At 38.1% G+C, this 205,537-nt stretch overlaps 3 protein-coding genes across 9 annotated transcripts; 2 read left to right on the top strand and 1 right to left on the bottom strand.

Annotated features, from left to right (window-relative positions):
* The first annotated feature begins 307 nt into the window (after positions 1-307).
* Positions 308-71,990, top strand: MRPS33 (mitochondrial ribosomal protein S33). 2 transcript variants are annotated; one of them, XR_008528325.1, is made up of 4 exons: positions 308-378; positions 4,604-4,845; positions 7,983-10,184; positions 71,951-71,990. XR_008528325.1 is itself a non-coding variant. In XM_054563990.1 (3 exons), exons 2-3 carry the CDS (start codon positions 4,631-4,633, stop codon positions 8,086-8,088), a joined length of 321 nt encoding a protein of 106 aa, XP_054419965.1. In that variant the 5' UTR covers positions 308-378; positions 4,604-4,630; the 3' UTR covers positions 8,089-10,758. The 2 variants fall into 2 exon arrangements, 1 of the variants encoding a protein (XP_054419965.1); XM_054563990.1 differs by lacking the exon at positions 71,951-71,990 and having other exon boundaries at positions 7,983-10,758.
* Positions 62,660-184,192, top strand: BRAF (B-Raf proto-oncogene, serine/threonine kinase). Of its 6 annotated transcripts, none has more exons than XM_054563989.1 (20): positions 62,660-62,839; positions 96,703-96,804; positions 103,884-104,147; positions 116,254-116,357; positions 117,190-117,292; positions 122,817-122,965; positions 123,899-124,018; positions 130,014-130,173; positions 135,390-135,426; positions 139,131-139,267; positions 140,492-140,609; positions 143,082-143,166; positions 144,038-144,214; positions 161,640-161,686; positions 162,445-162,563; positions 166,177-166,308; positions 172,160-172,294; positions 175,753-175,906; positions 176,781-176,802; positions 183,178-184,192. In XM_054563989.1, the coding sequence occupies exons 1-20, from the start codon at positions 62,714-62,716 to the stop codon at positions 183,260-183,262; spliced, it is 2,376 nt and encodes a 791-aa protein (XP_054419964.1). In that variant the 5' UTR covers positions 62,660-62,713; the 3' UTR covers positions 183,263-184,192. The 6 variants fall into 6 exon arrangements, with proteins under 6 accessions (XP_054419964.1, XP_054419963.1, XP_054419959.1 ...); XM_054563988.1 differs by lacking the exon at positions 176,781-176,802 and adding an exon at positions 136,817-136,936; XM_054563984.1 differs by lacking the exon at positions 176,781-176,802.
* A 10,182-nt stretch (positions 184,193-194,374) lies between these two features.
* On the bottom strand, positions 194,375-200,628 carry NDUFB2 (NADH:ubiquinone oxidoreductase subunit B2). Its single transcript, XM_054564544.1, has 4 exons — positions 200,488-200,628; positions 197,121-197,265; positions 195,427-195,529; positions 194,375-194,458 (listed from the first exon to the last, which is right to left on the bottom strand). The coding sequence occupies exons 1-3, from the start codon at positions 200,580-200,582 to the stop codon at positions 195,455-195,457; spliced, it is 315 nt and encodes a 104-aa protein (XP_054420519.1). The 5' UTR covers positions 200,583-200,628; the 3' UTR covers positions 194,375-194,458; positions 195,427-195,454.
* Positions 200,629-205,537: the final 4,909 nt, after the last annotated feature.

Genomic DNA, 205,537 nt, shown 5'->3' with positions numbered 1-205,537 from the left:
ACACCCAAAAAGAGTTAGAAGGAAAAAAAAAGTGCGTTTTATCCTCCACAAGGCGCACTCACAACCACTGCTTCAGAGGTTTGTGGCGCCATTTCCAACAAAATACAGTTAGCGAACCCGGCAAGGCCTTATAGGAAAGTGAGTCTTTCTCCCGAACCACCATCTCCTTGGTCCTACTCACAGCGTGAGGCGCCAACCTCACTGCGCAGGCGCCATGTCTGGCGCTAGCCGCTCTGGGTCTTCCGGTAGGGATCCCCTCTAGCCCCCAAGCTGTCGTTTCCTCTACTGCTCTCCGCTGCTGTTACTGGCGAGGCTTGGGGTTGGGGGCGGGCCTTCCGGCAAGCAAAAGGGCGCATGGGGGAGGAAGGTCACCACTAGGTAAGGCTGGCTGTGTCTTCTGTGGGGGTCTGTAGTGAGGTAGGGGCGGTGACTGTCGAGGTCCTGCAGGGGTGCACAACCTTGTAGGGTCGCCAAGAACAGAACGAGTCCCATTAGTAAACAGCTTGGAGGTTTCGCCGATATGATACGATCAACTTGGCCTTTTCGTGCGTAAATTGAATATTCCCAACGGGACGCTAGCAAAGTTTCCTCTCTGCGCAGTTACTGTCTCCCTGTTTAGCAACTCTCAAGGCTCAGTTTCCCTGTTCACCGGATGGCTTTTTGCACTGTAGCTTTGTATGGTGCATGCAGATTAATTTTGTTACCGGTTTAAGACAAATATAATAAAGTGATCATTTTAAAAATAATTCTCTAAATACCCTGCCGATTCATTGTCAGTTGACTTGCCACTAATCCTTCCATCACAGGCAGGCGCGATCCAGTCACTTGAGGGATTTGGGAATGTTCCTGTTGAACCGAATAAAGCAGATACATATTCAGAGCCATTCATGTCTCTATACGACTCAGTAAATAATCGGTACTGGGCTTTAAAAATAGTAAAGTGTTACGTTTAGACTGTTGTCCTGTGAAACACGTGTGCACAGTGTGCCTGAGTTCCTTGAGGCCTGGTGATTATTAGGGCAGGCGCTGTGCCATAGCTTTACACGACAGCCTCACAGTGCAGGAGGCAGTGTAACTGTCCTCATGTACTGAATGAGAAAGCGAAGGCAAAGAATGTGGTACTACCACTGTAAACCCCACATGGCCATTAAAGAGCAGAGGCAAGATTCCAACCAGATTTTCAGCCCCAAAGCCGGTGCATTCCTCTAACCGCTGGTTGTGGAGAAAGGAGAAAGCTCTCTCTCCAGCAGGATTCACACACACATAAACTCGCATTTCAGCATACATTATTAAAGTGCCACGGCGTTCACCACGCTGGATATCCAGGTTAAAAACTCCTGCACTTTTCAAAGAAAAAAAAGGCAAAGCTAATCCAAAGCCAATATTGAAATAAATAATAAGCCTGACCTTTTAAGTGCCTCAGACCTATCAGAAAGATCAAAGAAACTCGACCTTTTATGCCAAGGTGAAAACATGGGAATTTTCTTGTGTGGGCTTAACATGTTTCAGTAATTTGTTTTTGGTTAGCATTTTCAACTCCAGTTAATTTTTCTTCATGATACTGTTTTCTTTAGTTCACATTTAAAGAAAAGTGATTTAATTGTACCCATTAGAATGGCTTCATATGAACAAAAGTCTAATTGACATGTTAATTATTTGCCTTTTAATTTCATGCCTTTAACAGGGGCATCATATTTTTTTAAATGAAATTTAAAGACTCTATAAAGAGGCCCACCAGGGTCCTGAAAAGTCCTAAGGCTTTCAAATTTTTTTTTTAACTTTAAAGCCAGTAAAAAAAAAGTGGCTATTTGCCAGTCTTAGAACCAATATTTATGGACAGCAGAACTTCTTAGCTGTTTTTAGCCTTTATTTAAAAAAAAAATCAAGTTCCTATGCTGTTCTGAATCATTCACATGTGTGCTATGTAGAAGGAGCCTACAAAGCAGTAATTGGTAATTATTATAAGCATTTTCAATTTCCTTCTACTTAGCAAGTGGTTCTTGGTAACTAGTGTATTGCCTTTGTCCATCAAAAAAGTTTTAGGACTTGGATTTTGTGATATAACCATGATCCAATGGGTTCTAATGAGACCTTATGATTTATAAGCTGTGTCTCACTAATTTGCTACATTCTAAAGTGGGCATGGATGTAACTCAGCACCCTGTGATGGCTTCAGTGACCACTGTCCTAGTACGTCCCCTCCTCCTTGCTATCTGTCAAGTTATCAAGCTGATGGTTCCCCCGCCTGTTTCTCTGGCTGTCTGTCTTTGTAAGTGAGGATATATCCCAGAGAGGTACAGGTATAACTTCATAGAATGTGTATCTTTTTTGGCATAATTAAATGTGTACATAAATACATGTGTCTGGATGGAACATATGAGCGCCAATTTACAACAGGTTTAGATTTTCTTTTTTAAAGGTGAATGCCATTTACTGGGTGCCACTGCCTTATTTCTCTCAATATCCTGCAAGCTTTGTTTTCCTAAAAGGAAATTCAGATTTAGAGAGAATAGGTTCAGCTAATGGTTCCTAGGCCACCTTACAGATAACTGATTGTGAAAATACCATGCAATTGCAACAAAAATCTATTCTGATGCCGTAACAGTAATTAAACAAAACAAAGTAAAGTTGATTAAGAAACAGTTTGGCTTTTTCATCTGATGTTTGGAAAAACATAACTTTAAAGGTGGGAAGCAGAGAAAAAATAAAGCATTCAAAGAAACTTTGTATCTCTGAAGGCAACTTCTGGACATTTGCAAGGACTTCAGAGGTTTAAAGCACTGATTTGTTAACTATTTTCTATTTATACATTAAACCAGCAATTTTCAACCTTTTTCATCTCATAACACAACATAAACTAATTACTACAATTCTGTGGCACACCAAAAAAATACATTGTTGCCAATCAGTCAAAAATAGGTATAATTTTGATTCATTCAAACAGGATGGTTATTGTTATGTTGGCTGTTGTCATCTTATTTGTTGGTCTGAAGGAAAAGAGGTCATTGCCCCTGACTAATGGGGCAATGTGTTGCATGTTTTAAACATTCTGCGGCACACCAGCTGAAAATCACTGCATTAAACAATTGATGACTTTTTTCCTCATTGATGAAAATATAACCCTATCACCATCCACATAACGGAGAACATGTCGGAAAAGAAGTGAATGTGGGAACTGGACACACCGAATGGAAAAGGGAAAAAGAAAGAGCAAGACTTGCACAGAACCAGGTTTTAGGGGTGGGAGAAAGGCAAGGGATCTTGAATCTGACAGTTCTCCCCTTGCTGGCCTTCAGGTGGCACTATTGGCCCAAGATTGCTTGGTTGGTTTCTGAATGGCACATGGTCTGAGACAGACAATTCAGAAGTTGGTTTGAGGCCAGCCTCTGTTCTTTGAATGGATCTAGACATGGACTTGAAATATTCCTTAATTAAAACACTGGTTCTGTTGTTTTTTTTTCTTGCATGAGCTATTTTGAAATTTACTTGGCATCATTCCTGTTAAGGAGGGTTTTCTGTATATTTCTTCCACTGGTTTTTCAAGATACGTTTATGACTTTTTGTTTGGAGATCCACTTCTTTTCATCTCAACTGAACTTCCCCCCAGGATGGTCTCTTAGCAAAGATTCTCACCTCACTATGTACAAAAATGTCATGTAACATAGCATATTCCACCAGTACTTACCCCTGTGTCTTAACTGGAATGGAATAAGATAGTTATTCCACCAGCAATACTCTTCATTCTTCTGTATAACCTATATAGTTTTTTATGTATATTAGCTGTAATTTCTGTATATTACAGAAATCATTTATATACCTATTTTGACATTATTTGCCTCTGAAGAAAAAGTTACTGTTTTCAGATAATAAGAACTTAGATAGTTTGCATTAAAGCAGAGTATATAAGATGGAAGATAAGACAAGTAACATCACAGTTCATAAGTGCCCTCTATTCAGGAATAAAATGAATCTTTTGAGCTCTTCATTTTATTTCCATAAGACTACTGTCTCTGTTTGTTTTTCCCAAATGGCTCTCAGTCTCTAGGCAGAATTCAGTCCAGCAACCTAGAGGCTAAATGACCTCATCACTCATTAGCAGTTCTCAGCCATCTGGAGCCCTTGAGGAGCTCAGTGTTCAAAGGGCCGATAATAAAGACAACAGCATAATTATTTCCCTGCCATGATTAAACCTTTAGATGGCAAGCAGTCAGCATGTTTATTCTGCGGACTGCTTAGGTAGGTGTTTTCTGTAGGTATAATAGTGCTGGGGTAGGAAAAACGTGTTTCTCTGCCCTTATCTAGCCTCCAAATAGGTAAACTGACTATCGGTAAATAACCTATTGAATCACAAAATAGTTCATTGTAAAAAGGGCAGTAGAGCAAGGAGCAATAGTATGTGAACACCAAATGTAAAAATTGCAAATATAAAACATGCAAAGGAAACAGCCACTTGTACTGCGGATATTTCTCAACTCCAAGACATGTCCTGCCAGCAACATGGACGGATTCGCTTGTGACTTGCTACACTTTCATTTTCTAAAGTGTTCATTGGGTAATCTGGGTATTTCTTACACTAACCTTTTTGTCTTCTCATTTTCTGTAGGGACTCCTGCTCTTTGCTGCCCCAGCAATGTCTTCACTCTCAGAATATGCCTTGCGCATGTCTCGTCTGAGTGCCCGGCTATTTGGTGAAGTTGCCAGGCCTACTGATTCCAAATCCATGAAAGTGGTGAAACTGTTTAGTGAGCAGCCTTTAGCCAAGAGGAAGGAGACTTATGACTGGTACCCAAATCACAACACTTATTTTGCACTCATGGGGATACTGCGTTTTTATGGCCTCTATAGGTAATGACAAAAACAAACAAAAAAAAACAAAGAGCAACCTATAAGAAATTTTTGTAGTAGATCAGAAGAAGGGGAAAAAATTGTCTTTCTATCTTTATAGTTTTGTGGATCTTATAGTAGTGCCCAGGTAGTTCAAAAGGTACAGTTTGCGGGGGAAAGGCTTTCAAAATATCAATAATGGGCATACCAAAGATAAAAGGTAACATTCACTTATTGGAAGACCTTTTAATTATATCTATAACGTGACTTAACATTGACTAGATACTGAGCTACACAGAGATGTATTTAATTAGTCATTAACAGCACTCTAGGCAGATGCAGAGGAAACTGGTATAACCACTAAGCAAGTTCCTGTGGATCAGATGAAGAGAGACCCTGCCCTGTGGGTGATTTGCCTCCTTTCTTTCGTGCTGGCAATTTTGTTGGAGCTCTTACTGTCTTCCACCCTCTGGGCATTTTTAGTTGGCACCCTTTTTGATATACTGACATGGTCTAAGTAAGCTGTAGTTCACCATTAAGAGTAATATGTAATAGATACTAGATTAGAATAATGTGTAATAGAGTAATAGGTTCTTTCCACCATGCATTTATTTCTATGTTTGAGTACATATAGGAAATGGGAGCTTAGGAGTATATACGACTCTGGAAAAAAATAGATCAAATAATTAGATGATCACTTTGTTTAAAAAAAGTCTTAACAAACTAATACATGCTCATTACAAAAGAATTCAAACAGTGCATAATTGTATAAAGTTAAAATGCCTACTTTTTAAAATTTAACGTGTTTTCGTTGGACTTAGGGCAACAAAACAAAAATTAGTTTGGGACTGTTCACTCCAATATAATAAAATTATTAGTTCATTCCAGATAGCTAAAGATCAGTCCATTCATTTATCCAACAGATACTTTTTTAAGTACCTGCCATGTATGGGCACTTACTATGGGCACAGGGGAGTAAACAAAATAGAATAGATTTCCTTAGTTAATATATTATTAGAGGTTATAATCCATGACATATTTTGAATTTCTGGAATTGCTTTTGGGGTAGTTTCCCTTGCCACTACTCTGAACTTAGGGGATAAAAATTAATTTTATTATGAACCAAAAGAAAATATCACTGGAAGGCAGATTTCTTAAGAAGAAAATTATAACCCATAACAAAATCACATTCAGCTATTTTAATGTACCTGTTTGCTGCCATTCTCTATTTGTTTTTGGGGGGGGAAGCCTTGATTATCTTTGGGGACAAGGAAAAGACACTTTAGTGATCCATGGAAAAGCAAAATTATTTTCATTTATTTAGCTATGGCAAACGGTACCTTGAAAGCAAGGCCTGCTGTGTTGTCAGGCAGGATGAAACTAGACAACCTCCAGTAAAGAAAATATTACTCCAAGACCTGCCAGGGGAGGGAAGCACAGGTGCTTAAATACTGTGGCCCACTCAGTCCAGCAGGTCCTTGGGCCATTTCATCAACGGAGACAAGATCCCTGCCTTTGAAGCTTGCTTTCTGGCGGGGGGTATATGGAAATGGGGGAAGAGAATGTGGAAGAGGGGGGAAACCTAGTAAATAAGTAAATTATGTGGTATATTACAAAGTTGGATATCCACAGGAAGAAAAATAGTAGAGCCGGCTAGGCAGGATCAAGGGTGCCGACAAACACTCGGTGGGCAGGGAGTGGTCAGGTCACAGTATTAAACAGGACTGTCAAGCTCGCCTCATTGCGAAGATGAAGGTGGTGAGTGAGCCCAGTGGAACCTGGGGAAGAGCTTTCAAGGCAGAGGTGAGAGCAGAGCAAAGGCCCAGAGGCAGGCATGTACCTGGCATATCCCAGGAGCAGAACGGACCAAGGGCTGAGTGGTTGGACTCCAGACAGATCACGCCAGGCTCTGGGGGCCGTGGGAGGACTCTGACTTTTGCTCTGGGTGAAATGGGGAGCCGTTTGCAGGGTTGTAGACAGAGAGGCAGCATGATGTGACTTACATTTTGGAAGAGCCACTCTGGCTGCTCTTTGAGAATAGATTATTTGGGGCAGTCACAGCTAATCCCAAAAATGTCTGCTGTACCCCCCATGTCCATGGACTGAAACAGCGTACCCTGTAAAACCACTATTTTAGAACAGCCTAGGGAGTTAAAAATTGGCCAGCAAACCCAACTATCACATCTAATTCACATGCCATTATTTTCCACACTTTACAGATGAAGAGACGAAGATTCAGAGAGGGAAGGTCACTTATCCGAGGTCACACAGCTACTAAATGCTGGAGCTGTGATTTGAACTCAGGTTAAAATGGGTTCCAGAGCTTACATATTTAAATCTCAGTGGGTTGAGTGCCGGCCTGCAAACCGAAGGGTCACCGGTGCAATTCCCAGTCAGGGCACATGCCTGGGTTGCAGGCCAGGTCCCCAGGAGAGGATGCTCGAGAGGCAACCACACATTGATGTTTCTCTTCCCTCTCTTTCTCGCTCCCTTCCCCTCTTAAAAATAAAAATAATCTTTTAAAAAATAAATAAATATATATCACAGTATTCTTTAGGTATAGAATGATCTTAGAATGCAGACACTTTTACACTGTAAGCAGGTTTCATCCTATACCCCAACACGTGTCCAAGTAGTCCTGGCTGCCTTGATCCCCGGAGTACCTGTCTTTTCATTTGGCTTCCATCTGCCCTTCCCCTGCGGCCCTTTGGTGTGAATTCTCTGCTGCCATTAAGGCAGCTGCCACCACACCATACCCCTTGTAGTAGGTGCTAATTCCGGGGGCTTTGGGGGTCTCCATGCAGCTACTAAAGTTTTGACCCACTTTCTGCTCCTCTCAGTGTTTCATCTTAGTGTTATAGAGAACTTTGGGATCAATAGTAGTGTCATATCATAGTTACATAGGTTTACATGACTGGCCTAGGAATTAACTATTTGTGACGTGGTTTCTGTGAGGGGGAACTGTGACTTAGAAATAAACTTTAGAATACAGTACATCTGTGTGTTGGGGACTCCCTGTCCTTTCTGCTCACCAAACTGAGCATATGCTTTGTAGGAATCAAGGATTAATTACCAGAACCCCCTAAGGGAACAGTGCTAGATTGGTGTACTTTTCCAATCTGTAAAAATACTGGCTTATTTTTTCTATCTCCCTTCAGAGATGAGCATCAGGACTTCAAGGATGAACAGTTGCGTCTGAAGAAGCTTCGTGGAAAGGGGAAACCAAGGAAAGGAGAAGGGAAAAGAGCGGCAAAAAAGAAATAATGTTGGTTAATGCAAAGGGAAAACTTCTTCCTCAGCAACTGAGAGCAGGAGAAAGAGTATTTATCATCTTTCCCCACATGGGAGGAGCGTAAGCTTCCCAGGCTGAAGAGTATTTGGAGGAACACAATCATCTCCGTGCTGACGTCTGATCCAGTTAAATTGTGACTGGTTTCTTGAACACATTCTATTTCTGCAAATTATTGTGGCCTTGGTTTTGTAACCCAAGGTTTGCCTCATTCATTCCCTAAGAAAAGAATGTATAAATTATTGTTGAATGGCGTGTTCTGGTGAGGGTGGGACACTGGGGGACGTGGAAGGGAAACATTAAGTAAGCACCCTGTCATCTCGTTACTCCCTCTTGCTTCCCCACGTAACCAGCCCTGAAGTCTTGCGTCTCTGGCTGTTCGGCTGCCATCTCCACCACCAAGCTCACAGACTTTGTGCCTCTCCACCTACTCCTTTGGGAATATCTAGTAAGATAGATCAGTGGGAGAAAAGGCTGTCCCCTGGTAAGAGAATATTGAATATCTGCTGTAACCAAGGTACTGGGACCCTGGTAATACAATGATTAGCAAGAGAAAGAGTCCTTACCTGGTAGGACTTTCAGTACCTTGGGAGAGGCTACTATTAGCTAATTACATAAATACAATTGTATTAAGTGCTACAGAGGAAAAATCCAGACTTCCAGGAGAGGGTAGATGGAATGATCCAGAGATAGCATGAGGTCCATACCTCAGTAGGGAATTTAAAGGCCTCCCTGAAGAGAGATTTCAGCGGGCTCTGAAGGATGAATAAGAGGCAGAAGAAAAATGATGGGGAAAGTGAGGCACAGAGAACACCTGCATGGGTGTCCAACCTTTTGGCCTCTCTGGGCCACACGAAGAAAAGTTGTCATGGGCCACATGTTAAATACATTGCAACAAGTAATCACAAAAATATCTCACAGTGTTTTAAGTACATTTATGATTTTGTGTTGGACTGCATTCACAGCCATCCTGAGTCATGTGGGCCACAACTTCGACACCTCTGAGCCTAAGGTAAGAACAAGTCCTGTTCAAAGAATTGAAAAAAGACCACTAACTAGTACTGGTTGGTCATAAGGAAACAGAGGCCAAATCACAAAGGACTTTTTGCAAGTTCTGTGAAAAAACTTGGACTTAACTGGAGATCAGAGTGTGTGAGGAGGTGGTGTTTCTCTGAGACAGACGACGTGTATACATTGAGTAGCTGGCTGCTCATTTTACTGTATTCTTACAAGGAGCTTCTGGTGAGGCCCTGAGGGCTTCTCTGATGGTTTTCCTAAGAGCGGCTAAGAGTAGCACTGTCTAGTAAATTCTTTTTTTAATTGTGGTGAAAAACAAAATTGACCCTTTTAACCAGTTAACCTGTTTCTACCTCTGTGGAGAAGACAGCACAGTGCACAGGCAAGAGTATGTATGGCAGCTACGATTTTTCTTTATTTTCTTTCCCTGCAACTTCAGAAGTATTGGCAATAACTTCCCTGTGAATAATTCCTAAACCAGTAAGGATCCCACTACATATATTTAGATAAATGATACTTTCAAAAGATACATAATCCAGATGGTATGGCCCAGGCCTATATTATAGTTGGTAAAAATAAAAACTATAAAAATTGGATGATTTGTATCTGATAGATGTGAATTCCAGCAGAAGGCTGAGAATCCATTTAGAACTCTTTCCTGATCGCCTGCCACATGCCTGATACATGCTAGCTGTGGAAGACAGAGCTGAACAGACTTAGTCTGTAAAATTATGTGAATGAGCATGTGCACATTGTAAAATATTGACAACATCTCAGGGATTTGCTCAGGAAAGTGCAGACGCACCTTGGCCGGTGCATCTGAGCCTGCTGGGTGGGTGACTGCCCCAGGACGTAGGGCTGAGAAACAGATTTGCAGCCTGAACCCGGTGCAGAACATCCCAGTGGGTGTTCTAATTTATGTCCTCTCCGACGTTTAGAGAAGACCCAAATTACTAGAACTTAAGAGAATTAACCTGTTACTTTAAAGAGAGTAACTATATTAGTCCTGGCTAGTGTAGCTCAGTGGATTGAGCACCGGCCTGCAAACCATAAGGTCACGGTTCGATGCCTGGTCAGGGCACATGCCTGGGTTGCAAGCCAGGTCCCTGGTAGAGGGTGTGCAAGAGGCAGCGAATCAATGTATCTCTTCCCTCCATTCCCCTCTGTCTAAAACTAAATAAAATCTTTAAAACAAAAAGAGACAGTAACTATATTAGATACCAACAGCCAGCCTGAGTCAGAAAACAAAGAATTGGTGGTCGAGTCCCTGATGGACCCAGAACCTGCAAGGAGCCTTCACACTGTTTCATAGGAGGCTTGCAGACAACTGCACAGTAGATCGGTGTGCCACTGCTCCCTGCTCCACACCGGAAACTAAGGTGTGCTTCCATGAGCTGTACCTAAAGCCAACCGACAACAGTGTGACTCAAAACAGCCTGTGCTGAACACGTAGAAGGTAAGATGAGTTAATGTCACACCATGGAAGCAACATGTTTCAGGACACCAGTGACCAAGAGCTAAGGCAAGGACTAACTTGCAATAGGGCGGGGTGTGGTTGGGGAGACCTTTAACTGTAGGCATAGGCTAGTCAGATTTCATTGAATTTCTCTTGTCAAGACCAAGACTATTTTCCCTCTAATGTTTGATATTTTGTGTGCATGGAGGATTTTCCTCTTAATTTCAATGGCATAATAAAGAGACTGGCCTTTGGATTCAAAAGTCATGAGTGTGTAACATAGTTCTACTGGCTGTGTGACCTTATGTCACTTGTCTTCTCTGAACCTCTTTTTGCCTCAGTAAAATCCTGATAACATTTCACTGGATTAATGAAATACTAACATGTTTGTGAAAAGGACTATGTAAATTGTAAAAAGGTTAATCCAATATTTTTATGTAGTTACTTGCATAACTAGAAAGAGTTGATTATGCCTTACTAGCAGATTTTTCCAAGGCAGGGTTGACAAATACCTGCTAAAAATACAAAGTGCTCTACATTTACATGCAGCATGATAAGTTCAGGAAGAAGCAGCTGGGAGATGAATTTTATTATTTGTGTAGTCACAACTGCCAGAAACTCATTTTTTAAAAAGCACCATGCAGTCCTGGCCAGGAATCTCAGTTGATTAAAGCATCGTCCCATACACCAAGGTCACAGGTTTGATCCCCAGTGAGAGCACATACAGGAAGCAGCCAATGACTGCATAAATAAGTGGAACAAGAAACCAACATTTCTCTCCCTCTCTCTCAAATCAATTTTTAAAAATTAGTAGAAAGTATCATGCATACACACAAACATACCTTGGAGATACTGCAAGTTCCGTTCCAGACCATCGCAATACATGGCGATAAAGCGAGCCAATCTTTCTGCTGGTGAACAGTCTTGCCTTTAGTTGTACGAAACACATCTGTGACATGCAGTCAGGCAAAGCACAATAAAACAAGGGGTGCCTCGGGGCGGGGGCATATAACACACACACTGATTGATTTATGAAGCACCTTCCATGAAAGCGTAAGTCAAGATTTGTAATTCCGTCCTCTTGCCTTTTTTCTCTTTTCTCACACATTTCCCAAAAACCTAAGTGCCTGCTTTTAAAGATTTAGAGGCAGGAACAAACTTCAAGAGCAACTGACAGAAAGTTCTTTTAACCTGCCAGCCTTGTCTTTGTGGCCCTTTTTCTTAAGTTCTTGTATAAGTTCAAAGAAAGCATTTTTTTAAAATGAGATAGAATTAGTAAAACAAATAGTAATGTACTCAAGAAGACTTAGATAAAACAACCAACCAATAAAATCCTGGATACTGAGATAACTGGAAAACCACTAAAATATTTAGGCTGAACTTAAAACAGCAAAATGTTTCCTAAATGGCATAAAGGTAGCAAAATAGAGAGGGGTCATGAAACTAGTGAGAGGACTGGCCAAAGGAACTACCCAAGTGCAATTTTCTTAACAGGAGGCCTGGCAATGTAAGTTCATATTAAAGTAGAAACTAGAGTTCAACCAATGTACATTCTAAGGCCATCTTCATTCTACTTAAGGAAACGTTTTCTGAGGCAAAAGACAGATTCATTTATGCAGAGCTTTCTGTGTACACTGCAGAAAACATGAACTCTTCCGTACCGACAGCCTACACTGGTGCTCAGTATGGAATATCCCAAAAAGAGCTACAAAACTACTGATTGAACCATTGAATTTAAAGTAAAAACATCATTCCAAACAAATGGAAAGTCTCAGAGAAGACACATTTTGAATCTAACAGCCTGAGTATATCTAGTATGAGAAATGACCAGTACATTCAGTATCAAAAAAGTTAAATATAAATTCTTAAGAAGTTAGAGAAAGGAGAGATCAATGTGATTTGAATAATCAGAAATGACTTCATAAGCAGTGAAAGCAAAGAATGTAAGTAACGTCAACATTGTTGGAGCACTCACCACATGCTGGACATCGGGCTTTGTAGGACTTATTTTATATATCCCTTGCATGATAAGTATCCCCATTTTACAGATGAGAAAACTGAGGCTTAGATTGTGCGTCCAAGATCACACAGCTCTAAGCATCTAGACTGAGGTTTAAATCCAAGCCACCTGACTTTGAAGTCTGTACTGCCAATCACCACACTGTTATAGGCAGAATCCTCCCAAGCAGAGAGAAAGGGTTACAGCAAATAGCAGGTGCGTATACAAGTACCTACAAATAACAATGGAAACTCTGGTTCATGACAGCAATAATGGGCATAGTGGAACAACCTCAGAGCCATAACCAGAAGGCACCAATGCAGGGCCCTCAAGCCCCCAGTGTCCTTTCATGACCTGACGATGTAACACCGATCTCTAAGTCTGAGGATTATGACAACAATAACTACCATTGGTCTAGTGCTTTTCCATTTGCGAGGCACTACACTTAACTTTTCCTGTAAGTCGTATCACTTAATTCCTACCACAGCCCTATGAGGTATTATTGCCCTCATTTTGCACATGACCTTGAGTTTAGCACTCTGGTTCTCAGCTCTGGCTGCGCATTAGAGTCGCCTGGGGGAGGTTAGAAGAGCCCTGTTTAGGGTCCCACTCCAGAGCAATTCAGAGTTGGGGCGGAAAGGAGAAATAGCGTAGGCATTGGTGTTTTTGAAAAGCTCCTGAGGTTGCTCTACTGGGCAATCAGGGTTAAGAACCATTGCTTTACAGCAGTATTTCTCAAACTTCAGTTAGTACATAGCAGTGCCATCTGAAGGGCTTAAACCACCAGCCCCACCACCAGAGTTTCTCACTCAGTACCCTCTGGTGCGGCCCTGCTGTATTTGTAATAGTGATGACCATGTGTTGCTGATGCTGCTGGCCTGGAAACCACACTTTGAAAACTATGAGTTTAAAGTCACTTGGGCTGGCAAATTATTGTGGCCCCTATCTCGCTAGTGAAATTCCCCAGCCACCCTGGAGCCTTTTGCCAACACTGAAGGAGCAAATTTTTAGAACCTGACAGCAGAAAAACAAGGTATCACGCATATGGAGAAAGTTTTAGTTAATATGAAAGATTAAATATTATAAAAGAAGTTTGAATTATCCCATATATATGAATGGGGAGAGTACATATTATTAATACGTTATTTACATTTAATTTATAATATGTATAATTTCTACCAAAATTTAAATAGACATTTTCAAAGTTTGACAAAATGATTCAAATGTTCAAAATCCACTTGGAAGAAAAAAAATAGAAGAAAACACAAAAGAAATTCTGACAAGGAACAATGTGAGGGCCCATATCAGATTTTGAAACATATCCTTTAAACGGTTTTTAAGAATACTGATATTGGTGCAAGAATAAATCATTGGGAAAAAGACATAACCCAGAAATAGTTTCTATAATGTATAAGAGTTAATATATAATAGTGGATGCTTCATGAATTAGTTAATAAATGGTGTTACAACAATTAGTTGGCAGTTGTGGTGGGGAGCAATTTAGGTCACTGCACCATGCACCAAATAAACTTTGATGGGTCAGTAACTAAAGATCAGGGGAAAACTTTTTAAAATAGAAACTCTAAGAGAACAGAACTAAATCATTAGCTCAACTTGGAGAGAAGGTTATTTCTCTAACTTCAAAGTAATAAAGGAAGTCCCAAGGAAAAGGCAAGCAGATTAAAACAGGTTCTTAAGAAAATGATACCAAAAAAAATTTATGGCAAACTAGACAAATAAATAGGATCATTTTAAAGTCCTTTTAAATAGGATCATTTTAAAGTGTAAGAGAGCTCATACTATTTTATAAGACAAAAATCAAGTAACAATAGAAAAGGGTAAATGATATAAATAGGCCATACATGAAAGAGCAACTACAGGTAGTAAACGAATACATGGGATGCACACTCCAGCCGCAGGGCCTTTATACGTTTGCTTCTGAACACACTTTTCCCAGACATCCCTCCTGACACTTAAACTCACTTTTGGGGTCTTGGTTCAAATGTCACCTTCTCAAGAAGGCTTTCTCGGACCACCCTATTACAAGTTACAAATGTAATTCACGAATTCACCCCTTCTTCTGCTTTATTTTTCTCCATAGCAATTTTCACTGCCTGGCATGCTATAGTTTTTTGGTTTTTTATTTTCTTCCCTCTGTGAGAATCTAACTTTGTGTGGACAGGAATTTTACTCACTGCTATATCCTCAGTGCCTAGATCAGTACCTAATTCATAGCATCACGAAATTTTTGTTTGAATTAATGAAATACCCTGATTCACTTGTAATTGGAAAATAAGTACATGCTTGTCACTATATTAGAAAAGAAAAAACTAGAGAAAGGGAGAAAGGAAGGGATATTTAAAAGAAAGGAAGAGAAAGATAAATGAATGATAGTTCATTTGGATTGACAATGTGATTTAGTAAACTGGGAAATGGCTTCCAGGATTTTGTGACAGTAGAGTAAAAAACTGGAGAATAAGGTCCAGTGGGTTCTGTATGGATGAAACAGACATATCTGTAGAGTTTGAGGGCAGAAGTGGGAGGAAGAAGAGATCATACATGTCAGAAAAGACCACTGTTAGGGAACAAAAGGTTTTTGATTTTCTGTCTTTTTGGTATGAGGCTACATTTTACCTATTTTGGTAGTAAATATGGGCAGGAATTGCTAGCTACCAAACATGAGCATGAACTTAAGCTCCAAGTTCTGGGCCCTTTGGTCAGTAGGGGGTGCTGACCCAGAATGAAGCCAGACTGGTGACCAGCCCCACCAGGGCAACTGGCCTGACAGGTGGTGTATCCTGAAGGCATGGGCAACGACCAGGTCACTCCAGCCACAACTTGACAGGTCAGCCAGGAACCAGTTAGAGAGGACAGAGTGCACATCTCACAAACGGATGCAGGAAACCAGCAGCACCATGAACCCTGAGAGATAAGAGCCACACCGGCTGTCAGTGTGAGCAGGGAGCCCCCAGGTGAACAGGGGCCCTGCTGCTGCCAATTACCAAAACCAGGAGGGCTGCAGTGCTCACACTTATTCTGTTCACAAGTAGATAAGCTCTTGCTGAAAAATAAAGCTAAGGTGGCAAAGTCACTAGCACGTGAAAACCAAAAGTGGATATAACACATTGAGGTTTAAGTAAAGGGAAAATAAAGATTAACTCACAAATTCAATGTACACAAAATCTTTTAGAAATACATCTGCTAAGCAAAACTTGGGGTTCGTTGATTCTGTGTTTTCTTTGGATCTCTTCCCTTTGTTTAGTTTCTGCTCTAGCTCTTCATGGAAGACCAGAGGGAGTAAAAACAAGACTTTGTTTGCCAGTGGCACAGCACCTACACTTGTCCATCAGTGCGGCTCCGTGAAGGCAGCCCCACTCGGAGAGCGGCCTCCTGCATCAGAATCATCACCAGGGCTTCCTTGAGGCAGCAGGCTGGGCTGCTGCCCCGGCATTAGCGTTCCTAACAACGCTCCCCACCCCCGGGTTTTAATATGCGCTCTAAAGTATGAGAATCGCCGTCTTAGGAATTCTGGTGGAAGCAAAATTGAAAGAGATAAACCCTGATTCCAAGATATATACTTGGTGACCCACAAAACGCAGGCGTCCAGATGACCTTGTACTTGGGAATATACAAAGGGTCTTAAATCAGCTTTAAATTGTGATGTCCTGATCATCAATCTCCTCCAGCCTCTGATTTTATAATACTCTCCCAAAAGCTTAGATGTCTGTCTGGTTTTATTCTTAGTGAGTCCTTAGCATTAATAATTGCTTATCATTCCAGTATATCTCATCTTTGCAGTGGTCTTTGTGGGGGCACATTCAAGGATGCAGAGGTAGTAAGGGGATCCCACTCCCTGGGTACTCAATTCCAGCCATGTGGTCTGCTCCAGAACGTCCGTGCAGGTTGTGAACTTCATCATAGAAAGGAAGGCATCACCAGGATTATTTTTCTTGTGAAAAATAATCACCTGATCTTTCCTCCCCTTCATTATTAGTCTTATGAAGCCTCTCCACTGCATTTCACAACCAGCATAAATAGCAGGGAAGATGAAAGTGCAGAAAAGCTCGTGATCTCATTTGGAGATCACAGCCTGTCTTTAGTGCCACAGGCGGGCCCCTGTTCTGTTTCCACATCGCCAAGTGATGCCAGCTCCCCAAGGAGGGCTGGGCGACTGGGTGACGCACGGAAAATAGGAAGAAAAAAAAATCAGTCCAGATGATCTGCTTGACTGTGACCACAAAAACATGGTTTATTGTCCAACGTTCTGCAAAGAACTATTACTTCTATGATTTTAAAAAAAGGTTATCTTCTAGAAAGAACATTGTCATGAATTCAAAACAGCATCCCAACTGATGTAGCTCCTTCTCACTAAAAATTAAACACCTGAGAAGCATCATAAAAACTCTAAAAGGGTGCTTTGGGTTATGCTTTTCTAATTGTTGTTATTCTGCAGAAGCCCCAGTCAATTTAAAACTGAGCAAGTCTCCTACCTGCTGCTTTCCTCCACACCTCCCCCACAGACCCACACTACAGAGTTCACGGCTGCCCTGCAGCCTTGATCTGCCAGGACTGACTGGGCCTGCCCGAAACTTCCCCTGACCTTTCCTGGTGTGCTGGCTCCCATGTCGTCTGAACAGGTGACCCGCAGGACAGGTTACCCTCAATTTACACCCCTGGCTGGTTCAGGTACAACACAGAACCTCTTTCTGAAATGCCAGGCTCAGAAAGAGAGGTTTCTAATAGTGTTACTAATTTGCTGCCAACAAAAGACAATTTTGTGCTCTCATTTTGCTCCTAGGTTACACTAACTGCCAGGCTCTGCTGAAGGAGACAGCAGTTTAGAGTTTGAACCTGGATCTGCATGTTAATAAGATACCTAGATGGTTTAAACGTACATGAAAGTGGAAAAAAACTGGCATAGATTTGTATTAACCTTCAGTGTCCTAGGTATACCAGGGACCCAAATTCAGCCTTTCCTCATGCAATTCATTATTCTCTCTGCCTGGAAATGCTTCCCATCATGGCTGAGCAACCTGGCGAACTCCTACTCGTCCTTCAAGGCCCAGCCCAAAGTTCACATCCCCATCGAAACTGTCCTGATACCCTGAGTCAGAACTAATCATTTCCTCTTCTGTGTTCCTTTGATACTTTAGATCTATGTCCAGTATACAGCAATATCACAGTCTTCATACAATATTATATACATTCACATGTCTGTGTTTCCCACAAGAATATGAATTATTTAAGGGCAAAAAGCATGTCTTATTCATCTTGTTCCCTAGCACTTGGAACAAAGCTCTTTAAATGAAAACTCCTTTTGATCTTTCCTTCCATTGTTTTTGATTCATGTAATGGTAAACCTTACGCCATCCAAAGGTTTTCACGTTGTAACTTTCTATCCTTTAAAAACTATTCATACATCTTTAATATGCTAATTTACAGTAATGATTCAAAAACCTTTCCATTTTCCTGGTAACAATCTCAAAACCTTCATTTCTTTGGCATAACTCTTTCTGTCTCCTTTCCTTTCCACATGCCCCTTTTCCACAATATTACTTTTCTGTTGCTGATAAAAAGCCAGCTTGTAGAACAGATATTTTCAGGGGGAAGGCAGGTGATGTAATAAAAGGAATTGATGTATTTATTCATTTATTTTATGCCTGTTTTGATACCTCTAATATTTTCTTAGAGATACATAATTGGTATTACTGATTCAACTGAGAGTAAAAGGCAAGAAAACAGTAAAGAGAGAAAAATAAAGTAGAAGTAGTGATCCAAAAGTCACAATAATTAATAGCTGTATTCTTAAGACAAACACACCAGAAAACATGCTTAATTATGAGGCACTTAGAGAACTGGCATAAACTCCCTGAACAATGAACTCTTGAAAGACTCTATGTAGTCATGTACCAGCCTGAAGGAGATAACACACAGCCTGAGATGTTCATGGGCAATAGACAAGAGGCCATTATCACTGCTCTGTGCTAATTGTGGTCCACAACACTCATCCAAATGGCCCACAGCGTGGTCTCAGCCATTGTTCACATTTATTCTGAATGTATGGTTCTGGCAGTGATCATTGAAAGATGCTATTACGCTATTTAGGTGAACTACTTTCTAAAGGGGCCCTTGCAATATTTATTAAGAGGTTAAATATGAATATCCTTTGACTAACGAATTCCATATGTCCATAGCATAGAAATACAGACACAAAACTGTACATTGCAGTGCTTATAGAAAATTAGGAAATTTCAGATGACATGGGAGCAAGCACATGTTCATCAATAGAAAAATTATTAAATAAATTGTACTACACCCATATCTTGGATGTTATAAAGTAGTTTTTAAAAAGAGATATATGTACACATACTGACATGGAAAGACATCAATGATATGGCATTAAAAAAAACCAAGTAGCAGAACATTCTGTTATAGTATTATAGTATGAACCTACTTAAACACTGTGTGTGGGAGCATATACACAGTCACAGATATACACATATATTTGTATATGCATAGGAAATGTTGTTTACTGTGAGAAAAAAATTAAAAGAAGAATAAGAAATCACTTTCCTTTTTATAGCATATACATTTTCACATTGCTCGAATTTTTTAGCTTTTAATTTTTTTTAATCCTCACCCTAGGATATGTTTATTGGTTTTAGAGAAAGGGGAAGGGAAATTCTCGACTTCTAGCCAAGATGGAGGCATAGGTAGATATGCTTTACCTCCTTGCACAACCAAAAGAAGGACAACAACCAGTTTAAAAACAAAAAATAACCAGAACTGCCAGAAAATTGAACTGTATGGAAGTCCAACAAGCAAGGAGCTAAGGAAGAAACATTCCTCCATACTGGTAGGAGGAGTAGAAACAGGCAGCTGGTGCAGAGAGGATGCGCAGCAAAGCAGCAGCTGGTGGACTGGGCAGTCCCACATTTGCATGTGGATAAACCAGGAGGAACAGCTAGGGGTGAGACAGACTGTACAACCCAGGGTTCCAGTGAGGGAAAAGAAAGCCTCGAAACCCCTGGAGGTAAAAACCTGTGGGGGTTGTGGTGGCAGGAGAAACTCCCGGCCTCACAGGGGAGTCCACTGGAGAGACCCATGGGGTCCTAGTATGTACACAAGCCTACCCACCTACAAATCAGCACCAGAAGGGCCCAGTTTGCTTGTGGATAGCGAGGGAAGAGGCTGAGAGCCAAGCAAGCATCGTTGTTTCCTCTCAGACCCCTCCCCCACACACAGTGTCACAACTCAGCAACTGACCTGCATTGCCCAGCCCTGGCAAATACCTAAGGCTCTGCCCCTCCCAATGTCACAGGCGTGCTAAGACAAAGAAATATGGCCCAAATGAAAGAACAGGTCAAAGTAAGCTCCAAAAATAGAACTAAGCAATGAACAGATAGCCAACCTATCAGATGCACAGTTCAAAACACTTGTAATCAGGATGCTGGTTAACTATGGCCACAAAATGGAGGAAAAAGTAAAGGCTACCAAAGTGAAATAAAGAAAAAATTACAGGGAACCAACAGTAAAGGGAGGGGAAACTGGGACTCAAATCAGTGATTTGGAGCAGAAGGAAGAGAAAAACATTCGACCAGAAGAGAATAAAGAAACAAGAATTCAAAAAAAAATAAGGAGAGGCTTAGGAACCCCTGGGACAGCTTTAAACATTACAACATCTGAATCATAGGGGTGCCAGAAGGAGAAGAGGAAGAGCAAGAAATTGAAAGCTTATTTGAAAAGATAATGAAGGAGAACTTCCCCAATATCCCAATCTGGCAAAGGAAATGGACTTCCAGGAGATCCAGGAAGCTCAGAGTGTCCCAAAGAAGTTGGACCCAAGGAAGCACACACCAATGCTCATCATAATGAAATTACCCAAGATTAAAGATAAGGGGAGAATCTTAAAAGCAACAAGAGAAAAGGAGACAGTTACCTACAAAGAAGTGCCCATAAGACTATCAGTTGATTTCTCAAAAGAAACCATGCAGGCAAGAAGGGGCTGGAAAGAAGCATTCAAAGTCAGGAAAGACAAGGACCTACTTCGAAGATTACTCTATCCAGCAAAGCTATCATTTAGGACGGAAGGGCAGATAAAGTGCTTCCCAGATAAGGTCAAGTTAAAGGCGTTCATCATCATCAAGCTCTTATTATATGAAATGTTAAAGGGACTTATCTAAGAAAAAGAAGATCAAAAACTACAAACAATAAAAATGACAACAAACTCACAACTATCAACAACTGAACCTAAAAAAAAAAAAAAGAAGGAGGAGGAGGGGAGAAAGAAACATAGATGTGAGAGAGAAACATCAATTGGTTTCCTCCTATATGTGCCCTGACAGAAGACCAAAACTGCAAACTGGGTATGTGCCCTGACTGGGAATTGAACCCGAAAACTTCAGGTGTATGGGACGACACTCCAACCAACTGAGCCATCCAGCCAGGAATTGGCTTTTAATTTTGAAAAATTTCAGACTTACGTTAAGCAGCAAAAATAATGCAAAGAATTACTATATAACATCTGCTCAGATTCCCCAAATGTTAACGTTACCACATTTGTTTTATCTTTCTACTTTTCCTTCTCTCTCTCTCTCTCTCTCTCTGTTAAAACTGAGAGTAAGTTGCAGACATGATTCCCCTTTACTTCTAAACACTACTGCATGTATTTTCTAAAACAAAAAATTTCATTTCATAACTACGGTACAGTTACCAAAATCAGGTTAATCAAGAAACTAACATTGATAAAATGTTATTAGTTAATCTACAAAGAATGAATTTATTTATTGTCCCAGTGATGACTTTGGGACATAGAAAAAGAAAATCCAAGGTAATGAATTGCATTCCGTTGTCATGTTTCTTGAGTCTCCATTCATTACAAACAATGCCTCCGTCTTTCCTTGATTCTCCCGAACTTGGTATTTCAGATGAACACACACAGTCCAGGTGTTCTGAAGAATGTTCCTCAGTTTTGTCTGCTGTTTTCTCCTGATTTAAGTCAGGTTATCATTTTGAGCAGAAATATCACATAATTGGTGTGTGCTCTTGTTCATGCTCCACATCAGAAGGCACACGATGGCATATTACGAGTGATACACGACTTCGAATACCAGATGAAAGTGATGTCTCCCAGATTTCTCCACTGTTAATTTCCTTTGCATTGCTAATGTTCTAATTCCATCATTCCTCCCACATCAATTAGTTGGGATTTTATTATCAAAGAAAACTCTTCCTTTTCCCCATTTATTCATTCTTTCATTCCTTCATATTAGTATTAACTCATGGATTCTTTACCATCATTGTTTATTTTGATGCTCCAATTTTCCCACATTTGACCAGTGGGAGCCCCTTTGAGCTGACTCCTATGTCCTTTTGACACGTGCCCTCGTTCTTCAAGCACTTTTTTACTCTCTGCCACAAAGATATTCCATGCTCGTCTTGCACTCTTCAAGCCCCAGCCTTGGAACCAGACACTTCTCTGAAGAGATGCGGTCTTTTTTAATGAAGAATGGCATCTAGAAACCAAGATCTGGGAGTTAGGTGCTCACTGTTACTGGATGTCACTGCTTTTAGGACCTCTCAGCTGACAAAGCTAGTAAACACTTACATATATGCATTCACATACCCTCCATACACATACATAAATCTATTTCCATAGACCTCACTGCTGGGAATATCTATATAAATGTTTTTAATACCATAAATCCATACGCATATCTCTAATTCCAGTGTTGCTCGTTCTATTTCAGTCTTCCCTATCCATTTGTAACTCACATCTTCAGCAGTGTGGGGAGACTGAGCTCCTATGAACTACAATTATTTACTTTGTTGTTGAATCCTAGGATATACAAAAAGGAGCTTGAGAATCATTGCTTAAATTTTTTACAGTAAGAATTTATGACTTCTGCATTCATTTAAAATGAATGAATAAAGTAGACCTGTTCCTGAAAGTATTGATTGGTACACCCTCAACACACTCCTTCTTTGAGTACTTTCTTTCTCACACAAGGCAACTAGATAAAAACCCTTAAAAACGTGGTGTCCATTTGATCCTCATTTTACTTCCTGGATTTTAGCCTAAGGGGGTAGTGATCTGTATCTGCAAACATTTAGCTACAAGGATGACCATCACATCATTGTTTATGATAACAATAACTCAGCAACTACCTAAATGTCCAACAATGGGTAATTTATTAAATAAAATATTGCCATGTAACAGAATATGCAAAGGCGGTACATTGGTTAAGAACGCATTCTAAAGCCAAGCAGACTAGATCTGAACTCCAGCTCTACCAATTATTACATGTGGCATTGGGAAATTTCCTTCCCTTCTATGTGCTTCAGTTTCCTGTGTGTAACACGAAGATAATAGGGGTACCTTCCTCACTGGGCAGCTGTGAAGATTAAATTTAATATATGTAAACCACATGGAACTGTGCCTTGCATACAGTATGTACAATGTAAGTTTTAGTTGTTATTATTAATAGTGTTATCTCACCAATAAAAATGATATAGTAAAAAAGTATGATCTTGGATATATGCCAAAAAGTTAACAGTGTTCACACCCAGATGATACCATTGCAGTGACTTTTATCATCTTCTTCTCTGAGTTTCCTAATTTTTCTACAGTCAACACCCATGACATTTTTAACTTAAAAATTTTAAAGAATAAATACATGCTACTGGAGCAATTTAAAAAAGTGAATTTCTCCTTCTCAAGGGCACAGACGCAAGACCTTAACGGTCAGTGTTGTGTGACTTTAGGTTTGATGGCACTGACCTGGTCACTACTAGATTATAATACCTTTATCTATACAGTGATTACCTTAGTAAATATACTTTTCAGAGGCTTTCTTAAAACTGTAACATTTCTTGCCTGGGCTGGTGTGGCTCAGTTGGTTGGAGTGTCATCCTGGAAACTGAAAGGCTGTAGGTTCCATTCCCGGTCAGGGCACATGCCTAGGTTACAGGTTTGGTCCCGGTTGGGGTGTGTAGGAAAGGCAGCTGATCGACGTCTCTCTCTCACATCAATGTTTCTTCCCTCCCTCTCTCCCTTCTCATCTCTAAAATCAATAAGCATGTCCTCAGGTGAAGATTTAAAAAAAAGAAAACTATAACATTTGTTGTCACTTTTTAATTTCACTCACTCAAAAAGCTGACTTTTCTTTTGATGCTTTTCCTGTAATTAGACAGCAAGCCACCAGGTGATGGTAGTGCCCCAGTCATGGCCCAGTTATTTGGCCAGTAAGGATTTCACCACTGGAAGGTGTTCCAGTATGTTGAGATGCATATGGTCTTATTCTTTGCAATGTTTTAATTCTTTATTAAGATATTTTAACGTAACTGACTATGGTAGATATGGCATATACCAAGGTTAATTTTAAAAAGAAAAGAAATTTTTTAAAAAGAGAACTAAGGAAAGTCAGAGACAGCCTAGTCATAGTGCTTAGGCAATTCCAGTTAGTTTTTAAAAAAATATTATTAGTTTGTGTTTCTAATCTAAGAGTTGCAAGCCTCTTCCTATGCCTCTCTTGAAATGTGTTTTTCAAATAGCTAAAGGAGAATATCAAGAAAAGCTATCCTTTTAGGTTTCTCCTAATTGTAGGATTTTTTTTAAAAATCCAAGTTTCAGAGCTAAGAGCAACGGTAGAGATTTAGTCAGAGCCCCCATATTATAGCTGAAGAAATTGGCACGTCCAGAGCTGGGTAGGTGTTTTGCTCAATTCCTTGGAGACACAGAACTGGATGCCAAGTTACACAGGGACTCTTGATAAACATGTTCAAACAGGGCACAAATGTTGATTTGTGAAATTTGTGGTCACTTTACAAGGCTGGGTTTACGAAGCCAGTTCTTTACAAAGCAAGTAGTTCTTCTTAGTCACTGTGTTTGCAGTTCAGACAGGTTAAAAAATAAACTCTGGTTAGCAGCTGTTAGACCAGTCACTTGGGCTTTTTCCAAGTAGGAATGATTATGAGGACATACATTATCATTTCAACTTAAAAAAGTGCTTGCAGAATTGCTAACCAATGCAAAATTTAAATAACCCACAATGGTAAAATAAAAATAAGCAGATCCACAATGGAGATGAAATTTCATCAAATACAAACATCTGCCCTTTTCACACTGAATTTCAAATTGTATGAATGGTTCATCTAACTCTGATATTCCTCATTTCATTTCAAAAGGAGAACTCCCAGCTTCCCCTGACAGGCTTCACATCTCCACACCTAAGACTCAAGTTTCAATTTACCTGCCTCTGTGTCTCCTGGGGAGACGTGGAGAGCGGCCTAGGTACTCCCAGTCAGCTTTCCTCCAGTGCTCTAACTCTTTCGTTTCTCTCAGTTCCGTCTGAAAATGAGGAACTGTGCATTTTGCAACCCAAAGCTATCTGTCAACCTTAGGAAAGGCCTTAAGCCATCATCCCTTGAACCCACAATTGCTACAAGTTTCTTCCAAAAACTCAGAAAAAGAAGAGAACGGAGAACATGAGGAGGCCCTGAGATGAGTGTGAAGCTCCACCTTTGCCGGCAGAAGGCTGCCTAACACTGCCTCCCAGTCACGCCCCCTGTTCAGCAGCAGCAGCAGCGCAGGCAGTCACAGGTGTTTCTTTCAAATACTCTTATTGAAGTTTGCAGTCCAACTGGTTCCTAATAAAGGCCAGCTTTACCTTCTTATGAATCATTACTTTTGCTTTCTTTGAGCTGATGAATATATCCTGAGACTTGGGGGTGAAGGGGTATGTGTTTTGCATTTAAAATAATTCATATATATTCGATGAAAGAAAAGAGAAGAAGAAAACATGATTAAATCTCCGAATTGGAGATAACTTTCTAAGTTTAAAGTTAAAAGAAAACAATGGATGGAAAAGTTGAACTGCATCAAATAGTTAAGCTTCTACACATCAAAAGATATACGTAGGTTTGAAATACAGTCATTTGAGGGAAATACTAAAACATCATGGATTAAGTATTAAATGAGCTCATACAAATGAGTGAACAAAACACTCTCTAAATTCTCAATAGACAATGGGCAAAGAATACAAATAGCCAATGCACACACAATTGGATGATAAACATTTGGTAAAATGATCAACTTCACAGAAATCAAATAGCTGAGAATTAAAACTACAAACATATGACATTTTACTTTCCTATTGATTTAGCAAAGATATGTATTAAAATGGGAATGCCCCAACTGATGCAAGTGTGGTAAAATGGGTCCTTTCATGTACTGCTGTTGGTAGAAATAAAAATTAACGCAACCTTTCTGAATAGGAATTTTACGATTTTAAGGAGGCTTTAAAATGTTCTTTCTGACCCTGTAATTCCACTTTTAGTAACATACACTAAAGTAGTAATCCAAAATAATCCAAAGTACACACAAATACTTTGATATTAAGATGCTCAATGTGGCTTTTTTGTTTTTTATGCAAGTGAAAAACTGACTTTGACTTAACATCTAATAATAGAGGTCTGTTTGGGCAAATTCCATAAGTAAAACACTAGGTAGCCTTTTAAAATGATGGTTGTAAATAATTTTTTAAATAAGAAAAATGCCTGTCCTATAAGATTAAATATAAAAAGCAGGTGATAACTACAACTTTAATGCATGAGTAAAAAGAACGGAAGGAAGTATTTCTACAGGTTGACAGGGGTTGTAACTGGGAGGTGGGAATTTTAATTAATTTTATTTCTACTTCTTTATACTTTTATGCATTTTAAAAACTTTTCTACCTCTAGTATGTAATTAGAAAAATGAGATAAACAAAAGAAGGGGACAAACCAAAGAGCAAGATAAGGAATTAACAAAATGACTGTGATTTGCCCATCACTCCCACAACAGCAAAATATTTCTTGAGAAGACCTTACAAATCCACCCTCCAGGTGGTCCTCCTGGCTGAGGTTTCCAGAGAGGAGCTGGTTCACTGCAGTGTTCATGTGGTAAATTGAGAAATCCCTAGTTCCTGCCACAAGACTTTATACAGTGCTGGGCTCTCGGCAATAACTTGCATAATAATCTTTTTAACAATCCCTGCAATTAAGGGGTTGCCAAACTGGAATTGTTACTTTATTTGAGACAGGTACACACACATATGCACGCATACACAACACTAGAAATTCAGAACCAACTACCCCCTAGTAGAAAAACAGCATAATTAGCTCTCCTTTAGATGAGGAGATATTCTTCAAAATCTAAATATCAACAAACTTTTGTACTGTTTTTTTCCTTCAAAAAATACAGATCACTAATTGACACCAGATATTGGTTAGAAGTCAGGTAGATGAGACCATCTCTCAGTGGTATCATTGTGCTTTGGACCTGAAGACAACCAACTAAATTAGTGGTTAGTAAAACAGAGAGACCCACTCAGCTTTGGAGTTGAATAAGCAATGAAGGAAGTTCTCAAGCTGCACCGTGAGAACCAATCTTCTCAAGCAGAACTTAATTACAAGTGTACTATTATCAAAACATTTATGGAGAATACTAACCTTACACCTACTGCTGGGTTTCTGTTAAGCTGATTTCCTTTTACTGAAATGTTCTAATTGAGAAAGAGAGAGAGAGAGAGAGACATAATTAATACTGTTTCTGCCCAATATCTTAGAAAGCACCTAGTACTAGTCCAGTGACTGTTTTAAACACAAGAAAGGCATTTTTCCAAGGCTACACAGCTAATTAGTGGTACTGGTTTTACTGGAACCTGGTTGTCTGAGCTGGGATTCCACTGTTACTGTCCCATTGCCTGAGCAGCATGGTGTCCTTGGTTGCTTTTCCCAAAGGAAAAAACTCAAGATACGAACTCAAGATTGTGTCTTTGAATGCAAAAAAAAAGAAAAAGAAAGAAAATTAAAACAACCAAATAATTCCATGGGGCGGGGGTGGGGAGGATCACCCTTGGTGATGTGAAGAAGTCTCACTGTTCTGGGAAGACATCCTGGGAGATGACGCAGAGATGGTCTTCAACCAGTTACTGCTGGCCAAGCAGGTGCAGAGCTGACGCTCACACAGGGGCAGGAGGGAAAAGGAGCCAAGGAGCCCTGGCCAGGTAGAAAACAAGCATCAGGGACAATCATATGATCTCGGGGAGCCACATTGGAGTGGATGCAAGGCAAAGAGCAGGCCAGTGTAAACAGCCTGTTCAGCCTGAAGCATTATTTGGAAATAGGGTTGTGGGTCTTTGAAAAAACCCCAGGAGGGAAGTGAATGAGCACCAGTTGGCCTTTTCTCAACAGCCTCCCACACAAGACACACACACAAACACACCACAGCACCTCTGAGTCTGTGCCTTAGAGCAGGGCTGATACACAAACATACCCTTTGGCCTCTCCTTTTGAATGTTCAATCTCTTCTCCTTTACTGCTATGACTTAGCTAGTTGGTTTTTTGTTTTTTTTTACAAAAATTACTGATTTATACATGCACATTCAAAATGCAAGGACTGCATGTCACCTTTGGAGAGGGCTTTAAGTCCTACCATTGAGGCTCCTCATGAATTTCATGAATCTGAAGTCCAGATCAAAACTACCTCTCCACGCTCCCCATGAAAGGAGCTAGCCGGTCAGAAATTTCATCACAGGTGCCATCAGCTTTCACTGGTCCTCACACAATTCAAGCACCACCACTCCACGGTGCTCTCTCTCAGCCATGCCCACATCCCCCCTGCCCACACCCAGACTAGGTTCCATACCCTCCTCTGTGTTCCCGCACAATTTAGACATACTCCACCTGGGTGCTTCTCATACTCCGTGACAATTGTCGGTCTCCTCTAAAGGGACCATAAGCTGTTTGAGGGTAGGGATCTCACCTTTCCTCTTTGTATTCCAATACCAAACACTGGGCCTGTCACATGTTGTTGAGTAAATGAATCCATCCGCTGACCGGATGATTACTGGCACCTGCTTTGTGCTGGCACTGTGGTAGGCCATGGAGACACAGCAGGGGGCAAGGGACACATGGCCTCTGCCCCCATGGACCTTGCACTCTATTAAAAGACCCTGCCACCCCAAAAGCCTCTCTGAAGAAATATTTAACATGATGGATCAATGTCAGATCGATCTAACACAATGTAGATGATTTCCTATTCGATAGCATTATTTTATTTCAATTTATAGTGGGCTCAAGGAGAAACACTAGGATTAGGGTTTTCTTAAAGAAGCTACCTTTTATAAGAAATGCTACCAAAAAGACAATACAGATAAACTGGCCTGAGACTGGCTACTAATCTTCCATAGCAACATTATGTTATATTATCACAGGTGAATGAAGAAAGTCATAGCCAAGGCTCATGTAGTAATCGAATTCTAATTTCTAGCAGACCTGTACTTTGACACTGCTCACAGAGAATTCGATCTCCAGAAAAAATTAATAATACAACAAAGTCTTAAATAGCTCTTCCAAGTTTATAGGTTTTTCACATATAACATCTGAACTGATAATGAAACTGTAGTTATTTCCACCTTTAAGATCCTCCCCTGCGAGTTTTAGCCATTCTCAGTAGGATGTATTAAAGACACTGAAGTTTGATGAATCACTGTCCTATCAGAAATGAGTGACTTGGCCATGAATGACTCAGGTAAGTACACTCACTTAAGGTGTAGTTCTAGGTATTGACACTATTTTCACACCTTTTGCAAGGATTCCACAGGTGCCGGTTTTAGATATTATGTTTTTGTTTTTGGGGGGGTTTTTTTTATGCAGACTCCCACCTTTAAGAATGGAGTTGAAAAGTCTTAATTCACCACTTCTTCTCTCTCACCATGTCCAGATCTTTAAGGAAAACAAAAATGCCTCTTCACTATAAGAGCAGCAGAACATTCCAGTGGAATTGTCAGCTGAGACCCCAGCGCTATAGATAGCTGATACAAAAGAGAGTTTTGAAACAATCCATGCTAAGGAAATTTTTCAGTAGCTCTGAGAATTTGTAGTATGGCTCTTCAAAACCACTACCACATTGAGAGTATAAGGGAGCAAATTGTTGAAAAAGGGGAAGAATTTGTGGTAAAATTTACTTGCACAAAACTGTGCTGTGACTGTCCCTCGAAGGAGTTGTGGGGGTCCTTCTCCCTTTATGTCAAGTGAGGAAAGAAGACACACAATGGCCTGGTGCCTAGTTCCCACCTGGAAAACCCTAAAGCCAGAGCAGGATTGGCATTAGATCCAGCAGTGAGATAGAGAGGCTGGGAGGGAAGGGGAGGTGGCTGCTCAGGGGGCCTGAGCTCGAGGGTACATCAGAGCAAAAGATGCTTGGGCATTTTTAAGACCACCGTAGTCCACTCAGTATAAAGCCAGCCTGAAACCATTTTAAGTCCTGCCTTGGAGGCTCCTATGAAGGAATGAAGGACAGCAGAAAACCAGAGTTTGTGTGGAGCAAACCTCTGAGAAACCAGAGAGAGACCTAGCCCAGAGAGACCTGGGAAATACGTTTCCCACATCACAAGAAATGTGGCCAAATGTTCCCAGGGGCTACCTCCAAAGAACCCAAGAAGAGTCCCAAGAGAAATAAAGTCAGCTTTATACAGCTGCCAGACCTAGAGCTGTAAAGCCATCTTCCAAATGTACCATTAAAATAAAAACATTCCTGCAGTGCCAAGCCATAGGGAAGCCCAAGGTCACAGGAAAAATCTGCGCCTCTATAATACACTTTTCAAAATATTCTCCCACATGTTGAACCAAGCGGAAAAGTTAATAAAGGCTCTGCAATCAAAAAACATGATTACATATGAAGTCCTGGGTTGCCCAATCTGTTCTCACACCATTATAAACCTTCACAGACACACCCATCCAGGGACACAATGACCCAGTGGCCCTTGAACAGGCTGATTAGAAACACTGTTCCCATTGCACAATAACTCAAGGTCATAAAACAAACAAAAAGTGACAGCCTGTCTTTATTTACATTTTTGTTATGTTGTTCATCCTGGAGTTTTTGCATGAGACTTTTAAAAATATTGCATTAATATTTATTTTGATTACTGAGCCCCTTTAAATTTTGCACCTGAGGTAAGTGGCTTCCTGCCAATCCTGCTTTCCAGCTCTGTTTTCCCTTCCTTTTCACCACCTTTGACCTTGGAGAACCCAGAAACCTTGGTAGCAAGGGGAGAGGTAGAAGTATTTGGTGAAGAAGGCTTTCCCTTTACAGACGGTCTTAGCTGGAGGTGAGAGAAAGAGGAAGCAAAAATAAAGATGAGTTCTCTGATTACATTCCCATAAGATTTGCTTGTTCAATGTGTTGATCAGTTGAAGCTACACAAGAGCTTCAAAGCAAACACACAAATGCTTGGCAGTTGGGACTTTAATTGGGAGTAGATAGAGAAACATCTTGAGAAAGAACTTGAGATTTGGGGTCAAAGGCCAGGGTTCTAGTGGCTCCTCTACATGTATGTGATCTTGGGAAGAATACTCTGGTAGTCTCTGTACCTCATCTATAATTCTATTATGGAATATGCTCAGAAGACATAATTAGATCTTGGCGGGAGACACAAGCAAACAGCCAGTTGTGATATATCAATACGCCTCAGGGTAGAGATATATGCAGGGTGTTACCACAATGGGGCCCACAGGGACAGCAACCACCCCAACTAGGGAGCCAAGGGAGGTGACAGCTGAACTAAACTGGGTAGGAATAACAGAGCTCAGTCATGCAAAGCTGCAGGAAAAGAATGTCTCAGCTAGAGGGAACTGCCTATGTAAAAGCATGGAGGAGACTGGAATCTAAAATAACCAAACTCATAGAAGCAGAGAATAGAATGATGGTTACTAGTGCTAGATGGAGGGGGAAATGGGGAGATGGGTGGCAAGGGGGTACAAAGTTTCAGTAATGAAAGATGAGTAAGTTCTGGAGATCTAATAATGTACAGCGATGTGACTATAATTAAAAATAGTGTATTGTATACTTGAAATCTGCTAAGAGGGTAGATCTTAACTGTTCTCACCACAAAAACAAAAACAAAAAAAGGACAGGAGAATGGTATCTGTGAGGTGATGGATAACTTAATGAGCTTCACTGCGGCAATTATTTCACAATGTATACATATATCAAAACATCAAGTTGTATACCTTAAATATACACAATTTTTATTCATAAATTATACCTCAATAAAGATGAGGTGGCAGGAAAGCATGAAGGACAGCCAAGCAACTTCTCTGGTTTAATGTACAGATTCAATGAAACACTCTAGTTAAATCCTGTATATGCAGAAAAGTGGTATAGAATGTTATCCTCCTCGTCACCACTGTCCTGCCATTATTATATATTTGCTGGCCAAGACCCAGGCTGCTAAGGGCATTGGCCCTGGTTATGCTCTGCACCCCAGCGTGTTGTGCCTTTCGTGTTGTAGATTTTGTGAAGGGCGGCCCCTGAGATTTTGCAGCTAAAGACAGTGGTCCTGCCAAGATTTATTTTAAGGATAATCAGTAAGTTTTAAAAGCTTCCCACGTCTTTAAAAACATGGTGAGATACACAGGCTTATATGTCTCTTAGGAGAATAATCTTAGAATCCTGTTGATCTTAATCTTCCCAGCAAAAAACTTATATACCCTGTGGGTGAGAAACTCTGACATGAAGAACTCGAATGGGCTTTGCCCTGAGAAGGCTCTTTAGGCAATGCAGACCCGCCCATCCTGCCCAGGGTCTGTCTGAGTCCCTGCAAAACAGACTGCCACAGCACACAAGTGTGGCCGCCCAAGGGCGACTGCCAAGCCAAAGGGCAAACTGATAGGGTCTGGAATGTCTAGCATTGTCTTCATCTGATCTCTTACCAACCAAATACAACTGTCCAGAAATGAGACAGGGCCAAAGGAAAACATTCAGTCCAATTTCTGGGCCAGCACCGTGGAACCTTGTGTTAGAGGGAATCAATTGTCCTTCCTTGGTTATCATGTTAGTCCACACAATGATGTATTACATAAAATTTTAAAATAATAATTATTAAAACTATAGAGACATAAAATTCTTTAAATGTAAAGTAAAAACATCTTAAACAAAATGTTAGATCAACCATGATTATAATTGGATAAAAATAAGTATATGCCTGAGTAAATTCTAAAAGGAGTATCAAACTAAAAATGATCATATCAGTGTGCTAATGAGTATGAATTTCTTTTGGAGGTGATGAAAATGTTCTAAAATTAGATTGTGGTGATGGTTACATGACACTGAATATATTAAAAACCGCTGAATTATACACTTTAAATGGTGAAATTTATGGTATGTGGACTATATCTCAACACAGCTTTTGTTTTATTTTTCAAAACTATCTGCATACAAAAACTTTTTGTCAGAGTAATAAGACTGTGGGTCTTCATCTCCCAACCCTCCCAACTTTATCCCCCTAAGTAAAAAGCGGTTTCTTTGGACCTCAGACACGAGGGATGAGTGGAGTGTGCAAAGAGTCTGGGGCAATACTAACAGCAATAACATGTAAGTAAGAAAGAGCAAGTCACTCCTCTTGTCTCCAGGTTTCCAGTCTACTTCTAGTGTCACTTGTTGGCAAAGCCTAACACAGAACTAGCTAACAAAGGAGAAGTGTAGTTTGCAAAGTCCCAGGCCCAACATCACAGAGCAGAGAGTAGACTTTGAGTGAAAGACAGTAACTTAAAAATCAGTACAAGTGCTCTTCAGCAAAAGAAGGCAGGGGGCGCCTTTCAGGGGAAGTCATAGAATCAATAAATAATGGAAAGTCCAGAAATTAATAAAAATTAATTTAAAGTTGGTGAATTTAAATAACTACTAATGGTAATATAAAAATAACTAAATTCTGCATTTCAAAAAGACAACTTAATCCTATTCAAAAGTTAAAACACAGAAGAAGGTATTTTATGGTTAAAGTATGCAAAATCTATATTGTTTTAGAAGGCTAAAATACTGAATAACTTTAGACATTGTTAGGATGATACATGTATGTTTAACAGTGTGGTACTGGCATAAAGACAGACATACAAATGAACAGAATGGAAAAGGAAGCACAGAAATAAATCTTTATATATATGGTCAAATGATTTTCAACAAGGGTATGAAGACCATTCAATGGGGAAAGGATAGTCTTTTCACAAAATGGTACTGGGAAAACTGAATATCCAGAAGTGAAAGAGTGAAATTGGACCCTTACTTTACACTATACACAAATATTAACACAAAATAGATTAAAGAGCTAAATGTAAGTGTAAAAACAATAAAACTCTTAGAAGAAAACAGAGGACAAAAGCTTATTGATACTCAATTTGACTATGATTCCTTGAAAATGATACCAAAAGTACAGGCAACCAAAGTAAAAATAGGTAGATTGAACTACAACATGATTAAACACTTCTGTGCATCAAAGGATACAAGCAACAGAGTGAAAAGTCAACCCATGAAATGGGAGAAAATATTTATAAACCACATAGCTCATAAAGGGTTAATATCCAAATATATAAAGAATTTCTACAACTCACCAAAACAAGAAAAAACCCCAAACAATATGATTTAAAAATAGGCAAAGGACTTGAATAGACATTTTTCCAAAGAGATATACAAATGCCAACAATCACAAGAAATGATGTTTAACATCACTAGTCATTAGGGAAATGCAAATTGAAGCCACAATGCAATACCGTCTCATAAACCCTCCACCCCCTTGCTGGAAACAGAAAGTAACAAGTGTTGGCAAAGATGTGGAGAAATCAGAACCCTGTACAGTGCTGGTGGAAATGTAAAATGGTGCAGCCAAACTGCATGGTCGTTCCTCAAAAAAAATTGAAAATAGCATTATCACACAATCCATCAATTGCAACCCTGCATATATACAAAAAAAAAAAAAAAAAGAAAACCAAAGTCTCAAAGAGATACCTATATACTTATGTTCATAACAGTATTATTTACAGTAGCCAGAAAGGTAGAAGCAACTCAAATATTTACTGACCATTGATGGATGAATGAATAAATAAACAAAATGTGGTATACACATACAGTGGAATATGATTCGGTCTTGAAAAAGGAAGGAAACGTGCTACAACTGAACCTTGAGGACATTATGCTAAGGGAAATAAGGCAGTCACAAAAAGGTAAATATTGTACTGTTCCACTTATAAGAAGTACTTAGAGTGGTCAAATTCTTAAAGACAGAAAGTAGAATGGTGGCTGCCAGGGACTAGGAGGAAGGGGAACAAGAAGTTGTTTAATGGGTTTAGGGAATCAGTTGTTCAAAATGAAAAGAGTTCTGAAGATTGGTTGCACAATAATGTGAATGTACTTAAACACAACTGAACTGTACCTTAAAAATTATTAAGATGATAAATTTTATGTGCATTTTATCACAATTAAAATAACAATATTAATAAAAACCACTCACCAAAAAATTTTAAATTCACTAAAAGAACAAAAATACAATCTGCAATTTCCAAAACAATGGAGGAAAAAGAAAGAATGTATAAAACTTTATCTATCTGAAAGAAGACAAAAGAAAGTGTAAGTAGAAAACACAAAATAACTGATAGAAATAAGTCCACTGTAAAGATTACTAAAATAAAGGCAAATAGATTAAACAGATCTATTAAATGATAGAAGTCCTGAGATTGGAGACTAAAACAAAACCCAAGTTTATGCTTTCCCAAAAAATAACACCTAAAACAGAAGCACAAGGAAAGCTAACTGAATGGATAAAGATATATGATGAATACATATTAATGTCAAACATAATAGAAAATCTAAATCAATAAGCCTTAATGGGGATAAAAAGATGTATCCCATAAGAGAAAAAAACCCACTAATAATATTCAGTAATCATAAACTCACCTTCACTAAAAACCTTGCCTCAAAACATACAAAGAAAAATGTGGATAGAATTATTAAGAAAACTAACAAATCAAAAATCTTAGTGGGAAAATTTTAACTTCTATCAGAAATGAATAGATTAAGTAGGCATAATTAGTAAGAACATAGAATGTTAAACAACAGCACACTTGATCAAATGAAGGTTCAATACCCTCCCCAAATATAGAACAAAGTATGCATGGTTCACTTACAAAGGCTGGTCACATACTAGGTCACAGAAAAAGACAAAAGTCATATAGACCACTCACTCTATCTTAATACAGTGCACGTGAATTAAGAATCAGCCAAAAAGAGATTTTTTTTCAATCCTCTGCTCTGAAAGCTTTTAAATGCTTTCTTAAACAACTCATGAGTTAGAGAGGAAATTACAATATAACTTTTAAAGTATTTGGAACTGAATGATAATGACAGTACAGGATGGGGCAAAAGTAGGTTTATAGTTGTGAGTTTGTGAAAGTTTATTCTAGTATAATCATTTATTAATTATTGTATTATTTTCCATATGAACAACTGCAGACCTACTTTTGCCCCACTCTGTACTATATATCAAAATTTGTGGGAACCCTGGCTGGTATGGTTCAGTGGATTGAGTGCCAGCCTGGGAACCAAAGCGGCATATGCCTGGGTTGTGGGTGGGGTCCTTGGTTGGGGGCACATGAGAGGCAACCAATGGATGATTCTCCCCTCTCGCACATCGATGTTTCTCTCCCTCTTTTTCTCCCTCCTTTCCTCTCTCTAAAAATAAATAAATAAAATCTTTTAAAAAAAATTTGTGGGATATAGTTAAAGCACTATTTACAGATATATTTTAACCTTTATTTAAAAGCTAAAGAGAGGAAAATATTGAAAATTTGCTGTTTGTTTCAAGACCCTAGTAAAAGAATTAAATAGTAAATCTAGAAAGAGAGGGAAGAAAACAATAAAGATAACTGCAGAAATTAATAAAGGAAAAATGCAACACTGGTTCCTAAAAGAACTGATAAAAAAGAATAACTTCCAGATAAAAATAGAAAGCCAAGACAAAAAAATAGAAGGCACAAACAAAAATAAAAACACTATAACTACATATAGAATAAAAAATTTTTAATCATAAGGAGATTCTATAAAATCTTTTTGCCAATATATGTGAAAATTTCAATTTATATTTTTGGAAAACTGTAAGAAAATTGACTCAAGAAACATAGAAAATTGTTATTCATCAATAGATACCAAGCACAGAAAGTATTACAGAATTTTACCTAATCATCAGAGAATCCCTTTCTTATACAAATTGTTTCAAGGAATTAAAAAAAAAAACAGGAAAAGAAATCAACCAAAAATCCCCAGCAAACTTGTCAATGTTGAATATTTCAAAGCATTCTTATTAAAGTCAGGAACAATAAAAAGAGGGCTGTTACCACTGCTTCTCTTCAGCATTGAATTGCAAGTCGTAGCCAACACAATAAGGCAAGGAAAAGAAATAAGAGGTATGAGTTGGGAAAGAAACAAATACATTCATTGCAAACAAACTATCATTTGCATAAAAATCCAAGAGAACCAACAAATTATTAGACATAACAAGAGTTTGGCAAAATTGCTAGTTATAAGATCAATGACATAAATCAACAGCATTCCTAGCATCAATAGTAAGCAATTTTAATAAATGACATTAAAATGAGACTGAATAAATGAAGACATATATGTTCATGAGTCTGGAGAGATGAATGAGAAGACTCAATATTGCAAGTACGTTAATTGTTCAAAATCAATCTGCAAATTTCAAAGCTATTCCAATCAAAATATCAGGAGTTTAAATATCAAATAAATAAACTTATTTGTTTATTTAGATTAATAAGAAAGAAGAGCAGGAATGAATAAGAAACTTGTAAAGAACAAAACAGACATATATTATCAAATATCAAAATTTATTATTATACCTATAAGGTTTAAAAGAGAACTGTGTTTGGCTAAAAAAACAACGCAAAGTGTGGTAACAGCCTGTGGCAATGGAACCCTGAGGCCATCTCTGGGCCCCCAAATAGGACCAGCAGGAAGAGAAAGGCATAATTTCTAATGAGGGAAGGAGAACAGACACAGGTTTATCCCAGAGAGAAAAGTAGGGGCAACCAGATTGGCTTATAAAGGAAGTTTTCTGCAGGGGCAGGGAGTCCTCACTGTTTCTGTCCAGTAGGATTCAGTAATTGTCTAGCAGGATTTGATAATTTCTAAAGATCAATAACCATTGTCATTTCCCAGCCTCCACTTCCTGTGAGCGGGAATTTTTATTGCAGTTGCACTGCTCTCCCCATCATTGTATATGAGGTGTTCTGGACTCCAGCAATGTGTCTAAGCTTATGGGTTGCAGGATCACAAGAAGCCAAGTTCCTACCTGGTGGAGAGGGTAGTACTCAACTGGAGCTTCAAATGTCAAGCTAGACACAGTCCACGGATGAGACCTTGTGGTGTCTCCCTTGGGGCAGGCAGACTTGCTCCATGTAAATGGAAGGAGGGTGTGTAGTGAAAGATGTTGAGTGACAATGGGAGGTAGTCTGGCCCATTCTCAGCCCCTAACCTCCTTATCTCTTGCCTGCTCTACTATAGTGGCTGTAAAACTCTTTCTGGTCTTTTTAATGCTACCGGAGGCAATTGTTGGGGAGGAAATATGATTTTCTCTCTACCCTTCTAGGCTCTTGCCTGAAGCTTTCCTGTAACAAAAAGACAGCTTAACAGAAGAAAAATAAATTTAATTATATACACATCTATGGGAGCCCCACACAACTACAAGACTCAAAGCAGCTCCCAGAGCTGGAAGCTTTTATATCTTTTAGAAAAGAAAACAATAAAATGTTAATAATTGACAATACAAAGGGGTTGCGGGGAGGGGTACTAAAATGATGAGGAAGTCACAAGGTTTGTTTATACTACCTTCTTGGTCCTAATTCCCTGACTCTGATAAGGATGCCTTCTACCCCCTTGGTACAGGGAGGATACTTTTAACAGGAGAGACTTATCTCCTGTTGCAGGGAGACAAAGGAGCGCCAAAGTGTCCTTCTTGTACCAGCTCTTCCTTAAGTACCTTTAATTCAAAATAATCAATATGCCCAAGTGCCATATTTTGCATGACATATTCTGAATTCTTATACCACGTAATTGAGATTTGACTGAATATAATAGAAATCTGCTGGAAACTTGAGAAAAAATAGGGGAACTCAAGAGTTAAAGATTTTAGCCTTAGCGGATAGGCTTAAGTGACTAATGCATGTGGAGAGCTGTTATTCCAGGAAGTGGAATGCATGACCTACAGGACTCCAAGGGTCAACTAGCAATTCACCCTCTGTGCCCCAGGGGGTCTGCAAGCAATGGGGATGGTATCTGAGTTGTTGATCAAGAGCTTCCTGGGTGTGTGAATTCATGTATTTCCTAAAATTTGAGAAGTTTCTGGCCATAATTTTTTCCAAATAATCTTTCTGCCTTTTCTCTGACTCTTCTTCTGGAACTCCGTCACGGATATGTTGGAGCACTTGATGATGTCCTATAGGTCTCTGGTGCTCTGTTCATTTTTCTTTTTCTTTCTGTTTTGCATGCTGGATAATCTCAAGTGAGCTTATCTTTAAATTTCATGAATTCTTTCTTCCTTGTGCTTTAACTAGCTGTTGAGCTCTTCAAGTGAAATTTTCACTTGTTAGTATACTTTTCAAGTCCAGTATGTCTATTTCTTTTTCATAATTTCTATTGCTTTATTGATATTCTATATTTGATGAGACATGATTCTCTCAGGCATTTAGATATGGTTTCCTTTAGTTATTTGAACATATTTAAATTAGCTGATTTAAAATCTTTATGTAGTTAGTCCAACATCTGTGCTTCCTCAGAGAGAGTTCCTTTTGAATGCTCCCTTTCCTGTGTGTGGGCTACACTTTCATGTTTCTTTGTATGTCTCGTTTTTGTTGGAAACTGGACATTGAGATAACAAAAGGTAGTAATGCTGGATTCAAGATTCCGCCCCAGCCCAGGGCTCATTGTTGTTCTTTTTGTTGTTTAGTGACTTCTCTGAACTACTAACTAGGTTAATATCAAACAAAATAGATATTAAGGAATAAAAGTTTAAAAGTATTGTTATGGATAAAAGTTCATGACACTTTCTTCTCTTGGCCTCCATGACACAATACTCTTGTAGTTTTCTACTGCTTTATTGCCTGCTCTCACTCAGTGCTTTTTATGACTTCTGTTCATTTCCATGCCCCCTAAATGTTAAAACACTCTTGGTCTCAGAAACTGACTCTCTTGTCTTAACCATCTTTCCTCTCTCCCTAGTCATACAGATCCGAGACTTTATAAGAAGTTGTCAGACCCTTTTGCAAAAGAGCTGTTCCATTTTACATTCTATTCAACAACATATGAAAATTCAAGTTATGGTTGCTCATATCCTTGACAAGAGTTGGTGCTGTTCTTCTTAACATGAGTAACTCTGGTGGGAATATAGCAGTACCTCGCTGTAGCCTTAATTTACATTTCTCTAATGACTAGTGATGTTGAAGGCTTTTTTGTATACTTATTAATCACAATCTTGTTAAGTGTCTGCTCAAACACTTTGCCCATTTAAATAATTGAAGTTTGTCTTTTTATCTTTTTATTTTTTTATTTTAAAGATTTTATTTATTTACTTTTAGATCGAGGGGAAGGGATGGAGAAAGGGGGACAGAAACATCAATATGTGGTTGCCTCTCACGTGCCCCCTACTGGGGACCTGGCCTTCAACCCAGATATATGCCCTGACTGGGAATGGAACCAGCAATGCTTTGGGTCACAGGCCGGTGCTCAGTCCACTGAGCCATACCAGCCAGGGCTGCCTTTTTATTATTATGCTGTAGTTCTTTATTTCCTGAGTACTAGTCCTTTGTCTGAAAATAATTTTATGGCTATATTCTCCCAGTCTGTGTCTTGCTTATTCATTTTCTTAAAGGTTTTTTTTTTTTTATGAGGCGTCTAGTTTACCAATCTATTCTTTCTTTTCCAGCTTTATTGCTATATGATTGACAAACAAAAATTACATATATTTAAGGTATACAAGGTAATGTTTTCATACATGTATACACTGTGAAATGATTACCACAAAAAGCTAATTAACATTCCATCACCTTAAATAGTTACCTTTTGAGTATGGTGAGAACACTTGAGATCTCTCTTAGTGAATTTTAAGTATACAGCACCTTGTTATTGACTATAGTCACCATGCTATACATTAGGTCTCCAGAACCTAATTCATCTTATCATAGAACTAGAAGTTTGTACTCTTTGATCAATACTTCCCCTTTTCCAATCTATTATTTTATGGCTAGACAGGTCTGTATTCCAGGAACCTTTGCTTACCAACAAGTCACAAAGATATTCTCCTATTTTTTCTTTTTATGTTCATTAATTTTTTAATATGAGATAGTTGAAATAATTCTTAATGGTTGATTTCCTTTATGAGATAGTTAAGGCTCATATTTTAAAATTCACATTGATATCCAGTTGTTCTAGCATAATTTGTTAAAAGGACTTTCTGTTTCTCTTTGGATTGCTTTGGCATCATTATTGAAAAATCAAATAATTATATAACTGTGTGTGTGTGTTTCCTAGATTCCTCTTCAGTTCTATTCATCTATTTGTTGATTCTTAAACCTGTACCATGCTGCCTTGATTATTTCATATTTTTAGTAAATATTGAAGTCAAATGTTAGCCCTGCAAATTTTTTCTTCTTTTACAAAATTGCTTTAAATATTCTAAGCCCTTTTTGCTTCCATACAATTTTTAATTGAGACATTCAATTAAAAGAAACAAAAGCCTAGTGGGATTATGACTGAGATTGCGCAGACTTTATAGATGTAATTGGAGGAAATCTGATATCTTAATAATATTAAATTGGCCAATCCATGTGTTTAGCAAAACCCAGTCCTCATTCTGTGTTGTCTTCCTTTACTCCCCAGCTACTACTCCACTCAAAACACTTCTGACTCCAGATGGGTGGGTTTCTTCCCACACCGAGTAATTCTTTGTGACACCAGCTGGGTAACTCTATTCTGACACTATCTGCCAGCAGACAGCATTAGATCCCACAGGTTAAGAGTTCGGTCCCATCAGATGGCCCCCCAACTCAGATACCAGTTGCAGAAGGTGCTCAGGTTACCCACAACTTCTGTATCACTTGTCTATAATCAGAGGTTCTTAGGACCTCCACTCTATTAGATTTGATTATTTGCTTAGAAGAGCTCACAGGACTCAAGGAAACGCACCTATACCTGTTTATTGCATAATAAAGGATATGATAAAGGATACAGATGAGTAGCCAGATGAAGAGGTCCTTAGGTTTGGGGGAATCCCAAGCACAGGAGCTTGGAGTTGGGGCGCATCACCCTTCTAATACATGGTTGTGTTCACCACCCTAAAAGCTCTCTGAACCCCATACTGTTGGGATTTTTATGGAGGCTGCATCACATAGGTATGATCAATTATGAATTCCATTTCCAGCCCCCTCCTTGTCCAGAGAATAGCTGGGGCTGACAACTCCAAGCTTCTAATCAGGGCTCAGTCTTTCTGGTGACCAGCCCCAATCTGGGAGTCTGCCCAGAGTCACCTCATTAGAACAAAAGGCATGGCTATCACCCCAGAAATTCCAAGGGATTTAGGAGCCCTGTTGGGAACCAGAGTCAAAGATCAAATACTGGAACAAAAATGCTCCTAGTGCTCTTAGCACTTAGGAAATCGCGAATTTAAGGAGCTCTATTGGCAACTGGTGTCAAAGACTAACTATCAGAACAAAAATTCTTCTAGCCCTCCTTTTTACAAGTGTTTCAAGAGCCCTTTGTCAGGAACCCAGGGCAAAGACATGCATATATTTATTATTTGAAACCATGAATGTGGTATGTTTCATCATTTATTTAGATCTTATATAATTTCTCTCAGCAATGCTTTATAATTTTCAGTATAGAGGTTTTACGTATTACTTGTTCAATTTATTTTTAACTACTTTATCTTTTATAAAATTATTATAAGTGGAGTGTTTTTAAAAATTTCATTTTCCAACTATCCCATCATATATAAGTATACAACTGATTTTTGTATATGACTTTATATCCTGACACCATGCTAAATGTACTTACTAGTTTCAGTGGTTGCTTTCTGGAATCCTTAGGATTTTTTCACATTTGATCATATTATTTGTAAATAGAGACACAGACTCAACACTCATTGGATCACTATTGGATCAATAGTCCAATCTCTGTTAATTTTATATCGCTAATGTGACCTCTTTCCTCAGCTCCAGACTTGTATACATAACAAATTCTTGACATTTTCCCTAGGCCTTTTAAATTTTTCAATGTTTTAAAATGAAATTTATAAAATATAACATTCACCACTTTAAAGTGTACAATTCAGTGGTTTTTAGTATTGTCAGAAAGTTATGCAATCATCACTGCTATCTAACTTCAGGACATTTTTGTCACCCCCAAAAGATACTGCCTGTTAGCAGTTCTTCTCTTCTTCCCTCAGCCCCTGGCAACCACTAATCTACTTTCTATCTCTGTGTATTTGCCTATTCTGGACATTTTACATAAATGAAATCATTCAATATGTAGTCTTTTGTGTTGGACTTCTCCCTCTTAGTACGTTTTCTAGGTCCATCCATGTTGTAACATGTATCAGTACTTTGTTGTCTTTAAGGGCTAAGTAATATCCCGTTGTATGAATATATAAATTTTGTTTATCTGTTCATCAGTTGATGAACATGTGAGTTGTCTTTTGGGTATTATAATATCAATGACACCTCTATAAACATTCATGTACAAATTTTCATGTAAACATATGTTTTCTAATCTCTTGACTACACAACTAGGAGTAGAATTGCTGGGTCACATAGGAACTCTATTTTGAACTATTTTAGGGAGAGCCAAATTATTTTCCCAAAAGGCTACACCATCTTACGTTACAGCCAGCAATGAATGAGAGCTCCATTTTCTCTACATTCTTGCCAACTCTTTTTTTTTTAATATAGCCATCATGGTGGGTGTGAGTTAGTACGTCATTGTTGTTTTCACTTGCATTTTCCTAATGGCTAATGATATTGAACATCTTTTCATATGTTTATTGATCATTTATCTTCTCTGGAAAAATATCTGTTCAAATCTTATGGTCATTTTTAATTGGATTGTTTTTTATTTTATTGTTGAACTGTAAGAGTTATTTATATAGGATGGGGCAAAAGTAGGTTTACAGTTGTGAGTACAAGAAACAGTTTATTCTTGCATTATTAATTATTGTATTATTTTCCATATGAACTGTAAATGTACCCTGCCCTGTGTCTGTATATTAGACACCTGCCAGATATGTAATTTGCAAATATTTTCTCCCATTAAGTTACCTTTTCACTTCTTTGGTAGTGTCCTTTGACACATAAAAGCTTTTAACTTTGATTGAAGTTCAATTATCTGTTTTTTCTTTTGTTTCTTGTGCTTCTAATGTCGCACTTAAGAAACTATTGCAGAATCCACGATCATAAAGATTTATTTCTACAAGTCATTCTAAGAGTTTTATAGTTTTGGTTCTTACATTTAGGTCTCTGAAATACTTTGAGTTAATTTTTGTATATGATATAGGTAGGGGTCTAAATTTATTCTTTAGGTTGTAGATACCCCATTGTCTCAACACCATTTGTTGAAAAGATCATTCTTTCCCTAATGAAAAGCCTTGATACCTTTGTCCAAAATCAATTTACCACTGATATATGGGTTTCCCCTAGGCTTTTAATAAGCCAACTGTTCAAAGAACTCCTGGTTTCCACACCACTCCTTCCCCTGCCCTATAGTAAGTATGTATAGATCTGGTTCATTAGATGGTACACAAATCATAAAGCTAATGCACATAAAGCTAATGCGCAAGCAAGCAAGGGGGAAAAAAACAACTATGAAGAAACTACACCAGAGAATAGGATGGAAGATAAGAAAAGATAAGATTGGAGATAAAAGCAAGTCTGATTTACAGAGTCTTTTAGGCCAAGGTATGTGATTTTTATTCTAAATGCATTAAGAAGCCATTGCATAGTTTTGAAGAGGAAAGTGAGATAAAATAATTTACACTTTTAGAAGATCATCTGGCTGCCAGGTGAGTTATGGAGCATAAAGTGGCAAGAGTGGAAGTAGGATGACTTTTAGAATGTTATTAATATCCGGTATACAAATAATTATAATATGAGGCAGAATTCATTGAGTGCTATAACTAGGATAAAAATAAAAGCATGAAATTGAATAAAAAATGTTATTATTATCTAGGTAAGAGATGATAATCATTTATAGAATGTGGTGGAAGTGACAAAGAGGAGAAGTAGTTTCAGGCTATGTTTTGGGGGTAAAGGTTTGGAGGTAGAAATAATGGTTGGGGGCGCCATGGAGAGGGCAAAAGGGAAATCAAGAATGATTCCTAAGTTTACGGCCTGAATAGCTGGGTGGATGACTACCCAGTTACACCCTACCTTTGCTGAGATGTGTCGAACGAGACGAGGAGAGGAACCAGTTTGAGGGGTTGGGTGAGCTTACCAGGAATTCACATAGAGAACAGGCCTAGACCCTGAGCTCTGCAGGAGCAGCCATGACAGTTGTAATTAAGCTGAATATGCTCAGACGTGTCTTGTATGTAGATAAAAAAGATATATAACTCTCACACTGAGAAGGATGAGAGAAAGCCTTCTGGGGTTGTGAGAAGAAGAAAAGGAAGTGAAGAAAAAGGAGAGGGGCAAGGAGGATATATCAAAGGTAGAGAAGATAGTACGGGTATGTGTATATACGGAGAAAGGATTATGGACTCTTATCCGTTCTGTTAGGGATACTAAAGAAGCCCACTGGTAAGTTGCATAGTCAAGCTAGTTTTCAGGAACAAATTACTTTGAATACAAAGGGACGCTAACTTTTTCCCACTACTCTGTGGGGACCTGAGGAACACTAGAGATATTCTGACCAATGGCATAAATTGATGTTGGGCAAGATATTTACAATACATATCTACAGTGTTGTTGGGAAGATTAAATAATATTATTACCATTTATTTTATTGCCTGGTATATAGTAATCTATTAATAAGTTATCATAATTATTAAATGTGAAAAATAAAAGATCAGAATTAGCAAAAATGGGCAGTGGTGATAGCAATATGTTAATAGGTACATTTAATTAGTTTGAAGCTCTGTTCTCTCAGTTCCTTCTCTATAAAATTAGTGTTTTCTACATAAAAATATAATTTTGCCTTACTGTATGTGTATGTGATTTTTTCCTTATGTTTTTACCTCTGGTTCATAAGGTTGCAATAATGAAGACTGACAGATTCCTTATGACTAGCAGCTTGTGCTGTTATTTATCATAAAACTGTAACTACTTAAATGAAATGTAATTTTTTCAATTGATATTTAAATATTAGTATTCTAGACATGGTTATTTTTATGAACTGTCATGCAAAATACTCTTTAATGCTCTTAAGTTAATAAAGAGAATGAAAAAAAATGAAGACAACAAATAACCATTGCCTACATGTGAATTACTCCTGGTTTCCTTTTCCTCCACATTCTCCTCTGTTCAAAAATGTTTTCAACCTTGTTAGAAATTTTAGAGATTTGTTATTTGCTTTAGAACAGTGGTGTTAACAAATGCAATTTACTTCTCTGATGATGATAAAGATTTTAATTTAAAAAGTTTTTGACAACAAAATAAGAAAAACCAAACATTACTCCCACAAGACACCTTGATAACTGCAGAAACTTTTTTTTCTCTTTTAAGTTGACTGCACTTTCCCCGCAAAGTAGAGTACTCTTAGCAAGGCACGTATGCTTAAGTGAATACGTGTATTTGTTAAAGTGTTTTTACTCTGAGTTTGCAATGACAAAATGATTATAATTAACTCATATTTACTTTTCATTTTTCTCCCCCATTATTTTCTGTCTGCCATATAATTGTCTGCTTTGCCTATTTTGTGGGGTTTTTTTAAAAAAGTTTCTTTGATATTCTTCTTGGGAAATATACTGTCCCTCTTCATCATCAAAGACAATTGAGAGATGTATGATGCCTTATAAATTCAGTTATTCTCTCCTAATAACATAAAACACATGTTCTTTGTAAAGACTATAATATTAATACTTTTATGAGTCTAATCATGGAGACATAAAGGGAATAAAAATATACAGGATTGGGAATGAGAAGGGAGATATACCTGAGATAGAGTGATTAAAAGAATTCTAAGAAAATACTATTAAATACCCTTTTTTAAAATTTATTGATTTTAGAGAGAGGAAATGAGAGAGAGACGGAAAGTGGGAGTGGGAGGGAGAAAGAGAGAAATATGATTTGTTGTTCCACTTATTCATGCTTTCATTGGTTGCTCTGTATGTGCCCTGACCAGAGATGGAACCTGGAACCTTGGGGTATTGGGATGAGACTCTAACCAGCGGAGCTACTCAACCAGGGCCTAAAACCCTTTTATGTCAGCAACTTTGAAAACTTTGGTGAATGGATGATTTCCTATGTAAATGAAACTGACCCAAAACTGATGGTAAATGTGACTAGAACAAATACTGTAGGTGGAACTGGAAAAGTGTTAAACTATAACATTAAAAAATGTACCAGAGCCACATGGATTCGTAGATAATTGTTATCTATTTTTTAAATAGCATAAAATTTCAATGTGATTTAAACTATTCCAGGCTATTAATTTTTTTAAATAATAGAAAGACCAGTTATTTATGAAGCCAATTTTAAATTTAAATCTAATAAAGACAATACAAAAAAACCCCAGGAAACTGTAGACCAGACTCATTTCTAAGTATATACATTTCCAAGTTTATGAATATAGACAGGTGATTCCAAACATTACATTTAATCCAGCAATGAAATCAAGCAGTTTTTTTTTTGAGATGGGTTAATAATAGTAATTTTATCAATATAATCCATTATATCAACAAAAAATTATATGCAATATAATTCAGCAATAGATGATGAAAAGAATTTTGATAAAATACAGTAGCCAGTCCTAATAAAAATTCTACTTACAATAAAAGGAAACTTTTAATATAATAGACTATTTACTGAAACAAACAGAAAATATCCTATATAGCAGGACACCAAAGCCACTTCATTTAAATCAGTAACTAGTCAGGATTGCTATATCAGTATTATTATTAATATTTAACATTGTCTTGGACAGTTAATACATTCAGTAAGACAGAACAAAATGGTGTAAATATTAAGAAAAAAGGAGATAAAACTCAAGAGATTCCAGTAAAAATACTACAAGAATTAATGAGAATTTGGAAAGATGACTGAAGACAAGATAAATATATCATTTAATGGCTTTTCTCTATTCTTTTAATAAGCATTTAGGTAAGAAATTGAGGTGAAATACACCATTCATTATAGAAGAATAACAACTAAATTACTTAGAGATAAATTTGACAAGGAAAGCACAGAACTTAAATAAAGAAAATATTATTATAGAACATAAAGCAATCTCTGAACAAAAGGAAAAGCATTCATATTCTTAGATGAGAACATTAATAGTAAACAGTCAATTTTCCCAAAATGATGTATAAATTTATTAAAATTTTAATTAACATACTAATAGGTTATGGCTGAGGACTGGAATTGGATAAAATACCTTTTAAGTGTAGACAGAAAAATAAATGTCTGTAGCAAAATACAGAGTGAAGGGAAACTCAGCAGATATTAGAACAGTGACTCTGAAAAGTCACTGTTACCAAATCATTACAGACCTCTGGAAGATTAGACAAACATATCAGTGGAATGGGGTAAGAATCTAGAAATAAGCCTCAAGATATTTATAAAAAATAATATGTGATAAAGGAGTAGCTGAAATCACTGTGGGCAAGATAAATTATTTCATAAATGGTGCTGGCACAACTAGCTATGTATTTAAGAGAAATAAACTTTGATCTCTGTCTTGTGTCAGATATAAAAAGAAATTATGAATAGATAAAATACTTAAAATAAATCAAACAAAATCTTTGGTGGGAAAAATCTAGGAAAATCTATATTCAATCAACAGGTAGAGGACATTGGAGAGCTAGGCCGTATAAATTTTTTTTAAAAGTAGTCATATATGACTCTATAAAAGTTTTAAACTTTTGTATTAATTCATGTGGAAGATATATCATAATTTAAATAATAGGCAAATAATAGATTCAGAGACAATATTTATAATACAAAGGAGAGATAAATATTCAATAATTACATAATGAGCTCTTACAAACTGAGGCAAAAGAGAATACAAAACTAGTAGAAAAGTAGGCAAAAGATATAAACAGAGAATTCATAGAAGTATCTAATGACCAATAAACACATGAAAATATAGTAAGCTCACTAGTAGCCAGGGAAATGTAAATTAAGTTACAAGAAGATATCACTTTAAGTCAATTTGTCAAAAATTTTAAAGGGTGATAATGTCTATTATTGGCAAGAATGTGGGAAGAAGAAAACTCTCATACACTGTTGATGGAAGTAGTATTAGAGCCTTTGTGAAAGCCAATTAGCAATATCTATTCAAATTACATTTATTTGTACCCTTTTAAGGAATGCCACACCTGTTTTATATCCAAGAGGGGTAAAGAGCATTAAGAGGGAAGATTACACATAAATAGATGCTTTCTTCAGCTTTGTTCATAGTAGAAAAATAAAGTAGAGCTCTACATGTTAACTTTGAGGGATTATCATGTATTTTTGGCATTGCATGAAAAAAGCAGAATGCCCAATGAGGTCAATTTACCACCAAGTGACCAATTGGTCTCCTCAATATATGGTGTCATATTAGGGGCTCAGTGTTGGACTCTGCAGCTGATGGGTAGGTAGCAATAGCTAGAGAGGCCTTGGCAAGGAGGAGGCCACTAAGTTGGGTCCATGTGTAACCTCAGCATCTGCCACCAGAGCCAATTCTCATGTGCCCATTGTGCCAGCCCTTGATATCCTATGACATAGGATGGCTGATATTAACTGGCCTAATAACTTAGACTTCCTCATATCTGATTTGTCAGCCTTCTCCTTCTGGGCCCCTGATCACTGACCACTGCCCAGGAATCTGCATGTATTCCCATTTTGGTCCGTTTTTCCTTCCACATCAGTGGGTAATCAGTTGTACCACTCTCTGCTCTGCCTACTGGGAAGATTTTCCCTGCCCACTATTGTTCAAAGCCATCCCTAAATGCGGATATAATTCATCCATATACATATTCAGTTTTCACCCATGTACCTAGCTAACACAACTGTGAACCAGGTTTGAGCTTTTTCCTCCTCCTTCAGCTGGTTCTGCTGGACCTCTCCAACAGAGTTACTGGTATGAAGGTAGGGGTATCTGTGCAACTGTGGTGGGTGACACAGGGGTCTAGGCTACTTATTCCTGCCTAGGCTACTGGTCCTACTCAAGCCTGATCCCAAACATACCTTTTCAATTTTTCAATGAACTGCTGTTAGGCCCATCAGACTTTATAACTTGGCAAGTCTGACAAAACCTCTAATGGGCATTTCCGGACCCATGGCCCTTTGGTCCCCCACAGTCTAATATTTTGTCTCTATAAGGGCCCAGTAATGTGCCAGGACATGATTCTCAAAGGTGTATAATTCTCTTCTTCAGATGGCATGGTCTCATTCCAGAAGGGTCTGCATTGTGATTCTCCAACTGCAGCTTGCTTTAAACTACCTACTGAATGGATTTCAAATTAAATGTGTCCTTTTCACATTCATACCTGACTCAAAACTCAGGTATGGATGAGAGTTGAGGAAATGAAAAACAATCTAAGTAATAGATAATATACTATTAGTAGGATCACTCTATTTAACACTGGTCTGTGGTCCCCGACCCACCTACAAGACAATTCAAGCCCTCACATAAATAACACAATTGTATCTGGAACACTTTCTGGACTCCACCTGGGCCCCTCCTATAAAGGAAAATAAAAATTCTTGGCAATAGTGGAATAAAACTAATTAACCAGGATTCCCAGATGTTATCAGACCAAATGACTAAAATGAGGATATATTAACTCAAAACTCAAAATCACAATGGCTTTAGGCCCTACCAGTTTCATAGTTTGAACTTCAGCAGCCCACATAAAACAGCTCTAATTATTTCTGGGAGTCTCCAAAAGGGATGCTTTCCAGGACTAGGCAGCCACATTGCCCACTCCAGGGTGTACAACTGACATTGTATTCTGGGTGAATGTCAATTTCTGAAGTACAACTAGATTCACACTGAGTAAAATGTGAATGGCATCCCTGGAATGGTTGTACCATTGACCTTGTGCCTCTCAGATGTTCACAAATCAGTTCCCACTCAGGATCTAATGTGTTCCTCCTCTTTTGCTTCAGCTGCTCCTGGCCATTGTCCACTGCCTTTGACACTGCCTGAAGGAGAACCACTGACATGAACGTTGAGGGCACCCTTCACACGCTCCCTGTACACACGCAAAGGAGGCTGCCCCTCGACATCCCAGAGCCATTGTTTGCATATTGCCAGAAAAAGGCTGGGTTCTGCGCAGATATGGGGAGAAAAGATCTGCTCCCTACATACATGGCGCTTTGCTTCCCAGGTTCTTAAGTCCAAACCTTACTAAATCCTTAACCAAAGTGTCGCATCAGTTTCTTCTCTCCATTCCTTCTTCATTATCTCCTGCAAACAACTCTCAACACTATCCCTTCCTAACAAGAGTCTGCCTTGGCCACGGGAATAACAACCGGTTTAGTGTAATCTGTCTCAATGTGTGATACACCAACATCTACATATGCCTTCTTCAACCTCCATCCAAAGAGCCAAAGAAGCATATATATAGAAATAAGAACACTTAATATCTGTGGTTATTTAAATGGTGACTGTATGTATATATGCATGGATGTACATCTTTGAGGGAAAAAAAGATTGGATACTTAACTTTATATCTAGACTCATTCTAGGGAAAAAAACTTTGTAACTTGTAATTTTTTTTTAAATCTTAATTTACTAGGGATATTTAATTTTTCCAAAGCTATTTCCCTATGATCTGTTTTCTCATGGAGAAAATTAATTAAATCATGTCCAAAGATATGTAATTACTTGCATGCTGAAAACTTGACAAAGAAATAAGTCTTCAGGGACAGAGAAAGAAAAACTGGTTTTACACCTCCCATAACTTTATGTTTCAAACATTCAGCGAGGTCAAATTACAAGGACAAATGTCTTGAAGAAAATTATAATGTCCTTGAGGTAATTGTCCTAATTCCACATTATTAAGAAAACTCTCATATCATTTATTGCTCACAAACACCTTGTAACAAGCATGTTGATTCAATGAAGGAAATAGATACCTTATATGTAGTAAAAATAAGCTAGTTAAGAAAATAGATGATCATCATCTCGGATACTTCAATGCTTAGCCACGTGAGTTCTTAATGCAAAACCTTTTAATTTCCTTATTGTGACAATTTGGCCTTTACTTATTCACTTTTAGCTAGAAGCCTTTCTAAGCACTCTTCCACATAGGGTTCGGAGTTTCAACTTTGATTTATTTATTCAAAAACTGCTTCTGCACTTATCAATAGTCTGTAAGCCAGTAGTAGTAATTCAGCTTCTGGTTGAGTCCTGCCTGTCTGCTACAACTACAAATCCTCAGTCACACCAACAATCTCCTGTTTAAAACTTTTAAATGGCAGCTTTAGTCACATCTTCTCTTCAGTGTGTTAGAAATCACTGGGCCTAATCTCAACTAAAACAATCCACTGCACTTATGTTTGGAATGTATTAAATAGCATGAAATGCAAAAGTGATAAAATGTTGAGTCTTCTCATTAAAGTAATAGTGTTCTTGGCTCCTTAATTATCTGACATTTAACTTCTTTCATGATTTTAGCAACTAATAACCTTTCCTAGATAATAAATGATTGTTCTGTACAAAATCAGGGAGGATGTTGTTTACATTGATGAAAGAAAAGTGCTCATATGAAAAGCGCCACCTACAAAACCACACTAATTCTAATAGTGTGAGAGAGATGTTAATATATATAATAAAGAGTCTGAATAATTAGGGTATTTGCCTCTCAAATCTATTATGTCAATTTAATATACAAAATATATAAATTCTGATCAACATATACACTAGCAATTTAAATAAAATATATTTATAAAACATTAGATTACAATTTGGCTTAAATTATCTAATATTGAATCATTAAAATAAAAGTACAGGGAAGTAATAATGACAGGTGTGGAAACCAGAAATTCACACCCAGCAGCAAAAAAAAAAGAGAGAGAGAGACAGCTAAAAAGTATCAAAGTAATGAACAAAAGAATTTTAAAAAGGAAAAATCCAGATTCTGCCACAGAGGAGGACACCTAATATGAAAAAGATGTGAAGGTAAAGAAATATACATTTATGCATCTATTGTTGAAAAACTTCAGAAGTGACTGAATTCAATTATTAAAAAAAAATTACAGGGAGAGAATCTTATAGGTAGCCAAGAGAAAAGCAGTTAGTTACCTACCAGGGAGCTGTCATAAGACTGTCAGCTGATTTCTTAACAGAAATGCTGCAGGCCAGAAGGGAGTGGCAAGAAATATTTAAAGTGATGAAAAGCAAGGACCTACAACCAAGATTACTCTACCCAGCAAAGCTATCATTTAGAATTGAAGGCCATATACAGAGCTTCACAGACAAGAAAGAGCTAAAGGAGTTCATCACCACCAAATAAATGTTACATGAACCGTTAAAGGGTCTTGTTTAAGAAGGAGGAGAAAAGATGATCAAAATATTAAGAATAAAATGGTAATAAGTACATATGTAGTAACAATTCAATCTAAAAAACAAAATAAGTGAACAAGCAGAACAGAAACAGGCTCATAAGTAACAGAGAACATTTCGACAGTTGCCAGATGGGAGGGTGGTTGGGGAGATGAATGAGAAAGGTGAAGGCATTAAGAAGTACAAATTGATAGTTACAGAATAGTCATGGGGATGTGAAGTACAGCATAGGGGATATAGTCAATAACATTCTAAATAACTATGTATGGTGTCATGGTTACGTGATTTATTGAGATGATCACTTAGTAAGCCATTTAATGCTAATCACTGGGGGCATACCTGAAACATAATATTGTGTGTCAAGTGATTAAAAAATAATAATTTAAATATTAAAAAAGTCAATTCCAAAAGATATCATATATAATATCATATGATTCTATTTCTATAACATTTTGAAATGAAAAAAGTATAGAGAATTAGAAGTGCCAAAAGTTGCCAGGTTGCCAGAGGTTAGGGCCTGAGAGAGGGTGCAATGCAGGCAGTGGGCCAGTGAGGAAGGTCAGCGTGGTTATTATAAAAGGTCAGAAGGAGGGACTCTTGTGGTGCTGGAACTGTTCTGTATCTTGATTCTGGTGGTAGATACACAAGACTACACAGGCGATAGAATTTCATAGAACTAAATACACACACGGGCATGCACACACACACATGTAAAACTGGTGAAATCTGATTCACATGAGAGGATTGCATCAATGTTAATTTCATCCTCGTAATATCATACTACAATTTTGTGCCCAGTTAGGGGAAACTGGTTGAGGGGTACATGGGATGTCTTTGAGTTATTTCTTACAACTGTGTGTGAATCTGCAATTATCTCATAGTAAAATGTTTAATTTAAAAAAAGATTACAGGGATTAATTAACTCAAAGGTTTTTGTTCCATCTGCAACAGAGAATATGGAATTAGTATTTACCTTTAAATAAGAAAGTCAAAAGGTGGTGTCACCAATTGAAATTTTAAAAGAAAAAAGGGTGAGCGGCTGTTGAAGCAGAAAGTGGGGATTGTAGAGATCAGTTTGGGACTTTGGAATTTGCAGAGTCTGCGACAAATCCAGGTGCAAACATCTAATGGGAAGTTGGAAAGATGGAAGGTTGAGGCCAGATGGAGCTATCTAGATGTGATACAGATTTAGAAGTCTTCACTGTAAATAAAACCAAAGAAATGGGTAAGAGGATAAAAGTTCTGCGAGAAAAAAAAAAATGGGCAAAGAATAGAGCCTGGGGTTTTATCAACAGTTAAACTGCAAATGGTGATGGCTGACCCCACAAAGAATGGACCTTTTGTGAGGAGAATCAGCAGTGTGGGAAGTCATGAAATCGAAGGTAATAGAGATTTTTGAGACAAATAGCTGACAGCATCAAATGCAAGGAGAGGAGAGACATTCATACTGTGAGGTAGGGAGGGAGACTAAGAATGAATAAAAATGCACAGAAGCTTGCACTTGGGACAGCTGAAAGCGAAAACATTCACATCTTAAAGCCTCTACTTTCTCTGTGAAGTAGGAAGCAAGATCACAGAAAGGCTTCCATGCCTAAGAATCAAAGACAAAAGCAAAACACAGATTTTAAAAGAGGCATTAGAGACATTAAACACAAAATTTAGTAGAAGTTATGATGTCTGTACAAGCTGAATACTATTAAAGCTTTGTTCTTTATTAACTATTTAAGATTTGTTGGTGATATCAAGTCCACTGTATACAAGGCTCTCTCAGAGCAGTGGTGTTAAACAAAAAAATCTAAGACTCTCATTATTGTTTTGATGACATAAAAGTCTAGCACAGTGTCTGGTACTCAGTGAGCATGCTATAAATATCTGTCGAATGAATGAAGAAATGAAACATGAGACACCATAAAATATCTCAGGAACAAGAAGATACAAGGAAGATTTTGCTGGAAATGTTTATAATAAAAATACATAGTTGGAATAATACTAAGAATTGAAGATACAAGAAAATTTCTAGTTGATACATAAGAGAGATACATTACAGGGACTTATAAAAACCTGAGTGAGACACAGCAAAAATTTTGGCTCTTACCATCTATAAATCATTATGCAAAAACAACTTAATTCTAATAGAAAAAAAAGGCATTATCAAACTAGATATATCAGGAATAGATCCTAGACAGATAATATAAGAAGGTAAAAATTAATGCTATATTAATAGTAATACGTGCCTAAAAAGTTAATTGCCTGAAAACATTTCTTTGGAAACTTATCACTCTTTTATTACCATAAGTATGTATTACTTTTATATAATAAAAGAAAATTTTCCTCCAACATTTTTTAAATCTCAAATGTACACAAAAGTAAAAATAGTATTATAAATATACTACTAAATGAATCTTTCATCCAGATTCCCAAATTGTTAATACTTTGTCACCTTTTCTTTTTTCTATCTCTATTTTATGACTATTTAAAGTTGCAGACATATTTCAGCCCCAAACACTTCACCATTCATGTTATAAAAACAAGAATATTAAACTAATTAACACTAATTCACCATTATCACCTAATATACAGCCCATCTTTAAATTTCCCCAATTGTCCCAAAAATGTCCCTTACAGTTTATTTTCTTATCCAAGATACAGTTACATTTCATGTATTGCATTTGGTTGTTAGGTCTCCTTAATTTCTTTTTAATGGAGAATAGTTCCCTTGACTTTCTGCCCTTGACGTTGCTCTTCATGATACGGAATTTTTTGAGTTGGAGTTTGTTGTCCTGTATAATGTCTTTCATTCTGGTATGACTGTTTCCTCATGATTACATTTGTTAAATATTAAATATTGTTTGGCCCAAATACTACATAGATGATGCACTACCACCAGGACTTACATCATGTTGAATTGTCGCCCTGTTGGTGATGCCAAGTGGAATACTTTGATTAATTTAGTGACTGCCAGATCCTTCCATTGTGAATGAATACTTCCACATTTATAATTATTGAGAAATCTGTGTGGTGGTTTTATGAAAGCATAAGACTGCCCTGCTCCCCAACAGTCTTTTACTCAACAATAGTTTTAGCAACAATTAATGGTCCTGATCTGGAGTAATTATTACTTTGGTGGTTGCAAAATGATGATTTTCTAATTCTATCATGTCCTTGCTCTTCAGTATACCAAGGCACATCCTGCACAAGCTCAATTTATACATTCTATATACTCTCTGCCCACATCTGGAATCAACCATTTCTCAAAGGAGTCCTTGTTACTTTTAGTGGAGAATGGCATTTTTAAAATTGAAATCCAACCATCAGGTATACATATTGCTACTCCTAGACACCTCTCTCAGTGGGGCCCATATCTCTTAATACATCTATATACAGGGTCCATCAGAAGTAATGCCTGCTTTGATTGTGGTTGGTAGGGAAATAATATTGGTGTAATAATTTATAGTTTTAATTTGAACATTTCACCTAAAATGTCATATGGTGTGCTTGAGTGTGATATTATGTTATAGAATTATATGCTTATGATTTTGTAATAAAAGATTTTGTAATAAAAAAGGGGTGTTATTTGTGCCAGACCCCCATATAATGTGTATACTCTAAGTGTATATACATATATACGTACTTAATTAGTTTACTAGTGTATTTCTAATTCTGTCACTCCTTCATATATTAACTATCATATTTTCTTATAAAAATTATATAATGTGTCTATGTATTTGTGTATATAAATTTTTTCACCTAAATCCAATGTTAACAGCGCTTCCTCCAATTTAAATCCAATGTCATACAAGGTTCTTCTTCAACTTCTGTGTTCCATACATATTTCTTACTTTTTCCACATAAGAACCCTGATTCCCAACATCAATATACATACATACTCATTTGCTCTATCCCATGATAAATACAGATTGTTTCAGAATTAGAAAACTAGTATCACTACCCATAATAAACTTTCTAGATAAACTTAAAGATTTGTTTGTACTTCATTTGTTGCTAGAATATATTCTGGTCAGTACTTAATCAGAAGCAGAAGCTTCTGATTCATTAGGAAATGTAAATAATAAGGAATGCATCATAGGGATTTGATCTTACGCAATGTGGAGCTGGTTAAACAGTCTGTGTGAGGCTGGGCATCTGCTGCTAGAACCTAAAATCCCGAGGGCAGACAGTGAGGAGGTGATGTGGGACAAGCAGGGATATGAGGCACAGCGAGAACACAAGGAACTACAATACAAGTCAGACTTTTACTACCCCAAGGCTGTTACTCTTAGCAGTTACCTCACAAAATGCATTTCTTATAGCCATGGTGAGTATGCTCTGGCCCCTCTCTGGGGATATATTTAAGGAGTGGAAAAGGTCTTCCATTATGAAGAGGATTCTGGGAAACAGTTCCTGTTTAGCTCATTTGACACAGTGTAAGTCTATGATAGTCTGTAGTCAGAAAACTACATTCATTATTATATAGTTAACTGCATTAATTATTTTATCTGTGTAGTTATCAATTTGATATACAATTAAATTCATTTTGTTACATTTTATCTTTTCACTTATTCACATGTTTCCTAGAGTAAACTATATTAAAAAATATACTCAGAAAAGTCTCACTCCTATCTTATCTCTTCCCCCCAATTCTTACCCATCCTTTATCAGATACTAGTTTCCCCTTGTTTCTTACAAAAAAGTTGCATACTACACCTTGCAATAAAGGCAAACTTAAAAAAAATTTAACACCCAAAATTACTAAATCCACAAAGCATATTTCAAAGAATTCTATATCTTATTTACACACCCAAGGGTAGTATAAGCAAGATGTTATAAGATGAAATACATACTTATGTAAGTATCTCTTGGTAAACGTTATAACAAATTTCATAAATCTAAAAGCAAAGTCTTTCTTCAAGAATCAAAAAGTATGGAAAATACACCCTGGCCAGCATGGCTCAGTTGGTTGGATCATTATCCCATAACTGGAAGGTTGTGGGTTTGATTCCAATTCAGGGCACATACCTAGGCTGCAGGTCTGAAACCTGGTCCGGGTGGGTGCACGTGAAACTTGGTCTGGACACATAAGATCCCCAGTCCAGGCATGTACGGGAGGCAATTGACCCTTGCTTCTTGTTCACATTGATGTTTCCCCTCTCTCCATTCCTCTCATTCTAAAAGCAGTGGGAAAAAAAAATGTCCTCAGGTAAGGATTTGAAAAAAAGTATGGGAAATATGGATTCAGTAGAGGAGATGACAACGATGCTGAAAAGACCAAAAAAATCTAGACTTTGTGTAATAGGATTTTATTTTTTAAACAACAAAGGTTTTTGTTGACTGCAAGTTTCATATGTACCAATAATTAAGTGTGGTCACTTACATGGTTTTTGATTATATTAACAAAAGCCCAGTTCCTAGGTCATTGCAATCAGAGATTCTATTCTTTGTTGGTTGGACCAAATCTGGAACAGTGTTCAATTCATGGGACCACTTTTTAACAGGAACATTGAGAAGAGTATACAGAAAGAAAAGGAACTGCTTTGAGGAGAAAACTAAAAGATACAGAACTTCCTCCAAATATTTGAAAACAATTACTTAGAATAAGCTCATCCTATGTTCCTCTAAAAGGCAAAACTCAGACCAGAATATAGATATCATAAGAAGGGGATTTCAATCCAACTGAAAAAAATAATTACAGTTTGATGTACAGTATTAATGAAGTTCCTAACACTAAAGGATTTTGATAGAGTCTGCAACTCCACAGAGGAGATTCTAAGTGTCTCTCCGCAGGAAGGATGTGCTGAATCAACTCTATGGTTCAATTTTCTATTCACACCTGAATAGCTTCTGAGAGTAGACATCTATTCAGTAAAACAGGATGTGTTATTTGTAATGATGGCCTTGATTCATAAATAAAATGTTAAGCTGTTATTAGCTATACATCATTGAACATGGTAGGAGATGTGGACACTTCCCAGAGTCTGCTTACTTGTTTTTCAGTCACCAACCAAATTACTGTGGAATCAGACATAGCTGGGTAAGTCTGGCTGATGGGTAGAACTATCCAGTGTCTACTGGAGTGCAGGATTCAAGATGGGAACTCCAGTTGGAAGTACTCATCTCCAGGGAAGAGGGGGTCAGACATACCAGCAAGACTTGTTAACAGTCTCAATCATCGGCTGGAGCAATGTTCTGAACAGCGCTTCTCACCTAGATTTGTTTTCCAGCTTCCTGTAAATACGTGAATGCCTTAGGGGTAAAGTGGAATGTAAGCAAAACCTAAAAGAACTGTGACTAAAATGCCTGTTAGACTTTAGAATGGAAGATAATGCTGCTTTGGTGCCCATAGGACATACTATAACACAAAGGTAGGTGTTCTTTCTCTTTCTGTTCAGAACACAAACTGGCTTGGCTCCAAAAACACAGGGCCACTGTTCTGTGTAGAGGGTTCCAGTACCTCACTTCTGCTTAAAGCAGCACAGTGATCTGTGGGGGGAGGGGGTGAGTGCCCCAAAGGAGTTAGGGTGTGTCCAATGGTCAAAGACCTGCATTTATTTCTGCATGCAGTGGGGCTTCAGAAGCTAAAGAAAGAAGGTGAGGGCTTCTTCTTCGCATATTGGAATGTCTTGGTCATTTCCAGTAATAAAAAGGGGAGAATTTGAGTGTAGAGTCCCCTCTGGAGAAGATGACAATAAGTAGCCATTTCTACAAAATAGCCAGTTCATGATTCTAAACACGAGCTGTCTGTAAATTAAACATACCTATAAATTCTTTGACACTTTTTCCATTGAGAGGTAGAATCCAAATCCCCTGTCCTTGAAGGTGGGCTGGATTCTGTGACTTACCTGTATCCAATAAAATGCAGCAGAAGTGATGCTGTGTGACTTTGGAGGCCAGGTGATACAATGCAATATGGCTTTCATCTTGCTTATAGGAACACCAGCATTTGGAGCCCTTGGCCAAACTGCAAGAAGTCTGACTACCCTGAAGCAAACATGCCATGAGGAAGCTCAAGGCACATGATGAGAGCATGTTTAGGTATTTCTGGCTGACTGCCCCAGCTGAGGTCCCAGCCTGAACCACCAGACACGTGTGGAAATATGCCTCCAGGTGATTCCAGTCCCAGCCTATTGAGACAGTGCCCCCCCAGGCACTGAGCCTTCCCAGATGAGCTCCCAGACCTCGTGGAGCATAGACCGTCTATCTCCTTTGTGCCTTGTCTGAGTTCTAACTCAGAGGGTAACTTCATATTGTGTAAAGGACGAAACTATATTTTATCCTCACAATGATAGGTAGGTTGGACTGGTATTATTACTACCAACCTCTCTATACATTAAAACAACAACAACAACAACAACAACAACAACAACAAAACCCCAGGGATTTCAGCTTACCTGCTTTGAGATTATATAGCCAAAAACGTGGCAAGCTAACTAAAATCGTAATCATTGAACTTCAAAATGTATGCTTTCTTTATATTTTCCTATCTGAATACTGTGGGCTTTAGAATGGTCTCAGGAAATCAAATAAAATATACCCAGAATTTGAAAACAAGGTCAGAAAGTGTTGAATAAATGGAAGCTAACAAGAAACAATATTAAATAAATCGTATCAGCCATTCTGTGAATAACAATACAGATTGTTGCTGGAAAGGAAAGCTATAATTTAAAATGGAACTAATGAAAATATAATCTTAGGATTTTTAACATTATGTGGCAGTGTTTTAATGATGTAATATTTTCAGAGGATGATTTTTAAAAATGAAATAAGACTGTGAGAGAATTTAAAAACCTGCCAGTTATATTCCTGATGACATCAAGGGGAAAACGTGCCCTGACTGGCTGATGGTGCTACTCTAGTCTGCTTAGAAGTATGTCCTTAGAGTAAAGATGGGCACTTTAGACTATTGCTTGATGACATTACCCCTTATGATTATCTTCATTTATTCTACTTTTCCAAGCTGCCTTTTAATTTAAATTTAGTTCCTCAAGGAGATATTCCTACTTGAAAAAGAAAAGTGCAACGACAGTAACTAAGCATACCATGCTCATTTGATAGCTTGCATTCTGTATATTTCGACATAGAGGGATATGAGTATTCTGATCAACCCATCAGTCTCACACACTACTTACCTTGGGAGCAAGGGTCAGCTCCTGGGCTCATGATGGCTCTGAGCAACAGTCAGGCACCCTGCTTCAGGTGTCAGTAGGACAGCTTCCTGTCTCTTGAATCATCCTCAGGACAATAAGGAGGTCATCGGTGACTTCCCATTCATGGAAAGTACAAAAATGCAGAGTCCACTCAGGGCTTCTCATGACTTGATGTGTAGGTTCATTTGGTGATTAACTTCCTACCATCTAGGAGCTCACAGTAACTTCCACTATGTTTGCCGCTCCTATTTCTCCATTTCTTAAATAGTCCCCCCCGGCCGAAATATTCCCCCTTTCCTTTAAAATAAATGTATTTTTAATTATGAACTGGGTTCCTTTCATTCCATTCTGTCACTGGGCCTCTCAAAAGGATTTTACCTCTCCTTTCTTAATGGTTTTTATGCATATTTTGCACAGAGAATGCTTTGGAATGTTCTGCTTATGAAAGGCGCAAAAGTATTTAAAATATTTTGAATGGTTTTCTTGAAAACAAAAACGATCAGTTTTGATGTTTCAGATGTCTAGAATGTTCTGTGCTTTCTGCAGGTCCTAGTACATGGAAAGTGCCCCATCACTGACATTTGTTCAAAGAATGAAAGAACCTGGAAAACGAAAAATATTCTAAAAGGAAACATTTTATTCCTCAACGATGGCGGGGGGGGGGGGAGCGGGAGGGGGACGTCTATATTTCCTTTTAGACCCAACTTTAATAGTCCAAATCCTTTCATGAAAAGGATACAAGCATCATTCTGATAATTTGGCTGTTCTTAAAATATATTTCTATCAAATTCTACTCAGCTGTTTCAACCTAGGGGTTTCAAGTCTTATTTTTATGACAGAGACGTTCGTTGTAAAGAAAATAACAGAAGTGGCTTGGGCTTCCCCGTCCTCCCTCCAAGATTTCAACTTCTCCTCGAACACCAGCCCTGCTAGTGAGTCCTACGTTACAGAACAGGCTCAGGACCGCGACGAGAATAAAGTAGGAAACCCAAGCCATGGAAACGCTGGACGAAGACTGGTGAGCGCCACCGTGGGCAGGACGCGAAGGAAGCCTCCTCAGGGGAGGGCGCGAGGGCGCTCCTAGGATTACGTCACGCATCCCGGATGACGTCACGACCGTGACACGCGAGTGACGCCGTTGCCGCGGCGACTTCTAGTGGTCTCCGCCCCCTTCCCCCGCCCCCCGCCTCGCGTCCTTCCCCCAATCCCCTCAGGCTCGGCTGCGCCGGGGGCCGCGGGCCGGTTCCGGAGGTGGCCCAGGCGCCCCCGACCTCGCCGCCGGCGCCGCCCCGGCCGTCCCTGCCCGCCGCCCCCCGCCCTCCGCCTCCGCCTGCCCCCGCCCTCCGCCGCCCTGCCCCCTCCCCGCCCAGCAGCGGTCGCTCGGGCCCCGGCTCTCGGTTATAAGATGGCGGCGCTGAGCGGCGACGGCGGCGCGGAGCAGGGCCAGGCTCTGTTCAACGGGGACATGGAGCCCGAGGCCGGCGCGGGCGCCGCGGCCTCTTCCGCGGCGGACCCCGCCATCCCCGAGGAGGTGAGTGCCGGCGCCCCCTGCCCCCCTCCTGTCTCCGTGCTCGGCTGACCAGTGTTTATTTTGTGGAAAGAGGTGGCGCTGGGAGCTCGGATGCCCTCAGCCACCTTCTCCTTTGGGCTCTGCGGGTGGGAGAGGGGCATCCCCTCCTTGTCCCTCTCCGTCATGCAGCTCCTCGCTACGTAAACACACACCGCGGCTCAGGGGGGGTTTCCCTGGCCCGCACCCCGGCTTGGGGAAGCCGGGCAGCGGCGGCGGAGCTGGAGGCTGTCCATAGGGGGCGAGCCTCAGCGCTGGTCCTAGAAGGTCACGGCTGGCTGAAGGGAGGCAGGCTCGCATCTCTGAGATGCTTTCGTTATTTCGGGTCGGGGGCAGTGGAGGGAGGGGGCGGCATCCAGGTGGAAGATGTGGGGCCGGGGCCGGCGCCGGCATCGGCTTCGGCATCCGAGCCCGAGTTACCGTGGTGTCTGTAATGATGACAGTGGTCATGAGGATGGATGATGGGGCGCATCCTTCTCTCTCTACTCTCCCTGACTGTCCTCTTTTTCAGGCCGCTGGCCTCTTTTCTACTTTTCTACTTGTTTGGGGATTCCTCTTCACCTGTTTTACCCAGCGGGCGGTTTTGCTTTAGTCTTGACTTTTTCAATCCCAAACCCCACTGTTTTCCGCTCTCCCTTCCATCCCGGTCTCAATGCCCAGTCCCCCCTCCCCGCCGCGGTTCCTAATGTTTGTCCGCTCTCTGTCGCCCGGTACCTTTCCCATTGCCGGCCTGCCTGCCCTCTGACCTCAGCTTCTACCTAAGACCATTCTTGCACCTCTCTTACCCCTAGTCCGCTTGAGGCCCTCGACCTCATTCCACCGCTCGCAGACATTGTTATCTGTTGTTATCTCCGCAAATCCTTCTGGGCGCTTTGGAACTGCTTGCTTTCTGAATCCTGAAGCTGTCAAGGTTCCATTACGTTTCCTGTGCACGACTGGCACTTTCGGTCGGTCTTCCATTGTCCCTTCACACCTCTTTATTTGCCCATTTAAAAAAAGGGGGAGGTTTGGTTGCTTTCTTTCTGTTGTCCTTTTTGTCTCAGTTTACTTCTTTCATTTTTTAGCCCTTGCTTCTCTCAGCCTGTTTTTACATTATTCAGCCTCTTATCATCTTGTCAAACTACTTTATTTACGTTGTGTTTTCTATTCCGTAAAATTTATTTCATCGAGTATTTGGCTTTTTATTACATAAAATAATACACTTCACTATCCTTCACAAAGTATGCGATAACTTACGGTATAACAACTGTGCTTTACAGTTATTTAGGTAACATGACTGACTTTGTTGACTTTGCTCAAAGTTCTCTTTCCTTCCCACTAGTTACATTTTGTTTCCCAACTCCTGTAACTCTCATTCTTTCTTCTGTCTATGCAATTTCTTTTTCCTGGTTCATCATCTTTACTCTGGAAATTCATCTGCTGTGCTTGTTCTATTCAGTATCGTTTCATAATATTTGTTTTTCATCCTCGTATGCCACTTCCATCTGTCCCCATAATGTGTCCTGTACCATCAGTTGATCAACTTTAAATTTTCTCTTATTTTTTTTCTTCCTTAACAAAATTACACTATTTTCTACTTTATAGTTTGCATTTTTGCTCAGATTGGTTTTCTCTAATATCTGTTCATTTTTCCCAACTTCTTGGATTCTGAGGATAGAGTTCTTCCCTTCTTCCATTTCCTAGTTTATTACGTTTTTCTTGTCCCTAGCTGCCATTCATTCTGTCTTGTTTCCTGGCTTTTGGTACTAAACTTGCTGAAGCTTCCTCTTGTCTTCCCCACACCTCCACATTCCTTCTTATTTATAAACAGCTTTGTTCCGTTGACATGGAAATTTATTTTTAGGATACATTGTTTTTGATGGATAAATACTAGGGGTCACATCTGCTGTCTATTTTTTCCGTGAATCGGATATGCCTTTGTCTTAACAGGCACAGGTGCCTCTAGGCTTGCTTTACTCTGTGGTGCATGTATGCTTTTGTTGAATTGTATCTAGAAGAATAGGTAAATTAGTGGGTGTGGGTTATGAAATTGTGATTTTCTGATAGCATTGTTTACATTGAGAATTTTGTTTCAGAGTTATTAGGAGTGTTTGCAGTAATATAGAGACGGCTTTTGTAAAGTAGAATCTCTGCTATCTTATTTGAAGGGCCAGATTGTTTGAACTCCACCCTCTGAGGATTCTGATTAGGTGAGAGCTAGAGTCTGGGCTTCTGCGTTCGACACACTTCTAGGCAGTTCTCGCATGTCAGTGCTTGAGAACCTCTAGGCTAGGTGCATTTAAGCTTAAATTGACAATAACTGGAAAGCATATCTGAATTTCCCGAAACCATAAGTATACTTTAATTTTAGTTAGAAGTGTTTCCCACTGCCTCCCCCCGCCCAGGTTTTAATATTTAGTAATGAATAGTAGTTTTTCCTTTATATTTTTTTAATAGGAGCTGATAATGAATTTGATGGGGAGGAGGAATAAGTGATTAAAAATGGATCTCTTTTTAATACAAATTTCAATGACATGGATAGTAGAATAAATTTCTCCAAGAAATAATTTTAAATTTGATGTTGGTATTAATTCAGTGGAAACTGAAATGTGCTATTGTCTTTTGAGCTGTCTTCCTTATATGCATGTAAAGAGATATCTTATAATTCCTCATGCATAGGAAGAAATGAAAAATTGTGCATGTGTAAAATGATACGTTTTATTCTAAAGACTTACCTTACTGACAGTAAAATAAAAGTTTAAAAAAATGTTTCTTAGGGAAGTTTCAGCTTCACTAAAAAATTTCTAATTACAGAGGGAAAGCACATTTATTATTGAAAAATTAGAAATGTAAGTACAAAAATTAAAAAAATCATCTGTAATCTTGCTACTAAGGTATAATTACATAAAACAATTTGATGTACATATATCCATACACTCTTTTTTATACTTGTATAATACAGTATATGTGGTTTTGTAATACTTTTAACTTAACAATATAACCAAATATTTTACCTACTAGTAGATACTGTACTTTTTAAACTAAACTTTTTTTAATAATAAGTTGTTTCTAATTTTTTTACTTTTGTTATCTAACATCTTAAACATAAAATTATGTTGAAAATTGAACAAATTGCATGTACTATATTTGTAAGTATTACTTTATAGATGCTCAAAATAGAATATTCTGGTAAATTACAGGAGGTTATTAAATATTTATCAAATGAATGTGCTTACACTTTTGGCATTAAACATTTACTTCTGCACATTTATATTCCCCTGATGTTACTTTCTGTCTTTCTATGACCATATGGTATAGTATGGGACAATATGACCATATGGTATAATAAATACATTGAAAAAATGTGTTGTAACAGGGTATGGTATTTATTAACTATTCTCGTGCTATGCATCTGTAGAAGGGCTTGCAGTCACATTACAGTTGTATCGTTTTTAAGATCTCTTACTGCCAATCTTAGTTAAGCTGTGTAATTATAATAATGCATTGACTAAGCAGTATTCTGGGATGGAATCTCCTCCATAACGAAGTCCACTCTATTAAAACACATTTTTATGAACCAGGCCAAATCAGGGTGGATTACATCATAGTCTCAGTAAGTGGAAGTCCCAGTAAGGTACGTGCCTCTGCAGTTCTGCCTGTTGCTGTTAATACTTGTCTGGATATATTCAAAGGTGGACAAAACATGCCTGTTAGGCACAACTATAGAATAGTTATGTGTCTTTGGTGTTTCTAGTGTTCCCTTTCTGTGCTCTTTCTCTTCATTTAATGAGCTTCCTCCTTTAGTCATCCACTCACCTCTTCTGATATCAGTCACTTATATATGTTGGTAATTAAAGGAATTGATTGTTAGTAAACAGATAAGAAAGGAACTCTGGGACTGCATGTAGTAAACCTGAGTGCAAACTTGATTTTGTTGTATTTAGATAATAGGCTAGAAAAATTATATTAGGATAATGGACTAGAGAAGTCTGACTTTTCTTAATTCTCTGTCCCTTGCTTTCCTGATTAGAATGAATTAGGATCCCGTCATAACAACTGGAAACCTATGTTCTATGAATAGTAGGGCAGAGAAGGAGGGAAGCAGGTTATGCTTTCTTTTTTTTTTTTTTAAAGCATTTTCTAAGACGATGCTTACGTTGTTCTTTCTTTTCCTCCAATCATAAAGGTGTTTTCTCCTTTAGAATTGCAAAAGTGTATTTCATTTCGTTTGACATCTTGATATTAATTTAGCTGAGTACTTATGAACATTTTTTGTTATAATCCCCTTGTTCTATGAAATCCAATATGTTCCTGTGTTTCCTATATTTCTGCCTCAAATTACCATTAAAATAAGCCTTTGTTGTCAGTATCCCTTACTGAATTTTGTGGTCCTAAAAAGATGAATTGTTTTAAGTCCTTTACTCATTCTCTTTGTCTACTTTAGATTCATTAATTATTTTGTTATAGAACTTCTGAATCCAAAGTAGGTGAACCTGTTGAGGAGCTTTTCTGTTTTGTTTTTTTAGAACTGCTGCTTTCATAGTAGTAATGTCATAGATAATATTAATACTGTAAGAACCAAAAGGTGGCCTCCTTTCTTCCTTAAGTATTTGGTGGAGGAATTGACATACTCTGGGAGGTAGTCTTATGTTTCTTTTGGCTACCAACCTAATTTACTGTCATACATAATTAGCATGGTAGTCAGAAGAAACTCTTAATCTAACCTCCACCCTAACATTAAGCAATTATTTTTTCCTCACCTCTACCCTCTGAGATTATTTTGGTTTCCATGTTTTCTCTTGGGCTTAAAAACTATTATTCTTGTTCCTTCCCATATCAAGACTATGCATACATAGAGGGAGATTGATGCCCAATAACACTATATTTTTTTCTGGGTCCCGGGAAAGCCCTCGGTAACAGAATATAAAAATCACTCTGACCTCAATTAACTTTATATTTCCCAGAAGATCTGGTCATGATTTTCACTGAAGGATTAAAAAACAAAAAATCAGGAAATGTGTTCATAGGGCCTAAGTCTCGAACTCCTGACCGGTACAGGCTCGAGAGACAGTTGGGAAGGTAGGCAGTGCCCAGGCTTTTCTGTTCATGTTGTAAGGAGTGTTATTCCAATTGTATTTGGCTACGTTGTGAATTTTGAAACTGCATTTCCAGGGAGAGAGAAACATAACATTTTGGCAGTCTATTTTCGACTCTTGTTCCAAAATTAGTGTGGTTAAAGAAAAGTATTCGTCTCCTTATTGTAAAAGATGCTTTAATTGTGTTTAAATTGAGAAATACTCTACTCTTGTCTTATATTTTTTTCTTGCACTACATATGTAACCTTTAAATTAATAATACCACAAAAATTGACTTTATTTTTAGAACAGCATAAATTAAATAAAATTTCAGTATGCTTTGAATTAGTCATTTTTGAGTATTTTGAAACAGTTTAAAATACTGCTAGGGGTTGTTCCTCCCATGACCTAGGATTTTTAAACAGTATTTTCTATATTACAGCATTTATTTTGCAAAGTAAATTTCTGTTCAGGTTTATGGATGTACTTTTAAAGTAAAAGGGGAGTACTAGCTTCAGCTACATTGTAAATAATAATTAGAACCTTTATTTTTTGTGCTGTCAGTTTGGGCTTAACACCTTTTCTTCTGTTTTAAAGTTTATATTTTCTACTTAGAAATCTCCCCGTAGTTTAGAGGGAGAAAACAATTATTAATTTAAGAGTCATAACTACATATGGTTATTTTTTAAAGAGTAGCATAATTTCTGGTAATGTCGAATTAAGGTAATTTAATTCCCATTCATTATAAAAACATGCTGTCTTTTCTATGAATACCAAACAATTATTGCCTTTATTCTTTTTACTATAAAAAGATAAAGTACTATTGTTAATTATTCCTAAATAACTCAAAAGTGCCTTTTTACACATTGTATAACTATTTCTGTGGGAATGGTGTCAGAGAACTTCAGGTAGGGAAGAGATTATGATTCAGTATAGTCCTTAAATTCCTATTCAGCAACCACTGAAAGTGTTCCTTTCTTCTTAGTTTTTACATGCTTGCTTCTTACCTTTAAAATATTCCACACGTTCCAGCAAGTGTCTTCTTCTATTAACAATAAGTTACATGATCTCAAGTTAAATTTTACTATACAGGAAAATTTAGTTCAATGTAACTTCTCAATATTGTGGATAATTTTTCTGCTACTGAGTTTGGCATTTACAGCAGACCTCTTATCTTCAGAGGATACTTGTTCTAGACCCCCCCATAGATGCCTGAAACTATGGATAGTACTGAAACCTACATACAGTATTTTTTTCCCTGTACATACATATATTTTGACTTAAAGGAAGCACTTTACAGTTTCCCTTTGTCATGTCCGAATTTCTAGCATTGCTACTTTTGCGCTTTGGACCCATAATTAAGTAAAATAAGGGTCTCTTGGGCAGGAGCATTAATTTACCAAAATTAATTAACCAATTAATTTTGTAGTATTAACATACTACAACAGTCGATCAATGATAATCAAGACAGCTAATAAGTTTCTGAGTGGCAGGGAGCATATACAGCGTGAATACGCTAGACAAAGGGATGATTCACATCCTGTCCTGGACAGAGCAAGATGGTATGAGATTTCATCAAACTGCGCAGAACAGCACTCAACCTAAGACTTATGAATGGTCTTTCTGGAGTTTTTCATTTAATATTTTCAGACCGAGGTCGACCATAGGTAACTGAAACCATGGATTTGGGGGACTAGTAGTATGTGTGTTACCATCTAAACAGGTTAGAGAGGAACATGATATGCTGAATAGTTGCAAATAGTGCTTGATAAAATTCAGAATTCATTCATCATAAAACCCTAAACAAATCAAATGTGATAAGCGGCATCTATTTTTTTAAATCAGTCTTTATAATTACTGTTGAAGTATTGAGAGTGGTTCATCTGAAATTGGGAGAGATGAGATTATCTATTAAAACTACTTAAAAAGTTGTAGAAGAAGTCCTGACCTTCACTAAGTTAAGAAAAAGAAAATGTAGAGCATAAGACTTGGAAAGGAAGAAATAAAACTATTATTATTCATAGAGATTATATATTAGAAAATTTTGAAATACCCACAAATTATTATAAACATTGAGTTGCTCAAGAAACTATGTTCTAGCAACAGATAGAAGGAAATCTAAGATAGTATATTTTACAGTAGCATAAAAAATATGATGTATCTGGGAATAAGTCTTAAAAATGGCCTAAAATTTCTAGAAGTCTTATTGAAATGAATTATGTAAGGTCTAATAATTCAGCCAAAGTACTATGTACATGGATTGATAGATGATGTTGTATAGATATTATTCTTCCCAACCAGATTTACATATTTAATATAATCCCAATCTAAACCTTAGTAAGGGTTTTGGGGTTGTTTGTTTTGGTGGAGATTAAAAAACTGATTCTAAAATTCTGTGGAAAATCAGTAAAGGGCTAGGGTAGCCAAGACACTCCCAAAGAAGACAATATAGGAGGACTTACTTCACCAGTTATTAAGACTCATTACAAAGCCTAGTAATTACAACACTGTCACGAATAGTCTAGTGATAGATGGAGTGGTGGAACAGAAGAAAAACTATACTTAATAGGTTCCGTGATATATGATAACTATATTCTGGACATTAGAAAAGCATAACCTTTTCAATAAATGGTGCTGAAAATTAGGACAATTAATTTGGAATTTTACCCCATAAGATTTACAAATTCTGGATAGATTAAATGCCTGGATGTGAAATGCAAAAATATAAAACTTTAATGAGAATGTATCCGGAGAGTTTTCTTAGATTAGAAAGTTAAAATTATTATATTTCATTAAATTTAAGATGTTATTCTAAGAGTCACCATTATTTTGTTTTGTACCTCTAAAATAAAATACTGCCAGATAGCTGTGATGTACTTACATTGATTGTAAAATGCATCTTAGTTTTCACTTTTAAAAATATTTTAACATAAATGGTGACATACAGTGCATTTCCTGAACTCCCTTCCATCAAAGGTGGGTGCAGTTTAGATTCTGTCAGTTAGATGAAGTCCCACAATTTGGAAGGCAAAAGGACCAGGGAGCTTTCTTTTTGCTGCTGTTTTGACCAGTTAGCAAAGTTGTAAGATCTGAGTGAGTAGAAGCTGTTGAGGATCTGGACTGAGCATTCCCCTGTTTAATTCCAGCTTCATGCATCTCTGGAGGCAGTGGTGCCAACAACTGTTGGACCGCTGACTTCCGGTAATGTAGTGGCTACTCCTGATTCCTAGTCCTTCCATATTTTGTATCTTCTAAGTCTTTACCCTTTCCCAGTCCTTCCATATTTTGAATGATAAGCATCTTAGTCCTTGTATTAAATGCTTTCATGGTTTGAAGTGTCTAAAATGGTTTCTTTTCTTTTTGTATTGTGCCCTGCTTAATCCATTTTTATTGGCTCAAGGTGTTTAATGTTTAGCTTTATTTTTTCTTAATTGTAATAAAATACACATAACAGTATTTATCATTTTAACCATAAGTGTAAAATTCAGTGGCATTAAATACACTGAAAATGTAGAACCATCATCTACATCCAAAATTTTTTCATCATCCCCAACAAAAACTCTACCCATTAAAATATAATTCCTTCTTTTCCCCTTCTTCAACCCTGGTAACTTCTATTCTACTTTCTGTCTATGGATTTGCCTATTCTTGGTACCTCATGTAAGTGAAATCATACAATATTTGTCATTCTGTGTCTGGCTTATTTCACTAAGCTTAATGTTTTCAAGGTCCATCTGTGTTGTGAAATATATCAAAATAACCGCCAAACTGTTTTCCTACCAGCATTCCATTTACATTCCCGCCAGCAATGCATGAGAATTCCAATTTTTCCACATCCACACTAGCACTCTTTTAAAAAAATTATAACTATCTTAATGAGCATGAATCGGTATCTCACTTTGAGTTTTGTAATTAGGTTATTTTTTCTTAGTGACAGTTCCTCAAAAATCTATATAGAATCTAAAATCTATCCCTGGCTGGTGTGACTCAGTGGATTGAGCGCTGGCCTGCAAACCTTAAGGTCACTGGTTCGATTCCTGGTCAGGGCACATGCCTAGGTTTCAGGCCAGGTCCCTGGTAGAGGGTGTGCAAGAGGCAGCCAATCAGTGTATCTCTCCCTTACTCCCTCCTTTCCCCTCTCTCTAAAAATAAATAAATAAAATCTTTAAAATCTAAATAGAGTTACCGTATCACCCAACAGTTCTGCTCCCCAGATATACCCAAAAGAATGAAAACAGACGAATAGGTACTTGAATACTGCGGGTTCATTGCAGCATTATTCACAATATACAAAAAACGGAAACAACCCAAGTCCCTATCAGTAGATGAATAGATTTAAAAATACAGTATATACATGCAGTGGACTGCTATTCAGTCAAAAAGAATGAAGTACTGATATATCATATAAAATGGGTATGCCTTAAAAACACCACAGTACATGAAATAAGCTAGACACAACAGGACAAATATATGATTCTGCTTATATAGCATATCAGAATAGGCCAAATCATATAGATAGAAAGTAGATTAGAGGTTACTAGTCTGAGGAGGAATGGGAGCCATTGCTTAATATGAGACAGGTCAGAATTTAGTGTCAGATGGAACCCAGTCTTACTGCTTACATAGTGCAGAATTTCTCCTGCAGCATCCCTGACAAATAATTAAGCATTCCGTTAAATATCCTTTAGAGTAAAGCAGCTTTTGTTCCCTGGCTAAGTATCTTTACTATCAATAAAGATATAATGTGGAACCTAAATATGCCTTCTTGAACTTCTGTCTCTAGGTTCTATCGTCATCCTAATTTAGTCCTTGGAAACGGTGCAGAATAATCTGTTTCTTTTTATCTCTTATCCCTACTCTCTCACTGTTTGACATGTACACACATCTTTAGACCCTGCTTTGACCCCGGTTACTTGCTCTTTGCCTTCAAATGTATCTGGTGATCTCATCCAAAACCAAAATAGCTTCCTGGACTCTGGTACCCTCTTGAGCTTTTGTTTTCTCCTTCTGGTCACTTAATGCCTTTCTTTAGTACTTCGAGCATCTTGAAAGTCATTTTTCCATTTATTGTTACACAACCAAATCTTTTTTTTCAAAGGCCACTATGTGTCCTTAACAGTCAAACTACCCTCTGAGCTAGAGTGTCAGTCCTGCATTTACAACTTGCTGAAGTACTTTATCTTAATGTGCACTGAAATCACGAAGTCAGCAAGTCCTAAACTAAATAGCCTTTCTCTTTAGATTCCTCCTCAAGTAATATTCTCCACTTAATCATAATTTATACTTGAAATCTCAAAGTATCTCTTCCTATCTGCTTGTTTTTTCTGTGCCCTCAGTGCAGCCATTGTGATTGGGATTAGTGCCCTTGTAAAAGACCTCAGAGACCTGACTTGTGCCTTCCTGTGTGTGAGATTACAGCTGGAAATCCATCTCCACCATCTGTGAACCTCATAGCGGGGCCTCACAAGACACCCAGTATGTTTGGCATCTTGATCTTGGACTTCCCAGCCTCCAGAATGGAGATAAATTTCTCTGGTTTATAAGACACGCGGTTTATGGGTGTGTTTTTTTTCCTAATAAAATAAATGACTGAATGGACTATCACTACAGTATTCCTGATGCTTAATACATCTTATGACACTAATATTAGGTTTTTATAAAATGTGTCAAAAAGATGATTTACTTCTAGGTGATAGTGTTATCTAAACACTCAGCATATTATTGTGCCCTACACATAGAAGGTACTCAGTAAATGGTAATTCTTTTCCTAATAGGACAGTTTAATAGGACACTTTACATTCATTACATTTATTTATTTTTGTAAAGTTGAAAAATAATTTTGAGATCCTTTGTGCTGGTTGTGTGCTAGGTGCTATGATAGAGAAATGACAGTCTCTGTCCTCAAGGAGCTTACAGTCTAGAGGTAGAAGGCGACCAATAAGCCAAGACTTACGGACAGTATTGTTTAAAATGTGCACCAGGTGCGGAGGAATCACAGAAAAGGAGTACGTAATTCAGAGTAGGTGTAGGAGATGGAAGACAAAGATTTCCTAGAAAAGGAAACTCTTAAACTGAATTTTAAATATTTAAGATGTACAAGACCTTTATAAAGGAAAGTAATTAAACTTAGAGACATAAAGGAAGACCTAAGTAAGTGGAGTTACGTACCATATACCGAGGATGGATTGGAAGAATGAGTATGGTAAAATGTCAATTTTTCTTAAACTGCTCAGTAGATTTATTGAAATCCAAATCCCTATAGTTTTTCTTTGGAACTTGACAACTTGACTAACAGTTTCTATGGAAGTAGAAAGAGTCAAGAATTGCCAAGATATTAAGAAAGAAGATGGGAAAACTTCTTTAATCCATTTTTCTGTCAAAAAAAGTTGAATGATTGCCATATGTGAGGCACTACTGGGCCCTTGTTATTACCTTGGTGGATATAAGACATGACTCCCACCCAAAGATCATACTCAAAATCAGTTCTAGTGATATCTAGGGTTTTTAATAGACCATTTCCTCTAATATCAGGAGGAGTGCCAGGACTACCAGCAAACTTAGTCACTCTAATTTTATTATGCAATTTTTATATTTAAAATTTTCTTGGTTTTAATGTCCTTTCTTTTTATTTTCTTTTATTAGTTTTGTTCATTTCTTTTAACACTAGGAAGCCAAGAAATAGACAGATATTTAAGATGTCAGTTGGATTACAGCCTTGTTAGAAAGGCAGGGGAAGATCTGCTGAGTGATGTCCAGAGCAACCTGACCTTGAGCAACAAGGGAGAGTGATTTAGAGAGCCCCACAGGCATCAGTTTTGAGGCCCAGCTTGTGGGGTGGCTGAGGAGCCTAAAAAAGGAAAAAGGAAGATGAATAACAAATTGACAAGTGAGGCTGTTAATGAATTGTATATGCTTATATGGATTTAGGTGAATAAATACATGCTACCTGGCATGGTAGTTGGAAAAGGATACACTTGCTTGGAATAGTTGAATGCCCTATTAAAGAAATGAAGTTGGACCCTGCCTCTTACTATACATAAAAATCAGTTTCTAGTAGATTGAATATTAAAAAGGAAAACTCAAAGCTTTTTTAAAAAGGGGGTATACTTTAATGAGCTCAAGGCAGGCAAAAATTTCTTAAGACTTAAAACACTAACCATACAAAAACTGATAAATTTGACTACATTAAAAATATTAAATATTAATAGAAACTTCAGTTTATTAAGACCTTCTTTAGAGGCTAAAAAGACAAGGCACAGAATAGAAGATATTTGCAATAAACATGTTATTAGTTATCTATTGCTGTGTAATAAATTGTCCCAAAACTGAGCAACTGAAAACAACAAATATTGATCTCACAGTTTCTGTGGGTCAGGAATCCGAGAGCAGCTTAGCTGGGTGGCTCTGGCTCAGGATCTCTCATGAAGCTGCCGTCAGGGTGTCAGCCAGGCCTGTGCTGATCTCAAGACGGGACTGAGAGGATCTACTTCCGTGCTTTCATCTGAATGGTGGCAGACCTCAGAAGATCCACTTCCAGATGGACTCACATAGGTCTCCTCACTGGGTTATTTGCCTCGCCACATGACAGCTGGCTTTTTCCAGAGTGAAAGATCCGGAGGAGAATGAGAGAGGCTTCTTAAGGTGGAAGTCACAGTCTTTTTATAACTGAATCTCAGAAGTGACATACCATCACTTCTGCCATACTCTGTTCTGACTTGTGTCTTATGAACACGGTAAATCAGCCTACACTCAAGGGGAAGAGGCAGTACGAGGACTTAGCTTACCAACAGGTGAGGATCATTGAGGGCCATTTTAAATGGTACCTACCACAACACATAATGAATGGACAACTGGTATGAAAAGTATACTTAGAGAGCCATGAATCACTAAGACAAAAACAGAACAAGTAGAAGGAAAAGGGCAAAAACCCAGAGCAGTTATTTGATTTAATAAAAGAAGAAATTTAGCCCTGGCTGGTGTGGCTCAGTGGATTGAGCACCAGCCTGCGAACCAAAGGGTCATTGGCTCAGTTCAGTGCAGGGCATATGCCTGGGTTGCAGGCCAGGTCCCCAGTGGGGGGTGTGTGAGATGCAACCATACATTGATGTCTCTCTCTCTTTCTCTTTCTCCCTCCCTTCCCCTCTCTAAAAATAAATAAATAAAATATTTTTTAAAAAACCAGCAACTTCTATCCAACATATTCAGTTTAAAAAAATAAAATTTAAAAAAGAAGAAATTTAAATGACCAAAAAAATAAGAAAAGATAGTTAACCTCATTAACAATTATGGGAATAGAAATTAAAACAACAAGCAGTCATTTTGTGTAGACCAAACTGGCAGAAATGAAACATCTGACAATATCAGGCATTGGTGAGAATGTGGAGCAGTGGGAGCTCTTCCACTGCTGGTGGTAGTATTAGTTGGAAAAACCAACTCTGGAAAATAGTAGAATGTTCTACAACCAACGATACGGCATTACCCTACATCAGTGGTCAAACTTGAGTGTGCCTCAGGGTCACCTGGAGGGCTTACTAAAACATGGCTGACACCCAACCCTAGAGTTTCTGATTCAGTGGGAACGGGGTGAAGCTTGATAGTTTGTATATCTAACAAGTGTCCAGGAATCATACTTTGGGAACCAACCATTACCTTAGAGCAGCAATTTTCAACCCGTGTGCTGCAAGCATATTTAAAACAGCAATACCTGACTATTTAGTTGGGGGCACTGACCTCTTTTACCTTAGATTGTCAAATTGAAAAATGACAACAACCCGTACAACAATAACTGTCTGGTGTGAGTGCCCTGTCTGAAACCATAAATATATAGATCATAAAATAGTTTCATCTTACTGGTCACGTTACATAATAAGGTTGCATCGGATTGGTTAATTCTTGGTACCAGAAATCTTTACATACAAGTATAGGCACCTGATTTTTTTAAAAAAAAGCCACTTCATAGTAAAAAGATAATAACATAATTAATATTACCAAAAGGTAAGGTAGTTATTTTATTTTTTTTGTAAACCCATCAAAATTATACCTTTTTTTTTTTTTTTGGTCAGGTTGGCAAAAAATATATTCCACTGTTGGTATACACCACAATTTATTTATCCATCCATTCATTCATGGACATTTGTGGGTTATTTGCAACTTTCGGGGGGTAGCTTTTGAGTATTGTGGATAGTGCTGCTGTGAATATTGGTGTACAAGTATTTGAGTACCTGTTTTCAGTTCTTACTGGCGTATATCTAGGACTGGAATTTCTGGGTCATACGGTAATTCTAGGTTTTGGGTTTTTGTGTTTTGTTCTGGTTTTCTGTGTTTTTTTTTAATTTCAGGAACCACTAGACTTTGTACAGCAGCTGTACCATTTTACATTCCCATCAGCAAGGATCTGATTTATTCATACGTTCATCAGTACTTGTTTTTTAAAAGTAATAGCCATCCTAGTAGGTGTGAAGTGATAGCTCATTATGGTTTTGATTTGCATTTCCTCAATCACTAATGATTTTAAACACTTTTTTATGTGCTTGTTGGCCATTTTTTGTATAGCTTTGGAGAACTGTCTATTCAAGTCCTTTCCCATTTTTTAATTGGGTAGTTTTTCTTTTTGAGTTGAAAAGTTCATGAAAATATCTTCTAGACACTAGACCCTTAAATATGTGATTTGCAAATATTTTCTTTCATTCTGTAGGTTGTCTTTACTTTCTTGACAATGTTTTTTATACAGATATTTTTTAATTTTGATGAAATCCAATTTACTTTTTTCATTTGTTGCTCATGCTTTTGGTATCATAACTAAGACTCCATTTCCAAATTCAAGGCCAAGATTCACCCCTTTGTTTTCTTCAAAGAGTTGTATAGTTTTAGTTCTTATATTTAGGTAATTTATCCATTTTTAGTTAATTTTTGTATATGGTGTTAGGTGTGGGGGTAGACATTTACAGAATAAATTTTCTTCTGAACACTGCTATTGCTGTATCCCATAAGTTCTGGTATGCTGTGTTTTCATTTTCATTTTCTGAAAGTATTTTCCCATTTCCTTTGTAATGTCTTCTTTGACTTTATATCTCTATTCATAAGGCATATTGGTGTGTAGGATTTTTTTCTTTATGGTTTTATGTTGGTATAAAGGTAATGTTGGCCTTATAAAGTAAGTTGGAAAGTGTTTCCTTTTTTTCTTGGTGGTTTTTTTTTTTGGAAGGACATTGTGTAGAATTAATCTTATCTCTTCTTTAAACATTTCATAGACTTTGCCATTGAAACCATTTGGATCTAGAAATTTCTTTTTAGAAAGGTTTTTAAAATATGAGTTCAGTTTTTTTAGTAGTTATAGGGTCATTCATATTATTTCTTCCACTGTGAGGAGATTGTTTTATATGCAGTTTTTGAGGTGTTTTATTTCTTCAACATTTTTGAATTTATGTACATTGAATTTTTCATAGTACAGGGTCCAGCAAAAGTAATGCCTGCTTGAGGGTGGTTTGTAATATAATAATATGGGTGTAATCTGTAGTTTTAATTTAAACATTTCACCTAAAATGTCATGTGTGCTAGAGTGTTATGTTACAGAATTACTTGATTATGATTTTGTAATAAAAAAAGGGCATTATTTCTGCTGGACCCTGTATTCCCTTAGTTTTAACTTCTTAACGTCATTGGGGCTCTGTAGTTTCCCCTTCTTTTGTTATTAATGCTAGTAATTTGTGTTTTTTTTTTAATTGATGTTTTTATTTTTTAAAAGATTTTATTTACTTTTAGAGAGAGGGGAAGGGAAGGAGAAAGAGAAGGAGAGAAACATCAATGTGTGAGGTCAGTCGGTTGCTTCTTGCACGCTCGCAACTTGGAGCCTGGCCTAGACCCAGGCATGTGCCCTGACTGGGACGTCGAACCGCCATCCTTTCAGTTTGCAGGCTGGCGCTCAATCCACTCAGCCACACCTGCTAGGGCAGGTGTCAGAATAGTTTCAGATCTCGTCACTATCATTACTTTGCTTGTGGCAAATGTATAATCCCTGTTAATGAATATTACCTAAAGGCTCTACATCTGATACTTTCTCCTACACTCTCATAAAAAGAAAAAGCCTTTGGTTACCTTTCTTTTATTTTTATTTTATTTTATTATTATTTTTTATTGTTCAAGTAACAGTTGTCTCCATTTTCCCACTACCACTTTTCCCTGCCTCACCCACCCCCACCTCCACCCTCAATCCTTCCCCACTTTGGCTTTGTCCCTGGGTCCTTTATACATCTTCCTTGACAACTCTTCTCTTTCTTTTCCCCCATTATCCCCCTTCCTACTCCCCTCTGGCTACTGTCAGTTTGTTTTTTATTTCAGTGTTGCTGGTTATATTTTGCTTGCTTTGTTTTGTTGATTAGGTTCCACTTATAGGTGAGATCATATGGTATTTGTCTTTCACCGCCTAACTTATTTCACTTAGCATAATGCTCTCCAGTTCCATCCATGCTGTCACGAAGGGTAGTAGCTCTTTATTTATTTCTGCTGAATAGTATTCCATTGTGTAAATGTGCCATAGTTTTTTGATCCACTCATTTACTGTTGGGCACTTAGGTTGCCTCCAACACTTGACTATTGTAAATTGTGCTGCTATGAACTTTGGGTGCATAGGTTCTTTTGAATTGGTGTTTTGGGATTCTTAGGGTATAATAGCAGTGGAATTGCTGGGTCAAAAAGCAGTTCCATTTTTAGCTTTTTGAGGAAATTCCAAACTGTTTTTCAACAGTGGCTGCGTCAGTTTGCATTCCTACCAACAATATACTAGGGTTCCCTTTTCTCCACAACCTTGCCAGCGCTTGTTGCTTGTTGGTTTGTTTATGATGGCCATTCTGACCAGTGTGAAGTGGTATCTCATTGTGGTTTTAATGTGCATCTCTCTGATGGCTAGTGATGCTGAGCATCCTTTCATATGTCTCTGGGTGCTGTGTATGTCCTCCTTGGAGAAGTATCTGTTCAGGTCCTTTGCCCATTTTTTAATTGGATTGTCTTCCTCAAGTGGAATCGTGAGTTCTTTATATATTTTGGAGATCAAACCCCTGTCCAAGGTATCATGTACAAATATATTTTCCCATACGATTGGTTCCCTTTTCATTTTGCTGATGTTTTCTTTAGCTGTGCCGAAGCTTCTTATTTTGATGAAGTCCCATTTGTTTATTCTTTCCCTTATGTCCCTTGCTCTAGGGGACATATTGGTGAAAACATTGCTGCGTGGAATATCTGAGAGTTTCCCGCCTATGTTCTCCTCTAGGATTTATGTGGTTTCACAACTTACATTTAAATCTTTTATCCAAATTGAGTTTATTTTTGTGTATGATGTAAGTTGGTGGTCAAATTTCATTTTTTTGCATGTAGCTGTCCAGATCTCCCAACACCATTTGTTGAAGAGGCTATTTTTACTTCATTTTATGCTTCTACCCCCTTTGTCAAATATTAATTGACTATAGAGACATGGGTTTGCTTCTCGGCTCTCTGTTCTATTCCATTGATCTGTGTGTCTGCTTTTACCAGTACCAGACTGTTTTGATTACAGTGGCCTTGTAGTATAGCTTGATGTCAGTTATTGTGATTCCTCCTACTTTATTCTTCTTTCTCAAAATTGCTGGAGCTGTTCCGTGCCATTTGTGGTTCCATATAAGTTTTTGAAATGTTTGTTTTATATCTGTGAAATACGTTACTGGTATTTTAATAGGGATTGCGTTGAATCTATAAATTACTTTGGGTAATATGGACATTTTGATGATGTTAATTATTCCAGTCCATGAACACAGTATATGCTTCCATTTATTTGTGTCTTCTTTAATTTCTTTCTTCAGTGTTGTGTAGTTTTCTGAATATAGGTCTTCTACCTCCTTGGTTAGATTTATTCCTAGGTACTTTATTTTTCTTGTTGCTATAGCAAATGGGATTTTTTTTCTTGATTTCTGGTGGCTCAGCAGAGTTACTACCATTCTTTTAATCTGCTCATTCACTGCTCTTTCATCCTCAGATGTGGAAATTTACATACAGTGAGGATTACTCTACTGTTCCCTTCCCCTTCTCCTTTTTCTCTCTTCTTTTTTGGTTGAACCTATTTAAATGAGGTTTATTTTATATACCAAGTTTCTGTGAAAGTTACCTCTTTGTGTTAAAAGTTTTTACTCCCCCTGTTATTTATACTTGATAACTTGATTATAACTATTTGAATTTATAAGGATTATTGCTGATCAGATTTTTCAGCTGATTTTTCTTAAAAGCACAGGTCATTTTTATTCATAACACATTAAACAGAATTAATCATATACAATCTTCTGCATGATCAGAGTAGGAAAATTGGACACCTTTAGCATATGGATATTTCTTTGATTTGTTTATTTTTCATTGTTACTCAATTTATTGAGTCTTTTGTCTGGGCTTTCCAGCCAATTTCAGAATTCATTATGAAGCTTTGATTAGAGGGGCATGTTTGTAGCCAGACACCTTCCTAATCTTCATGCCATCTGCAAGGAACCTGTCCTTCTGGTGTTCCGTGCCATGGACATTGAAACCAAATTCTTCTGTTTAGTATGTTATTTGCCAAAAACAGTGTTGGTCAAAACAGAAACTTAATCCAGCTTAAGCAAAAAAGGGAATTTATAGGAAGTATACTAGAAAATCTCACAGAACTGAAGGTAAAGCTAAGTCAAGACAGGACCTTAGGTTATCAGGCACCAGAAGTATTCTCTTTTTCACCTTCCTTTCACCCAGGTATATTTCTGGTCACAAAAACATCAAACTTCTAAATAAAGACCACTTCTAATATTAAACATTGAAATAAATGTGAGTGATATATACACTTAAGAAAGATACACAAAAACGAGTAAGGTAATAGTTTTTTAGCTCAGTTATTCCTGTTCAAGGTCAAGGGTGGCTAGAGCCTCTCCTGGAAGCTCAGAGCATAGTTGGGAACCAACCCTGGACAGGATGCCTTTCCATCATAGGGTGCATTCACGCACATACCCACAGTCACTTGGATTGGGGCAATTTATACATGCCAGTTAACATAACATGCCCATTTTGGGAATGTGGGAGGAAAACAGATTACCAGGAGAAAACCCACAGAGACATGGGGAGAATGTACACACTCCACACAGACAGTGGCCACAGCCAGGAATCGATTCTTGTTTTCTCATCAGCGATGTAAGGAACAACATTGAACCAAACGATGTTATCCTAGGACTTGCTGTACATGATGGGCCCATCTTCTATAACATGTCCTTCTTTGCTATGTGGCAGTGTTTATTATCAGAAGTCAGGTGTTACAGAATAATGGGTCAGGAAGCACCCTATTTATATTTATAATTTCCTCTTTATAGATAGCTGTTTTATTTCCTAATTTCTCTTTTTTTATTTTTAGATTAAATTCAGATCCTTCAGTTCCCTAGCCAGATACTGAAATTAAAAAAATATATATCCCAGATTTCTTGTGGTTATGTTGTTCATTTCTTTATTAATCAGCATAAGTAAGTAGTAATCAGTGTCTTTGAGACTTAGGGTTTCCCACTCACCCCACCCCACATTCAGGAGACTTTCAGGAGAAAAAACAGTTTTCTATTTGGCTGTGTTGTAGTGTGGTTTAAGCAATGGGAAATAAAAAAAGAAAGTTCTGGCAGAAGGGGCTACCTATTCAAAGGCCATTAAAATATGGACGGTATTTGGTAGAGGTAATGCATCTAGTAATCATTGTATGTAAGCCAAAGTCTCAGACTCTCTTTCTATAGTTTTCTTGTATCTGTGGATTTCTAGATAATTAGCCTTACATGGTAGTCATTTGTGCTTTTTAGCCATATCCCATTTTCTTATTCTGATCACATGGAAGGCTATATTACTAGTTTTATTCAATGTTATGAATAGAAATAATCTGAGTCACCTTATGTCCCATGTCTAATTGCCATTGCCAGGCCGTCCAGAGCTTTTGTTTGTTTTCTTCATTCTATCCAGACTGTTGATTGGCAGAATGGTGGTTGCTCTGTCAACCTGAGGTCTGAGTGACTGCAATAAACAGGGCTTCCTGGTCTATCTGAAATGGGCATATAGTATGAATGAGAAATAAACATTTTTTTGTTTTAAGCCACAAATTGGGAATTCTTGACAGAGCATAATAGAGTGTATCGTGGCTGGTACGCCTGTGGAAACTGCCCCTTGAAGGAACTTTTGCCATAGGCCTTTAAACATTTAATGATAATATCAGTAACTGGCGATTGTGTTTTTGTCTTAAGCAATCTATGAAATACTTTATATCTTACTAAGTACTTGAAATTGTCCCATGACAATTTCTGTAATGGGGTAGGACTTGTCCTGTGGTCTCCCTCTCTCTCTCCTATCTTTGATTTCCTTGGTGATGTTAGTCATTTTCCTGGTTTGCATTGTCATTTCACCAAATAGCAAATACTCTTGATTGTAAAATACACTGTTGCTTTATGTACCATCCAAAAAAATTTTTTTGGTCTTAATCCATTTTAGATTAAGTTCAGCTCAAAGTATGCTTACTGATTTCATGAATATGTTGTTGTTTTAATCTTCACCTGAGGACATACTGATTAGAGGGAAGGGAAAGGAGGGATGGAGAGAGGGGAAAAAACATCAATGTGAAAAAGAAACAGCAATTGATTACCTCTTGTACCCACTTGGACCAGGGACCAAACCTGCACCCAGGCATGTGCCCTGACTGGAAATCAAACCCGCAGCCTTTTGTTTTATGGGACAATGCTCCAACCAGCTGAGCCACACTGGTCGGGGCACCACCTCCCTGTTTTTATTTCACACTCTTTACCTGGCCAAAGCAATTGTGGAACTATGATAAACAAACTCTTAAATCCTCAACCTCTCCCTTAACCTTAAATTGGTTCCAGACACCTACCTGTCCAGCCGCTTCTTATAGTGCTTCTTCAGAGCCTTCTCTAGTGAAATTGTTTCTTCAAAATCCATAGACTCGGGACAAATACAGATATTAGTAAAAAATGACAATAAGAATTACTAATATCTTGGGCTCTCTAATCCCTCTACCTTTTCAGTTTTTTTGGACCTAAGAAAATAACAGCTGCCCACAGGTACTTAAAGGTATTGCTTTAAATTTATGCCGTTAACTTCCACAGGGCCTCAGCAATGTCTAGCAGTGCTGCGGCGCTTTACCGGTTAAGATGGCAGTTTCCACTCATCGCAGAGCTCTCAGGGATCCCACTCTCATCTGTGGACTTCACATCAAACTTTATTTAAAAATTAGATGTAGCACTCATCTTCTCACCACCAAATCTACAAGCCTTCCTGCACTGGTGTTCATGTTCATTGTCTTCCTTTCACTTGTTATCAAAGACTTTCCCTGAAGTCTACTTCCTCTTCCTGGCACTCAAGTTCCATCTCTTCTTACTGTCTCTAGAGCTCCTTTCCAGCAGTTAGCATCTGTCTTCCACATCCTCGATTTCTGCCTTTCTCAGATTTTCCCTTAAGCCTACAAACATGCTGTTATCTCCCAGCCCTGATATATATGCAAATATATAGAAATATGACCAAATAAATATGTGCAAATATATAAACTCCACCCTTCCTAGTATTTTCTGTCCACTATTTCTTGTTTGTATTCTTATTCATTAAATTTTCTTCATTGAATAGTTTTTATCCTACCTCAATGTCTGTTTCTTCTCAGCACTTTTTGTGGTCTGTTTTTTAGCAATCCTCTAAATATTGACAGACCCTGGGCTTCAGCCTTCTGAACCTGCACCCCTCACCCCTGTGGAGATCTGCTTATGAGCATACTTGTGACTGTATCTCCTGTTTCATACCTCCTCATAGCCAGCTGCCTCCTTGGTCATTTAATCAGCCTCTCCTGTTGGTGACATAAGACTTGATTTCTCCCCTTTGTTATTCCTCACTTCAGTCCACCCTCTTGCTCACACTAAAATTTTGGAGTCAGCCTTGATCCTTATTTTTCTCTCTCACCCTTCTGTCCGTGTCTAATCCTTTAGTGAGTCTATTTTCTCTACCTCTGTCCAGAAAAAATCCAGCCATTGTTAATATAACAAGAGTGATTTGCACAACATTGATGTAACCTGGCAGCCAAGGAGAATGGACTGGAATGCACGTGGGTGAACAATGACTACTTCACTGTACTAGTCAGTGGGGGTGGTAGATGCCATTGAGTGAGCATGTGTATTGTGTGGCTCTCGCATTCAAAATGACTGAGCAAATAGAGTAACAAATCTGTATCAGATTTTGCGTTAAGATTGAACATTCCTCCAGGGAAACTATTCGGATGATTCAGAAGGCCATAGCTCTGGGCAACTGGTGATTGGCAGCTTCATCACGACAGCTTGCCCACTCACACCTCACATCTCTTGCAGAGTTTTTTTGCAAAACATCAAATCACCCAGTTGACTCAGCCCCCCTGCAGCCCTGTGACTTCTGGCTTTTTCCGAAACTAAAATCACCTTTGAAAGGAAAGAGATTTCACACCGTCATTGAGATTCAGGAAAATATGACAGGGTAGCTGATGGCAATTGGGAGAACTGTTTGAGGCCTCAAGGTGCCTACTTTGAAGGGGACTAAGGTGTCATTGTCCTATGTACAATGTTTCTTTTATCTTGCATCTTCAATAAGTGTCATTTTTTGTAGTATATGGCTGGATACCTTCTGGACAGACCTTGTACATCTTTTTTTTTTTCTTTTTCTTTATTTTTTTATCAGTTTTTCTCTGTCCATTGCCTCCACCTTAGTCCAAGTAATCATCTCTTGGTTAACCTACACCATAGTTTCAGCTGGTAGTCTCTGTATCGATTTTTGTTACTCTAGAATCCATTCTCCACTAGAATGCTATCTAGAGGCAGTCTGATATATAACACTCTGGATTTACATTGTCTAGAATTAAATCCTGACTCCATCATTTACCAGCTGGTGGCTTTGAGCAAAATATATAACACCTCTGTGCCACAATATTCTCATCTACAAAAATTATATGATAATTGTCAATAGTAATAAAATACCAATCAGATTACACCACACACAGACACACACACACACACACACACACACAGACACACACACACACACACACCTGCATTTGAAATTTTGGATTCTCATTGTGAATGAAACCTTCATAAACTGGCTCCTTACCTCTGACCCCTTCTTTTTCTTTTTTTTAAACCTTTTTTTTTTAATCCTCACCCAAGGATATGTTGAGTGATTTTGGAGAGACAGACAGAGAGAGAGAAACATTGATATGGGAGAGAAACATCAATCAGTTGTCTCCTGTACACGCCTCGACCAGGGATCAAACCCGCAACCTAGGTATGTGCCCTGACCAGGAATCGAACCTCAACCTTTTGGTGTACATGACAGCTCTCCAACCAACTGAGCCACCTGACAGGGCACCTCTGACTCCTTGTTATCGTTCTCTCCTTGTTTATCATACCATAGACACAATTGCTATTATTAACTCTCTGCTTTGGAACATGGCTTTTTGTGGAATATATTTTCTTTTGGGAGGGAGGGAAACTAACTTATTCAAGTTCTTGTTTGTGTTTGTTTTGTTACATATAAAGGTAGTGCCATTTTTTACAAATAAGTTTATGTTTTTTCAGCTGGTAATTATCTTTATAAATACTAGGACCAGAAACCTACTATGTTTTGCCAGTTTTGTGGCAGATTGTTAAAATTCCTAGAAGTGGAAAAGTGGAATTGCTAAGTCAGAAGATAGGGATGTTTTCAGACCTGTGATTCTATTGAGGTAAATTTTAAAACAAATTTTTTTTAAAAGTTTTCAGTTACAGTTTACATACATTAATATCAGTTTCAGGTGTACACCCCAGTGATTGGACATTCTATAACTCACCAAGTGATCAACCCAATAAGTCTTGCACTTACCTGACACCATACATAGTTATTTGGAATATTATTGACTCTATTCCCTGTGTTGTACTTTACATCCCCGTAACTATTCAGTAACAACCAATTTGTATTTCTTAATCCTTTCACCCTGTTTCACACATCCCTCCAATCCCCCTCCCATCTGGCAACTGTCAGAATGTTCTCTGTATGAGTCTGTTTTTGTTTTGCTTGTTTGTTTATTTTGTTTTTTAGATTCAGTTGTTGATAGGTATGTATTTATTGCCATTTTATTTTTCATATTTTTAATCTTTTTTTTTTTCCTTTTTAAAGAAGACCCTTTAACATTTCATTGTATCCTGGTTTGGTAGTGATGAATTCCTTTAGCTCTTCTTGTCTTGGAAACTTTATATGGCCTTGAATTCTAAATGATGGCTTTACTGGGTAGGGTAATCGTGGCTGTGAGTCCTAACTTTTCATCACTTTAATATTTCTCACCACTCCCTTCTGGCCTGCAAAGGTTATTTTTTTGTTTGTTTTGTTTTTCTGAGAAATCAGCTGAAAGCCTTATAGTGGTTCCCTTGTAGGTAGCTCACTGCTTTTCTCTTGCTGTTTTTAATATTCTCTCTTTGTATTTAACCGTTGTCATTTCAATTATGATATGTCTTGGAGCGGGCCTCTTTGCATGCATCCTTTTTGGGACTCTCTGTGCTTTCTGGACTTTCCTTCACCAACTTAGGGAAGTTTCCTTTTATTATTTTTTCAACTAGATTTTCCAATTTCTTGCTCTTTCTCTTCTCCTTTCTATACCCCTATCCTGTGAATGTTATTATACTTGAAGTTGTCCCAGATGTTCCTTACACTAGCCTCATGTTTTCGATTCTTTTTTCCCCTTGCTGTTCTGATGCTTTGATTTTTGCTTCCTTTATGTATTTGATTCTTGGCTTCATCCACTCAACTGTTGATTCCCTGTAAATTGTTCTTGATTTGAATTAGTGTGTCCTTTGTTTCTAACTGGATTATTTTTATGTTGTTGAGGTTCTCACTAAGTTCATTGAGCACTTTATAACAAGTGTTTTGAACCCTGTATCTAGTAGATTGTTTGTCTCCATTTTGTTCTTTATCTGGAGTTTTGTTCTGTACTTTCATTTGGGCCATGTTTCTTTGTCCCCTGATTTTGGCAGCCTCCTTGTGTTTCTTTCTGTATATCAGGTAGAGCTGTTAACATCTTCCTAACATCTTCCAGCCTTGGTAGAGTGACCTAATGTAGTAGGTGTTCTGTAGGGTCCAATGACACAGCCTTCCCAATTGCCCAAGCTGGGCACTTGAAGTACACCCCTTGTGTAGGCCGTGTCTACTCTCCTACTGTAATTGAGCCTTGATTCCTTGCGGCAGGTCAAGGAGAGAAATTTATTCTCAGGCTGATCAGCTGCAAGGAGTGGGTACAATCACTAACCTCCGACCTCTGACCACTGTGGAAAATCAACTATACAAGGACCCATTCCACAGAGCAGGACTAACTTCAGTGGGGCTCTGGTGGCCGCTGACTCTGTCCCCTGAGTGCGCTGCATTTGGATGCGGTCGGGTGGTGATGCTTGGATGCGGTCTGAAGCTGTCCACTGGGTGCTCTGACTCTGAGGCCTCCTGGGAGGTACGGGCCAGGGTCGTCCGCTGCCTGTATTCTGCCCAGAGCGACCCGGCATGAGCTAAAAAGTGATCTGCAGATTGCTGCTATTTGTGCTGGTCTTGGAGGCGTCCGAGAGAGAGGCCAAGCTGCAGACCAAAGCCGGCTGCTGCTGATGCCAGGCCTGGGGCCACTTAGTGAGAGGTACAGGGCACGTTCAGGCCAGATGCTGCTTGTTTGAGAGATTTTAGGAAAATCACCACTAGATTGTAATGCCAACGCAAACTATATGCCATGTATACAAATACCTGTACCTCAGTTTCATTCCCTTTGCTCTGTTTATCCCTGTACCATGCTATTGCTTTATGTCCTATTGTCTGGTAAAACCAGTCGTCTTCTCCTTATTATTCAGAATAGTTTTTAAAAAAACTATCATTTTACAGTCCTTCCGTGAGAATTTTTTAATTGTATTTTATTGATTATGCTTTTACAGTTGTCCTGCATCTTCCCCACTGCCCCCCCCTCCACGCAGCAGCTCCCACTCCCTCAGGCAGTCCCCCCACCATTGTTCATGTCCATGGGTCCTGTGTGTAAGTTCTTTGGCTGCTCCACTTCCTACACCGTACTTTAGATCCCCATGGCTATTCTGTGACTACCTATTTGTACTTCTTAATCCCCTCGCCTCTTCACCTATTCTCCCCATTGTCCCCTCCCATATGGCAGCCATCTGGTAACTAACTTCTCTTGCTGCTTTTAAGAGTCTCTCTTTCTCTTTAACCTTTGGCCTTTTAATTATGATGTGTCTTGGAGTGGGCCTCTTTGCGTCCATCAATATTGGGACTCCCTGCGCTTCCTGGACTTGCATGTCTATTTCCTTCACCAAATTACGGAATTTTTCTTTCACTCTTTTTTCAGATACATTTCCAATTTCTTGCTCTTTCCCTTCGCCTTCTGGCACCCCATAACGTGAATGCTGGACCTCTTGAAGTTGTCCCAGAGGCTGTTTATACCATCCTCATATATTTCATTCTTTTTTCTTCTTGTTCTGCGTGGCTGTTTTTTGCTTCCTTATGTTCCAAATCATTGATTTGATTCTTGGCTCTATCTGCTCTACTTTTGTTTCCCTGTAAATTGTTCTTTATTTCAATCAGTGTATCCTTCGTTTCTGACTGGGTCTTTTGTATGCTGTTGAGGTCCTTACTAAGTTCTTTTTTTTCCTTTCTTTTTTTTAAAAGATTTTATTTACTTATTTTTAGACAGAGGGAAGAGAGAGAGGAGGAGAGGAAGAGAAACTTCCGTGGGTGGTTGCCTCTCACGTGCCCCCAACTGGGGACCTGGCCTGCAACCCCGGCATGTGCCCTAACTGGGAATCGAACCAGCAACCCTTTGGTTTGCAAACCAGCGCTCAATCCACTGAGCCACACCAGCCAGGGCGTTATTCTTGAGCATCCGTATAATCAGAGTTTTGAAATCTGCATCTGACAGGTTGCTTATGTCCATTTCCTTTAGTTTTTTTGTTTTTTGTTTTTTTCCCCCCCTAGAGTTCTGACCCGTTCTTTCACTTGGGCCGTGTTTCTTTGTCTCCTCATTTTGGCAGCCTCCCGGTGTTTGTTTCTATGTATTAGGTAGAGCTGCTTTGACTCTGTGTCTTGGTAGCGTGGCCTAATGTAGTAGGTGTCCTGTAGGGTCCAGTGGCACTGCCACCCGTATCACTCAACTGTGTACTCGAGGTGCGCCCTTTGTGCGGGCCGAGTACACCCTCCTCTTGTGGTTGAGCCCTGGTTGTGGCAGGCGGGTCAATGGGAAGAATTTGCCCGGGCCAGTCAGCTGCAAGGACTGGATGTGACCACTGACCACCAACCTCCATCCTCCGTGGAGGATCGGCTGTGCAGGGGCAGGGTGGTGGTGCTGACGTGGGTCTGTAGCTGTCCACTGGGTGCTGTGGCCCTGGGGTTTCTCGGGTGTTGCAGGCCAAGGTCAGCCCCCACCAGTGTTTTGCCCGGGGCCACCCTGCCCGAGCTGTACAGCAATCTGAGATGGCTGCTACTTGTGCTGGGCTTGGAGATTCCCAGGCAAAGCCACGCTCTGAATCTAACCTGGCTGCTTCTAGGGCTCACTGGAGCCTGCTGTTCCTTGTTTGATGGGATTTAGGAGCCAAGAGCAGCCATTGTTATGGAAAAGTCAGCTTGGGTGGGCCTGTAAGTCGGGTGGGGCAGAGTCACTCTACTCTGGGGATCTCCAGGGCGGGTCAAACAGTGGTAGCCAGGTCGATGGAGTATCGGATATGGCACCAGCCTGCAGGCTCTGTGGGGGGAGGGTTTAGGGAAGGGACAATGGTCCCTGCTCGCCTTAATGCCAGACACTTCAGTTTCTGCCTGTATACCACTGTGCCCCTTTCAAGCTGCTGCCCTGGAGCTGGAACTCAGTGAGTCTGAGTAGATGAGTCTGTGTGGGTCTTTATGAGGAACTTCTTGGGGCTCCAGCAGTTTCTTCTCCCGACTCAATCCCCGCCGGTTTTTGCAGCCAGAAGTTGTAGGCACTCATCTGCCTGGCACTGGTTTCCTCGGCTGGGGGGCCTGGTGTGGGGCTGGGACTCCTCTTTCCCAAGATACTCCTCTTGAATTTTTATCTACCACACGCGGGTGTGGGACCAGCCTCTTCCATGTCTGCGCCCCTCCTACCAGTCTGGGCGGATGTGGTTTCTATAATTCCATGGTTGCCAGACTTCCATTCAACTCGATTTCTGATGTTCCTGAGTGATGTTGGTTCTATATTCTAGTTGTAATTTTGATGTGTTTCTGCGAAGAGGTGAGCCATGTTTGCCTACGATACCATCTTAACCAGAAGTCTCTTCCATGAGAATTTTAAAGTCAGATTGCCAAATTCCATGGAGAGAAATCTCCCTTGGGATTTTTTTATTATGCTGCACTGAATTAGTTTGGGAAAATTGAGATCATTATGATAGTAGTCCTCACATAAAAGAGCCGTCTCTGTTTACCTTCTAGATTTACCAATTTTATTCTTGATGTCGTTCATGTTTTTCATCCCTTTTTCCCTGCCTTTTGGCTAATATTCTATGAATCATGTAATTCTTTAATTTTCTTTTTAGCTCTAATCTGTTTTTTCAACTGAGTTTTTATTTTAATTACTATATGGTTCAAAATTCAGATCTTTATAATTTCCACATGCTTTTTTTTTTTTTTTTGTCTGTTACCTTTACTCTCTTAGATCTTTTACAGTTATCTCAGTAGAAACTTCCTCTTATATTTTGGTGTTCAATTTATTAGCTTTGATTTCTCTGTCCAGGTGATGATTTTGTTTTCTATTTTACAGGAATTTTCAGATTTTTTTTTCCCACTGAAGGACTGGTGCTCTAGCCCTCTTGCTTTTAGTAACATGATCTTGTTAACAATTTTCTTAAAGTTAAGACCATGTCTCTTTTACTATTATTATTGTTATTATTATTACTTTGGGTAATAATCATTTTGGGGTTTCTTTTGCATTTGTAGTTTACTCTTGTAATTTCCTTCTTTGATCTATTATGTATTATTTGACTTGATTCCTGATGAATGGCTATTCTTGCATTAAAATATATATAGCACAAATTGTATTTAAGAGTTTGTCCTTACAGATTGGATTATTTCATGGGGTTCTTTTTTGTATTATCTTTGTAAAGTTTGGCACCTAGATTTTGCTAGCTTCATAAAATGGATTTGGAAGACTTTTAATATATAATCACCTATTAATAATTGATAATATATGTTCTTACCAGATTTGATAGAAACCAATCACATAATATCGACCTGATACCTTTTTGTTCGGAGGAGGGTAGCCAATGGCTATAGCTTTATGTACCATTACTGCCCTGCAGTTTCTTCCATAACAGTTTTTCTCCATTTATATTTTAACAAAGGCACCTCCTAAGCTGGGCTTTAAAAATTTTTTAATGATTTCTTTCTTAAGTTCGTTTTTTTTTTTTAAAGATTTTATTTATTTTTTTAGAGAGAAGGGAAGGGGGAGAAAGGGGGAGAAAACATCAATGTATGAGAGAAACATTGATTGGCTGCCTCTCACAGGCCCCCAACCAGGGACCAGGCCTGCAACCCAGACATGTGCCCTGACTAGGAATTGAACCGGGGACCTTTCAGTTCACAGGTAGGGTGCTCAGTCCACTGAGCCATACCAGCCAGGGCCTTAACCTCTTTTGGGAGAAGAAATTTTGCTATTTGTAACATCACCAGAAATGATCAATTAATTGCTTGGTTTTAATTTTTGTAGTCTATTGAAGAGATCATAAAGGACAGGAAATTTGGTACATTTCTTTAATTTTTTTGTTTTTGTTTTTAATTCTTTCACTTTCCTTTCAGGATTGTTCTAACAGATTTTTGTTTTCTTTCTTTTTTTTTTCCAAAGAAGGCATTGTAAGGCCAAAACTATATGTACTGTTAGCTGTCTTATTCTACTTTTTACTATTTTATTTTTTCATATCTCTATTTTACAAGTATTAATCAAAGTTCTTTCTCTTGCTTTTCTGGGGAAATCTGAAAGAATTTTCTTTCCAAGACTCATCTTTAATTCCTACTCGGTCTCATAGTGATTTTTCTTTATTCTTTGGATATAAAATTACTTTTGTTTGGGGAGATAAGAAATCTGACTTTGGGATTATTCATCGTTTGGCCCTGCCCTATCTAACCTCTTTTAATAATTTCTACTCCCCAGCAAGAAAATCTGATTCTAATCAGCTCAGTCTCCACATTTCTCCCATGCTCCTTCCCCAACTCAAATTTTTTTTTTAAATGATTTTTCTTTCCTCTCTCCTTACCCTTAGGGGAGTGATTCTTTATCTTAATTGTACGTGAGTTTTATCTATGGAGCTTTAAAAAAAAAATGCTGTGGGAACTAGAGCCCCTTATTTACTGGATGAGAAAGAATCATTGAACAGAAGAAATTTTTTTTTCTTCTTATCCTATTCTGAAGACCCCTTAAATCTTAGCTCCAGCATTAATTGAGTAACTGTTAGGACTGAGAACCCAAGATGACAAAAGATGAATAAAACATGTTTCTGCTCTCAAAGTAGTTAATGAACCTGGAAAACAATTTTATATATCAGATTTTGACTGTAAAGCAGTTCTGCCTGGGTGGTCAGTAAACTTACAATAGAAAGAATTTGTCTTAGATGAAGAGACTATGAAAAACAAGTATTGGAGCGGGGTGTTCAAGTGTAGATCAGAAGTTAGTTTTTGAACATGTTAAGTTTGAGATGCCTCTAAGTTTTAATAGAGATATTAGTGGCAGAGCTGGATTTAAAATTTGGCTATATCAGTCCTTATTTGACATATAAAGCCACAAGATTGTGTAAGATCACTTGGGTAATTAATATAGCTTGAGAAAAAAGACATCTGCTACTCCTTGCAGATATGAGAAATAGCCAAGGAGTCATAAAGGAAAATACTGCAATATCTGACTGCAGCAAAAATTTGAAAATTTTATCATTGCTTCTTAAACTGTAATATGAATTATTTTGTTAAAGTTTAGTAGGTCTGAGATGGGGCCTGAGATTCTGCCCCATCTAGAGTTTAGATTCTAAAAAATTTCCAGAAGATCATGCTGCATTTGGCCTATGGACCACACATTAAGTTGCAAGACTTTATATGACAGAAGAAATATAAAGTGAAAAACAAGGGAAGACTGCGGCATTTGTGGGAGAATAAGGATTAATATCCAAAATAAATGGTATCTATAAATTAACAAGAAAAAAAAGAAAGGGAAAAAGAATATGGACAGGACATTTTCCAAAAAGGAAGTTAAATGGCAAATAAACATGAAAAAATGCTCAACTTTCTAGGAAATACAAATTAGACAACAAGCATCACCTTTTCCCCTCAGATTGGCAAAAGTTTAGAAGTTTGATAATACCCAGTTTGGTGGGATTGTAAGGAAAAAGGTAGAAACATACCCTGTGAGTAGGAGTATGACTTGGTACTTTTTTTCTTGTGGAAGACCATTTGGCATAGTTATTAAATTTTTAAATGTGCATGTCCTTCACTCCAGGAACCCTTTGCCTTGATCTCTAAAAGGGAAACTTGGACCTTTGCCCCAAAAGGTAGTTCAGAAATACTCATCGAAAGATTTTGCAGTTGAGAAAAATGGAATAATTTAAATGCCCTCTAGTCAGGGAATTATTAAATAATCCAGGGGCCTTGAAACTCCTTTGCTCACTTATTCCCCCTTGTACATTTTTAAATTTTCTTTCATTTTTTTGTTATAATTTTAAGTAGTTTTAAAGGCCATAATTTCTAGTGTGTATTATATTTTTGTTAAATACATTTTTGGTCACATTAAAATTGAAAGTGTAGATCATTCGATTTAAAACAGAGTAATCTACCACATAGTGTAATTTGCAAAGCAGGTTCTCAGACCACTCAAATAAATTGGACTCATTTTTCATAAAAAACAATTGGACTTTTTATATATCATAACATAAACATGTAACATGTACTTGTATTCCAACCACTAGACTTCCAGTCTTCAGAATCCTAGGCTGGCTGGCTGGATAAATGGTTAAGCCTTAGAGCCTTGCCAAGAATGTGTTTCATTGATAAAATAATATCTTGCTCTTAATTTTCCCCTGCTTTTCTTTCAAGGGATTTTCCCTCTTGTTAGGTACTTTGGACTGTATAACTAAAGTGATTTATGTCCACCTAACCTTAGTTTACCATTGAAGTTTGAAGATACTGAAAGAAGCAGTGTCATAACAATATTATGCAATGAATGTATCCTTACTTAAATAATCGTTTTTAAAGATTTTATTTATTTATTTGTAGAAAGAGAGGAAGGGAGGGAGAAAGAGGGGGAAAGAAGCATCAATCAGTTTCCTCTCACAATCCCCCAGCCACGGATCTGGCCCGCAACCCAGGCATGTGCCCGGGCAGGGAATCGAATCGACAGCATTTTGGTCTGCAGGACAACACCCAACCTACTGAGCCATCCCAGTCAGGGCTGTATTTAATATAACCACTTGAGAGGATGTATATATAATCATTTAAAAAGGAATAAGATACACATATATTGACATGGAAAGAGTTCTGAGGCATTTTGTTCAGTAAAGAAAAGCAAGTGTTAAAGTATTTTTAGATAGGATATTTGTATGTATGCAAGTATTTTTTACATACACAACAAGGCCTGACCAGAGAGTATCCAGCCATGTGCTGTGAAAACTAGAAACATTTATTGAAGAAAATACAAGAAACATTATACATAGGGCAATGGCGCCTCAGTCCTCTTCAAAGTGGGTACCTTGGGACCTCACACAGTTCTCGCAGCATCATTAGCAACTGCAGCACAATGTTTCTTCTGCTCTGGTAGGAGAAGCAGTGGAACGAATTTTGCCATGACATATTTCATGCCAAGATCCTGCGTCAAAATCTCAGACAGTAGTTTTTGGAATCCCCAGATCAGCTTCTAGTTCTCGCACTGTCAGTTGCCCATCTTTGTTGATTGCAGCCCATACATGTTCAACATTCTCAGGTGTTCTGTTTTGTTGCAGGCCTTCCAGAATATGGATCACTTTCCACAGATTCTCAACCATCTTTGAACCATTTGTGTCACATTTTTATTTGTGCTGTACTCACTGCATCGCCCCTGAAAGCCTTCTGAGTCATCCACATAGTCTCTGGGGAGGAATGTTTAAGTGTAATGCAAAATTTGATGCAGATTCATAGCTCTACTTGCTCAGTCATTTTGAATGTGACGGCCACACAGTACACACGCTCACTCAACAGTGTCTACCACTCCCACTGACTAGTACAGTGAAGTGATCATTGTTCACATGTGCACATTCCAGTCCACTCCTTGGCTGCCAGGTTACAGCAATGTCATGTAAACTGTTCTCATTAGATTAACAATGGCTAGACTTCCAAACATACCTTGTATATGCATTTGTGTTTTTTACTCAAGTAAAAAGATATGGAAAGATACGTATGAAACTATAAACAGCACTTACCTTTTTGGCAGGGGGGCCGGGAATCTGGGGAAGGTAAAAAGAGATTCCTTTTTACTCTGAATATTTGTGTATTATTTGAATCTTATATAATTGAGAATATATTGTATCAGTAATGTGGAAAAATTGTAAAATGTTTAATAAAAACGAAAAACCACTATACTAACTGATCTCTAATTTTCTAAGCTCTAAATTTCAAGGATTGCTGGCAATTACTGCAATATTTTAATGGAAATGTTGAAGTATTTCTAATTCCTATTCTACATGATTTTTATTTAAATTATTTTAAAATATTTTTTAGGTGTGGAATATCAAACAAATGATTAAGTTGACACAGGAACATATAGAGGCGCTATTGGACAAATTTGGTGGAGAGCATAATCCACCATCAATATATCTGGAGGTAAGCTTCTGAGTATTGTAGTAATTTTGAAAAAAAAAATGAACTTAAAATAAGTATTTGTACGTATAATATTGGTTGTCCGGGCAGGTGGGATTAGAAATAATGGGAAGAACCCTGGCCTGTGTGACTTGGTTAGTTGGAGCATTATCCCATGCACAGAAAGGTCATGGATTCGATTCCTGGTCAGGGCACATACCTAGGGTTTGAGTTCGGTCCCCAGTCAGGGCACATGAAGGAAATCAATAAATGTATCCTCAGGCAAGCATAAAAAAAATAATAATGGGAGGAAAGAATTATTGTATTTTGCCACGTATAATGTATACCTTTTTGCCCAAATATTTGAGGGAAAAATAAGGATGCACGTTATAACATTGGTAGTACTAATTCTGTAACTATATAAATGTTTTTAATTCTTTTATTTATGCGTAAGTGTTAAAAGTGTAACTCTAGAAAGCAATAATGATATCCATATGCAAAATTATACCCTGGAATTCAAGAATCGGCTTTGTTCCTAAATATAAATGAATGAATGAATGAATGAATGGATGGATTTAAAAATTAAAGTGAAAGATTTTTTTTCCCTGAAAGCTTCGGCCCAAGACATGGGTACAAATTATACATGGCAAAATACAGTAGCTTTGTCTTTATTATACTTCTTAAGTTTGTTTCACTTGTTATAATAAATAGAAAAAAGCATTCTGTAGTCGAGGTCAGCAAACTAGTTACCATTTTAAAAAATGGAGAGAATTCTTTAAAATGTTTTTTTCCAGAACAGATCTCCCCCAAATTGGTTTTTGCTTCCTTATAGGTAAAATTTACAATATTTAAATAGCTCAAAATTACTTAGCTTTACAGTTTAATAGTGCTTGAGGTTTTTGTATCAAGTCTTGAGTGTGATTGTCCTTAATTCTATGAGATAGCAGTCACTATTCTAATCACAGATAAACTTTCTTGGCATTAGTTTCTTTATGTAAGTCTCTCAGGTTCCACAGCCTGTACTGCTTACCACTACACTATCCTGTCTTTCCCTATAAAAGCTGGCTCCACTATAATTGCTAGTCATACAGAGGTATAACCCTAAATTACAAATGATCCAGTTACTATTTGCCTTCGGATGCCAGAGATTTTTAGTCATGGACTCACGGACTCCTAAATTAAATTTCTAATTTAGTAATCTAATTACTTTTTAAAGGGTAAGGCAAGTCTTAAGTATTTTATAAGAAAGGAAGTTTGCATTTCTAATGCAAATTTGGAAGTTTGGAAATAACTGCTGATATACTATTCTCTCCTCATACGGCTCATTCTAGAGCACACTGCCAGTTAATATCAATGCTGAGACTGAAATTCATAACTCTGAATACTTTACTTTCTAATATTTCATGCTTTCTGTTTTACTTGTATGTCTCAGGAGGACAAGCAAAGAAATCATGAGGAGAGAGAAAATCCTGGGGAAAATAATAATTCTTTGTTAATCAGAATTAGATAACCAGCAGGTTTTTCTACCAACCATGTCTCACAGTAGGAGGGATTCACTGCCCCCTTCCATATACACAACCTTCAGGCTTTTTAGTATTGGAATTACATCTTAGTAGGACAGTGTGAAACAGACTATACCTCATAGGTTATATCATTAGCACGTAGATTTCTTATTTTTCTGACTAACACTATACAGTTTCTTTGTAGAAGGCAGTATAACATAGTGATTAAGGTGAACCATGGAGTCACACAGACCCTATGTGTGACTCCTACCTGTACCTTAGTTTGCATACAAGTTACCTAACCTCTCCGTTATCTCACCTCATTGGTAAAATGGAAATAATATCACACATGGTAATTTAAGGATTGAGTTTATAAATATGAAATAGCATAGTTCCTGATACATCAAGTGCTCCAGTAATTGAACAGATACATATTGAGGGCCTGCTCACATTTATACTTTCCTAGACTCTGGGGATATAGCAATTTATTTTTAATCCTTACCCTAGGATCTGTTTACTAATTTGAGAGAGAGTGAGAGAGAAAGAGAAACACCAGTGTTAAGAGAGAAACATCAGTTGCTTGTCTCCCATATGTACCCTGACTGGGGATTGAATTTGCAATCTAGGTATGTGCCCTGCTGGGAATAGAACCCACAACCTTTTGGGGTACGGGACAACATTCCAACCAACCAGGCCACCCATCTGGGGCGGGATATAACAATTTTTAAAAACAACAAAAATCTCTATCTTTAAGCAGCTTGTATTTTAATTGAGGGAGGGGGTTGTAAATAAGAAGCATATAAATGAGGTAAAACATTGAACTTACCATCTTTTGATACATTATGAAGAGAGGAGCCTGGCTGCAAATGACAGTATTCTTCCCTACAGAAAGTTGACCCAGGGTAAAGACCTGTGAGTACTGGTATTAGAAGTCCCTTTAGTGAAACGCCAGGTCTACCGATTAGCCACTGAGACGCACTATTGTCCTTTTTGTCTCTATGAATTTGACTATACTAGGAACCTCATATAACATGGAATTATAAAATATTTGTTGTTTCATGATTGGATTATTTGACTTACCATAATGTCTTCAGCGTGCATCCATATTGTATCACGTGCAAAATTTTCTTTTTATTTAATGTTGAATAATAATTCCATTCCATATCCAGTTTTTTCACTACCATTTGTTGAAAAATCCTTTCTCATTGAATGGAAATACTGATAAATGCCCTTGTCAAAAGTCATTTGATGATATTATGTGAGAATTTATCTCTGGACTCTCTGTTCCATTGGTCTATATGTCTAACTTTATGCCAGTACTACATTGATTTGATTACTGTAGTGAAAACTAAGTTTTGAAGTCAGGAAGTTTAAGGCCCCCAACTTTTTTCTTTTTCAAGATTGTTTTGGCTATTTGGAATCCCTTGAGATTCCATAGGAATTTTAGGATGGATTTTTTTTGTTTTTGCAGACACACTTGGATTTTTGATAGGGATTGCATCAAATCTATAGATTGCTTTGGGTAGTATTGACATCTTAAGAGTCCTTAACTCTTAAATATGAGTTGGCATCTAAGAATAACCAGGTATTTGAAGAAAGCTCTTAACAGGAAAGATAACAGCAGAAATGGTCAACAGGTACTCAATGCAGAGAGCAGAAGAAAACTATAATTAACATCAGAGATAGGGGAAGACATAATGATCTGTTCTTGTTTTATGGCTGTACTAAAGAAGCAAAAGTAATTAAAAAATCAATTGACCATAAATGTTAGGTTTTATTTCTGGACCCTTAATTCTGATATTTTGTTCTATATGTGTGTCCTTATTCCAGTACCGCATGTGCTGATTACTGTACCTTTATAGTAACTTTTGAAATCAGGAAATGTGAATCCTCCAACTTTGTCCTTTTTCAAGATTGTGTTGCTTATTCTGAGTCCTTTGCACTTCCATATGAATTTTAAGATGAGTTTGTCCATTTCTTTAAAAAAGCCATCTGAGATTTTGATAAGGATTGCATTGAATCTGTAGATCCATTCGAGGAGTCAAGAATTCAGTTAAGTAATACGGTGGTAACAGTAATAACCATAGCAAGAATTACTAGTACTACTTACTACTACTAATAAAAATACTTACTGGGTTTTTGCTATGTGGTAGGCTCTGTAATAATTTTTTACTTATAATATCTCATTTAATTCTCAAAATTACTACACAAATGAGGAAAAACTAGTCACATGAAGAAAACTGTGGTAAAACTTAGGTATAGAGAAAGAATAGCTCTTTCAGATTTTTACCAAGGAGAGGTTTGAATTAGACTTTGAAAAATAAGTAGGATTTTGATAAGGAATGGGGTTTTAGAAAAGCTGTCTCTTGAAGAGGTGTCTGGTATCTGCAACAACTTGGAGAACCAAGGAAATTTTATTGGTGGCAGTGGTTAAGGTGTGCCTTGATGTGGAAGTACTTGCTTAGATTTGTAGGGTAAGAAAGCAGATGAAATGAGAGTAAATGGGGGATAACATGTACCAAGTAAACAGCCAATGCTGTTACTAAATTGAGAGCAGAAAAGGGATGGGGAAAGATGCAGAGAATGGCTTAGACAGAGTAGAGGAGGAAGCTTGTATTTGATGGCTTTGATCTTCCAAGTAAATTAGAAGGTATTGCTATTTTCTGAGCGAATGGGGATGAAGATAGGAGCCAGGAAAAACATGGAAAAGGTTGGAATAAGTATTGTGAAGAATTTACTATGATATTAAAGAGAAGTAACATTTTTCAGGCAGTTGTGTGAAGGACTAAGTTCCTTAAATTGATAAGAGATCTAATTGGCCTAGCTTTATCATTTTCTCCAGCAGTATGTCCTATAACTTGAGAAAAAGAATGGAATAATTTAGTGGTAGGATTTACCCAAGATTGGTATTTAACAAGCAAGTTGGTCAAAGAATGAGAATTAGCCAAAGAATCTTAAGATGTTACCAGTGGCATTGTTGAAATAGCCACTATTAGGGAAAATGAGACAACAAAGACCCAAATCTGAGAAATTTTAAGGGATTAATGTTGACCATGAGCACCTTAATGTGGTAGTGAGATGGAAACTTAGGAAGGTAGGATAAATGTGTGTGTGCTTAGTAGTGTTGGAGGTTCCAAATTGAGTTCTCACTATCATTTGGAACTCTTTTGTAAAGAACTGTACAGTATAGCTCTGGATCTCGAAGGTAGTGTGGAAATAAATGCCTTTAGAGATACGAGATATAAAGAACTTTAAGGTAAGAATGTTAAAAGAGTAATCAACTGAACACAGCCAGGATAATAGGGTGAAATAAGGCAAGCCAGGTACAAAACAAGAGAGGCAGGTGCTTTGGTAGATTGCAGCTGGTTGTGGAGAAAGGTTTTAACATAAAATGTTAAATGTTTTATGCTTAAGAAAAGGAAGAGGTACTGATAAATGCAGTGAAATAATTGTAAGCCACAATAGAAGGAACAATGTATTTTTTAAAAATTAAGGATAACATTTTGATAAATAACATTCAGAAATTTTATTGTTTACATTTATTACTTTTCCTAAGGCCAACTTTGTGTAGTGAATGTACTGCTCAATAAATAATATTTGATCTATGCGAGGAGGAACTCTTTTGTACCAGACTGCATGTGTACAGTCTTCAAAGGGTAGGAATTTCATTGGTCTTTATTTTTGTAGACTGAGCCCCAAACAATGCCAGACACATGTGAGCACACATGTGTTCTCTCCGCCTCCCCCCACCCCGCCCTTGTGTGCTCGCCTGACTTCCTCCCTCCCTCCCCTTTTCTTCCTTCCTTCCTTGCCTTCCTTCTCCTCCCTCCCTTTGTTTCTCTCTCTCTCTTTTCTTTTCTTTTTTCTTTCTTTCCTCCCTCCCTCCCTCCCTCCCTCCCTCCCTCTTTCTTTCTCTATTGAAGGCTCAATAAGTGGATCATATCAATAAGAGCTGCCCTTAAATAATTAGCGCTTGGAACTGAAAGTTATATAGACTACAGTGCAGAAAATTTTGATTCTTATGCCCTGGAATGCTATGAAACATTTCAGAGTCAGGGTAGGGCACCTTGTAGGTTGTAAAGGAGGCTCTTTTCCTCAGTAACTCATTTTAGTATTTTCTTCTCTTCCCCACCCCCCCGCCCACCTCCCAAATTATATGGTAAGATCTAGCATACCAGGTGCAGTGGCTTTTTCCAAAATGAAATATTTCCTTCATTCTTTTTTATCTCTGATAAGTCTTCCTTGCTTGCACAATGAAGTTCTGAGTTCATAGCGTGGTATATATGTATGTTCTCTACAGTGTTGTCCGTTACCCACTTTTCAGTTCTTATTATTTGTCCCTGTGTTTCTAGTCTTAAGTTCCACAAATATGTCTTGATTCCTTACTGTGTCCCAGGTATTGTATGACATTCAGCTATACTATTCTGTAGTTTTTCCCTACGTCTTAAAATTTTCCACCTCCTTATTTTATTATACAATTTATCCTGGACACAGTACCCTGTTCTCCCCACTTACTCCATCCATCTAAATGATAATGTTTTAAGATCTCCCTCCTTCCTCATTCTTCTATAAAGAATGTTCTTTGTTTATTTGTCATGTACAGCATTTACACAAATAAAATTACATTAATCTGCTTCTCTGAAGCCCAATAATGAACTCCTTGAGAGATGAACACTGCCATTTCTAAATCTTTTATTCTCCTGTTGCCTTTCATAAATGTTTGTATACTGTATCTATTTGGGATGGTAGGGAGAAACGGTGGACCGTGGTGTGGGGGAGGGTGATTACCACTGTCTTAAAGAACCATGGGCTTGCATGTTTCAGTTCATTCCATCTCCTTCCTTACAATATCATTCTGTTTTCAAGATTCTTCTTACTCTTAGAATATTATATATGTGGTCATTTTACCTTATAGCCTTAGTCATAGAAGGACAGTGTCGCAGAATTTCTTGACTGCATTGTGTAAGCCACCTTTTCAAATAAAATTTTATTCTCTAAGCAGTATTCAATGAGGAAGGAGGTCATCAGAGATCCATAGTGAGAGGAATAAAGTATTTTAACTGATAGCTATTTCAGAAAGAAGGTGGCAGTTACACATCTTCTAAGCCCTATTGAAGAGGTTTTAGTGGTAATGGTGAGCTCTGGCATTATGTACCTGAGTCTTGTTTTTTGACAAATCCGATACTTCATCTCCTTTACAACTTGCTTGTCTGTTCTTTGAGCAGGGAAAGAACGGTATAAAATTCTATGTGCCCACAACATCTTTTGGGGAAAAAATTTTAATGAAGAAGGTACTTGTCCTTGATGTAATATAATATAGCATTTTATACTATCTTCATTTATTAATACTCCTATATTCTAGACATCTCTTCTATATATGTGTATCAGTTTCTGAATATAATGTAGTATCTTATAACAAAAGATTTATCAATTTAAAGGTAGAAGTATTCATTTACAGTACTTTCAGTGCTTATTTTGTAACATAAAACCCTGTTAGCTAAATTAAAAAGAAATTATAAATAAGGACTTAAATGTTATATTTCCTTTTGTTACTGTCAGGAAAAAAGTCCAGATTCAGTGTAAGTCTACTTTATTTTATAGGCCTATGAAGAATACACCAGCAAGCTAGATGCCCTCCAACAAAGAGAACAACAGTTATTGGAATCCCTGGGGAATGGAACTGATTTTTCTGTTTCTAGCTCTGCATCAACGGACACCGTTACATCTTCTTCCTCCTCTAGCCTTTCAGTGCTACCTTCATCTCTTTCAGTTTTTCAAAATCCCACAGATGTGTCACGGAGCAACCCTAAGTCACCACAAAAACCTATTGTTAGAGTCTTCCTGCCCAACAAACAGAGGACAGTGGTGAGTCAACTTTTAATATCATCATTGCCTTTTCTTTGTATTTTTCAGAAAGACCAGTTATGAAAATGAAATATATTATCACTTCATACTCAGTGGTTATGCATATTGAAGCGTGCGTTTTAAACGGAGGAAAAGACAATTATTTGGTGCCAAAGTCTGTGTTCCTTAACTGTAACAAATTGTATTGTTTTTAGTGTCAGATTTGACACTCAAGTCTAAATACTAGTTCAGAATCAATCAGAATTTTAAGACTGGTACTTGCTTGTTGTCTAACATCTAGCAGGTAAGATTCACTTTGCACCCATGAGAAATCTCTATTTGGATTTCTATTTCCTCTTGTTTACATAGCTTTTGATTGTTGATCATTAGTGTCACCACTGGAACAGAGTACTCTAAGTAACATTTAGAGCAAGGAAATCTGCAGAATTATTTTGGATGGTCTGTAATCCTCAAGTGTAGCAAGTATTGTCAGTAGACTTAGTAAATAATGCACCTAAATATATCACTACTTTTTATAATGTATATGGTTGCTTTTGATATTAACAAAAACCATTTCACTTTCAAATACAACTAAAGTCAAAGTAGTTTTTCTCAGACAGCACCTGTGCTATAGTGACCTCCTATGGGGTCAGTTTTTCACCCTGTGCAAAAAAGGGATGGATGTGAAGGTCAATATTTGGGAGCTTCAGCCAGTGTCACAGACATAGTTGGGACTCAGATATTAATATAAATCCCAAGCTTTGAGGAGCTTTACCCTCAGCGAAAGGGTCTGGAAGAAAATTTACTCACCAACACATAAGTAACAATGAAACATGTCTGTCTTTGCCAGGGCTCCAGATAGAGGTTAAAGATTACCCTGTGAACTCTTTAACGATAGATCTGGTTTCACCATAGTGTGGGGTTCTCTCAACCCAAGAAGTTAACATAACAACTGGTCCTTGAACAGTAACAGCACTCAGGCACAGGGCAAAACCAAATGCAAAACCCTCCCTGGCCCATTTAGGTGTCATGGAATTCACAGAGAGACTGCCCCACTGACAAGCTCAAAATCCCAGTTTATAAAATACACAAGGAAACTGTCTCCCATTAGTGAGTTAGAAGATTTAGAAACAGCTGGATTAGGCTCTTAAGAAGGAACAAAATAGAACTTCCAAGTGGTCTTCAAATTTAATAAAAAAGAAAATCTCACCTTTTGTGACAGCATGGATGAACCTAGAGAATATTATTCTAAGTGAAATAAGCCAGTCAGAGAAAGACAAGTATCATATTATTTCCTGGTGTGGAATCTAATGAACAAAATAAACTAACAAACAAAATACAGACAGACTCATAGATAACAGAGAACAGACTGACAGCTGTCAGAGGGGAGCGGGGTTAGGGAGCTTGATGGAAAAGGTAAAGAGATTAAGCGAAATAAATAAATAAGTGAATGTATGTATGCACGTATGTCATAGACACAGTCACTAGCATGGTGATTACCAGAGGGAAAGGGGGGAAGGGGAGGTAGAAGAGGGTAAAGAGAGGATAAATGGTGATGGATGGAGACTTGACTTGGGGTGGTGAACACACAGTGCGGTATACAGAAGATGTGTTACAGAATTGTACAACTGAAACCTGTATAATTTTATTAACTAATATCGCCTCAATAAATTCAGTACAAATTTAAATTTTTTTTAAAAGAAAGAACAAAAGAAAAAAGTCAGTGGATAACAGTTATCATACATGAAGTATTCTTGCTAAAAACGATGGCAAGTTGAATGTCAAGTTTCTGCACCTTTCCATTTACAAGAAACTCAGGGAGTTAATAAGCACCATGAGGAAACAAGCAAAATCAGAACATGGACATCTTCTAAGACAAACCACCTCAATGTCATGGAGATTAAGAGGTTGAGGATTATTCTACATTAAATAAGACTTAAGAAGTATAACAACTAAATAAAGTGTGTGATCCTGGTTTGGAACTAGGATGGGAAGAGCTATAAAAAGTATTCTTGAGACTTGGGAAATTTTTTATGTTGATTAAATATTAGGTGCTATTGTAGAATTAATAATTTTTAAGGTGTGATAATAGTTATTAAGTAGGAAAATATCTTTATTCTTAGAAAACACATGCGTAAGTATTTAGGGGTGCGTTATCATCATGCCTGCAACTCCCCCTACCCTCTTTTTGAAATATAATTTAAAGCGTACAAATCCCAAATGTATAACTCAGTGACTTTTTACCAATGTAACTGCTATGCAGATCAAGATATAGAACATTTCTAGTGCTTGAAAGGATTTTCCCCCAACCCCAATTCAGTACGCACCCTCAAGAATAACCATTATTCTGACTTTGACTTCTAATCTCAATCAATTTGGAACTTGCTGTCAGATGGTATAATGGAAAACAAAATATAGAGAGAGAAGAAATATATTAAAAAGACAATTTTAAATCAGAGAAATTGAATGTTAATTCTATTATTCTAATTTCTCTATGTTTGAAGTTTTCATAATAGAGTTAGAAAAATTCAAACAACATAGAATAAAGGAAAACTAGAAAGTTCAAAAGAAACAGTTGTCACTAGGGGAAAAAAATGAAGGGACTAGTTCTGATTTGAGGAAGTAGCAATGTAACACTTTAAATAAAATTTCAATATGTCAAGATAGTTACAGCCCTGGCTGGTGTGGCTCAGTGGACTGAGCACCAGCCTGCAATCTTTAAAAAAAACAAAAAAGGTACAGCATACTACAGAGCTGTGTTAAGTGCTTTATGAAAATTATAATATTTATTTTCAAAAATTCAGTGGAACCCTGGCCAGGTTGCTGAGTAGGTTGGAATATTGTCCTGTACACCAAAAGGTTGCAGGTTCAGTCCCTGGCCAGAGCACATACCCAGGTTGTGGGTTTGATCCCCTGCTGGGGCACGTGCAGGAGGCAACCAGTCCATGTTTCTCTCTCACACTGATACTTACTTCTCTCCCCTCACTTCCTCTCTCTCTAAAAGCAATGAAAAAAGGGCTGCAGGCAACGACCTAAAATTTTTTTTTAAATTTTAATTCTGGTAAAAAGATAAAATTTTTAAATTAATTACCTCAATTTTTAATTGCGGTAAAAAGATAAAACCCAACTGAAGAGAGAGAGAATTAATGAACTCTGTAAAGCAAAGAAAGTTATAAAAAGTTCAAAGAGTGGTTAAGTGGTGTGAAGGAAAGAGTGAGCAATTTCATTATAAGCCTCAAGAACAGTTCTAGAAAATGAGAAGTAAAGGAATGGAGAAAAATTTAAAGAAACGATGGCTCACATTTATGAAAGACATGAATGTAAAGATTTGGGGAACACAAGTCCCAAGTTGGATAAGTAAATTTGAATCCATACTTACAGATGTAACAAAATGAAAGAATATTGCTTCAGAGCACTTAGGGAGAAAAAAATCTAGAAAAGAATTTCAGTTAGATTATCACAAATTTCTTCAAGGCAGCTGTATAAGACAATAAAATATAAAGAAAGTGCTGAGAGATGCCTGTGAGTCACTTGGCTAAACTGTGAGTTTAGCTAGCTTGGTACACTATGAGAGAAGGCATTATAGTGACCTTTCTAGATGAGTTTATCTCTCCCAGGTTCTACTTGGAGGAGCTACCCAAATATTTCTTCAAGAAAGAAATTGAACACAGGAGAGAATAAAAAGTAAGAATTAAACCTAAAACTACAAAGTTTGTAGAGGAAAACATAGGATAAAGTCTTTGGGACCTGGAATTTGGCAATAATTTCTTAAATATTACATGAAAAGCACAATCCACAATGAACATACAGTAGTCCTATTCAAGGGGAATACATTCCAAGACACCCAGTGATTGTTGATGAAGTTTAATTTATAAATTAGGCACAGTAAGAGATTAACAATTATAACCAATAATAGAACAGTTATAACAATATACTATAGTAAAAGTTACTTGAATGTGGTCTCTCTCAAAGTATCTTACTGTACTGTACTCACCCTTGTGATGATATGAAATGATACAATGCCTATATGAGAAAATCAAGTGAGCTGAATGAGGAAGACACTGTGGCAGTATAAGGAATGTACTGTAAGGATGACTTGAACACACATACTGAGATACTATGACTGTCAATCTAACAGATGGCTACTAAGTGACTGACACATGGATGGTGTATACAGTGCGGATACACTGGACAAAGGAATGATGCATGCCCCTAGTGGGATGGTGCAGGATTTCGTCACCCTACTCAGAATCACTGTACATTCAAACTTATGAATTATTTCTGGAATTTTTCATTTAATATTTCAGATCACAGTTGATCATGGGTAATTAAAACCTCAAAATGAAACCATAGAGAAGGGGAGTTATTTTATTGATAAATTGGACTTCATCAAAATTAAAAGCTTTAGCTCTTCAAAAGACAATGTTAAGAGAATAAAAAGACAAAACACAGACTAATAATCATCTGTTCAAAAACATGGATTCAGGATATATAAAGAGTTCTTAGAATTCAGTAACAAAAATAAATTTTAAATGGGCCAAGAATTTGAACAGGTACTTCACCAGAGAAGACATAAAGATGGCAAATAAACACATGAGAAGATGCTCAAATCATAATTCCTTAGGGAAATGCAAATTAAAGTCACAAGATACTACTCTACATCTACTAGAATGGATAAAATGAAAATTGGCCATACCAACGGTTAGTGAGGATATGGAATAACTGAATTTTCATACACTGGTATGAAAAATTGGTAGAAATATGGTACAACCACTTTGGGAAACAATTTGGCACTTTTAGTAATACAGTCCCTTTCAAAAATCTCAATAGCATTCCTTTTTTCAGAAATAGAAAAAGCCATCCTTAAATTCATGTGGAATCGCAAGGAATCTTCTATGGCCAAATATTTTTGTAAAAGAGTAAAGTCAGAGGTCTCACACTTCTGATTTCAAAACTTACTACAAAGCTACAAAGCAACCAAGTCATTGTGATAATGGCATAGACAAACACATAGAACAATGAAATAGAATAGGGAATCTGGAAATAAATTCTCACTTTTATGATCACCAGATCTTTCACTAATGTATACCAACATCACTCAGTGAGGAAAACACAGTCCATTCCACAAATGATGCTTGGAAAATTGGATATACAAGTGCAAAAGAGTAAAGTTGGACCCTTATCTTCCACCATATACAAAGCTGTTTCAAATGGATTAATTCTGCAGTTAATAGTAACACTCTTAGAAGAAAACATAGAGGGAAACATCAAAACAGTGGATTTAGCAGTGTTTTCTTAGGTATGACAGCAAAATAACAGACAATGTAAAATTAGAGAAATTTGGCTACATAAAATTACAACCTATGCCAATCAAAGAACACTCTCCAGAATGGGAAAAAGTATTCATAAATCGTATATCTAATAAGGGGTTCATATTAAGAATGTATTTTAAGAAACTCCTACAACTATACAACAAAAAACTCTAAACAACCCTATTTGAAAAATGGGCACCTTCCGGTCAAGATGGTAGCGTAGGCAAACATGGCTCACCTCTTCGCAGAAACACATCAAAATTACAACTAGAATATAGAACCAACATCACTCAGGAACATCAGAAATCGAGTTGAATGGAAGTCTGGCAACCATGGAATTATAGAAACCACATCCGCCCAGACTGGTAGGAGGGGCGCAGACATGGAAGAGGCTGGTCCCACACCCGCGTGTGGTAGATAAAAATTCAAGAGGAGTATCTTGGGAAAGAGGAGTCCCAGCCCCACACCAGGCCCCCCAGCCGAGGAAACCAGTGCCAGGCAGATGAGTGCCTACAACTTCTGGCTGCAAAAACCGGCGGGGATTGAGTCGGGAGAAGAAACTGCTGGAGCCCCAAGAAGTTCCTCATAAAGACCCACACAGACTCATCTACTCAGACTCACTGAGTTCCAGCTCCAGGGCAGCAGCTTGAAAGGGGCACAGTGGTATACAGGCAGAAACTGAAGTGTCTGGCATTAAGGCGAGCAGGGACCATTGTCCCTTCCCTAAACCCTCCCCCCCACAGAGCCTGCAGGCTGGTGCCATATCCGATACTCCATCGACCTGGCTACCACTGTTTGACCCGCCCTGGAGATCCCCAGAGTAGAGTGACTCTGCCCCACCCGACTTACAGGCCCACCCAAGCTGACTTTTCCATAACAATGGCTGCTCTTGGCTCCTAAATCCCATCAAACAAGGAACAGCAGGCTCCAGTGAGCCCTAGAAGCAGCCAGGTTAGATTCAGAGCGTGGCTTTGCCTGGGAATCTCCAAGCCCAGCACAAGTAGCAGCCATCTCAGATTGCTGTACAGCTCGGGCAGGGTGGCCCCGGGCAAAACACTGGTGGGGGCTGACCTTGGCCTGCAACACCCGAGAAACCCCAGGGCCACAGCACCCAGTGGACAGCTACAGACCCACGTCAGCACCACCACCCTGCCCCTGCACAGCCGATCCTCCACGGAGGATGGAGGTTGGTGGTCAGTGGTCACATCCAGTCCTTGCAGCTGACTGGCCCGGGCAAATTCTTCCCATTGACCCGCCTGCCACAACCAGGGCTCAACCACAAGAGGAGGGTGTACTCGGCCCGCACAAAGGGCGCACCTCGAGTACACAGTTGAGTGATACGGGTGGCAGTGCCACTGGACCCTACAGGACACCTACTACATTAGGCCACGCTACCAAGACACAGAGTCAAAGCAGCTCTACCTAATACATAGAAACAAACACCGGGAGGCTGCCAAAATGAGGAGACAAAGAAACACGGCCCAAGTGAAAGAACGGGTCAGAACTCTAGGGGGGAAAAAAACAAAAAACAAAAAAACTAAAGGAAATGGACATAAGCAACCTGTCAGATGCAGATTTCAAAACTCTGATTATACGGATGCTCAAGAATAACGCCCTGGCTGGTGTGGCTCAGTGGATTGAGCGCTGGTTTGCAAACCAAAGGGTTGCTGGTTCGATTCCCAGTTAGGGCACATGCCGGGGTTGCAGGCCAGGTCCCCAGTTGGGGGCACGTGAGAGGCAACCACCCACGGAAGTTTCTCTTCCTCTCCTCCTCTCTCTCTTCCCTCTGTCTAAAAATAAGTAAATAAAATCTTTTAAAAAAAAGAAAGGAAAAAAAAGAACTTAGTAAGGACCTCAACAGCATACAAAAGACCCAGTCAGAAACGAAGGATACACTGATTGAAATAAAGAACAATTTACAGGGAAACAAAAGTAGAGCAGATAGAGCCAAGAATCAAATCAATGATTTGGAACATAAGGAAGCAAAAAACAGCCACGCAGAACAAGAAGAAAAAAGAATGAAATATATGAGGATGGTATAAACAGCCTCTGGGACAACTTCAAGAGGTCCAGCATTCACGTTATGGGGTGCCAGAAGGCGAAGGGAAAGAGCAAGAAATTGGAAATGTATCTGAAAAAAGAGTGAAAGAAAAATTCCGTAATTTGGTGAAGGAAATAGACATGCAAGTCCAGGAAGCGCAGGGAGTCCCAATATTGATGGACGCAAAGAGGCCCACTCCAAGACACATCATAATTAAAAGGCCAAAGGTTAAAGAGAAAGAGAGACTCTTAAAAGCAGCAAGAGAAGTTAGTTACCAGATGGCTGCCATATGGGAGGGGACAATGGGGAGAATAGGTGAAGAGGCGAGGGGATTAAGAAGTACAAATAGGTAGTCACAGAATAGCCATGGGGATCTAAAGTACGGTGTAGGAAGTGGAGCAGCCAAAGAACTTACACACAGGACCCATGGACATGAACAATGGTGGGGGGACTGCCTGAGGGAGTGGGAGCTGCTGCGTGGAGGGGGGGCAGTGGGGAAGATGCAGGACAACTGTAATAGCATAATCAATAAAATACAATTAAAAAATTCTCACGGAAGGACTGTAAAATGATAGTTTTTTTAAAAACTATTCTGAATAATAAGGAGAAGACGACTGGTTTTACCAGACAATAGGACATAAAGCAATAGCATGGTACAGGGATAAACAGAGCAAAGGGAATGAAACTGAGGTACAGGTATTTGTATACATGGCATATAGTTTGCGTTGGCATTACAATCTAGTGGTGATTTTCCTAAAATCTCTCAAACAAGCAGCATCTGGCCTGAACGTGCCCTGTACCTCTCACTAAGTGGCCCCAGGCCTGGCATCAGCAGCAGCCGGCTTTGGTTTGCAGCTTGGCCTCTCTCTCGGACGCCTCCAAGACCAGCACAAATAGCAGCAATCTGCAAATCACTTTTTAGCTCATGCCGGGTCGCTCTGGGCAGAATACAGGCAGCGGACGACCCTGGCCCGTACCTCCCAGGAGGCCTCAGAGTCAGAGCACCCAGTGGACAGCTTCAGACCGCATCCAAGCGTCACCACCCGACCGCATCCAAATGCAGCGCACTCAGGGGACAGAGTCAGCGGCCACCAGAGCCCCACTGAAGTTAGTCCTGCTCTGTGGAATGGGTCCTTGTATAGTTGATTTTCCACAGTGGTCAGAGGTCGGAGGTTAGTGATTGTACCCACTCCTTGCAGCTGATCAGCCTGAGAATAAATTTCTCTCCTTGACCTGCCACAAGGAATCAAGGCTCAATTACAGTAGGAGAGTAGACACGGTCTACACAAGGGGTGTACTTCAAGTGCCCAGCTTGGGCAATTGGGAAGGCTGTGTCATTGGACCCTACAGAACACCTACTACATTAGGTCACTCTACCAAGGCTTTGTTTTACCAGACAAAGATCTGTATAAAAATATTCTTAGTAGTTTTTTTTTTTAAATAATCCAAAACTGAGTATAATCCAGATGTCCATCAAGGGGTGAATGGTTAAACAAACTGATATATTCATAGAAAGGGATGCACTTCTGATACACACAGCTATAGCTTACCAGTATAGTGTACCATAAGTAGGTTTGCCTAGATAAAAGAGAGAAATTTACATTTGTAATTTTCATAGGTACTTTTAAGTTTTGCTTCATGGGTCTAACTTTATTTTACACTGCTACCAGCAATATAGAAGATGCCTGTTTACCACTACCTGATTGACAGTTTGTTGTCAGTCTTTTGGATTTTTGCCAATATGCTAAATAAAAAATATCTTCGGAGGTTTGAGCTTGCTTTCTTCAGTGAGGTTGAACACCACCTTTACATATATTTGAAAGCCATTTATATTTCTATTCCTATTAACTGTCCTTACTGAACTTGGCCCACTTTTTTATTAGGTTGTTGGTCTTGATCTCCATTTTTTTGGACCTCTCTGTATAGAACATGCTTGTTATATGAGTTGCAAATATTTTTTCCCAGTTCGCATTTGGCTTTTGACTTTGCTTATAATGTGTTTGATTTGTCATCTAAAAAGGCTCTTAATTTTATGCAGCTGAATTTACTATTTTTTCTATAGTTTCCAGATTTTGCTTCATACTTATAAAGGCCTTCTTCATTTGAGATTATAAAGGAGTTTGCTTTGTTTTCTTTCAGTTCTTTTATGGTTTGTCTGTTTTTTCAGCATTTAAATTCTTTGCTCTATTTCTGGTTAATCCTCATATACAATCTCAGGTATAGATGAACTTTTTTTTGTAGTTTGGTTCCAGTTGTCCCAACATCAATTATTAAAAAGTTCATCTTTATCTTATTTTAGATGCCGCATTTATTTTCTCCTAATTTCCTTCATGTCTTGGAATCTGTTTTGGTCTTTTGTTCCACTGGTCTGTCAGTCTGTTGAACAGGCACTATCATGAAGGAACAAATAGTACCCAAAAAATCAGCCTGCAGAAGTGGAATGGAGAAAGAGTGATTGACAACTTTCCCTCTGTGAAAGAGAGGGAAACAAACTTTCCTGCTGATGAAATAAACTTACACCTGGAATCAAGCTGTGCAGAGAAGCATAAGGGAGCACAGCTATATTTGAAAATGGCATTACAGAAATGCATGAGGGAAATTACCAAAAGAACCGAAGAGTTGATAGTCCCAGTTCATTGTCTTATATGCCATATGGAATTTGAATTTTGCCTTATAAATAGTGGGACAGTTTTCAGCAGACTAATGAAATGTAAGATTGTTTTGGGATTCTAAATCAGAGTTCACTGGGTGCCTCAGCAATCCATACACGGGCTTCAAGGTCTGTTAATCCTCCCTGAAATTTTATGTCAGAGAGCATCTGAGCCATCAGAGTCTCAGAAGTCTGACACACACAAAAGTTAAGAATACCTTCTTTAGAAAGATATCTATGATGCCATGGAATAGGATAGATTGAATGGGGTTTAAAACTAAGATAGGGTTACTAATCAAGGAATTTTTACATTAGAGTAGACAGAATATGAATAGCAAAGGGGAAAGGTGAGCTTTCCCTTCAGTTCATTATTTCTGGATGGTATGGCTAATGGACATTAGTTATGTTCTGTACAATTTCTACAAACACCGTATTAGTGAATATTGAACCATTACTCCTAGGGCAAATATGGGGTTACTATCATATAAATGAGCCAAAGATGGTCTCTATATATTCGTCCTTAGGTAGTTTATTTTTTTCAGTCTGCTGGGGCCCATTAGCTTAAAAGCCCACTGGCATAGGGCACTTGTTTACAGTCTTGAGAGCTAGAACATAAAGGCACGGTGTCACCTTGTTCAGCCTCAGCTGGGAAAGTGCACGTTGGACTTGCTCCTCGTCACATGTTCATGAAAGCATTGCAAGTACTGGTTTGGGAATTACAAATAAATTTTACCAAGTAGACAAACTGCAAATGCAGAAGGCACAAATAAAGAGCATCCGCTGTACCAGTCCAGTCTCATGCATACTTCCAATGAAGAGCCTAGTCCTTCATGAGAAACTTTCCCCTTGCTGGGTAGTTTTAATGGTTATATTGAGCTAAATCTGGCATCCTGTTTTTCTCTAATCATAGGTCCCAATTTGACTTTCTGGATTATTTCCCCTTCAATCAACTATTTAAGTTCAGCTGTCTTTTATATACCCTTACTCCATTTTTTCCCCTTCTAGCATAAAGATACTCAGTTTCTTTGGGAACTTTTGGTTTGCTAAGTACTTTAGTGATTTAAAAGAATAAAACCTTTAATTTTATTTTCTCTATTTCTCCCCAACCCTCAACTGTTAAAACTGCCCAACCTGAACTACTACTGCCTCACTTTAGTCCACATTGTGTTTGTCAGTTCTCCTTCAGTTATAAACTACTCACATTTACCAGGAGTTGGGGGCATACAGTAAAGGTCAAAATAGGGATCATTTCAAAAATATGAAAGCTTCCTTTTACCTCCCTTGCCAGTGGCCCTTCCCTGTCCACTCCCAGTGTCTTCTCTGCTTCTCCCCAGGTTAGCTTCATTCTGTAACCAGATTTTCTCAATGTAGTGGGAAAGATGGCCACTGGGGGCTCCAGGTTTCTATCTGCTTGTTGTGCTGTAACTGTAATAGAAGAATTCTCTCACCAGTGTCCACCTATAAATTTAGTGTTGGGGTCATATATCTATCTAGTCCTGGATCAGTTGCTATTGCCAGGGATATGGAACACTGATTAGTCAGCTTATGTCACTTGTAGCCAGAAAAGTAGTGACCCTTGATTAAGAGTCTCTTCAGTACCATGTGAATTTTTAGGAAAGGGCAGGTTCCCTGAGGATATAGGGGCGCTAGGCAACTATATAACAAATAACAATTACACACATTAAGACACTTATTTTCTTTCTCCTGTCTTTAGGACCAGTAAGACATCTCTTAAGGACCATCAGTGTGATGGAAGGATTAAACAGTTTTTAGCTTTAAATAATGTTGGATCAAAATTGATTTTGCTTTAAATGTTGACATCTATTACTCCTCAATCATGGGTACATAGAGATCTGTTATATTTTCTGTTTTCTTTGATATGTTTAAATATTTTATAATTTTAATAAACTAAAACTTTAAGTTGGTGAGTAATAATAGATATCTTGTCATAATTTCCCTTTCATATTAAGTTAGCTGTAGAAAAGATGTTGTATCTGACATAGTAATCAATGTGACAGTCAAGGTATTATATTATGAAGGTAAGTTACTGAGTTATTTTAAAAAATGATGTGAAAAACATAATTTTTTTTTCCCTTTACCTCATATACATTTATGATACTGTAGGTACCTGCAAGGTGTGGAGTTACAGTCCGGGACAGTCTAAAGAAAGCACTGATGATGAGAGGTCTAATCCCAGAGTGCTGTGCTGTTTACAGAATTCAGGATGGGTATGGTTTGTATATGATGTGAAATTTTGTTCAAAAATAGGGGAAAAAACCCTCAGACCTTAAACTTTGGGATTTTCTCTAAGATCTTTACCTAACTAAACCTAGGGAATTGAAAATCAACTTTCGAAAACAATATTAAATTAAGGATAAATCTTGTAGGCCCTTGGAGTTCATATTAGATATTTTGTGTGTAACGATAGTGTCACTCTGATCAAATGACTTTACTTGGAATTTGTGATTCTTAAAATTTTTGAACCATTTAGAATGTGACTTACTTGAATAGTGGGCTCATCCCCACTCCCCTGTTTTTAGCACAAACTCATAGTTTCACAAAAGGCTTATCAAATTAACATTTTATATTGAACTATTTTTCTTTCAGAAAGCATCTAAAATCATGCCAAGATATGCCGCCCCCCCCCCCCCATTTTGAATCCCATTTTAAAAATTATCCTTTTTGGGGCATGTTGTCCCTTGAGTACTCTTTTTCTTTGGATAGATATATCCGTACCTGTGAATTTTTTTTTTTTTTTTTTTTTTTTTTTTGGATGCCAGGAACAATCCATTTTCTGCTGTTGTAGGTCTTTTCTGGAGCTGACTTGAAGAAAAGAGTACATCTCTTTACCCTGCTGTTTGTCCAAGAGTGATACATTTATTTGGGGTAAACTTAAAAATTAATTTATTGACATTTAAATTTCTAACGATGGAAGACCAGGGAGCCAAACCTCCCTCACCATTACTAGCCCCTCAATAACCAATTTTCATATCTTCAGCATGAGGTAAATGAAGACTTTAGGTATGATTACCAAGAAAGGCTTGTGTCTACACTTTTCAGAGAGAAGAAGCCGATTGGCTGGGACACTGATATTTCCTGGCTTACTGGAGAGGAATTGCATGTAGAAGTATTGGAGAATGTTCCACTTACAACACACAACTTTGTATGTACCTTTCCTGTTTTTTTTCCTGAAATGTCAAAAATGTTTATATTCTTGTGAATGAATTTTTATGTAGGAAGTATGAAATATGGATGAATCATTTGGGGTTTGATATTTTACCCAAGTTAAAAATCAGTTCTGTTCTTTAAAAAACTTGAATTTAAACTAAAGAGTTTTACTTTAATTATTATACTTTCTTTTGAATTTAAACAAGCAATACATGACCACTAGTAAAAGAAAATAAAAAGAAAATTTGAATGATAAAAAGTATATCAAGTAAAAATGAAAATACCATATTAGAGGTAAACTAGTATTAATCAATTATTGTGTAATCTTCTGATTTCTTTCTATGTATACAAACATGTATGCTTATATCTGTGAGCCTAAGGTTTTCTCCTTTCTCTTTTTACTATTTTCCATTTCTTTCCTATTCTTAAACTAAAAATGGAGTCTTGTTCTTTGTGATATTCTTTACCTTTAAAAAACATCAACAAGCATATCACGGACATCTTTTGATATTAGTACACCTAGCGTTATTTTTATGATTGCATAATAGGCTGTAAGAATAGGATAAATTCAGTACATTTAATCATCCCTCTATTAATAGACATTTAGATTTTTTTAAACCTCTTACATACAGACCTAAACAGGATCTTCCTGCATACATTTTGACATATTTGCATAAATTTTTCTGAAGGATAGGTTATTGGAAGTGAAACAGCTCTTCTTGAGGACTGAAAGAATACGTTAAAACTCTCCATGAGGACTTCTCCCTTTGATTTTTGCATTTGCTAGAACCTAGCTTAAGCTAAGTCACCAGCATGAAGCCTGAAAAGTGAGACCTCTCTACCTTATAGATGAGGGCAAAGTTCCCAGAGCTTGAGAATCTGTCCTCTAAAAGGATAGGCAAATGCAGGATTAGAATGATCTATAGTACAAGAATGAATTTCTTACTTGTCCGTATGTAGGGTCCAGCGGAAGTAACGCTTCCTTGAGTGTGGTTGGTAGGGTAATGATATGGGTGTAATAATTTATAGCTTTAATTTGCACATTTCACCTAAAATGTCAAGTGGTGTACTCGAGTGTCATATTGTTATATTACAGAATTATATGCTTATGATTTTGTAATAAAAGATTTTGTAATAAAAAAGAGGCATTTCTGTGCCGTACCCTGTATATAGAATTTTAACCATAATTTATTTTTTTCTAGATGGATAGTTACTGCTACCATTTTGGTGTCAGGTGTTTTCCCATATATCTTAGTGGTTAGTACAGCTGGTCTCTTAAAGCAAACAATTGATGAGATGATTTCCTCAGGGGGTTGTGCTTTTGGGGCTCTATTAGTGGTAAATAATGAAATCAGGTGTTTCAATTATTAAGGCATCTTTTGGACAAGTATAAAATATGCCTAATATCAATCAGATTTACTACGTAGCAAATAGTTCTATAATGATGAACTTGGAAGTTCAATACTATTGAGATTTTTTAACTCAGTGTAGAATTTTGAGTGGTAAGTGTTTAGGAATCCAAAAACAGTTGAGTTTACATTTCATAGTGATTATTACTCTTAATTATTCTTAGCTACAAATATATGGGGAGGTGAAAGAAGATCTAAGTTGCCAGGTGGAAAATTGTGTTAAAATAGTGTCTCAGGAAGGTCCTTGCCACAACAGTGTAGTGAAAGCAAACTGCAGGTTAGTTCTAGAGTGTGGCAACTTTTCAGCACAGTTGGAGATCTGCCAGTAAATGTTTACGGAAAACCTTCTATTTGCCAACACCATGTCTGATCTGGGAATATAACAATGAATAAGAAAAATAGTATCCCAGCCTTAGAGTAGAGAGACAAATGATTTAACAAGAAAACTTCATAAACACATGTAATTACTGTGTATGTGTAAAGTGCTATACAGAGTAGAGACTCCTAACCTGGCCTTGGAGGAGTCAGGAAGGTTTCCCAGTGGAAGAATAAGCTAAGGTCTAATAGATGAGGCAAGAGTAGATGAAAGTGAAGGAAAGAATACTCAAGGCAGAGTAAACAGCAAGAAAACATGTTGCCTTTTCATTTAAAAAAAAAAAATTCAGAATGGATGGTACAAAGTTAGGGGAGAGGGATGTTACAGTATAACAAGCGTTACAGGTAGAGTGAGCAGAGTCCAGCTCATGAGAGTCCTTGTAAGCCATATTAATGATTTGGACTTTTCTGTAAAGTAATTGGAAATGTAATGGTTGTAAGCAGGGGAGAAATGAGATTAGATAGGTGTTTTAGAACAGTTGCTCTGTGTGTCATATAGAGGCAAAAGTAAAAGCCTGTACTCGATGCTTCTTAGAAAGGAAAGAATTCCTTTCCTCAACTCTGCTGGATTTTGCTGGCTACTCAAGGAATGCTGCTGATGCCTTGGGGTTTTATAGTCTGTTATAAAAGTAATTCCTTCAATTCTTGCCTACGTCCCAGGAGTCCTTGAGAACTGGTAGACTGAAGGGGGACAGGGAAGGTAGGGAAACAAGATTTGAAACAGACGCCATTTGTCCAGCCCTTCCCTTTTTCTCCAGTCACTCAGGTTAATGTCTTCCTTCAGACAGCCCACACCTTACAAATGGAAGCATGCAAATTGCCTGGTCTTTGTCTCCCATTAATTTACCGTCCATGTCTTGAGATGCTCAAATTCAAAATAAGCCTAAATTGGGACCCCCCCAAAAAAGATATACCTTCTGGTGCTCACCTTTATTGACAAGAGTATACTTAAAAATACAAGTACAGAGTTGGGCAAAAATAGGTTTACAGTTGTTGATGTGGGAAATAATACAATCATTTATAATACAAGAATAAACTCTTTCTCTTGGGATTTCACAACTGCAAACTACTTTCGTCCCATCCTGTATATGTCACTTGTAATTTACACTAAAGTGCATGTTTTCTCCTCTTAGATATTTTCCTCTTTTCTGCCTCCCTTCCTTCTCCCCTCTTTCTTTGTTTCTCTTTATTTTCTTTTACATACACAGCCAGTTACACATAGTTTTCAAGTATAAGTCAGTGACGGGAAGAAAAACTGCAACTGAGTGAATGAACACAGGAAGAGAAATTAGGATTTCATGATACTCAAAAGGTTGTCAGGAGAGTGAAGGTGTGAGTAGTTAGCAAAGAGGATCAGATGACGATAAAATGCCAATTCCTATGCAAAAGTTTTATCTTTTTCTGCGCTCCATTTCCTGAAATTATGCTAGGAGTGTAAGAGATTGTTGGCTTTGGTAAATAGTGGTCACATAAATGTCAGAAGTTAATTTCTTGTATATCCATAGACAGGTGGAAAAGGAACAAAGCTAAAAACAAGTGGTTGCTTTTTACTTCCCCTAGAAAGTGATAATAGAAAAAAGATGAAGAAAACAAGAACCATTTTTAAAACTACCTAAATGTTCTCAAAAGCTAGAATGGCTGATATGCCAAGATACCATTTTCTTGATGAAATGTTTTTAAGTAAAGTTTTATCCTGTTAAATATGTGTTTATTGAGAAGAGTTTGGTAAACTTTGGATGATGAGATCAATTTAATGACTCATGAAAAGCATTTACCCTCTTCTGCCATGTACGCTGTGCACGGTTTTGCCCAAATTTTTGAGGGAAAAAATAAGGATGCACATTATACATGGGTAGTATCTGAAATACCTTGTATCTGTTCTTGTGTTTGTAATTATTTGTTACGCGAAATTTCTTGTACCATGATATGTTCAAAAATAAATGCTAAAACTCCTTTGTGATACAAAAAACAAGTATCTAAATATCAATAAATAAATTAATTAAAAAATTAAAATGGAAGATTTTTTCCCCCTGAAAGTGTGGGTTAAAAATGTGGATATGTATTATACATGGCAAAATACAGTTATGTATAGTTAGGGTAAGTATTGTTATGTGAATACAGATGTGTCATAGGTCATAATGTAAAATACATTTTTTACTATGGTTTTTATTAAAACCGTCTGAAAAACTGAGGTGAATTGAAAGTATTCAGCAAAGAATAAAGGACAAAATAGAAATCACCTGTGCTCTCATCACTCTGAAATAGCCATTGTTCACATTTTGGTATTTGTTTATCCTCCCTTTTTTTGTTTATGATTTCTACTTATTATTTGTACAGGTGAATATTTTTTCAACATTTTCTAACTTTGGTAATTATCACGGTAGAGCCTCCCTAACATAAAAATAAAAATAAAAAAATAGAGCCTCCCTAGCACAGTTTGTGTGACCCATGTTGTGGATCAGCAATTTTCAACCAGTGTGCCGCAAGAATTTTTAAAACATGCAATACCTCACTATTTAGTCAGGGACATGAGCTCATTTCCCTTAAAATGTCAGATAAAAAAATGACAACGGCCAACACAACAATAGCCATCCAGTGTGAATGAATCAAAGTATATCTTTTTGTTTTTCTGTCAAATCGGCAAAAAGAAAAATTTTTTGGTGTGCTGCAGAATTTATATGTATTGAGATGAAAAGGTTGCCATGAGATGAAAAGGTTGAAAATCGCTGTTGTAGATCAGTTTGCCTCTGATGTGGAGTTCTTACATGTTGTCTTTTTTAAGTTTCACATAGAGGAGTGTTCAGACACATTTAGGTGTTCTAATCCTCTAACAAAATGATGACTTGTTGGAAGTTGTTCATTTTGTCCTTTAGGTGACTTTTCCTGTCCCTTATCCTAGTTAGTAAATTTAGGTAGGGTTATTATTTTCATACAATTACAATAGTTTTTTTTCTTTTCTAAATAATTGTTTTTACATTTTAATCAAATGTATATAGTTTTAAAAGTGGTCAGAGGGGCTTATAATGAAAAATAATCTCTTTTTTTACCATCTCTTGCTAGCCTGTAATGCCACTCTCCAGAGGAAATCACTCTTTTAATGGTTTCTGTTTCAAGTTTTTTTGGTGATTATTAAGCCACAATTTCTTGCTTTTTCAACTTTAGACATCATTTACTGATTACTGATTCCATTGGGAATTAGCTTATTCATGGCATTACAACCTTTCCTCCTCCTTCCCTTCCACTAATGTGGGGTGTTTTGTTGTTGTTTTTTTTTTTATTTTTGGGTTTTTGAGGCTCATCCAGTGGATACCTTTGTGACTTTAAGTAGTATTAGCATACTTTTGTTTTTTATTCTCAACACCAGTAAACATCTCATAACTCCTTTCTTTGTACAGTTATTAAATTGTACCCTTATCCTTTTACTTCTGTTCCCTCCTCTTATCAAATCTCTACTTTTATTGTTATGTAGTCAAGCTTGAAATTAGTTACAAGTCTTGCATTCATTTCCCATCAAGACTTCTGAGTTTTTTAATTGGATATCGGGCAGGAGATAATATATATAGTCTCTCTACTAGCTTGAACCCACTGGTCTTTATTTTAGTATCTTAGTGTGTACGGCAGTTCTCATGATATAAACATACAAAAGATTTATTTCAAACCAGAGAATAAATAAGTTGATTTCTAAAAAAGATTCTTACGAGTTTTTGAAATCCTCTCTGATGTTTTACTTTGCAGGTACGGAAAACGTTTTTCACCTTAGCATTTTGTGACTTTTGTCGAAAGCTGCTTTTCCAGGGTTTCCGCTGTCAAACATGTGGTTATAAATTTCACCAGCGTTGCAGTACAGAGGTTCCACTGATGTGTGTTAATTATGACCAACTTGAGTAAGTAATCAAAAAAAATTTCTGTCTACCATTTTATGTTTAATTTTTATGAATGTGAAACTAGTATGTCTTAGAGTCTGTGGGGGTTTTCTGTCCAATAGAGTTGTTACAGGGAATTTTTTTAAACATGCGTATAGAAAGTAATATGTAGTATAGACTGTACTTTACTTCAAAATTATACTTTTGGTTCAGCTACACAGTTTAATTATGTTTTATATTCTCTTATAATTAATAAAGATCCCTTGCCCATAGAAATCACTTTTAGATAGTTTTTGGGAGAAGAGGTGGTGTTTCAATTAAGTTAACCATTCTATTTTTGGACCACAGTTCAAGGGATCTGATTCTGTCATCTGTTTTGTAAATTGTTTCTCTTTTTCCCCCCACTTTAACCCCACCTGCACCCTCAGTTTATTTAAAAGTAAGATATAAAAATCTTTGTACCCAGTGTATCTCTTTCTAAAATTTCTACTTGCTTTTTATGGTAGTTTCTCTATAGATTAAACTAAGTCTTTTTTAATATTTTTGTATGCCGTTGCTGCTGCTAAGGTCTTGCTGCTTTTCTTGATCATTTGAGCAAGTAGAACTCAGCTCAGTATTTTAAAATCAATTATAATAATGTAATCTAACTTTGCATTAGTTACATCTTCTTCTAATTCCTTAACCATAAATCATGATTTTTCCCCTCTGATATGTAAAAATTTGCTATATAGAACAATTAGGTTTAGATTCTGAGCTTGCTTTTGAAAATACAATATAATTTTTAAAAATAAGCCGTTAGATAAAAATACAACTAATTGAATTAACGATCATTTCTAAAAATGGAATTTGATCTCAGATATTTCTGTTAACTCTGTAATGTATTCTGATGTATGAAGCTTCTGGGTTTTGCACAAGTTAGGTTTCTTTTGTTTTGTTTTTGTTTCTGCCTCACAGTTTGCTGTTCGTCTCCAAGATTTTTGAACACCACCCAATACCACAGGAGGAGGCCTCCTTAGCAGAAACTTCCCTTGCGTCTGGATCATCCCCTTCCGCACCCCCCTCTGATTCTATTGGGTATGATTTGACTCCTGCTATTCAGTGACATGCTATTTGAGCTGGCTCCTTTTGGATCTTTGGTTTACTGTGAACCTTTTTAGCATTTGCATTGTTAAAAGGGGATATTTTTTCAGATAACTTATTACACCAGTCAGATATTTAGCGTGTACTTGGTACAGATACATGGCATTAAAACTGACATAGACTGTTTCAGGATGTCTTGAAAAAATCAAGCAACAGATAATTGAGTGAGTCCCTGCCTGGTGCTCATCAATTTATTAGGTAACATCAGATATAGAAGTGGATGACTCATTTAGAAAAGTAACATTAACATGAGACAATGACAAATAATTTAAGAATGGTATATAATCAAAATCTATACTTTATGACATAGTATTTTAAACTTACGTGATAAGGATGAATATTACCATGTTTACAAAGAAGAGGGTAGTAAGCAAGAGTAGTCAACACAACTTAATGAAGAAAGTGGGATTTGAATTGGACCGTAAAGAATTCTAAAATCTGAATGAGCCTACAAATAAAAGCATGGTGATTGGGAGGTGGAGGAGAGAGGAGAAACAGCATAAACAAAGGGAGTGGCAGTGGTGTATTTAGGAGATAGTAAAAAGAGCCTAATCTAAGTCAAGAAAAAGCATGTGTAAAATTAGATTATGGAGAGTCTTGGAATTTAGGCTAGAATTCATACTTGGCATAAGAGGGGAAAAAAGAATTAAAGGTTTTTGAGCAGAGTACTAACCTGGTGAAAATGGTTTTAAAGAAAGAATCACTGAACAGTGATACTCAGATAGATTGATAGAGAAATGTCTATGATAAAGAAAGCCAACTAGGATGCGGTTGGTTGTGAAGATGGTGAGAAACAGTGAAGATTTAACTGGAGTGGTAGCAACATGCAGAAGCAATGAATATTCATAAAGTGTAAAAGAAAAAAAATTCAAAGTACTGTTGATCACTTATGGTGGATAAAGGAGAGAATTCATTTTAAAGATGATACAAATTCATCTACATATTCGAGCATCATGTGAGGGGGGGGAAAGAGATGATAAGGAGTTTAGAAGATACTGGGTTGGCCAAAAGGTCATTTAGGTTTTTTTCCCATACAGTGGCACTAGTAGTGCTTAGTTGCCTCTAACTTCATTCAAAACAATTTTGTTAAATTGTATCGTGATAGCTGTCATCAGTGTGTGTTTAAGAAAATAAAACATCTAAATTGGTGAATTTTTGTTTAGCCATTTTAATACTGAAGATGACAGAAAATACGCGACATTTTTGGCGTATTATGCCTTATTATTTCAAGAAAGGTAAAAACAGCTGCAATGCAAAAAAAAGTTTCATGCAGTGTACAGAGAAGGTGCTGTGACTGATCAAACATGTCAGAAGTGATTTGTGAAGTTTCTTGTACTACTGACATTTTGACCAAATAACTCTTAGCTGTGGGGCTGTCTTATGCATTGGAAGATGTTTTGCAGCACCCCTGGCCTCACCCACTAGCAGGAGTAGTAGAAGCCAATGGGAGATAGCTGACATACTCAAAATATCCAAATCAGTATTTATTTGTGAAAATAAAAAACGTGTCTTTTATTTTACAGCAAAAAATAAATGGACTTTTTGGCCAACCCAATACTGGTTTGCTTTGGAGCATTTCTTACACAGGTCTGCTTATTTCCCTATGAGATTTGAGAAAGCATAAATTATACTATATCTTGGGGCATATAGTAAAGGGAAAAAAAAAGAAGTCCCTTACTCAGCATTCTTTTCTAGACTATTCTAGAGGTAATCAGTTAAGATCAGAAATATTGTCAGTTTTAACCCTACTTCCTCTCACTCTTCACAATGTAATCCTATTTCTTCTACCCAGAGAGGGGAAAAACAATTGATACTCACAGTAGATGTATAATTTTTATGAAGCCAACCTTCCTGGAGGTTTCATAAGCTAGAAAATTGAGCAAAAAGCTTTTGTATTAAGGTGTGAATATATTTACCTATTTTGGACCACTAGAAAATGCAACCTCTGTTCTCTTGACAGGTTGTAAGAGTTACCCTCTCTGGTGGAGACATCTTATTCCTGCTGTCTCTATCAGTATTTGTATGCAGCTGTATATTTCTTAGGAGACCAAATCAAAACGTTATTTTTTTTATTTTTAATTAATCTGTTGACTATGACATTTACTCCTGACAGACCATGATGTCTTTCTAATGGCAGGTCCCAGTTCTGTGCACAGAGTTACAGAATATTATTATGAAATTAGCTTGAACTCCCTGAAGGTTTATAATGGTAATGATCAGGACATTTGCCTACCAGTGATGGGAATGCTAAGTTTAAATTAAGAAACCATTTGCCTGTGCCATACTTTATTCATAGCTACATGGAAGTAGATTCTGGCCTTTAGCAAATGATGAGAAAGGTGTTCAAACTGTTGTTTTCCTGATGCTTTCCTGTCAGAATTGTGTATGTGTGCCTGTGGAAAGACAAAAGCAAATTCTTTTCTTATCAGAATTCCTTTGCATTTTGTTAATAGTCTGATAACAATCATAAATGGTCATGAAACATACAATAATAATAATAGAATGTAACCAGGACCTATTAGAGAAGTGATACATTGTCCAGTCTGGATAAAAAGTTAGAGGTACCTACATTTCTACTTTTAAAAAATGCTATGGAATGTATAAATTTATGAAAAGTTGGCATTTTAAAATTTGCATATCACTGAACAGAAGTAGTCACTTTGCTTCAAAACTTTTAATATTCTAGATTAAAAACAAGACCTAAACTAACAGATAATTTGCTGAAGGGTGCTAGAGGTTAAAAATTCTTTTTATTTTTGATTTGATATTGCTTAAAAGAGGTTTACAGCAAGATAGGTAGAAATATCCTGAGGAGAAAGCCAGTTTGCTGACACCAACATACTTCACAGGGTATAAATCACCTTGGTCTGAGTAAAGACTTGCCAGCATGGGAACAATTATATCAGTCCCCAGAAATGATGAGAGTCAGGGATGTACTGGTTTACATTAATCAGAATTAGAAAACACTAATTCAGAATAACAGGTAATTCATTTCAGTAAGGAATAGGCAAGATACTTGTCCTCAAGGGTGTAGATAAATTGACTTTATGGAACAATGCATACCTTCCCTGGATGGTATTAGATACCAACGGCCAAATTATCATCTTTCTCACTTATATAATAAGCAGATATCCTTTTTGTCTAATATATCCATTTTTTTCTTTAGATATGATAATAAAATTTATCAGATTAAATCCAAGTTTTTGTTTTTCTTACTTCTGGACTAGCATTTTTTGCATACATATTTCTGATTTGATATGCACTATATATTGCTGTCTTCATTCAGTAAGTTTCAAAAGTGAGTTGCTGTCACTTAGGCCTCCACCAAACCAAATATTTTAATTTAGACTACCTTGTAATTAATTCAAACATTTTCCCCCTTTAACTCCTGCCTGAAAGTATGCTATTGCTTTGAGACTTCAAATCAGCCTATAAAATAGCTTTTCAAAAGTCTGCACTTTCCAAAACTTTTTTAAAAAAGTAATATTGTTGGGGGGAGGGGTGATAAGGGAGATGAATGGTAAGGGAAAGAAATACAACAAAAAAAAATGTTTTGAAGTAATAGTCTTTTTTACTTTCTTTACCTGCTCCCAAAATCTTTTAGCAAAGGGTTTATATTTGGCTGCCTAAAGCAAAAATAAAGACAGCTCTGTCACAAACTAAAAGTTTCTCAACAGTCAAAAAGGACCAGTGAAAGCACGCTAAAGGCCACATTTATCCGTCTTACCTACATTTCTCATTGGGCTGATACTAATTTTTTAAAGTACATAATATTTTATTATTTTTATTTCAATTCTTTGTGGATTCATTTAGTTACTACGAACAGGTAAAGTGCATATTTCTTTCCCTACTCTTAATAGTGTGCTTCAGAGAAGTAAAACTATAAAACTGGTATGATTCAGATTCTGTTAACATGCTCTGTTCTTAAGCTTTTTATCACTACTGGCTTCTTTGTGTCTTCTAACCTTAATTTCTTTCTACTGTATATTCTTCCTGCTATTCCTTGTCTTTGTCTTTCATGACTTTGAATATTCCTTTCCAGCCCTTTGTTGCTGGCAAGATTTCTTTTGAGAAATCAGCTGATAGTCTTATGGGAACTCCTTTGTAGGTAACTGTCTCCTTTTCTCTTGCTGCTTTTAAGATTCTCTCCTTGTCTTTAATCTTGAGTAACTTAATTATGATGTGCTTTGGTGTGTGCTTCCTTTTCCTTGGGTCCATCTTCTTTGGGACTCTTCTGAGCTTCCTGGATCTCCTGGAAGTCCATTTCCTTCACCAGAATGGGGAAGTTCTCCTTCATTATCTTTTCAAATAAGTTTTCAGTTTCTTGCTCTTCCTCTTCTCCTTCTTGCACCCCTATGATTCAGATGTTGTAATGTTTAAAGCTGTCCCAGAGGTTCCTAAGTCTCTTGCTGTTTTTGTGAATTCTTGTTTTTTCATTCTGTTCTGATTGAATGTTTATCTCTTCCTTCTGCTCCAGATTGTTGATTTGAGTCCTGGTTTCCTTCCCTTTACTGTTGGTTCCCTATAAAGTTTTCTTTATTTCACTTTGCATAGCCTTTGTTTTTTCCTCCATTTTGTGGCCATAGTCAACCAGTTCTGTGAGCATCCTGATTATCAGTGTTTTGAACGGTGCATCTGATAGGTTGGCTATCTCTTCATTGCTTAGTTCTATTTTTTTGGAGCTTACTTTGATCTCTTCTTTCATTTGGGCCATATTTCTTTGTCTCAGCACGCCTGTGACATTGGTAGCGTCAGAGCCTTAGGTATTCACCAGGGCTGGCTACGCAGGTTGCAGAATTGTGACACTGTGTGGGGGAGGAGTCCGAGAGGGAACAGTGCCACTTGCTTGACTCCCAGCTGATTTTCAGTCACTTCCCCCTCTGCCTGCAAGCAAACTGGGCCCTTTTAGTGCTGTTTCCCAGGTGGGTGGGTTTGTGTACATTCTGGGCCCCTGTGGGTCTCTCCAGCGAACTCTCCCGTGAGGCTGGGAGTTTCTCCCACTGCTGCAACCCCCACAGATTTTTACAGCCAGAGGTCTTGAGGCTTTCTTTTCCCACACTGGAACCCTGAGTTGCACGGTCCTGAGTTGCTCCACTCCCCAGCAGTTCCTCACAGTTTATCCACATGCAAATGTGGGACCGCTGGGTCCTCCAGCCACTGCCTTGCCGTGTGTTTTCTCTGCCCAACTGCCCGTCTAGCCCCTCCTACTGGTCTGGATGAATGTTTCGTCTTTAACTCCTTGGTTATTGGACTTCCATACAGTTCAGTTTTCTGGCAGTCTGGTTATTTTGGTTTTAAATTCGTTGTCTTCCTTTTGGTTGTGCGAGGAGGCAGAGTGTATCTACCTACACCTCCATCTTGGCCGGAAGTCTTGTTCAGGATTTTAAATCACCCCTTGTGTAAAGTAATAGGTATATCTTTCAGGTCCAGAAATACACATGTATATACTAATATTTTAATTGCCTAATAATTTCCATAAAAATTTCATTTTAGTAACTTTAGCTATCAAGAAATGGCAAAGATAGGAAAAAAGGACAGGTTTTGGACAGGTTTTATTCAGTCAGTCTCTGCCTACAACATTTTCGTGTAACTTTAAAGGACAAGAGTTTCTTCAGCTGATTAACCACAGGTAATTTCTAGCCATTTGTAGATTTCCCTGGAGTTTTCAGGATGAGAATCAGTGTTCTTATCATTGATACTCCCGGGAGGGTCTGCTTCAGCAAAGCAGCTTTATCAGTAATAGTTGTAGGCATATATTATTTTTTTTAACTAATACTTCTAAAACTCATTTCTGCTGAGTTTTTAATGCTTTAGTTTAACAATGTAAGAATATGAAAACAAGGGAATCCTTTATATCATCCATTTTTTTATATTACTATTTCTATAAAGTTGCTCTGAATCTTATCTTCCAATGACTTGATTTTTCCAGGCCCCAAATCCTCACCACTCCGTCTCCTTCAAAATCCATTCCAATTCCACAGCCTTTCCGACCAGCAGATGAAGATCATCGAAATCAGTTTGGACAGCGTGACCGATCCTCATCAGCTCCAAATGTGCATATAAACACAATAGAACCTGTCAATATTGATGTAAGTATCCAGCCTTATTAGAACTAAAAAAAAGAATTCAGATATACTTATTTTTCTGGTACAGTTATAATATAAATCAGAAATAAGTGCCATCTTTCAATAATCATAGCTGTAAGTGATAAAGTTTTATGAATTACTAATCAGAAAATCTTTGTCTTCTCTGATGGCATTAAATGCTTAACTGGTACCAAATTACAGATGTACTCTGTTGGGTTTGTTTTTTTTTTCTTATACTACGTGTGGAAGTCTTATCTTAATTTACTTAACAGATAATCCACTTGGCCATTTTATGGTAAAGAAAAAAATAATGCAGTTGCAGGTTTTTTCTTTAAATCAATTTGAAATCTTTACCTAAATTTCTAAAAGTACAAGTTTGAATTAAATAACCCTTAAGGACTAATTATTACTTTATGTATTTGATATGTAAAGCTACTTTTTATCTTCTTGACTGTCTTAAGGATACCATTGTATTTCATCTCTATACACATCTTGAACTTTGGCATATTTTTTTAAATGTAGTTCATTATTCAGTTTTAATCATTCATTGTTTAAAATGGATCTCTGGTCTCATCATCACATATTGTAATCTCACCTCTTCAGTTATTGTGGCCATCTTCTGGCTGGCCGCTCTTTACTTTTCTAGTTTATCTTGCACACTGTAACTTAATTATGTACATTAGTGTCCCTTCTTCAATTAGGTCTTAATTTCTGGACAGCAAATAACCATTCTTTGGCACCTATATTAGAACTAACCATATAATAGGTCATCAAAAAGAGTATTTGTCTCTGTAAAAGAGTTAAAAAATGGCCCTGGCTGCTGTGGCTCAGTAGGTCGTGCATCATCCCACAAACTGAAAGGTCATCAGTTCAATTTCCGGGAAGGGCACATGCCTGGGTTGCAGGCCAGGTCCTCAGTTGGGGATGTGCAAGAGGCAACCACACATTGATGTTTCTCTCCGTCTCTTTCTCCATCTTTTTCTATCTAAAAAATAACTAAAGTCTTTTTAAAAATAAAAATAATGCAGAAGAAATTTCCTGTAATATGGACCAAGGATCAACAAACTCTTTCTTAAAGGTCCAGATAGTAAAATTACAAGCTTGTGGGTCATATGATTTCTAATGACAGCTATTGAACTTTGCCAGTGTAGTGTGAAAGCAGCTATAGATAATGAATTATAAACAAATGGGTGTGGCTGTATTCCACTGAGATTTTATTTACAAGAACAGGTGGCCAGCTCACTGTGCTTTGCCAATGTCTGCTGTAGGCAAAGAGAGGAAGAGATGAGAAAAAAGATGAAATACAGGATCAGTGCAAAAGGACTGGTTCGTTTCATGGAGTCATCCTGATAACTAAAGTGCCCTTGCTGTCTGAGCTGTGCTGAGCTGGGATCCTTGGAATAATCTTGGAGTTAGGTATTATGTTTTCTGGAACTTGTGCTTTAAAATAAAGAGTATAGGTTATCCTTAATCTCTGGAAGGTAATTATATTTAAAAAGGAAATTGAAACTGTTTCCCCACGTAAACAGGGGCCTGGAGTTAATGAGGTGGTTACGTGTCTGTTAGAAGACAGGTTTTTCTAATTATATAGTCATTCCTATGTGAGTCCTCATAATTACAAGGTAGAGTAGAGAAGCAAAAATTGTCCTAACAGGAAAATATTCACTAATTAACAGAGTACTTTAATATTAGTTTCTACTCAAATTTCCCATCCCATTTACTACCAGCCTGCATTTCAGCCCCTTTATATCAATATCCAACATTTCATTGAAAACATAATACAAACCAATTGCAAATCTGGCAAAAAAATAAAGTAAGGATTTTATGAAGACTATAAAAAGTGACTTAGGAGAACTACTCATATATAAAGCCATTGAGAAATACACAGAATTAAATTAGTCCAGTTAATAACAGAAAATCCATAAGGATGGAAATATAATTGGCTCCTCAAATGAGAATGATTTAAATATCAAAGGATTGATAGAGTCCCTAGAGGGATAAAGTCCTCTAAAATTTTTATTAAAATGATTATCATGATGTAAAAGATGAATTTGAAATTAAGAATTTCAATTTGTGCTGTCATAAATTTGGTATGACCAACAAAACTTGATTCTTTCTATGTTTATTCTAAGAATTAGCATATTTTTTAAATTATGACTTAAATTTTTTTGTTTAATGTAAAATAAACCTTATTATAAATTTTAACTTCATTTTTAAAGATAAATTTCCAAATCAGACTTTCTTCCCATTTCTTACTATGAATTTTTTTCTGTATTTTAAATGACCTTTTCTTAATACTAATTTTTCTCCACTAATAAGGCCTTCCTCAGTCTAACTAGACCTGAATACAAAGGAAGAAAGATGTAGGAGAGGGGAATATGGGAATAAGCAGATAATGAAATAAGAAATCAAATCTAGTTCTACGTTAGATCTGTTCTCAGATGTTCAAAATTGTAACTTTAATCTTTACTTTCAAAATGAACATTCTTTTCAAGATTTTATTTATTCGAGGCTAGCCACAGTTTTGGGAGCAGGGAGGGGCCTCCCTCAACCACGCAGCTTAGGACGCAGGAAAGCAAAATAGCAGCAATGCAGAGACTTCTCTTAGCAATTTGAAAGGATGCAGAAGGACTCCCACCAGCGCACTGTGAGGATGTGGTTTTGGATTAAGAATGGAAGTCTCGCCAAGCTATGTACTTCTATTTCCTTTCCTGAGATACCATACTCCTGATTGTCCTGACTGGGCAAAGGGGAGAAGGCAGGACTGTGTGTGTGTGTTGGTGAGTGTTTTCAAAGGGACTTTGAAATTTAACAGCGACATTCCATTACTCTAACCCTGTATAACTTTTGAATAAATAGTTCCTTTCCTTCTCTCTCTCTCTCTCTCTCTCTCTCTCTCACACACACACACACACACACACACACACACACACTTTATTCATTTTTAGAGAGAAGGGAAAGAAGGGAGAGAAACATCGTTGTGTGAGAGAAACATTGATGTGTGAGAAAAACATTGATCAGTTGCCTCTTGCGCGCCCCCAGCTGGTACTGGGTCTGCAACCCAGGCATGTGCCCTGATCGTGAATGGAACCAGGCGATGCTTAGCTCTGCAGTACAGTGCTCAACTGACTGAGCCACGCTGGTCAGAGTGCACACCATTCTTTTAGACCAGCGATTTTCAGTCTTTTTCATCTCATGGCACACGTAAACTAATTACTAAATTATGCGGCACACCAAAAAATAGATTGTGTTGGCTGTTGTCATTTTTTCATTTGACAATCTCAGGGAAGAGAGGTCAGTGCCCCTGACTAAATAGTTGGGTATTGCATGTTTTAAGAATTCTTGTGGCATACTGGTTGAAAACCACTGTTTTCACTTTAACTCTTGTTGTTACCACTGTTCTCCTATTGTCTTAGGCTTGAACATTTGGAGTGTCATCTTTGTATCTTGCATTTTCATCCTCCCCTATAATCGAATAGTCATAAGGTATTACCTTTTCCTTTTGACATGAAACTGAGATTTGTTCTTACAGCCACTACCATGTGGGCCCATATTTCTTCAGTTGAACTACTTACTGCATTAATCTCCTAAATGGATTTCCTGCCATTGATTTCTTTCTCTCCATTTCCATTCTTTATGCTACTACCAGATTAATTTTTTATAACAACTCTAGTATCATCTCTTCCCTTGTTCCAAAACTGTCATTGACTTCCCATTGATTATAAGATAAAATATAAACCCGTTAGCATTTTCATTCAGTGTCAATCATTTCATCCAATTTCAGTTATTATTTATCATTTATTGTTCCAGTAAACAAGATTTAACATTGACTCTGGGACAGACACTGTGTCAGAAATGGTAATTAAGGATGAATTTGTACACAGTCTTTACTCTCAAACAAGTCATAATCTAATGGATGAATCAGATATATAAATAAATAATCTCAAAAATATTTAATGATAGTTTATTGGAGCAAGTAGATCCTGGTTGGATCTAGGAATATTTAGCAGAGAAGAGACAACATTTAAGCCAGATTGTGAAAGGTGAATGAGTAGGAGTTTATTAAGTGCACTAGTTGGGGTTTCAGGAAAAGGGGACATTTGTTAAGGAAATAGTATGTACAGAAGTATGGAAGTACCTTTACACAGAGAGTTAGTGAGACCACCAGGATTTTATATTTACTGGTAGCCACACAACCCCCAACACCTAGCATCTTGTTTGCAGGTATATGAGTGTTAATATTCTATAGAAAATTTTGAAAGCTTTCTATAGTACATTGAACAAGATAAAAATACATTTGTAAAGAATTCACTCATAAACAAAGAGCTATCTATTTGCAAAGAACCTGTGAGCCTGTTTAGAGATACTTGGGGCCACCCAATGCCTCACACTTAAGTTATCTTGGGTAAACACACCAATCTAAGTTTGCCAATTAAGGGCCAAACTGCATTGCATTGCCAGAAGACTCTTCTCCCCCAACCCCCAGCATTGTCCTTTGTAAAAAATTGTTATTTTAATAATAAGGACAAATTTTAACAAAACCTTTGTTTGAGCCATTTTGATTTTGTCCCTTCTCGTGTATTTTTACACATCACATTTTTATGATTGTAATTGGTATATTCTGTTTTTTTTAATTTTGTATTTTTTCATTACATTGTAAACATGTTTTCATGATTTCATCTTCATAATTATTTTAATAACTACATAATACTGCATTAAACTTACATACCGTAATTTACTTAACAAATATATCAATAAGCCTAGAAGAAGGAAGTAATTCTGATTTTTTAGCATAATAGATAATGGTGCACTAAACATCTTCATGCACATCACTTTTCTTTTTCCTGAATTATTTCCTTCAGAAAAAATTTTCAGAAGTGGAATTATAAGATCAGAGGATATGAACATTTTATGGCTCTTAATATGTGCCAGTAGAATTTTTTAAAAAATTGATACAGCCATTAGTTTTGAATGGCCTGAAATGGATTTCAGCATTTGATCAGGACTAATAATCCCTTCAATATAGGGTTAGGGTGGCAAGTGCTTCAGATCTTGATTTTATCATGTTCACTAGCTAATTCTGTATTCTTTTCTGTGGAGTAATTATAAGACAGTTACTGTTTTGAATTAATCTATTAATGCTTAGTGGAAAATTCAGTGTTTTTATTACTCTCTTACCACATGCTTTGAATAAAATATACATTACTATTTATTTGTAGGACTTGATTAGAGACCAAGGGTTTCGTAGTGATGGAGGTAAGTGGTGATTTCAATTTTTAAAAATTCAGGGAAAAATGCAACTGCTTTGCTGCTTGTCTCCTTTATATTTGCTTCTTTCATAAAACACAGACACAGAGAAAAATGTATAGAGAAAAACCAAAACCTTTTGTTTTTCTTTAGTATTTTCTAATTAAATCTAATAACATTTTAATTAATTTTTAACATGAGTAGAGGAAAAGAAGAAATAAAAAGGAGTCTTAAATGTACTACCTATGGTTTTAAAAGGTTATCAAGGAGAGATTCTTAGATATTTTACCCATTTTATGGATTTTAAACCGTCTCCAAAGCTGAAGATGCAAAATTTTCCTAGGGAATCTGCACCAGTACTTAAAGACTGAGCTTAAACTTGCTTTTCCTAAATCATTGTTGGAGAATCCCTTGGATTGCCTGTCACAACGTCTCACCTTGTTAGATATTGTCAACTACTTCCCTTCAATCTTCTAAAAAAGGGTTTGAAATTTACATTTTATAGAATGAACCCCTAATGGAAAAGCCTAGTTGCCTTTTTTTGTCCAATAAATAAAATAAGCAAATGAGAAATTAAATTGAGATTTCTTTTAGAATTTTCATCTGAAATTTACTCTAGCACCCAATAAAAATGGGCATAAGAAAACATTAGTTAAGAAAGTACTTTTTAAATAAGAGTTTACTCCCAAATAATGTTTTCTAAAGATGGTATTTGAAACTATCTTAAAGTTTTCTTCCAGATTGTTGTACATGCTTATCTTTTTAGCTGTCTTCTATCTAATAAGGAAGAACTTCAATACCTTCTTATCTTGCTTAGAGTTGGTCTCTTTCTCTATGACCTCCTTTATCTTAAAAATGTCTAAGCCCAGCCTCAAAAATATTTTATATTGAATAAATATTGTATAAACCACCTTTTGTTGTGTTTCTATGGACCTGTGAAGCTACCAAAGTAATAACCCTGCATTATATACTCTAGGCATAGTGTTTACTATAGCAAATAGTTATAAAAGTGTTTTTTTTCTGTTTGTTATTCCATGAACCCTCCAATTAATGTTGCTGCCAGTTTGACTTTTCGTATGTCTTAGTAGCTTTGGCTTTTGAAAATTTTGCCCAATACATCCAGCATTTAAATGTTGCCATCATTTTAGCATCACAAAGTTAACTTAGTCATAAAAGCTGCCTGCTTAGTACCTAAAACGAAGTGGCATTTCTTGTCCTTTTTTGTGAGTCACTTTTTAAAAAACCATTGGGATTTTATGAAAATAAGCAGTTTTTTTAACATCCTGAATTATTTTGTGAAGCAGGCTTCGACTCATTTTATTTATTCCCCATGACTTCTTTCATTTCTTCTGTGTCTGTCTTCCTGTGTTTGCCTGCCCCTCTCTTTCTCTTCTAACAGCCCCTTTGAACCAGTTGATGCGCTGTCTTCGGAAATACCAATCCCGGACTCCCAGTCCCCTCCTACATTCTGTCCCCAGTGAAATAGTGTTTGATTTTGAGCCTGGCCCAGTGTTCAGAGGTAGTTGGGCTCTTCTTTCTTGTTTCACCCAAAGCAAACTAAATATAAATTACAGATACTGTTTGTGCCTCACCCTCACAGCGTGTGTTTGTAAGTGTGAGAGTTTTCAGTACCTAATTTCTGCTTGGCCTGGCTGGAATGCTCTGAATGTGCTTCTCACACATACTCACTACCACAAGCTTTCTGTATGTTGTCTGTCATAAATTTTAAAAGCAAGAAGTCTGAGATTTCCATCTTGTTTTTTGTTACATTACTTTTTGGTCTTGATAATGTCTTAAACTTAGTGGGTGGCAATAAATAATGTGGGAGGGGTATCCTTTAATTTGTATTTCTTTTATTTTAATCCATTTAGGTGGTCACCTTGATGAACTATTAATATTTGTTATTAATTTTTGTGGTTTTTAAAAAGTAAAAATGAAAATGGAAATCCTTATTATGAGATTTTTCTAGACTTTTGGCTTTATTTTTTTCTGTAATATCAGCAGTGTCCTTCTTAAAAAGTAGGACATGTATATTTTATACTAAATCAAAGGTGTAGGGAGCTTTCAAAAGACTTTTAATATATTTAGAGTATTTTGGCATACTTCAGAAAATTTGAGGAATGATACTTTCAGTTATGCCTTAGTATGAGGAAAAAATTAGCAGTATAATTTCAGTCTCTCATTTTATATTACCATGCTTTAATTAGTGATTAAACTGATTTTTTATAATTTATGTCAAAATTGAGACAGGAGTTTGCTATAAATAGTTTAAAAGAATTTGCTGGCTTTTGCTAGTTAGTGTCTGTCACTTATTCTGAACATAGTTGTCGTGGTTCAGATTTTTGTTCTCTCTCAGCCCAACATGTCTCAAGAAATCCATAGAATGATCTGAAGTCATACAGTACTGAGTAGTGTCAGTAATAACAATACAGTACTAAGTAGATCAGAACTGTGAAGACTGAGCAAGCAGTTTAGGCTTTATAATGTTGAAAATTATCAGTGGAAGGTAGAAATGGATTGTGCTCTCATTAATAGACATTCCAGATAGCATTTTCTTTTGGAAACCTAAATATGAGGTTATCAGAATTCCATATGATAACATGTGATATAGTAGTGATAACATTTCTACCAGATTTAATATTTAAATGTTGTCATTGGTATCCCTGTTCTTTGAAAGTTAGTGACTGCCTCCTCTCAGAATATTAATCTTTAAAAAAAAATTTTTTTCTTGTAGTCTTTTTGTTCTGTATGTGCAAATATTTTTTTGACATCTCAGTCCTACTTTACTCAGGCTCCAGTAGGAGTCATTGTCCTGAACCTCTCTGAACAAGGTCCTACTGGACATGAACTTAGAATTATTGCCACTGAGCGAGCATTTGGAAAAGTACCCATCAGAAAGGTGTGCAACCCTGCCAATCTAGTCCATTTTCAAAGAATGCACTCCTTGGGCTCAACTGGCTAAGAGAATATTTGCATTTGTAGTAACTTGACTCAGAGGCTTTGTCGCTTAACTTTGCTCTCATTTGTGAAGGCAGGGATTTTTCAGTCTTGAGAAACATGCTAGCTTTGTTTACATTAATATTGTATGCAGGCAACAAATAATCTTTGTTTAGTAGAGTAAGCCTTCAGGAACTGATGAAACTGACCAGTATCTCTCACTCTTTAAGTAGTATAGTATGTGATACAGGATTTTTTTTTTTTATTTTAGTGCCTTACATGAAAAAGCCAGATATTTTCAACATTAAGACTATTTGTAGAATATATTTCCTTTTGGGGATTTCCATCTTTTTTTATATTGATTGGGTGCTTAAGCAACATAAAATAATTAAAAGCTTATTTCTTATATTGGCTTTTAAATTGATTTTGCTTTTTTATTTTTTATATCAAAGAGACAGACCTTGGGAGTATTGTTTAGTATGTATCTCTTATCTTAGAGAGATTTTTTTTCTTAGAATATGCACCAATAAGCAAAGTGTATTATCTGTAATCAGATATTTTAACAGTCACTAAATTGGCCAGAAAACTAAAAGAAATTATAGTGCTCATCACCAAATGGAGCCCCTTTTTGGCTTCTCCTTTTTAAAAGGTTTATACTTGAACATGCACTGCATTTTTTAAATAAGTCTAAATCTCCCCTCACCCTCTGCCCCCCCCAATAAATTAACATACTTGGTCTTCCTTTAATGGATATATTTTTCCTTTCACTAACTTAGGATCAACTACAGGTTTATCTGCCACACCCCCTGCCTCATTACCTGGCTCACTCACTAACGTGAAAGCGTTACAGAAATCTCCAGGACCTCAGAGGGAAAGAAAATCATCTTCATCCTCAGAAGACAGGAATCGAATGGTAAGAGTACATGATATCTTGATTCTTCTGTGTTCCTTCTTTATAGAAGTCATAGCCAAATCTAGTGTCAGCTTTTAGGTATATTGATATGTCCATATGTGACACAGAATTCCCATAATCAAATAAATTTAAGAGCTAGTAATTGTTTGCTTAAAGCATATTCACACAACACAGATGTTTTTTCCCTCCAGTGTAATTGAGTAGAAGGCAGTTTTGAAAGAGAATACAGTTGACTCTTCAATAACATAGATTTGAACTTTTGGAACTACTTACGTGTGGATTTTTTTCCAATAAATAAACAGCTGGCCCTCCATATTCCCAGGTTTCACATCCATGATTCAATGAACTGAGAGTCGAAAACAGTATTGGTCCTGAAACCAATCCCCGACAGATACCAAGGGACCAGTATAGTCAAGTTTTGAGGGAAATCAAAAATTATATGCTGATTTTCAAATGTGCTAAAGGTCTATACCCATAAACCCCACATTGTTCGAGGGTCAGCTGTAGTGTTCTGCTTCTAAAATGAGGAAAAAGAGTAAACTAGTATTTTAGGAAGCATTATTAGGTGTATATGTTCTAAAGGGCTGGTCTGAAATTCAAATATCTACTAAATGACATTCTTCCCTGTTTGAAAAAATAACTTTATGAAATCTATATTAAAAATTAATAATTTAATTTTAGCAATAGTGTATTAATAGTGTATGTTGGATAGGTGCAATCTCTTTACCACACCAAAGTGGTTGTATATGTTGACAGTTTTTTAAGAGACCGGATCAGGTAAGATACATGAGGAAACTTAGCACCAACTGGAAGAAAGTAAGTAAATAAATTATCAACAGTTACCATAGTATGTTACCTTAAATTTTGGCCTTTGAAGCCAAAGCTAGTCGTAGATATATAGTACTTATCTTGCTGGTGGTTGTCCTCCAAATTATAAGACTTCCATTTTATTGATTTTAGTGATATATATTTCTGCTCATACCCTATAAACAATTTTTGATAAATTCTTTTTATCCTAATATTGACTTAGGTCTTCAATTTAAGTTCTGTATTGTAGCAATCATACTTCTATTCTTCCAAAGTGTGTTTTTTTTTTTTTCTTTAAAAGATACCATCTCTTTCTAACTTGCGTCCCCTTTGGACATAGGAGAAAGTATTTAGTGTGAAACCTAAGGTTTTCCTTTTTGTTTGCTTTTGTTTGACTTTTGCACTATTTTTATCAAGAAAACACTTGGTAGACGGGATTCAAGTGACGATTGGGAGATTCCTGATGGGCAGATCACAGTGGGACAAAGAATTGGATCCGGGTCATTTGGGACAGTCTACAAGGGGAAGTGGCACGGTACGTATGTAGTACAGTAAACTTGTCACAAGTTGCAATAATATGATGTAACTGACAACTTCTATTTTAAAAATCAAAAGGAGTATTCACTCTGCACATCATTAGACTTTTTTGATTATATTCAAGGATTGAGGGAGGGAGGCGGGAGGGGGCAGAGGAAGGTGGTAGGGGAAGGCAGAGACAAATGTATTTGAAAAAATAAAGAAAATAAATTTTTAAAAAAAGTTTTTGAACAAAAATATTCAATAAAAACTGATTCACAGCAACCAAGTCCTACCATTATATTACTTACTTTTTTTTTTAAAGGTAAAATGTCTTTATTGTTTGAAGCATAAAGAGAATAAACATTTCATTTCTCACTTAGTCTTCTCAATGAGGTTATAAAAATACAATACCACTTAATCTGTATGAACTCCTGAAAATGCCTGAAAGTTCACACTTAATATAAAAAGGCACCCAAAACGCAATGAGGTAATAAAAAAATGACCTCATTGATACAATTTAATATTCAGTTAGAACTTTTAAAGATGATTCTCCAGTTGAGCTAATCCCCAAAATGTTTTTTTCTTTGATAATTTTTCTGCTTATAATTTTATTTGTATTATAAACAGTAAGTATATTAAAAGTGTATTACCAAAGGAAGAAATGGAGTTTAAACATATTTAAAAATGTTCAGCCTCACTAGTTATCAGAATTGCAAAATCAAAAAGTAGAAATCACTATTTGCATCTCAAGTGGACAAAGATTTTTTTTTTAATTGGTTGTATTTAGAGTTGTAATTATAATGCTGCTGGTGGGACGATAAATTGCTACAAGTTTTCAGGAGAGAAATTTGACAATGTGTATATGGAGCCAGTAATTCCATTTATAGAACTTTATACTGAGGAAATAACTGGACAGGAACAAACAGATGTGTGTACAAGTATGTTAATTGGAAGTTTAATAAAAATGGAAATTAAATGTCCATTAATAGAGTATTGTTTAAATAAATTGATAATCTCCATATGTGATTATACAGAAATTAAAATATGGTAGAATTATATTTATTGCTATGGAAAGGTATCTGGTATATTAAATTTTACAAAGAAGCATGCATAATATTCCATAGTATGATGCTACATAGAAATATATTTAACAATTTTAAAAATGATCATCAGTATTTGAATACATATATTTTTAAGTTATCTTTTTCTACAAATTCACAAATATTCACATTGATACATATAAAAGCCTAGTAGGATATAAATCAATATGTTAACGGTGGTCATTTATGAGTGACATGATTATGGGAAATATTTTTTTCTTTATGCATTCAAAATGTTTAATTTTTTTACTGTGAGCAGTGTATTACTTTGATAATCAGGGAAAGTAATTTAATTGTAATGAAGTATAATATCCATGCAAAAAAGTTAAGTGTTCAAGTAGCTAAAATCTCACATCGTGAACACATCCATAGTCAATAAACAGAACATTACGGCCTTGTAGAAGTCCTTCTCATGTCCTCCTCCCCCAGGGGTAGCCCCTCTCCTGATTTTAGCAGAAATCAGACAGTATGCACTCTTTTGTGTCTCGCCCTTTGCACTCATCATTGTTTATAAGATTCATCTGTATTGTTGTGTATAGTTGTAGGTCACTCATGCTCTATATAGTATTCCATAAAATTATTCCTTTTTCTACGTACTGTGTGATGTGCATTTTAATAGTTTCCCATTTGGGCCTGTTGCAAGTGCTGCTGCTGTAATTACTCTTAATGCATACATGTCATCTGATGGTGTGTCCATTTTTGCTGTGTGTACACCTAGAAAAGAATTGTGGGGCCACCGGATCTGCATGTATTCTATTTTAGTAGATACTGCCAACCATGTTGCAAGTGGTTTTACCAATTTACACTCCCACTGGCAGTGTGTGTGAGTTGTACCTGGTTCACGTAGAGTTTTTTTTTTTTAAATAATGATTATAGTTTTAATAAGTTTCCTAAGCAAAGAAACAAGTGATCCATAGGAACAAGTGATCCATGGATTTGAAAAAAAATTGTTAACTACTCTGATAAAGAAATCTTGTAGTTTTCTATTTCAGCCAAGCTCCATTGGGCCTGTCATTTATAGTTTTAACATTTAGTTAGTGAATGCATCTAATTCAATATTTATAAATAAGTAGGAAAATATCATGGGTACTTAATTGGTTAAACTGAATTCCCAGGAGAAAAACAAAGTTGGCTGTTTTTTTTGGATGGGTATTTTGAAATACTAGTATAATGTAGTATCATAGTCAGTTTAGTTCTTATCCTTAGAAAAATCAATGCAGTGAAGGAAGGTATGGTATATGTTATTGTATCATAACTTATACCATAAAGCAGTTTAATAATGGTGTGGATTTAAGGCTATGGTAATTAGTGAAAATACCCAAGAATTTTTTTTATGTTTTTAAATTTAAAAAATCAGAATGACATTTGAAATGATAATTACCTTTCAGGTGATGTGGCAGTGAAAATGTTGAATGTGACAGCACCCACACCTCAGCAGTTACAGGCCTTCAAAAATGAAGTAGGAGTACTCAGGTGAGTTAGTGTAAATTACTGTTTTCCAGAGAAATTATCTGTACCTCCTCTTTTCCAGTGGTCACCACTGTTAGCTGTAAAGATTTAACTCAAAATGGATAAAACAGAGTTTGAGTATATTTTGTCTTTTACCATATTCTTTTAAGTGGTATGCAGTATTATATTGGACAGCTGATAGAAGAATTAAGCCTAGAGTGAGTTAATGGAAATGTAGTATTTTGCTTATGAGAAATAATACTTCTACTCATAGAAATAATACTCTCAAAATTCTAATCTTATCAGAACACATTTAGAGAGTATATCGTGTCCTGGAACTTGAGGAACATTAACAAACTGGAGTATGTATAGGCAAGGACAGCTTAGATGGGGACGATTCTAGAGCTGTAACCTAAGGGTAATAGTACCAGTAATCAACAGAACTGAGGATACTGGGTCCATAGAAGGCTGTTACGTTCTAGGGTACAGACTCTTCTTATTCCAGAGAGCAGAACAGGGAAGCCAGAGGAGTTGTAGAAATACGATTTTTTCCTCAACCCAAAAAATTTTCTAAAACTAGAACCACTATTTTTTTTTTTTAAAAAAGTGGTAAAAATAGATGTTAGTCTCAGTGGTGAGCATCCCATAATTGAAGGTATTTAAGCAACCTCTAGTTTCCTATCTGTCTGATATATTAAAAAAGATATTTCTGGAAAGAGTAGAAAATTAAACTAGACAATTACTAAAGTCTTCTAAATTTATCCTTCTTTTGCCTTTTTTAAAAATACCTTTTTCTGACAACATTTTACTGATAAATAGACTGTTTTGGCTTCTTTTTAAAGATTTACTGAAGTTTATCAACATTTACTACTTACTGTTACATTTCTTTTTATAGGAAAACTCGACATGTGAATATTCTACTCTTCATGGGCTATTCAACAAAGCCACAACTGGCTATTGTTACCCAGTGGTGTGAGGGCTCCAGCTTATATCACCATCTCCACATCATTGAGACCAAATTTGAGATGATCAAACTTATAGATATTGCACGACAGACTGCACAGGGCATGGAGTAAGTTCCATTCTGTTAAATACCTTGTAAATTACTTTTGAAGATGGATGAGGGTGTTTTAAAGATTTTAGCTGATAATATTTTGGATTGCTTTTTAAATTATTGTCTAGCAACATATGGATACTTTTAACTGGCTAGCAATATACTAAGAAATAAAATGGTCTGTACTACAGTCTTCAAAACAAAGTATTTGATAATAAATGTGACTGCAGATTTATGTTTAATATGCTGTGATATCACTAATCATATGATTCAGAAAACAAAACTAGGTGAGCAAACAACCACTAAAAATTATTAGCAGTTATAGAAGAATATAAAATAATTATTTTCTCCAAGTGCCCATATTTTCTGTTACAAAATGGTCGTTTGCATATAATAAAATAAAATCTGTATTCTGATCCTTTTTGAGGATTTCAAGTTGAATTGTTCATATTCACTGAACTGTGCTCTAATTTAAAAGAGAAAAAGTAACTTTATAAAATTTACCATAGGTCAGAATCTGAATCTGTTCAAATATGAAAGATTATATTAAAAACTTGTGAAGAGTAAACCATGGCAAGAGTAGTAAACATTGAGAGAGAAACAAAGGTTATTCTCTCCTCCTCCCCACCCCCCAGCTAAGCGCACTCCCTCCCCAGGGACTTTGTACTCCTTTTTTTCTCTTTGGGATACTCATGCCACAAATATCCATACAGCTTCTCCCCGTGTCTCTGTTCAGATACCATCTTTTCAAAGAAGCCTTCTCTGATCACCTTATATAACTGATGACCCTACCTCACCCTGTTACTCTCTATACCCCTATCTTTGTTTTGGTATATTTAACTCCCAATCCATATGAATACTTGTTTATTGTCTGTCACTGCCACTAGATTAGAAGCTATATGAGAGCAGGGACTTTGTTTTGTTCATTGTTTTATCCCTAATGCCTAGAACAGGGCCTGGCCTATAATAGGTACTCAATACATATCTGTGGAATTAAAAAATAAGGAAGGATTACACACAACTGAGTATTATTACGTTTGCTTTTTAGAAGAAAGGAAGCCAAATCCTTCTCATACCAAAATTGAGAAATGTCAAGAAAAGGAAAAATAGTCAGTGAAATAATAAAGGGTACCAGAGGGGGAAAGGCTTTTGCTATGAACAGAGGCAGCAAAAAAATAGTAATAAAAATTATTTTTAGAAACAGTGATAGGGCAAGTCAAATGCCAATATTGAGTAAGACAAGAAATGACAGTAGAGAAGAACACAATCAAATTGGGACATTTCTGTAGTCTCGGGGGTAGTCAGCAAGGAGGCAGTTTTTCCGTTGCTTTCAGTTTGTGATCTGTAAGTGTAAACTTTGCAGTCTCTTTATCTACTCTGAAATACTTTGCTTACATTTTAAGTAACACTCACTATATAATGAGTATACCTGGCTGTGAATGTAGGACATGGCTGTGTGTGGTAGTTACCAGAGGGGGACGACAAAGAGTATAAATGGAAGCAAATACAAGGCAATGAAATGAGACTAAACCTCGGGTAGTGAGCACCCAGTAGAGTGTACAGATGTATTGTAAAGCTGTACACCCTAAATTTATGTAATGTTATTAACCATTGTTACCCTAAAAAATTTAATTTTTAAAAATTATTTTTTTAAAAAAGAATTCCATTTCCATAGTATCCAAAAGGAATAAATTTTACCAAGGAGGTAAGAGATTTGTACTCTAAAAAGAACAAAACATTGCTGAAAGAAATTAACTATAAAGAATTGGGGTTTGGCACACAATATTGCAAGTGTACTTAATGCCATTGAATTAATTATACACATAAAATGGTTAAAATGGGAAATTATATGCTATATATAGTTTATCACAAAGTTAAAAACAGTAAATAAAATGGCTATGTGGGTTTCAGATAAGGTAGCAGATTTATGCTATCTTTTGAAACTTCACTGAAACTATAATAAAGGATTGTTTTTTAAACATGAATTTATAAGGTTGGAGATAACAAAGAGGAAGAAGTAATAACAAAAACATTTTAAAAGCTAGAAAGCAGATGGAGGAGTGATCTTGGACTTAGTAGACCCAAAAAAGCTAAATTGTTCATTGGTAATGAGGAAATAAAAATTAACCTGATTTATGCCACAGAATCCTCAGAAGTCTCAGGAATTGGCAGTGCCAGGTACCCCTGAGGAAGGAGAGATAAATGAAAAGGCCTGTCTCCTGCTCTGTGCACTGGGTGACTGCCCCGCCCCTCCCTGGCAGTACACCAGAAGCTTATTCTCTGGAGAGAAAAAAACAGATATCTCTGAACTGGGGACATGGACTTGGATACTTTACTAGAGATGGAGACTGAATGACTGCCTCCTGAATGATGATTGGAGAGTTCCCCAGCCTCTCTTTTATATTGTTTCCCAGAATGCTAACCGCCAGACTTTCCCCTTCACACAAGATATTGGAAGAGTCTTCGGCAAGGAACCTTAGCAGCCAAAAGGTGGTGACATCAGGGTTTCCACCTAGATCACTGTACAGGGAAGTTCAAAAACAAGCAGCCCATCTATAAGCTAAAGCTTTTAGACAGCTGTAAATTCCCTCCCTCAGACTAAGACCAGGTATCCCTGGCTCACCGGCCATCGGAGGGGGGAAGTCTCTGATGCCAGTGAGAAAGACCAAAACAATGTGGGGGGAGGGGGCAACTAGGAGTAAACACAGTGCAAGAAGAACAAGTACCCCTCCCCAAAAAAAACCTGTCAGTCTCATCAACGATAAAAGATTTTTGTATCCTTGAAACAAGAACAGATGCTTTAAAAGAAACTTTCCAATGACAACAAAAAATGTTAAAATGTTGATATTAAGAGTATACTGGAAGTGACATCCTTTGCAGTTAAACTTAACTTTTAAATGTTTGGCTCCTCCTCCCCGTCTTCCCTCATTTCACAAAGTCCGTAGACTTTAAATAGCCATCAGTAATACACTTTTGCAAAGCTCTCATTTCAGAATAGCCCCCAAATGTTCCCTAGATGCTGTTGAGGGTGATCTAACTACTTTCCAGAATATATTCCAAAGTCCCAGGGCATAAGCAGAATAAGAACATACTAACTCATTGTATAGTATGCTGGGGCTGCAGTCACTCTTAAGATAAAACCTTTAGTCATTAGGAAAGTTAAATCCTCAGGACTCTCAAATGTGTCACCTTTATTACATTACAGAATATAAGCAGATGGTCGATGGGTGACATTTTTCCAGTGTAGTTCTGTCTTTCCTCAGTGAAAGATCATTTCTGATTCCTAGGTTTAACTGAAGGGAGCGAAGCTATTCTAATAGTAGATAATTACAGACTTAGGAATCACGGTTCATATAGTATGTTTATCAGCTTCTTGCCTAATAGTCATTGATTCAGCCTAAGGGCCAAGATATTTTGAAAATATTGTTACTAAAGAAAATTCACAAATAGTCCTTCATCATGTCATTTCTTTGCAGGATTTTAATGTCAGTGTAATATAGTATAATTTTTAATTTAGCTTTATGAGAAAATTTACTAAATGCTAATTCAAGGAGGCACAAAGAGGAAATTGTGGTCTGATGTTGTACTCACAGAAGTATTATATTCTGAATATAAGATGACTAAAAATAATTTGGGAATAAAACTTCAATTTACTTTTTTAAAAAAATAATAAAAAGCATGTCCCCTTTACTCATAAAGAAATCTACTTAAAAGATAGGGTGAATTGAAGCTGCAACGATGGTGAATGTGCATTGGTGATTTAAAATAATTCTAACTTATCAGAGAATATCAATAATGAATATGATTTTTTGGTGGGTAAAAACAGTAATAGAAAAGAGGATGCTGATAATCAGAAAAATCCAAACTAAAACGTAGTGGTACTATCTTTACTCACGGGAACTGGCGAGGTGCCTAAGTTCTGACAGGGTCATGTGTTGATACGATTAGGGGAGTTGTGGACTGGGGCAGGCCTGATGCAGCCAGCCACCCCGGGGGCATTTGGGGAGTGTCGGTTGAAAATGGAAAACGAGTGGTCTACCCCAAGAAACACAAGCTTTTGTTTCAAAAGATGTGTACAGGAAGAGATATATTATAGGGAAACATATCAATATTGAAAAATTGGAAACATAATGACCATCAGTAGAGGACTGGACAAATAAAATATTAGCACCTATGTGCAGGGGAATAGTATACAGTATAGATGAATTATATATGCATCAGCGTCAGCTTTAAAATACATCAAGTGAGAAAAGTAAGCTGCAGTGTGAAACCACTTAAAATTTTAAAAACAAAACTTGTTTTATATTCAGGGTTTTTTAAGTGGTACATATGTTTATATATAAAGTATTAAAATAAGGACTGGAGGGCACACACCAAGCTTGCTAGTGGTTGGTTGTCTCGGGAAGGGCCAAAAGGGGTCAACATAGGGGCAGCTGTCAAGCAGAGGTGCTTTAGCTTTACTTGTAACATCCTAATTGTTTATATCTTTTAATAAAAAAGGTTTTGCAGTTATGTTTTACTTTTATAACCTTTTCACAAGGATAAACTTTGAAAAAAGACAAGAGGCACGTGTAAAAAGTTGAACAGGATTGGTTATGGTGAAAATATGAGAATTCTACATTGTCCTTTTTTGCAGTTTTTCTTTATTTCAAAATAAAAGTTATAAAGAAATACGCAATCAGAAAATATAAACATAAGTAACCATGAGTAATCTACCATCAAGAGAGAATCGCTATTAATATTTTTGTGTATATTGGTGTTCTTTTTCAGAATTCATTATTTTAATACTATACACAATGGTTTCTTGTAACTGCTGTTTTTAAATATGGAATCATACTGGGTGTTGCCTTTTTTCACCCTCTCCTATTTTAAACATCTTTACTAGTCAGTAAGTACTATGTTCTGATCCCAACTTTGCTGTATACTTGTAACTCACTCACTCCCCCTTTTTTTAATACCAACTATGTTCTGTGGCTTTTTTTTATACATAGTAATATATTTAGCAATTATAGTACTTACTATGTGCCAGACACTGTTCTGTATACTTTACATATACAACCTCATTTAAACCTCCACACCCCTGTGAGATAGATCCTATTATTAGCCTCATTTTACTTGTGAAGAAACTAGGGTACAGAAAGGCCAAATAACTTGCCCAGGCACTTAGACTCCAGAGTACTTTTCCCTTAATCTTTATGCCAGCTGCTGCTCCAGTTTGGTCAGTCCTTTGAACCGCCTCAAGCAGGTCTTTTAATGTCATACAGGGGTGATACTTTCAGTTCTAGTTTATCCGTTCTTCTCTCCTAGACACTGTCCTCAAACCTCAATACCTCTTCTCCAAGAGCAGTCAGCTTACCATTTCACTAAGAAAATTAGAAGCACCCACCACAGCATTAACCCACCTACCTACATTCATGCTTGGTTTTTCTGCCTTGTCACTAAGGGTGAAAGCCAACCCTTCCATTTTGTGCACTAGGTCCCTAGTCACTGATGCCTTCTGAGCAGATCCCTCCCATTCATCATCCACTTTTCCTTTTCTAATTGGATTTTCTCTCATTTTAAAACATTTGTATTATAATGGACATTTGGGAGAGTATTGACAGTTGTTGAATCTAGGTGGAAGGCATCTGGTTCATTGTTGTATTATTCTTTCAACTTTCTGGTGCTTAAAGATTTCATAATACAAAAATCATGGAGGTTTCTCCCATGATCCCACTTTATCATGCTCTCACCTCATCCCTCTTCCTTCCTTTACAGTAGAACTTCTCTAAAGAGTTGTTGGTACTCACTCTCTTGATTTGTTTTCTCCCCTTTTATTTTAGACCCTACTCCAATCAGTTTTGCCGCAACCCTCCACTGACATAATCTCCTAACACGATAGTTACCATGTGGCTACATCCATTGGTTCAGTTGTCAGTCCTCAGTCTGTTTGCTCTGTCAGAAAATATGATGCAGTTGATCTCATCCTTCTCCATGAAATACTTCTTATTTCAGTTCTTATTTGCTGACTCTAGAAAGAAGGAGGGGAGGTAGAGAGAGAGGGGAACATGGATTTGTTGTTCCAACTTATTGATGCTTTTATTGGTTGATTCTTTTATGTGCCATGACTGGGGACTGAACCCACAACTTCGGTGTATTGAGATGACACTCTAACCAACTGGGCTACCCTGCCAGGGCCACAAAACACCTTCTTAATCCCTTGCCACTCAAAATGTGGTCTGAGTAGCATCTGTATGCCACCTGGAGCCTTCCAGAAATGCTGAAATTTAGCTACTACCCCAGATCTGACTTGGAGTCTACATTTTAGCAAGATCCCTAAATGATTTGTGTGTCTATTGAAGTGTGAAAAGCACTACTTTAAAGCACATTCTCCTGATTTTCCTTCTTACTGTCTGTTCCCCCTCAGCTGGTCCTTTTCAACTCCTTAACGTCTCTAAATGTTGGAATACTCCAGGGATCTTCCTTCCCTTGGTGATCTCATCCACCACCATGGCTTGAAATACCATTTAATTACCATTTCTGTGCCAGTCTCCAGCCAAGTCATTTCATCTGAACTCCAGACTGACGTATCCAACCGTCTGCCCAGCATCTCCACTTGATTGTCTAATGGGCATCTCAAATTTAATATGTCTAAAACTGAGGTCCTGATCTTTTTTCTCAAGCCTGCTCTTACACATTCTTTTCATCTCAGTAGCTGGCAGCTCTGTTCTTTCAGCCACTTTCTAATGTTTTGTGATTACCTTTGTCTCGTCTCTTTCTCACACCACATAACCAGTCTTTTATCAACTCCTGTTGGCACTATCTCTAAACTATCTAGAATCTTACAACTTTTCATCACCTGTGTTTCTATCACTCTGGTTCAAGCCACCATTATCTCTTGTCTGGGAAGTGCCTTCTTCCACCCTTAACCCACCCTCAGTTTATTCTCAAGGCAGCAACCACAGTGGTCCTTTTAAGACTTAGGTCAGGCCTTGACTGGTGTGGCCCAGATGATTGGGCGTCATCCGACAAAGCCAAAGGTCGCTGGTTTGATTCCTGGTCCGAGCACATTCCTGGGTTGCAGGTTTGGTCCCTGATGAGATCAACTGATTGATGTTTCTTTCTCACGTTGATGTTTCTCTCCCTCTCTATTTCCCTCCCTTCCCTTCTCTCTAAAAATGAATAAATAAAATCTTTTTTTTAAAAAAAGGCTTATGTCAGATTGGGGTGGTGAACGACACAATAGAATGTGTACGGATGATATGCTGTGGCACTGTGCACCTGAAACCTTTATAATTTTATTAACCAGTTTTGTCCCAGTAAATTCAAGAGAAAGCTAAAAAAAAAAAAAGACTAAGGTCAGGTTATGTTGCTCCTCTGCTCCAGTGTCTTCACATTTCACTCAGAAAGAAAACCAAAGTCCTTACAATAGGCCTTCCTCAGAGTGATTACCACCACAACCCTCCCTCTTCCACCGCCTTTTCTGTTACCTCTCTCAACTCGTTTGCTATTCTTGTCCCTCATATTTCCTGTCTTGCAAACCACAGTTTGCCTTCTTGCCATTCTTAGAACATAGTAAGCACATATGTGCCAGGGCGCTTTGCCCTTGCTAGTACCTCTGCCTGTTATGTTCTTATCCCATAGCTGCATGACTCTCTCCCTCCCTCTCTCTCGTCTTTACTCAAAATGTTCTTTGAAAAGCAGCCCTCCCTGGCCTAAAATTACAGCCCCCTGTGACTCAGCATTTCTTGTTCTCCACCTGTAGAATTCTTTATGTTCTACTGATGCATCTTTTTTTATTTTCTGTCTTCCATACTAAAACTTAAGCCTCTCAAGTGTAGGGATTTTCTGCTTTATTTTCAAGATTTAGGATAGTTGCTGTTTAGCACATAGTGGGCTTTCATTAAACATGAGTTAAATAAATGAAAGAAAAACCCATAGAGATAAACATTATTATCTCCATTTTATATGTTAGGAATCCAAAGCTTAGTGAGATTGTGCAACGTATCCAAAGTCATGTGGCTACTAAGTGACATAGCTGGTTGAAGCCCAAATCTGTGTGCTCAAAACCCATGCCCCTTTCCCTGTGCCTCTCTCGTCATCTCACTTAAGTCCTTGGACTCGGGTTTTCCCATCAGCCTAAGTGGAATTGTCATTTTGCTTGCGTCACAAAGAAACGTGATGGTTGTAAAAGCTAACGATGTAAAAAAATATCCTGAAAACTTTAAAATGCTGTACCTATACAAAAGGGTGGCAGTAATTCTGTTTTCTTATAAAACTTTTATAGTGTTTGCTTTTAGTTTTAGGTCTTCAATCCACTTCAGATTGATTTGCATGTCTGGTATGAAGTAAGGGCTAAAGATTTTTTATCCCTTTATAGATATCCTTTTGTTCCAGCAGTATTTATTGAAATGACCATTCTTTCTCCCAACTGAGTTACCTTGTCTTATAAATAAACAAATACCATGCTTCTGATTGTATGTGTTTGGGATTGTGAATATTTTAAGCATGGTGTTCACTATTCATCAATACTATGATATTCCGTGTTTGTAATACATTCTCATTTATTTTCCTAAAGCCAGTGTTCTACTTAGAAGCTATGAGAACATTTCCCAAAGGGGGATTATGTTCTCTCTAATTCAGGTCCCAGGTAGGAAACAAAACACATAGAAATATATTCATGTACTTAGAAGACTCAATATTGTTAAGACATCAGTTCCTAACAAATTAATCTATGGATTCAGTGCAGTTCAAATCAAAATCTAGGCATGCTTTTTTGTAGAAATTGACAAGTTGATCCTAAAATGTATATGGAAATGTAGTGGCTAGAATTGTCCAGACAATTTTGAAAAAGGAACAAAATTGAAGGACTTCTAGTGTGAGATTTCAAAAAATATATCTGTATGTTTATGGTCAGTGTTTTTGTTTTGTTTGTTGCCAAGCCTATTCATGGGGAAAGGACAGTCCTTTCAAGAAATGTTGCTGGAACAACTGGATATGCATATGGAATAAATAAATAAACCATTAACCCTTACAAGACATAAATATTAACTTGAAGTGGATCAAAGAACTAAGACAAAAAGCTGAAAGTGTAAAACTGCTAATGGAAACATAAGAGAAATGCTTCATAGCTTAAAGATAGGCAAAGATTTCTTAGGATACAAAAAAAAAACCCATAAAAGAAAAAAATCATAAGTTGGATTTTCTCAAAATTCAAAACTTTTGCTCTTTAAAAGATACTCTTAAGAAAATGAGAAAAGAAGCCACAGACTTGAAGAAAATGTTTGCCAGATACATAGAAGACTTGCATCTAAAGCATATAAAGAACACTTAGAACTTGGGGGTAAGACAAACTATCCACTGAAAAATGGGCAAAGATTGGAGCGCTCTTAAAGAGATGTAAGGATGGCAAATAAGCACATGCAAAGATGTCCAACATCATTAAACATTAGGGAGAAGCAAATTAAAACAAGGCACAGCTACACACGCAGTAGAATGTTCAACAGTTCCAAGTATTGGCAAGAATGTAGAACAACTAGAATTTATGTTACTAGTGAAAATCTTAAGTGGAACAACCACTTCGGCAGTTTCATTTAAAGTTAAAATTAGTATATAAGCCATTCTAATTCTACCTATGTACCCAAGAGAAGTGAAAACATAAATCAGCAACAAAGACCTGGACATAAATGTTTGTAATATCTTATTCATAACTACCAAAACCAAGAACCACCCAAGTGTCCGCCTTGTGGACATGGATGCACGCAACCCGTGTGTGAATCTCAAAATCATCATGCTGAGCAAAAGAAGTTACATGACTTTGTTCATGTGAAGTTTTAGAAAAGGAAGTCATTATCGTCCTAACTTGGTTGCCTGAAGGGGCTCTTATTAATTGCAGATATTTAAGCAGAAACTCTTGGGAGTGATGGATATTCTTCATCTTGATTAAGGCTGTTCGTTATACAAGTATATATATTTAAGACTCAAACGCTATGTAAAAATTGGGTGCTTTTTGTGTTGTATACAAATTATACCTCAATAAATTGGACTTTTTTTTTTAAGTGAGAGATGCTGGAAGATCTAAGTAAAAATAGAATTTAGACCACTCTGGAGCACAACTGAAAAATGCATGAACTCAAAGAAGTTTTAAAGTGATAATTGAGTACTGACGACACAGGAGTAGCAGAATGTCATTCCCTTCAATCTTGCTCACTTTCCACACTGTGATTATGAGGAGAATACAGGGCATCAACATACAGAAGGGAAACTATAGTTTCAAACTGTTTGGATAAAATGACATCTGTCACACATACCAGTCCACAGTCAGCTGCTCAGTTTTCTATGGGTGTCTGAGGAGAGATTAAGCTTGCTGCTGAAGTCCGATGACCTTGTTGAAATTGTGTTATGTTAGGTGACAGGACTAAAATGACAATGTCAACATAGGCCAGTTCTCTCATTTTAGAAACAGTTGAAAATACAAGAAAATAACAGAAAACTTAAGTGAAAGACAGTTGGGGATTTATAGACTGGTAAATCAGGCAAATTGTATAGCTATAATGTTTAAATTTCAGCAAGGCATTTAAATGATATCTCTCATGATATTTTTAATTTTTTAATTTATTGATTTTAAAGGGAGAGAGGAAGGGAGAAAGAAACATTAATTTGTTATTCCACTTATTTATGCATCTATTGGTTGCTCTCCTGACTACAGATCACACCCACAACTGTGGTGTACCAGGACGACGCTCTCACCAACTTAACTACTCAACCAGGGGCCTCTCACGATAGTTTTGAGGACAGGGTTGAAAGATAATAAGATGCATTGAGAATTTAACTGACTTCACAACTGTATAATGTTCATATCTGAAAACTGTCAAGCTAAATGGAGATTTTTCTCCTTATGCATCTATTGAATATGACTAGCGTGCTTAACAAATAACTCATCATTAGCACACTGATCTTTTAAAACATAGTTTTGTGTGAAAACTAAACTTTAATAAGCTGAAATTATAGGCCAGGTCTACAAAGTATGAAATATTCGAGTCCAAAACAGAAGTATACAAATGTTGGTTGAAGGAAATGCTTGTAAGAGTAATACAGTTACAACCCTTCCTAGGATTGTAACTGAACATGATTTTAATAGGAATTAGTAGCATGATTATGGCTACCATAAAAATCACATTGGCTGATTTAATTTTTTTTTTTACCCACCATAAGGAACATGAAGATCAATTTGCCTTTTGTTTTTTAGATTCCACGTATTATGGGAGATCATACAGTATCTGTCTTTCTCTAACTTCCCTTAACAGAATGACCTCAAGGTCTATCCATATTGTTGCAAATGGCAGGATTTCTCTTTTTTTATGGCTGAATAATAATACTCCGTGGTGGGATTTCCAGTCAAGGTGGCAGCAGAGCCAGACATGGCTCGCCGCCTCATACAACCACATCAAAATTAAAACTAAAATATAGAACAACCATCACTCAGAACCAGCAGAAATCAAGGTGAATGGAAGTCTGACAACTACAAAATTAAACAAACTATACCCATCCAGACTGGTAGTAGGGGTACAAGTGCAGAACGTGCTGATCTCACACCCAGGTGTGGTGGATAAATATTTGGGAGGGATATTGTGGGAGCAAGGAGTCCCAGACCCACACTAGACTCCCCATCCCAGGGTTCCAGTACCAGGAAGATAAGTCCCCAGAACTTCTGACAGCAAAAACCAGTGGGGATTGAGTTGGTGGAAGAAACTTCTAAGAGTCCCAAGCAATATCTCTTAAAGAACCTATACACACACTCACCTACTCAGACTCACTCTGAGCTCCAGCACCAGGGTAGCAGCTTCAAAGGCACCCGTGGCATACAGGGAAGAACTGAAGTGCCTGGCATCAAGGTAAGCAGAGGCCATTGTCCCTTTTCTGAACCCCACCCCCACAGAGCAAGAGGCTGGTGCCATACCTGAGACGCCATCAGTCTGGCTAACACTGTTTGCCCCACCCTGAAGATCTCCACGTTCTGCCCCACCCAACTTACAGGCCTAGCCAAGCTACTTTTCCATAGGAATGGCTGGTCTTGGCTCCCGCTTCCTAAATCCTCTCAAACAAGCAATACCCATACTCAGTGCACACCCAGCCCCCATACCTCTTGTTAAGTGACCCCGGCCCAGGGCTAGCAGTAGCCAGCCTAGCTTTGCAGCTCAACTTTATCTGGAAATCTCTCAGCCAAGCACAAGTAGCAGCCACCTCAGATTGCTTTATAGCTCAGGCAGGCTGGCCCTGGGCAAAACACAGTTAAAGGCTGACCTTGGCCCTGCACCACCCAGGAAACCCCAGACAACTACAGACCACATTGGAGCACCACCACCCTGCCCCGGCACAGGGGATCCCTCCGTGGAGGATGGAGATTGGTGATTAGTGCTCACAGCCAATCCTTGCAACTGACTGGCCTGGGTAAATTCCTCCCATTAACTTGCCAGCCGCAGCCAAGGTTCAACTACAAGGGGTGGGTGTACTCAGCCCACACACAGGGCAAACCTTGAGTATCCAGCTTGGGTGATAGGGGAGGCTCTGCCACTGGACCCTACAGGACACTGTCTACATTAATCCAAACTATGAAGACACAGAGTCATGGCAGTTCTACTCAATACATAGAAACAAACACAGGGAGATTGCCAAAATGAGGAGACAAAGAAAAGTGGCCCAAATGAAAGAACAGATCAAAACCCCAGAAAAAGAACTAACAGTGGAGAAAAGCAATCTACCAGATGCAGAGCTCAAACCACTGGTTATAAGGATACTCAAGGAACTTAGTGAGGACCTCAACAGTATATAAAAGATCCAGTCAGAAACGAAGAATACACTAATTGAAATGAATTTACAGGGAAACAACAGTAGAATGGATGAAGCTGAGAATCAAATCAGTAATTTGGAACGTAAGAAAAAAATAACCAATCAGTACAAGAAATAAAAAGAATCCAAAGAAACAAGGATACAATTAGTAACCTCTGGGACAACTCCAAGAGGACCAACATTCACATCATAGGGGTGCCAGAGGGAGAAGAGAAAGAGCAAGAAATCAGATATCTATTTGCAAAAATAATGAAAAAACTTTCCTGATTTGGTGAAGGAAATGAACATGCAAGTCCAGGAAGCACGGAGAGTCACAAACAATATGAATGCAAAGAAGCCCACTCCAAGACACATCATAATCAAGATGCCAGAGATTAGCCCTGGCTGATGTGGGTTGAGTTCTGGTCTGTGAACCGAAAGGTCGCCAGTTCAGTTCCCGGCCAGGGCACATGCCTGGATTGTGGGCCAGGTCCCCAGTTGGGGGCATACAAGGGGCAACTAAATGGTCGATGTTTCTCTCACACATCGATGTTTCTCTCCCTTTCTCTCTCCCTTCCCCTTTCTTTAGAAATGAATAAATACAGTCCTTTTTTAAAATGCCAAAGGTTAAAGATAGAGAATCTTAAAAGCAACAAGAGAAAAGCAGATAATTACCTACAGGGGAGTTTCCACAAGACTAACAGCTGATTTCTAAAAAGAAACTTTGCTGGCTAGAAGGGATTGGCAAGAAATATTCAAAGTCATGAAAAGCAGGGACCTACAGCCAAGATTGTTCTACCCAGCAAAGCTATCATTTAGAATTGAAGGACAGATAAAGAGCTTTCCAGACAAAAAAACTAAAGGAATTCATCATCACCAAACCATTATATGAAATGTTAAAGAGACTTTTTTAAGAAAAAGAAGATGCTCAAAACTATGAACAGTAAAATGGCAATAAATACATATCAACAATTGAATCTAAAAAAAAAAAAAAAAAGCTAAGCCAATGAGAAAATAACAGAGATAGAATCATGGCTACAGAGAGTATTTTGATGGTTCCCAGATTGGGGGGGGGGGGGATTAAGAAGTACAAATAGGTAGTTACAGAATAGTCATGGGGATGTAATGTACACTATTGGAAATGGAGCAGCCAAAGAGCATGTACTCATCACCCATGGACAAGGAAAATGGTGTGGCGATTGCCTGAGAGAGTAGAGGAATGTTGGGTGGGAGGGCACAAAGGGGGGGGGGGGAGTCAGACAACTGTAATAGCATAATCAATAAAATAAAATTTAAAAAAATACTCCATGGTTTGTGTATGTGTGTCTGCATGTGTATCTCACATTTTCTTTATCCATTTGTTGACACTTAGGCTGTTTCCATGTCTTGACTAGAGTGGACAATGTTGCTGTGAGTATGAAGGTACAGATAACTCTTTGAGATCCAACTTAAATTCTTTTGGATATATACCTGGAAGTGGGATTGCTGGATCATATGGTAATTCTGTTAATTTTTTGAGAAACCATTATACTTGTTTTCAGACTACACCTTTTTATGTTTCCACGATAACGCATGAGGATTCTCTTTTCTCTACATTCTCACCAACACTTGTGTTTTCTTGTCTTTTGGTAATAGGCTTTTTAACAGGTATGAGGTGATACAGCTCATTGTGGTTTTTATTTGCATTTACCTGATGAGTAAGTGATGTTGAGCATTTTTTTCTTTTATTTATCTGTTGGCCACCTGTATGCCTTTGGAAAAATGTCTGGTTGTTTTTTTTTTATTAGAGTGTTTCAGTTTTTGTTGTTGAGTTGTATGAGTTCTTTATATTTTTGGATATCCCTTTATCAGATACATGATTTGCAAGTATTTCCCCCTAATCAGTAAGTTGCCTTGTCATTTTGATGGTGGTTTCCTTTGCACTGAAGAAAACTTTTTTAGTTATATGTAGTCCCGCTTGTTTATTTTTGCTTTTGGTTGTCAAATTGAAAAAAAAGAAATCATCACCAAGGCCCGTGTCAAGAAGCTTACCACCTGTGTTTTCTTCTAGGAGGTTTATGGTTTCAAGTCCTACATTCAAGGGGAAGAATAAGATGAGGATGTCACTCTAGTGCATGTTGGTCAGATCAGATCTAGAGCACTTTTGGGACATTACATTATGCTCTAAATATAATGTTGAAAAGCTGAGTCCCAAGAGCTTGGAAGAGGGAGCATAGAAAACAAATTTTACGAGAAGATTTTCCAGCTTTTAGATTAAATGATTCTGTAGGTTAAAAAAAAAATTTTTTCAGGGAAGAAGACTCCTGAGAGAAACCAATTAAGAGAATGATAGTCATTTAGTTTATAGCACATGTTTTTTCTTTGCTGCTATTTTTGTAAACCTATAAGTTTCTTGTTAAAATCTTAGAAAGGTAAGAAGGAGGTAATTTAACTGTCCTAAACAATGGATAGACTTCTGTATCACCTGCAGCAAGTAAAGGTCATTTATTCTTGTTTCCTTCCCTGCCCTCAACCAGTTACGTATTTGGGTGTTTTGTTTTGCTTTGCTTGGCCTTTTTGGGGGGGAAGAGTGGGGGGTGGGTACTTAGGAGTAGATGTTCTGGTGTCATGTATTTCTGGTTTCTTTAGTATTATAATTACTCTGGAATATTATATTATGTGGGGTTTGGGATATGATACTCAGCCCATTTTTCAGCTGAGGAATTTGAGTCCCTTCTCTCTAGCCTTCCATTATATAGACCTGATTTCCGTTCCTTTGCTGCTTTTGTTATAGAGGTATTACAGAGAGAGATTTATTAAACGAGATAAAAAGTTAGGAAAGCAGATTGTAAATAATAAAGGATTATACAGGATAAGGTAATGTTATATCAAGTTGCAGCTATATGCAACTTTGACCTATAATAGATTTATGCTAAACAATTTCTGCAAGAGTTATATCACTAGCTCAGCAATCATATTTATATCTTGTAAGTTGTCTAGTACTTTCTTGGTCAGAAATGTTCTCTCCTCAGCCCTCTAGTTATATTTCTACCTACCTTATTCTCGCTATATTTCTTTGTATCAGATTTGTTGAAAAGATTACCACCATCTCGCAAGAATACCTTTCTCTCCCCTTGTTGTAACTTCATCAGGCTGCCACCTTTTCACATAAACCACCCATTTGGTGTTTTCAATTTCAAAGGAGACAGGACTTCTTCAAACACTAACACCTTTCCTGTGAACTAAGTACCAGCTCTGTGACTGAAGCGTGGAGCTCCGCCACTCACACTGTCATTGTTTTATCCCCTTTTCTGCTGATGGAGACAAGGTCTCCCCATCTAGAAAAAGCTTTAGATTGAGACCTGTTTTTCTCCGTATGTTTTTACCTTTCTGTATCACTGCAGAACTTTTTGGCTCTAAGTAAACTTACATCATAAAATGACACTGGACCTGAAATGTCATAACAACAAGATAATTTTAGATTGTGGTAAAAGCAGTGAAGGAAATAAACAGTGTTAAGTAAGAGAGTGATTGGAGGAGAAGGAGTTACTTTGTATGAACAGTAATTTGAAATGAAAATTTTGTCTGCAAAAGGGTTTCAAAATCTTGATCTCTGGATGTGGAAGTTTAAATGAAAATGAGAAAGCATAAATTATAAGCTTAATGGTTTACAAACTTCTATTTATAACAGTGGTTTTATAGTCTCATTTTAAGGCAAGTCGTATTTCCTAATGGTCATTGTCAAATTTCAGACGCCTCATATATCTGTCTTCTCCAGCATTAAATGAAGAAAAATAACCTTGACTAGGTCCTTATATGCATCTCACTATAGTTGATTCAACTGATGTGTTTTGAATACTTACCTTATGCCAGGCACTGTATTCGGCACTGGGGATAAACAAATAAACTAGACACAGACCTTTTCCCTGAATGAACTCAACTAAAGTTTTTAGGGGTAACATAAATGATTTAATTTATCGTTGACTTTAAAATAGATTCAGTATGGCTGTTATAAAGGGAGTTTGCTACTCACTAGTTTTAAAAGGTATTTTAAGAATGCATAAACACTGCCTTTAAAAATGGTTTTTTATCGGTCAAACTTTCATATTCTAGTAGAGTTTTACATTCTCAGTAGAAAGTGAACATAGGTGAAAAAATACATGAATCAAGCTGTTACAATAATTTCTATATAACTGAACAGTGAAAGATCACTTGCAGTTGAATTAGTTATGGGAAAGCTTCACTCAGGAGTTAGAATGTATGTTTAGTCCTAAAGGAAGCTATGAATAGGTGGAGAAGAGAAAGAAAGCTGATTTGGGGGATGGGTATAGGGGGAGATATTTAAGGTATATTTAAAGGATATGGATAAATAGGCTTGACTAGAGTAAAAGGTTTGTATTGGTAAATAGTAAAATATAAAGGAAAGTCTTTTAGTAGAAAACAGGATTTTGGCTGTACCATACTAGTAATATGTTCCTTTAATCCTAAATTCATTTACAGTCTATTTTAATATGTAAAAGGGTAATCACATTGTACAGTTTGCAGTTGTATCATGACTTCTAAATACGTCTTTGTTTATACCCCTAAATATGTTCTATAAATTTTGAGGCCAGAGTATTTAGCCGTACTCAGGTTAAAATGATGTTTTGTTTTTCAGTTACTTACACGCCAAGTCAATCATCCACAGAGACCTCAAGAGTAATAGTATCCTTCCTGAAATTTGTCTGCGAAGTTTGAAACATCCTGACTTTTTCTTCTGCATTTTGTCTTCACATTATGTAAAAACAGTTTCATGCTAAGTTCAATGTACTGTAAAGAAAATTAATAAATGGGTTTGCGTGAGAGTATAGTAGAACAAGGTACTACAGCCTGCTTTTGGTTTCTGAAAAATTAAACATTAAGACAAAAACCTATCATATCTTTATGGTAGTAGGGCTCTTTTTGACTGATTGCTTACAACCTGTCAGCACTGTAAAACAGGTAGTTTTGTAGCTATCTACTAGTTTCTTGTAGCACTCCCACCTTGCTCAGCAGTAGTTAAGATGCACCTCAAGGCTCTAAGAATAACATGAGGTGAGAAAAACGTAATTTTTCCTCTTCCATAAACTCAGATTGAGATCCTGTCTGCCAACCACTCCCATTACAGTGACAGGCCTTTACCACTTCCTGCAGCGCCAAAAGGGTATCCGGGCCTGTGTTGCTAAAATCTTGTGGGGAAGTTTCAGGGTCTCCCAAAAACTTACGAAAGCATCTCACCTTTTTCTGCTACATTTCAAGCCCCCAAAACCTTAAAAGCAGGTCATACCGGCCAAGTAGACCTAATTAATACAAAGTACTATACTTCTTTTAAAGAATATCATATTACAGAATTATAGAAATTAGATCTCTTACCTAATTTTTCATAACGCTTACTCTGATAGGAAAATGAGATCTATTGTTTTCCTTTACTTACCACACCACAGATATTTTTCTTCATGAAGACCTCACAGTAAAAATAGGTGACTTTGGTCTAGCCACAGTGAAATCTCGATGGAGTGGGTCCCATCAGTTTGAACAGTTGTCTGGATCCATATTGTGGATGGTAAGAATTGAGGCATTTTTCCATTGATTTATTTTTTGGATCCTGAGATGCTGCTGAGTACTAGAAAGTCGTTGAAGGTGTCAGCGATAGTATTTTCATAGTTCCCAGTATTCACAAAAGTCAACGTTGATCTTATTTTTCTGTGTAAACAGGGCTTAACTTTTTTTCTTTAGCTTTATAAACAATGTTATAAAGGTAGTTTCAGTATCTTTCAAACAAAAAAATATGTATTTTTTAAACACTTTAAATTTTATTCAGAATTGTCTCTAGAATATTTTGTGTTCCAAATGTTCTTTGTATCCTGTTTCAAAAAAAAAAAAAATGCAATTTAAGCAAGTGTGACCTGCAGCCACTGTGAAGGTTTTGTGAAGAGAACTGCTCCTTTTAAGGGAGAGGCTGCTTCACAGTCTTATTTAAGCTTAAATTGGAAAGTTACTTCCTTTAGACTAGAAGGAACCATATAATTATGGGGCAGCTGGGAGAGGAGAGACAAAAAAATGAGAGGTAGATTTTTAACACTGTCGGCTTTGTGCTGCCCTGCATAGCTTTTTTTTTTTTTCTTTCTCTCTCCCTGTTCCTATTTCTGCTTTGTAGAAAAGAAAGAGAACATATGAAAGAAGGGAACCAGAACTTCCGTGCAGTTAACCTTCAGTAGTCTATGGACAGGGCAGTCTAGGAATCATCCTCTAAGCCTGTTGTTCTCAAAAGGGTCCCTAAGACTCTTTTAGAAGTCCCCAAGGTCATCCCTGTGTGAGACCAGATTGTTCTTCATATTCTTCAACCAGAACAACACATCACAGCAGATTGAATGCAGAAGCAAATATGGGACTCGAGCTGGCTGCTATGAAACCAAAGAGAATTAGTTTTATTCTTCTCACTAAAGTGTTCTTGTTTTTGAAAGTATAGTTACTTTTTATTAAAAATGCGTTATTTATGTTAGCATCTGCTGGTTGCTGTTTTATTTAAATGAATTAATATGTTAACAATTTCTCAGTTTTAGTATGATAAATATCCACAGATATAATCTACATAAACTCTTTGGGGGTCCTCAGTAATTATTAAGACTGAAAGAGTACTGAGACCAAAAAGTGTGAGAATTGCTGCTCCTAAATACAGGATATCCCAAAACTATCAGTGCAATTTTTTAATAACAAAATCTGCACTTTGGGACACCCTGCTGGAAGCAGAATTGCTGTGAGGGGTTTTCAAAGCCACATTGGCCTAAATTCTTTGAACTCTGTATAGCAGTCCCCAGGAAAGTAATTGCAAAGTAGGAATCTGAATAAGTCAAGATAAGCCTAGGAATAGATTGAGCTATGATTGCTTGTAATAACTGAAATTAGAGCAAGTTGCACAGTGGGAGGGGGGATCGGGCTTAGAGTTAGGAGGTGTGTACTGTAAAGCTTTGTGTGACTCTTAACCTGTACCTTTCTTAACTTCCTCCAAGTCTCCATCTTTCATGTTGGGTTGGACTAGTGGATCTCTAATGCCACTTCTATTTCTAAAATGCAGTAATTAGAGCTAGCAAGAATTTTTCTTTATGTATGTTTAACTGTTTTAATAAATAATTATAAACAAGAAGCTAATTATAATTGTAATGCAGATCTCAGGCACCTTTAAGGCCCACGCCTTGTAAAAATAAAAGATGACAGTGTATCCTAAGGAGAAGGGGGAGACGACAGATTTTAAGTACTGAAGTTGCAAAACCATTAAAATTGTGAAGAAATAATTGGTACATGTTTTAAAGGTGTGTTTATTTTAACTAGTGTGGGGGTGAGAGACTCAGTCAAGTCTTCAGTTTTGTTCTTTTTCAAAAGCCTTAGTAGATGAAGTTTTGTATTTTCTTCTAGCTTCTTTCTTGTTTCTACCTGAATAAATGAGTTCATCTTTGATTTCACCAAGCTACGTTTTAAGATAAGTGATTAGCCAAAAGTACACATAATTGTTGAATAAATCCTGTTGGGTCGATAATGCCTTCAGAAACAAATACAGAACATACATTGGCTAGAAAAGAAGAGTATGGTCAAAACTAAGGTTATATAAGTCCCTGAATTATTTACAGGAGTCTTTGCAACCTTGTTTTATTTATATTTTATTAGAGGAGAAAGAAGCCTTGGTAATAAAAGTTTACGAATTAAATCACTAAATTAAGGATTAATAATGGATTCTTATAAATAAATGACATACCACTTTTTATCAAGCCAGCTACCAAACAATAGCGAGGTAAAAACTAAAATTTAAAGACAATTTTTTCAATTAATTTATTACTCTGTCCCTCACAAAAATTGTGTTCTGGCTTTGAAAGTGATGTCTGTATCATTATCAGCCTCTCAGTATTCTGGCTTATTCATTACATCACAGTTGTGTGTGGTTTATATTTGTACTGTAAAAGCAGTATCAGTAAAATATAAGACAAAAGCAAGTCCGTACAGCCTTCTTCACCCTGTCCCTTCCACTTTCATCGGGGTCTCCCTCCTACACATCTGCCATCAGCGGGTGTCAACCTTGTTAGGCATTAAAGTCATCTGGGGAGCCTTAAGAACTAACAGTGCATCCCCAGCTTCTGATGTTGTACTTTTGGGCTGAAACGTAGTTTGGACCTTGAGAAGCTCAAGGCGGCACAGGCGACTCCACGTGCAGGGCGGCAGAGCGCCGTTACTGCCTGCCTTGGGAAAGAGTCTCACCTGCCTTCCTCTGACCCATAACCAGCCCTCTTGCACAGGCCTTTCGGAGATTTTTGCCATTAATCCTGGCTTTGGTATCAAATTAATGTTTTCGCAGAGTTTTTATTAATACCCTGCAATTTCTCTAATTCCTTCCAAATGAAACAAAAAGAAGATTCAAGGTGAAAGAACTCTTTAAAGCTAATATTTAAGCAACCAGTTGTAGTTCATGTAAGTAGCCAATAAGACACCTACCTATAGAATACAGTGACTGAAATGTGTGAAAATGTAGTAAACAAGATTTGGTCTGTATCTTTGCCCAAGAAGCAGCAGCCAAAAGATTCTTTATACCATCTACTATAAAATCTATCCACTGCTTATTCCTTTTGTTAATAAAACATCCTAGCATGTTTATACTGCTTTTGGAGGCAGGAAAGGGTTTTAGAGTTGAGTTTATCAGTCTTGAAATTTTACCATTATTGTCTAAGGTACCCTGAGATGAGGAGAATCATTTGTACCAATGGGAAAACTTAAACCCTAAGGCAGTTACCATAGTGGTTGTGCTACTCCCAAACATCTTACAACCACAGGTATAGTATTTCTTTGCTGAATCAGGAATGGGAAGTGGGAACTGATTCTTGGTAGGTAAGTCAAGGGAAGAATTCAAATGACAGTGATGGTATTTTGTGTAAAAAGAAGGAGGCTGCTAAAATTATAAAAATCTTAGTAATGCAGATAGAAGCTCAGCATAATACTGCCTCTTTTAGAGTTTACAGAGCATTTTTTTACCCTTTCTTAATTGAGTCTATTTCTTTGACCATTAATAAGAGAATTAATTATATACTGGATGGGTTACTTAATGATAAAAGCATTTTTCTGGGAATTGGTTTTCAGTCTTCAGTTGAAGCAAAGAATAAACAAGAATATTTTTTCTTTTTATGTCCTAACAGGCTCCAGAAGTAATCAGAATGCAAGATAAAAACCCTTATAGCTTTCAGTCAGATGTGTATGCATTTGGGATTGTTCTGTATGAATTGATGACTGGACAGTTACCTTATTCAAACATCAACAACAGGGACCAGGTAAACATTTACCATCTCTTGGGATTTATTTTACTCCTTACATAAAGTTCCAGTTCATTATAGAAATGAACTGGGTAAGTCCCGGGTAAATATAAAGAATAGATCCCTTGGCCTCTGTTACCAATTTAGGGTACCTTTTGTATACTTTTAGTAGTAAAAGCAGCATATGAGGCCTTTCCTTGAAATATTCTTAATTAAGTGTTTTGACAGAATGAGATTCCTGATCTCACTAGAAACTGAGGTACGACAATGGCTGTGTTTCGGGTCTCTTGACCACGGCACAGTTAGAAGTGCAGGCTCTGCTGCTCCCTTCGCAGGGACTCAGTCAGGAACTTCGTATCCAGTTCTTTTTAAATTATTAAGGTTTCTTCATTTTTAAAAAAAAATTTAAAACAAGGTAAATGGAAGAACTGGGACATCATGCTTTCATTTTTCTATACTGATAATTCTAGTAGGAGGAATTTTTTTTACTTTGCCTAAGTTCCTGTTCTATGTCCCTTACCTTCCCAAATGTACTAATGTAGCCTTATGCAGCTCTTTGCCTTTCCTGTCCCAGTCTTATTAAATTCACCTAGGTTTTTAACACTGGCCAAGAAAAAGAAATTGTCTTTACTTAAGTTACCTTTTATATCTCGACATTTTAAGAGAGAGAGAGAGAGAGACAGAGAGAGAGAGAGAGAGAGTGTGTGTGTGTGTGTGTGTGTGTGTGAGAGAGAGAGAGAGAGGGGGGGGGGATTGCAGCAGTTAATATATTAAAAGCAATAGTTGACACATAAACTGTGATTAAAATTAAATAATATTTATACTTTATACTGTATCAGAATCACCTGGGTAATTTGCTAAAAGAAAGTGGAGATGCTGGAGCAGATTCTAATTCAGTGGAATGGGGTCCAACCACCTGCACTCTTTAAGTTTCCCAGGCAATTCTGATACATACCAAAGTCAAGGATCACCAATCTGAAGAATTTTTTTTTAAATGCAAGCATTTTATGTGTTTAATCATAACCTCCCAACCTAATGATAGTTTTATGCATAAACATGTTATTTCATTTAAGTAGTGTGTGTCTTAGTCAAGAGTTCAGCTCTGTCTTTTCGGTGCTAGCTCTGAGTGGCTTTCTCACTAAGAACTTCCACTGTCATGTGATAGCAGAGAAGTAATCTAAGTTATCATGCAGTTGGTATGTGCTCATTGAATCACCATGCACCTCTTACCTAATAGTTGTCTTAATTTTACGTTTTGAAAATTTTTTTAAATGACTATATATCTATCCAAGTCAACACAAAAATAATGTTTTAGTTGCTATTTGGTATTTCTAACTATTGCATACCTTTAGAATGTTGGGGAGGGGAGAAATCTATGACCTGGCTTCTGATGATCTGATATTTTAAGCCTGCATAAAATTTAAATTCAGGGTGGACCAAACACTAGCTAAAGGACATGATCAAAACACATTCCTTAGTGTACTCGTGGCAGATTGCGGATCGCTGAGAGGACCTGAGAGGAAATCTGATGGCGGCAGTCTGGGGAGCAAGGTTGCCGTCCCTAACGTGCCAGCTCTCTGCACTCTGCCTCTACAGTCTCGTTTCCTCGGCCACACAGCGGGACACCCTGTGCCATGGTCACTTTTCCTTTGTATATTATTTTTCTAAAGGAATTATGAGGGAATTTTAGTTTAGCTTTAGTTGACTTATTGTAGAAACTACAAATATAAAAATTTGTGAACTTAGATGAAGTCCATTTGCTAGTGCATATGCTTATTTTAATAAAACAGTAAAATTATATTATGGAAACAAGTATTATTACCTCTAAAATGTGGATAAAGCATCCCAGAGTTCTGTACTCATCCACTTTTGGCATTTTAGGTACTTTGCCCTCCATGGGAGTATAATAAATGATGGGGTAAGGGCTTACTCTCCATGAGAAAAATAAGTGAGTGATCAACAGAAGGGTAAGGCCTTTATTAGTTAATTCTTTCTGGTAGTAGAGAGGCTTGTGGACATTGCCAGTCTAAAACCAAGTTAAGTATTTGATGAAGAAAATCGAGGTAAAAGAATGATAGACTCTTCCCATTACCGTTCTACTCCATTTTCTTCTAGTCTGCTTTCTTCGAATGGCACTTTCCATGGAACTCCCTCTTTTGAATTGATAACTCTAGTCATCCTGAAGTGTACTCCCCGGTTCATCCCCTTGATTTGAGTTTTCTTTCTTCTTCTTATATTTTGGGTCTCCATGGCTTGAAAATCTGGGAATATGGTTCTTTTGCATGGGAGACAGGAAGCCGCCCGTTTAATATGTAATAGGAACCGTTCCCCTGTGCTCTCACCCCTGTAGTCGGAGGGGGCCGCTCCAAGGGCAGCAAATTCACAACAGGGCTGTGGAAAAGCTATGTGATGTAACGGCAGGCGTTGGAGCCACGGCCTGCGTGACCTGGCCACATTAACTGTCTAGGTATATGTGTTTTTCAGTTATAAAAATAAGAAACTGGGCTAAAGAGTTCCTTGCAGTTCTACAAAATCAAGTCCTCTCCTACAGCAGGCCTCTCAGCCCCTTGAGGGATGACCAGCCCTCTGCTAGTTTGCAGAGCAGCACGCCTTCTTACTTTAGTTACCCTGTTGCTGAAAATCTGAGAAACTGCTTTGTCATTTTTTCCTCTTTAAGATTCCAGTTTTTGTTCTTTAATTACTATATTCTTTCCTCTTTCAATACAGCTTCTCTACTAAATCGAGATTAATAATGTGCTCATTTAAGCTAGGAGTATTAACTATCTACCTTCATGGCTTTCTTTCCTTGGAGCAGAAGTGCTGTGTCATCTTAACATAACATTTATCTGTCGTGTCAAATGTATGCCAGTTATTGCTGTAGCGGCTTAAACAAATCATGACTCTGCATGCAATTTGGGCCACTCTCAGTGAGGAAGGTTTACCTCTTATTTTACTGGTAGTGTCTGGGGGGGATTCACAGAGTGTTAAAGAACCGTATTCCCGAGCGGCTCATTCACAAACCTGACGTGGTGGCGCTAGCTGTCAGGTGGAAGGCCAGCCAGGCCCTCAGGTCTTTTCCACCTGGGTCTTTATGTGAGGACTTGTTCACAGGAAACTTGGACCTTCTCACAGCGTGGTGGCCAGGTGCTAAGCACAAGATCTCAAAAAACAGGAAATGATGAGTGTGAATGTCTTACTAACACAAATTATTCTAATAAAAATTTCTTCGATACATACTATATGCAAAGCACTGTGGGATATAGAGGGACACAGAGAGGACTAGAACACAGGCTGAGCTCGCAGCGGAGGTTGCAGCTCTGCAGAGGCAGTGCAGGCCCCGATGCCGGGGGTGAGCAAGTGTGTACAGAGGAGTGCGTGCCGAGTGTGGGTCGAGGATGGAAACACCCAGCCCAGAGTCTCAAACCAAGCTACTCATTCTGTGCTGTATGTGCCACTTGAATCTTCTATCCATGAAATACATCCAAGAATGACTCTCTAAGTTTAAATAATTGCAAAGAATATAATTTCCAGTATATTATATTAACATTTCAAAATAAAGCCATTATAGCCTTCTTTTAAATGTACCCAATAAAATCTAAAAGTCTTACCAATCAGATACCTATCATCACTTGTTTAAAAAATATGAAAGCTCTCCATTAATTTTGGGAAGTTTTACATTAAAGGCTCTTTTTTTTCCCCTCATTAAACTACTAGTATTTTACTTTCCCCATAGAACTTTTTCCTAATGTTAACATAGTTTTATGCTTTAAAGTATTCTATTGATCACTCAAGTTACATCTCTACAGCAAAAAAAAGTATTTAAATTTAGAATGAGAAAATTTCCTGTGATTTTTGTCTCTGAATGTTAATTTTTTAAATTATGAAGTATGCCATTATTAATAACTATTAATGTATAACTGATGAAAATAAGTTTTGATTGCATAGAAACATCAAAGGTAAAATTTTATTGGAAATGTGTATCTTAATGAACAACATGGAGCTTTTCTTTTCAATTCATTTATGTGTCTGGATAAATAAGACTTTGCTAGAATGAGCTGAGACATAGCATCAGTTCTTTTCCTTGTTATTTTTAAAGAAGTACTGAGAAATATTGTTCAAATAAGAAGATGAGAAAATCAGGAGTTCTGTTATAATTGTATGCAGAGTTTAGTGGTCCCCAAGACCACCTTCAAGTTCAGTAATTCGTTAAGTATCACAGAACTCACTGAAAGTTATTAATTATTGTATCAAAAGGATACAGATTAAAATCAGCCAAGGAAAGACAAGCATGGGGCAGAATCCAGAAGAGTCCTGCATGTGGCAGTTCCAGTTGTCCTCTCCCAGTGGGATTGTAGACAGCACTAAAGACTCCCAGCAGCAATGTGTGACAACATGCACAAAGTGCTGCCAACCAGAGAAACTCACTTGCGCCTTGGAGTTCAGAGTTGTCATTGGGGCTCAATCACATAGATATGCTTGACCACCTCTGCGGCCTACCTGAGTCTTCAGCCCCTCCAGAGGGCAAGCTGATACCACATGAGCCCCGAGGCCCTTCTATAAATCACATTCATGGCATAGACTGTCTGGCATCTCCCAGGGCCCCCAGGTGAACAAAGACAGGGAGGACATTCCAACGGGTTAGGGATTGCCTCCCAGGAGCCAAAGGCAAAGGCCGGCCCTCTTTGTGGGCAAGATGAATTCTTTACCAGACACCATACCACTCAGCTATTTGAACATATTTCTCCAACATACCAAAAGTTACACAATAACTTGTCATTAATAATTTAAAAATCATCTGACAGTTCATTTTACTGAAAACAAAGCATTGGAAGTCAGCTGTCTTGCAAAGGGAATGTTACCCATCCATTGGAACACAGTTAGACATCAGTATTTGGAAGTGTTCCTTTGGTACCCCAGCAGTTTTACACCCTGGCGTGCCGTGTGCTATAGTGAATTTCCATATTGGTAAAAGGTAACTTTTGTAAAGTGGGAGGAGGACGACAAGCTTTATACCTTCACTTTACTGGTACTTAGGCAAATCAGCTTATAGGTAAACAAGGCTCAGTACAGCACCAAACAGGAAATAACATAAAGTGGGATATCAGTCTTTACTTTCTTAATCAGCTCTGCCCTATAACAGGGATCTCTCTTACTGGCTCTCTCTACCTTAGCCTCTAATCTGTCCCTATTTGACCTGTTCCCTCTAAGAGTGAAACCCTTCTCTCCTCCCAGAGTCCCAAGACCCTTAACATCTGTCTCTGTCCACTATCAGAAGAGCTGAAAATTAAGAAATTAGAAAAGTTACAAATCTCCACACCTAGGGAAAACAAGCCTTTTTACATATTAAACAGAAGAGTTTAGTTTTCTCTGGAGGAGGCTCTAATGCCCCATTAGAGTTTCCCCAGCAAAAGAGTTTAAAATATGGATGTAAAAACAACTGCTAAAAAGGTTATCTTTTTGGTTCCTTCTTCATACAATATATGCAAAGGACTTAGCCTGATGCCCAATAAATTATTTAAGTAGGAAAGAGGCACGTTCTGATCTGTGTTTTAGGACAATGGCCTACCAGTGGGGAAACGGATTGGATGAGTCGAGAGTGATCCACTAGAGACTGAAGCATGGGGAGCCATTAGGAGGCCTTCACAGTACACAGGGCATGACGATTTCAGCTTGCAGTCCATGAAGTGCTGGTTCCAGTCTATATGTAGGCATCAGAATATCAGCCTTGTGTTTTTAAACTTTTTATTGATATGTAAGGTACATATAGAAAAGTACACATGCCCTAAGTGTACAGCGTGTTGAATTTTCATTGATTATGTATTTTTCAACTTATCTACAAGTTTTATGATTTGCCTTTTTTTCTTCCCAGATAATTTTTATGGTGGGACGAGGATATCTATCTCCAGATCTCAGTAAGGTACGAAGTAACTGTCCAAAAGCCATGAAGAGATTAATGGCAGAGTGCCTAAAAAAGAAAAGAGATGAGAGACCACTCTTTCCCCAAGTAAGAGAAAACTTCGTTACCTAAAAGAACAGACTAATATTCCGATGCAGATTTTGAAGCATTTTTGAGAGCACACAGTTTGTATTTCATGGATTTGGATTTCGTGCGCTTATGTGCAAACTCCAGATAAGTAAACACAAAGATTATTTCATAAAGGTTGAAGAAGGGTACTCCTAGGAACCTGGGATCCCAACTCAAAATATTCAGAAAGACTTTGGTTTTGCCTAACCATTCTCAAAAGTTTTTAAGTTTTTAAAATATTTATAAATTTATTTAAACAGAATAAAACCGCCCTGGCTGGTGTGGCTCAGTGGATTGAGTGCCGGCCTGCGAACCAAAGCATCTCTGGTTCGACTCCCAGTCAGGGCACGTCCCTGGGCCATGGGCCAGGTCCACAGTAAGGGGCATGTGAGGGGCACCCACATACTGATGTTTCTCTCCTTCTCTCACTCCCCTCCCCTCTAAAAATAAATAAAATATTTTTAAAAAATAAATAATCAGAATAAAGCCATAATATGTTAAATAATGTTTTTATGAAAAATAATTGTTTTCCCAAACCAAAAGAAAGTAGGGAGAAAAGTAACATCGTTTTACATTTTTTGCAAATCTCTGCAAAAAGAAGACAGCTGGGTTCTCTGGTTTGCATTCATTATGATGCAGTATCTTATATCATGTAGCCTCTGAAAACTCCACTTACACATGTAAAATGAGGACAGTAACAAAAGCAAGTAATATCTTAGTGTTATGATGAAAATTTTTCCACAGACCACACTTAAGTGCTGCTTTAATTCTTCTTGATGATAAACAGATTCCAAACTTCTGTTTAATACTAGGTCTTTTTGAGGGGCCTTTCTCTGAGTTTCAGAAATTTTCCATTTTTTTAATCTATGTTGTAAGTAAGAGTAAAGCCCTTAAATTCATAATCGTTCAATAAGCCTCACAAACTGGCACTGAGTACCTGAATAAGCTTAGAAAGTTTAGCTATAGCAGATATTGAAATATAATATCCCACCAGCAGTGTTTTACGGGGCTCAGGACGTTCATGGTAGCACTATATAAATGTGTCTCAATCAGTCAATTCAGTTTTCAAGTGCTGACTCCCATAGTCACTCAGCTACTGTAATTACTGTATTGGTCCTTTCTAAACGTATGCCTTTGAATACTCAGTCCTAGCTGAGTTTCTTAGACAAAGGCCACTGGTACAGGAATGAGTGAATCTTTTATTCCCATCTAAAAAATTAAAGATAGAATTTATAGTTTTATGAGGTTTCTTAGGGGCTGTCTCAGAGTGCGTGGGGAGGTTAATTGGTTGTGTGGGTAGACACATTTTACAAATTGGAATTCTAAGGTACTGTTCTTTTGAGGAAGAGTTGTTTTCTTAACCCAGAAAATGACCACTTGAAGACTATCAAAGTAGAAGGTCGGTGTTGTGGGCCAGTGTCAGCAGGACCCCACACCATGCTCTTCTCACATCCAGGGCCTAGGGTTTCCTATTGGAACCGGTTGATTTATGTTAATAATGCAAATTATAGACTTAGGCCCACTTTTTAAAAGGTATTAAACGGGACAAAATGTTCATATTCCTAAATATAAATAACATTTCATTCTTTTCATGTTATCAGAAAATGAAATGTACACATGAATTTTCCAGATTATTGAAGACTACCCCTTCTAAGTGTTTTTTTAAATTGTCATTAGAGAATCTCTCTCTATACCTTATGCAAACATAAATTTCAAATGGCTAAAGATTTATGTACAAAAAATAAAAATATAAAAACATGAAATCATTTTAATAACCTTGAGGTAGGAATGGCTTTTCTAAGCAAAAGATAAAATCCAGAAGTTTTACCTTAGTTTATAAAGGTATACCTTTATTAACAGTTTTGAAACTTTTATATAGTAAAAATAATATTGAAAGATAAACACAGAGAAATAATTATAGCATGTATAACAAAGGTTAAATATTTGTATTACACGAAGGGCTCCTTCAATAAGTAAAAGATAATCAGAATATAAGCAAAAGATATGAGCTGGCTAGTCACAAAAGAAATAACAAATGGTGAATGAACTTAGGATAAAATGTTAAGAGTTCAGTGGTAATCAGTAAAATGCAGAGTAGCACAATAGTGAACAGTGTTTGATTTTCCGCTTCACATTGGCAGTAGCCAGCATGGAGAACAATGTTGGAAAGTGAGGAAGAAAGAGCCTTCCTTTTAAATGTTTTAAACTGTCGGGGGAATGTAAATTGGTTAAGCCTTTTGAAAGGACTTTGTAAAATCCATAAACTTAAAATATGTAATATCCTTTGCTCTGATAATTCCACTTCTAAAAACCTGTACTACAGGACCTGCTTCCACAGGTATTCAGATATATACAGAAATATTTACTGTAAAAGGGAAAATTAGGACATAAAGGTCAAGATAGCTCTGTAGATGGCATGGATATCAATAAGGGAAAAAGAAGTGCAGAAAAAGATGTGTGTGATGCCACTTTAAATGGTGATGAGTTTGCGGGTGGGCTGTTTTCAGATGTCCATGTTTATGCATAGGAAAGGTCCAGAAGAAAGTATAGGCTCTAACAGTGTTACCCCTGGAAGATAGGATTTATACTTTTCTGTATTACCTGAATTTTGATTTGTGTTTTATGCTTATAATTTTTTAAAAATTATAACATTGTTTATTTCTTTGCATTCTTATGCTAGTCATTATACAGATTATGGTTTAATTTTTATTAAAGAGTTTTGGTAGCTCAGAAAAATAATAATAGTAATAATAATGGCTGCTAAAGTTCTGTTGAGTACTTACTATATGTGAGGTATTGTGCCAAGCCTTTTATACATGTATCTCATGATTATGTACATACATTACCACACTGTATGCCTTGAAGAGTCATAACCTGTTTTGTATGTTGGTGTCTTTTTGTAGAGTTTTCCTGGAAAGTCTTCAGTCTTGCGTTGTTACCTGTCACTTCTCACTTCTGTGCTTCTAGTAGCCTGGGGTCCTGGAGTCCTACTTTTAATGCTGTGTGTAGGATGTTTCCCATTGCTAAGTTTCTTTCAAGACTGAGTTGCTCTGATGGTTCTGTTATGGATTCACATAGTACTTTACTTATCATGTTCCCATCTTCCCAAAAGGGATTGTGGTCTCTGAGAAATAGGCATATAATTGGTTTAAATTTTTTTATTATTTACTGTTCCAAGGTTGGCAAATGATCTAAAATATAAATAAAAGCTAATTATGGGTTACTTTCCCCATTCAGTTTACAGAGATTAAAGCTGTAGTAGTTTGGTGGTTTTTAAGGGAAAACATCAGTTTCTTAAGTATTTTTCTAGGCATTTAGGATACTACCAGAAACAATGTAAGATTTCAGTTGCTTTCCTGTAAAATATGATGAGGCTCTTAAAGATTAATACCACCTAGATTTTCATACTTCTTTCTTTTTTTCTTTTTCTTTTTTAGATTCTCGCCTCTATTGAGCTGCTGGCCCGCTCATTGCCAAAAATTCACCGCAGTGCATCGGAACCCTCCTTGAATCGGGCTGGCTTCCAGACGGAGGATTTCAGTCTCTATGCTTGTGCTTCTCCAAAAACACCCATCCAGGCAGGGGGATATGGTGCGTTTCCTGTACACTGAGCAGCATTTACGTGGGGGAGCGTACAGGAGGGTAGGGACAAAGGAAAATGAACATGTGTGTTTATATATTTGTTAAATTGAATAGGATTTTTTTTTATAAAGGTGAGCCAAAGAACACATGTTTTTAAAGACTGAATGTGATTTTTCCCAATCTAAAATTCATACTTAGCATTGGATTTTCAGCATCCAAGGGTTTTTAAATGCATAGACATTGCTAAAAATTTGCAATGCCCCTTCCAGATGTTTTACTGTTCCTGGATTGTTTTGTTTCCTTGGTTATTCTAATTATTAAACTTCAATTAAACTTTTCTCATACACCTTTGGTCATTAGCCCCCGCCTGTCTCTCAGGGTCTCCAAAGAGCAGCAGCACTCCTGTGCCTGTGTGGGCGGGGGGGCGGGGGGGCGGGGGGCGCCAGCAGATTCGCCGGAGTCCGGCAGGCAAGGCAGCCCAGACAGGTCGCATTCAGGAAGCCACTAAAATTGAGTGAGCTTATTTTTATTCTTAGTATTTTTTCTGTACCTATTTCTTTTTATTACAGTTTGAAAAGTGTGAATGTCCTTTATTCCCTTAAAGCGATAAGCTAGACTAAATCTCTTTTTATGAATTGTGGGTACAGGTAACCAAGGCCATCACTGAGGAGTGGCATTTCTGACATGAGTAACATGGTTTAACTTTGGATTTTTAGTGGGGAAATGTTATAAATTGGAGTTTCTTTTAGCTATTTCTTTATGTATTAAGGATATCTTACATATATAGAAGCTAAATTTCTTACAAATGCACTACCACCTCCTCCCCCAAAAAAGCTTCACAGAATCCTGTGAGAACTCTTAGGTTTGTCTGTTTTTCTTTTAGATATCTGGTTGCCAAACACCAGGTAATGGATTTTTTAGACATTACTATTACTTTAAATTATCTTACCTCTTGTGATGCCTATTTTAGCAACGACCTGATCCGTGTGTCTCATAAAACTTCTGTGTTCCTTATATTCCTTGCCCAGCAGTTCTTATTATGAATGAATACCACTCTTTTTTATGTGTTCTGTGCCACAAAGTATTTGTTAGCATTTTCTAATGCTTACATTATCTTGTGTAGAAAGTGACTGTAATATGGCAGTCAATATATTCTTACTGGGCACCATAATCTTACTGGGAAGCAGCATTGGTGTCATCTTACCAAAGAAATTGCCCATCTCTATTTCAGAGTCAGCCTTGGGACCAAAATCAGCCTATTAAATACATCTTCATTTATTCAGTTTGGATCTGTGCTGATTTTTAAATGTAACTGACAGCTCAAAGTTATTAAGGCATACAGACAACATCTGCATAAATGCTATCTTCTTTGAAGCCAATAAAGAAGAAAATTGGAAAGACTGTAAACTAATAATGACTTAGTTTTTCAGTACCACATATTTTTTTAAATGCTTTTTTTATTTTAATAGGTTAAATTTCATCCAGGAAAACTACTCAGTGTTAAGTATGGCATACCTCTTGCCCTTCATTTTGGTAGCTTAATATAAGTAACGCGATTCATGTTTTTAGAAATTAATTCAACCCTGGCTGGTGTGGTTCAGTGGATTGAGTGTTGCCCTGCAGACTGAAAGGTCACCAGTTCGATTCCCAGTCAGGGCACATACCTGGGTTGCGGGCCAGGTTCCTGGTTGGAGGCATGCAAGAGGCAACCAATCAATGTTTCTTTTTTTTTTTTCTTTTGTTTTTGTTATTTTGGCTGTTGTCGTTTTGTTTTTTAATGTTCTTTCGTTTATGCTATTACAGTTGTTCCGATTTCCCCCCTTCTCCCCGCTCCACAAAGCCCACCCCCCACTTACATAGTCAATCCCCACGTCTTTGTCCAGGGGTCCCTCATGCATGTTCTTTAACTAATCCCTTCACCTTCTTTCAGTCAGTCCCCACTTCCCTCCTCCCCTTTTACAGCTGTCAGTCTGTTCCATGATTCTATGCCTCCAGTTCTGTTTTGCTCTATCAGTGAGATCATATGGTATTTGTCTTTCATCACCTGGCTAATTTTGCTTACCATAGTGCTCTCCAGTTCCATCCATGCTGTCGCATAGGATAGGAATTCCTTCTTTTTCTCAGCTGCATAGTATTCCGTTGTGTAAATGTACCACAGTTTTTTAATCCACTCATTTACTGATGGGCACTTAGGCTATTTCCAAATCTTAGCTACTGTAAAAAAATAGCGCTGCTTTGAACATAGAGGTGCATAAATTCTTTTGAATTGGTGTTTTGGGATTCTTAGGGTATATTCCCAGCAATGGAATAATTGGGTCAAAAGGCAGTTCTATTTTTAATTTCTTGAGGAAATTTCATACTTTTTTCACAGTGGTTGCATCAGTCTGCATTCCCACCAACAGTGCATGAGGGTTCCTTTTTCATCTCTTCCTCTCCAGCACCTGTTGTTTGTTGATTTATTAATGATAGCCATTATGGCAGGTGTGAGGTGATATCTCATTGTGCTTTTGATTTGCACCTTTCTGATGGCTAGTGATGTTGAGCATTTTTTTCATATGTCTATGGGCCGTCTGTATGTCCTCCTTTGAGAAGTGTCTATTCAGGTCCCTTGCCCGTTTTTTAATTGGATTGTTGGTCTTCCTGGAATGGAGTCATGTGAGTTCTTTATTTATTTTGGAGATCAAACCCTTGTCCAAGGTATCATTGGCAAATATGTTCTCCCATACAGTTGGTTCCCTTTTCATTTTGATGATGTTTTCTTTAGCCAGGCAGAAGCTTTTTAAATTGATATAGTTCCAATTTTTTTTCCTTTGTTTCCTTTGCCCTAGGAGATATATCAGCAAAAATACTGCTACATGGGATATCTGAAATTTTATTGCCTATGTTTTCTGCCAGGATTTTTATTCTATCACAACTTATATTTAAGCCTTTTATGCATTTTGAGTTTATTCTTGTGTATGGTATAAACTGGTGGTCTAGTTTCAGTTTTTTGCATGTACCAGTCAGTCCAGTTCTGCCAACACCATTTATTGAAGAGACTCTCCCTGCTCCATAGTATGCTAGTGCCCCCTTTGTCAAATATTAATCGACCATAGAGACATGGGTTTATTTCTGGGCTCTCTATATTCTGTTCCAATGATCTCTATGTGTCTGTTCTTATGCCAGTACCAGACTGTTTTGATTACAGTGGCCTTGTAGGAATCAGGTATTGTGATCCCTCCAACTTTGTTGTTGTTTCTCTAGATTTCTGAGGCTCTTTGGGGTCTTTTTTGGTTCCATTCACATTTTTGGAATGTTTGTTCTAGATCTGTGAAATATGCTGTTGGTATTTTAATAGGAATTGCATTGAATCTATAGATTGCTTTGGGTAATGTGAACATTTTAATGATGCTAATTCTTCCAATCCATGAACACAGTATATGCTTCCATTTATTTATATCTTCCTCAGTTCCTTTCTTCAGTGTTCTATAGTTTTCTGAGTATAGATCTTTTACCTCCTTGGTTAAATTTATTCCTAGGTACTTTGTTTTTTTAGGGGGCGGGGGGGATGTTGTTGCTATAGTAAATGGGATTTTTCCCTTAGTTTCTCTTTCTGATAGTTCATGTTGGTGTACAAAAATGCCATCAATTTCTGAATATTGACTTTATATCCCACCATGTTGCCAAATTCACTTATTAGGTCAAGTAGTTTTTTGGTGGCGACTTCGGGTTTTCTGTGTACACTATCATGTTGTCTGCGAATAATGACAGTTTTACTTCCTCCTCTCCAATTTGGATGCCTTTTTTTCCTTCTTGTCTGATCCCTGTGGCTCGAACTTGCGGTACTATGCTGAGTAAGAGTGGTGAAAGTGGACACCCTTGTCTTGTTCCTGATCTTAAGGGAAACACTTTCAGTTTTTGCCCATTGAGTTCAATGTTTCTCTCCCTCTCTTTCTCCCTCCCTTCCCCTCTAAAAATAAAATAAATAAAATCTTTAAAATAAAAGATAAACGGTAACTATTTAACACACTAGCCTTAAAGGCCTTTCTCTCAAGTTGGCCACTCTCTCAGTTTAAGGAAATGATCTGCCCTTTTTTTTTTTTTAAATACAGTATTATGAAAAGGGTACCTCATAACTAAAATATTTTGTCAGTTTATAGGCTTATTTAATTGAGAATTAGAGCATTTCTTTAGCACTTCTTATTTTACTAAATATTTCATCTCTCCTGTTATTGTTTCTCTAAAGAACTTAAGAAATCCAGTGTGTCTGTGCCAGAATGTTCCTCATTCTTTTGAAACTGCCAGAAAGGTCACCATAAAGAAAGGATGGGGCATATTTTGGTTATAAATGACTGCCCCCCTCTGTCTAAAGCATGATTGATTTATGTACAAAATAGCATTGTATTAGATTTTTCATAGCACATTTTATCTTTAAGGGGAAATTTTATCAAATTATATGTATGACAGTCACTGAAAGATACATTCAACTCTAGAATAAAGAGTAGCTATCTAGTAATATCTTAAAACTAGTTAATAAAACCCTTAGTTTTCAAATAAACAAACCATGATATTTGAAGTTATCTAAAATCACATGGTCTTTCCAAGTGTTCTCTGTCCTATTCCTAAATAAAGTCAAATGGAAAATAGGTCTTAAGTTCTTCTCAACTAGAAAGGAGGTATAAAAAAAACTCATTTTGGCCTCTGATATATTTTTCAGTTGTTAATTAAAATAATATACTAAGATATTCAAAAAAAATTAGAATGTCTGGATATTTCACTTCAAATAACTTCACACAAGTAGAGTTGACTCTTACTTCAAATAAAGTAAGGCAGGAAGTGGGATAACAGAGATTTCCAGATCATGCAAGAAAGAGTAAGTGAGAAAAGATTTTTCCCCCAAAAATCAGCTCTATCAGCTGTTACCCCCATCTTTTTCTTACATTTCTCCATGAATTGAGGGACATATATAGAAAGAATTTATTGACGCCTAAACTCTGCGTTTTTTTTGTCTTTGTTTTTCCCCCCACTGGACCTGCAGTCTGATTATGAAAAGAACTGCATTCTATTAAGTGTACTCTGGTAGGAAGATCTTTAGTGTTAGCTTCATTGGTATTTGATTTGGATTTGTTGGTAAGATTTTGTGCTTTGGGGGTTTATTTTGGGTGTTTTTATTTTTAAGGTTAATATTCAAGTTTGTAGAGCAGAACACTCTTCGACAAAATGGAGTGTCTGATTATAATAATGAGTAAGATAAACATTGAAGATGCTTTTTAAATTATGTATTTTTAAATTTATTTTTAGAGAGAGGGGAAGGGAGGGAGAAAGAGAGGGAGAGAAACATCAGTGTAAGAGAGAGAGATCGATCAGTTGCCGCTCACATGTGCCCCAACCCCGGGGACAAACCCACAACCAAGGTATGTGGCCCTGACTGGGAATCAAACTGACGACCTTTCGCTTTGCAGGACAGTGCCCGTCCAACTGAACCACACTGGTCAGAGCTAAAGTTATATTTCAATGTGTTATATAAGATTTGGCTTAGAGTTATCATTTTCTGATGTTCTCACTTAATAGATGAATTCTAGTCATTTTTTAAAGATTTCTGTTAAGTAAATCCGGTTTTACATTGACTTCTTTTAATGAGATTTAGATTCCGGTAGATACAGTGACTCCTCATATGAATGTTGAAAATTGCTTTAAAGAAACATATTAAAATATTTTTAAAAAATGGCAGCCTTAAAACCGGAAGGAATTCAAACCATAATGAGAATGCTTATATATTCCTTGAGTCTTTGTTAATAACATATCCTCTGGTTATACTGTAAATGTTTTACTCTCCAAGGTCTTAGTGTTTTGGCTTTCTTTTTTTTTTAAATCAGTGCCAAACTTCCTAGTTTTTTAAAATTTAAATATGAGACAATAATTCTTTTACCCTTCCTTGATATTTTGACTCACAATACCTTGGCTGATGGCTTGTTAAAAGGAGTCTTTAGATGGAAAGAGATAGCATCACTATCTGCAGCCCAGTTAGTAGTTGTATTCAGAATACGAAAAAAATTATTATTCATTGAAAATTGTTTAGGGGTTTGTTAATTGTTAAGACCCTGGAGTTGGAGTCAGCACCTGGCTTTGCATTCCAGCTCTGCCATTTCCTAGCTATGAGATCTTGAGTGAGTTACTTAACCACTGTAAATCCCTTCTTGTTCCATTTTAAAATGGAGAAGTAATAGCATCTGCCTCATAGAGTTATTAGAAGGATAAGATGCAAACACATATCAAGCTGAATGAGGCACCTAGTATATAATAGGCACTCAAAAAGTTGCTAATATCAGCAATATACGATATGAGTTGAGGGTTCAGTCAGCCAGCCATTAGTAAATCTGTTGGTTGTTGGAACATGCCAGTATTCTCCAGTAAAGAGAACCTAATAGCAGTAGGTTAGCTTGGATTAAATAGTGTATTTATATAAATAATTGCATGGGTCTTTATCAGAAATGGCTATACTAAAGAATGATGTTAAGGCTAACTGAATTCTGATACTTCTCAGTTATTAACCAACCTCCCAAAATTAACCATAGTATATATAACAAGAAGGACCAATCTCTCGTCATGAGTTTCAATAGAAGCTGTGTACAGAATGGCAGGTGAAAAATAATGGCCCTTCTATGAAACCCCTACTTCAGTAAGCTACAGAAGTGTCAGACCTCAAACAGACTTTGTGGTTTAAGAGTTCTTATGCTGAGAATGTCCAGTGACATGTGCCTCTATGTAATTTGTGACTGGTTGAAAAGGTGAATGAACTAGAAAGTGGAGGATCTGGATTTTTTTTCCTTTGGTCAAATGTGTAATGTGGACAAATCATTTGACCACCTAGTTTTCTCTTTTGCAAAATGAGGGTAATTTCTACTTCTTCCTTTCTAATAGTGGCATTATAATGAAAATGAGTTGATAATTCAGGGGCAAAGTAGTCCACAAATCAATGTTACTGTTTTACAATCAGTTTCCGAGATATTTTGTTCATTGGAACTGTTTTCAGCTTGATTAGAACCATAGCATATAAAACCCACCTAGGAAATTATCTGCAGACTTGACATTCAATTGATGTAATTGAACCATAGTCTACATCCTAAGTTGTCTTCTTTCATGGGTTTCAGCCATTTTTGCTCTTTAAATTAGCGCTAATATTGGTAGATTTATAATAGATAGCTAGTCACTGTTCAGTGAGGTTTCAGTGAGTCTTTTCTGTGTCTCTAGGTTAATTGAGATAACTTTTTTTAAAATTAGCTCTTCTCCTCCCTCTACAGGAGAATTTGCAGCCTTCAAGTAGCCACACCATCATGGCAGCATCTACTCTTATTTCTTAAGTCTTGTGTTCGTACAGTTTGTTAACATCAAAACATAGTTCTGTTCCTCAGATCTTTTTTTAAAGATACAAAATTTTCAATGCATACGCTGGTGTGGAACAGAATGGAATTTTCCATCCAAGAAAAGAGGGAAGAATGTTTTAGGAACCAGAATTCTCTGCTGCCAGTGTACCTTCTTCAACACAAACACCACGTGTATACAAGTCTGCCCACTCCCAGGAAGAAAGAGGAGAGACCCTGAGTTCTGACCTTTTGATGGTCAGGCATGATGGAAAGAAACTGCTGCTACAGCTTGGGAGATTTGCTATGGAAGGTCTGCCGGTCAACTGTGCCCTTCTAACCACCAGATCAATGAGTGGCTGATCATCTGATGGGGCAGTTGCATTCACCAAGCATCGTTCTCTTTCCTGTTCTGGGACTCTGTTGTGGAGCTCTTTCCCCTAGCCACCACCGGTTAATTTCTGAGGGAGGGAACAAAAATGCAGCATGCCCCTCCGTGGTTCACGTTCAGTCCTTGTCAGGTTTTTATCAGAATGAAGCGATTTTATCTAAACGGAAGATGAGAGGGGAGACGGAGCTACGTTTTGGTGCAGAGGAAAAGGGAATGCTGCATCTTTTTCCTGACCTCCTGGATTTCTGGCCTTTGTTTCCTTGCTCCCTGAGGGTGTCTGCCTAACCACGCAGGCTGGAGAGCGCTGGCACACGCTGCCGTCTTTGCTCATTGGGTCCAGCAATGAAGAGAAGTGTTTGGGATTTTTTTTTTTCCCTCCACAATATAGCAAGTTCTCAGGAAAATCTTCCTCCTAAGCTCTTCCAGTCACCAAGTACTTATGTGGCTACTTTGTCCAAGGCACAAAAATGCCATGGTGGTATCTAATTAAAAGCCTACAAAACTGCTTGATAACAGTTTTGAATGTGAGACATTTATGTAATTTAAATGTAAGGTACAAGTTTTAATTTCTGAGTTTCTTCTATTATATTTTTATTAAAAAGAAAATAATTTTCAGATTTAATTGGAATGAAATAATACTTCCCACTAGAATTATATATCCTGGAAAATTGTATTTTTGTTATATAAACAACTTTTAAAGAAAAAGTATCCTTTTCTCTACCTAAATATGGGGAGTCTTAGCATATGACAAATATTTATAATTTTTAAATTAATGGTACTTGCTGGATCCATACTAACATCTTTGCTAATATCTCATTGTTTCTTCCAGTTTACTTCTACACTACATCCTCATCCTCTTTCTAGTCTTTTATCTAGAATATGCAACCTAAAATAAAAAATGGTGGTGTCTCCATTTTTTCTCCTTCTTCCTTTTTTCCCAAGCCTGGTCTTCAAAAGGTTGGGTAATTTGGCAGCTGAGTTCCCTAGGCAGAGACTAGAGCAATTTCAGGAATATGGGGACTGAGAGAGGATGGGTGAAGCCTAACGTCAGCTGTTTTTATAGAAAGCTGCTGTGATATTAAGAACCTCATTCTTTATCTTTGTATAAGTAAAAAATATAGCTGAGTCCTAGCTTCCTTTGGCCTTTGAGAAGGGTGGTATAAGCCACAGTTGTGACAAAGAAAGTGACTCTGGACATATTAATGGTAAATTAACGACAAATACCTCCCTTATCATGAGTCTAGAATCTCTTATCAGGATTTAGGAATGTACATCCAATCAAATGTACTTAACCCCTAGCCAAGCTAGGTAGCCAAGGGTCTGAAAGAAATTAGGACCTATAAAATAAATCAGGGAATTAGAAATTGTTATTTTAAAATTGCAAATTGTAACTCACCCCACTGTCTTTCCACCAACTAAAGCTCACTGCCATTAGATGAGTTTTGCTAAAATACCTGCTGTATTCACAGGAAGGCCTACTGAAAATTCCAGAAACTTGTAAAAAGCTGTCCTAGTAGGATGAAAAACACACTGAAGTGACTGGTGAATTTGAAAAGCAGTGTGTTCTTCATCTTACAGGAGCAGAGCAGCATCTTAACAAAATTCAGAAATTGCACATATGGAAATGGTTTGTGCTCATTTGAAGAGCATCTTGTGTGTATAATGCTGCCTCTGTTAAAAGCATTGTTTATTTTTCTTTCTAAACGTGGCCCCCATGGACGCTTTCAAAGATGCATGTGTTCCCTTTGCCAAGACTTCGGAAAGCTGGGCTTCCCCTGCAGGCCTGTGTGCAGAGCGAGCCTGTGTCCTGCCCAGGTGCAGGGCTGCCTGGGGCGGCAGAGCCAGCATGGGACTAGTCATGGAGGAAGCTGAGCACTGGCGGTTTCCAAACAAAATTCACGCTAATACACTTTTTTTTTCCCTTTCTTTTTAAAATAGGTTGTTATCTCATTTGAAAGGAAGGAGCAGATTTGATCTCAAATGCATCTGTGCCCAGAAGCCAGGCTCAGGGTATTCTTGAAAGATTTTTATAGAGCCCTTAAAAAGTAAAAATAAGATTTGAAAATTCCCCTTTTCTTTTATCCATCATATTGTTTTTTCTCTAGTTTACAACTGATAGGAAAAAGGGGTTTACCTCTGAGTTTCACTTGCTTTATTTTTTTGATGCTTAACTACAGATAGACTTGCTGAGCTCCTAAGAAATACAAGGAAGAACTCCTTGGTGTGCGAAGCACTTTATGAGTGATTTGTATAAATAGTATGTGGCTGCTTCACTGATTACCTTGTGAGGTTGTAGTTACCTGTCTTTTCCGTAAAGTGGCTACAGTGCCTTCTGTAATGTATTTTACTTTGGGTGAGGAGAGCTTGAAGCCTTCTGAAAAATTGGAGAGTGACCATAAATGATTGTTTTAAAAGATGTAGTATTCCTGATGGACTTTTTTTTTTTAATCATTAAACTACAGCCTAGGGTCTAGACTTTTGCCACTGAAATAATATTGACCAAAAAGTAGTTTATAAAAGGGATTTGTGAATAGAAAATCCAGTGTGATTATTTGTACTTACGTGCACCTTAAAAGAAAATTTTGTCTAGCTGTCAAATTCTGGTTCCTGAACGTGTGGTCCCTGATTGTATGTGAGATCTGGTAGGACTGGGGCATCCTGGAAGATAAAGTCACATACATAAAGTTGTGTGTTATATCCATGTTGGTGTTGGAGAAGAAAGGACACTTGTATACTTTAAAGAAGTAATTCAGGATTTCAACACTGTCAGCCTGAAACTGTAAATAGCTCCTGGGTTCTCGTGGGGTGCGGTCACAGCTCTTTATCACACAGCGTCATCTTCTACACGTCAGGCAGCCTTGGAACTGCCGCCCCTCAGCTCGTGCCCCTCCTCTGCGCTCACCCTCCGCCTCGGGCAGACCTCCTCTGGCTTTAGTCTGAAACAGGCCGCAGAGTCCAGGTGACCTCTTCAAAAAACTACCTCCTCAGAATGAGGTAATGAATAGTTATTTATTTTAAAATATGGAAAGTCAGGAGCTCTAGAACATGAAGATGATCTAGGATTTTAACTTTTATGTGTGCTTGTACGTGAGCGCTCTCATTTTGTCCTAAAGGGCATTATACATTTAAGCAGTAATACTGAAAAATGTAGCTCGGTCAGAGTGTCTGGATGTTGCAGACAGTGCCAGAATCTGTTAAGGGGTACGTCGCACAATCTCAAGAACCTTAAGTCAGTTGCATGAAATTAAATAGTTAACGGTATCACTTCACTAACGATATAATTTTAATTTCCAGTGGGCTTGGCAAGACAATACCTTCATAATGAGTTAACCACAGCTTTGTCACATGCACAGATACTCCGCTAGACTGCCCAGCTCAGAGGGTAGAGAATTATTACCCATTTTGCAAGATTCTCCTCTGTCCAAGTTGGCATTGTTAGTGCTAAAAGAGCAGCACCCTGAGACTAACTGATTCCAGCCATTAGGCTACTTTTTAAAAACACACATAGCCAGACATGGACGGTTTACTGTTAGGATGAACAGGAAATAGCTTATATGTCATACATTGGAATGGTGTAGGTGAGGCTCTAGGAAAATACCTTGACGATTTGCCAAATGATCTTACTGTGCCTTCATGATGCAATAAAAAAAGCTAAAATATTAGCAGAAATCAGTGACTTGTGAAGAGAGCAGCCACTCTGGTCTAATTCAGCTGTGTTAATATTTTTTAGAGTGCTATTTAGACTGCAAAGATAAATGCACTAAAGAGTTTATAGCCAAAATCACATTTAAGAAAATGAAAAAACACAGGTAAATTTTCAGTGAACAAAATTATTTTTTTAAAGCACATAATCCCTAGTATAGTCAGATATATTTATCACATAGAGCAAATAGGTTGAAATTATAGTTCAGTGACATTTCTAGAGAAACTTTTTCTACTCCCGTAGGTTCTTCAAAGCATGGAACTTTTATATAACAGAAATATTTGACAGACATTTTAAGAAATTGCTGTAGTTTAAGGTTGAAGTACTGTATGCTGGGCAGCAGTTGAGCGTGTTAATGCGAAGGGGGAAGGAAATTAAAATAGGGGACAGAATTTGATTTTACCAGTTTCCAGAATACTGCTGCCAACCTAGACACTGATTTTTCAGAGTTTGAAATAGAAACTTGCCTCCCAGGACTGGTTGGCAAATTAAGCGGGACGGTGCTGCTAATGCCACGTGGGGCGCTGGGAGGCCTTGGGAGGGTGCTTTAGGAGAAGGCATCGGAATAGCTTACGACCTGGCCGTGGGTGTGGACACACTCCATGCTGTGCTTGTATCTTGTTTCATTCCTCACCACCCCTAAGAAAGGCAGTATACTGTCTCCTGCGAGTTCTCAGAGATGTTTTACTAAGGTGTGTTCCTAACGCCCATAGGTCGTTGAGCACCCGAGTACTGTAGCACCTCCACCTGATTTCTGAATTGGCCAGCGGAGAATGGAGTGGCCAGTGTATTCATGTTCCATGTTGCCAGCTCTGGTAAAATTGAAAATGCTGGTAAGATTTTTGTTGTATCAGTACACTAGACAGTAAGCTTTGTTGTTTTCAGATAACTTATTTTTACTTCTGTTTGGGCATTTACATTGAAATTCAGCCCTCAATTTTGTCAGTTGTAGGAAGGGTAATTAACAGTTTCTCTCAAGTATTTTTAAGGTTAGAAGAGGACAAAAACTTAAGTCCTAAAATCTTAAACTAAGAAAACAGTGCTTTATTTTTAAATGCATAGGGACAGTTAGTCCCCACCTCAAAGAACTGTTTAAGTAGATCTTTTATTTCAGCATCACAACTTCAACTGTTAATTCAGTCTTATTAATTACTGAATCAGTTTCATTAAAATGTTTAATTTTATTTGGCTGTTTAGGCTAATTAATTACAATGGTATAACCAGCTGTGCACGAGGACACAGCCAATGTATGTTTTCTTGTGATGCATTTTTCAAAAGAATTCTGTATATTGAAATACTCTTTAAAAATAAAAAACCAAAATATGTTTATTCATGTTAGTATCAAAAAAAGGAAAAAGGATTTGTGCAAACCATCCACGTCTCCTGGCGGCTGAGCAGGCTGCCCAGTGCCCATGGGCGGCTGTTTCTCGTCGCAGCACCTCTAGGGAATCAGGCATGACTTCCACCCAAGAGACGCAGCAGAGGAGGGGTTCCCATTACAGGGGTGCAGTGGGGTCATGAGTAAGTTGCTTAATACCATTTTCTTTTGAAAAGTATTGTGTTGCGTTTGTGTGTTAAGCTTTTTAACCCATGTGTGTTTTTGGTGGAGTAGGAGTTACATAGGAGGAAACTTCAGACTAGCATAAGCAACAAAGCTCACAGACTAGGCACAAATATAGAAAAAAATGGACCAAATAGGATGGGGGAGGGCATGGGGGTAAGTCTGAGGGTAGGGAAAAATTGATGTGAGGGTGGGAAATAAACCATAATTATCTGAAATAAAATGTAAGAGTGCAATAAGTGTGCTTTTTATTCTAAGCTGTGAAAGGTTTTTTAAAAAGAATCATTCCTTCTTTATACATTTGTGTGTATTCCAGACATAGCTGATTAAAGCCAGCTATGAAAACATAATGCCTTTTTATTCACATTAATTACCAACATAAGTGGCTAATCTTTATGTCTTATTTATCTTCATGTTACATTAGTTTACATACCGGGTGTGTGTGCGCGCGCGCGCACGCTCTATCCTCCCTCCGTCTGAAATGTGTTCATGCGTCCTCTGTTTCCTTTGGCCACACTACACGTTGTGGTCTCGGTTTGGCCTTCACGATGTCGCCTGACTGGAAGGACTGTCACAGTGGTATATTTCTGTTGGTTGTACACTCTGGCCCTTTCCTCACTCAGCAGCTCCTGCTTCTCCTAAAGTAGGAGCATTCACCTGATTGGGGGATCGCATTTGACCATTTACTGACATGTTCCTTTGAATTCTGTACAGTAGTTATGGTTGCTCTTTGGTTTAGACCAAGAAAAAGGACATCGCCCCCCTTTTCATTTACATCTCGGTTTGAGGACAAATCTTCTGTAAGGGAGAGGAAAGGGAAATCCTTCATGTTTTCACTGAGGTGAATTAATGGCTCCAGGTTCACCACTCCAAACCTTACGGCGGTTCACATACACATTCCTCTGTCTCGCTGCCAAAGGCTTGGGTTTAATTCACTTCGGCCCCACTCGAGCACTCACAAGGCTCTCGTGGAGTCTGGGGCGTGCCCCATGAAAAGATGGGGGCTTTTTAATTGTCCACAGACCTCTCTATACCTGCTTTGCAAAAATTATGGAGTAACTATTTTTAAAACTTATTTTTGAATTCATAAAAAAAAAACATTTATTTTCAGTCAAATGGATGGTGTCTCCCTCTTGTCCCTTAATCCTCAGTGTTTGCTTGAATCTTTTTTTTTTTTCCTCAATTCTTCCCGAAATCAACTTCTTGATACTTTGGTTCTCTTTCCTGCTCAGGTCCCTTCATTTGTACTTTGGAATTTTTCTCATGTAAATTTGTACAATGGAAAATATTGTTCAGTTTGGATAGAAAGCATGAAGAATTAAAAAAAAAAAGATAGCTGAAACTCAGATTGAAGAAATTTATTTCTGTGTAAAGTTATTTAAAAACTCTGTATTATATAAAAGGCAAAAAAGTTCTATGTACTTGATGTGAATATGCGAATACTGCTATAATAAAGATTGACTGCATGGAGAAGTCTTCATCAACATTATTTTTCCAGCACTCTCGCATTCAATAGCGGAAATAGGGTTTTGACAGTCAGTTCTTCCAGGCAGTGGAGGGCCTGGGAATTGCACGTTTTATTTCACACATACAATGTCAGTGGGTTGACGTTACTTAGAGAAGAAATAATTTTAAAGTAGGTTGTCAGCTGGATCGCTCCTACACTGTGCTGGCCACACTGTAGCAGGGTGGCCCTCAGGTATTTTGATTCTGCGACCTGACTGCTCCCCCAAGGGCTCAGGTGAAGTGCACGCTGCAGTGGGGGCATTTAAGGAGTCTGCCTGGAGCTTTCAAACTGTTTTTGACACAACTTCCAGTAATACATTTTCTGTCGGAACACAGAATGTACATATATATTTGAAACTATGTACTCAGTTTTTTACTTCATTTTTTTTAAATACTGGTTACCCCGAAGAGTTGGTTTTTGTGCATTTTATTTCAGTACTTGAAGTTTGAAAGATAACTGGAGTATCTTCAAACCATGTCAGATTACTGAGCAAAGTTTCCAGAAGTAAACAATTTTGAAGCTTCACCTGGAAGCACTGCATTTGAGAACAATAGGAATGGAAAACTTGAAGATGGCATGTATTTGAGGCATATGGTGTCTGCTCTTCATGCCCCCTCCAACTATTCATAAAAGACTGCCCTGACTTCAAAGTATTTACTCTGAACTGCAGTTTTCTCATCTGAAAAGTGTTCTTGTGTGATAATACCTTAAAAACTCGTTTTCTAAATAACCTTCATATACATGATCACAACCATCATGACTTTATTTTTAAAGACTAGTATATAAGAGGTTTTCCTTAATAGTCCAGCATTGTGAATGCTCTAATTATTGTGATAAAATCCTATTATTAAAAACCCTATCCCACTAGCTTTTCTGAAATTTTATCAGAAGCTGTGGTAAGTGGACCTACTGTCTGAGCGAGTTCTCCTAGATAAAATACTGGGACAGAGAGTTCTTAATCTGGTCCAAGTCTCATCTCAGTTACTGAACACGAGGCCCCAAGGATGACCTGCCTGGGCTGAGCCAGGACTGAAGTCAGGACTTGTTTCCAAGATCAGTACTTTGTGTTTCGTATCATTTTGTTATGGTCATGATGCCTGTCATGAAATTTGGATAGAGATGGGTGTTGATTTCGTGAGTTTGTGGCCAGCAATGGATATTGTGCAAGGGATACTCCACTTGCCCCTGCTGCCTTTCTTAAGCAAGCCACTGCTGGTGGAGCTGACAAAAGGCAAAGGCCCAGCTGCTGAGGCAGGTCAACTGCAAGTCAAGCGGCCCCCTCCCCCACCCCCGGCTTCCTCCACTGCACAGTTACTGTTCAGCGACACTCTTGAGACCGTGGCCATAGGCAACCAGATTGACCTCTTCTACAGAACAGTGCTAGTAGTGAGTGGAACCAAGATTACTTCTGACCTTCCTGTAATATGCATATCGTGGGTGTTCTTTAAAGTTACTTCCTGTCTCTAACTTTATTAGATAACCCATTATGTTAATTACACTCGTTTCCACAGGAAACTAAGCTGCAAATTTGGGTTAAGACAGGACACCTGATCTCTGTTGCCATCAGTAATTCCTTCACTACCTACCTTTTCATTTGTGAAGATCCACCTCTACCTCCCAGGCACGACCACAACCTTACTTTAAACGTACCTTTGGTTCCTCATTAGGAAGACATCCTATCTGTCTGTCTTGTTTCAGGCGGAGGTGTTGCCACACCACACCTGCTGGGAGCTGAATCTATCTCCATATGAAGGCTTTTCTATAAAGTCAAACTGGGATTCGGGGGTCAGTATAGACTTAGCTGAGGCCCAGTGGTCTAGAAATGTTACTTCCATTTAGAGTATTTCCTTCATGCCAGACAGAATTCTGAGGGCTTTATATGCTAACCCACTATCTATGGCCAAACTCACAGCTGGTAAATGGTAAAGCTGTGAGTCAGATCCACTAGCTCTCCTCCAAACCCGGACTTCTTAAACTGTGCCAGTTTTTCAAGCTGCGAGTTGAGACCCTCTGATGATTAGTAAAATCAGTCTCAACCATCTTTTTTTTTTTCATAGAGTAAGAAAACAGGTGCATCACAAGGTAAGTACTGTTTCATAAAACTTTCAGATTATTTTTGTGTGCGAGATTTTTAGATCACAATGTAAAATTAAGAATGGTCATGAGGGGGGAGGGAGATATAAGGGGGATAAATGATAATGGAAAATGTTTTTTGTTAAAAAAACAAAAGTAGTTCATAAAAGTTTACGTTGTACTAACTCTGAGATAAGCTGACTAGGGTCAGACAGCCAGGATTTGAACCTCAGCTCAAACTGGCTGTATGAGCTTGGGCCAGTGACCCAACCATCTATAGCTCATCTTCCTCATCTATAGGATGAGGATTTAATAAATTAACACATTTATTAAGTTTTCACTATTATTTAACTGTATTGTATATAGCCAGCCACCAAATGTACTAAGCATTTCTTTGGGACCCTCTCCCACTTACATACTTTCCCAGAAGCTGTAACAGCCTTTGAGAGAAGGCTGGGGACAACTTTCTGCATCAGCGCAAACTGGTTTTCCGGTCCAAGTATGGAAAAGAGGATACAGTGTGCAGAGGCCACACTGGCTGAATTTAGAAGGTTACCATTTTAAAGTTATCTTTTACTTCAAGTCAGGCCATTTTGATTACTAAGGAAAAGAACTAATGACATTACTCTAGTTAACTGTTATAAATTGTATCCTTCCCCAGTTTTCTTGATATGGCGGACAAGGGGCAACAGAAGTGAGAAGTGAAAAGCACAGAGATCTCATGGTCTTTCAGACTATTTATCAAATGAGAGCGCACTCTTGCACAGGTGAGCCAGCACCCCGTGCAGCGGGCGTGGGACTGCTGGGGCCCGCAGTCGGGGAGGGAGGCTGTTGGTTCAGCGTTGCTTCAGCTTTGCCTGTCACTGTGCACACTGGCAAACTGAGCAGCAGAGCACTGAGTGCAAACCTAAGGACTAGGAGTGCTCATCAGATCACACGCCACCCACCCCACCCTGCTCAGCACCTGCCAGACTTGGTCCCACCCTAGACTTTGATTCTTGCTGTTCCTTGTCCCTACAGCACTTTCCCCTCAGGCCTTCAGAAAACTGGTTCCTCCTCCTCCTAGTTCAGGTTTCAGGTCAAATGTCCCGCCCACCCAAAAGACCAGCCCTCTCAGCACTTCACCCAGTGTTACTTCCTTCATAGCTAGTCAAATTTACTTACTCTTTTTTCCCCTCCCTAAAATCTAAGTTCCCTGTGAACAGAATCTTATGTCTTGTTTAGCACTGTATTCCCAGTGCCTAGGTGGTCAGAAACCCAAAATAAAAATATGAAGAATTATGTTTCCAAGCAAATCATTAAGCCACTCTACCCCGCAGATTTTTACCTGTGGATAGAGGAAAACCCTGTGCTGCATACTCTCAGAATTGTGATGCTACACACAGTTGGAAAGTACTTTGAAACAAACTTTAGGAAAAGTAGAGTATCCGTTTCGCCCTTGTCTCCTATTTCTCCAGCCCTAAGAATTCCTAGTTGGAAATGTTTTATGAGTCCCACAAATGGTCACTGAACACAGTACCCAGCCCACAAGAGAGAACGTAAACACAATGAATGGCCTGCCCTGACCTCTCACCTCTGTACACTCAGGGCCACAAGGCACCAGCAGTAGAGACATGGCAAGTTTTCACATTCCCACTCAACATACGTGTGACTAAGCCATCAGCTAGAGAGGCAGGCAGTCTTGTCACTGCAGCTAAGTGTGGGGTCAGACTTCATGGCCCCACCCATCAGTGTCACCCCAAGCAAGTCACTTCATCCCCTAGAGCCTCGATGTCCTCACCGAGGAAAGGCGCTAACAGCAACCTGCGCCGGGGGCACCCAAGAGGATCTGTCAGCAGTCGACACAGGAAACAGTCCAAAAATGGTGGCTGCCATCAGAAACATCCACAACTCGCCGCCTCATTTTCGACCAAAACACTTTATTTTACAACTTCAATATCCAATATGAACTGCAGTCCATAATTTATTGAACTTCTCACCTGGCTTCTGCAGAAAAACAAAAACAGGAAGCTTTAAGTACTTTTATTTCTAATAATGCAAATCCATAATTCTGTTCCTTCAATTACTGAAGCACCCACTCAGCACTAATCAGGTGAGTAGCCTTGTAAAGGAGGGAAGCAAAATCACCATGCTCCCTCAAAATCACCTTACAGTCTAGTTATTAAAGCAAAATGGTAATGACCGTGTGTGGGAATGGGACGCCTGGAAGAGGGCAGACAGGAAGAGGTCAGTGCTGGCAGACATGTTAACTGAGGAGAAGCAGAGGCCTGGGGAGGGCTGGGACCTCGCACTGTCCTTAACAAACCAGGCACGTACAAGCTGTAGAACAGCCTGAACTGCCTGCCCTTCGGTGACATTTTTTCCCATCCCACTCCTCCCTGCATACCCAAAAACTGCTCTTAATTTTCATGACAATAAACTACTTCTAAATAAAATTATAAAGGTGCCCTGGCTGAGGCGGCTCAGTGGACTGAGTGCTGGCCTGCGAATGAAAGGGTTGCCGGTTAGATTCCCAGTCAGGGCACAGGCCTGGGTTGTAGGCCAGGTCCTCAGCAGGGGGCACACGAGAGGCAACCACACACTGATGTTTCTCTTTCTCCCTTCCCCTCTCTCTAAAAATAAATAAAATCTTTAAAAAAAAATAGAGAAAATTATAGAGGCAATACTAATAATACAATTTTTTTTAAAGATTTTATTTAATGAAATAGGAAGATGAAAAGGAAGATGAGACCAAATTAAGGCAGTTGCTCAGGCAGGGGCGGGGGGGGGGGGGCGGAATGTAGCAAATGTGAAAATACTAAATTCAGAAATGAGACATATGATATAGTTAATTGTTCTCCATACTGTCAGGAAATACATATTTCTTCAAGACCATCACAGGTACAAGGTCAAAACAAGCGTTACTGACAAGAGGTAAATATAACTTAAAAAAAGAATAGTAATTTGAGTCATACCCGCTTGTACAGAGTTGAGTCCACGTTTTCAGTCTTCATCATCAGGAGGGATCCCTAATTCTTCATCCGTCCACTGGGAAGGGTCTGGATATGGAAAGTGACCCTGTGTGATGTCATTAAAACAAAAACAAAAAAAAATCAAGACTCTATACACCACACAATTACATTTAAAAAGAAATTTTGAGAAGAAAATAAATATGACAATGCTGTAACATACACAGCCCTGACATGCCCCAGGAACAGATCCTACCACTTCACTCGGTCGAACTGCTCTTTCGTCTGTTCAATATAAGCTGTGGCCTAGAGTTTAAGAGCCTGCCATTCTGAAGCCACCCGCCTGAGCCAGTTTGAGAATATGATTACGATGGAAGCAGCAGGTTTCCGATGCCCCACATCTCAACAATGTCTTGAGGCCCTGGCACAATACAACACATGTCTCAAACTGTCCTGTCATTCCTGCTGGGATCTGGGAGCCGAAGGTGGACTCCTGCATGGTCAACCCCGATCTGGGGCACATCTGGCTGCACCGCCGTCTCACGCCAAATGGCCACAGCCTCCTGACAGCTCGCCCCGAATGGGCTGGGTGTCTATGTGCCGCCAGGACAGACACTGGGTGGCTGCTCACTGGGCAACTGCATTCAGTAGCTCTAAGAGAAATCGGACATTAATCAACCTGATGCTTCTGAAACGTGTTTCACATTTTTTCCTACCCTAAAAACAATACCAAATTTACTAAATTTACTAAAATTCAAAGTACTCTGGATCAACAAGCACAGATTTCAGTGGCTTAAAGGCACCATTTTCTAGTGGGTAGGGTGTGTGCAAATGCAATAAAACTTCCTCAAATTAGGCCACATCTACCCCACCCAATCTGGCTGCCTTGGGCCTCCAGACAGACTAGATGACTGTCATTATTTAGAATTTAAGTGTGAAACCTAACCTGCTGATGAACCCCTAGTTCAGAAGGTAAAAAGAATTAGTTTCTAGTCTCCCTCCAAACACGGCAAACTATCACATAAGACATGGACTACCTACATGTGCACCCTTTCATAGAAAAGGTAAGGTATGTTTCATTAAAAGATTACTGCATACACACAGGACAACATGAAGGGATATGCAGTAGTCACCCCTTATCCAGGGGGGTTCATTTTAAGACCCCACTGAATGCTTGAAACCATGGGTAGTACTGAATCCTATGCATACAATGTATTTTCCTATATATAAATGCCTTTTCCCTTAAGGAAGCACTTTACAACATCTCTTCGGCAGATCTGAACTACAAGCATCACTACCCTTGTGCTTTGGGGCCATTATTAAGTAAAAAACGGGTGACTTGAACACAAGCACTGTGACACCGCAACACTCAATCTGATAACCGAGCACGCTCCTAAGTGACTACCTGCCAGATAGCGTATAGTGTGGAGACAGTGGACAAAGGGACAGTTCACATTGCTGGCATGACTGAGCAGGACAGCACGACATTTTATCACACTACTCAGAACGGTGCACAATTTCAAACTTACAAATTCTTCTAGAATTTTCCATTTAGTATTTTCAGACCATGGTTGACCCAGGTTATTAAAACCATGGATAGAAAAACAGTCTACACCCACAGAAAAAATAAAACAAGCTAGGCTATTAATATTTCTTCCCCCTTCCCACCCACAAGGAGGAGAACATTCCCCTGCACTTACCAGCACAGCATCTGAGTCGTGCCAAAAGCGCCAAAGAATCCAGAACCACATGGTTCCACTGAAGAACTCAGCCCGGATCACCTGGGATCTGGTGAGCTGGGGAAACTGTCTGTACCGTGGCTCAATGTGCACACCGCCACCAGCACTATGAGAAAAAAAGGAAAACGTTAAGCAGGTTGGTGCATCTTCAAAGTATTCAGTCGTCCACAAACAACTCAGTTACATCCAGAAAGGAAAGTCAACATTTATCTTCTCTCCATGAAATATAGAATGATAGTGCTCCAAGATCCCTCAAAATATTCATGTTTCATAAAGTTTACTTTAAACCTGTATAACAGCAAAACTGGCCTGAATTGACGAGACCAATTATGATTCTCCTGTAGAGAATATTCACGTATCTCGCACCTGAAATATGAATGTGTTGATAATGAGGTACTGGTCCCAAGAGTTTTGGTTAAGAGATTGTGAACCTGTAAGTAGTCACTAGCTTATCCAGAAAAACAAGCAAATTAATTTTGTTCTATTTTAGCCATCTATTTCAAAGTCAAAGGATGCCTTCTTTATTAGAAGACCACTCTATGGGAAAGAAGACATTGTAACAATAGGCTGCTTCTTTGATAGGTTTTAGATGCTATCTAATTAAAAGGACCCATCATTTAAACTCATTAGGTAAGATTTGAGAATGATAGTCCAAACCCACTCTTCACATTTCATTATTGCTAGAGTGACATATTATTTTAACTATGACTTGAAATAAGTGGGTATCCCAAACCAGGATTTTTAAGTGTCAAGTTTAAACACAAAAATGCACCACAACTCTGAGAGAAAGTTACGTTCTTAAAACATCAACCAGATCATATTACTTTGAGGCTTAAAAGCCTGTATTCCTTCCCATCCCATTTGGTTCTTATCACCTACAAGGCCCTCCTGACCTGGGCCCGGCAGGTCTCTCCGACCCCCACCTCTACCACTCTCCCCTCTGCTCATCCCACTCCACCTCCCAGCTTGCTGGCCCATCAGCAGCACCAGAGCCTCTGCACTCACTCTCTCCTCCGTGGAGCAGCTCTTTCTGGCATCTTTGCTTGGCTGACTTCTCATCATTCAGGTCCTGGTCCAACTCAAACCCTCAGGCATGCATCTCTACATCATCCTGCACACAGTAGCACATCCCCCATCCCAGGCGCTCTAAATTAATCCCCCGCTTTATTTTCTTCATGTCACTTAATAGTACCTAGCCCTGGCTGGTGTGTCTCTGGGGACTGAGTGCCAGCCTGCAAACCAAAGGGTCGCTGGTTGATTCTCATTCACGGCACATGCCTGGATTGCGGGTAGGTTGCCCAGTAGGGGGCGTGCGAGAGTCAACCACACATTGGAGTTTCCCTCTTTCTCCGTCCCATCCCCTCTCTAAAAATAAAATCTTTAAAACAAAATATTATGCTTAAAAAAAATAGTACCTAAACATATATTTTCTTTTCTATTTGTGTCCTCTCTCTGGAATGGAAGCCCCCATTATCTGTCCTGTTTTCTGCTCTATCCCCAGCACCTAGAAAGGATCCTGGAATCTAGAAGATACTCCATATGGATTATGGATACTCCATAAATACAGGACCCAGCAGAAGTAACGCCTGCTTGAGTGTGGTTGGTAGGGTAGTAATATGGGTGTAATAATTTAGTTTTAATTTGAACATTTCACCTAAAACGTCATATGGTGCGCTTGAGCGACATTATTATGTTACAGTATTACATACTTATGATTTTATAATAAAAAAGAGGCGTTATTTGTGCCAGACCCTGTATTTATTCACTTAATTACCACTCACACTGTGAAACTGGCATGTGCTATGGAAGTACTAAGACTTCAGTGAAGAGGGGCACCCCCCAGTCTCCCCACGCAGAGTCAAGGGCTACTGCTGGTAGCTCTCCATTGCTGTCTTTGCTCAGGTCACCTAGTCCTCCTTCTTCCTGCTCCCCACCTGTCCCAGATGCATATCCTTAATAAACATGTAACTTTAGGCAAGTCACTCCTTTAATTTCCCCAAGTCTCAGTTCCCTCACAACATAAGTTAAATAAAACCTGTATGGTCCTTACCATGCACAAGCAACTGCCCTAAAACACTTTAGAGAACTGTAGTTCATTTAACTCCCTAGAAGTCAACATCATTATCCCCATTACATAGGTGAGAAAACCGGAGCATGAAGAGATAAAGAAACTTCCAAGGTCACACAGCTGGTGTGGCAGGCACTCTCCTGCACTGCCTCTTGGTAAAGCGTAGAGGATGATCTAAGGGGCCTTCAACAACACCTGGAAAAATCCAAGGTACTATTTCCAGCACTGCTCTTACTCTCCCTGCACTACCAGCTCGTTTTTGGCAAGTGCCCTCCCTTGGCATCCAGCGCTACGCTCTCTCACCAGGTGACTCTTTTACTCACTCCCTTAAATGCTGGTGTTGCAAGAGTGAACGCTAATGTAAAATACGGACTTTGGCTCGCAATGCAGTGTCAACGGAGGTTCATCCATTGTGACAAATGTACCACTCTGGTGGGAGATGTTGACAATGGAAGAAGTAACGCATGTGGCTGTTGTGGCGCGGGCGGGGCGCGGGGCGCGCCGGAATATGACGACTCTCTCTGTACCTTCCACTCAATTTTGCCGTAAATCTAAAACTGCTCTAAAACAAATAAACTTATTTTAAGAAAGAAAAATCCTGACATTGCCCAAACATCCACTTGTGGCTCTCTCCTCTCCCGCCCTTCCACTCCCTCTGGGTGATCCATTCCCGTGCCTTGGAGAACTGTCCCTCCAACCTGCAGCCAAAGCGATTTTTCAGAATTAAAATCTGGCCACATGACTTCTGATTGAAACCTCTCAAGGACCGCTGTCGCCTGGGTCAAGTTCTTCAGCCAGGCATCAGGACCCCATACCGTTCCCTCCCTATGCCCCAAGGTCTCCAGCCTCACCTCTGCCACTACCAGCTTCGCACTTGACCTAGACCGCCCTCGCTTCCAAATCTGCTTCAGCCTGTGTCCCCGTCCAACTATGAAGTTCTCCAGGGAGAATGCCCTTGGTGCAGGAATGTGTCGTCACCCCCTCCACACCCTATACACACAGTGTTTAGTATCAACCAGGTGCACACCGTCCCCACTCCCACACTGTAACCAGCTCTCCCAGGACCCGGCGTGGCGGAGCCGGAGGGACGCACCACCCCACGCGCGGTCGGACTACAAGTCCCAGCATGCCTCGGGGTGAAGGTCGCAGCAGGACGGCGACCCGCCCCTGGAGCCCAGCATCAAGGTGAGTACGTCCCAGAGGCTAGCGCTTTCCGTTAGAAGCAGGCGAAACCCCCACCCACCCCCGGCCGACACTCACTGACGGACTCCGTTTCCAGACGTCCGCGAGCGGAGCCCTCTGAAGAGGCTGCCTCCTCCGCGAAGGAGAGGCGCCAGCAGCGTCACAGCCGACATGCCTGCCCAACCTCGGACAGCCACCCGAAGGCCGCCCCCCTGCGTATGCGTCACTTCCCCCCGGCGCCCCGCCCCTAACGTCACCGCGTCGCCCCCTCGCCCCCGTGGGCCTGGGGGTGACGTCTGACGGAGAGGGAAGTAGCGGTTCCCAACTCAAATTAGCATCTCAGTCCCTTCGCTGCGGAGGGCTGCACGTCGTGGCTTAGATGGTGAGGAGGCACCCTCCCAAACGCGAATGGTGTAGTCGGCCCTAGGCGTTGCTAAGGGACGGCTCTGACTTGCTTGGCTGCGCGGAGCCGCGCGCTTCCCTGGGGATGGGCGTGCGGACCATCGCGGAGGGAGGTAGGGCCACTCCAGGAGCCGGGACGAGGCGCCCGGCTCTAAGAGCGCATCTTTGTTAGGCGGGTGCCGAGACACCCCAACACGGAGTCTGAGCTCTCTCCTCCCGAATTAGCTGCCTTCCAGACCGTCTTAAGTTGCCAAATCCTTTGTGAACCAGTGATCCTTCCCAAAGCTAGTTTTTGAATTCCCTCTCCTGCAAGAGGCTCACAGCGAAATCTTTTAAGTCTTCCTTGTTTTACTGTTTTTCTGCAAACTGAAACTACCAACCGGCAGACAGTGGTTCCCAAATGTCAGTACAAGGACAGACTGGGTATCAAAGTCACCTGAGGAGCCCGACCCCACATACTCTGATCAAAGCCTGGAGTAGGGCCAAGGAGTCTGCATTTTAGCACAGCCTCCAGTCTAGGCAGTACTCCTACCTAATTCCTTGATCCTGAGCCAGCCCTGGATTCTTGGCTTTTGTCTCTTAATATTGCCTTCTATTAAATCCTGGATGGACTCCAAGCTTCCCCAAATGCCCCTCCCCAAATTCTTCTGGCCTCCACACAGAGGCTGCAGTGTTCCTAAGCGGCTCCAGGTTTAACAGCCTAACAGCCTTCTAGCCTAACTTGGCGATTTCAGTTTGAAATGGCACCCTCGCTAAGCACCGATGACCTCACACTAAGTCACGAGCATGAAAAATAGAATACTTATGGAGAGACATGTAGACCCGAATTTAGGGATTTGAGTGTATTTGAATATAACTGACACCTGTCCTTTGCCAAGATGTGGGCCTCCGTGTACCTGCTAACTGGAAGCCTCTCTCCTAGAATTAATTAGGCCCACATAAAGCTTATGATGGCGGAGCTGCCCCATTCCCTTCAGAACAGTCTCTGGCCCTGTTCTCCTGTTAATTTGTCCTCTGGCCCTATCTTCCTTCCCTCCTAAGTATGTATATAAATTAGAAAAAAGAATCCACTGTTTTCCAGATGTACGTTGACTTTCCAGTTGATAAGTGACAGTGTGGCTTTGGGCTGCTATTCACCACTTACCCTTTCTAGTGATAGATACAAATCACTAGGATAGTGGTTTATGAAAAAGGAGGACAAGGCTTGCCATCTTCCTAGGGAACCGGATGCCCAAGCCACACATACAGCTGCCTTGCTCCCAGCAAAGAACAGTGCTGTGACTCCAAGGCCACAGAAACAGCGCAGCTCAAACAGGCGAGCGCATGGAACTTGGAGTAAAGATCTGAGGCTCAGACCCCAGCTCTGCCCGTGATTAGCTCTATGGATTTGAACAAGTCACTTTGTGTCTTTGAGTGTCAGTGCCCCTCATCTTAGTTTGAGTCATTTTAAGATAGTACCTGGCACACAGCATGTACTCAGGAAATTGTTATTCCTTTATGTTACCTGCCTATCCTAGCAGCGAAAGCTATTCAGGCGAGTGAAATCTTTCTTGCTGAATTACAAAACAAAAAGTTTTAACTTCATCACTTGCTTGTAGTTAATGCAATATTGATCTGTAGACCATTTGGGGGGGGTCCTTGGCTTTAATGTTTGACATCACAGATTCTGACGTTTTACTATAAAAAACGTATGGTTCCACTCAATAGACTTTTGTCTGTAGCAGTGATACATTTGTCTTGCAGACACACTCTTAACAGCATATATCCCTTACTGCCTCCTGCAATTTGCATGATGGCCCTCTTTTGGGCTCTAAAATGAGAACCCCATTTGACTGGATGCATTTTTTTTTTAAGATTTTATATATTTACTTTCAGAAAAAGGCAAAGGGAGGGAGAAAGAGAGGGAGAGAAACATCCATCGGTTGCCTCTCATACATGCCCTCACGAGGGACAGAACCTGCAACCTAGGTATGTGCCCTGACCAGGAATTGAACTGGCAACCCTTCACTTTACGGGATGACACCCAACCAACTGAGCCACACCAGGCAGGGCAAATGGACACATTTTAGAAGGTGAGAGATGCTGTGGCTGGTGTGACTCAGTGGGTCGAGCGCCAGCCTGCAAACCAAAAGGTCCCTGTTTGGATTCGCAGTCAGGGCATGTGCCTCGGTTGTGGACCCAGTCCCCAGTAGAGGCATGCAAGAGCCAAATGATCGATGTTTCTCTCCCTCCCTTCCCCTCTCTCTAAAAATAAATAAATAAAATATTTAATAAAAAGGTGAGGGAAAGGACTTCCTTTGCCAAGCCCTGAGCTCTCAGCTTCTAAATGCAAATCTAATTCTCAAAATCTGACATACTGTGCGGATGGACTCTAAATGACCTAACAGAGCATCTAACCCCAAACAAGAACTTATTCTATACCTGGAAATAGAAAACAAAGCAAGGGGATGAGAAAAATAAATTTATTCACAACACTTCATGTTTACTTAATTTCTTACTTTGTCCTAGTGAACCTTGGAAAGCGGAAAGGAACTCATCTTTCCCATGGTTTTAGGAACACTGAAATGAACCAGAGCTCCCTGCGTTAGAGGAGATTGCACGGTGACCTCTCTCAGGGGAAAAGAGCATGCTGCCCCTTTAGCCACTTACAGCCCAGGATGTAGCCTTTTCTCCTCAAGGTGATGACTTTATAAATCAAATTTAGCATTTTTAAGAGTCTTATTTTTTTAATCTTTATTTACTGATTTTAGAAAGAGAAGGAGAGAAACATTGACTTGTTCTGCTTGTTTATGCATTCATTGGTTGAATTTTTAAAAACATTTTTTTTATTTTCAGAGCAAGGAGGAGGGAAGCAGAAAGAGGGGGAGAGAAACATCAGTGTGTGGTTGCCTCTCGCGTGCCCCCCACTGGGGACCTGGCCCACAACCCAAGCATGTGCCCTGACTGGGAATAGAACCAGCAACCCTTTGGTTCACAGGCTTGCACTCAGTCCACTTAGCCACACCAGCCAGGGCACATTGGTTGATTCTTATATGTGCCCTGACCAGGGATCAAACCCACAACCTTGGCGTAGGGGGATGACACTAATCAACTGAGCTACCTGGCCAGGGCAGATTCTTATTTTAAAAATCAGCAAATTTCGTATGTTAAAGCATGTCCATTAACCATTTTTCTCCTTTTCAATATAGCCTGTGTTCCTTCCCTGTTGCTGCTCTAATAGCTCCTGAGAAACTAAGGCCCTTAGTCCAACAGTCCCACATGGGAGTCACATTAGACCCGCCCTAGTGGAGCCTCAAAATGTCTGTGCAAGACCCTGAGCAGAGGACCCAGCTAAGCTGCACCCAGACTTCTGACCTGCAGACACACAAGGTTGATCAAAGCCAGTAAGTCTTGGGGCAGTGTGTACGCAGTGGTAGATAACTAATACACACCTCAAATGGCTTGATCAGATCCACCAGCTATAAGGAAAGGCTTGGTGGTGCCGGTATAGGCTCAGGGAGGCACCGCTCTGTGTGCTCCCTGCCTGGCCCCAAGGGGTAAGTCCCTGCGTAGCTGGTGCAGGGGCTCTGTGTCTGGCCGGTGTGCCCAGGAGGAGCGAGCAGAACAACGCCAATTCTTTCTCCCAGCTCCCTGGAGCCCCACCCTCCACCACCCCCCATCCCCAGACCTCCCTGCTGATTACAATGCCCTCCCCTCAAGACTTGGGAAGTAAAAGATCTCACTCCTCTGGGAAAAGCCTCACCCAAGGAATCTCTGCCCAACTGAATATTACTTGTTCCCTAAAGGACGGAAATGAGGAACTTGGTCCTAGAGGAGCAAAGAGTGGAAGAATCTAGTCCTGTGGCCAGAGCAGGACTTTCAGAGAACAGGAAGGCTTGGCTTTCCACTCACTGTCTAAAGCAGTGGTCTGCAAAACGAGCAAGAGAATCCACCGGGATGAGGGAAAAAATACTGTTTATATATAGAAAAATAAGAAATTAAGCTTTACTAATAGTGACTTTACAAGCTGACCCTGGGATGCTCTTAGTCCACGTGGGCCAGCCACACATGAGGTCAGCTTTGGGGGGACGGTCTGTGGGTGGGCCCAGCACAGAGGGGCAGGCAGTAGCCACCACCTCTTAATTCACTGCTTGGTGTCACTGAGTGCTACTGCGGATTTCAAGCCCTGGTTAAGAGGCTGTACTGATCATATTATCTATATATTACTATTAACCAAAATTAACCCTGGACAAAGAGACAAGGGCCTAAATATTACTCAGAGAAACCACAGTCTGAGTACTGCCATGCAAGCAGAGAACTTTAGGAAGAGGGCAGAGCTGTCCTGGCCAGGTAGGTCAGTTGGTTAAAGCGTTGTCCAGATACGCCTAGGTTGTGGGTTCAACCCCCAGCCAGGGCACACACAAGAGGGAACAAATGAATGCATAAATGGTGGAACAACAAATTGGTGTTTTTTCCTCTCTCTCCCCGTTTTCCTCTCTCTAAAGTCAGTTTAAAAAAGAAAAATTTTTTAAAAGGAAGGCAGAGCTGATTCTGCTCCTCTCCCTAATATATTGTCCACAGTAACTGTTGCTTTTCTTTTTCACGTTGTGATAAAATTTAGTAAAGAGCAAGCAAAAAATATTTAAAGGTTTAAAGAAGATAATTTGAAGTACAGTGAAATTTGTCCTATGTGTATATTGTGCCTCCAGATATTTTCTAGTGGTAGTATCACCTGTATAAAGTTTAT

The sequence above is a fragment of the Pteronotus mesoamericanus genome, unplaced genomic scaffold, assembly GCF_021234165.1.
Source record: "Pteronotus mesoamericanus isolate MK-2021 breed Mesoamerican mustached bat unplaced genomic scaffold, CSHL_Meso_final scaffold_85, whole genome shotgun sequence".
Taxonomy (NCBI): domain Eukaryota; kingdom Metazoa; phylum Chordata; class Mammalia; order Chiroptera; family Mormoopidae; genus Pteronotus; species Pteronotus mesoamericanus.
This window is presented reverse-complemented; position numbering and strand designations above follow the sequence as displayed.

Excerpts from the sequence above, each read along its gene's own strand:
- MRPS33 (XM_054563990.1), top strand. The coding sequence starts at position 4,631 with ATGTCTTCACTCTCAGAATATGCCTTGCGCATGTCTCGTCTGAGTGCC. Across the intron at positions 4,846-7,982 it reads CGTTTTTATGGCCTCTATAG|AGATGAGCATCAGGACTTCA; the intron begins GTAATGACAAAA and ends ATCTCCCTTCAG.
- BRAF (XM_054563988.1), top strand. The coding sequence starts at position 62,714 with ATGGCGGCGCTGAGCGGCGACGGCGGCGCGGAGCAGGGCCAGGCTCTG. Across the intron at positions 62,840-96,702 it reads ACCCCGCCATCCCCGAGGAG|GTGTGGAATATCAAACAAAT; the intron begins GTGAGTGCCGGC and ends AATATTTTTTAG. Across the intron at positions 143,167-144,037 it reads AATGAAGTAGGAGTACTCAG|GAAAACTCGACATGTGAATA; the intron begins GTGAGTTAGTGT and ends TTCTTTTTATAG.
- NDUFB2 (XM_054564544.1), bottom strand. The coding sequence starts at position 200,582 with ATGTCGGCTGTGACGCTGCTGGCGCCTCTCCTTCGCGGAGGAGGCAGC. Across the intron at positions 197,266-200,487 it reads TCTGGAAACGGAGTCCGTCA|TGCTGGTGGCGGTGTGCACA; the intron begins GTGAGTGTCGGC and ends TTTTTCTCATAG. Across the intron at positions 195,530-197,120 it reads ACGACTCAGATGCTGTGCTG|GGTCACTTTCCATATCCAGA; the intron begins GTAAGTGCAGGG and ends GACATCACACAG.